General features: G+C 40.1%; 2 protein-coding genes and 2 long non-coding RNA genes across 8 annotated transcripts; 3 read left to right on the top strand and 1 right to left on the bottom strand.

The window, feature by feature from the left end:
• Positions 1–19,799: 19,799 nt before the first annotated feature.
• LOC122664817 (L10-interacting MYB domain-containing protein-like) lies at positions 19,800–113,904 on the top strand. 5 transcript variants are annotated; one of them, XM_043860812.1, is made up of 11 exons: positions 19,800–19,898; positions 33,153–33,380; positions 33,883–34,038; positions 34,499–34,654; positions 94,418–94,576; positions 111,132–111,472; positions 111,550–111,767; positions 111,895–112,249; positions 112,352–112,566; positions 112,723–113,074; positions 113,156–113,904. In XM_043860812.1, exons 2-11 carry the CDS (start codon positions 33,155–33,157, stop codon positions 113,726–113,728), a joined length of 2,751 nt encoding a protein of 916 aa, XP_043716747.1. In that variant the 5' UTR covers positions 19,800–19,898; positions 33,153–33,154; the 3' UTR covers positions 113,729–113,904. The 5 variants fall into 5 exon arrangements, with proteins under 5 accessions (XP_043716747.1, XP_043716748.1, XP_043716749.1 ...); XM_043860813.1 differs by lacking the exon at positions 33,883–34,038; XM_043860814.1 differs by lacking the exon at positions 34,499–34,654.
• An 18,015-nt stretch (positions 113,905–131,919) lies between these two features.
• On the top strand, positions 131,920–136,682 carry LOC122665094. The gene is made up of 3 exons (XR_006333429.1): positions 131,920–131,931; positions 132,125–132,131; positions 136,572–136,682. It is a non-coding gene; the product is annotated as an uncharacterized LOC122665094 (long non-coding RNA).
• Positions 136,683–136,947: 265 nt separating this feature from the next.
• On the bottom strand, positions 136,948–185,931 carry LOC122665093 (uncharacterized protein At1g51745). Its single transcript, XM_043861157.1, has 3 exons — positions 185,373–185,931; positions 139,565–140,550; positions 136,948–138,377 (listed from the first exon to the last, which is right to left on the bottom strand). Exons 1-3 carry the CDS (start codon positions 185,564–185,566, stop codon positions 137,020–137,022), a joined length of 2,538 nt encoding a protein of 845 aa, XP_043717092.1. The 5' UTR covers positions 185,567–185,931; the 3' UTR covers positions 136,948–137,019.
• LOC122665095 lies at positions 144,891–156,577 on the top strand. The gene is made up of 3 exons (XR_006333430.1): positions 144,891–145,034; positions 145,348–145,352; positions 156,566–156,577. It is a non-coding gene; the product is annotated as an uncharacterized LOC122665095 (long non-coding RNA).
• Positions 185,932–207,331: the final 21,400 nt, after the last annotated feature.

The raw sequence follows: 207,331 nt of genomic DNA, 5'->3' as shown, positions 1-207,331 counted from the left end.
CCACAAAAGAAACTAAAATTAAGGAAAGTTAACAGAAACTCCATCAGACTCGGGGTTTAAGCCCCCATTCCACCATCATTGTCCTCCTCTCCCTCATCATTGCCCTCATAGTATAGATATGCATTTATGTCTTGGATGTCCTTCTCCATTCTTTTGAAGCGATGGTTGTGAGAAGCAAACTGTCCATGATACCTGCAAAGCCATCCAACATCTCTAAATTTAGCCTAGCCAGGTTGAGGTTCATCTGATCTAGGACACTTAGAACTGCACCCATCTCTGAAGTTCTGGAACTGGAGGCACCAGTAGCATATTGCACTAGAACCTCTCCCTCATCCTCATCACTGGCCTCTCCTCCTGCATCTCCACCACCTGCTGGGACCACTGGCTCTCCATTGCTATATGTATTGACTATGATCTTCATGCGGGCCAGGGAATTCTTTCCAAATGGTTCCTTAAAGCTTTCACATGGTGGCTCATCATTTAGGGTAACCTGAAAATACTGGAAGATGCGGGTTAGAAGCCTTCCATAGGGAAGGGTTTTCTCAATTCTGGACTTGAACTGGACTTGCTCCATGTGCTTGAAGATGACATAAGATAGACTTATTTGGTTTCCCTGATGCTGGCAGTACCCTAAGGTGGCAGACATAAGAGAAGGCTCGGTGTTGTGCCCTTTGACAGGCACTAAGTTTGACTTGACTATCATGGTCAAAATTCTCTGAGAATAGCCAAAATCAAGTAGGTTTACCTGGCTGTCGCACTTGTCATTGGTTAGGGTCTTGTATAGATGATGGTACTCTGCCAAAGACATGCAAGACAAAGGATCTCTTGCAGGAGAGTGATATACTTGAGGCCCAAGAGAACTGATTCCTAGGATTACCCCCAACGCTATCTCATTGAATGAGATGTTGACTCCCTTCACAAAAGAGTTGATTCGAAGCATCTCCACATTTTCGTGAACTATTGTCATGTTGGCATTGAAGTGCCCAATCAGTTTGATATAGTAGTGCTTGGGCAAGACTAGCATATTTGACCATCCCAAATGCTCGAATCTTGGCCCCACTTTGAAGGCCACGAGCTCCTCAGCAATGACATCCCTCCCTGTCTCAATCTTCCGTGCTTGCAATGTCTGGGTGTATAAGTTCTCTGCCTCTGCAGACACAAAAAAGTTGGCATCAAATGGGACTGGGACCGGGGCCGGTGCTGCTGCTACCACAGAAGCCATGTTTCCTCTTGTTTTGGGAGCCATTTTCCCTTGACTTAACCTACACACATTCAAATAAGTTAAAAGAGACAATGTGAGTGATTAATCACTCCAATTTTAATAAGAACATGAAGATTTGATACAAGAAATTTTGAAGAACAATGGTATTCTCGAACTCAAAATTTAAAAGAAAAATATAATGAACTCTTATGGGGGTTGTCATGGTACTAAGAATTGAATAATAAACCATGCAAGCATTATGCTTGTAAAAGAAATGGAAGGACAAGTAATGTATATATATTCAAGATCAAGGATAATTCCTTCTCAAATGACAAATTGGGAATTTCTTCAAATTTCCATGGAGACATTAATAATAGTCCTAAACAAGAATTTGTACACAAAAAAAAACTTACAATAAACCATGTAAGGTGGGGAGAATAAGTGATATACTTCATGTTCTAGAATAAAACCACTAAAACAAGTGGGAGATTTCAATTTTGGCAAAGGTTTGACTAACCCTAGCCCCAATCAATGGGTATTATATGTGTAACCATGATTTCAACTAGGTTTGAACTTAAAGGAACAAGAGAAAATAATATCTCTACATATTTCCAAGCAATCAATAAAATGCTATGAAATGGGAATGAAAATCTAACTAGAAACCCTAGAAGAAGAACTAAGACAACCCAAGGAATCCAAAATGGTTTGAGAATCTCATACCTTGAAGTAGGGAGTTTGAGATTGAGAGTAAAGAAGCCAAAATACACGATTCTTGGGCAAGGAAATTGGAGCGGACGAAGCTTGGGCACCTCTGCTCTGTTCCTCCGCTTCTAACCAACACACCCAAAATATGAAAAGGAACTGCGCAGTTACTGTCCTTGTCAAAATTTGTCGAGCGGACGCACGACCGGACTCACTATCGTGAATCCGCCCATGAATCCGCTAAGCCTAGAAACTCTGACCTTTGGTCTTCTGTACTGAGCGAACGAACGAACGGAACCACAATACAGGGATCCATCTATTAATCCGTTTGACTCAGATCCTCTCAGCCAATGGGCACCCTGAAAACGGACGAACGAGCGGACTCACATTCCGCATCCACCAGTAAGTCCGCCCAAGCCAACTTTGTAATAGAGTCGCGACCGGACTAGTGGTGTAGATCCGTCCATGGATCCGCCCGTGTTCTAAAGGGCTATTGGCCTATATTTTTTGCTCACCCTCTTGCTGAGGACTCTAGTTGCTTCTATGTGTTGGAACACACACCTTGTATACATTTTTATGCTCTTCCTCTATATTATAGTTATTGTTCCTCTCTTCCTTGTGCTAACCTGTGAGGCATCTAATTTTATCAGGTGCTAAAACATGGTCAATACTTGCAACTGGAATTGTTCCCCTCCTAGCGATGAAGCCGATGATGTTTCCGAGGAAGGTTTGCCTGCACCGCCTCCGGTGAGCACTAATGCAGATGTTGCCGCGCTCTTTGGGAATATTCTGCGTGACATGCAAAGAGAACACCGGGAATCCCAAAATGAGCAGCGCGCATTTATGCAAAATGTGACTGCCCAGCGTCAAAATGTTGGTCGAGAAGGACCAAGAGTACCACCTCCAGTACATGAAGTCTCAAATACCACGGCTAATCCTACTCCCATCATTCCTCCTTTTGGGCCTGCTGCAAATGAAGTCCCTGTAGCACAAGTGAACCAAGATCCACCTCCCCCTCCTCCAGCGGCCCTACCGGTAAAAAATGTGGTGCCGGATTGGGTTGATGCCTCCAAACTTTCTGAGAGGTTTCAAAAGCATCAACCTCTTATTTTTTACAAGTTGATCCATGACTCTATGTTCCCGGCTACTTGGATACAGGATCTTGAGAGAATCTTTGAGGTGCTACCATGCAGTGATCTCGAGAAGATTCGATGTGCTACTTTTCAACTCCGAGGTGACGCTGATGTATGGTGGCGTTCCTCGAAGTATCATTTATGGGTCAAGTATCCTAATGGAACTTAGGCTCATTTTAAGGAAGCTTTTCTTGAGAACTACTTTCCAAGGAATTTTCGACAAAAGAAGGAAATTGAATTCATGAGTCTCAATCAGGGAACCAAGTCGGTTCTTGATTATCAAAACTCTTTGAGGAATATTTCTATTTTGCTCCGACTCACTTGAAGACTAAGGATGTGAAGGCAAGAAGGTTTGAAAGAGGGCTTAGAGCCAGCTTGAGTACTTCATTGGTGTTACACAAGTACCCCACCTATGCAAAAGTGGTTGAAGCAGCCAAGCTGATAGAAGACCAACAAAGGGAAAATTATCAGGCTATACTGGCAGGCAAGAAGCCAATGCCATCTCATGACTCTAGGGGACCCAATAAGTTCCAGAGGAGAGGGGCTTATACCAATGCAGCCCCAATACAGTCCCGTAGACCTGATGCGGCTCAAATGCCTAAAGCTATACCTACTTCTCATTACAGGGCTCAGACTCTTATTTGTAACAACTGTAAGGAGTCTGGCCATATGGCCAAGGATTATCCACAACCACGACAATTGGGTTCATGGTCAGTTGTGACTTCCAAAGCACCCCTGGCAAAGACTGTTGTTCGCCCCCTCGTTCCATCTCCAGTGAACAAGACTCAGGGGCGAGTTTATTCTGTTACTCATGAGGAAGCCCAATCTGACCCCGGTGTTATCACAAGTATGATACTCAACCACCTTAATCAAATCATTTATGTTGAGATTATCATGTTTGGCTATTCGGTGTTTGTCAGGCATAATTTTTGGGTGCTCCGTACCTGTTTATGTGTTATTTGATTCGGGGCGTCACACTCCTTTGTCGAGAAATTACCTATTGAACCAGCCAGAATGGAGCAAAAGTTGACAGTTAGTACGCTGACTGGAAGCAAAGTTGAGCTTGACCGATCCTTCCACTCTTGCCCTATTCGAGTAAGCGACCACGGGCTTGAGGCCAGTTTGATCATTCTAGATATGAAAGACTTCGATGTGATTCTGGGAATGGATTGGTTATCCACACACGGAGCTAGCCTGATTTGTGCAGAGAGAAAGATACTCTTCCGGACAGGAGAGGATAATGAGTTCGTATTCAAGGGTAGTAAGAGTAAGAAGCCCAAGAATCCAATCATATTGGCTCTCCAAGTTCAAAAGCTCTTAGCACAAGGTTGCCAATGTTATTTAGCCTTTGTAATGGATACTGAAGCCAAGGTTACACCTATGGAAGAGATAAGTGCGGTAAGAGATTTTCCTGATGTCTTTCCGAAAGACCTCACACGGTTACCACCGGATCGGGAGACGAAATTTATAATTGATCTGGTACCCGGTGCCGCTTCAGTGTCGAAGGCACCGTATAGTATGGCCCCATCAGAACTGAAAGAAATTTGGGAACAACTTAATGACCTACTGAAGAATGGTTTTATCAGGCCAAGTGTTTCCATGTGGGGCGCACCTATTTTGTTTGTGAAGAAGGACGGTAGTATACGTCTGTGCATTGACTACAGTGAACTCAACAAGCTTACAATCAAGAATCGGTACCTACTGCCTAGGATCGATGATTTGTTTGACCAGTTGCAAGGCGCAAGGGTATTCTCCAAGGTTGAACTTCGCTCTGGGTACCATCAGCTAAAGATTAGAGGTAGTGACATTAGCAAGACCGCGTTCAGATCGCGATATGGACACTATGAGTTTCTGGTCATGTCTTTTGGGTTGACTAACGCCCCGGCAGCTTTTATGGAGTTGATGAACAGGGTGTTTCACGATGTGTTGGATAAATACGTTATTGTGTTTATTGATGACATCCCAGTTTACTCTAAGAGTGAAGAAGAACATGTTGACCACCTTCGCTTCGTGCTATAGCACTTGAGGGAAAAGCAATTATATGCTAAGTTCAGCAAGTGTGAATTCTGGTTACACAAGTGGCTTTTCTAGGCCATTTGGTATCTGCGAAAGGTATTGAAGTTGACCCCGGCAAGGTACAGTCGGTAGTTGACTGGGAGACACCTAAGAATGTAGTAGATATTCACGGTTTCCTCGGTCTAGCCTGCTATTCTAGGAGATTTATCGAGAACTTTTCAAAAATCTCTGCTCCTATGACTCGACTGACCCGAAAGGTAGTGAAGTTCGAGTGGTCAGACGAATGCGAAAAGAATTTCCAAGATCTGAAGCAACGACTAATCTCGGCTCTGGTACTTACCATTCCAAATGGTACCGTAGGGATGGTAGTCTATTGTGATGCATCGAAAATGGGCCTCGGTTTTGTTCGGATGCAAGGTGATAAAGTGGTAGCCTATGCTTCTCATCAGTTGAAGGAATATGAGAGAAATTACCCAACTCATGATTTGGAGTTGGCGGCTGTGGTCTTTGCTTTGAAGATCAGGAGACACTATCTATCTAGAGAGAAGAGTGAGATCTACAGTGACCATAAAAGCCTCAAATATTTCTTTACCTAAAAGGAACTCAATATGAGACAGAGGCGTTGGTTGGAACTCATGAAGGACTATGATTGCACCATTCATTACCACCCGAGAAAGGCAGATGTTGTAGCAGACGCTCTCAGTCGGAAATCCCAGACCTTATCCATCGCATCCTTAGCTGTCAGTAAGAGGCTTATAGAAGAAGCTAGAAGGATGGATTTGGAGTTATTGGTACAGGGTGTTACACTATCCCTAGCAGCTTTATCAGTGCAATCAACCTTGGTTGAAAAGATTCAAGCAGCTCAAGCTTCAAAGGAACGCTTCCAAGAGATTATTGAAGCTATCCAGGGTGACGCGCAATGAGATCTGGATTTTACATTGATTGATAGTGGCGTTCTCATATTTAGAGATTGCCTATGTGTCCCTAAGGACGATCAGCTAAGAAATGAAGTGCTGTCAGAAGCACATGAATCTCCCTATTCAATTCACCCAGGTAGTACTAAAATGTATAAGGACCTAAAAGGACATTACTGGTGGAGTGGAATGAAAAGGGATGTAGCTGAATTTGTCGCCTGGTGACTCACTTGTCAGCAAGTGAAAGTAGATAGACAACGGCCCCATGGCCTGTTATAGTCATTGTCCATGCCAGAATGGAAGTGGGAACATGTCACCATGGACTTCATCACAGGATTACCCCGTACACCTAGAGGTGTTGATGCTATATGGGTTATCGTAGACAGACTGACGAAGATGGCCCATTTCATCCCAATCAAGGTCACCTATTCTATGGATAAATTGGCCCGCTTGTACATTGACAAAACGTGGTTCGCCTACACGGAGTTCCAGTTAGCATTATCTTGGACTGGGACCCCAGGTTTACGTTCAAGTTTTGGGGCGGATTCTAGAGAGCTATGGGTACCCTATTGAGCTTTAGCACTGTCTTCCATCCACAGACCGACGGGCAGTCGAAAAGGACAATACAGACATTGGAAGACATGCTTCAAGCTTGTGCCATTGATATGCAGGGCAACTGGGATGAGCATATCTCGCTTATCGAGTTCACCTACAACAACTGTTACCAAGCTACTATTGGAATGGCACCCTTTGAAGCTCAGTATGAGAAAAAGTGTCGTACTCTATTGTATTGGGACAAAGTAGGTGAGCGACGTATCCTTGGGCTGAAATTGATCCAAGCAACCTGTGAGAAGGTGGACTTGATCCGCGAGCGAATCAAAGCTGTCCAGTCTAGGCAGAAAGGCTATGCAGATCAAAGGCGAAAGGATCTGGAGTTCCTCATCGGTGACAAAGTATTTCTCAAGGTGTCGCCTACTAAGGGCGTAATGCAGTTTAGTAAGAAGGGCAAGCTAAGCCCGAGATATATTGGACCTTATGAGATTCTTGCGAAGATTGGACCGGTGGCTTATCGATTGGCACTTCCACCATCCTTGGACGGCGTGCATGGTGTCTTCCACGTGTCTATGTTGCGGAAGTATGTGCATGACCTCAGTCATATTCTATCTCAGGAACCACCAGATCTGGTTGCAGATATGTCTTATAAAGAACAGCCCGAGAAGATTTTGGACAGTAAAGTGGTGAATCTCTGAAATAGACCTATTCATTATGTAAAGGTGAAGTGGTGCAACCACACAGAAGAAGAAGTCTCCTGGGAAGCCGAGGTGGAAATGCGAGCAAAGTACCCTTCCCATGGATTCCTACAAGGTATGACAATTTCGTGGATGAAAATTTGTAAGGTGGGGAGGATGTTACATCCGCACTCGAAATTACTATTAATTATTATTTCTCCCTCGTGTGAGGTGTAGATTCTGCTATCGTGTATGCTGGCAAGTTATTTTCACTTGTGGTCAAACCTAGCCATAAGACCATTGACTAGTTCACGGGACTGCCTGTAGAGGAGAGGTTCCTCAACTGGCAGTGGGGAAGATTTATCGATGATGACTTCGTCGATCATTCTCCTAACACGAGTCCACAAAGCGAGGAGTACTGGAAGGCATTCCCTATGTCCCCACAACTAGATACCTCCTTTGGCGATGAGCTTAGCATCGCGATTTGGAAACTATTCGGGATCACAAAGGACACATCGTGATGATCGAGGGGTAAGATACTGACCTTGTGAATATTATTGTACCCTCCTCTAGTTGACCTTGAAGTGTGAGCCAAAGCCTGATCAATTTCCTTAAGTTTCTGCCTTTACAGCATCAATGGACGCACGAGCTGACTCATCAAGACTGAATGCACCCATTAGTCCGCCCATGATGTTTTTGAACTCCGTGTGTTTTCTTTGCGTGGGACCCATACCCTGTGCCTTGGACACCCTATTTTAGTCATTTGGACGAGGTTGGTCTCATCCTTGATCCCCTTGACTTGTGGGTTTACCATTTGGTGGACCCAATGGTTTGGTAGACCTCTTAAATGAGTTCTGGCTCTTAAAGCCCAATCCAAACAAACCCTAAATGGGAGATTAGTCTTAAAACCAAGACTTAGTCCTCAAGTCTTATTACTTCATTCACCTACCCAAAACGTTGGAGCTGTGGAAGCATTGAAGGCTTGGAGAAGGAGGGTTTGGAGAGGCTGTGGAGGTGGAAAGCATTGAATAATCCATCTTTGAGGTAGGCATCTTCACCTTCCTCCCTCTCTTTTCCATTTTAAACTTAGGGAAATCCCCTTGGGATCAAATCCAAGCTTAGGGATTCTCTTGGAAACCCTTTGACCCCATTGAATGCTCCTTGGAGACCTATAATCCCTCCCCATTGTGCCCTTATGGCTTGGATGACCCTAATGTTGTTCAAGCATTTGAAACCTAGCTTTGGTTTTGGGAAGAACCTTGGGGATGGACCCAAATCCCTTAAATCCCCTTACCTCCTTGAAGGACCATGTGCATTGGACCTCCAAAGAAGGTTTGAGCTCACCTCCCTAACCCTAGGACCTCTATGGATCCATGAATGAAGGGCTGGAGGTGATAATCTTCGCAGCTTCCAAAGGAATGGCAGCGGGCAAACGACCGGACCCATTGTCGTGTATCCGCCCGTTAGTCCGTTCAGCCTAACTTGGCTGTTTAATCTGGGCGGAGCCACGAGCGGACCCACCTAGGTGAATCCGCCCGTAGCTCAGGTTGCTCTCGGGTATGTCTCAGGTTTTGGACGGATGCACGAGCGAATCTATGTTTCGTGTCCGTTCATGAGTTCGTTCCATACATTTTCTGGGTATGGCCTGAACGGATCCACGATCAGAATCACCTGGCTGACTCCGTTCCTTTATCGGCTCTTGCTGTCTTGGCCTAAACTTCATTTAAACTATTGGGACCCTTTATGGGACCCACCTATATACTTCTAACACTACTTTCACGTATCCTCAGACTTCAAAATCTGTATGGGAGTGCATGCACTAGAGCAAACCTCATCGAACGACAAGCAAATAAACTGTGAGTGGGTTTTTTATGATGTTTGGGCTTGACAAATACATATATATAGATACAATCATATGGAATACATAATGGTTTATGTGCTTGCATTCATTCTTTCTATGTTGCATTTCATATAAAACCCTGCTAGTTATGATTTGGTGGGATGTTGATATGATGCTTTACATTATTATATCGGGTCACGGTGCCGGGATCCCTGAAGTTTTTTTTACTATATTCATTGTTTGCCATACTGGTCTGTATGCGCCGTGCCGTGCTGGTACCCGGGTGCTAAATGGAATGGGACGTTGATGCACCCGGAATACCTCTCGGGATGATAGAACTGCATATAGTATATCTGCGGTTAGGATTTATACTCCCTTGTGCTACGACCCTTACCAACAGGGGTTTACGTGTTGGATAGTCGGAGCACCTGATGGCTATGTTGGTGGGAGAGGCCAGGTCAAGGGTAGTAACGGCTATATGGGGTCAGCCAATAGGTAGCCTATAGCTTCTACCGGTGTAGGTCCCTTGTGATAATTAAGGTTTCACTGGGGCGATAGGATAAGTGACCCTCAGTGTCTTATGAGTTATCACAGTAGCATATACCATGACTTAGACTGTTTGTTAGGTGGAAAATACGTATTTAACATTTCATGCATCATGGACTATGTGTGATTGTGTGTATGTGTACTCCCCTTTTCCCCTCACTGGCTCAGTGGAGCTAACCCCCTGTGTACACAACTTTTAGATTTTTATGCAAGTGATGGATACTTGGTTGGCTTAGATGTACAGTTGGCGGAGTATGATTTTATTGGTACGAAAGAGCTTGGGTACGTGTCAGAGGAACACGGCGATGGTTGCCCCTGTGATGATTGTGCTTATGGGCACTGATGTTACTTGGGGACTTTCCCCACCTTTTAATTCTTTTGGGGCGTTGTGCCCGTTATAAACATTTTCTGCAATAACTTATTATACTTTTGAGTAGTTATGTCATGGTCAGCTGATGTCAGTACTAACTATTATATTATCACTCAGACAGCTGAACATACTGTAACTGCTTATGTAAACATTGCTTCCGCTTTTTGTAACTCTGACCATGATTGGAATATTTATTCCTTTTGCTCAAATGTATTTATTTGGGTGAGCCCTTGGGTGGTGACTATGCGCTGGGACACTGTGTCGTTGATCCTGGTAGGTATTGGGGTGATGTGTGTCATCCTAATCACCCTCTTAATCGTGCTTATGGCATAGGCTTAGGATAAGGGCATGACAATAGATGTGAAGAACTACCTTCCACCTTTGATGCTTGTAGCTAATTGAGGTAGAGTAGCTTGAGTGTGTGAGCTTGTGATGATTTGATGCTTATGATCAATGAATGGCTTACTTTGATGATCTTGTAATGTGTTTTGTATTGAAGGCTCTTGTGATTAGTAGTAGTGATTAGAGCCTTAAAGAAGTGGGTATTTATAGGCTAAGTAGCTCTAATTAATATGGAAACTGTCTTAAGATCGGATTGATTTAGATAGCCATAATCCAGTTGCCGATTCCCAATCCGATATGCTGGTTCACTAAATTTCCTTATATGAACTAAGGATTAACGATCAAATAACAACAATCATATAGTAATTCGGTATGCTGGATAACAATTCGGTATATCGTTTCAGGGTAAAATACAGTCAGAAGTGATCCGGTATGCTGGATCACCATCCAGCGTGGGCTGGAAGGCTTTTAGGGTCTGTTTCCTGAGACAAATACTAATCTGGTATGCCGTTTTGAGGATCCGGTATTCCGGATTAGCCAATTTCTGCTTAAATGAGCTAGTTCCTTAAGGGGGCTACCTTGGGGGGTCTCAAACTTAAATGGTCACATGTTTAGGGGTTCATTTAACCTCCTAAGGTCATTCTATATGAATGTATGCGTGTGTGTGTGCATTACATTGATTGTGACTTTAATTTACAAATATCAAACATTTACAAAGTCTTCAATCTTCACACTTGATAGTCTTCAATATAGACTCTTTTGTTTGACTTGGTCTTTGTCTTCAAGATTTGATTCTTTGACTTTCATGTCTTTGAAATCAACTTGAGCAATAGTCCAATTGATTTGAGTGTGTACTCTTGTATGCTCTTGTATGCTCTTGTATACATTTTTGTATAAGCTCTTGTATATGCTCTTACAGACGTTCTTATATACGCTCCCCCTCACTTGGTGCTACGCTCTCATCTAAACAACTAAAACAAGTGGTAATCCAAGAGTGGTCTTATTTGTCATCATCAAAACCTTTAAGTCATCATGATGGATGACTTGGAGTGTATGAGGTCTTTTCCTCAGCAATCTCCCCCTTTTTTATGATGACAAATAATCCAAGTGAATAAAATAATAAAGCAATTTTAAATTGAAGCAATGTATAGAAAATTCAAAGAAATTGCACATATCATTACATTACATTCAAAAAGTTTCACATTGAAATCCATTACATCTTATTCCATGCCCATATATTTCTCCCCCTTTGTCATTGTCAAAAAGAGGGTAGAGACAATTCAAAGATTTGGGTCAAACGGTGGAATAGGAGGAATTGAGCTTGATTCACCAGGGATGGGTGCTCTAAAAGGTGGTCTAAATCCTTGAGGAGTGATTCTTTGAGGTGTAGCTCCCGGTGTGTCAAAGGTTAGATGACCAAGATTGAAAGAAAGATTATGGATAGCATTTAGGATTCCATCTTGGAGAGAGTTGATGGAGTCAAAATCGGTCTTCACTTCTGCGCGAAGAGAGGTCACATCTTCTTGAATTCTTTGTTGGCCGAATTCAAGTTTCATGATCCGATTGTTGGCTTCGTCCATATACTCATCAATGCTAGAAACCTATTCTTGTAGAGATGTCGGTATCCCTTCTAGTGCTTGACGAGGAGGGGGCGCATCGTCATTCAAGTTCTCTTTGGCCTCCATAAAGACATCAAATGGAGGAGGAATAGCAATGGTGTGAAAACTATTGTGGGTGATGTGTTGGAAAGACATAGTAGATGCCTCCTCACGATCAAGGTCGATATCAAAGGCCCGAAATAGGCGAGTGAGAAGCCGACCATAGGGTAGATTAGTGTGCTTGCAGGGGTGAGCACATGATTCCATGTACCTCATAATGAAGTATGGAAGACAAGTAGGGTTATTTGTATAGACACAATAGGTGAGATAGGCTTGTGGTGTGAGACACTTACTTCTATCTCCTCCTCTGGGGATGAAGTTATGTTGAATGATGTAAGAAATGACATGGGGAATGAGCCAAAGTCTTCTGGTGACAATGGTTACCGCACTAGCATTAAATTACTTAATGATGGAGGAATAGACTTCTTCATGGTTGATGAAATCTCCAAAGTTGGGGTTCCTCGAAGTCCAAAATATGCACGGTCCATCACTTGAAATTTGAAGGAGTCGGGCAAAGTCATCAATAGAGAGCTCTATGTGAACACTTTTCACATAAGAGTGGAGTTTCAAGCTTTGTTCCGTCCCGCTAAAATAGAGATTAACATAGAAATATTTGACTAGGTTGGGGTAGCAAGGCTCCGACATGTTGAGAAGGGGTTTCCACCCGATGTCCTTGAACTTTTCTTTAAGTCGAATGCTATTGAAGGAGAACACATCAACCTCACGTCCTTCTTCGATCTTTCGGGCAAGGTAGAGAGGCCAATTCTCACGGCATTCCGGAGATCGAAAGAGTCGATCTTCTCCTTTTGCATATGGTTGTCTTGAGGAGCCTCCTCTTCCTTCTGTTCTTCCTCTTGTTGGTTGCCTTTCAGTCATAGCCTCCTTGCCTCTTCTACTCATGGTGAAGGAGAGAGTTGAAAGAGAGAAATAAAAAAAAAAAAAAAAAGAAGAGAGAAATTACTTAACAATATGTAATTAGAGTTTAGATCAAGAGTGGAGTGAATAGTGATTAGGAAAATGACAAAGAGAGGGGTTTATATAGGCTTAATTATGTGTTTAACAGCTATGAAACAGTCAAAAAGACTAATCCAGTATACCGTTTGGTGATCCGGTATACCGTTTCAAGTCCAACGGTTAAAAATAATAGCTATATTTGCTGAACCGATATACCGTTTCAGTAGAAACAGTGAGAAAAACCAATTTTAACAGCATATACAATCACTCAAAAGGGTCACATAAGCCTAAGTCTCTTCTAAGAAAGTAGAACCTTTCTTCACTTAAGGGTTTTGTGAAGATGTCTGCGAGTTGCTTCTCGGTCTCAATAAAGTCAAGTCGAATTTCACCTCTTTGAGCTGTATCACGTAGGAAGTGATGACGGATATCGATATGTTTCGCTCTTGAGTGTAAAATCGGATTCTTGCTTAAGTTTATTGCACTTATGTTATCACACTGGATAGAAGAAGTGTCAACTTAACTTCATAGTCTTGGAGAGTTTGCCTCATCTATAGCATTTGTGCACAACACCGTCTAGCTGCAATATATTCGGCCTTGGTGGTAGATAAAGCAATAGAATTTTGCTTCTTACTAAACCACGAAACCAAACTTGGTCCTAGGAAGTGATAAGTTCCACTTGTACTCTTCCGATCAACATGACACCCGACAAAGTCGGCGTTGGAGAAGCTAACAAGGTCAAAGTCATTATCTATAGGGTACCAGAGGCCAATGCTTGGAGTTCCTTTCAAGTACTTAAAGATTCTCTTCATAATGTTCAAATGGGATTGCATAGGTTTGGCTTGAAACCTACCACAAGCACATACAGTAAACATTATGTTAAGTCTACTAGCCGTTAGATAAAGTAAACTATCTATCATGCTTCTATATTTGGTAGGGTCGACAGGGGTTCCATCTTCATCAAATTTATTTCTAAATACCCATCTAGTTCCAATTATCTTGGTGTTCGAGGGTCTTGGCACTAAGTCCCAAACTTGATTTCTTTCAAACTGATTAAGCTCTTCTTGCATAGCAATTATCCAATTACTATCCAAAAAGGCTTCCTTTATGTTCTTGGGTTCAATAGTAGAGATGAAGGCTACATTAGAACAAACGTTTTGAGCTTTACTTCTAGTTTGTATGCCTTTCTCTAGGTTCCCAATGACAAGGTCAAGAGGGTGATCTTTAACAGTCTTTATCTCTTTTGGAAGTTAATGTGCTTGATCATTAGGTTCTTCTAAAGAGACATTTTCAACTATTTTCCTAATTTCAAGTACTTCATCTTCATCTTCTTCTTCTAAGTCTTTGTACTTATCCTTGACCATAGATTCATCAAATTTTACATTCATAGACTCTTCCACAATTAGAGTTCTTTTATTGAATACTCTATAAGCTCTACTATTTGTGGAGTAGCCTATAAATATACCATGAGCAGCCTTTTCTTCAAACTTTCCTAGGTTGTCCTTAGTATTAAGAATAAAACATGCATAATCAAAAACTTTTAAGTAATAAACTTTAGGAAACTTATCATGAAAGAGTTCATAAGGAGTCTTCAAAAGTATAGGTCTTATCAAAACTCGGTTTAACATATAACATGTCGTATGAACAGCTTCGGCCTAAAAGTACTTTGGCAAAGAATACTCATTGAGTATTGTCCTTGCAGTTTGTTGGATAGTTCTATTTTTCCTTTCAACCACACCAATTGATTATGGTGTTCTAGGAGCCGAAAAGTTATGGGTTATACTTTGTTTTCGATAAAACTCTCCAAATTCATCTATGTTATCAAATTCACCACCATGGTCACTTTTTATAAAAATGATCAAGTAACCCTTCTGATTTTGTATTCTCTTGCAAAGAGATATAAATTTCTCAAATGCATCATTTTTATGCTTGAGAAATAGGGTCCAAGTGAATCAGGAGTAGTCATCTAGAATAACAAAAGTATACTTCTTACCTCCTAAGCTTGTGGTTTGTATGGGTCCAAACAAATCAAGGTAAAGTAATTGCAAAGGTTTTGAAGTAGCAACAGAATTATTGGTCTTGTGAGAAGCTTTAATAAGTTTATTTCTTTGACATGTTCCACAAGTGTATTGCTTCTCAAAGTTCAACTTAAGTAGATTTCTCACCAAATTCTTAGAGAAAAGGAATTTAATTATTTTAGGATTAATATATCCCAATTTTCTATGCTATAAAGTAGCATCATCGGATTTTGAGATAAGGCATGCATCATGAGAGTTTACACTAAATATGTTAGTATAAACATTATTTCTTCTACATCTTTTAAGAATCATATTATCATTAGAATCCTTAATTACACACTTAGAGGCATTGAAGTTAACAAAGTATCCATTATTGTATAATTGACTTACGCTAAGTAGATTATACTTAAGGTTATCAACTAGGCTAACATTGAAAATTACTGTACCTCAAAATTTTATAAATCCGTTTCCAATGATTCTTTCTTTGTTGTTGTCTCTAAAGGATACTCATCCTCCTTTTTGCTTATTGAGCTTCAAAAATAGCTTTGGATTGGATGTTATGTGCTTTGAGTTGCCACTATCGATGTACCATTCCATGTTGCTCATGTGCACCTACAAAACAAAGATACTTAATAAAATTTTGGTCCCCATTGTATGTTGGGTCCGTCATTGTTAATATCATACCTTTCACTTGGTCTCCAAACCATTCGGTTATCATTTGCCTTTTGGTTACCATACCAATTTGGGTATGATTGGGGGTTCCAAGGTCTTTGGTTTTGGGATACTGTATATGATCCTTGGTTTTTTGGTGGTCTTTACACCTTAGGTGGAGTTCTAGTTGGTCTTTGCATCTTTGGATGACTCTTCCTGTTTTGACCATAAGTCTTCATAAGGATGATGAAAATATTGGTTCATGTGATAACATTCCCAAATTGTATGTCCCTTTTTGTTGCAATTATTGTATACAACAATTTGAGGGATATATGGAGTCTTCCCTTTGGGATTGAGTTTGTTAACTTGGGAGCTTTTCTTCTTGGAGTAACATTCCTCAATGGAGTGTCCTTTCTTCCTATAGTAATTACAATATTTCTTCTTTACTTTCTTACTTGCCATTTTACTTGTACTTGGCTCTTTGGTTTGATTTGAATGTTTGTTCACATCATAGCCTACCCCTTCCTTGTTGAGAGGTGCTTTGGATGCAATTCCAAGTAAAATGTCAAGGGTCTTTTTACCATTAGTGAAAGATTTTAAAGCTCTACATAACTTTTCTTTTTCTTCTTTGAAGTCGTTAACTTGAAAAGTTAAAATCATGTTTTGGTCTTTAAGGGTGTTTATCTCTTTTAATGGATTCTTTTTGGTAGTAGCTAATTCCATACTACTTTGATAAAGGTCTTCAAAGGCGTCTTCCAATTCTAGAAAGTCTTTATCCTTATGAGATGGAGAAGTGGGGGTTACCTCATTTTGATTCTCTTATTCTTCTGTAGCCATAAGAGCAAGATTGATTTGCTCTTCTTCTTCCTCTTCGTCATTACTTGAATCAAAAGAGTGTTTAGCTTTGTAGGCCTTTTTGTACTTCTTTATTTTAGGACACTCTCCCTTATAATGTCTTGGTTTTCTACATTCAAAATAAATAACATCTTTTGAAAAGGAGTTAGTAGTATCTTTAGAAATACTCTTACCTTTCTGATCCTTAGAAAATCTTCTTTTACTGAATGATGTTTTGCCTTTGTTCTTCAAGAATCTTGAGAACTTCTTTGAGAGATTGGCGATCTCGTCATCCGAAAGTTCTTCTTCATCATCACTGATTTTGTAGCATGACTTGAAAGCTATGACCTTCTTCTTTGGTTCTTTTGTTTCATCCTCCTTGGTGTCCTATTTGAGTTCCATTTCATGGGTTTGGAGTGATCCCAACAGTTCATCTAGACTCAACTTGTCGATGACCTTAGATTCTTTGATTGTTGTAGTTTTGGGTTTCCATTCTTTTTAAAGAGATCTTAATATCTTTCGAACATTTTTTCCATTTGAATAGATATTCCCTAAACCTTTCAGCTTGTTTACAATGTTAGTAAAACAGGTAAACATAGCATATGTATCCTCATTATTTTTTATCTTAAACAATTCATACTCATTAACAAGCATGTCAATCTTAGATTGTTTGACCTCCGAAGTACCTTTATAGGTTACAACGAGCTTGTCAAACATCTCCTTAGCAGAGTCACACATACAAGTTCTATTATATTCCTTTTCTCCCAAAGTACATTGGATGTAACTTATTGCTACATAGTTGAGTTGGACTTTTGCTTTTTTAGCTGCAGTCCACTCTTCTTTTGATTTGTCTATTGTGTTTAGTCCATTCTCAATAACTTCTCATGCATCAATGTTATTGGCACAAACAAAGTTCTTGAAGCGATTTTTTCAATAGAAAAATCCTTCAGCTTTAAAGTAGAGGGGCCGGGTAATGTTATATCCTTCAATCTTACGATTAACAGAGGATCCCATGGTCTTTAACTCTTAATTAGATTAAAAACAATCAAGGTCTTGAGCTCCCGCTCTGATACCAAATGTGAATTCACGTAGAGGGGGGATAAATAGGTGAAGGTAGTGGAACATAAAAAATATTGCGGAAATAAAAAGTTATCAATGAAATATAAACAAATAACAAAGACAACACAAGATACTTATAGTGGTTCGACCAATACTTGCCTACGTCCACTCCTCTCACCTCAGAGAGAATTCCACTAAATAGAATCTTGAAAATGAGCAAGAGAACTCAACTAATCTTGATTGGGAGCAATATGACTCAATCAATCTTAATTCCGATCAACATGACTCAACTTAACATATAAAATGAAAAATATACTAAGATTATGATTACCTCAACCTTAGATGTGAAGAACTGCCTTCCACCTTTGAAACTTGTAGCTAATTTTGGTAGAGTAGCTTGAGTGTGTGAGCTTGTGGTGATTTGATGCTTATGATCAATGAATGGCTTACTTTGGTGATCTTGCAATGTGTTTTGTATTGAAGGTTCTTAATTGTGATTAGTAGTAGTGATTAGAGCCTTAAACAAATGGGTATTTATAGGCTAAGTAGCTCTAATTAATATGGAAACTGTCTTAAGATCAGAGTGATTTAGACAGCCATAATTCGGTATACCGATTTCCAATCCGGTATGCCGGTTTACCAAATTTTCTTATATGAACTAAGGAGTAACGGTCAAAATTACAACAGTCATATAGTAATCCGGGTATGCTGGATAACAATCCGGTATACCGTTTCAGGGTAAAATACAATCAGAAGTGATTCGGTATGCTGGATCACCATCCAGCGTGGGCTGAAAGGCTACTGTGGCCTATTTCCTGAGACCAATACTGATCCGGTATGCCAGATTAGTCAGTTTCTACTGAAATGAGCTAGTTCCTTAAGGGGGTTACCTTGGGGGTCTCAAACTTAAATGGTCACATGTTTAGGGGTTCATTTAGCCTCCTAAGGTCAATCTACATAAATGTATGCATGTGTGTGTGTGCATTACATTGATTGTGACTTTAATTTACAAATATCAAACATTTACAAAGTCTTCAATCTTCACACTTGATAGTCTTCAATGTAGACTCTTTTATTTGACTTGGTATTTGTATTAAAGACTTGATTCTTTGACTTTCATGTCTTTGAAATCAACTTGAGCAATAGTCCAATTGATTTGAGTGTGTACTCTTGTATGCTCTTGTATGTTATTGTATATACTCTTGTATACGCTTTTATATACGCTCCTATATACGCTCTCCTTCACTTGGTTCTACGCTCTTATTTAAACAACTTAAACAGGTGTTAGTCCAAAGTGGTGTTATTTGTTATCATCAAAACCTTTGTGTCATTATGATGGATGACTTGGAGTGTATAAGGTATTTTCCTCAACATCTATTAACCTTACAGTCAGCACCCACAAGGGCTGCACTTTCCCTTATCCTGGGATTGGGCAGTCACACAAAGTATGGGGCAAAGAAGTGATAGTTTTGTTTACTTTATTAATACAAACTAAAATGAAACATTTAATCAAAGAGTTGATATCAATGCTAATTCCAAAAATCTCCCAAGGCCAAGCATGTGGATGTTGTATTTAGTTAAGGTTTTGTGAGTCTGTAAATTTCCACCTCTACTCCTTGTCTTCTAAAGACATTGCACTAGTGAGGCCTTGCAGGATGCTATTGGCTTCTGTTTCTTTTGCTGATCCTGTTTTACCAAAATCCATATATGCAGGAATGTTATGATTGTTAATAAGAATGATGGATGCTCATGCTCCTTGTTTGGATATGGGTTCAAAGTTGTCATTACGATTAGAATATTACACATGTCATCTTTCAATGCCTCATTGGGCAATGACCTTCAAGGAGAGGAGCCGAATCCGTGGAAATAACCCTAATGTTTGGATTGGTCTCCTCTCCTGTGATCCCAATGCCTAGGGAGTGCCCTAGGAGGCATCTAACCGCACTGGACTGTTAGGCGAGCGAGGATGTGTGCCTGCGTGTCGCCCAATGTGTATCCCGGCATGTCCAACAGTCCCCGCCGTTGGATGCCTCCAAGGGCGTTGGGTTGGCAGGACAGGAGCTGAATCCTTCATGTTCTCGGCATGCCCGAACCTCTCCCGAAAAACTATTAAAAAGCTCGTAACCTTTTGGACGAATAAAACGGACAGTTTCCGTTTTGTTCCGATAAATACGAGAAAGGGCTCATTTTACGCAAGATTTTAAAATGCGTTTTATTCGTTTTAAAATTAACAGCGCCTGTTAAAAACGTGTTTTAAATAAAAAACGCTCGTTATAAAAGACCCCAAACTCTTCGCCAACCGGCCCCCCAAACCCTCGTCCTCTCGTTCCTCCCTCCTTCGTTTCTAACTCTGCAACTGAGGCACCGGCAGCGCAGTGGAGTGCGAGCGAGAGTGTGACGTGCGACGGTTGGCTTCTTGTAGCAAGGAAAAAAGGTTAGAATCTCTCTCTTTGTCTTTGCGTAAGTCGGTATAGACGTACCAAATCTCCTGTACCCCGCAATCCATCAGCGTTGAAAAAATTTTGTTCTTATCGATCCCACAACGATATTTACATTGGGACACATTGGGGCTGTTGGAATTGCGGGTGCAGTCTTGGGCCATTCGATACCCGAAGGTATATGTATTTATGGGGCAGAATCTTCTTCGACATTAGCGCTTAAGCTCATTTTCGTCAATTTTGAAGATTAGATTAGATAGAGAAGAACTTTAGAACGAGAAAAATGGGATCCGTTCTCTCATCCTCCTTTCAGTTCGAATATAAGTATGCAAAGCTAAACTGTACAAAGCAGCGAAGAGATCTCCCGAGAGAAGTAATAAAAAAAAGAAGTAAAAAAGCTGAAAACCTAATCCTAAACCTTAATTTTCTGTTGTACTAAGGAAAATAAGGGGATCATATGACAGATTACCGATTTATCAATATTAACAAATTTCTGATATTAAAAATTGTTAAAAGAATTTGGCTGTCTTAAATTTGTGAGAAATGTATTTGACCATATATTTAGATTTTTATCTTCTGGATGGTCAGGAGGATCATCATGATGTAGAAGTTCTCTTTCAAGGGAAGGAGATTTTTCATGGTTGAAAGGCTGTAAGATCTAATCAGTAACTGCTGACTACTCGAACAAAAAAGACTCCAGGTGGCTCCTACTGATTGGATATATCAAAACTTCATATGGTCAAAGTTTGTGAGAAGTGTATTTGACCATATATTTAGATTCTTATCTTCTGGATGGTCAGGAGGATCATCCTGGTGTAGAGGTTGTCTTTCAAAGGAAGGAGACTTTTAATGGTTGAAAGGCTGTAAGAACTAATCAGTAACTGCTGACTACTCGAACAAAAAAGACACTCCTGGTGCTGGTGGTTCCTATTGATTGGATATTTCGGAACTTCATATTGATAAACAGATCTGTACCTTCATTTGGGGACCCATTTGTTCTAAGCCTATGTTGAAGACGGCCTTACAGTAACATTTGATGGTCAGTAAATCTCGGTGTGATTGGGAAGATAGAGAAAAATCTTTGAAGTTGAAATCTTGGGGTCATTGGGAAGACGAAGCAAATCTTAAATTTTTCTTTTTTAATTTGAAATGTGTCTTTGAAGTTGAAATATATGTTTATGCTTGGATTTTGGAGTTTAGAATGGGTTGTGGATGTTATATTTGTATTTGTGAATGTTATAGTTGGTTTGAACTTTGGATGCAAACATTTAGGTAAATATTCCTCAATTTGTATGAATATATTGCCATATTTGTGGTCTGATATTTTTCCAAATCTAAATGTTTAAAACCTGTATTTTCCGTTCTTATAATGTTTGTCCGAAATTTTCACCGTCCCGTTTAAATCTTAAGTGTCCACATATCAAACACTCTTTTTTTGCCCTTCCCATTGTCACTTTGTTCTGGACTTGAAGAGCTAGGTTTCATCTTTCCTTGCAGGTCTCAACAACCGAAGTTTGTTCTTGGCTTTCGTATTTCTTTTCTGAATTTTTTAAAAAAAATGATTCAATCTGCTCTTCTTGTTTCTTAAGCCCTTTGTCAAACGAAAGATCAACTTATTCATGCGAAAACTGGGAATTTAGTTTTGATATTTTATGTTTTTAGTGGGGACTGAATGTGGGATCTGCTTGTGGTGTGTTGGCTTGCATTTGTTAAAATTTATTGCTCTGGACTTGTACATGATCTTCTTTTTCTTCACTGTTTCTGTTGAAATTTGATGTTTTGTTTTGCATCTGCTGAATGCCAAAGCTGTTGGAAAATCAGTAGATGTGGGGGGTGGACAGTTTTTTTTTTTTTCCCCTGAAAAAAAAAAAATTCGATTAATAAGTTATGATGGAAGTATAAGTAGGGTGAGAGTGGGTTTAGAGAAAGTGAAAAAGGAGAACTCTTGATGGGACACATCAAAGAGGGCATGCAAAGGCATCACCCTTTCATATCAAAATTTAGGTTGACTGATTTAAAGAATTTGATTCTTTATGCTGTTGACAATAGGGAAGAGAACATAACGCATTCTTCACACTTTTGTGCACATAGATATATATATATATATATATATATATATATATATATATATATATATATATATAGAGAGAGAGAGAGAGAGAGAGAGAGAGAGAGAGAGAGAGAGAGAGAGAGAGAGAGAGAGAGAGTGTGGAACATGTTCTCTGCACTGGGGCGCAGGATGCACCCAGACACATGGGGATGGGCGAAATGACTGGCTTGCCCCCCTGAATGATTGAAACATAGTTGAGAGAGAGAGAGGAACATGTTCTCTACACTGAGGCGCAAGATGCACCCAGACACTTGGGGATGGGCGAAATGACCGGCCTGCCCCCCTCAATGACCGAAACATAGTTGTCAAGGCGGCAAGGTGACCCAAAGCGGTGGAGGGGTGTCTAAGCGCTTAGGTGACAAGGCGCCCACCTAGGCGTTGCTTAGGCGACCAAGGCGCCGAAGTGTTATTTTTTAGGGTAAATATCGTCCCCCTCCCCTCTAAGTATCCATAATATCAAATCCCTACCCCAAGTTTTGAATAGTGATAATGCCTTCCCCAAATTTTGAAAGATTCTATCAACTGTACCCTAATCGTTAAAAAATGGCATCAAGTGTTGACGTGGGCATTTACAAATTTTCTAAAACCCCATATTACCCTTAATATAATATTATTCCAATGTTTCCCTCTTTAACCGCAAATAAGTAAACCTTGGATAGGCAACTCGTAGCACACACAACACCGGCAACTCTTATTTTTTTGTAACTTTTCAATCAAAGGAGTGGGACCCACCCTTTCTTTAATCTTCTTCTTCTTCTTCTCCCTCTCAACCGGCCGGGACTCCCATGACCCATTCGTCATGACCATCACCTCCTCTGTGAACCCCTCCCTCCATAGTTGCCGCCCAGCCCTGCATCCCCGCAGCCATTTAACACCATTTGATGCAGAACTCTGGCTCGAGTAGTCCTAGTTCAACCATGTAGGAAATGGGGTTGAAGGTCATAATGGTCAGAAGTGGAATAATATATGGACTTTGAAGAATTTGATGTTTAAGTAAGGAATCAGATATGAGAGGTGAAGACTGTTTAATCTCAATTAGTTTCGAGTTCGACGGAGCTGTAACCGTTAAACAAGTTACTAAAAATGATAACTTTCCTCTCTCTCTCTGCTTCGCAAAAAGATAAAACCGTTAAAACAAAGAAAGATAAGAAAATCGGCAAAGGATCGTAACCGACTGAAAGCATTTCGTTTAAATCGGACATGCAGAGTGTAGACAAGAAGACGAGTATTCTCTCCTCTCTATTGACATGCACTCTGCGGGAAAACAACGGTTGTTGCCGGAAAATGACGGAACATAGGGAGAAACTGTAACCTTTGGACTGGAAACTGAAGGACTCTGTACAAAAAACGAGAGAGAAACAGTGATTCAAAGAAAAGATAATATATCCTATAAGAAACAAAGAAGCTTGAAGAGAAGCACTCATAGGAACCTCAAATTCGTAGAAGAAAAAGAAAATGAAAGAAACCTAAAACTGAAAAGACAAGAATTCAAGCGAATAAGCAAGTAACGATACAGAAAAGACCTTCGCAGTTGTACAGAAAAAAAATAGAGAAATTGAAGAGGAAAACCGTACTTGGGAATCTAGTGGTCGTAGAGGTGGTCATGACGTATGGGAGTCCAGGCCGGTTGCGGTGGCTGTGGAGTGAGGGGTTCGCAGAGGGGGGTGGTGGTCGTGACGGATGGGTCATTGGAGTCTCGGTCGGTTGAGAGCAAGAAGAAGAAGAAGCCTTTTTTAATTCCAATTAAGGGGTAATAGCGTCTTTTGAATTGCTATTTTAACTCTGTTAGCCACTTAGGGCACGGTTGATAGAATCTTTCAAAGGTAGGGGAGGACATTATCATTATTCAAAACTTGGGGGAGGGGTTTGATATTATGGATACTTAAAGGGGAGGGGGATGATATTTACCCTATTTTTTGTTTCCCCTCTTTTCTAACATTATTTAGTATGCTACAATATGTACCGTATATCATAAAAAATCAACATTAACCCACATCAAGTCATAAAAAATCAACATTAAGTTGCATCAAGTCATAAAAAATAATGTTAAGCTACATCAAGTCATCAAAAATCAACATAGAAATAGAATACAACAGAACTGAAGAAGCAAGCTATTAGAAGTTTGAAACAATCAAAACATACATTTGGTTTATATGTTCTTGGAATTGGTCATTTTCAGGTATACATAGTCTCACATTTGGTTCATACTGTTATTAGAAAATATGTTCTTATGAATAAGTAATTAACCTGCTCTCGATTTAGAGGAAATGTTCTTATTCTCTAAGAAATTTGATTGATCAAATGATTTTATTTTTACATGAGACTTTTTGTATTAGGTAGAGCACAAAACTAGCTTTCCAACAAATCCAAGATTGCGTAATCTGATTAATATTGAAGGAGTTATGTTCCGGTCAAACCTTATTTGATGTGCGTGAATGCTGTCAAAATCGCTCTGAATGAAAATATTGTGTAGCTATCAAAACAAATGTATATTTTACCGCACTTTTAGTTTTTAGCAATGTTTTACCATATTAAGATTTATAGAATTTTTAGATTTGAAAAAACTCCCAGCATTAGAAAGTTGAAAACCGCCAAAAATTCAATTTTTGTTCTTGAACTGGGGGGTTGACATTTTATCCTTTTGAAATTTGTTGAAGATTATTGTATTCCTTGATTAACTGATCTCCACAAGTGGAGTTATATATATAGTACAAGTGTGTGATCTTAGAGAATCACATCAAATAGGAAAGTTGTGATTGGATGGCTGAACCAATATTGCATGTGATAAAATCTAATATTACATGTGATATGGTTGCCTTACAAGAGAAGAGAGTGAGATCTTTCCTATTCTGGGTTTGCTTGGGCGGCACTATTGCATGTGCATTGACATACCCCCTCAAGGTGGAGAGTCGTAGCTACGAATCTTCAGCTTGTCTCTCAAAAATTGGAAACGTGACGTCCTAAGCGGTTTGGTGAGGATGTCTGCTATCTGATCTTTGGGGGAGATAAACTGAACAGACAACTGCCATTGGGCAACCCGTTCACGGACAAAGTGAAAATCGATTTCCACATGCTTTGTTCTAGCGTGGAAAACTGGATTGGCCGAAAGGTATGTGGTCCTAATGTTGTCACACTACAGAACAGGGGGACTCAAAAGAGGGTGACCAAGTTCGCAAAATTGAGATTCCAGCCAAATTGGTTCCGCAGACGCGTCAGCAAGCTCCTTAAATTCAGATTCGGTCGACGAGCGTGCAACAGTCTTTTGTTTGCGAGACGACCAAGAGATAAGGTTGGGCCCCAAGAAAATTGCATAACCGCTAGTGGAGCGTTGGTCTGAGCCACTGCCAGCCCAGTCCGCGTTAGAGAATGCTTGAAGCGTGTGAGATGTAGACCAAGTGATGAATAAGCCATGATCAATAGTGGCCTGTAGGTACCTGAGTATGTGCTTGACCATGGTCCAATGAAACTCAGTTGGGGATTGCATAAACTGGCACACACGGTTGACCGAAAAAGAAAGATCAGGTCTGGTCAGTGTAACATACTGTAGAGCACCAATAATCGACCGATACTGGGTGGGATCTAGATGAGATGCACCCCCTGGATCAGCGCCCAAGGCAATGGTAGCCATTGGCGTTTGCACTGGCTTGTAGTCAATCATGCCGGCCTTGTGTAGAAGGTCACGAATGTATCTTGTTTGAAACGGTAGGAGACCATTTCTGTGACGAGTGGCTTCAATGCCTAAGAAAAAGTGAAGATCACTCAGATCCTTAATGGAGAATTCAGCCGCAAGGCAATCAAGTAGAATGGAAACCCGTTTGGGGTCACTGCTAGTGACAAGGATATCATAAACATATACCAGGATGTAAACAATATGAAAACCAGCCTTCAAAATAAATGAAGAACTATCCGTCTTTCTAGCAAGGAACCCCAACTGTATGAGAAACTGTGACAATCGATGAAACCAGGCACGTGTTGCCTGTTTAACATATAGAGTGATTTATGGAGACGACATACATGATCCGGATAAACACATGTTAACCTTCATATTGCAAAAAAGTGAACTCAAAGTGGTGTTTTGGGTTTGCACCCTTGATTGACAGTATACGGTCGGACCTTGATGTATAAATAGTTAAATAAATATTGTATAAGTACTCAAAGACATAATAACAAATTGAAACAAAGTAATGAATAAAAAATAAATTCAAATGTGGCCTTTAGGTTAAACTTTAAACTAAAAAATTCATAAGTGCATAAAGTCATTAGTTCAATACTCAATAGTCAATACATAAAGTCACTAGTTCACAACTCACAGGTCACAACTCACAACTCACAACTCACAACTCACAACTCACAACTCACAACTCACAACTCACAACTCACAAGACTGACAACTATCATGAAACAAATCCTAATAATAATTGCTATGCCTTCCTGGATCGACCCCACTCATGCTCTGCTGGAGTCGACGTCCATTGCTCTTTGTCTAAAGGACATATGTGGACGACGGTATAGTTTCGGAGAAGAAACGAGTGTAGTCATCCACATTTGCCATGTAAATGGAGTCATCAACTTACTGAAGGTAGCCTATTTTAGGATATTGGTGACCAATCTATGATTGTGAAGTCGGCGCTGGCAGCATGTATAGCTGGTGAGTTGTGTAGCTAGGGTATAAAAAGATGTCGTCTACAAAAGATGATCCAGTACGTCCCTGGGGCTGGTACTAGGACTAGGAGTCATAGTCCCCGATGAGTTGTCCTTATCCATATCCATATCCACCTTGAGGTTGTGATGCACTATAATCCGATGATGATGGAGTGGTGTGTGCGTCGAAAGATGGGGCATGCCAATGCTCACTCGATCATCCTGCTCTATCACCCATATTTAATTCGCCAACAGAGTTAGATAACTCATCAGTATCCATATAATCAACAGCTTTTGTCTGCTGACCCCTACGCTTCTTGGTGTATGATAAGGGGGTGCGTGAGGGTGCGGGTACGGCCTCACGTGCACCGTGGTCCGTATCTTGTGTGGCATGATCAAATTGTGTTTCTCCAGTGAATCAAATTGGCTTTTCAGGCGCTGTCTGCTGGTCTACCACATAATGCTCTCGCGTTTCATCAAATGCTTCACTACCACCATCACCATCACCATCATCATCACTGCCATCATCATTACCATCACCATCACTTCCATCAGTTCTAGTCTGAGTCTGAGTTTGAGTCTGATTCCTACCAGTACCACCTGAGGACTTGGACCAATCATCATCTTCATCAGCATTGCTACCTGTGGGCTGGAATGGTATGAGTGATGCTTCCCGTGCGTGTATCTGACCCTCATCAGCCATATAGTCATCCACATTAGCACCCATCTCAGAACCTATCACGGGGTCTGGCCTACCTCCCTCCTGATCCAACACCGGCTCGCCTCTTTCCCTCACCCAATCCACAATAGGGTCCTCATCATCTGAGTTAACCTGAAAGATGTCGGCGAGGTCAATAGTGCCCCTTTGTCCCTCATGTCCCATGCGTATGTGTTGTAGTTTCAGTCTCAAGTTGTAGTGAACATACACCATGTCAGTTAGACGTTTGGAACCCAATCTGGTGCGCCTTTTGGAGTGGATGAGCGAAAACGTACTCCTGTTCCTCTCACAGCCAGATGCGGAACATGTTTGGGCATGGACCTTGATTGCTATTCTCCTTAAATTCTCAGTCGATTCCCCATACAACACACACCATTTAGCTGCATTACAAGTTTACAACAAAAAAAGACGTCAAAATTTTCACAACTTTCAACTTTCAATACATATGTAATTTAAAAGAATAAGATATTGAATTGAGTACTAGCATCACCACGTGTTCTGCCTTGTACTGCAACATCGGTTCCAAAACACCCCAATGCATCCCTAAAAATCTTTATCTATACCTATGTGGAAAATTAGTAATGACTTATTAACTAATTACTACTTACTAATAATATTCCAAATGAATTATAAGACTCACTTCATTGTTGCATATAGATTGTAGTCTACCATCTGGCTGTAACTTTTTTACTATTTGTTTCACAGCATCAATAAGTTGAGTATCCAACCTAAGCCTATTATTATATTGATAGTTTGATACTTGGGGTTCAAATAGTATGCTGAAAATTGATATATAGAAATGAGATATTGTAATTAGTAATATTACTAAGAAACTAAGATTTGAATTAGTTACAAAAACAAAATTACTCACCAGCCTTATGCAGTGGATGCATAAGTTGATTCTCCCAGCGAGCATTGATAATATCTAAGAAGTGCTTGCTACTACGAGGAGCTACATTGTAGACACTATCTTTCATCAAATCAATGACAGCATATAGGACTGGCATGGTGGGGCCCTTGAGAGCGGAGTCCGCTATATGTAGAACTTTACTACTGGTTCCAAAACTTTCACCCCTTTGCCTAGCTTTGTCCAGAATTCCTCAGAGGACATGGTTGCCTATGCTTCCCTCCCACCTGGGGTATTGGAACCTTTCCATCCAAACCACTCTTGAGAAGCAAACATAGATCTCAGCCCGACCTTCTTTGTCTCAAAGCTTTTTAGGACAATGTAGTTTGTGGTGAATCTAGTGATGCCCGGCCTCACCAAGTCACCCCCACATTTTTCCCTTAATAGATTTATTGCGAAGAAGTGGTTGTATACAAAGTTGGTGACTTGTCTTGCATTTTCCACCACAGTCTGCACCAACTTTAACTTTCCCATATCCTTCAGCATTAGATCAATGCAATGGGCCGCACAAAGAGTCCAGAAGAGCCAGTACTTATTGTTATTCATCATCTTCTCACTGGCCTTCTTGAAGTTGCTCCTGTTATCTGTTACAATCTTGACAACGTTCTCTATTCCTACATCTTATTTAACCATTTCCTTCAACAATCTATAAATATATTTTGCATTCTTTATCTCTTTGGATACATCCACAGATTTGCGAAAAACTTTCCTCTCATCACAATATACCATAAAATTGATGATGGACTTTCTTGTAGGCCCAGTCCAACCATCTGCCATTATAGTCAGCCCGTATGTCTCCCACATACTCCTCATCTCCCCAATGTACTCATCGATCTCAGACTTCTGTTGAGTTAAATAAGCATTCATTACCTTATATGGGGTGGGCCCCTTGAACCCTGGGCCAGCCTTTGCAATTGTATCAATCATGGTATCATAATGGGGCCTTGTGCAGTGTTTGCTGGGATGGTATGGTATAACATCCACTTAGCTATTGACTCTTTCACTAATCCCTTCATATTCTTCCATGCTCCTTTGATTTTTGGTTGATTGCTTCGTTTCTTCCTATGTAGTTTAGGATCTGATGCTGATGGTGGTACTGGTACCGATAGAGGTGTTGGAGCTGCCTACATATTTTGTGATCTTTTAAAAGGATTCAACAACCCACCAACTCTAGAACATCCAGGTGTGCCTGCTCCTCCACTACTCCCTACTCTCTGTCTCTGTTAATCTTCTTGAAAACTAACTTTACTCCTCGAAACAGACCGTCGAAAGTCCCTAGCCTCGTGTGGTGTTTGTATATCATCAGGCACATAGATGGGATCATCACTGTCATCATCATCAGAGTCATCACCATCATCATCATGGTATTCTCCTTCTCCTCCTCCCATTGAACTCCTCACTGCCTCCTCAAGTTGTTCCTTTACCCTCTGCTTTTCAGCCTTCCTCTTTATCTTTCCCCTCAAATTGTCACCAACTTCCCTAGCTACTTGAGTAGGGATCATATGACAACCTACAACATCTTTAGAACCTCCAGTCAGAAGTTGTTTAAGTCTACTGGACCCACCTCCCAAAAACTGCTTGTGACAATAGTTACATTGAGATTTTCTCTTATCTCCATCAATTGGAGTGCCATGTAACCATGCAATGTCACCCCTAGGCTGCATGGCTGGCCTTCGCTCTCTCTGCTCCCTCTATTGACTACTTTCCCTTACTTTCTGCTTTCCTTTCGCTCGTTGTCTTTCACGATCTGCCATAATAATATTTGTTTACTGCAATGTAAGTAAAATAATGATTAAAAACTTAACGTAGAAGTACTTCAATTGAGACTTTGAGAGTACTAAAACAATTGTATAGCTATTTAATATTTTACCCCTAACCCTTATATTTTTCTCATAATTAAAAACAATTTTTTTTTGTAAATAATTTTCATATAAATGTTGACCTAACACAAGAAAACCGAAATGATTAAACATAATATATATTTAACGCACTTCAAAAACATGTAGAAATTATTTTTATATTTTTTCTTGATTTTTCAAACCAAAACTTAATATTTTTCCTTATTTATTTATTTATTTTTTGAATTTTTAAATATTTTTCTTAATTTCCAAAAAAAAAAAAATTGTTTATGGGCAGAAAAATATTTTCGACACTGTGAAGCCGTAGATCTGCCATTGGTGTCTAACATATATTTAATTGATCCTCATCCAATTTATATTACCCCTAATTTATAACTATTTTTGTTGTCGGAAAATCAAATTTTAAATCAGAAAATAAAAAAAGTAAAATGCATATGGAAAAAAAATTTCGGCACCGTGAGGTTGTAGATAGGCCTCCGGTGTCTAATATATATATTAATATCATCACCATCCAACATGTATTCATCGTACTATTTTAAAAAAAATTAGTTTTAGAGAAAAAAGAATTACCTTAAATAGTGAAAAATCCTTGGAGGATGTGCTTGGATGAGTCTCCGATGTGTTTTCGGCGACAATCCGTCAAGAATGATGCCACACAATGCTTGAATGAGGCTTGGAAGAGTGGAAGAAACCCAAAAACCGAAGCAAGGAGAGCTCTTTGCAGGTCTCAGTCGAAATTTCGAGCGAGACTTGCGAGATTCTGTATTTAAAAGCTAAGTCACGTGAGGCTTTAAGCGATTGTAGTAGATTTCGGCGATATTTCGGTACATAACCGAAATATCCCGAAATATCTCGAAATCTTGCCGAAATATGTACTTTTTCCATTTCGCCTGGGCATTTCATCTCGGATGGCTCGAGATTTCCGAAATATGCCGATATATCGGCGCTATTTTGCAAAATCTTGTACCATGGCTATGAGTACTGTGAGTCAGTTCATGCATGACCCCTATTCTTCTCATATGACGGCTGTTCTTCGGATTTTTCACTACTTGAAGTCAGCTCCTGGAAAAGGCATTCTTCTGTTTCCTAATGGTCACGTACGGATAGAGGCGTATACCAATGCTGACTGGGCTGATTCTGCTGATCGGAAATTTATCTCTGGGTATTGTTCTTTTGTAGGAGGCAATCTTGTCACTTGGCGTAACAAGAAGAAAAATGTGTTGGCTCGTTCTAGTGCTGAAACAGAGTTTTATGCTATGGCACAGGACATTTGTGAGTTACTTTGGCTGAAAGGCTTGCTACAAGACCTTGGTGTCCCTGTTCATCTTCCTATGATGTTATACCGTGACAACAAAGTTGCAATCAGCATTGCACACAACCCGGTACAGCATGATCACACCAAACATGTTGAAGTGGACAGGCATTTCATCAAGGAGAAATTGGAAGAAGGGTTGATTTGTGTTCCCTTTGTGGAGTCTATTGATTAGTTTGCTGATATTTTCACCAAGGGATTGTCTGGGAAGTTGCTCTATCCTTTTCTAGTCAAGTTGGGCATGATTGACATATTTACTCCAACTTGCGGGGGAGTGTTGAATTATGTACACCAGAATACCGCTGTGGGGGTATTCTGGTCTTTTTACCTCTTAATTGCTCTTCATTTTTCATTCTAGTATGTAAGGGCAATTCTTTCTATGTAATGTTTTGGATTATTATAAATATAGAGCTTGGGGTCAGTCTTAGACATCCAAGCATTAACTTTTCCTAATTCTAAAATCTCAACAGAAACCATATTGAGGAACATCCCCCATTCACGCATATATACCATATAACGAGTGTTCGGTGTGTAGTCAGTCCTGTTGGAAAAATGAATGGATTAAAAATAGGTTATCTTTAAACCCATTGAAATAATGTTTCCGAGATGGTAGGCATGTTCTTGTTTTAGATGGAGTTTTCTTGTTCGAATGTTTTCGGAGGCAGCATCACGTTCGATTGTAAGGGAATCGCCAAACTCGGCACCCGGTTTTCTGAAAGTGGACATCTGAAACAGGATGTTTATCTGAAAGCTGGCTGGTTTGATTCCTGTTTCAGGTCTGGGCAGATTTAATGGCCAAACTGAAGCAGGAAAGCAGATGATTCCAGTTCAATCCAGTTCAACTGCTGGATTGGTCCAGTTCGAAAAATTATGATTGCATCACCCTTTTTTTTCTTGTGGGAGTGATTAATAAAAATATAATTAAAAAGGAGAAAACTATACAGTTACAGTCTAGGACAACAAGAGAAATTTGTAAACCATGCAAAAGAAACCACCAAAACAACTAGCTACATAGGGAAAGGCGGCCCCAAGTAAGAGAACTCTGCCCACCCAAGCCTTTGCTAGAGGAAATATTCCTACTCATTGAGAAGGATCTGGCTCTTCTTGTAAGATGAATATGTAAGCCAAGTCAACTCCCCCGGATGGTGCTGGAGCTCAACCCCTTGATGATTGATACTGTATCTCCCTCGACTATCAAATCCGACCACTCCTTCACTCATTCATAGTTATCAAGGCGGCAAGACAACCAAGGCGTTTGGAAAGAGTCCAATAGCAAGGTAACACCAACAAGGCGACCAAGGTGTCCAAGGCACCCAAGGACCCTGGATGCCTAGGCGACGCCTTGATAACTATGCACTCATTAGAGGTTGATATCTTTAATCCCTTGATAACTGACTCCAATTTGGCTTTAATTGAGTCATACCTATCAATGGGATCAGAAAATGCCAAGAAAAATTTATTATGATTCAAACCACCTCTTAATTGTGGAAGTGCTAGAGTGAACTCTCTAAGAAGATTCTATTCCTATTTTAGTTATTAAAAAAAAAAAAGATTCTGTTCCTATAATTGTTTCAGATGTGTGATTCCTCTACTCTCTGTGAATCTTCAGTATGGAAAAAACAAGTGCAATTGACTTAATATTTTCATTCTCATTTCTTACTCAACTAACCAGAGTAATATATGGACATGTTTGATGTGGACAGGAATGGAAAAACAGATGGAACCCTCTACAGTGCATCTAGAGGTGTCATTAGCCTCTAATGACCAGAATGATGATGTTGAGAAAAAGGAAGCCTTTACTGTTCCGACAGAAGTGTTGCTAGCCTCTAATGAGAAGAATGATAGACTTGAACAGGTCAAGAGTGAGGACAACAGTGTGCTGCCAGATGAAGGGGGATTGCAGAGTGGCTGTAGTTTGGAAACCTCAATAGGTATAAGCCAGGGTTATTTTTCAACTTAAGAAATAATTAATCTAATTCTGAGTTCTGAAACAGGACATGCTAATATTAATTTGAGGTCCCTAATATGAACAAAATAAATGTTGAATGTTTCCCTGTGGTGTTCATCTGACTAAAAGTGATTCTAGTCGAGGAGGTAGTCAATTTAGATTAGGTTTTAATGAAATTCCTTTAAGTTCTCCATTCCAAAAAAATTGCTTCAAAATGCATTTCTATTTCATTATCTCAAAACAGATAGGTGGACCGAATGCATGGGTTTGGAGTGCTTTAATAGTTTGTGTTTATGAAATGAGTGAATTTTTCCTCATAACTGCATGATTCTCCAATTATGGTTACTGACAAAGCCTCCCCACCCTTTTCTTTGTTGTGTGAACCATCATCATTTTGTGCTGACACATTAATACAACTGGCTTGTCATATCTGTGATGTTGATGCATTTTTAATCATAGGTTGTGGCGCATGTTGATGTGTGCAGGAATGGAACAAGAGGTGGGGCCCTTTACAATGCAGCAGGAAACATTGTTAACTTCTGATGAAAAGAATGATAATGAGCAGGCCAGAATTGAGGCTAATGCGTTGATGCCGAACGAAGGAAGCCTGCAGAATGATTGTATTCCAGAAAGCGAGATAGGTAGCATAAGATATAAGATTTCATCTTAATGTTAACAGATGCTGAAGATCTTTCTGGTATCAGCCTCGATGAATATCTTAGTGTACACATCAACATGCGCCACAACCTATGATTAAAAAAAAAAATGCTGAACCTGCCCGTCTCTAATCAAAGTGATGCCTGTAAAATACTTCTGCTCTGGAAGATATGCAATTTAGACCAGGTTTTGATTACATTTCAGTGAGGCTCCAGATTTAGCTACCCCAAAATACTGCCTTCTGAATTATCTCAAAAGTGCTAGGTGCAGAATTTGTAGGTCTTAAAAGAGCCTCTTTTTGAGTTGGTGTTTGCTAGAATTGCTTTCAATGATTTCTTGTGGTCTTTTTATTTATGTTCAAAGAACTAGATGACTTTGTGGGTATGTCTTTTGTTCTTACTAAACATTGTTTACTTATATTATGAATATTTTGATGTTTCACAGTAATAAAACCAGAAATTGAATGCTCTACAGTGCAGCATGAAGTGTTCTTATTCTCTGATAACAAGAATGACAAGGTTAAGCAGTTTGGGGATGGGGTTGACACATTAGTGCCTTATGGAGGCCTCCAGGATGATTTCACTCAGGAAGGCAAGACAGGTAGAGGCACCGCTGATTATAGATGTCCTGAAATTTCTGAAGCTACTTCTGAAAACAGACCCAGTGACTATTATTGTGAGAATCTCATCAATCATGGATGCTGAATTTCTTTCAAAGTGCTTTTATTCAATTAAATTTAGCAAGTTTTTATAACATTCTGGACCATGTGGCTCTAGTTTTAGGTTTAATAATGTGCTCTGATTTGATTTATCTCTGATGCAATTGCATTAGACCATAATCCTGTATGGATGTCTGTGTAAGTTTAAAAGGTTCCCAAGGAGCAGTTGGCAGTCCAATGGACTGAAAATTGACCTTTGGGTTGTTATATTTTGTTAGTAAACCAGAGACTAATAACCAGATCAGAGCATGGAGACAGGAAGAAGAAGAAGATGAGAAGAAAGAAAGGTTTCCGCAAGTCCAAAAAGAGGAGAGAACCTGCGGACAGAACTAGAAAATCTGTCGCAGGTCTGCTCCCTTATATAAACATAATAGAATGTAAAAAAAAACAAATGGACAAGTATGCCCTTACATAATCGACCCTACTAAGGACAGAAATAAACATAATACCAAAGACTGTTTTGCCCCTATAATAACAAATCTCAACACTCCTCCTTAAGCTGGAGCATATATATCACCCATGCTCAGCTTGTTACAACACGACTGAAACCCAGGAGCAAATAAGGGCTTGGTGAACACATCAGCAACCTGATCAAATGAGGAGACAAAAGGAGTCTCAACAAGTTTCTTCAAGACGGCGCTCTGAACAAAGTGACAATCCACCTCTATAATAGTTGTCAAGGCGACGCCTCGGTCGACTTGGGCGCCTTGGACGCCTTGTTCGCCTAGTTGGTGTCGCCTTAAACTTTGGCCCTCTCCACCGCCTTGGGTCGCCTAACCGCCGTGACAACTATGCTCTATATGCTAGGTCCTCTCATGAAAGACTGGATTACTAGCAATATAGATGGCTGCCTGGTTGTTGCAAAACATCTTCATAGGGGTTGGAACTGGAAACCCCATCTCAAGAAGGAGAGACCTAATCCACATCAACTCTGCAGTAGTATGAGCCATGGCCCTATACTCCGCTTCAGTACTAGACCTAGCAATAGTGGTCTGTTTCTTGCTTTGCCGCATAACCAGGTTTCCTCCAACAAAGGTAGAATACCCAGTAGTAGACCGACAGTCACTAGCCGAACCTGCCCAATCTGCATCAGAATAGGTAACAAACTCCATATGTCTATTTGGACGATAAATCAGCCCCTTCCCAAGGGCTCCCTTCAAGTACTGAAGGACCCGAACTGCTGCATCCCAATGAGACTTACATGGGGATTGCATAAACTGGCTGAGAACCCCAACAACATAGGGTATATCTAGCCTAGTAACTGTCAAATATAGCAACTTTCCAATCAGACTTCGGAAGGCATGTACATCCTTAAGACCCTCACCATCATCAGAGCCAAACTTGTGATTAGGATCCATAAGAATGTCCACTGGCTTTGCAGCAAGCATACCAGTTTCAGTCAGGAGATCTAAAACATATTTCCTTTGAGACAGGCTGATTCCCTTTTTTACTTCGGATAACCTCAATCCCAAGGAAGTAGTGAAGCTGACCCAAATCTTTAGTTTGAAAGTGCTGCTGTAAGTAACTTTTCACCTCCTTGATCCAACTCTCATCATTTCCCGACACAATGATATCATCAACATAAACCACCAGAACCACCAACTTCTCTCTTTGGCGGCGAACAAACATAGAATGGTCTGAGAAGCACTGAGTAAAACCACAATCAGTCACAATAGAACTAAACTTTTTGAACCATGCTCGGGGGGACTGTTTCAGCTCATAAATAGCCTTGTGTAACCTGCACACACGTCTGCTATTCTCCCCCTGAGCAACATACCTCGGAGGTTGCTCCATATAGACCTCTTCAAGCAGGTCACCATAATGGAAAGCATTTTTGATGTCCAACTGGCATAAAGGCCAATCAAAATTCACAACAAGTGATATAATAAGACGAACAGAGTTCAGTCTCGCCACAGGAGAGAAGGTCTCAAAGTAGTCAACACCTTAGGTCTGGGTGTACTTCTTAGCAACCAGACGGGCTTTAAGCCGCTCAACAGACCCATCAGAGTGATACTTAATAGTGTACACCCACCGACACTTAACCAAATCTTTACCAAGAGGTAAATCCACCAACTCCCATGTATGTTGAGTCATCAAGGCATCCATTTCCACATGCATGGCATTCTTCCAAGCAGGGATAGTAAGAGCCTCAGTGTGAGTGCGAGGCACAATATAAGAAGATAAGGCAGTAGCAAGGCTATGAGAACAAGATGGAAGATGGGACAATGAGACAAATTTCTCAATTGGATAGGCAACTAAAGACTTTTGAGTACATGAACGTTTACCTTTCCGAGTGGCAATTGGTAAGTCATCAGGATCCGGATTAGCTGGAAGGGCAGGAGAAGTAGGTAAGGTTAGATCTCCACCAGAGGTTGAGGAAGGTACAGGAAGCGATGCAGACGGCTCAGTCTGATTTGAATGGAGTTGCCTGAAGTGCCTCTTACGCCGGTACACCTGTAGTGGAGAAGACAAAGGAACAATGGCGGGAATAGGAAGAGGGTCAGACATAGGTAATGGGTCACTAGACATGGTAGGCTGATCCGAAAAATAAGATTTACCTTCAAAGAAGGTGACATCAGCACTGACAAATTGTTTCCTAGTAAGAGGGTCATAACACCTATATCCCTTCTAGGTCCTAGAGTAACCCAAGAAGACACACTTGGTGGACCGAGGGTCCAATTTATCATCATGGAGATGGTGATTATGAACAAAACAAACACACCCTAAAACACGAGGTGGCAAAGTAAAACTCAAAACATCTGGAAACAAAACAGAGAAAGAAGACTTGTCACCAAGAACAGATAAGGGCATTCGGTCAATCAAAAAACAAGCAGTAAGAACTGCATCACACAGAAAATGTTTGGGCACTTGCATATACAACATGAGGGCCCGGGCAACTTCAAGTAATTGCCTATTTTTTCTCTTCGCTACTCCATTTTGTTGAGGAGTATAGGAGCAACTAGTTTGATGAATTATTCCATTAGTAACACAAAAGGAGGATATCTCAGACTGAACAAATTCCAAAGCATTGTTAGACCGAAAGACCTTGATAGAAGCATTAAATTGATTTTTATTTCATTGCAAAAATTCGGAAACACAGTTAAAAATTTTGATCTATCCTTTAAAAGGTACAACCAAGTAGTTCTGGAATAATCATCCACAAAAGTCACAAAATCACGAAAACCATGTCTATTACTTACCCGACAAGAACCACATACATCTGAATGCACTAAAGAAAATAAAGAAGTATTATGGGGCAAACGACGAGAGGGATAAGTAGCACGATGATGCTTACCCAACTCGCAACTCTCAAACTTTAATTTATTCAAGTCTTAAACTGAGGAAAAACTATAATTTATTCAAGTCTTAAACTGAGGAAAAACTATCTTTAACCTAGATAAAGATAAATGGCCTAGCCTACAATGCCATCTAAAAGGTTACTCTCCACCAACAGTAGTAGCCGCAGCCGAAGCAGAAGGGGCAACACCACTCAGATAATATAGCCCATCTTGTTCACACCCTCCACCAATCTTCTTCCTCGTATGGAAATCCTAAAAATGCAGTAAGAAGGGAAGAATGTTACAGAACAATTCAGATTCTTGGTAAGTTGACTACAGAAAGAAGGCTTAATGGAAACTGGGGAACATGTAAAATGGAGGAAAGGGAAATATTAGAATTAAGACAAATAGTACCATGACCGGTAACGGGTATGGAAGAACTGTTGGCCATAATAACAGGAGTGGTATGGGAGTCAGATGAAATAGAACTAAAAATTGATGACTTACCAGTCATATGAGCGGAAGCCCTTGAATCAATGATCCAGGGTGTGGAAGTGGAAAAGAAAGCAGCAGGTGTACCTGCATGAGCCAGTGTGGCAGCGGTAGTGGATGCCCCAGTAGTGGAAGTGGATGACTCTAGAGTCTAGACTCTTGATACGACGCATGAGGTGTTGCATCTCATCACGGATGAAGAATCTCCCACGGTCGAACCAGCCTTAACATCATTAGGAGTAACAAAATCAGGACCATCTTCTGGATCTGCATGATTGGCCAAGTTTTGAGCCCATTCAGGTTTCCCATGCTTGGACCAGCAAGTATCAACAGTGTGATTTGTCTTCCCACAATAAGAACATAACCGGGCTGCTTTATCACTTTGCTGCCCACCAGAATTTCGACAACCAAAACCACATCCTCTCCTTGAACCATGGCCTCTAGTAGTAGTAGTAGTAATAGTGAATTCTCCTAAGGGTTGGTTTCAGGCCTGGAACTAGGAGATACGATGCATTGGAGTCGAGAGAAGGTGTCATTCAATGTGGGGACAGATTCACCAGCAAGAAGATGTCCCTTTACAGCTTTGAGTCTAGGATTCAACCCAGCCAGAAATTTAGAGACAAAAAATTCATTCCTTTGGGCCTTCAACTTCTCAATATCAGTGGTAAGTGGCTGGAAAACATTGAGTTCTTCAACCATGCCATTAAAGTCACTGTAATAATCCTGGAGGGATTTGTCTGACTGCTGAAACTGATTTAACTTTTCATAGAGCTCGAAAATCCGGGTCATACTCTTCTCTTGAGAGTATGTTTCCTTGAGGTCATCCCACACCCCCTTAGCCGTGGTGTGGAACATTAAATTGGCAGCAATATCTGGCTCCATGCTGTTCCATAACCAAATAAGTATGATAGCATTCTCCTTATTCCAGGTGCTGTAGACCTTAGAATTAGGTTTTTGGATGAGGAGAAGTAATGTAGCTAAGCTTGTCCTTAGCTATAATGGAAACCCGGACAGCTTGTGCCCATAATAAGTAATTAGAATTCCCCTTCAACTTGATGGAGGTAATCTGAACATTGACATTGTCATGAGGTGTCTGCGAATCAGCCATAGTTGATACACTTGAACAATTGAGAGGAACAAGCAACCAGAGCAGCAGCCAAGTTGAAGGAAGAAATAAGACAGCAGTAATTACTGCAGCAGTAAAACCAACAGCAACTGATCACATAAAACTCTCGGCAGCGAGGAGAGTAGCACAAAACAGCAGCAATATCAAGACTGGAGAAGCCAGCCAAAAAAAAAAAATCGATCTCAGGATTTTTTGAGAAGTCAATGTTGGGTATTGGTAGAATAATAGAAGGCCCTTGATGAAGCATCAAACTCAGTCACTCCAGGTTGTAATTGCCACCAGAAGAAGCAAACATAATAGGGAAGAAGAGCTGAATCGAAGAACTCCAAAAACCAAGCCTAAAAAAAAAATCAATTTGTTAGGGTTTTTATCCCGGCATCGATTTAATAATCTTCAAGAACCAGAGATGTAGAACTACTATAAGCCATGAAAAGTAGAAGTAGAGTGGCAGAAATCACTCCATTAATATTCAGAAAGGGGTGGTTTTAAGTCATAAGAAGTACAGCTATAGGTGGCTGCACACCACAAGAGAGAATCGCAAGAAAGAGGTCAGCAGAGGATCGTCCGGGGGGGGGGGGGGCTCTGATCTGACTAAAAGATGTCTGATACGATGTTAGTAAACCAGAGACTAATAACCAGATCAGAGCATGGAGACAAGAAGAAAAAGAAGAAGAGAAGAAAGAAAGGTTTCCGCAAGTCCCAAAAGAGGAGAGAACGTGCGGACAGAATTAGAGAATCTGCCGTAGGTTTGTTCCCTTATATAAAAATAATAGAATGTAAAAAAAAAAAACAAATGGACAAGTATGCCCTTAAATAATCGACCCTACTAAGGACAGAAAATAAACATAATACCAAAGACTGTTTTGCCCCTATAATAACAAATCTCAACACTCCCCCTCTAGCTGGAGCATATATATCACCCATATTCAACTTGTTACAACATGAGCAAACAAGGCCTTGGTGAACACATCAGCAACCTGATCAGATGAGGAGACAAAAGGAGTCTCAACAAGTTTGTTCAAGATGGCGCTCCGAACAAAGTGACAATCCATCTCTGTATGAAAAACTTGATTACTTGCAATATAGATAGCAGCTTGATTATCACAACCAACTTCTTCATTACAACATCTCGAACTAAGTGACAATCAACCTCAATGTGCTTTGTCCTCTCATGAAAAACATGATTACTTGCAATATAGATAGCAGCTTGATTATCACAAAACATTTGCATAGGCTGGTTGATGGGAAACCCTAATTCCTGGAGTAAGGATTTGACCCACATCAACTCAGCTGTAGTATTTGCCATCACTCGATATTTTGCTTCAGCACTAGATCGAGCAATGGTAGTTTGTTTCTTGCTTTTTCAGGTGACCAAGTTTCCACCCACAAAGGTACAATAACCAGAAGTAGAACGTCTATCCCATCAGCACCAACCCAATCAACATCAGAGAACCCAACCAGATTAGCATTTTGATTAGGTTGATAAATAAGACCTTTACTAGGAGCACTCTTCAGATAGCTCAACACAAAACATGCAGCATCCCAATATATTTTCTTTGGATACTGCATATATTGACTAATAACCCCAATAACAAAGGATATATTCGGGCGAGTGACTGTAAGGTAAATAAATTTGCCAACTAATCTTCTATATCGATAAACATCTAAAAAATCTTCACCCTCAATGGACCCAAGTTTCTAATGGGGATCCATGGGAGTATCTGCTGGTTTGGAAGCAAGCATTAAAAAGTCAGTCAGAAGATCAAGAACATATTTCCTTTGAGACAAGCTAATACTTTGTTTCGCAAAACCTTAATACCAACAAAGTATTTGAGAATACCCAAGTTCTTCATCTGAAAATGCTGATGAAGATATGCTTTAACTTGGGCAATACCAGAAGCATCATTACCAGATATAATAATGTCATCCACATAGACTACCATCACCACCACTTTAGAATTCTGACAGTGAATAAAAATAGAATGCTCAGAGTAACATTGTGAGAGTCCTACCTTAGTGGAGCTAAAGATATCAAACCATGCTCTTGGAGATTGTTTCAACCTATAAATTGCCTTGCGAAGCTTGCAAACTTTGGTAGAAGACTCCCCCTGAGCAAGATACCCTGGAGGTTGCTCCATATAAACCTCCTCTTGAAGATCACCATAGAGAAAAGCATTTTTGATATCCATTTGATATAAGGGCCAATCAAAATTAACAGCCAGAGAAATAAGGATCTGAACTGAGTTCAGACGAGCAATTGGAAAAAAAGTCTCAAGGTAATCCCCACCATATGTTTGCGTATAGCCTTTAGCAACCAAGCGGGCCTTCAGCTGCTCAACAAAACCATCTGGATTGTATTTGATAGTATAAACCCACCGACACTTAACAAGATCTTTCCCAGTAGGTAACGAAACCAGAGTCCAGGTATTGCGAGATAACAATGCATCCATCTCGGTGTCCAAGGCAGACTTCCAACCAGGATGAGAGAATGACTCATGGTGGGTGTGAGGGATAAAGTTAGTAGGTAATGTTCAAGCAAGTGGGTGATAGTGAGAAGGAAGATGAGAGATGGATACATAGTGCTCAATAGGATAAACAGTTAAGGATTTGTGAGTACAAGAGCGAGTACCTTTATGAACAACAATGGGTAAGTCAATGGAACCTTCAACATCAGAATCAGATTGAGTATTGGGCTGATTAGTTAAGACCAGATCAGTAGGAACTATGGGTAATTTAACAGGTGCTGTGGGTAATGTATCAGGAGCGGGTACCGGTGGCGGAACCATGGTAGCTGGTATAGGAATAGTGGTGGAAGGTAAGTCCAGTGGTTGATGTCGACGACGGTGATAAACTTGAATTGGTGAAGGAATAGGAATAGGGACGGATATGGGTGGACCAAGAAGATCTTCATTGTTCACTATAGATGGTACAGTAGAAGAAAAATAAGGAGTATTTAAAAAAAATGTGACTTTTGCACTAATAAATTGTTTGTTAGAATTGGGATCAAAACATTTATACCCTTTATGAGTACGAGAATAACCAAGAAAAAGACATTTAATAGACCGTAGAGATAGTTTATCAATGGTGGGATGAAGAATAGATAAAAGAATTTTATTTTGTTAAACAGAAGAAGGCATCTGATTAATAAAATAACATGCTGTAAGAACGGCATCACACTAAACACGTTTGGGGACATTCATGTGGATCATAATAGATCGGGCAACTTTGAGTAAGTGCCGATTTTTGCGTTCGGCCATGCCATTTTGTTGTGGAGTATACGAGCAGCTAGTTTGGTGAATAATACCTTGGGTGAGGCAAAAATTAGGAATCACAGATTGAGTGTACTCCAAAGCATTATCTGAACGAAAAATTTGAATGGATATGGCAAATTAAGTCTTTATTTCTTGGTAAAATTTTTTAATACTGTAAGAAATTGAGTCTAGTCCTTTAATAAATGAACCTAAGTGGAGCGAGAATAATCGTCCACAAAACTAACAAAATAAGAAAATCCTAACCTATTACGAACTCAACACGAACCCCAAATGTTAGAATGAACTAAAGAAAATAATGAAGAAATTCTAGGTAAAGTGTGGGCAGGAAAAGATGAACGATGATGTTTGCCTGGTTCACAAGCCTCACATTCTAGGTGAGATGTGGAGTTGCAACTAGGGACCATTAATTGAAGTTTAGATAAGGATGGGTGACCAAGACATAAATGCCATTGCATGGGAGATGGTATGGTAGTAGATGTAGCAGCAGTGGAAGGTCCGGTGCCATCCAGATAATATAGTCCATCATGCTCAAGCCCTCCACCTATCTTCTTCCTTGTCTGAAGGAACTGAAAAACACAATAAGAAGGATAAAAAGTTACAAAACAGTTAAGAGACTTAGTAAGTTGACTAACAGAAATAAGGTTTAAAGTAATTTAGGAACATGAAGAACAGGAGAGAAAGTCATGGACGATGTTGGAGAAATAGTTCCATGACCAAGTTATCTTAGTAGAGGATTCATCAAGAAGAATAACATTGGAAGCGGTTTGACCGGAATTTATGAAAGAAAATAAACTTGACTTACCAGTCATGTGACATGAAGCACCTGAATCGATAAGCCATGAAGTAGAAAAAGGAAAAAATGCAGCATTACCCTTATAGGCTAGAGTAGCCGTAGAGGAAGAGGCAGATGTAGCTTCAAGTTGTTGGAGCCGTTTGACTATCTGGTTATAAACTTGTAATCATCACGAGACACAAAAGATGAAGTAGTTGAACTCTGATTCATGTCACTGGTAGGTTTCTCAGTAGCAGTGTCAGTTGTGGCAGCATTGGCAAGTTCATTCGCCTAGTCAGGTTTTCCATGCTTGGCCCAACAAGTGTCAACTATATAATTAGGTTTGCCAGAATAAGTGCAATGACGGGCAGATTTGTGAACATATTGATGACATGTACCTCGTCCACCAGATCCATGTCCACAACCTCTAAATTGGCCACGTCCATATCCCCGTCTCACGATTGGCAACAAAGGCTGATTTGTCTTTGGGAGCATTGTCAGGTTTGGACGGATTAGCCAAATGGTTAATATGAGAAAACACTTCATTAAGAGAAGGAACCTACTCTCCTGTGAGTAGCTGACTCTTCACAGACTGGTAGTCAAGTTGTAGTCTAGCAAGAAATTTCGCAACATGGAACTCTGCTCTTTGTTGCGTTAATCGATCAAGATTAGTAGTAAGAGGCTGATGTATTCGTAGGTCTTCAACCATGCCCTTATAACTGGCAAAATACTCATTAAAGGTTTTATCTCCTTGTTGAAAGTTAAATGGTTTCTCATAGAGATCATACATATGGGGGATGTTCCTTTCTTGAGAGAAGCTTTCACGTAAGTCATTCCAGACATCCTTGCAAGGGAGTAAAACGTAACATTGGAAGCAATAGCAGGCTCAACACTATTCCATAGCCATATCTTTACAATAGAATTTTCACGCATCCACTCCTAATGAATTGTGAATGTGGTAGGATCTTTAAGATCACGGTCAAGAGGATCATCTGTAATGTATTTCAGTTTGCCCTTGGCGTGTATGTAAGCTTGAACTGCCTGGGTCCATAATAAATAGTGTGAAACTCCAGAGAGTTTACTAGTGGTAATCTGAACTTGAACATTATCCGTTGGTGGTTTTGGATCAGCCATACGAGTAATTTATCAAGTCCAAGTAGTAATAGCAGCAGCAAATCAGGCGGTTCTTTGTATAGAACCTGGTTCGGGTAACTGAGAAACCCAAACAGTAGTAACAGTAATAATCTAATCGGCAGTAGCAGTAGCCGTAACAATCGGCTCTCACTTAGAACCTGATTAGGGTTTGAAAACCCAAGAAGAGTAGCAGGAACCAATTGGCAGATATAGGGTTTGTAGACCCAAGGTGGCAACAGTGAATTGCAGCAGGAACAAGAACCAGCAGAATAAGGGTTGAAGGAAACCCAAAAATAGCAGCAATAACCAATCGGCAACAGTAGGGTTTGAAAACCTAAGAGTTGCAGAAAAATCCTATCGGCAGGGATAGGGTTTAAAACATAAGTGTAGAATTCTGTACCTAAAGGAGAAAAAGAAATGTGCTGGATCGATTGGAGCAAATAATAGTCTTCACTGTTGAATCGCAGGAAGAAATGATACCAGTGGTGAATCGCAAGCAGCAGAAGAACTCCAGAAGAAAATCTTAAGCAGCAGAAGTTATCTTTGAACTGGTAATATAAACTGAAACTTTGCTTGATCCTTTGCTTTTGCCTTTAGGTATGTAGTAGGAATAGAACCCTAGTTTTCTCTTGAAAACTTCATCTAGGGTGTGTTTCTCAATTTGTCAGAATATGCAGCATAGGGTGCTGCATCCTTTGAAGAAAAACTATTTTTAGTAGACTCTCAAACCAGTGTCACAGATCACAAACAACCTAATGGTTGTGCTCTGATACCATGTAGCAGAATATACTTGAAGAAGACCAGAACCGAGAAGATGAGAAGAAGAGATGAAGGGAAGAAGATGAGGAACAGAAGAGAACTGTCGGATCTGACAGTCTCCCTCACAGTTCCTGTATTTATAATCTGAAATTGCAATAGAAAGGGAACTCCTAATCAGATTAGGAATTCCTAATCATGATAGGATTCCAAGTTACAATAGGAAAATAACAATGAAATAATTCAAGAACTAGGACTAACAACTCAAACTGAAACTAAGACTAACAACTCAAAGTAAAAATAGGACTGACACTCAAAGCAGAAATAGGACTGACTCGTACTCAAAATATGAGTCACAGGAGGAGGGGAGGAATCTCGAGAATCGAGATATCGTCCTCTCCCCCTCGACCTGATATACTTCAACAATTAGGATAATAGTTAGATAGAAGTTATTTTATTTTATTCACTTTATTGAGTGTGTGAGTGTAAATAAGATTCCTTTATGAGTCAATTTAGGAATTTTAGGTGGTCTTTTATTTATGTAATGCACCCCCATCAATTGGAAAGGATTTGAGTAAAAAATGTGAGTTTTCTTTTTAAAAGTTTTGGTGGTGTTGAGCAGTGCCTACGGGATAGTATCCCAAACCTGATTTTTTCTCCTCTCTTCTTCCTCCTAATTAGATCGATCTCCTCTCTTTTCCATTCCATTCCATTGATCTGATTTCTCCCCTAAGAATGCAGTTGCTTACTTGCTGCCTTTATCTCAGATCTGATCACAGATTGATCATTGGGTTTGCTTGCATTTGAGATCCATAATGTGGATTTCAGATTGCATTAGTTGGTATCAAAGCAAAACCTGGTTGTTACAGACCAGGAATCACCTAACCAGTAGAAGAGTAGAGAAAATAGAGGAGAGAAGAAAGGAGAAGAGAACCAAACTGTCGAGAGGTTGGGAAGAGCAGCCTGCAATAGAATTGTTATGTTCTATCGTGGCTCCCTTAGCCCAATATATAATAATATTATAGCTCTCAAATTAGGTAAGATAGTTAGGGATTTTACTATTTACCCCCAACTCCTTACAAATTATAATCTAACACCAAGAGGAAAATAAAATAACATAAAAACCCAAACCCCACAATTTATGACCAGAATACCCCTAATTCTCAACACTCCCCCTTGAAGCTGGAGCATATAGGTCACCCATGCTCAGTTTGTTACAAAAGGTGCATAAACTAGGAGCAAACAATGATTTAGTATTTTGCTAGCTGATCCGAAGATGACACAAAAGGGGTCTCAACAAGCTCCCTAATGACAGCATCACGAACAAAGTGATAGTCAACCTCAATGTGCTTCGTCCGCTCATGATAGACAGGATTGCTAGCAATATATATAGCAGCCTGATTATCACATCATCGGAGTGGAGACAGGAATTCTCATCTGAATAAGGAGAGACCGGAGCCACATCAACTCTGCAGTAGTGTGTGCCATAGCTCTGTACTTTGCTTTAGCACTCGACCTTGCAATAGTAGTCTGCTTCTTACTATGCCACGAAACAAGATTACCTCCAACAAATGTACAATAAGCTGTGGTGGAATGTTGATCACCTTTCGAGCCGGCCCAGTCAGCATCAGAATACGCAACCAGATCCATATGCCGATTAGGACAATAAAGCAACACTTTACTAGGGGTACCCTTTAAGTAATGAAGAATGTGGACAGCAGCATCCCAATGGGCCTTCTATGGGGCCTGCATGAATTGACTAAGGACCTCAACAGCAAAAGAAATGTCTGGTCTGGTGACAATACGGTAAATAAGCTTCCCAATCTAACTCCGGTATTGATGCACATCCTTGAGAGGACCACCATCATCTACCCCAAACTTCTGATGGGGATCCATGGGGACATCCATTGGTTTTGATGCAAGCATACCGGTGTCAGGCAAAAGGTCTAAAAATACGTTCTTTGGGACAGGCTGATCTCTTTCTTGCTTCTCACAACCCTAATGCCAAGGAAATAGTGGAGGTCACCTAGATCCTTGGTTTGAAAGTGCTACTGTAAATAAGCTTTTATTTCTATAATACCTGTCACATCATCACCTGATACAATAATATCATCAACATAAACAACCAAGACAACCAGCTTGCCATCACAATGACGGATAAACGCAGAGTGATCAGAGTAATTCTATGGGAATCCACATGAAACCACCATAGTACTAAACTTCTCAAACCATGCTTTGGGAGACTATTTGAGACCATATTGCCTTGCGTAATTTGCACACCCGAGAACTGTTCTCTCCTTGAGCAACATACCCAGGAGGTTGGTCCATATAAACCTCCTCATGAAGATCACCATATAAAAAAACTTTTTTAATATCCAATTGAAACAACTACCAATGAAAGTTAACAACCAGACAGATAATTAAACGAACAGAGTTCAGGCGAGCAACAGGGGAGAAGGTCTCGAAATAATCAACACCATAAGTCTGTGTATACCCCTTGGCAACCAGACGGGCTTTGAGCCTCTCAACAGATCCATCGGGAAGGTATTTGATAGTATATACCCTCCTTACTAGAGGCAGATCTACTAAACTCCAAGTATTACGAGACAAAAGAGCATCCATTTCCACATCCATAGCTTTTTTCCAATCAGGAATGCGAAGAGCCACAATATTATGGTTGGGTATAGTGTTAGCAGATAAGGATAGGGCAAAAGTGTGGATGGGTGATGGTAAATGGGGAAGGGATACATATTTATCAATATAGTTCACAATATTGGACTTTTGGGTGCAAGAACGTGTACCTTTGTGCAATGCGACTGGCAAGTCATCAAAGGAAGGAGAAGGCGGAGTTTCACCGGAGGAAGAAGCGGGTAGAGATGAAAAACCAAGCGGAGTAGGTGGAACCGCATCCTGTGGAACCTCATTCTCGGGAACGGGGTGGTCCCGTGGCTAATATACCTATAGGGGTGGACTCGGAAAAGGGACTAAGGCAGAGACATGAGGTGTAACAGTAGGCCACTCCTCACTAGAGGCCGAGGGAGTAGGCGAAAAATTAGAACTGCTGTCAAAGAAGGTCACATCCATACTAACAAAATACCGATGGGACACAGGGTCATAACACTTATTCCACTTCAGGGTACCAGAATAATCAAGAAAAACGCACCGTGTGGCCCTAGGAGAAACCTTGTCAGATGTGACATGTAAGTTTTGAACCAAACAGATACACCAAAAAACATGAGGTGGTAAACGAAAAGCTGGTTGATCGGGAAAAACAATAGAAAATGGGTACTTGTCGGCAAGGACAGAAGAAGACATGCGATTAATCAAATAACAAGTAGTTAGAACCCCTTCACACCAAAATTGCTATGCAATTATAGTATGTGCAACATCAAGTAAATGCCTCGTTTTGCCACCCCATTTTGTTGTGGGTTGTAAAAATAGCTAGTTTGATGAATCATACCATGAGCTACACAAAATTCAGAAATCTCAGTTTGGACATGTTCCAAAGCATTATCGGATCGAAAATCTTCAATAGACATGCCAAATTGAGTTTTCATTTTATTATAAAAATTTTAGAATACAGAAAAGCTCGGAACGATCCTTCAAGAGGTACAACCATGTAAGACGGGAGTGATCGTCCAAAAAAGTAGCAAAATACATAAATCCACTCTTATTCCTTTTGACCCCAAATGTCGGAATGAACCAAAGAAAACAAAGATGAACTACAAGCCACAGAGCGAGAAGGGAAGGATGCATGGTGATGCTTCCCCAACTCATAGGCTTCACAATCTAACCTAGACAGACTTAGAAGAAGGAAATAATAACTTTAACCTAGCTAAAGATAAATGAACTACCCGAAATTGTCATTGAAAAGGAATGATACCACCAACAAATGCAGCAGCGATAGAAGACCTAGCAACACCACAGTCAAGATAATACAGCCTGTCTTTTTCACACCCTCCACCAATTGTCTTTCTCGTGTGAAGATCCTGAAAAACACAATGGGTAGGAAAGAATGTCACAGAGCAATCAATGTAAAGCTTTAGTTAGTTGACTCACAGAAAGAAGATTCAATGGTAGTTGAGGAACATGCAACATAGAGGGAGATAATGCAGATTCATCATCGAAATGGGCTTATTTCTTTTGAAATAAGTCTAGGGTTGGGTTATATACATGTTGGGCCTTTGATCCCATGGGTTTTCTATGTAATAGGCCACTTTTTATGGGCCTAAAATATGGGTAGTGTTGGATTGTATGGGCTAGAATACCGTGGGGGTATTCTTGACTTTTTCCCTTTTTATTATTCTCTTTACTATGTACAGTCGACTCATTATTAGAGTCGGCTATGGTGGGCAATTTTGTCCATGTAATGTTTTATTCTCTAGCTTGGGATCGGTCTTCGATCATCCAAGCATTCAGCTCTAGTTTTATTCCTGTTAACATGGTATCAAAGCAGGTTTTGAACTAGGGTTCTCCACAGCCCCATTCTCGATCTCTTCTCCTCTTCTCCACTTCTCCACTTCTCTTCCTTCTCTCTTCTCCTTCCCTTCTCTTTTGTTCTCTATTCTCACAGAGGGCAGCACTGATTAGGTGATCCATAGATCCAGTTGCTACCCTCCTTCACCTCATTCCATACTATTAAAAATCTGATCGATAGGGGCTTGCTTCTTGCTTGTGAAATTTGAAGACTTCTTATTTTTTGGACTGATTCAATCACAACTACAAGGAATCACTCCACCTTACTAAAGATCAAGATCTACAGCAGTTTCTAATCCAAGCCTCCATCTCCAGCCAGCAATTTTGAAGCCTTCCTCCTTGATCGATTTTTTTTTCAGGTTTTCCCAAAACCCTGCAAATATCGATCTTTGGGGTACTGATCTCTGTTGGTGCTGATTTTGGGGAGGTGATTCAGCAATCCTCCAAGGCCACTCGATCCAAGCCTCATCCAGCGTTTTTTGGTGCTTTTTTTCTCTCTCTCAATCAATCTCAACATAATCATGGTTTTTCTCAAAACCCTGAAAAAGTCGATCGCAGGGATTTACCTATCTATTGCTGCTGATCCTTGGAGACACATCTGAGTATCTTTCACAAAGTCTCTCCTCTTATTTCTGGACATTATACTGGAGTTTTTTGTGGATTTCTCATCACCACAACCACTCTCTGCGATTTGGGTTTCTCTGTTGTCCTTATGGGTGATTCAGTTACTTCGACTGCTACTTCTGTTGGTGATGGCCAAGCAAATTAGATTATCATACTTTTCCTCCTAATCCAATCAAATTGGATGGCACTAATTACTTGCTTTGGTCTTGGTTTGCTTCTTTTGCCATTGCTGGCCGTGGCCTTACTGGCCATATTAATGGCACCAGTATTATGCCCACTAAGACTGGTGTTGCTCAAGACAGATGGCTTGCACACAATGGGGTGCTCATGTCCTACCTCATTGGCTCCAGGACTTCAGACCTTGCGAATGGGTTTCTTCTCCTTGATATAACCTCTCAGATTTGGGCTGCTTGCAAGGAAACGTACGGGCAACTTAGCAATGATGCCCAGGTGTATGAACTCCGGAAGAAGGCTCTGTATAGGGAGAATTATCTGTCTCCAAATATTGTGCTACTTTGCGTAGTCTTTGGCAGCAATTGGGCTACTTCTTTGATTATCACCCTGCTACAGCTGTTGAAATCACTTCATACAAGAAACATGTGGGCAAGATTCAGATTTTTGATTTTCTGGCTGGTCTGCATGTGGAGTATGATCAGATTCGTGTTCAGGTGTTGGGCCATAAGCATTTTCCCACACTTGAAGAGTCATATGCTTTGGTCTCCTCTGAGGAAAACCGTAGGGCTGCTATGTTGCACCCTCCTATTACTGACAGATCAGCCCTCCAGACTGCTGCCCCGGCTACTCTTGCACCTGTTGGCACCTTTTCTGGTGATTCTACTCTTGGCACGTTGTTTGTGAGCACTGTCACAAACCTTACCACACCAAAGAAAAGTGTTGAAAACTTAATGGGAAACTGGCTGACTTTGAGACTAAACGGGCTGCCAAGAAAAAGCCAAAGAACAAGGCCAATCATACCGAGTCTGTTACCACAGACCCTGCTATTGACACTGGTCTATCCCAGGACGATCTATAGGCATTCCTTCGTGTGCTAATGACTTCTGCTGCTGTCCGCTGCTACTGCCAACTTTTCTGCTACTCCAGGTTCACACTTTGCTCGGCCAGGTATTCCATTTGGTGGTCATTGTGCTTCAGTAGCTTCCCATCCTTGGATCATAAATTATGGAGCTACAGATCACATGATCGGTTCCTCTAGCCTGTTGCATCGTTATTCTCCCACTTCTGGGAAAGAGAAGGTCAAAGTAGCTGATGGTTCCCTTTCTTCCATATCTGGAAAAGGAATCATCAACTGCACTTCCTTTCTTCCTTTGTCCTGTGTTTTACACATTCCTAATTTTACTACTAACCTTCTTTCCATTAGTAGTATTACTTGTGATCTTAATTGCAAAGTAACTTTTTTTTCCTTCCCATTATTTTTTTCAGGATCTAGGCTCTGGGAAGACGATTGGATTGGGTAAAGTACATGGTGGATTGTACATGCTTGAAGATGGTCGTCACTGTCCACCACCAATACCTTCTCCACTACACCAGAACTCCTTGGTTTCTTCTAAACTTTACCAATGACACTCTAGATTAGGTCACCCTCAATTAGAAATTTTAGCACATTTATTTCCTAGTTTGGTCACCCAATGTAATAAGGATGACTTTTTTTGTGAGGCTTGTGTTTTGGCCAAACAGGCACGTTCAACTTATTCTTTATCAAATAAAAGGAGTTGTTCTTGTTTTCAATTGATGCATTTTGGTGTTTGGGGTCCTAGTTGTAAAACATCTCTTTCTGGTCATTGATGGTTTGTTTCTTTATTGACTGTCATTCTAGGAATACATGGGTGTATCTTTTACACACAAAAAATCAGGTTTTTGAATGTTTTCAACATTTTCATAAAATGGTCCTAACCCAATTCTAGGCTACTCTCAAAATATTGAGAAGTGATAATGAAACTGAGTATAAAGAATCCCACTTTCAAAAATATCTAGCTGACTATGGTATATTCACCAAACTAGTAATGTTGATACCCCTTCTAAGAATGGTGTGGCAGAAGGAAAAACCGCCACTTCTTAGAGGTGGCCAGGGCTGTGATGTTTGCTAGGCATGTCCCATCTCAATATTGGGGAGATGCTGTTCTCACTGCAGCCTATCTCATCAATAGATTACCTTCTCAAGTTCTTGACTATCGTAGCCCAACTGATGTTTTAATAGGGAATTCCTCCTTTATTGTGGCTCCCAAAGTGTTTGGTTGTGTGTGTTATGCTAGAGATACAAAATCTCCAGGCAAACTTGAACCTTGGGGGTTACGTTGCATTTTCTTGGGTTATTCTCTAACCCAGAAGGGTTATAAGTGTTACCATCCCCCTTCCCGCAGTACTTTGGTCAGTATGGATGTTGTCATGCATGAGACCCTTTCCTATTATTCTTCACCACCTCTTCAGGGGGAGAGTTCTAGTGAAGATGTGCTGTCTTTTGAGGTTCCTCCTTTTCTAACCTCTACGGTTGCTGTCCAGCCACCTACGACCGCTGCCCAGCCCCCTACGGCTGCTGTCCAGCCCCCCATGGTTGCTGCCCAGCCTCCTTTGAATGCTGCCCAACCTTCTTTGATTGTTGCCCAACCTTCTTTGATTGTTGCCCAACCTCCTCTGGTTGTTTCCCCCTCATCCGAAGGGAATCCTTTACAGAGGGAGACCATGGAAAAGGGTGTTGTTAATGTTCCTATTCAGGGGGAGTGGACTCCAGTCTATAGAACTATTGGTGAGTTTCAGAAGAGGATTGACAATTCCAATATGATCACCTATAAAAAGGGTAGCACCAAAAGGGGGTAGCTTCAATCCACTGTAGCACCAATACCCATCCAGTTGCCGGCTCAAGATCTAGATCTTTCCTCTTCTTTTTAAGCCCTCTTCTTCCAACCTACCTATTGCTCATCGTAAAGGTACTAAGACTTGCACTCTGCATCCCATATCTCGTTTTGTTTCTTATAGTTCTCTTTCTCCTTTTCGTGCATTTGTATTTTATCCTTCTTCTGGTTAGATTCCTTAAAATTGGCAGGAAGCATCTACAGATGGAAAGTGGAAGGCAGCAATGTTGGAAGAAATGAGAGCACTACACAAAAATAATACATGGGATCTTGTGGCTCTTCCTCCAGGGAAAAAACCGGTTGGATGTAAATGGTTCTTTGTGGTCAAACATAATACGTGGGATCTTGTGGTTCTTCCTCCTGGGAAAAAACCAGTTGGATGTAAATGGTTCTTTGTGGTCAAACAGAAGGCTGATGGTACAGTGGATCGATATAAGGCACGTTTGGTTGCAAAGGGGTTCACTCAAACTTATGGAGTTGACTATCAGGAGACCTTTGCACCAGTGGCGAAACTCAACATTGTAAGGGTGTTATCTTGTGCTACAAATCTTGGGTGGGATCTTCAGCAGTTGGATGTAAAGAATGCCTTCTTCCATGGGGAGCTTGAGGAAGAGGTATATGTGGATATTCCACCAGGCTTCTCTGACGACAGGACTAGGGTCAAGGTCTGTAAATTGAAGCGTGTACTTTATGGGTCTAAGCAGTCACCTAGAACCTGGTTTGCCAGATTTCACAAGGCTATGATTTCAGCAGGCTATAAGCAAAGCAATGCTGATCACACTTTGTTCATCCGACGAGTTGGTGACAAGGTAACTATTCTCTTAGTTTATGTGGATGATATTGTGGTCACTGGTAATGATGGTGATGGTATCAAGAATTTGAAGCTCTTCCTTTGTCGTGAGTTTGAAGTAAAGAATATGGGGACCCTAAAATATTTTCTAGGGATAGAAGTTGCTCGATCTTCGAAGGGTATCTTTCTTTCTCAAAGAAAATATATCCTAGATCTGTTGTCTGAGACTGGGTTGCTAGGTTGTTATCCTTCAGATACTCTTATGGAAGCTACTACAAGACTTAAGAAGAAAGAGGGTGAATCTGTTGACAATGATCGTTATCAACGACTAGTGGGCAAACTAATCTATCTTTCTCACACACGACGTAGCATAGCCATTGCTGTAACTTTGGTGAGCTAGTTTATGCATGATCCCGATTCCTCTCACATGGAGGCAGTCCTTCATATTTTGCGGTATTTGAAGTTTGCTCTGGGAAAAGGAATCCTTCTCTCTCCCAATGGTCATCAGAAGGTTGAAGCTTATACTGATGCCGATTGGGCTGGCTCCACTAACAGAAAATCAATTTCTGGCTATTGTTCCTTTGTGGGTGGGAACCTTGTCACATGGCGTAGCAAGAAGTAGAATGTTGTGGCAAGGTCCAGTACTGAAGCAGAGTTCCGTGCGATGGCACAAGGAATTTGTGAGCTTCTATGTCTTAGAGGATTGTTGCAGGATATTGGTGTTGCTGTCCATCTTCCCGTGATGCTTTATTGTGATAATAAAGCAGCCATTAGCATTGCTCATAACCCGATCCAGCATGATAGTACTAAGCATGTGGAGGTTGATTGACATTTCATCAAGGAGAAGCTCGAAGCTGGACTCATCTGTGTTCCCTTTGTGAAGTTTGCTGATCAGTTAGCCGATGTGTTCTAAGGGACTAAGTGGCAAAGTGTTTCTTCCTATTTTAGTCAAGTTGGGCATGCATGACATATATGCTCAAACTTGAGGGGGAATGCTGGATTGTATGGGCCAGAATACCGTGGGGGTATTCTGGACTTTTTCCCTTTTTATTATTCTCTTTACTATGTACTGCCGACTCATTATTAAAGCAGGCTATGTTGGTGCAATTTTGTCCATGTAATGTTTTATTCTCTATTGTAAATATACAGCTTGGGATCAGTCTTTGATCATCCAAACATTCAGCTCTAGTTTTATTCCTGTTAACAGGTAGTAAGGTTACATATGGGATTAGTAAGTAGATTTCCTTGGTTAGTAGTCATGTGATTACTTAAGTGATTATGTGACTTGGTTAAGTGGTTATGTGACTATTTAATTGTGTTAAATTATGTACACCAGAATACCCCCAGGTCTTTTGGTTATTTTATTTATTCTTTATTTATGTATTTATGAGCAAGGGTAGAAATGTAATTAGGGCTATGACACTGTTCATGTGAATAGTATCATGAATAGCATTTTCCCTTGTAATCTCTTTTATAATTATAAATAGAGAGCTTGACTGATCTCATTGATCATTCAAGCATTATTCCACAAACTTGTTTTGTTAACATGGCATCAGAGCCAAAATTTCTCTGATCTAAGTTTTCAAAACCCACCCCCTTCCTATTGTTTTTTCTTTCTTCCCCTTCTCTTGATTTCTTTTCTCTTCTTTTTTTTTTCCTTTGCTTCTCCTCCCTTCCTAAGGGCAGCACTAAAGAGGTGATCATATGATCTAGTTGCTGCCCTATTCCCACCTCTGTTTTTCCCCTTTATGAGATAATTTATTTGGTTCGATTGCTGCTGGTTCTTGTCTGCGAGTTTTGGAGTTTCCAGAATTTTGAAGCCCTAGCCACTACCATTGATCAAGGCTGGTTTTCTACATATTGGACACTCATCTGCGATCTGGACCAGCTGCCCTCATGCCTCTTTTGGTTGTTGAAGACCCCTCCCCCCAATCGATTCCTCTTTTTCAGGGTTTTCTAAAACCTTGATCATTATCGATTTTTGGGAATTGGGCTGTTTGCTGCTGTTTTTTATTGGAGTTTCTTCTCTTCATCAAGGACATCCTCTACAGGTTCCTGGACAGATTCGATCAAGCTTCTTCATCAACTCTTTTTGGATTCCCATCACCACATCGATCGCCAATTTCGGGTTTTCTTCCAAAACCCTGACATTGTCGATCTCTGTGGAAGGGATCTCTGCTGCTGCTGATTTTTTGGGAGCTGTTTTGCCCTTCATATTGGCCCACTCGACCTTGATTTCAGCTCTTGGTTTGGTGTAATTGCTGGTTTTTCATTCTCCATATCCTTGTTGCAACTATGGGTGACTCTGCTGATTCCACTGCAACTTCTAATCAACCTGGACATGAAAAGTCAGATTATCGTACTTTTCTTCCCAATCCCATCAAACTTGATGGCAGCAACTACCTATTGTGGTCTCGGTCAGCCTCTCTTGCTATTGCTGGCCATGGTCTCAGTGGCCACATTGATGGCACTGTTCCCATGCCTGCTGCCCCAGGTACTGCCTTGATTCGCTGGCTTGCCAACAATGGTGTTCTCATGTCTTATTTGATTGGTTCTATGATTTCGGACATTGTACATGGGTTCCTCCTTTTTGATACAGCTTCTCAGGTTTGGTCAGCCTATAAGGAAACGTACGGACAACTTGGTAATGTTGCACAGGTCTATGAACTCAGGAAGAAGGTACTTCATACTACTCTGGGGGACTTAATAGTCTCTAAATATTATGCTACTCTGTGCAACCTTTCGCAATAGTCGCACCACTTCTCTAATTACCAACCTGATAATGCTACTAATCTGGCTGCCTATAAGAAACATGTGGATAAAATCAGGGTCTATGACTTCTTGGCTGGGTTGGATGTTGAGTATGACCCAATTCGTGTTCAAGTGTTGGGCCATTCCCCTTTTCCCACACTTGAGCAGTCTTATGCCTTGGTCTCCTCTGAAGAAAATCGCCGAGCTGCTATGTTGCACCCTGCTGTCTCTGACAGATCAGCCCTCCAGACTACTGCACCGGCTCCTTTTACACCAGTTGGCACTCTCTTTGTGGGTGGTAATACTATCGGCACCATTACTTATGAACATTGTCATAAACCTTATCACATTATGGACAAATGTTGGAAGCTTCATGGGAAGCCCGCTGACTTTGAGGCTAAACTGCCAAGGGAAAACCAAAAACCAAGGCCAATCACTCTGAGTCAGTCACTGCAGCCCCTACTACTGACATTGGCCTATCTCAGGAGGATTTACAGGCATTCCTACGTGTGCTAAAGTCTTCCACTGCTGCTGCCTCTACTACACCAGCTACTGCCACTTTGTCTACTCCCTTAGGTTCACACTTTGCTCGGTCAGGTAATTCGTTTGGTGGTCATTGTGCCTCTGTAGCTTCCCATCCTTGGATCATTGATTCTGGAGCTACAGATCACATGACCGGGTTCTCTAGCCTCTTCCATCGTTATTCTCGTACCTCTGGGAAAGACAAAGTCAAGGTGGCTGATGGTTCCCTTTCCTCCTTTTCTGGAAAAGGAATCATTAACTGCACTCCTTCCCTTCCTTTGTCCAATGTTTTATATATTCCAAATTTTACTATTAACCTTCTTTCTATTAGTAGTATAACTCGTGATCTCAACTGCAAAGTAACATTTTTTCCTTCCCATTGTGTTTTTCAGGATCTGTACTCTGGGAAGACGATTGGATTGGGTAAAATGCATGGTGGCCTGTACTTGCTTGACGATGGACGTCTCACTCCACCTCCATTACTACTACTACATCAGAATTCCTTAGTATCTTCTGAAATTTATTAGTGGCACTCTAGATTAGGTCACCCCCCTTTAGGCATCTTAGCATCTTTATTTCCTACTTTGGTCAAACATTGTGACAAGGCCGATTTCTTTTGTGAGGCTTGTGTTCTGGCCAAACAGACACGTTCAACTTATTCTATTTCTAATAAAAGGAGTTCTTCACTTTTTCAATTAGTACATTCTGATGTTTGGGGCCCCAATCGTAAGACTTCGGTTTCTGGTCATCGTTGGTTTGTCTCTTTTATTGATTGTCATTTTAGACACACATGGGTTTATCTTTTACACACCAAAAGTCCAAGTTTTTTCTTGTTTTCAGTATTTCCATAACATGGTCAAAATCAGTTCAATGCTACTCTCAAATTCTTGAGAAGTGATAATGGGACCGAGTATATAGAGACTCAATTTCAGAAATACCTTGCTGCTAATGGGATTGTTCATCAGACAAGTTGTGTTGATACCCAAGCCCAAAATGGTATGGCTGAAAGGAAGAACAGACACTTGTTGGAAGTGGTCAGGGCGTTGATGTTTTCGTGCCATGTTCCCTGCCAATGTTGGGGGGATGCTATTCTTACTGCAACCTATCTTATTAATCGGTTGCCTTCTCGTGTTCTTGACTCCCGCAGTCCGGCCGTTCTTTTACATGGGAATTCCACCTTTGTGGTTCCTCCCAAAGTTTTCGGTTGTGTGTGTTATGTCAGAGAGACTAAACCTCTTGGTAAATTTGATCCTCGTGGGTTAAGGTGTATTTTTTTGGGTTACTCTCCAACCCATAAAGGTTATAAGTGTTACCACCCTTCTTCTCGTCTCGCTTTGGTCAGTATGGATGTGGTCTTGCGTAAAAGTCTTGCCTATTATCAGTCTATACATCTTCATGGAGAGAATTCTGGTTCCAGTGAAGATGTGCTTGTGTTTCCTCCCTTTGAAATTCCTTCTTTGGCTACTCCCGAGCCTCCGCTGCTGCCCAGCCTCCTACCGCTGCTGTCCAGCCTCCTACCGCTGCTGTCCAGCCTCCTTTGGCTACTGTCTAACCTCCTTTGGCTGCTGTCCCTTCATCTGTAGGGACTCCTTTACAGGAAGAGTGTGTAGGAGTTAATGGTGGTAATGATCATTGTCAGGCGGAGTTGACTCCAGTCTAGAGAACCATCAATGAATTTCAGAAGAGAATTGACAACTCTAATATCATCACCTACAAGAGATACTCCAACAGAGGGCAGCATCAATCCATTGTGGCACCAATACCTATCCAATTGCTGACCCAGGAGTCAGATCCTCCTCCTCCTTGTGGTGAGACATCTCCTTCCGATCTACCTATTGCTCATGGAAAGGGTACAAGGATTTGCACCCTGCATCCCATTTCTCGCTTTGTTTCTTATAGTTCTCTTCTCCATCTTTTCGTGCATTTGTGTCCTCTCTTTCTTCTATTTCTATTCCTAAAAACTGGCAGGAAGCATATACAGATGGAAAGTGTGAGGCAACTATGTTGGAAGAAATGAGAGCTTTAGAAAGAAACAACCCTTAGTATCTTGTAACCCTCCCTTCAGGAAAAAAACTAGTGGGATGTAAGTGGGTGTTTGTGGTCAAACAAAAGATTGATGGGTCTGTGGATCGGTATAAGGCATGTTTGGTTGCGAAGGGCTTCACCCAAATATATGGGATTGACTATCAGGAGACTTTTACCCCTGTTGCAAAATTGTATACAGTTTGGGTTTTACCATCGTGTGCAGTTAATCTTGGATGGGATCTCCAACAGTTGGATGTGAAGAATGCCTTCCTAAATGGGGAACTTTGTGAGGAGGTATACATGGATATTCCACCAGGTTTTTCTTCTGACAATAATAAAGGAAAGTGTGCAAATTGAAGCGAGCACTGTATAGGCTGAAGCAGTCAGCTTGAGCATGGTTTGGTCGGTTCCACAAGGCAATGCCATCTGTTGGCTACAAGCAAAGTAATGCTGGTTATACTCTCTTTATAAAGAGGGCTGGTGAGAAGCTCACTGTTCTTATGGTATATGTGAATGACATTGTGGTTACAGGCAATGATGGGGATGAGATCAGTCGGTTGAAGAGGTTTCTTGGGCAGAAATTCGAGATTAAAGATCTAAGGCCATTGCGGTACTTTTTTGGGATTGAGGTTGCCAGATCTTCTATAGGCATCTTTCTCTCCCAAAGGAAATATGTCCTAGACTTGTTGGCTGAAACTGGTGTGTTAGGATGTCACCCTTCAGATATTCCTATGGAGGCTACTGTTCGTCGCAAAGAAAAGGAGGGCGAACCTGTTGATAAACGGCGGTACCAATGCCTAGTGGGAAAGCTGATTTATCTCTCACACACTCGTCCAGATATTGTTGTTGCTGTGAGTACTGTGAGTCAGTTCATGCATGATCCCTATTCTTCTCACATGGAGGCTGTTCTTTGGATTCTCCACTACTTGAAGTTAGCTCCTGGGAAAAGCATTCTTTTGTCTCCTAATGGTAACCTACGGGTAGAGGCATATGCCGATGCTGACTGGGCTGGTTCTGCAGAACGGAAGTCTATCTTTGGGTACTGTTCTTTTGTAGGAGGCAATTTGGTCACTTGGCGTAGCAAGAAGCAGAATGTGGTGGCTCGTTCTAGTGCTGAAATCGAGTTTCGGGCTATGGCACAGGGTATTTGTGAGTTACTTTGGTTGAAAGGTTTGCTACAAGATCTTGGTGTTCCTGTTCATCTTCCCATGATGTTGTACTGTGATAACAAAGCTGCAATCAGCATTGCACAGAACCCGGTACAGCATGATCGCACTAAACATGTTGAAGTGGACAGACATTTCATCAAGGAAAAGCTGGAAGAAGGGTTGATTTGTGTTCCCTTTGTGAGGTCTGCTGATTAGGTTGCTGATATCTTCATTAAGGGGATTATCTGGGAAATTGTTCCATCCCATTCTAGTCAAGTTGGGTATGATTGATATATTTGCACCAACTTGAGGGGGAGTGTTAAATTATGTACACCAGAATGCCATGGGGGTATTCTGGTCTTTTGGGTGTTTTATTTATTCTTTATTTATGTATTTATGAGCAAGGGTAGAAATATAATTAGGGCTAGGACACTATTCACGTGAACAGTGTCGTGAATAGTGTTTTCCCTTGTAATCTCTTTTATTATTATAAATAGAGAGCTTGACTGATCTCATTGATCATTCAAGCATTATTCCACAAACTTGTTTTGTTAACAAATTGTTATTTAAGTTGGGCTGGATTGGGACTCTATAAGTCCAGCCATGTTTTGAGTCTATTTCCTTTAGTATTTCTGTTTTCTAGTTAGTTTAAGTTACCTAATAGGTTAAGGATTGGGTTAGGCCTTTCCTTTTTAGAGTAGAAGTATATTTTGAGTCTTTTATATAAGGTTGTAAGGCAGCAAAACCTTGAATACGAATTTGATTAATAAAAATTAGCTTTATGCTTGCTGCCATTGCTGCTACTGTTTTACTCTTCTGAGAGTGTTTGCCTTGTGGTTCCATCAAGGAAGAAAGGGCAAGTGGATCTCTTCCGACTCCTTGCGCTGCAACTGCCCTTCACTCTTGTCCAAGCTGTTGCAACTTGTTCATTGATTTCTTCTTCTAATCCTCTACTCCCTCCCCTAATTGATCCCCTTTATTTTTGTGTTTGAATTCCATTAAACCCTAGATCTTGCTGCCGAGCCATATTTTACCATCAAAATTGTTTCAAATTCAAACCACCAGCCTTCGTACTACATCCCCTCTACTCGATCCAACTTGCAGCCTTATTCTCCCACTCCAACCGTAATTTACCTTGTCTCTGTAAAACCCAAAAAAACCCAGAATTCTGTATAGCCCAATTCAGCCGTCAGAATTACACAATATTACAACCGAGCACCCTTCCCATTGTCCCTAGCACTCGGCCAGAAGCCCTGCCCTAAAATCCCATTAAAAACCCTAGTTTCAGCCTAGATTCTAAAACCTAAAACCCGAAACCCTAACCCTAATTTTCTAACATTCAAATTTTTTTGTTAAACATCATCCAAACCTTCACTGTTAGCTTCCTCTAGATCTGCCTAGCATTACCATATAAAAATTACCCCCATTCCCCCATTCCTAATCCTAGAAATTGACCTAAACTCCTATCCTGCTCTATTGGAACTGTAGAACCAAGCAGCCCCTTTGGTCCTTTGTCATTGGATCCTGGATAATTGGCCTCTAGTAGGACCTTTACCTATCTAGAGCTACATTAAGAGATTAATAGAGGAAGTAGGACATAAGTTACCATGCCTAGAAACAGAGGTAGAGAAACCATTAGCAAGTATAACAGATGATGATGGACAAGAGTGTGAGAAGGATGTAAACATTGACGACTCACCAGTCATATGAGCAGAAGCTCTAGAATCAATGATCCAAGGTAGAGTAGTAGTAGAAAAGAAGGTAGGTGTACCTGTGTGTGCGAGAGTAGCAGAGTAATATGAGGGCTCGGTGGGTGTATGACTGGAAGCCTTCAAGTTTTGTAAGCACCGTAATATCTGGGAGAGATCATCACAGTGCAGAGTTGTAGTAGAATTGCCACCCGTTATCAGAAACTGTGGAGAGTCACTAGAGGAACCATTATCATGACAACCATTGCCACTGTATGATTGGCCGACTGAGTTACTCAATCTGGTTTGCCATGCTTCTTCCAACAGTAGTCAACCGTGTGGCCCAATTTGCCACAATGAGAACAATTCCGAGCAGGTCTGTCACCAGGTGGGCTACTAGTACTTCGGTGGTTGTCAAGGCGTCGCCTAGGTGTCCAGGCGGTTTTTAGGGGGCTTAGGCGACTGCTGCCTTAGTGGTAATGAATGCCTTAAGCCCGTAGACCCTTATTTATGCCAAATATCATTTTAGTAAATGTTAAAAAACATTTACTTAAGCTATTATTCATAAATAAGCAAACACCCCCCATTTGAATCCAATAAAAATAGATAAAAATTCCAATTCCAAAATGATAAAAGCCAACCCTTCAGTTCAAGAAACTGGATTTTTGGTGGTAGGTGAAATTTTCAACTTTCTAATTCTGTAGTTTTTCTCAAATATAAAAATTTCATAAATCTTAATATGGTAAAACATTGCTTACACCCAAAAGTGCAGTAAAATATTCATTTGTTTTGATATATAAAAAAATATTTTCATTCAGAGGGATTTTGACATCATTCACGCACACCAAATAAAGTTTGACCGGAACATAACTTCTTCAATATAAATCACATTTAAGAAAACTTGGATTTATTGTAAAGCTGGTTTTGTGTTATATCTTATACAAAAAGTCTCATGTAAAAATAAAATCATTTGACCAGTCAAACTTCTCAGAGAACAAAAACATTTCTCTAAACGAGAGTAGTTTAATTATGTATAGAATAAGATAATATTTTCTAAGACAAGTATAAACCAAATGTTAGACTAGGTATATCAATTCCAAGAACAGTATAAACCAAATGTTAGACTAGGTATACCAATTCCAAGAACAGTATAAACCAATTGTATGTTTTGATTGCTTTAAAACTTCCAATAGCTAGCTTCTTCAGTTCTGCTGTCTTCTAGTTCTATGTTGATTTTTTATGACTTGATGTGGCTCAATATTGATTTTTGATGACTGATGTGACTTAATATTGATTTTTGATGACTTGATGTTTCTTAATGTTGAAATTTTGATGACTTGATGTGGCTTAATGTTGAAATTTTGATGACTTGATGTGGCTTAATGTTGAAATTTTGATGACTTGATGTGGCTTAATGTTGATTTTTGATGATATAAGGTATATATTGTAGCATACTAAATAATGTTAGAAAAAAGGGGAAATAAAAAATAACACTTGGGGGCCTATTGCCTAGGCGGGCGCTTTGTCACCTAAGCGCTTAGGCATCCTTCCACCGCCTTGGGTCGCCTTGCTACCGCCAACTATGGAATCATTGTCACACTCCGGCCCAGTTTATAAGGGCCAAGCGTGACTGGATGTGTTTCTCATCCAAATAACCCACCATGATCGCAAGTGCAGTACTTTATTCGCAATCATATCCACAAATACAGAATTAAAAGCAGCGGAAGCAATTAAATACATAAATAAGGCAGCAATAAAGGGAGACTAAACTGAACAGTGATATATATACATGTTCAAAAGACCAGTGTTATAGTGATTCTTCCATAAACAAAAGAGTTAAAACAAAAGACTTATTAACATAAACTATACAAAAGTGTATAACAAAGAGAAGGGGAGAAGCCTGAATCTAATATGTCTCAGGAGAACGCACAGTCATCGCACGAGCACGAAGCATCGTGCACCACCGGTAGAGGAACATCAACTCCAGGAGCCAAAGGAGAATCCTGCGTAGAGGAGACTCCCACAGGAGCAGCAACAAGATCATCTGAAAAATATAAGGATCCACGGGGGTGAGCTCTCCACTGAGCCCAGTAAGGGAATGCATGCATACAAACACAATAAATTCATGATGCATGTCCTAATCTAGCTTGCTCCTAACACAGATGCCAAGTCTCATGAGGTTTAAGTACTATTGTGGCAGATGCTAACCTCAGTCTCAGAACTAACACATCGATCACCCGAGTGAAACCATTCTACCACGGTGAGGACCCGCCAGTTCTGGAACTAACACATCAGACCCCAATAGACCCCCAAAGACCAACCCTGACTGTTTATTCCCACAGCGGAGTACACACGCTAACATTGGAGAGAAGATGGCACCCCGGCATTTTCCCTTCGGCTGTACCACGGGTTGTCCAACACCTCTTCCCTTGTTGGTATGGGACGTAGTACTGGGTAACGATCAATAACCTAGCCCAGTGCAATCTATTCATGATGCTACAAGTATGAATAGCTAGATTATAGAGTACAGTATTCCACATCAACAATTTAACAATAACAATAACATCAATGTAATGCAGTGCAAGATGGCAATGCTGCCTAAATCATATGCATTCTAGTGCATTAAAACACAAGCTAAGAAACTATATGCATCAGGGTATTTTCAATGATGCATGATATGGCATCCAACACAATAGTAAATTAAAATGACAAACATACTCAAATTATGTTCAAGGTTCCCTTACCTGTAATGTAGCTTAGCCTAAACCAATTAACCTTCCAAGAACCCAGCGAAACAGACAAGAAACAGCAGAGACTGACCTAATACAACATGCAAAACATCATCATTAGGTCCTGAGACGGCCCAAGGTCAAGTCCCATAAGGGCACGGTCATAAGGGTACCAAAAGGGGGAACCGGATGCAGACTTCCAGGGAGCCGGTCGGCTGCCCCTGGGCCTGCAATAGCATCCGGCCCTAAGGCCGAAATTGGGGGTTTTGCTTATTAGGGTCAGATCTCAACATGCATGGCCCTAATTGCAGGTTTTGAAGTATATTTTAAGTGGGTCAACCTGATTTCATAATTTTTTTTGTAAAAACCTAAATTAAATTGGGGATTTTGGTCATTTAACTTAAATTAGCATTCTAAGGTCCATTAGGGTTCAAGGTTTCGCTGTATTTTGGAGGACAGCATGAAGTTCATAGCTGAAACCCAAGTCTGAACCATAGATAGGTTCAAATTAGTAGGTCAGAGATGGGTTTTGTCTTATAAAACTTATAATTGCTAAGGTTTACTGGCAGAATTTGCCATAGAGGTCATGTAGGGACAGAGATTAGAGAAGATGAGGAAGAGGACAGCATGGGTTGATGGCTTACTTGAGCTTAGAAGTGAAAACAAGATGGTGGCAGCCTTCAACTGTGCAGCTCACCCTCAAATGGAGGTTCCGAAGCTTAATTCTAGGTATGGGATCCAAAGCCCTCAAGAACTGCCCTCTCTTTTCCCTTCTTCTTCTTCTCTTTTCTCTATTCTTTCTTTCTTCTCCAAGGCTGGATCGAAAGTCTGGTTCCTCTTCTCTTTGTTTGTGAATTATGAATAGTAAAGATAGAAAACATATATATAGTGCTCATTGCTTAAGTCATAAGGGCTGTTTGGTCATTTTAATGTAAAATCAGTTTTAGAACTAGTTTCTAAAATTGCTTTTAATCTGATTTTCGTATTTATTATTTTATTTTTAACCATGGAGTGACGTCATACGACATCAGGGATAATCCGGACACGGGTAATTGTTAGGGACAGGATTCCCCACTGGGGAAGTGGGTCCCACATAGGTAAATTGACCAAAATACCCCTATAATTCTATTTGGTCGTACAAAACATCATATAAATACTTTTAAATTATATTTACAATAATTCTAATCAAGGGAGAGGTTCTGCATAGCCTCCAAGCAGCAAATCCGACATAGGTAACTTCGGTGCGGGATTCCACAGGGGTCCTCTGACTCCAGAAGAACAAGATGGGAAGATTCTCTGGAATCCTCCATAACTAAGGGCGAGAACTAGAACCTGAAATTACACAGGTTCCAAAAGTTTTTTTTTTTGCGGGTTTCACATTCCCCCAACCTTATAAGAATTTTGTCCTCCAAATTGATGTACCTCGTAATCCGAACAGTTGAGGTTACTTCAATTGCATCATGACTTACACTCGTATGTTGTTTCCTGTTTTATGTACCGTACAATCTATTGGTTGATGGCTTTAATTGACCGGTTTCGGGTCAGACAGTATTCTAAACTGACCAAAGACACTACTCTCATATCTAAACTCGCTTATCCTTTCTCTAAGCACATAAGAATAAACAATAGGGGGGGTCCTAGAGTATCTAAGGTAACTTGGGAACAGTCCATTACAAGGTTCACTCTGCATGTCGACAAAGTAAATATCTACACTTAAAAATAATACAAAGAAAACATTTTCATTATTATTACCATTATTTTTGTTCCTCTTATTCCTTAGTGTTCGTTTTTGTTCTTCTTTTATTTAAATTCTACTCTGTTCAAGATATTTTCATATAATTCGATCATTAGATTTTTATCAATATTTTCCGAGGTTTGGGTTGTAGTGTGTAAGTCTGTACAATTCTTGCTTATAGGGTTTTTCTTATGAAGACTTTCACTTCTGGTTTTGCAATACTTAACTCAACTGTAGGATGAATTGGATTATTGATGGAATCCCTAGTGTTCACTCCCAACGGAGGGGACATTCGGTGACCTAATACTCCACTCATACCTATTATTGAGCAAAGTTTTGACACATCCTTCAGTTCCAGCTTCCTTCTGTTCTTAGTTATTTTTTTTTTTGGCTTTTATTGCATTATGTTTTAAGTGAAGGAATTCAAAAATTTTAAGAAGGGCTTATTATTCTAATGCCTATATGGTGTTTGACTGGATGCCTAAACTAGCATTCCTAGGTCTTTCGTTACGAAATTCCTAATTTTTCTTATACCTTCAATTCTTAAATTGTTCATAAGTTTTCTTATGTAAAATTTCTTCTTATCTAGAAAGTTCTCTTTCTAAAACTTTAGGTTACTTTAAATTTGATTGGGGTTTTTAATGGATTCTAAGCCTTAGGTATTCCTAGCCTAATGATATCAATTGTTATTTATTCGCTTCCACACATCTCCTTTGGTTTCTTGGGTTACTATCATAAGTGATTCAGTCACCTATTGTGCTGTACTTTCTTTGGTCTAATTCCAATGTACTTTCCATCAGATTAGGTTAGTTTCGTACGGTTTCTATTACAGATTTACTGTGCTTTATTTGGCAGTCCCATTTGATCTTTGTTAAAGTCTATGTATGTTTTTATCTTTGCTAAGCCGCCTTGTATTAGTTGTGAGATGAGTTCTCATTTGCCTAGTTTTTTTTTACTTTTTGTTTACTTAGTCTAAGCAATGTAGCATTATTCTTTCTTTCTTTTACTCTCTAATTTTGTCACGAATTCTCCTAGAAGACTTCTAACACATTTTGGGGCATTCAATCCTAAGATCTACCTTCTTAATCTACAAGTAAGTTATCCAATCTCAATTTTTCTCCTCAAAATTTTCAACCTTTCCACTTTTCTTGATCCTAGGTTGGGTTTCTTTTTCTTTTACCTAAACCCTGGGGTAATAATGTAGACATTTTCTCTTTCCTTCTACATTTCTTTTAAATCTTTTTCTTCTTCTTTTGCTTACTTACCCTAGACACTCAATGTATAACTCATCATTGTGATGTAAGGAAACATCATTACATATAATACCTTCTTTATACTATTATTAGATAAACAATCAAATCATACACTATATTCGTTATTAATAATTATAATAATATAAGAATACACATTTTAATGTCATAATGTATTTAGTTTCTTCCTCTATTCACACTTATTACATTAATATATACTTTTAAGATATATATACACATTTATATACAATATGCATATTTAATCTTAATTTATATTCTAGTTATTTTATTATTTGGATGCAACATAGGTTCTATTTAATTATTGTATGATATACCTATTATTACTATTTTAAATAATAATATACACGTAGTATATAATATGTATGTAATTTACTATGTTCTATTTTAATTTTAAATTTTTTATTTTATTTTATTAAGTATATATACTTGTATAAGTATTATAGTATTATATAAGTATTATAGTATTATTATTGTCATTTATTCATGTATTTATTATATTTTTATATATTCATAGGTACTATTTTATTCGATATAACATATTGTATATAAGTTATATTTACTTATACATTTGTTAGATAATTTCTAAAATTATTTTTTTAAGACTTTAAAAACAACCAGATTCACTGGTGGGATCCGATCGGATTCACTGCCGAGTCGAACCGGTTGACCGATTCGCGCGGCAGTGACCAAATTTAATAAAAACGAAATTTTCCGGCAACTTTTACCTCTACTTCCTATTCTGTCTTCTACTTTCCTATTCTGTCTTCTACTTTCCTATTCTTTTCTCTAAGTTCTAAGACTCTAAAGGGAAGCTACAAAGGGGCATTTCTAAGGCTTGGGAAGACTTCCAAATACAAGATCTTGCACTCCTAACATAATGTAAGTATCCTAACTTCATTTCTTCTCTTTGTTTTACTTCATCTTAGATCTAGGTTAGGTTTTTCCTTGCCATTTCTTAAGTCCTTCAACAAAACAGCAAGTTTTGTTTCTTTTCTTGTATCCTTCTTTTTCTTTGTTCATCGTATCACAACGTACTTGTCTATTACATGACTTTGCCTTTTTCTTTCTTTTTCATTGTTCCAAATCTGCCTATGTTGGCATTTTTTATGCCAATTTACCAATGTACTGTTAAATCCCTATCTTATTTGCTCTAAAACTAACCTTAGGTTTCTTTTTAGTCTAATGCTACCATCTAATATCATGGTATAACCATGGTATAAAATCTCGCGAAATATCGGCGATATATCGCGATATTTCGTGAATCTCGACATGACCGAGATACGAAACAAGGTCGAAATAAAAAAGTACAATAACTCGTCGATATATCGAGATATTTCGACGATATATCGTGGAACTCACGATATATCGCGAGATATCACGATATATCGCGAGATATTGTAAAGTGACAATAGTGTCACATTCAAAATCCTTATAAATTGCATATTTCGCAGCTCTTGGTCGATATTTCGACCGAGAGCTGCTGAAAATGAAATTTTCTCTCTTCTTCCTCCCTTCCAAGCCTCATTGAAGCTCCTTGTCGCCGGGAAGACGTCGGAGGGTCATCTAAGCTCATCATCCAAGCCTAATTTCATTATTTAAGGTAAATTATATTTCTCTAAAACAATTTTTTTAAAAAACTTTGTACAAATGTTGTTGGATGTTGATGATATTAATATATGTTAGACACGGAGGCCGATCTACATTTCCTCACGGTGTCGAAATTTTTTCCCATATGTATTTTTTTATTTTTTTCTGGTTTTAAAAATTCATTTTCCTACAACTAAAATAGGAAATAATTAGGGGTAATATGACTTAGATGGTAATGAATTAAATATATGTTAGACACCAATGGCCGATCTACGGCTTCACATTAGGTCGGATTTATTTTTCTGCTCTTAAATAATTCTTTTAATTTTCGAAAATTAAGAAAAATATATAAAAATTAAAAAACAGAAATAAATAAGGAAAAATATGAGTTTTAAGTTTAAAAAATAATGAAAAAATATGAAAGTTATTTCTATATGTTTTGAGATGCATTACATGTATATTATGTTTACTAATTCATAGTTTTGTTGTGTTAGGTCAATACTTATATTAACATTATATATAAAAAATTGGTTTTAATTTTGTGAAAAATATAAGGGGTTAGGGGAAAAATATTAAATAACTATACAAGTGTATTAGTAATCTAAAAATGTCAATTGAAGTGCATCTACATTAAGTTTTTTAATTATTTGTGTTACTTACATTCATGCAAGAAACAAGTATCATTATGGCGGATCGTGATAGACAACGTGCGAGGGGCAAGCAAAAGGTGGGGAAAGTAGTCAACAAAGGGGGCGGACGGAACAAAGAGAACAGAGGGAACAAGAGAGACCAACCAGCCAGCATAGGGGTGACATTGCATGGTTACATGGTACTCCCATTGATGGGGATAAGAGAAAATCTATATGTAATTATTGTCACATGCAATTTATGGGAGGTGGGTCCAGTAGACTTAAACAACATCTGACTGGAGGATCTAAAGATGTTGTAGGTTGTCATATGGTCCCTCTGAAGTAGCCAGGGAGATTGGTGATAGTTTGAGGGGAAGAAAGAAGAGGAAGGCCGAAGCAAAGGATAAGAGAACAACTTGAGGATACAGCAGGAGTTCGATGGGAGGAGGAAGACGATACAATGATGATGATGACTCCTCCTCCTCCTCCGATGATGACATTGCGTAGCACTGATGACATACAAACAAAGAGAGGAGGCTAGGGATTTTAGGCGGACTGTTTCAAGGAGTAGAGGAAGTTTTCAAGATGATCAGCAGAGACAAAGAGTAGGGGGTAGTGGAGGAGCTGCAGCTTCGGAGGTCCTAAAACTTTGAATCCTTTTAAAAGATCACAAAGTGTGAGGGCAACCCCAACACCTCTACCAAGATCACGTACCACCATCAACATCCGATCCTAAATTGCATAAGAAGAAAGGAAGCGATCAACCCGAATCAAAGGAGCGTGGAAGGGGATGAAGGGATTGGTTAAAGAATCAATAGCTAAGTGGATGCTATACCATACCATCCCAAGAAACACTGCACAAGGCCCCCATTATGATACCATGATAGATACCATTGCAGAGGCTGGCCCAGGATTCAAGGGCCCCACCCCATATGAGGTAATGAATGTTTATCTACCTCAACAAAAGAGTGAGATTGATGAGTACATTAGTGAGATGAAGAATATGTGGGAGACATATGGGGTGACTATAATGGCAGATGGATGGACTGGGCCTACAAGAAAGTCCATCATCAATTTCATGATTTATTGTGATGGGAGGACAGTGTTCCTCAAATCTGTGGATGCATCCAAAGAGATAAAGGATGCAAAATATATTTACAGATTGTTAAAGGAAGTAGTGGAAAAAGATGTGGGTATTGAGAATGTTGTCCGAGTTATGACAATGGAAGTAACTTCAGTGGCGGTGAGAAGATGATGAACAATAATAAGTACCGGCTCTTCTGGACTCCTTGTGCAGCCCATTGCATTGACTTAATGCTAAAAGATATGGGAAAGTTAAAGTTGGTAAGGACTGTGGTTGAAAGTGCAAGACAAGTCACCAACTTTGTATACAACCACTCCTATGCACTCAATCTATTGAGGGAAAAATGTGGGGGTGACTTGGTTAGGCCTGGCATCACAAGATTTGCCACCAACTACATTGCCCTCAAAAGCATTGAGACAAAGAAGGCCGGGCTGAGAAGCATGTTTGCTTCTGAGGAGTGGTTTCAATGGAAGGGTTCCAAGACTGCAAATGGGAGGGAAGCACAAACAACGATGTCATCTGAGGACTTCTGGACCAAACTAAGCAAAGTGGTGAAAGTTTTAGAGCCAGTAATTCAAGTTCTACATGTTGCTGACTCCGCTCGAAGGGCCCAACCATGCCAGTCCTATATCTTGCAATAGACTTGATGAAAGATAGTGTCTATAGTGTGGGTCCTCGGATGAGCAAACACTTCTTAGATATCATAAATGCTCATTGGGAGAATCAACTTATGCATCCACGCATAAGGTCGTGAGTAAATTTGTTTTATGTTTACTAATTCATAGTATTATTATTTACTAATTACCTATGCATTTGACAATACCTCTATTCTATATGTCATATTTCAAGATACTACTTCAACCCTAAGTATCAATATAACAATAGGCTTGGGTTGGAAACTCAACTTATTGATCTTTGTGAAAGTAGTGAAGAAGTTGGAGCCGGATGGCGCACTACAAGCAATTTGCAACAATGATAGTGAGTTCATTTGGAAACTCAACTTATTGATGCTTTCAAATAAGTAGTGAAGAAGTACTTACTAATTTTCCACGTGGGTATAGATCAAGGTATTTAGGGATGCATTGGGAAGTTTTGGAACCGAGGTCACGATACTGAGGCAGAGCACGTGGTGATGCTTGGTAATTCTTTTAAGTTTTAAATTACATATGTATTGAAATTTGAAAGTTGAAAGTTGAAACAACATTTGACACATGTCTTTTTGTTGTAAACTTGTAATGCATTGAATGGTGGGTGTTGTATGGGGAATCGGCTGAAAACTTAAGAAGAATAGCAATTAAAGTCCTTGCCCAAACATGTTCCGCATCCGGTTGTGAGAGGAACTGGAGTACCTTTGCACTCATCCACTCCAAGAGGCGCAACAGTTGGGGTCTCAACGTTTATCCGACATGGTGTATGTGCACTACAACTTGAGGCTGAAACTGCAACACATACGCATGGGACATGAGGGACGAGGGGCACCATTGATCTAGCGACATCTTTCAAGTTGACTCAGGCGATGAGGACCCTATTGTGGATTGGGTGAGGGATAGAGGTGAGCCAGGTGTTGGATGAGGAGGGAGGTAGGCCCGACCCCATGATAGCCCCGAGATTGGTGCCGATGTGGACGAGTATATGGTGACGAGGGTCGATACATGCGAGGAAGCCTCACCCATACCATTCCAGCCACTGTGGCAATGTTGCGATGAAGACTGTCTAAGTCCTCAAATGATGATGATGGTGATGATGGTGATCTTGGTGGTGGTGATGGTGATCTTGGTGGTGGTGATGTTGGTGGTGGTGATGCGAAGAATATGACGGCATGCGAGAGCGTTATGTGGTAGGCCAGGAGGCCCGGATTCGGCACTGTGGACCCACTCCGATTCACTGGAGAGACACATTTGATCATGCCACACAAGATACGGACCACGGAGCACGTGCCCCCGCACCCCACCTCGAGAGGCCCCCTACATACATACAACAGAAGCGTAGGGGTCGACAAACACAGACTGCAACTGATCTGATCAAATGGACATTGATAACCTATCTAGCTCTGTTGGTGGTTTGAGTATGGGTGATAGGGAGGGAGGACCGACTGGACATTGGCGTGCCCCATCTTTTGACGCACATGCCACTCCATTGGCATCGGATTATGGTGCATCACAACCTTACGGTGGATATGGAGATGGATCATCATCATATGGGCAGTTTAGTGGGGTAGGGGACTATGACTACCAGTCCCAGTCCCAGGGACATACTGGATCATCTTTTGTAGATAACATCTTTGCATACCCTAGCGGACCTAGATACCAACCTCACCACCATACATGCGCCAATGCCATCGCCTCTTGCGCGGCGCCAACATCATATCACAAGTGGATCATCTTCTTCACGGATCGGATCGATTGGTAACCCTAGTTTATATCCTAGGATAGGTTACCTACGGATCGTTGATGATTCCATTTACGTGACACTTGTGGATGACTACACTCGTTTCTTCTCCGATTCTATACCGTGGTCCACATATGTCATTCAAACAGAGAGCAATGGACGTCGACTCCAGCGAGGCATGAGTGGGATTGATCCAGGGAGGCACAGCAACTACTATTAGCAGTTTAGCACTTGTAATTTGTAACTTAAGTTGTGATTTCATTAATCTATGTGTATTTAACTATTTATACATTAAGGTCGGCGACCGTATGTCAATCAAGGGTGCAAGCCCAAAACACCAATTTGAATTCACATTTTTACAATTTTATGGTTTAAATGTGTTTATTAAGCTTAAATAAGGCTGTCCATGAAGTTTCAGGCCTAAATATGGCCAAATACCCCCCGAGATGGACCCCCGAAATATTGCAGAAAAAATGCAATATTTCGGGAATATTTCGCGATATCTCGGATATTTCGGATATCTCGGTAGGCCCGAGATACCGATATATCGCGAGATATAGTACTATGGGTATAACTACTAAGATTTTGCCTAAAAGCTTGCATTATTATTGGCCTAAATGTCATATCACATATTGAATTTATTGTTTACATTTCAAATAGGCTTGCTGTCCCTACTCTTTCCTAATAGGCTTTTGTTGCCAAAATTTTGCAGCATTTAGGAAAAATGGTTGCAGCTCAAGGCCGTGGAGGAAGGGAAAGAGGAAGAGAGAGATGTTGTCTTGGCAGACCTTGGTGCATTCCAGGTCTAGGAGAGGTTTAAAAGGTTAGGGTGGCTGCCTATGCTACAGCCTGAGAGGCATTGCTACCCTTGGCTGGTCCGGCTATTCCTAAGCAATCTCTCCTATAGTTATGAAGGAGAAGAGTTCTATATCAGTTCCTATGTGAAGGGCATGCCTATCTCCTTCAACACAGCCCAGTTAGCTAACATTCTGGAGATATCAAATGAAGGGGAGTGGAGGTACTGCACTCCAAGTGCTGATGCTTCTGAGTTCTTAGCTGATGAAGAACAGGAATGGTTGTATTCAGTCCTGACATATGGGAGGTTTTATGACAGGATGAAATCTGAGTTGGATCTGCTTCCTTCAGCAAGGGTGTTATCTAGGATCTATGGACATAATGTGGTCCAGAAGAGTGGCCACCGGACTGAGTTGTCCACCATGTAGATTCTAGCCACCTACTGTCTCTACACCGGTTACCAGATCTGCCTACCCTACGCGATTATGTGCACTATGGCACATTTGCATGACAATCCTGGGCGGGGTAACCTGTTGTTCGGAAGGCTTCTGACCAAAATCTTTCCTAGTTTTGGGGTAAACCTAAGGAATGAGGAGATCTATACAGAGAAGAGGATGAGCATCAACCGTGTCTCTTTGGTGAAGCTAAGCATAGAACTCCCTCCATTTTCTCCAGAGCTTGGGCATCCTGATTGCACCGACCTGGGACAGACTACTGATGCTGAGGATGCTACAGAGAGAGGACATGCAGAGGCACGCAGAGATCCACCTCCTCCTCCTCGACACCCTTCACATGGTCAAGCGGATGCTTCTTCCTCGTCTGTTGCAGCTGTTCCTGCAGATGGTACTCCCTGGGGACAGCTCTTTAGCCGGTATGAGGGCTTAGGGAGATCCATGAGACAGGGGTTTGATGGCATGAGGAGGGACTTCACTCAGGTTAGCAGCCGTGTCCAGGCAGTGGAGACAGAGTTTGGTCAGTGGAGATCCTTCTTCTTTGGTCAGGGACCACCACCACCACCACAGCAGTGATGACTAATATTCCTAGATCAAGCTTTTACTTTACCTTGCTTTTAGTTGTGCTTGTAGTAGCTTGTACTTTCCTTTTCTTTCTTTTTCTTGTAAGGACTAGGTCCTCCCGCCAAAAGTAAAGTTGTAACTAATTCAGCCTTAAATGCTGAAATTTTGTAACTAACTATTCGGATATGTATATATAAATATATCTTTTTATCTTACACAGGTTTCACAGTCAAGTTCTTTTTATTTAATGTCTTTTAATTAAGGTGTTTATTTAACCCTAGACTGGACTCACTTTCAGATCAATGAGTCCAAGAGCTGCCGTATCATAAACTTGACTGCGAATAGAAATAGAGCATGATCGCTCTGATACCACTTAAATGTCACACACCGACCCGGTTTATAAGGGCCAAGCATGACTAGATGTGTCTCACATCCAAATAACCCACTAGGATCGCAAGTGCAGTACTCTATTCGCAATCATATCCACAAATACAGAATTAAAAGCATCGGAAGCAATTAAATACATAAATAAGGCAGCAATAAAGGGAGACTAAACTGAATAGTGATATATATACATATTCAAAAGACCAGTGTTATAGTGATTCTTCCATAAACAAAAGAGTTAAAACAAAAGACTTATTAACATAAACTATACAAAAGTGTATAACAAAAAGAAGGGGAGAAGCCTGAATCTAATAGTGTCTCAGGAGAACGCGTAGTCGTCGCACGAGCACGAAGCATCGTGCACCACCGGTAGAGGAACATCAACTCCAGGAGCCAAAGGAGAATCCTACGTAGAGGAGACTCCCACAGGAGCAGCAACAAGATCATCTGAAAAATATAAGGATCTACGTGGGTGAGCTCTCCACTAAGCCCAGTAAGGGAATGCATGCATACAAACACAATAAATTTATGATGCATGTCCTAATCTAGCATGCTCCTAGCACAGATGCTAAGTCTCATGTGGTTTAAGTACTACTGTGGCAGATGCTAACCTCGGTCCCGAAACTAACACATCGGTCACCCGAGTAAAACCATTCTACCACGGTGAGGACTCGCCAGTTCCGGAACTAACACATCGGACCCTAACAGACCCCCAAAGACCAACCCTGACTGTTTATTCGCATAGCGGAGTACATACGCTAACATGGGAGAGAAGATGGCACCCCGGCATTTTCCCTTCGGCTGTACTACGGGTTGTCCAACACCTCTTCCCCTGTTTATAAGGGACGTAGTACTGGGTAATGATCAATAACCTAGCCCAGTGCAATCTATTCATGATGCTACAAGTATGAATAGCTGGATTATAGAGTACAGTATTCCACATCAACAATTTAACAATAGCAAAAACATCAATGCAATGCAGTGCAAGATGGCAATGCTGCCTAAATCATATGCATTCTAGTGCATTAAAACACAAGCTAAGAAACTATATGCATCAGGGTATTTTCAATGATGCATGATATGGCATCTAGCACAATAGTAAATTAAAATGACAAATATACTCAAATTAAGTTCAAGGTTCCCTTACCTGTAATGTAGCTTAGCCTAAACCAATTAACCCTCCAAGAACCCAACGAAATAGACAAGAAACAGCAGAGACCGACCTAATACAACATGCAAAACATCATCCATTAGGTCCTGAGACGGCCCAAGGTCAAGTCCTATAAGGGTAGGGTCATAAGGGCACCAAAAGGGGGAGCCGGATGCAGACTTCCAGGGAGCCGGTCGACCGCCCTTGGGCCTGCAACAGCATCCGGCCCTGGGGCCAAAATTGGTGGTTTTGCTTCTTATGGTCAGATCTCAACATGCATGGCCCTAATTGCAGGTTTTGAAGTATATTTTAAGTGGGTCAACCTGATTTCATAATTTATTTTGTAAAAACCTAAATTAAATTGGGGATTTTGGTCATTTAACCTAAATTAGCATTCTAAGATCCATTAGGGTTCAAGGTTTAGCTGTAATTTGGAGGACAACATGAAGTTCATAGCTGAAACCCAAGTCTGAACCATAGATAGGTTCAAATTAGTAGGTCAGAGATGGGTTTTGTCTTGGAAAACTTATAATTGCTAAGGTTTAATGGCAGAATTTGCCATAGAGGTCATGTAGGGACAGAGATTAGAGAAGATGAGGAAGAGGATAGCATGGGTTCATGGCTTGCCTGAGCTCAGAAGTGAAAACAAGATGGCGGCAGCCTTCAACTGTGCAGCTCAGCCTCAAATGGAGGTTCCAAAGCTTAATTCCAGGTATGGGATCCAAGCCCTCAAGAACAACCCTCTCTTTTCCCTTCTTCTTCTTCTCTTTTCTCTATTCTTTCTTTCTTCTCCAAGGCTGGAACGAAATTCTGGTTCCTCTTCTCTTTGTTTGTGAATTATGATTAATAAAGATAGAAAACATATATATAGTGCTTAAGTCATAAGGGCTGTTTGGTCATTTCAATGTAAAATCAGTTTTAGAACTAGTTTCTAAAATTGCTTTTAATCTGATTTTCGTATTTATTATTCTATTTTTAACCATGGAGTGACGTCATATGACATCAGGGATAATCCGGACACGGGTAATTGTTAGGGACAAGATTCCCCACTGGGGAAGTGGGTCCCACAGAGGTAAATTGACCAAAATACCTCTATAATTCTATTTGGTCGTACAAAACATCATATAAATTCTTTTAAATTATACTTACAGTAGTTCTAATCAAGGGAGAGCTTCTGCATAGCCTCCATGCAGCAAATCGGACACAGGTAACTCCGGTGCGGGATTTCACAGGGGTCCTCTGACTCCAGAAGAACAAGATGGGAAGATTCTCTGGAATCCTTCATAACCAAGGGCGAGAATGAAAACCTGAAATTACACAGGTTCCAAATGTTTTTTTTTATTTTTTTGCGGGTTTCACAAACATGACCTCCCCTTGATCCACGGCCACATTCTCGGCCACTACCAGCAGTAAAAGCAGAGTGATCTTTGGGAGAGGGGTCAGTCTTCACAGGAGAATCAATATCAAGGATTTAAGTCTCGGTATCGGGTATCGTATCGGACAGGCGATTTTAAGAGACGTATCGTATCGTATCGGAGATACGTATCGATCGGTGCAGAAACGCATGAAAATGATCAAAATACACATGAAAATACACTTTTGGACACAAAAAACAGTATAAACAAGCAATTTGTGTCATATATGATGCATATATACTAAGAATTGTGAATAATCAATAACCAGACAAGTGCAGCACTTTGAAATTGTTATAAAAGATTAAAAGATGAAATTCTTTACATATAGAGTCACTCTATTGCCATGAAGAATGTCGGGGTGGATCAAAGTCATGTCTGTAAGGGTCTTTAACAATAGGAGCAACTAGGATGATGTTGTGTACTGTCCGAACATAAGCACAATACTGAGCCCAGTCAAAATACTGATGGTAGTGACTCTCCCACTCATAGTAGAATCGTGTGTACTACTCTGGAGTGGCTAATGTCACGACAGCACTAGGTTGTGCTTGTGCTTGATTCTCTCCGTATCCATAACTTCCATACCCTACAGAAGCCCCATGTCCATAGCCTGAAGAAGAACCTGATGCATAATGCCCATGGCCTGATGAAGCACCAGCATAATCAGAAATAATGCTAAGTGACTCCATGCCACTCATAAGCACATCACTATCATATGGATTGTGGGAGCGCTTGGCAGACTTGCCCTTATGCGGCTTCCACGAGTAAGTCTTATGGCCAGCAGGCTCAGCACCATGATCCATATCTTGGGTAGTATGTGTGTATCCTGCCTCACATGTGAACTGAACCCCAGCACGATGTTGTGAAGCCTCATGGCCACTACCACTACCTCCAGCACCATGGCCACCACCACCACCACCACCACTACCATCATCATCATCATCATCATCATCATCATCATCATCATCATCATCATCGCGAGCGGCAGAATAGAACCACCACCACCATCACCATCACCATCACCATCGTCGTCTTCATCCTCATCATCAACATGTTGTTGAGTTCCTCCGTACGGATGACCTGACCTCGTCCTCCTGACTAAACCTTCTTCAGAGCTACTTTCATTTTCTTCAACATTAGGACAAGGATCTTGTGATGGTGGCTATGTTGCATCCTCATCCATCTGTTGAATGATGCTCTCTATCACTGGATCAGGTTTGGTTGTCTGGCGATCCTCACTTAATTGATCCATCACCAATACCTTATTGGTATCTTCTATCTATGCTCTAACTGGATCTTCATTGTCAAGTAGGTGGTTGATGTCGATTGGGTTGACACCTATATCATCTCCTTCTCTTTCCAGCTCTAAATATTTAAGCTTCAGCTTCATGTTGTAATGGACATACACTAGCTTCTCCAACTTTGAATAACTGAGACGATTCCGGGGTTTGGTGTGTATCAATCCGAATGTACTCCAGTTACGTTCGCAGCCACTAGAGGATGCCGTCAGGGATAATACTCGAATTGCAATTCGGGTTAAGTGTGGAGCACTAGTACCCCCATAATTGAGCCACCAATCAGCTGCATAATAATAAATGAAATATTAAAAGACAAAACCTTAAAACAAATTTTAAATGATATAATAAATTAGGTAAACCTAACTTACCTGGGCGTTGTGTGCTCCTAGCATGGATAGCCATTCTATCAGCAAAATCACGAGTGGCCTGCCGAAAATACTTAGCCTAGAGAGGTATGAAAAAAATATATATATTAGTTCCACTTCCACCAATTACTCTATTCTTGGTTTCAATCATTTATACAACTAATTTAGTTCTAACCTCATCCATGGCAAGTGTGGCCTTCGCTACATCTGGTTCCATTCTGTTCACAACATTCCTTAGGGCACGCAATAGATCCGGTTTACACCCTATATCATTGGAGTATTGGATATCCGTATTCAAATAATATGCTGCACATGGTTTGTAATGGATGGTTAGAAACCTAGAAATTCTAATAATAGATAAATAAATAGTAACTTACTAACTACTAAGTGATTAAAATGAAACCAAAGTCATATACTTATAAGATTACCTGCCCAATGAACATCTTGAACCAACATATTTTCCCATCGATCGGATATAATCTTCAAATACTTCTTGTTTGATGTTGGGTTGTTCTCATGTATTTTTCTCTTCACACATCCCATGGCCTCTACCATCTTACCCATGGTCTGCTCTTTATCCCCATCAACCTCTCGAAGCAGACAAAAGAGTGGCATCATAACATTATAAAGTCGGCCCATTGCAGCCCAAAACTTTGAGGAGGTGATAAGATCTTGAACAAATCTCCCAATTTTAGACCTTGCATAATTGCTAGTCAACCACTCAGTAGAGGTGAACATCTGTAGCAGCCCATGCTTTCGGGAAATGAGGCTATCAATTGCAATGTAAGTTGTTGCAAATCTTGTTGTTGCAGGCCTCACTAAATCCCCTTGTGTATAACTCCTCATCAATGCCAAAACCCAACTATGGTTGTAAATAAAGTTGGTGATTTTCCTTGCATTACCAACCAACTTTTGGACCTTAGGCAATTCTCCTATGTCCTTAAACATCAAATCTATGCAATGAGCTGCACATGGTGTCCAAAATAAATGTTGCCTCTTTAACATAAGCAACTGACCAGCTTTCTTGAAATTTGCTGCATTGTCAGTTACTACTTGGACAACATTTTCTTCTCCTATGTCCTCCACAACTTCATCCATTAACTTGTACAAGTAGTTGGCATCTTTGATTTCACTAGATGCATTGACCGACTTGTGGAGGATCGTCCTTCCATCACAGTAGATAAGAAAATTGATGATGGATAATCTTGTTGGTCCACTCCATCCATCACACATGATGGTCACTCCATATAGTGGCCACTTCTCCTTGAACCTCTGTACATACTAATGCACCTCTTGGACAATATCATCCAAGTAAGGCCCAGCAATCTCATGAGGTGTGGGTGGCTTAACATTTTTCCCACACCGCTGAATCTCCTTTACCATGGCCTTGAAGTGGGGATCTTTGGCCTTATGTGGTGGAATCATAGAACTGTGGAACCATCTGGAGATTGCTCTGCCTATCCTTTTACTAAGTGTTTTGGGTTGAAAGCTTTATTCAATCCTCTGTTGGCTAGCATCCCTTGCTCTATAGACATTAGGATCCATGTCTCTGATACCCTTACCATTCTTTGTAAACCGGTCAAACATCCCCTTCACACTGGTTGCTCTACTAAGGCCAACAGGCTGCTTACCCTTACTTAGAGATGGACGACAAGAGGAGCCAACACCAATATCTACAGGGCCCTGGCTGGGTCGAGCTGATTGACTTCTAATCAATTGCTCAGCTCTCCATTGTTGCTCTTTTGCTTCATGTCTTGATTGTTTCATCGCCAATGCCAACTCTGGGTTCTCCTCTGCTTCCATATCCGATCTTTCATAATCTTCAAAAAAATTTTTAACCAATGCATCAACATCATCATGTGCTTGCTTGGATTTTTTTTTGGAATCTCTAAGGTGTTTTTGCATTGCCCTGCTTAACTCTACAGGGCACTGTGTACACTTGGAAACATTTCCATATCCTCCTGTCATGTGCTCTTTTTGCCGAGTTACCCCACCTCCAAGATGTTGGGTGTCACAGAAGTTGCACTGTGTATGCAATCTATTATTGTTTATTTTGGTACAATAAGACCACCCAATGTCTTGTTGTCGCGGCATCATCCTAAATACCAAACAAAAATAGATAACTATATAAGATATATATTAAACAATATTCAAATCCATACATCAATAATTTATTATTTATACAAGTACAGACACACATTATGATGCATGTCATGCATTGCATCATCTTCTTTTATTTACTACCTATCAAAGTTGCCCTAAACAATATTTAAACATTTTTATATTTTCTACAACTAGTTACACATTATTTAATTTTTTAAATAATTAAAAAAAAATGACATAATGTACTACATATATGAATCTAAGTCTTTGATTCTATTTCAGCCAATTATACATTTTATCAAACTATAATGAAAGAGTATAGATGGAAAAATCAGATTTTTTACATTTTTTTAAGTATTTTATAAATTCAGAAAATACCCAAAAAAAAAAAATAAATACAAATTTTAGGGTAAATGTATAATCTTCTTGGGATGTCATACATCTATACATAATGTACTCCATATCTTATAAACATTACCATTTGTTTTAAAGTTAAGAAGAAAAAAAAAAAAAATTTCATTTTAAAGAAGGAATTTTTGGTTTTGGGTAAAAATGGTCAAAGAAACATGGATTTGAAACCAAATCTTTGTAAATGCATACAAAGAATGCAATTTCTATGTTTGTTTAACATATTCTCTTTGATTCATACCAAAAAACATACCAATAATCAAAGATTAAAGCAAAAGATTCAAGTTTTTTTCAAAAAACTTACCTAACCCTTCAAGAACAGCTTTTGAATTCGAATGTAGGCTGTTAGATCCACCAAATGATGTGATTTCAACTCTTCTAAGTTCATTTTTGGCAAAGAATTGAAAGCCCTCAAGAAATCTTACCCAAAAAGCAAGTTTAAATGTGTTTTTGGAAGGGTTTCTCAAAGCTGGGAAGACCTTTTTTCCGCCAAGACTGCTAGAAATCGAGTTTTAGGTGAAAACAATGAAATGGCCATGTGTTTTTTACGTTAACGATACGTATCGAGACGTATCGAGTCGTCTCTATATGTATCGGTATGTATCGGTCGATACATATCGAGACGACTCGATACATATCGTTTTTTAAATATAATAAAATAATCTTTTTTAAAAACTCTCGACTGTATCGATACGTATTGTATCATATCGGTACGTCTCGGTCGATACGTCTCGATACAGTCAAGACATTTACATTTAAAAAAAAAAAGATACGTCTCGGCCTGTATCGTATCGACCACGACCGATACCGAGACGTATCGGCCGAGACGATACGATACGGCCCGAGACTTAAATCCTTGATCAGTATGCTGTAGACGAGAGAATGTGTCTGCAAGTGTGGGAACTATCTCACCAGCAAGAATATGGCCCTTGACCTTTTGTAAAAATCTGAATCTAGGCCGGTTAAGAATTTGGAAACATAGAATTCATTCCGCCAAGCCTTCAGTTTGTCTATGTCAGTAGTAAGAGGCTGGAACATATTTCATTTCTCAACAAGACCTTTAAAAGTGTTGTAGCAGTCCTGAAGTGACTTGCCAGACTGACGTAGCTGAAATAACTTCTCATAAAGATCATAAACTCGATTCATATTTTTCTCCTTGGAATAAGTGTCCTTCAAATCATCCCAGACACCCTTGGCAGTAGTGTGAAACATCACATTAGCAGCTATATCAGGCTCATGCTGTTCCATAACCATTTCAGAATGACGGCATTCTCTTCTATCCAATCCTCATAATCACTAGAATCAGAAGCAGGAGGGTCTGTGGTAATAAACTTTAACTTCTTTCTCGCCATTCTATAGACTTTCACAGCTTGAGCCCACAGTAAATAGTTGGAACTTCCTTTAAGCTTGATGGAAGTTATAGTTACATTCACTGAATCAGTGCAAGGAGCAGCAGTGGGAGCAGGAGTAGAGGACTTGTCACCCATCTCAACAAATAACAACTAAGGCCAGCAAGCACAGTCAACAATCAGCAACAAATAAAATTGAGTAATCGATAGGGTGCAGAGTTTTGCAACCAGCTCAAATCGACGAGCATTAAGAACAAACCCAAATCACCCCAAGCAGAAAACTTCATTCAATCAGCAATATAAAACCCCAATAAGCACCAGCAATAAACACCACCAGCAAGAAGCAATAAACCAACTTCCAGGAGAATCAATATGATCACAGGGTTCAAACCCAAATCGATAAAAAAAAAATTGAGGTGGAAGAAAGAACCAAATTAGTCTTCAAATTGAGAAGAAAACCATACCAGAAAATCGTTGGAATGACGAACCAGCCACAAAAAAAAACATCATCCAATCAATAATTCACAGAGTCGATCTTAAGATCCCCAAAAACCTGACAGATCGATGTCATCAAACCAGAGGGAAGATGATCTGATCTTCCACCAAACACCACAACACCATTATAAAAAAAGGCTAATAATATCCACAATACTCGATCAATTACTGGGGAATCAGCAGCATCCACAAGAAGGGGTGAACACCACCATCGATCTCACCAGAATTCTTCAGTCAAAACTTACAAGTAACTTCTTCAAATCAGCAAGCCAAAAACCACCACCAACTTAGCATTCCATTCATGTTAAAGGAGGCTTTAATCCATCACAACCAGTGGCAGCAAAAGGTGGCTGTACACCACAAGTAATCCAGAAACTGAGAAGGGAATTCAGCCGAAGTCGATGGGGGAAGAAAACCCTTATATTGATTAGGAGAGCTCTGATGCCATGTTACAGACCAAGAATCACCTAACCAGTGGAACAGTAGAGAGAAGAGAGAAGGAGAGAGAAAGAAGAAGGGAACCAAACTGCCAAGAGGTTGGAAGAGCAGTCTGCGATAGAATTGTTATGTTCTATCGTGGCTCCCTTACTCCAATCTATAATAAGAATATAAATCTCAAAATAGGTAAGATAGTTAGGGATTTTACTATTTACCCCTAACTCCTTACAAATTACAAACTAACACCAAGAGGAAAAGAAAATAACATAAAAATCCAAACCCCATAATTTATGACCAGAATACCCCTAATTCTCAACACTGGTCATTAATACCATGGACCTTACCATGGATTAAAGTATTAGTCCGTATTGTATCGTATCGGTCGGTATCGATACGATATTGACAGATACGTCTTTTTTTTTATAAAAAAAATGTATTGTATTGAGTGCATCGATTGTATCGACCGATACGTGCCGATACGGTATGGTTGATATGTATCGATGCACTCGATACATACTAATATTAGCGTTTGTTTGGGTTTTTAAATTTATTGAACGTATCGATACACATGCCTTTTTTCATATTCTGCACCAAACACGAGCCAGAACCCCTAAAATTTTCTGGGTCACAAATTATATCTCAACCTTTTCTCCCTTCGGGTTGCGCCACAAAATAAGTCGGGTCGTTTCGGATCCACATTGCACTCAAATTCTTGGAATAAAAGACATACTTAACACTTAAAGGGAAAGGTAGGTTTTTTTCAAAACCTTGCATTCTAGTTCTTTTTTTTGTTTTTGCTATGATTCGAGGAGAATAGGTTCAACTAACTATTAGATGCATGCTTTGTATACATTTGCAAAGATTTGAACTCAAATCCACCATTTTTCACCCAAAACCGAAAATGGCTTCCTTAAGGGTCAGTATTGTGCTTATGTTCGATCAGTACACAATATCATCCTAGTTGATCTTATTCTTGAAGGCCCTTACAGACATGAGTTTGATCCACCCCGACATTCTTCACGGCAATAGAGTGACTCTGCATGTAAGAAATCTCATCTTTTATAACAATTTGAAAGTGCCGCACTTGTTTGGTTATACATTATTCATAATTCTTAGTGTATATGCATGATAGATGACATATATAGCTTGTTTATATTTTTTTGTGTGTCCAAAAGTGTATTTCCATGTGTATTTTGATCATTTTATTGCGTTTTTGCACTGATCAATTCGTATCCCCAATACGATATGATTCGATACGATACGATACGATATGATACGTCTCTTAAAGTCGCCCGACCGATACGATACGTCTCTTAATGTCGCCCGACCGATATGATACCCGATACTGATAGTTTAAACCTTGGATCCTACCCTCTTGTTTGCTTTCCGCCATCAACTATAACTCGTATAAGAGAAGTTATGAAATATTGAAGTGAATATTAAAGAAACTCAACGACAATGTAAATTATTTAAGAACCAATTGCTGATCACATCCTATCATATAGGATGTTTGTTAAATAAATTGATCTCAATCGTTAAACGATGGGTGGAAGAAGAAGACGGGGATCCACCGACAATGGAAGATGAAATGGCTATAGTTATCATTAAAGAATCACCCATGTGGGAGTGTGAGATAATCTAGAAATAAAATAACAAAAAGAAGAGAAATAATAGGGAGAGAATGATATGAGAGAGACATAATAAGGGAAGATAAAGAGAGAGAAGGATAGGGGTTTTGGGGCTTTATGGATAAAGCCACAGGACATCCTGGCACAATTAGGAGGTGGCCAATCCTCTTCTCAAGATAACTCTTAAGAGATAATTTAGGATTTTAAAAGTCCGTTCTTTACTCGTTACTCCGCTATTTATAAAAATCAAATGACAATAGTAGTTATCCATAACTACTTACTCTTTCCCTAATTTAACTCTACCACACTTCTCTCCACTAATAACTATTTAGCCACGTACTACAATTACTACAACATTTTAACAATCCATCCCCTTAAAATTTGGTCTTGTCTTAAGACCACTAAATTACAAATAAAAATTTAACATAATTCCACTAAGATCCCAAATCTTGTTGGGGTAATTCCCAAGTTGCTTGTGCCGATTGCCAATGTTACGCCCACAAACTCATCGGTCCAACAATATTTGAAGAACCTGATGAAAATCCCGTACAGACCCGAGACGGTCAATCTCTGATGAACAAATCGCTTCCATCTAACCATTAAACAGAGAAGGATATTCCCGTATAGACCTGGGACGGTCGATTCCTCTGCCGTGCCTAGCTCTGATGCCATTTGTTACGTGTGTATGGGGGTAGATGAGAGAAAATAGGAAAATGGAATAAGATAATAATAAAAATGGGAAAAAGATAAAAGCTTTACGGACCAAGCTTGGGGTCTTGGTTTAAGAAGGAAGCCTGCCTTAACTCAAAGAGTTTAATTTGATTCCAAAGTCCCGTCTATATTCGTTAGTTCAACAATATATAAGATTTACTGTGAAACCCGCCAAAAAAAAAAAAAAAAAAATTGAACTCTTGGAACTTGTGTGATTTCAGGTTCTGGTTTTGTGCCCATGCTAGCCTCAATGCTATGGGCTGCAACTCGTCAACTTCCTGTGTCGGGCATGCTTTACTGATAGCCTGCGAAACCTTATTCTATCCTAGACCGGCTTGTAGGTGAGAAACCCTTCTTGAATATTTATATATAGTAATTTTTATTTGAATAGTATATGGGGGCAGAATAGTAATACATCTCTGTGGGACCTACGTCCCCAGTGGGGAATCGTGTTTCCAGTAGTTACCCGTACCCGGATTGCCCCTGATGTCATATGACATCATTATACAATTAGAATTAAGCTAATAGGTATGAAATTCCATTAAAAATCAGAATTTAGAACTAATTCTACTTAAAAACAGATTTTAGAATTAAGTGTTAAAAACAGATTTTGCTTTTAGCAAACCAAACAGCCCCTTGTTATTCCACTAACTATAAATACAAAGCTAATGTACACTATTCACTATTCACTAAGCAAAGAGACTAAAAGAGAGAATCGTTCCAGCCTTGGAGAACAAGAAAGAAACAAGAAAAGAGAAGAGAAAGAAGGGAGAAGAGGGAGCTGTTCTTGAAGACTTGGATTCCATACCTGAAATTGAGCTTTGGAACCTCCAATTGAAACTGAGCTGCATAATTAGAGGCTGCCTGCATCTTGCTTTTACTTCTGATCTCAGGTAAGCAATGAACCTATGCTGTCCTCTTCCTCATCTTCTCTAATCTCTGTCCCTACATGACCTCTATGGCAAAATCTGCCATTAAACCTTCGTAATTATAGGTTTTATTGGTCAAAAGCCATCTTGTGACCATTAATTTGCACCCATTGATGTTCAGACCTGGGTTTCAGTTGTGAATTTCATGCTGCTCTTCATTTACAGCTGGGCCATGAGTTCTGATGGACCCTAAAACACTAAATCAGGTTAATTATCCAAAAATCCCTAATTTAATTTAGGTTTTTACAAATAAATTATGAAATCAGGTTGACCCACTTAAAATATACTTCAAAACCTGCAGTTAGGGCCATGCATGTTAAGATCTGACCCTAGGAAGCAAAACCCCCAATTTCGGCCTCAGGGCCGGATACTGTTGCAGGCCCAGGGGCGGTCGACCGGCTCCCTAGAAGTCTGCATTCGGCTCCCCCTTTTGGTGCCCCTATGACCCTGCCCTTATAGGACTTGACCTTGGGCCGTCTCTGGACCTAATGGATGATGTTTTGCATGTTGTATTAGGTCTGTCTCTGCTGTCTCTTGTTTGTTTTGCTGGGTTCTTGGAGGGTTAATTGGTTTAGGCTAAGCTACATTACAGGTAAGGGAACCTTGAACTTAATTTGAGCATGTTTGCCATTTTAATTTACTATTGTGCTGGATGCCATATCATGCATCATTGAAAATACTCTGTTGCATATAGTTTCTTCGCTTGTGTTTTAATGCACTAGAATGCATATGATTTAGGCTGCATTTGCCATCTTGCACTGCATTGCATTGATGTTATTGCTATTGTTAAATTGTTGATGTGGAATATTGTACTCTATAATTCAGCTATTCATACTTGTAGCATCATGAATAGATTGCACTGGGCTAGGTTATTGATCATTACCCAGTACTACGTCCCTTATCAACAGGGGAAGAGGTGTTGGACAACCCGTAGTACAGCCGAAGGGAAAATGCCGGGGTGCCATCTTCTCTCCTATGTTAGCGTATGTACTCCGCTATGGGAATAAACAGTCAGGGTTGGTCTACGCAGGACTCTCCTTCAGCCCTTGGAGTTGATGCTCCTCTGCCGGTGCTGCACGATGCTTCGTGCTCGTGCTATGACTTCGCGTTCTTCTGAGACACTGCTAGATTCAGGCTTCTCCCCTTCTCTTTATTATACACTTTTGTATAGTTTATGTTAATAAGTCTTTTGTTTAACTCTTTTGCTTATGGAAGAATCATTGTAACACTGGTTTCTCGTTTATATATATACATATCACTGTTCAGTTTAGTCTTCCTTTATTGCTGCCTTACTTATGTATTTAATTGCTTCCGTTGTTTTTAATTCTGTATTTGTGGGTATGATTGTGAATAGAGTACAACACTTGCGATCATGGTGGGTTATTTGGATGTGAGACACATTCAGTCACCCTTGGCCCTTATAAACCGGGCGGGGGTGTGACATTTACAATAATAGTAGTTATCCATAACTACTCAACTCTCCCCTAACTTCACTCTAACTACCCTTACTTCTCTCTACTATGGTTAATCTATTTGAACTTAGATAACTACTCCCACTCTTGCACGTAACAGAGCATAAACTGGTTGATCTTTTAACCAAACCTGTAGAATTTGTGCTTCCACATTGCAACTTCAACAACGGATTCCTCATCGCTGATTTCGTAACTTTCGATTGTGATCTGATCATTGGTTTCGTTGGATCAACGAGAGTGGTTGCTTAAAGTGCGTGGATTCCGTGGAAAATCCTCCTAGGCTCTCATTCTACAAAAATTGAGGACGAGTTTTTTTTTAACCGAGGGGGGATTGATGCAGTTGTATTAGATTTTAATCCTGTATGGATGCCTATGTGTAAGTTTAGAAGGCCTCCAAGAAGCAGTTGGCAGTCCAATGGGCTGAAAGTGACCTTTGGGTAGTTATATTATATGTGGAGTTTTTTTATTTTTTATTTTTTTGGTTTCACTGTAATGGGCCTAATTTAAAGTCAATAAAGTGGGGATAATGTTAGTAAATGTGATTAGTAGTTAAGTATTTAATTTAGATTATTAGGATACTGAATAGTTAGAGTTCTGTTTTCAGTTCATGTACTTTATAGAGTGTGTAAATATGATTAAGAGTCCTTTTATGAGTCGATTTAGGAATTTTGGACTGTATATATGTAATACACCAATCAATTGGAGATGATTTGAGTAAAGAATATGTTTTTTTAAGAGTTTTCGTACTGTTGAGCAATGCATACGGGATTGGTATCCCAAACATGATTTCTTCTCCTCTCTTCTTCCCCCCATGTAGATCAGTCTCATCTCTTTTCCCTCCCATTCTATTGATCTGATTTCTTCCCTAACAACGCAATTGCTTCTTTATCTCAGATTTGATCACAGATTTTGGTTTTGCTTGTATCTGAGATCCATAATCTCAATTTTCAGATTGCATTAATTGGTATCAGAGCCAAATATGGCTGTTAATACTGTGGATCCTACTCTCTTGTTTGCTATCTGCCATCAACTTCAACTCTTGTAAGAGTCTTCACGAATGGTTGAAGCAAATATCAAAGAAACTTGACGACAATGTAAAGAATTTAAAAACGAATTGCTGATCACATCCGATCGTATGAGATCTTTGTTTATAAATTGATCTCAGTCGTTGAACAATGGGTGGAAGAACAAGACAATGAACCGCTGACGATTGAAAATGTTGTGGCTCTATTTATCATTGAAGAATCAATCATGGAGTAGCATAAACTAGCTGATCTTTTGGTCGAACTAGTCGAATTTGTGCTTCCACATTGCGACTTTACCAACGGACTCCCCATCGCCGATTTCGTACTATTGGATTGTGGTTTGATAATTGATTTTGTTGGGTCAAGGAGAGTGATCTCTGATAGTACCTCAAAGATCCCCATTCTACAAAAATTGGAGGAGGATTTTTTTTTAACCGAGGGGAATTGATGCAGTTGCATTAGACATCAATCTCGTATGTCTGCCTATATGTACGTCAGTTTGCAGTCTAATGGGTTGAAATTAATCTTCGGGTAGTTATGTTATGTTGGGTTTTTTATTATTTTTATTTTTTTGGGTTTCATTTTAAATAGCCTAATTTGTTAGCGCATAAAGTGGGGATAATGTTAGTACATGGGATTAGTAAAGTATTTGGGTTAGATGATACATAATAGTTAGAGTTCTGTTTTGAGTTCATTTACTTTATATAGTGTGTGAGTGTGATTGGGAGCTTTTTTAGAAGTCAATTTAAGAATTTTACAAGGTTTTTGTACATGTAATGCACCCCCCATCAATTGGAGATGATTTGACTAAAGAAAATGAGTGTTTTTTTTTTTTAAAGAGTTTGGGTGCTGATGAGCAGTGCATACAGGATTGGTATCTCAAACCTAATTTCTTTTCCTCTTTTCTTCCTCCCAAACAGATTGATCTCAATATTTTTTCCCCCCTCATTCCATTGATTTGTTTTCTTCCCCTAACAACACAGTTGCTTCACTTACCTTAGATCCGATCACAGATTTGATTATTAGGCCTGCTTGCATCTGAGATCCATAATCTGGATTTTTAGATTGCATTATTTCAAAAGGATAAGTTGAGAGAGAATTGCTGGCTCTCGATGTAAAATCCGCAATAAATTTAAATTTTTTTTGGAACTTGTGTGATTTCAGGTTCCAGTTCTGTGTTGATGCTTGCTTCGATGTTATGGGCTGCATCGATCGAGGTATTAGACCAATCATTTGGCACACCTATGGAGGATTCCGGGGAGTCTTCTTCTCAACCTGCCCTTCTAGAGTCAGAGAACCCTAGTGGAGTCCCGCATCTAAGCTACCTGTGTTAGATCAACTACCTGGAGGGGATGCGGAACCTTTCCCTTAGCTAACTCATTGTAAGTATGAACTTATATGTGTATTTATATGCCGATTGTATGACCAATTAGTTTTATAGGGGTATTTTTGTCATTTTATCCCTATGGGACCCACATCCCTAGAGGAGAATCCAATTCCCAGCAATTACCCGTACCCAGTTTGCCCATGATGTCATATGACAGCATCCTATAATTAGATTAAGGTAATAAGTACAAAATTCTGGTTAAAAAAAATTTTAGAAATTAGTTTTAAAACTGATTTTACATTAAAAGACCAAACAGCCCTTAAGTAACTTAACCACTATAAATAAAAACCAACTTCACTATTCATTAATCTAAGAAGTTAAAAATCAGAATCGATCCAGCCTTGAGAGCCTTAGGGAAGCTTAGAGAAAGAAGAGAAAAAAAGAGAGGAAGAAGAAGGGAGAAGTACACCATACCTTGGGGCTTTGGTTCTACACTTGGAATTGAAGCTTGGAAGTGCAATTGGAGACCTTCCTGCACAATCTGAGACTGCTGTCACACTGATATCACCATCGATTTCAGGTAGGCCTTTAAATTTCTACTGCTCCCTTCTCTTTCTTCTCTAATCCTAAGCCTTAATCCAGTCCTAACCCATGACAGCCATTAAAACATGTAAGCCAAGCTTTAAAAATAGGAATTTTACTAACATAAACCTATTTTAGGACGAACCAGGTCCAGTTATACCTGAAACCTCAAGGTTGCTTCTCTGCTGAACCCAATTTCAGGTTCCATGAACCAAATTTATAAGCCCTAAACCATTAATTTGAGAGTAAACAACCTCGATCCCCAATTTAGTAATTAATCTTGAAATTCAACAAATTGGAGAGGTGACCCACCTTAGAAATTAGTCAATTTCAGAAATTGACAGCTTGCATGTCAAGATTTACCAACTATAGACCAAACCCCCAATTCTGCCCCTTGAACGGGATGCATAACCAGGGTTGAACCGGTCAACCGGTTTAGGTGCCCTATGAATCCGGTTAAGCCTAATATGACCAAAATGCCCCTAATCCCTTGGACTGACCTCTGGCTATTTTTCTGATCCCCAAACCTTGGTGATTTTCTGCTGTTTAGGGACTTAAACCTGTGGGAACAAACAGTAGGGTTGGTCATTTACTGTCCCATGATAGCGTGTGTATTCCGCTGTGGGAACAAACAGTAGGGTTGGTCATTGGGGGTCTGTTGGGTTAGCTGCCTGGTGATATGCTTTCCTGGCGGGTCCTCACCGTGGTAGAATGGTTTCGCTCGGGTGACCGCCGTCTGGTTATGTGTTTCCAGGACCGAGGTTAGCATCTACCACAGTAGTACTTAAACCTCATGTGACTTAGTATCCATGATAGGTGTATGTTAGACTAGAACATGCATCATGTTTAATGTGTTTGTTTTGCATGCATTCCCTTATTGGGCTAAGTTGAGAGCTCACCCCTCGTGATCACTCTATTTTTACAGATGAGACTACTGTCGCTGTTGCTTGTGTTTCTTTGGGGACTCCTTCTGTTCAGGGTTCTCCTGTTGACTGTGGAGTTGACACTACTGTTCTGGTGGAGCATGATGCTTCGTGCTCCTGTAATGATTGCTCATTCTCCTGATCTCCCAGACTGATCAGGCTTCTTCTCCCCTTTTTGTTATATCACTTTTGTAGTACCTATTGTATATAATTTTTTTGAGTTAGTGTTACATCTTTTGTGAACCAGCATTGTAACCCTGCTGTACATGAATGTTCATATATGAATTTATAAACTGTTATCACTAGTTTTCCCTTAAATATTATCTTATGTCTTATTATATTGCTTCCGCTGCATTTAATTCTGATTATTGTGAATGAGATTGCGAATAGACTACAGCACTTGCGATCCTGGTGGGTTGGTTGGATGTGAGACACATCCAGTCATACTTGGCCCTTATCAACCGGGCCGGGGTGTGACATTCGATAGCATCTCAGTCATGTTTTTTAGCGTCTTGTTGACATTTTCTGTGTGATTACATTGTATTTCGCTTTCATGATCTGTGAAGCTTTTCTCATCTTGGTTAGTCATGGATCTTAAATATTTAGAGGCAGAGGATTAAAAGTGCTCATGTGAATTTCCATTCTCCCTAATGATTTTTACTTATCATGACTGAATCTTCCCCACTGATAGGAATGGAGCACCAAGTAGAGTCCTCTGGAGTGCAACAGGAAGTATTATTGCAGACTTATGACCACAATGTTAAAGATGAACTGGTTGGAAATGCCGACCATACTGTGATACCAGATGAAGGAAGCTGGCCAAATGATTACACGCTGGAAAGTTGGACAGGTATAAATAAGGATACTTCATCTCTAATAATTACTGAAGGTAGAAGCAGATCTGACAATAATATGGGTCATCTCTAATTAGAAAATTCTGCAAATTCCTCCGTTGGTTCTGTTTCCTCTAACAATTTTTCTAGCTAACCTGATGATAATATTTATTTGGCAACTTCTTTTGGATGCTGTATTCTTCTCCAATAGTATTGATGCTTTTAACAGTTGTCCTAGTTAAGAAGATTGGAGTTTGGACCATGTCTGATGACATTTGAGTACCTGACAACTTTAATCCATGCTAACTGGGTCAATCGAACAAATAGGAAAACAATGATTTGGGCTTGCCCCATGAACTCTCTGCTTGTACACTGGGTAACCATTTCTTGGTGCAAATGTCTTTAAGGGGGGCTAGAGCTGCTTCTTGCCTTTTGGACCCTGTGTTGGGATCCCAAAGCCTGGCCAACATTTCAAAGTAGTACTTTTGTTTTTGGATTTTCTCACATGGCCGGAGTTTTGTGCTTCAAACCCTGTTGCGTCATCTAATTTCAATCAAGAACCTTATTCGTCATTATTCTTTCGCATTCATAGATTCCATAAATCTATTATCCTAGGTATATTAGCAGGTAAACTCTTTCTGTTGAAATCCTTTCAAAGAACAATGTCTTAGAATGCTCCTCCTAGTTGCCTATCACAGTGATATCTATGGAGTCAAAGCAAGTACCTCCACAAGCTAGTCAGGATGTATGTTAATCATCACTGTTGAATTCTAGAACGGTGGCTTGCTGCCAAAAATATCTTTTTTGGTAGAGTCGTCTTGAGTACTGAATTCTTCTGCAAGAAGGCTACTTTTGCTTGTTCTGGACCATATTTTGTTTAAAATCCGACTGAACTGGATGTTTGAACTGGTAAAACCTGAACCACCTTTTTTTCGGTTCAATCTGGATATAGAACTGCCTGCGACTGAAACCAAAATCACATCGCCAGTTCAGAAAACTGGGCAGTGTTGTTCAACAATTTTGAGCCTTTAACCTACTGTTTGACATGTAAAGCAGTAGACATTGCATTTTTGTCTTTTATTTCCTGTTTTATTGATTTCCATTATTTTTAATCGTTCTTTCAAACTGTGGTTTTGCTCAAAACTCAATAAAACTGAATTACGCCCCTTTTTGGTTCGATGTCTGTTCTAATTAAAATCTGTGGTCTGGGCCATATTTCCTACTTCCTATTATTGGCTAAGATTTCTTGATGAAGAGAGTGTTTCTGTCATACCCCACTCCCAAAAGACCGAGGAATGTGACGGATGTACACCTACACCCCTACACCACCTAGGATCACAGATGCAGTGTCTAACTCTCACAGTCCATCAATCACAATAATATCAAAATCAGAGGCAGCGGAAGACAAATCAATATACATAAGATTAATAAAAGGGGATCTAATGTGATAAATTATAAATAACTGTTTGTTATCATCAACAGGTATCTCAAGACATAAATACAGTAATCCTTCAAAAGAATAAGTATAGTTATACATCAATGAACAAAAGAGAGCAAAACATCGATGTATCAAAATAACAGGGCCCAACCCTCAATCATCATGCCCTGTATGCACAATCCTCGCACATACATCCCAGACCATGCTCCTCCATTGGAACACTCCAGTCATCAATATCAATCTCATAGGGGTAGGGGAAATTTGAGCTCGTCGGCGGCTCGATACTTGTATCACCATCTAAAAAAAAGGTACCACGAGAGGTGAGCTTCCACCAAGCCCAATGAGCAGTTAGAGCACACAAGCATACAGATAACAATTCATGAATGCAATCACAAGGGCGCAAATCAAACATGATACACAAATCCCATAGCATCCCATACCACTAGGATAAGTCATACATCATGTCCGATTTACAGTCATACCACATGAATATATGAATTGGTTCAATTTATTATTTATCCACCTAACAAAAAAATGAATGCCTAAATTTGGGTAAAGTGCTACTGGAACATCCCATAGGTAGCATCCATGGTCCTGGATACGGTGGAACCCAACGATGGCAATCCGAATTGCGGTTGGGAGCCTGCCACACACAGATCGTCCTACATGACAAACCCTCGATATAACCCTAGCTCTTACTCAGTTCTGGTGCCTACCCTGAACTCCTCGGATTCAGTTCCGGTGCCATGTAGATCTCTCCAGACATCGCTCTATTGAGAATGGTACTCCCAGCACGTCGGCTATGACCATCAGTTATCCAACACCTTACCCCCTGTTGACAAGGGGTGTAGCACTGGGAATATCAACCTAATCAATGCATCTACATGTATGAAAGTGTATGTGTATGCATATACCAGAGGCCGGGGCCATAGACCGGCATCCCCTTCGGCACACTATTCACCCCTCTCCTCTAGCATATATACCCACATACCAGTGGTACAGCAATACGACAATGGTACCTCGGCTACTCGTACCCCGTTTCCCGTCCTAGTGTAGCGATCATACTAATGCAACAGTAATAATCCAAATAAAATACAGCAACTCGCACGGCGATACGGCAATGGTACCTCGGCCACTCCGTACCCTATTCCCATCATCTACTCTATATGCATGAGTACAGTAAATAAACGGATGACGATCTCGAGTCTGGCATCCCCTTCGACACTCGGATCCCATACCCACTGTCTCATCTCATCTCATCACATAAGAATCACAAGAACCTAATTCCTCTAGTAGTCATTTAATATAATTCATTCAAACCTAAATATTATTTCTAACCTAAACTATCAATCATAGTGAGGGTTAGAGAAATTTAAATATAGTTCACACACAGTCATCCACACATGTTCCAATGATTATGCAATGCATGTGCATATGCATCTCAAGACCAAATACTCCCAAATTAAATCAAAGATCTAACCCACTCACCTTAAGCACCTATGTGCTTCATCGTACTCGAAATTAAATCAGCAATGTAGTTTAACCAGGATATGAATAAATTAGGGTTTGATAATATGGTCGAAGAAACCCAACTTCCTTCTTCTCGATCCAATGTGAATCGAAACTTTCGATGGGATCCAGCCCCTCTTCTAAGGTTGCCCGTTGCTCGTCTAAAAAATCTTTTATCGCTTCAATGGGGTTTATGTAAATTTCCTCTTTTTTGAACAGGTTAGAGTTTTGAATTTCTCCCTTCCGCTACCTTACTTTAGTTTGATAAAGTGGAATGAAAGTCGTTATTGTACTTGACTTGAAAGAGATCCTACATTGAGACTTATTCCTTCCTATAGAAAGAAGAGAGCTTGGAATGCTTTCTGCTTAAAAGAGACCGAAGTCCTTCACCCTAGAACTAATAATGGAATAGTAATCCAACACCAACAAACCATAGCTAGTTGAATAAAACTACTATTATTTAGTGGAATATGGGATAACATGTGGCTGCCTCCTAACACAAATGAAAGAGCTGTTATGCATGCGGAAAAATGATATTTGGGTAAACGCATTATAGCTATTTGAAAATAGATCAGCAGATGTATGAAGGTTTACCTTTTCGTCCGTTGGTTTACCAGAGCCAGGAAGTAAATGGGCTGGTTAAATGTTGCCAATCAAAGTTGGGGGGAAAATCAAGGTTTTCAATGCACAGGTCGACCCTGAGGTCAATATAGGGTTGGTCGTCCTCATGATCGTCCTGTGGCTCTTTACAGAACCAAAAATGGCCAGGAGGTCGATGCAGGTAGGATCATCCGCACGATCGACCTCCATAGGTATACGGGCTGAGCTTACCTTGCCTTTGGTCAATCTTGGTCAATATGGGATGGGGGCTTAATGGGGCTTAGGTACAGCCTTAATACATGCATTTGGTCATATAAGTACCGATGGATCACCCCAATTCGTGGGAGATGATCACAACTTAAATTCCATCCCAAGAAACCCTAATTTTAGGTTTTGAATCTAATGGATTTGATTGGAGGAAGATGGATAGCATGTCTATGGTCATGGGAGGTCCTAAGTACAATAAATTCAACCCACAATGCATGGGAGCATGAGGGAGATTCGAATAGAGCATGCATTCCCTAGGTTTGGGGTCAAAAGCATCAATGGTTAGGTCTATACCTAGGGTTTGGGCATGAGAAGGTACCTAATGCCTTGCACATCAAGGAGAATGCATGAGGGAGGTATTAGCATGCTCCCTAGGCCCCCAAGGTTCATGAATAAAACACAAAACCCTAGTTTATAATTGTTAGAAGAATCTTGGGTTAGAAAGAGAGAATGAGAGAATGGAATAATGTTATATTTCATTGATAGGTAAGCCCCTCTATTTATAATAGAGGGGAAAGTTACAAAGGACTGAACTAGGCGACGTGGGACTAAACCCACATAGCCAACTGTAGACATAATTACCCCTAACTAGCTGACTCTATAAGAGCAGCCACTTAAACCTAATAACATAGGAATAAAACTACCCCAAAAGGACCAGAATAACCCCTATTCTGGATTATATATTCCAACACTCCCTCACAAGCTGGATTATGCAAATAAGAGAAGAAGGAAAATCTAGCTTGAACCAAATAAAAAAAGAACTCCATAATAATGCTAATACTCCCCCTCAAGTTGGCGCATACAAGGTACTAATGCCCAACTTGAACAAAAGGGGAAGAAACTAAGTTGCAGTAGAATCCAGCTTGACATATGAATGCAGTTCCCAAATAAACCTTTAAGAATTTGAAATAATTGATCTACAAAACCTAGGCAGCCTTGATCAGCAAACTTTCACCAATCTTCAACAGCTGTCCAATGATGAATCTCTGACTGATAATCTTGAAGATAAGCAACTAGGGCAGCAAGCAGCGGAAGCAAATAAATAAGGCAGCAGAAAGGATCAACCCAATTGTAGAACCTCATATAGGTAGGCAATAACCAAACATCTTTAATACTTCAATCTCTCCCTTACAGCAAATTCAACCCAATAACAAAGGAGATACCCAATGGGAATGGTGGAAACCCTGATCTTCTATGTTTTGCACCAAGTGTTCCTGCAAGTTCTGCTTCTACAATGTCTGCAGGTGTACTGTACATAATTTTCCCCGTTACGTGTAGTAGTACACGTGGACATAACACAGATGATGAATGAGATAGTGCAAAAGGATAATATTCCAAGAGGTGCTAAGGGTAATGGAAAAGGAAGAAATGGCAAATTAGAGAATACCATTATCGTCCAAAGTGGTTATGGGTATATGCTAAAGGTATGTTTTGGGAGGTGATGAAGTGAAAAGAGCAGTGGGATAATGAATTACGGAGTAAAACAATTGAACATATAAATTATCAACCATCTTCAAACGATTAAACAAACACTTTTGATGGAAACTCCTGCAGGGGAGAAACTCCTAATTCCAATATTCAAATCTGATAAGTATACAGATCTGATTTGAAGTAAGGAAAAACTCTAATCTTTAAGGCTTGATCAATCTTCAAACAAGGAAGAACAAGTGTGCAAAACCCCAATTTATAAACTCCCACATGTGAAATAGGAATGACGAAGATATCTGGACAGCAATTGATGTAAGAAGCTTCAACAAAAAAACTTGGATCAGATCTGAATTAGTGAACAATGCTAGGATCAAGCTCCAAAGTAAGCCGGATATGAACTAGAAAGGCTTCACATAACTGAATAGGTTCGTAGTTGCAACCAATAACCATGGAACACATTATTGTAATCCCAAATAAGCTGATCTCCAAGGTAGTAGATTCGAGTCTTCAATAATGAAAGAATTTTGATCTGCAATAGTAGGATACTCAGTCTCAATAATAGGGCAGCAGTAGTCCTCATAAAGGTAGCAGTAACATATCAACCAATCATGCTTACAAAAGGCAATCAATAGAACCAGCAAGGTATGTAGTAAAGCTCAATAGAACCAGCAAATATAAGATAAATAACCCGACAGATTCATAGATATTTGAAGCAGCCAGCCACATAGGAACTAGAAAAAAAATAGGTTGATAGTTGATGAAATCGAGCCATTAGAGTGAACTTGATTTTTTTCAAAATAAATCCATGAATGATGCTGAAACTTGGGTTGAGAATTCCTTTGGTATGTATAAGACTCCCCTACAAAAATTAGCTTGATAGGACAACCCTAACCCTAAAATCGATTTTTGTTAGGGTTTTGAAAAACCCTTAAATTGTGATCGATTAAGGGAAGGGGACTTAAAAAATCTGTTGATGCTTGTCAAAGTGTGATGATTTCTTGGCATAGATGTTGTCCACAACTGCTGGAATGGATCTCCAATACGAACACCCAATCTCTTGTAGGATTTGAGACTTGATCTTCAAGTGGGAGAAACAACAAAAAGTGCAGAAAAAATAGGGCAGCAGCTAGCTTAGATTGCCTCTCTTGATGGTAGAAACACCTCCAAAAACTCCAGAAGCAGCAGGTAACCCTAACCCAAAAAATCGACTAATGTCAGGGTTTTGTAAAACCCTAAAAAATAGAGATTGATTGGGGAGGGGTCTTCTAGAAAACTTGGATAGGTGCAAGATTGAGGTCAGGTGGTCCTAGTAATGGAAGTAGTCAACCCTCAAAAAATCAGCAAAAGCTGAAACCTGTAACCCTAATTTCGATTGGAGTCGGGGTATTGTTAGGGTTTTTAGCAGGTAACCAAATTAGCAGGTTAAGAAAGTTTTTGCTGTAGAAACAAATCCAGCCATCAGAAAGGGTCCAAACTTGGGTCGAGTTGAGTTTATAGTAGTAGGGAATCACCCCCAAAAAATCAGTTGCATCTGAAAAGGGAAACCCTAAAATTGATTGGAATCAGGATTTTGAAAAACACTTACAAGTTGAGATCAATTAGGGTAGGGGCTGGAAAGGTTAATGAATGATGGAGAAATAGAAAAAAAGGGAAGGAGGTCATTTAAATAGGGTAGAAAGGTGCTTGAAAAGAGTGCAAAGGGAGCTCCAATGGTGGACGGTCAGCCTTCAATAGTGATAGGAAGTTGATCTCCAAAAAATTCTGGAAAGCTCCAATTCGCAAAGATGATTCCAGGAGAATTTTAATTGAAAAAAGAGATTGAATGGAGGAGGGCAGCAACTAAATCCTTGGTTAAGGTTTTTACCTCATTAGTTCTGCCCCCTTACAAGGATGAGAAGAAGAAAACCAGAACAAGGAGAAGCCGAGAAAGAGAGAAGAAGGGAGAAGTTGATCGAAGAGAAGGTGGGTTTTTCCTTTCTTTCTAACCTAGATCAGACCTGCTTTGATACCACGTTAGAAGAATCGTGGGTTAAAAAGAGAGAATGAGAGAATGGAATAATAATGTTATATTTCATTGATAGGTAAGCCCATAAATAGAGGGGAAAGTTACAAAGGACTGAATTAGGCGATGTGGGACTAAACCCACATAGCCAACTATAGACATAATTACCCCTAACTAGCTGACTCTATAAGAGCAGCCACTTAAACCTAATAACATAGGAATAAAACTACCCCAAAAGGACCAGAATACCCCCACGGTATTTTGGATTACATATTCCAACAATTATTGCATAAAAAGAAGGGGAAATCACATAAGGTAAGGGGGACCTACCTTGATTGAAGCTTGGGAACCAAGGGGGGTGATGCCTTAGCTTGTTCCCTTCTTCCTTCTCTTCTTCTTTTCCTTCTTTTCTCCTTCTCCTCTCCACTCCCACGTTTTGGTTGATGGAGAAATGAATGGGGTGAAGGGAATCATGTATTTTAATAACTTAAGTGATCCCTTAGGGGCCTGTTTGGCTGGCAGCCCAAAGGTCTCATCTATAAATCACTTTAACTTCTATGTTTGGACAATGGGGCTCACCTCTAGGCACATGGAGGGCATGTATGGAATATGGATGAGCCCTACAACATCATGTCCTAAGGTGTTGGGATCCACCCTAAGGCCAAGTGGGACCCACTACATGAAAAAATGCAGTTTTTCACCTCACAGGTTGATGGGATCGATTCGAAGGGGTCTACTTCCACAGGCATATGGGCTACAATTATAAGGTTTAAAGGCTAGTGTCCTAAGACAATCATGAGGGGACTTGCATGGGGTCTATTAGGGTATTAGTATGATATCTTCATGCCATGAAGTATTGGGACCCGCCCCAAAGTCTAGTGGGGCCCACAACAGTAAAAATGAGTTTTTAACCCCCGCAGGCTGATGGTGAGGTTGATGCAGGTACGATCAGCCTCATGATCAACCTGTCGGTGGAAACATCAGTTTTAAAGGTTTTAATTGTTCCTGTCCTAGGTCATATGTAAGGGGATTTGCATGGGGTGCTACATAGGGTCATGGCATCATATATATAATCCATAAATGGTGGTTGCATGGTGTATTGGAACACGTACCTTCAATCATCCAAAGGAGGTGGTTTCGGGTATTTTCTACGATGTCCTTCACTTGCATTCAGAGGGAGGTCACGTATCCTCCAACAATGGACAAATCTTACCCGATCCCTTTCAAGGAACCTTTCTTCCATAGGGTTACCCATCGATCGGTCTATGATCTTGTATGTTGGTTTGATTATTACAACCCAAAGGTCACCGATGTAACATCACTTATGAAAAGTTCAAATTAGACTGGGATTTTGGACACGGGTGTAACAGTATCATTTAAGGATACACGAGAAATCCTAGTCAAATTATAGGTAAGATACAGGGACAGATTATTGTGATTTTAGTTTGGGCTAACCATTGAATGTAGCAAACCACCTATATTTGAATTTGATGCCACAGTGATTGTCATTGATTTAGGTCATTTAGGGGAGCTTAGAGAATGTGATTTAGAAGAGATTATTTCACTGCTTTGTTCAGATAGTATCCCGGGTTTCTTTTCTAGGAATTGACCAATTCAAATTTTCTTGATTAAAGTGTTGGGGCTGGAACATTGGCATAGTGCAAATATGCGAACAGCTGACCATTAGTGATGTGGAAAGCGATAGTGATTAGGTCTTTGCACAATGTCATAATCAGATGTCCTGTTTTACTCATCAAAAGAAAGTCAAAGGTCCAAGTTTATGAAGTGACTATCCACTGATGGACCCCTAGACTTGTAGTGATGATCTCATCCAAGGTTTGAGATTTCAGTTTCGAGGATGATTTTTTTATCAGTCACAACTGAAATGTGTCGGTCGAAATCGAAACTTGGGCTGAAACTTTTTTTTTTTTTTTTTGGGGGGGGGGGGGGGAATTTCGATGTTTGGTTCTGCTGGCCAAATGGTCAAATTAGGTCATGAAACTTGTAGTACACCCTATTTTAGGCCCTTTAAACATTGTGGAACCCTTATAGATTGTAAAAAACACACCCAAAATGGTAGTTTGGCTTTGGACCCTAGTAAACCCTACGTTGTACGATGCTGTATACACCAAATTTAATACTTGAATACACATAATTCTATTACAACAATTAAAATATACTTTAGGAATGAATAAACATAAAATTAGGAACCATTTCATAGTTATTAAATGTTATACATGGTTCATTATAAAGATATGGGAGTGATTTGGCCATAATTCACAAAAATTGTGGTTTTCTAGGAAATTTCCCTCTTTGGAATTGAAATTAACGTAACGATACCGACACTTGAAACATGGTTGAAATTTCATTGCGAAATTTCGATCGAAATCTTGCATTTATACAAAAGTTTGACCGAAACGATACCAAAACCTGAAACTTGGTTGAAATTTCTCCGAAACTGCAAAATTTTGGTCGAAAGTCGAAACTTTGACAAAAATGCATATCGCAATAGGTTTCATTTCGAGACCTTGCGAAACCGAAACGAAACCCGAGATTTTGCTGAAATCTCGCGAAACCTTGTACCATGTGTTAAATATGTTAAATGTGTATGGGGTTCCATGACTGAATGTACCCCCATGGTACATTAAGTCATGGATACAGCTAGCCAGTTCATAGGCCAGCTGTAGTCTTATTTTGTCCTTATTTCAGTTATTAGATGTAATTCTGTTTCCTTAATTTAGGAAACATATTTAGAAAGATTATTTAATATATTCCCTGCATGAAAGGAGCAGCTCTCACAACCGATACTGCTCCATCTCTAGCAGGCTCTTCTTCATCTTCTTATTCTGATCAGTTTTTTTTCTTTTTATTTAATTTCATGGTATTAGAGCCTTGATTAAATCCTGGTTGTTCTTTCTCCGATTCTGGTTCGATCAAGTTCGTAGTCCTCCTTCTTCTTCTTGGCTGCAGCAGCCTATGCTGCCTATCTACATGATGTCCTAGTTGATGATTACGCAAGCCAACTAGGACTGTACTGCTATCATATACTATGTCTGAAGATCATGTACCGTGTAAGGATTGATTCTACATACATTCCCTAGAAGGGCTAACTGATGTTTTAAGGATTGAGTGAAGGATATCTTCTTGCGCAAGTTTTTTTTTGTGAAATTTTCAATTCTAGTTCTCTTCATTCCACCAGATGTACTGCTCCAACCTGGAGGGTTCTATTCTGCTGCATATATGTGTTACTCGATCAGAGTTTTGAGACCTTTTTGGTTCTCCTATTGCTGCTCCTGAAGGACAACAGGTTTTTGACCTGCGATACTCTGTTTTTCCCAGATTTTCTGGGATTGCTATATTCTCTATAATTGCTGAAGTTGTTGGCTTCTTGGTCTGGGCTTCTGGGCTTTTATTTATCTTCCCAAAAGCATTCTTCGATATCTATATCAGGTGATGTTATTCTGATTTTTATCAAAACTTGTTTTCATCCCTGTTTTGTGCTTCTCGATATCTATTTTACTGGCTGCCAGTTCTGCTATGTGTATTCTGCATATATACAACTTCTTGTGGATTCCATATTCCTATTGAGCCTTGATATTTGGTCCTTCCCTTGCTGCTACTTTTTCACTGCCTGTTATTCCTTTTCTGGTTTAATATTATGGAAGAGACCAAAGCTACTGTGGACCATATTCATCTACCTGTTACTGGTGTTAGGCTGGCTGGGATTTCTAATTACACTCTATAGGTACAAGCTGTACAAACCTATCTATTTGCCAAGGATAAGGTCCAGCATCTCACTGAAGATCCTCCTTCTTATGACTCTAAAGATAAGGCTTCCACTGCTGCCTACACTACTTGGATGCGTGATAACTCCACTATGAAAATCTGGTTATGGAATAGTATGGAACCAGCCATTGCTTCTAATGTTATGTATCACTCCACAGCCAAAGGAGTATGGTCTGATCTTCGTGAGACATATTCCCAGGCCAAGATTGTGTCTCATATTTATGAAATATATGAGAAACTGTTTACACATAAGCAAGGGGATAGGTCTCTTAGTGAATTCTTTGATAGTTTTAAGGGACTTATTGAGGAACTTCAAGTGTACTAGCCCTTTACTACTAATGCCGAGGTATTAAAACAACGAAAATCTGACTTTCATGTGGCATTGTTTATGGCTAACCTTCATCCTCAGTATCAGTCCGTAAGAAGCCAGTTACTTACTGGAAAACAGGTGCCTTCCTTGAATGAGACATTTGGTCGTCTTCAGCGCCTTTCTTCTGCACCTAAGAATAATTCATCCTTTGAAAAGGATTCTTCTGCATTTGTTGCTGGCTGTGGCCGAGGGTCCTTTTCTTCTGGTAAGGGTCGTGGCCAGGGCCGTGGTCGTGGCCGAGGGAATGGTGGTCGTGGATCTGTTGGTCAGTTTGTTGATAAAGCTGCCCGTCATTGTACCTTTTGCAATAAGCCCAACCACACTATTGATACTTGTTGGGTAAAGCACGGTTGTCCGGATTGGGCAAATGAGGTTGCCAATGCTGCTATTGATCAAGCTTCCACTTCTATGGTACCTAGTGAGGCATCTTCCTCGTCTTTACCTGGGGCTCCTCCCACCTTCTCTGTGTATCGGGACGATTATCATCAACTTCTCAAGCGTGTGCAATTGCTTAAGACATCCTGTTCTCCATCCAAAGCTACCGTAGCCATCACAGGTACATCTGCTCTTTTTTCTTCCACATCAGTTTCTACCCCTTGGATTATTGATTCGGGGGCTTCCTCCCATATGACTGGTAAGTCTGTTATGTTTTCTTCTTTGTCCATACTTAATAATTCCAACCCTGTTCTTCTTGCTAATGGCTCTTCTACTGCTGTTAGTAGTCATGGTACAGTTTCTCCTACTCCTAACATCACTTTATCATCTGTCTTACATGTTCCTCAATTACCATTAAGTTTATTATCTGTGAGTCAACTTACCAAGCACCTTAACTGTTCTGTAACCTTCTATCCATCTTATTGTGTGTTTTAGGATCTTCAGACCAGGTCGATGATTGGTGGCGGGCTTGAGCAGGCCGGCCTCTACTATTTGGATGGAACTGGACCTTCCACAGCTGCTACTACATCTACTCATCCCACATCTCATCAGTGGCATGTTTGGCTAGCCATCTGTCCTTACCTAAGCAGAAAATTATGGTCCTAAGTTGTTCCTCTTTGACTCATCTTTCCTGGGAAGCATGTGAATTGGGGTAGCATCATCGCACTTCTTTTCCGCCTCGTACTGAGCCTAGGAGTAGTTCTTTGTTTTCTTTAGTTCATTCTGATATTTGGGGTCCCTGTTATGTCAAAAATAGGTTAGGTGTTTTATATGTTGCTACTTTTGTTGATGACCACTCTCGTTTAACTTGAGTTTATTTATTAAAAGATCGGTCTGAATTTTTATCTGTCTTTCGCAATTATGTTAATGAAATTCAAAATCAGTTTGATGTTCGTATTAAGGTATTTCAGTCTGATAATGCTTTAGAATATATGTAAAATGAGATTCTACCTTGTGTTTTGAACGTGTGATTATTCATCAAACCAGCTGTTCCTACAACCCCCAGCAAAACTGGGTGGCTGCACGGAAAAATATGCATTTGTTGGAAGTCGCATGTTCTCTTATGATTCACTTGCATGTGCCTAAGTATTTTTGGTGTGATGCAATTCTTACTGCCTGTTTTCTTATTAATCGAATGCCTTCTTTTGTTCTGTCCAATAAAACCCCCTTTTTCTATTTTATTTCCTACTAAATCCTTGTTTCCTCTTTTACCGTGTGTCTTTGGGAGTTTTTGTTTTGTCCATATTTTGCACCAAAATATTGACAAATTATCTCCTCATGCTATCAAGTGTTTTTTTCTTGGATATTCCAGGACTTAGAAAGGTTACCGGTGTTATGACCCTATTTTTCATAGGCACTTTGTTAGCGCTGATGTTACTTTCTTTGAGAGTACTCCTTATTACTCTCCTCCTCCCACACCTAGTGAGGCTATGTTTCCTAACCCCACTCCACCTATTCCATCTGTGGTTCCTCTTCCTGTTTGGATCCTGCAGCCACACCTCCTTTACAGGTTTACAAACGGCGCAAGGCTACAGTTCCATCTGCTACAGTACAGGCTCCTGCTCTACCTTCCACCGATGTTGCACCGGCTAAAGTTCCTTCACTAGATTTACCCATTGCTAAAAGGAAAGGTACTCGTTATTGTACTACTCGTTCTGTCTATCCTATTGAGGACTATGTTGGAATTTCTCACCTTCCCTTGCCTTTTCGTAATGTTGCTTTCTCTTTGTCCTCATCTTTTGTGCCCAAAACTCACAAGGAGGCACTTTGTCACCCTGGTTGGATGGATGCTATGGATGTGGAAATGGATGCTCTATTGTCTCGTCAGACATGGACATTGGTGGATTTGCCTCTCGGTAAGGATTTGGTTCGTTGTCGCTGGGTATACACTATCAAATATAACCCAGATGGATCCGTTGAACGTCTCAAGGCTCGTCTTGTTGCTAAAGGCTATACCCAGACCTATGGGGTTGACTACTTTGAGACCTTCTCTCCCGTGGCTTGTTTCAATTCTGTTCGAGTTCTTATATCTATTGCTGTTAATCTGAATTGGCCTCTTTATCAGATGGATATCAAGAATGCTTTCCTCTATGGTGATCTCCAAGAGGAAGTTTATATGGAGCAACCTTCGGGGTATGTTGCTCAGGGGGAGAATGTTGCATGTGTATGCAAGTTGGCAAAGACTATCTATGGGTTGAAGCAGTCCCCAAGGGCATGGTTCGACAAATTTAGCAGTGTTATGACACAATGTGTTTTTTCCCAATGTTATTCGGATCATTCAGTTTTTATCTATCGCCAAGGTTCCAAGCTGGTGGTACTTGTTGTGTATGTTGATGACATCATATCTGGTAATGATGAGTCTGGCATTGCAGATGTCAAATCCTATCTGCACAAGCAGTTTCAGATGAAGGATCTGGGTTACCTTAGTTATTTTTCTGGCATTGAAGTCCTCCGGAGTAAAAAAGGTATCAGTCTATCACAGCGAAAGTATGTGTTAGACCTACTAGCTAACACTGGCATGTTAGCTTCTAAACCAGCCGATACTCCCATGGATCCTCATCAGAAGTTTGGCAAAGATGATGGGGATAACTTTGATGACGTACACCAATATAGAAGACTTGTTGGAAAGCTTATTTATTTGACAGTTACTCGCCCTGACATTTCCTTTGCTGTTGGAGTAGTTAGCCAGTTTATGCATTCTCCAAAGCAAATACATTGGGAGGCAGCCTGTCGCATCTTGAGGCATTTAAAGGGTGCTCCAGGGAAAGGTCTTATCTATCGGCCACGTAACAGTGTTGATCTTGTTGGATTTTCCGATGCTGATTGGGCTGGTTCTGACAGTGATTGGCGTTCTACTACTGGATATTGTACTTTTGTTGGAGGAAATCTAGTAACTTGGCGGAGTAAGAAGCAGGCTACTGTATCTAAGTCTAGTGCAGAAGCTGAATATAGAGCAATGGCTCATACAACTGCCGAGTTAATGTGGCTTCGTAATCTCCTTCAGGAGATGGGTTTTTCAGTTCCTCCTATGAAGATGTTTTGAGACAATCAAGCTGCTATCTATATAGCCAAGAATCCAGTGTTTCATGAGAGTACAAAGCACATTGAAGTGGATTGCCATTTTGTTAGAGATGCGGTTATGAAGAAGCTGATTACTACTCCATTTACTTCTTCTGCAAATCAGTTGGGTGATATGTTTACAAAGCCATTGTTTGGGCCTACCTTTCGGAACAATCTCAGCAACCTGGGCTTGGGTGATTTGTATGCTCCAGCTTGAGGGGGAGTGTTAAATATGTTAAATGTGTATGGGGGTCCATGACTTAATGTACTGTGTGGGTACATAAGTCATGGATACAGCTACCCAGTCCATAGGCCAGCTGTAGTCTTATTTTGTCCTTATTTACTTTCCTTATTTCAGTTATTAGATGTAATTCTGTTTCCTTAATTTAGGAAACATATTTAGAAAGATTATTTAAAATATTCCCTGCATGAGAGGAGCAGCTCTCACAACCGAGATTGCTCCATCTCTAGCAGGCTCTTCTCTCATCTTCCCTCTTCTTCATCTTCTTCTTCTGATCAGTTTTTTTCTTTTAATTTAATTTCACCATGATTTCATCCCAGGTTCCAAATTATCCCATTGTGTGTCTTTTAGTCTGTAGGATGCTGGCTCACTTCCACATCTTTCACATTGACTTTAAACTGCAAGATTTGGTTTGAGATATCGAATGTTTTAATGCTTCAGGCTCAGCTGGATTCAATCATTATCTAAATTCTCTGGTTGAAAATCAAGAAAAAGGCACAACTTGACAAAGGAAAAACAAACGAATCTGACAGATCTGTTTTTTCAGTAGTATCATTAGAGAAGATAGCCCAACAGTAGCTGTTTACATGTACTTTATAGGGTAAAAAATCTTAACTTAAATGACATAATTACCATAACTTAAACACCTAACACAGGAACTTTTGATGTTCAAATTAAACAAAACATAAAAGAAAGACTAAAATAACCTGGCTAAGACTAGCCCTGCAGAGGGTTAATGTGAATCACTGCTAATTAACTTAGAGGGCAAAAACGATAGTCCTAGATGACTTAAACAAGTAAAATGATGGCTGCTTAAGCTGCTGGTCAGAATTACTTGCTTCCCTGTTGTAATGTAACCGTGGTTGATGGAATTCAACCTGATGTTCTCTCTCCTTGTGATTAAACGACTCTAGACAAAACCAATTCCTGGTCTTGAGAAAGGAAGAAAGGAACTATTTGAATCACAAGCTATACTGACTTTTGGATCCTGTACAACCTCAGACTTGCTGTTCATGTTCTCAATCTGACCTTACTGCTGAAACCTGAACTGTAAAACCTCTTACATCATTCTCTCTCTCTCTCTCTCTCTCTCTCTCTTGTGGGGCTTATTGCTTTCGTTTGTGGATTTGTGTAGTGTGCGGAGACCTTTTTTTTTGGGGGGGGGTTTCTCTGATCTCCATATTATAATACTTTAGTTTATATTTTTATGTAAGGGGGGGGAGGAACTGATTTAGTTCTACATGGATCTGATCCAGTTCAACCTGTTTCTTATCCAAGTCGTTTCTCCTATTTAGAAGCTTGTTCGTTCTGTGAAATTTTGAATATGTATGTCATCTCTACTGGCTACTGTTACTAATGTCTTCGATGTCCGGAAGCATTCTTCTTCTTTTTTCTGATTATAATTTTTTGTTCTTCCTTCCCTTCTCTGTTCGTAGAAGGAAAGGATAACCAAGCCCCACCCAGTACTGATCGCCTTAGAACTATATGGACACCGGCAATGAACCGCTATTTTATTGACATTATGATAGAACAAGTGCGCAAGGGTTATAAGATTCGCAATACATTTCAAAAAAATTCATGGGAGGATATGGTTGCTTCTTTCAACAGAAAATTTGTTGGGTTACAAGTGGATAAGGAGATTCTACGAAATCGATCGAAAAAGTTGAGGCTACAACATAATGCTCTGAAAACTCTTCTTGACCATAATGGGTTTCACTGGGATGAGACACGAAAAATGGTCAATGCAGATGATCGTGTCTGGAATGAGTATCTCAAGGTGCCCTTTTTTCTCATTATGTTCTGATAATTTTAATGCTCTTGTTAGATCCTGTGGCTAAAATATGATACCTATAGGCACACCCTGAAGCACAATCATACAGAAGAAAATCATTCCCAAATTATAGTGATTTGTGTGTAATCTTTGGGAGTGAAACCGCTGATGGAAGATTTGAGGGTTCAGGGCAGGATGTAAATATCGCTTGCAACACCCCAGTTATGAACACAGGTGTAGCAACCAAAAGTCTGCATTCACCGGCTATCTCATTTGGCCACAAGGATCAATCCCTGGTGAGGTATAGGAAAAATTGAAGCTACAATGTCTTATTTCTCTCTCGTAAACATGTAATTAAAGTGAATTAGGCTAGAGTGGCTACTGTATTTATGTATCCATTACATAGTAATAATTGCAATTGTTGCTAGGTTGTCTCAATTTGTTGAAGGAATGGATACTCAATTCCCCAGTAGTAGTGAACGTTCGAGGACCAATTGGACTCCAACAATGGATCGTTATTTCATTGACATAATGATAGAGCAAGTGCATAGAGGCTACAAGAATGGTAATATATTTCGTAAAAAAGCATGGGAAGATATGGTTGCAATGTTCAATACAAAATTTGGATTCCAGTTGGACAAGGAGGTATTGAGGAATCGCCACAAAAAGCTGAGGTTGCAATACAATGCTATCAAAACCCTGCTTGACCATGGTGGGTTTTGCTGGGATGAGACTAGACAAATGGTGACAGCTGAAGATAAGGTTTGGGATGATTATCTGAAGGTGTGTTTCTTTCTTATGCATTTTCTGTGACTTCGTATGATATGTATACTTACCTGCTGTGTATTTTTCAATTTTCTTTGGCTTAATTTATGATTCATGTAGGTTCATTCTGAAGCACGATCATACAGAACCAAGACTCTCCTAAACTATAGAGACTTGTGCATCATCTATGGAAATGAAACTCCTAATGGAACAGTCAACTGCTTGGTGCATGATGTGAACCTTGACAGGAGTCCGGCAATGAGGATTGCTGGGGCACCAGGGGATTTACAATCTCCAGCTGTGTCTGCTGCCCATGGAGATCCAGGTGTGGTAAGGTGATGCCAAATTGAAAAGATACCAGGCTGTCTTGGTCTCCTCTTTCTTTTACTGTGGTAAATTTATTCAATATATATCTGCTAGTGTGGCATTTGCATGGTGTAGATTTGGGAACGTGTGTTCCAATTATGTCGTGTTTCCTTGTATTGATATAGGTCTTCTCAGTTTGAAGGAATGGATGACCAAGATCCTCCTACTAATGATCGTTTGAAGACTAAATGGACACCACCAATGGACCGATATTTCATTGAGTTGATGATGGATCAAGTTAATAGAGGGTGTAAGGTTGGTAATGCATTTAAGAAAGAAGCATGGGCACAAATACTTTCATTGTTCAATGCAAGATTTAGGTTGGAGTTGGATAAGGAGGCTCTTAGGAACCGGTACCGGAAATTGAGAATGCAATATAATGCTTTGAAAACTCTTCTAGACCATGGTGGCTTTCTCTGGGATGAAACACGACAAATGGTGACAGCTGATGATAATGTTTGGGATGATTATCTAAAGGTGCATTTTATATTCTTACAGCTGTTATGATGTGACATTTTCAATTTCTAGTATGCAGTACGTGATAATTTTTGCTTGCAGGGACACCCTGAAGCACGTTCATATAGAACTAAAACAGTACCAAACTATAATGATTTGTGCGTGATATATGGACATCCAACTACTGATGGAAGGCAGAGCTGCTCTGAACATGACGTAGATCATAATGGCATGCCCGGAATGGAGATTGAAGTATGGGAAGAGCCAATATCTCCACTATCTGCTGCCCATGGAGATCCACTTGTTGACACACAGGAGTCATCGTCACATTCTGATGAGGCTATGGAGATCTCTAATCAACGGAACAAGCGCCCATTGGCTCTCCCGTCCACCCTAGAACATTCTAGAAAAATGCAGAGGCTCAGTGACCAGAGTATGGTAGATGCTCTTCGTGAAATGGCAATTGCTGTTACTTCACTGGCAAATAAGAGAGAGAATGGTTCGTCCAACACTTTAGAAAATGTGGTTAATGCTCTTAAGGCTACACCAGATGTAGATGAAGATCTTTTTCTTGATGCTTGCGATCTTCTGGAAGATGAACAAAAAGCAAAGATGTTTCTTGCTTTGGATGCAACAATTAGGAAGAAGTGGTTGATGAGGAAGCTTCGTCCATAGTTGCCTTGGGGTTGCTCTAGTTTTTTGGATTTTTTTGTTTATTTGTGTTTTTGGACCATGGGCATCTAACATTTTTCATAGTGTAATCCACTGTTGAATCATTTGGCCGGAAGATATTTTATGATCCATTTAGTTATTGACGATTTATTATGATCCACTCAAGCTTGTTATTGATGGCTGGGACAACCCGTCTTTGCAGCTAGTTTATTCATTTGTTCGTTGTTTACTACCGGGTTCGTTAGAAGTTAGAATCTGCATTATCCAAGCAGATATAGAACTAACTGACTGGGGGATACCTACACCTTTCATGCGTCTTACCCTAAATCTTTGTATTATCCAATGTTCATAATTGAGTTAGATCTGTCAAAATTGATCAAATTTTAACTTTCCCCAGGGATCAAGATGGCAAAATTAGCGAAATCTTGAGTGAAAATGGCCAAAATTGGGATAGTATTTGTTTCCCCAGGTGTTTTAATCATCTTCAAGGTGAAATCTCAGATGTATTTTAACCGAAGGAGTCCATTTCACTTCGGATTTTTTTTAATGGAAATACAAATGATCAAGAGAAGATAAAATCTGCAAGATTGTTCAAACTTCAAACACAGTTTAATAAAAAATACATTAGTGACGAGTTGAAGTGAAGCATCAATATAATACAGATAGGTAGATAACCTCCACGGTCGGATCCATGGATCCCATACCCTCCTCTCTTTTCTGTCCTGTGGCTACAAAAAACTGCTTTCCCGCTGGCACGAGCTATGCTAGGCACTGGACTCGTGGAAGGCAAGGAACAGAACACCATGAGAGGGCTAGAGTGGGCTCCGGCAAGGACTCTCCGATGCCTAAGCCAGCTTTCTGGCAACTATCAAGAGTAGGAGAGCAATTTCGTAAGAGTCTAAAGTAGTTGAGATAATTTATCATACCTGCCCTCGGGAGGAGGCTCTTATTTATAGTGAAGTATTTTAGTAGTTCATGGCAGTGGTGAGAGTATCTCTTTGACAAAACTTCCCAAGATAGTAGCTTCCTTGTGGGAGACGGGATGAGCATGGAGAGTCTGGTTATAGAAGGCTTCTATTTCTATGTTTGTGTGATGATTCATTCCCTTACCAAGGAGCTGAGTTCTTGATATGCTAGATCTTCTTGGTAGTAACGGTGTGGCGAGTTCCTTCTCCTATTCTGAATATGATTCCCTTATTAGGTACTTGGTTTGTAGACTGTTTCTATTTGGGGAGAGACGAACTGGCAATGTGCACGAATCTTCCTCTGATTCGTTTGTCCACGTGTTGCCGTATGAGTGACAGTTACATTTTACCTGTATCAGAGGCCCCCCACTGCCTCAACTTGTATTTGTTATGAGCTGCCAGAGTCAAGGTTCGAGAACTCGCAAGATCGCGCCGAGTTTCTCAGATTTTCGAAATCTCGAGATGAGATTGCCTGCGAGTCTCAAAAGTGCAATATCTCGGCGAGATCTCGGTTGGATCTCGGTTTCAACCCATTATTTTAACCCACCTACCACTTAAATACCTTACCTAATTGGACAAAACTCGACATATCTCGGCGAGATCTCAGATCTTGGGTTGACCCAAAGTTGAGGCTTCGAGTTGAAAAAAAAAAAATGCACCAACTCGGCGAGATCTCGACTCGTCTTGGTTTTTCCAAGAGTCGAGTTGGCACCGAGACCCGAGTTTTAGTACCTTGGCCAGAGTAGATATTCCATACGGTAGGAGCTATGGATTTCATGAACTATTCTGAGGTTCTCCTAGTAAGAAAGAGTAATGCAGTAGTTGTACCTTGGAGGATTTGTAAAGCTTGCTTCTCATGTTGTTGTGACACTTCAAGTATTGTGGGTTCTTGATTTTTGTGCTTGTCATTTCCGCGAGCTTCCATTTTGCCTCGAGCAATTGAAGGGTCAGTGACACGTTGGACTGTGTCCCATAAAACCCGGAATAACTACATCCACATCGTCTATGTGGGTTCATCAAAGCAATTTAGTGGGGCCTAGAACTTCGTTTACAGATTTATTTTTTGTCACATTCCACTCCCTATACCTGGAGTAGTGTGACTAGGATGTAAGCATACACCCTACCGAAACACCAGGATCACAGCAGTAGAAGCATAGCCTCACAGTCCATAATCAAATAATCATAATCAGAGTAGCTGAAGACAGAATATAACAGTAAAAATCTTGGGTTGGAATCTACGTTGAGATATCATATAAGTAACTGTGTGTTGTTTATCCTTCATGTACAACCCAACGATTCAGCAAGACATAGTACTATATATCAACAACATATACATCAAAAAAATGTTGGGGCCACGCCCTCCAAATACATCAAAATAAAATATATCAAAAAGAATAGTATGGACCATGCTCTTCATCAAAGTGCCCCGTAAGCATATTCATCACAATTACAGTCGGCTCCATGTCCCTCAGGCTCTGGAGTCTACCAATCATCACCATAATCAACAACAATGGAAGTAGCATCTGTGCTCACCGGCACAGAAAGACCTGCATTAAAATCTAAAAGGGGGACATCATGTGGTGTGAGCTTTACTAAACTCAATGGGAGGATTAGAAAATGCAAGCATACACACATAATCCATGAATGCGCATAAACATGAATGCATTGAGTTCATTTTAATTTCCACCTAAGAAAAAATTTTAAGTTTGGGGGTAAGTACTACTTCAACATATTAGGTAGTATCCTTGGTCCTGGAATCATCATTAGTCACCCAACGATATCAAACCCTAGTTGCAAACAGGAGCCTGCCAGTCCCTGAATGGTCCATGAGTCACCCAGTAAGCCCCAACAACCCTGTCTTGACGTCCGGTCCCAGAACATTATTGGTCACCCGAAATCATTCCGCCTCCGGTAACCTTCACATCGTATAATAGAAATGGTATCTCGAAAAATCTCGTCAAACCTACCATTATGGGTTGTCCAATACCTATCCCCCTATTGGCAAGGGGTCATAGTACTGGGTTGTTCCATCCTAGCCAACATACATCTACATGATAAGTGTCGCATGTTGTTTACACCCTAATTTCGCTTGACCTTAGTTGTGGGTTGAAAAGAGCGTGGCCTGAATGAAAGAGTATGGAATTGGCCATTCATGATAGGCAAGGCTAACTTGTAATCGATCACGACAGATAATCGGTCATAACGAATGTGGTTTGTCACAGCAAAATATGGTTGGTTAAAAGATTTACATATTAGGACACTTATGATTGTTCAAGGCGTTACACCTAGCCCCAAAATTTTGGGAAGGTGGCCACGACCGATTAAGGAGTAATAACAGACCGATGTCACACCCCTAAACTAATTAGAGGAATACTGTCACACCCCAACCCCCACCCTAGGGTTTTGGTATGACTAAGATGTTTACCAACATCCCAAACCACTACCAGGATCTCGATGCTGTGGCTTGAATCACAATCACCTCAATATAATTCTCACAAAATATCAGAGTAAGGAAGCAAAAGGAATAATACATTTCAAATTTAAAATCAAGAGTGCGAAAGCGTTGGATCAACGAATAAAAGGGTCTAAAAGTTTAAGTGGTAACTACTAGTGTATATTACATTTTATCCCAAAATGTTTACCACAACTAAAATTATCAGTTATATTACAAGATTACATGATGCAAATGATAAACTAAAAGGAACAAAAGATGAAATTGTGCCTCAACGACATAGTCCTTGAGTGTACACCAACAAATCAAGTCCCAGGTCACTGGCTTCAATCGGTTCACATCTAAAGGAGGAGCACCATCAAAACACCACCTGCATACAACTAAAAAGGGTTGTACAACGAGGGTAAGCTCCACTGAGCCTAGAGAGGGGATGGGAGTGAACATACATACAATTCACATATAGTCCATGATGCATGTAATTATTAATCAGTTTTCTACCTAACACACAAATGTAAGTCACTTGGCATATGCTACTATGATAACTCGGGAGACACCATGGGTCACTTGGATTATCATCACAGTAAAACCTCAATTGTTATCATGGGGCCCGCACTGGCCGTAGTCCTAGACCACCTAGAGTCAGACCACGATGACCAGTGGTCATCCTTGACCTGGCCTCTGTCCTCCATAGCCAGCATGGAGCCCTAATCACCCAACACCTAAATCCCTGTTGGTAAGAGTCATAGCATAGGAAACGAAAACCTACCCGCAGTAATACTATATGAATCCTATCGTGTCGAGAGGTATTCTAGATACATCAATGTCCCATTCCATCTAGCTCCCGGGTACCAACACAATACAGTGCATACAGATCAAGATGGCATGCAATAGTAATCCATACATTCTAGGGGTTCCAATGTCTGCATACCCCAGCAACGTAACCCGATACAAGCAATGAAACATAATCTACAATAATACTCATAACAACATAAAATCAAATTATAGACTACAAGTATGCAACATGCTTAAATAATGATGCAATTCAATATAGTAAGGTATAATCATAGATATATCTTTAAACCCAAGAAGTCACCCAAACCCTCTCACCGATTGCTTGTTTATAGAATTTGTATCCGTGAATTGATTCCCATTTAAGTTACCCTCTCGTACGTTTGAGGATGCCTAGGGAAGTGGGTAAGAGTGTTAAAAAAGGTAGGGAAGGTTCCCATAGAGAAGCCCCATAGGTTACATAAGCTATAGGCCTTTAGGGCAGCATCAAATGCAAGTATGGATACAGATAAGGTCTTGCATCCGACCTTGCTTTCGACCCTATTATTCCAGCAGGAAACATCGGACGCAAGCACGGATTCAAGGAAAATCTTGGATCCGACCGTGTCTTCGATCCTTTATGCCAGTGTAGGATAAATCGGATCCAAGTGCGATTTCAAGCCCAGCCTTGGATCCGATCTAGGCCAAACAAGAATTTTGAAAGTTTTCTTCTACCCAATAGAATTTCTAAGCTCCAAGGGTTAAGGAGGGGGGGGTGCCCTAGGGTCTATTAATTTCTTAGGAACACCCAGCATTCAATGGTTAACGGGTTTAAATAAATCAACCATCAAGAATCCAGATCTAGGGTTTTCCTGGTGTTTGAAACCCTAATATTAATGGGGTCCAATGGGGTTTTAATGGGTGCATTTAAAGGTCATGGCATTACTAATGAGGCCCACTACATAGTTAAGGTCATACCTTGGGTTCCAAGTGGAACCCCAGGTCAAACTTCCAGTTTTAAAGATTCCCCAACTCAAAACCAAAGAGGGGGAAGAGGGGTTTAAGGGCATCAAGGGTAGACCTTGGCACCACAATAGGTCATATAATTAGTATATTTAGAGGTAATTTAGATCCTAGATAACCCCCATTAAACCTTAAAAGTTCAACTCAAACAAGTACGAAGTATGCGAGGTCACCGGATTAAAATTCTGTTCTAACGTTGCTGTCATAACACATCACATAGGTTTTACCTACTTTATAGGAACGTACTCACCGATTGGGTCAAATGTTTTTTCATATGAATTTTAGAACTTTGAATCTAGTTTACAACGCAACTTGAATCACGTTGATACGATATGTGTAGACAAAGTTTTAGTATATGTGTAGACAAAGTTTTAATTAAAATACTGAGCAAAGGTCTAGAGCTTGGAAATTTCAGGTAGGACCAGATGCAAGTGCGGTTTTCATGCAGGATGTTGCATCTGGCCTTGCATCCGACCTCACCCAGAATACGATTTTCTTTCCCAAAACTCAACCAAATCGATCCCCAAGGCCATTAATGGCTCCAAGGCCTTGGGGAAAGTGTTCTAGGGTCTCCTAGGGCCAAGGTAAACTATCTAAACCAAGGTACTGAGGGGATTAAAGGTTACTTTAATAGTGAATCAAAACTAGGGTTCTAGAAGCAATTGAACCCAAAGTTCCCGAATAGAATTTGGGGAAGGTCAAGGGGTTTCAGAGATGAGGAATGATTCCACAAGGGTTTTACACAAAAGAACCAATACAATCCTTGGGTTCCAAGTGGAACGCTAGGTTAATCCCAACTCAATAGGAATGCAACTCAGACTCAAGAGGGAAGAGAGTGTATAGATGTTCAAGGAATCTTACCTAAGACCGAATGTGAGATCCCAAAAGTGATGAGCTCCAAGGCTGCCCTTCTAAGAACTCCAACCGATTCCTCCTTCCTTCTTCTTCCATTGGCTTTCCTTCTTCCCACAACTCAATCTCCAGCCCTTCCACGATCTCTAAGCTTCTTCCCTTCTTCTTTACTCAATCTCTCACTCTTTCCCTTCTCAATCTCTCGGTTTCCCTAACTCTCTCTCCCTCTTTCTTTCTCATTTTCGTTTTCAGCAAATGGAGAATGGGAATGAACTAAAGAGCTCCACCCCCCTTATATAAGTAAAAAGGGCCTTAAGGCCTGTTTAGCTAAGGTTCCCAAATGTCTATAATGCTTTAAACTTCATTTTAAACATGGCTTGGGCCTTGCGGGCCCACCAACTTAACCCTACATGAAATGGAAGAATGGGGATGGGGTCTACCATGCCCGGGAACAGCAAGGCAATATCTGAGACACGGGGAAAGTGGGTCCCAAACAAAAATTTACCCATTAGAGTCTCAAAAATACCATCGGATGCAAGGCCAGATGCAACAATAGTCTTGCATTTGCCCTTTCATCCGACCCTACAGTAATGGCTTTTCACTCCATGTTTGGCTCAGGGCTTTGGCCCGCACTTCAAGGGTTTTAAGGTGGGTATGTATGCCTATCATTTAGGGTTAAATGCTCACCCATTGTGTGGTCTCATTGCTCACCAAAACAGGGTTCCCATCGTTTAGTTCAAGTTTTCCCCTTGACTGCCACGGCTAAACGTCACAGGTGTCGACCTTTGGTAGCGTTACAACACCCATAAACAAAACTTCAAATTAGCCCAAAGATTAGGGTGTATTTTTGTGCGCGGGTATAACATTGCTCCAACCATATAAGAAATTTCATCTTTAAAATTTGACGTGCCTAGGGATTCGAATAGGTGAGGATACGTCGACCGCCTATCATCTCTTCGTCACCCCGACGCTCCTTGATCGGAGTACTTACACCACGTTACGTTCACAATGAGATAGTATGGTTGTGGAGATTGTGCTCATTGCACCCCAGGCTCTCTTCAAGTTCTCTCCATAGGTGAAGGCGGCAACAAGTTCAGGTGATTCCCAAATCGAAACATGAGCTGAGTTTGGGATATACTTCCTCAGCATCAATAGATGGAATCCATCATGGACTCCTGCCAATGAGGGGCAGTGCCAATCTGTGCGCCTTCGGGTAATGATTCTCGGACTCGACCTTCTAATCTTACTGAATTGCATCACCTTTGGGTTTGTAATTGCCAGAGAAATTCCTTACCGCCTTCAACGAACTCCAGGTCCTTCCATCCCGTAGTGGCATAGTTCTTCATTGTCAAGTCCACAACAAGCTAAAGTGGCTCATGAGTCAAGATAAGTGTTGGGCTGGGAGTGTACTCTCTTGACACCGATATACTGAATACATCATAATTACCTGCCAATGATGGTGATGGTACCAACCCATACACTATGGCTCCAATCCTGCTATTTCTCCTCCCAAATACCATCTATCGACTTTAGTGTTGCATCGGCAGGTTGGGCTTCTTTGACCTTCTTCATCAGTGATGATTGTACCACTAAAGTTTTAGGTGACCTAGTGGTACCTTCCATCGGTAGTTCAAAGTTCACTCTTTAATAATATCTATCTTTACACAGGTGGCCTAAAATAATTCTGAGTTTGATTGACCTAAAAATCTAGCACATCCAAGGTCTTTGGGAGAATTGAACTTCGAACATATACCTCAAGAAATCAAAAGATTCAACTAATCGTCTTTATCTCTTCTAGCAGTTATAGTCCTATGGCTAGGTTACAAGGTATAGATCCGTACTATTTTTGTTTACAAAGCTTTTGCTCTGAAGTCTTTCATTTCTGATTCTCCAATACATAACTCAACTTTAGAATGAATTTGAATATTGATGGAATCCCTGATGTTCGCTCTCAATAAGAGAGGGAACATTCGGTGACCCATTACTCCACTCATAACTATTATTGAGTAAAGTTTGTCAAATCCTTCAGTTTAAGTCTCACATTCTATTGGCTACACCGGTTACACTAACACTCGATACAACGCTGCTCAACCACTAGACCTCCTAAAAACAACACTCACTCCCCAAAGATGCATGGGTCCATAGGTCCACCCAAGAGTACTTGGGACCAAAAACGCAAAAACCCTAGGTGGTTCCCAAAGAAACCAGGGATCACACACACAGAGACCAAAAGAAGAGGAAAATAAGATTCCCCCCCCCTAAAGTGTTAGACTACGAGAAAGTCCTTTGGTGAGTCTCTCACTGATAGTTAGACTAAGTACAATGAGATAAGTACTAATGACGGTGAACATAAATTGAGTGTTAAACCCCAAGATCGACAATACAAGTATAGGTCAAAGGTTGGTACTTATGATACCTAATATAGTAAGATTTGCACTAATGCCATGCTAGTAACGTAAGGGGAAACGATACATGCCATGCATTAATGAATTATGAAAGGTACCTGTCGTTGCTCTCGATGGTGTCTCTGTCCACTCTAGAATCATGGGGAGAAGTTACCTTGGGATCTACTGTCTTGCTGTGGCTTCTCGGGATATAAGACATTCAGGTACGACATGTACTTGGCTTTAAGATAGGGGCAAGTCATAATCTTATGTCCCCGCTTGCTGCAATCGTAGCAAATAATATTCGGATCACAAGCCTGAGGGGTACTTGTGGATCGTGACGGCCGGTTATGTGGAGTTGTATTTTGTCTCCCCGATTGCATTGGAGTCGAATCAGGATAGGCCCCTTTAAAATTCTTGTTGGGTCCCACAGGTTCTTGTGAACTCATAAGTCTTTTCCCAAACCCTTGTGCTTGAGGTGGTAGTACTGGTTGATTTTGATGTACCTCGCTTGCAGATGAGATAACAAGTATGGAGAAATTCTCTGGCTCGGCTCACGCCTATTGTGCTAATTAGATCCTTGCATTTACGCTTGCCATGAATTCTTGTTGTTGCTCTCTCATGGTCGCTCGCATATCATCCGTGTACTTGTTTTGCTGCTGTTGAAAGCTTCTCATCATATCACTCACCATGGTGGTGACATTACAAGCGGTAAGGGGAGGTTGAGCAACAGGTATGGTAGGGTTAGGGGTCCGGATTGCCTCCCTTGGTGGGGATGGAGGGTCTCTACCGGTTTGGTTCTTAGTGTGAACCATTCTTGTTTTCTGGGATGGAATCATTTGAATATAAGTACATGTACTTGGATCCTGCATGACAGAGGTATAGGTATGCACCATTATCCATACAATAACAAATATCACAAGGAAAAATAGTCCCAATAATTAAAATCAGCAACTTCAATTCAAAGGAGAAAAGATATAAAGTTAGGAAGGAAGATAATTTTAGAAGGTCAGAATCCAGCCAATATCAAATATCCATGGGTATAGCAATGCTGAGGAGACTGACAAGGAAGAGGGTGAAGTGATTCGTAGTAGCTACGGTTTGAATACTAACTTGGTTGTAAACCAAGAGTAGGTAGGGAAAAAGGATAAATCAAGGTGTCCGATCTGGGGACAAGAAGAAGAATATGATACAGGCACATAGGATATCCCTACTCTAATTACTAATGATGTTGGAACTTATCCCAAAGCACCACTACCACCAATTACCCATGCTTGGCACCTTGAGAACATTGCACAAGTCATAGGATTGAGGTCCAACAAGGTGAATTGGAAACTTGCCAGAATGAAAGGGGAGATCGATGCAATAGATAGACGGATCACTAGCATCAAAGATGTTATAAAGACTTTGGCAACACCACCATCTCCAGTTGGGCAGTGGTGATTGGCAAATGCCAAGGTTTTAGTTTAGGTTTCTTAGTAGTTTGATTTCTTTTGTTCATGTACTTGGTTTGTTTCCTCTGTAGTTGGAATGTATTGGTTTTATGAAAAGAGTATTGTTTTTCTCCTCTACTATGTTATCTTATTTTGTTTATTATGATTGTTTTCGGCTTCCACGCCTCATCTAGTCTTCTACCTAAGTGTTTGTGAGAAAATTAGTTGTCTTATAAGCTTTTAATTTAGATCTAGTTTTGTAGAGTAAATCGGATGTTCTGCTAGACTGTGATTCAAAGTGTAGAGCATCACGCTCTGATACCATATTGTCACACCCCAACCCCCACCCTAAGGTTTTTGGTATGACTAGGATGCTTACCAACATCCCAAACCACTACCAGGATCTCGATACAGTGGTTTGAATCACAATCACCTTAATATAATTCTCACAATACTATCATAGTGCGAAAGCAAAAGGAATAATACATTTCAAATTTAAAATCAAGAGTGCAGAAGCGTTGTATCAACGAATAAAAGGGTCTAAAAGTCTAAGTGGTAGATATTAGTGTATATTACATTTTATCCCAAAAGGTTTAGCACAACTAGAATTATCAGTTATATTACATGATTACACGATGCAAATGACAAACTAAAAGGAACAAAAGATGAAATTGTGCCCCAACAACATAGTCCTTAAATGTACACCAACAAATCAAGTCCTAGGTCACCGGCTCCGATCGGTTCACATCAAAAGGAAGAGCACCATCAAACAACACCTGCATATAACTAAAAAGGGTTGCACAATGAGGGTAAGCTCCACTGAGCCCAGCAAGGGGATGGGGATGCACATACACACAATTCACATATAGTCCATGACGCATACCTTGGCACCGTTACCTGATACAAGCAATGGAACACAATCCACAATTGTACTCATAACACAAAATCAAATTATAGAATGCAAGTATGTAACATGCTTAAATAATGATGCAATTCAATATAGAAAGGTATAATCATAGATATATCTTCAAACCAAAGAAGTCACTTAAACCCACTCACCGATTGCTTGTTTATAGAATTTGTATCCGCGAATCGATTCCCGTTTAAGTCACCCTCCCATACGTGTAAGGATGCCTGGGGAAGTGTGTAAGAGCATTATAAAAGGTAGGGAAGGTTCCCATACAGAAGTCCCATAGGTTATATAAGCTACAAGTTTTTAGGGCAGCATCAGATGCAAGTACAGATGCAGATAGGGTCTTGCATCCGACCCTATTATTCTAGCAGGAAACATCAGACGTAAACAAGGATTCAAGGAAAATCTTGAATCCGAACATGCCACCGATCCTTCATGTCAGTGCAGGACACATCGGATCCAAGTGCGGTTTCAAGCCCAGCCTTGGATCCGACCGTGCATCCGATCTAGGCCAAACAAGAATTTTGAAGGGTATCTTCTACCCAACAGAATTTCTAAGCTCCAAGGGTTAGGGAGGGGGTGTCACGCCCCATCCCAAGCTTAGGAATAAGCACAGTCAAGAGAGTGATTAGGATGACACACGTCACCCGAATTTCTACTAGGATCAATGACAAGTGTCCCAAGCCATAGTCAACAACCAAAGACCCACACAAATAATTACATTTGCATAAGAGGAAGGAAAATTCCATTCAATTTCAGAGTTAATATGAGTAGAAGCAATATATATATATATATATAGAAGTTACAATATGTTCAGCTGGCTAGGTGATACAGTAATAGTTTAACATTGACTTCCAACTGACCATGACATAACTACTCAAAAGAATAGTAAGTTATTGCAGAAAATGTTTAAAATGGGCACAAAGCCCCAAAGAATCAAAAGTGGGGACAATCCCCAACAACATCAGTGCCCGTAGGTACAATCATCACAGGGGTAACCGTCGCCGTGTTCATCTGATACAAACTCAGGTTCCTCTGCACCAATACTGTCATAATCTACCAGCTGAGCTTCTAGACCAGCCAAATAGCCACCATCTGCATCAAAATCTAAATAAATGTGTACAAAGGGGGTTAGCTCCACTAAGCCAGTGAGGGGAAAGGGGAATGCACAAACACACAATCACACATAGTCCATGATGCATGTAATATTAAATAGATTTTCCACCTAACAAGCAATCGAAGACATGGTATATGCTACTATGATAACTCGAGAGACACTGAGGGTCACTTAACTTATCGCCCCAGTGAAACTTCAATTATCACGAGGGAGCCTACGCCGGTAGAAGTCATCAGACCACCCAGTAGCAAACCCCGATAGTCATCACTATCCCTGACCTGGCCTCTCCCACCTCCACAGGCAACAGGTGCTCAAACTATCCAACACATAAACCCCTATTGGCAAGGGTCATAGCATAAGGGAATAAGAGTCCTAACCACAGATATACTACATGCAAGTCCTATCGTCTCGAGAGGTATTCCGGGTGCATCAACGACCCATTCCATCTAGTACCTGGGTACCAGCATGGCATGGCGCATACAGACCAGGATGGTAAGTAATGAATATCATTCCTTGTCCTTTATATGGATACAGCCACCATAGCCAAGCTTCCCCTATCATTTTAGGGCGCCCCTTCTTAGCTACTGCAAATGCTTGCATAAATTATAAATCGGGTGCCATGGACATCTATTTTGGGAATAAGAAGCTTAGGCTTAACATCTTCAATGCATCCTTAGGTTCCATTCGAGAGGAAGAGTGTTTTGCATTGGATTTATTAGATGAAGTTGTGGTTGATCACATTTATCACATGCTTATTGATGACCCTTTGCAGCACTATGTAATGTTTGGAGATGAGTCTGAGGCATATACTGAAGAGGTGAACACCTTGCTAGATGCCCCACCTTCTTTAGGACGGCCACCTTGGACAGTTAGGATTGAGCCTCTCCCCCCTTTGGCTGCATCTCTCCAACCTTCTTCTCTAATATCCTCTCCAAAGTTGGAGCTTAAACCTCTCCCTTCCACCCTTAAGTATACATTTTTAGGGAAAGGAAAGACCCTGTCTGTTATTATCTCATCCGATCTTTCGTCCAGGCAAAAGGCTCAACTGTTGGAAGTTCTTTCAGAGTACAAGGCTGCCATTGGTTGGTCCTTAGCTTATCTTAAGGGTATTGACCCTTCAGTTTGTATGCACAGGATCTATTGTGAGGAGGGAGCAAAACCCTTTAGGGACCCATAGCGTCATCTAAACCCTAATATGAGGGAAGTAGTGAAGAACAAAGTAGTAAAGTGGCTTGATGCGGCATCATATACCCTATCTCGGATAGTCAATGGGTCAATCCCACTCAGGTTATCCCTAAGAAGTCCAGCATCACAGTTGTTCCCAACGACCAAGGTAATCTTGTCCTCAGTCGTACCACTATGGGTTGGCGTGTTTGTATTGATTATCGAAAGCTGAACAAGGTCACCCGTAAAGACCACTTTCCTCTGTCCTTCATTGATCAGATTTTAGAGAAATTGGCTGGGCAGAGCTACTTTTGTTTTCTCGATGGTTATTCAGGATACAATCAAGTCCCTATCTATCCCAGTGACCAAGAGAAAACAACCTTCACTTGCCCCTTTGGTACATTTGCATTCAGACGCATGCCCTTCGGGTTGTGCAATGCTTCGACCACCTTTCAAAGGTGCATGATGGCCATCTTTTCTGACATGGTTGGCCAATCTTTAGAGGTTTTCATGGATGACTTCTCTATCTTTGGGTCATCTTTCAATGAGTGTCTCCACCGGTTATCCAGGTTCTTAAACGGTGTGTGGAGACCAACCTCTCTTAGTTGGGAGAAGAGCCATTTCATGGTTCAAAAGGGTATTGTCTTTGGCCACATTGTTTCTGCACGAGGCATTGAGGTCGATCCGGATAAGGTTGATTTGATTGCTAAGTTACCCCCTCCCACTTCCATTCGGTAGGTCCGTTCTTTTTTGGACCATGCCGGCTTCTATAGGCGTTTCATCAAAAACTTAGCTTAATTTCTAGGCCCTTGTGTAGTTTGCTTGCAAAGGATGCCCCTTTTATCTTTGATGATAAACGCCTTCTTGCTTTCCACACCCTTTGTGATTTATTGGCTAAAGCACCCATTATGAGGTCACCTGATTGGTCTCTCCCCTCTGAGATCATGTGTGATGCGTTCAACTATGCTGTTGGTGTTGTTTTAGGCCAAAGGGTTGATGGGAAGCCTGTTGTGATTTACTATGCTAGTAGGACCCTCTCTGATGCTCATATGAATTACACCACTACTGAGAAGGAGTTACTAGCAGTAGTTTTTGCCCTTGATAAATTTAGATCATATCTTTTGGGCTCGAAGGTGATTGCCTATTCGGATCACGTAGCTCTTCACCATCTCTTATCCAAGCGTGATGTTAAGCCGAGGCTCATCCGATGGATTCTCCTTCTTTAAGAGTTTGACCTGGAAATTCGAGATAAGAAAGGGTCAGAAAATGTTGTAATAGACCATTTATCTCGTATTCCCCTTGATCTTTCCACTTAATAGTTGGTTCGGGAAACCTTTCCCGATGAGCAATTATTTGTTGTATCTTCTAAACCGGCTCCTTGGTATGCTCACATTGTGAACTACTTTGCTAGTGGGAAGATTCCTTCTGATTGGGATAAATCAGTTAAGGATCGCTTCTTCTCATCGCTAAAGTACTACTATTGGGAGGATCCTGAGTTGTTTCAATACTGTTCGGATCAGGTCATTAGACGTTGTGTCCCTGAGAGTGAGTTCCATAGGGTATATTGTATTTTTGTCATACTCTCGCTTGTGGGGGACACTTTAGTGGTAACAAGACTGCAGCCAAGGTGCTGTAGAGTGGCTTCTATTGGCCTACTTTATTTCGGGATGCGCATGTTTTCTATAAAACGTGTGTTAGATGCCAATAGGTTGGTAATCTTTCCTGATGAGACATGATGCCCCTCAATCCTATTATAGTCATTGAGATTTTTTATGTTTGGGGGATTGATTTCATGGGCCCATTTCCTGCTTCTTTTGGTCATGAGTACATCCTAGTGGCAATTGACTATGTTTCTAAATGAGTCGAGGCTAAAGCAACCAAGACCAATGACCATAAGGTTGTTATGTCTTTTGTTCTGAGTCACATTATTAGCCGCTTTGGTTTCCCTAGAGCTATCATCAGTGACGGTGGCTATCATTTCAAACACTGGAGAGTTGGAGCCTTATTGAAAAAGTACTCCATCACTCATAAGGTCGCTACCCCCTATCTTCCACAGACATCTGGTCAAGTGGAGGTTTCTAACCGTGAGATCTAGCAAATCTTGGAGAAGACAGTTAGACCTGACCGTAAGGATTGGTCCACTCGTCTAGATAACGCTTTATGGGCTTACTGGATAGCTTATAAGACTCCTATTGGTATGTCTCCATATCGATTAGTTTTCGGTAAAGCCTGTCATCTCCCAGTTGAGTTGGAGCATCGGGCATTTTGGGCTATCAAAACATTTAATTTTGACATGTCTGAAGCTGGCTCCACTCGTCATCTCCAGTTATCTGAATTGGATGAATTGCGCAATGATGCTTATGACAACTCGTGCCTCTATAAGGACCAGACTAAAGCTTTTCATGATAAACTTATAATCCGAAAGTCCTTTGAGCCCAACCAGCGAGTGTGGTTGTTCAATTCCAAGTTGCACTTATTCCCTGGAAAGCTTAGATCTCGGTGGGATGGCCCGTTTGTGGTAGTTGATGTTTCCCCTCATGCTGTTGTGGAGGTTCGTAACCCTCAGACTGGGCATACCTTTAAGGTCAATGGCCAACGACTGAAGCCGTATGTGGATGGCCTTGCTGATGGCCAACTTATTGAGTCGTTGGAGTTGTATGATGTGATCCTTGACTCTCCATGAGTCATTCTGAGTCTGGCTGAAGACTCTAAACTTAGCGCTTTGTGGGAGGCAACCTACCATTTTTCTTTAGACCTTTGTTTTCTTATGGTCGTTTGTGTTTTTTTTAGGTAGCTGTTACAGTTTGTTGGATGCACTGCTCTGTCGTATCTTAATGATTTCTGCTATCTGGTATATTCCCTCCCTATCCTTGTTCTTTATTTTCTGCATGCATTGAGGCCACTGTATAATTGAAGTGTTGGGGGAGGGGGTGAGCTCGATTGGCAGATTTTGATTTTGGTTCTTGGTAATATTTACATGTCTTTCTGTTACTTTGATGCGAAGCATGGGAGAGAGAGACTTAGGAACCCTAATCTGAAGTAATGAAAACCCTATTGAGAGGACGGTAGCTAATGTTTATCTTTAGGTGGGATTTGACTCAAACAATAAAAGCCCCATCTTATCTGAATGGACGGACCGCCTGTCTATCTTGTTATTCCTTGAGCTTTTGGTTAGGAGCTGAGACCAAGTTTTGGCATGACATTAAAAAAAAAAAAAATTAAAGAAAGAAAGGAAGAAGATAATAAAAGTAAAGATTGAATTCCTTGGAGCTAGACAGGGCACTCCGCCTCAGGAAGCGAGGTGACTTGATCGACATTCCTTGGGATAAAACTTCTGAAAAAGAACTCTAGCATCACTATCCTTGTGGATATATGTAAGAAGCAAAGCTACCAAGTAACTCGGGTGTCTTGTGTAGTGACCCTGCATGGCATTTGAAGAACAGTAGTGGAGTAACAAATGGAGTTCAGTGTGATTAAAGGAAAAAAAGAGAGAGAGAAGAGAAAGAAAGAAATGTCATTGCCTTGGTACAATTGTATGGTAAAAAATGCTCCGAAACCTAAGTCCTTGGCTCCCTTGACATCATGAGTGGTCTTACCTTAAGTGAGGTGGTGTTTGGAAGATATGAGGAGATTCCCTAATTAAGATGTGTACCTTTTGCTAGAATCAATATTGGGTAATAAGAGCTCAAGTGTCGGGGTACCTTTGTCTTCTTGATCTTGAGTAGAGTATCTTGGTTTCGGATTTGGTGTGTGCTTCTTACCCTTTGTCAAAGTTTAAACTTGTGATATTTTTTTTTGGAATCATGAATTTTGTGTGTATATTACCCGCAAACACTCACGAGACAAAACTCGTCCACCAGGGGTAACCTGGGGTTTAAAGGCTTGTTGCACATGCTAAGTGCAATCGTGATTCCTACGAAAGTGAGTTAGGGTTTTTGTTTTCTTTATTCTCTTTATGCTCGAGGACTAGCAAAATCTAAGTGTGGGGGTATTTGATGAGCACATTTATGTGTGAAATTATCCCATTTAATTCTGTATTTTTATCTTCTTAGAATGGAGCTATTTGGGTATTTTTCCGTATTTTCAGGGTACAAGGTATTTTTGACATATTGGAAGAATTGGAGAAAAAAATGCATTTTCAGAGCCTAAATTGAGAAAACCAATTTGAAGGAGTTCAATGCTACACAATGAAGACCTCTTGTATTTTCGAGTTCAGGGGGTGGCCCCACCTATCTCCACCGAATTTGGTCTTAGGGGGTCATGCGCATAAAAGATGCTGAATGGAAGGATTTGGTGCAATCTAGGCACCAGTTTACCCATGGATCGACTCACATGTGATCAAGGGTGAGATGGGAAGAAGTTTCACTGAAGAACCAAGGGCATAATCATAATTTTAAAAAATTGGAAAAATTTCAGAAGATATCCGATATTGGGCGCATATCGTCCGAAACATTAATTGTAGCAACTTTAATTCTTGAATTAGGTTCATTCGAGGCTAGGATGGAGAGTTATTTTCACAAAGAGGATTTTGATTAAATTTAGAATTTAGGTTAAATTCTCTCTCATCGCACTATAGTTCCTAACTTTCCTATTTCTCTCAATTCTCTTTTCTTTCTCCTATTTCTTCTCTTCCCTAAAATCTCTCTTCTCTCACTTGCTGCCCACATCTCTCCTAAATCTCTCGCATCTCCCCACAGCTCTATCTCCTAATCTCTCCTAAAATCCTCCACGATCTCATCTCCCTCACGATTCCCAATCCCTCTCTCCCATCTCTTGTTATATCTCTTCACTTCCTCACGGTTCCCAATCTTTGTTTTTCCACTTTCATCTCTTCCATCTCGAACTAGCTCTCCAACATTCACAATCGAGCACATTATCACTCACCATCATTCCATCTTTCGTCTCATCGTCTCCTCTTCTCTTTTCTTCTTCTTCTTCTTCTTCTAAGGATTTTCCTGGACAGCATTCTGCAAGAAGACCAGCCTCACCATTGAAGCCGCTCCAGCTCTCTACCTGCGTATCACGTTCATGGAAAATCACCATTGCTGCCCCTTGTCTCTTAATGCCATGAGCGGCTAAGTATTCTCTATCTTTAGGTGTAGATGAACCAATGGTAGTTGTTATTTAAAATTCTAGTTTGCATTCTTAATTGCTTGATATTGAGACCCCATCCCTATTTAGATGATTTTAATTGATGTATTTATTTGAGGAATTTTTTTCTGCGATTCAATATTTTTTCATTCAAGCAATAGTATTTTGTTCTTATGTGATTGTACCAATAATGGATCATAGCTGAACAAACTAAACGTACCAAACCCTGTAGCAAAGGACGATAGTATTCGTCAAGATCGTCCATACTTAGGAAGAATCCTACATTCTGTGGTGTTATTAGGCCTGTGGTTATAATAAACTGAAGCATGCAACCGAATTGAATAACAATCCATTGGGGATTCGAACCCTAAAGATAGTCTTCTCCCATATTTGCATATCATTGTTAGCTTAGATTCGTTTCTTTCGTTCGTAGTTTAAAATCAGATTTATTGTACTTTAATTTTCATCATTTTCATCTAATCATCTTAGTAATTTAGCCTTCCAGTTCCCCGTAGATCGACCCCTTGCTACTTGCTAGATTAATTTAGGGTTTATTTTTTATCACTTAACGACACGATCATCCATTCTCAGGTATTAAGAGGCAGTGGCGAACGGATTCTCGTACATACTCCACTTTTACGGGTCCGTGCATAAATCCGTTCAGGCCAGTTTCCCAAAAGTCAAGTATTTATACTGAACGGATTCTCGAATGGAGGCCTGATACTGGGGTTTGTTTGAAAATCTGTTCGAACCAGAACATAGATTCCTTAAGTTCATCCGATTCCAACCTAAGCCTCTATGTGTAACATGATTTAAAGGCTTGGAGAGGATCATCACCAGGCTTATTAAGGTCTTAATGGCCAACCTAAGATTTCCATTTCTAGGTTAATTGTTATAAATCTACTTAGGGAGTCTAAATAGGGTAAGTAGTTATCCATGGATGAGTATTAACTCACATTTGAGTAAAGGTAGGAGTCCATTAACAAACCTTGGGTTCCAAATGGAACCCAAGGCTATAACCGGCCCATGGAGGGGTCTTTAGTTGTTAATAGGAGGAGACTTGAAGCCAATTAATGGTTCTCCAAGTGGCAATCCCTCTCCCCCACCTTCTTTCTCTCCTTCTCTTTCTTTTCTTCTTTCTTTCCCAAGCTCCCACGATTTTGGTTGGTAGGGTAGTAAATGAGCCAATGAATGGCTAAGTAATGTTATTTATAGTAAGTTGTCCCTAAAGTCCTGTTTGGTTTGGGTCTTAAGTCCATAAACCCATTTTAAATTATAAGTTAAGCCTTGTGGGCTCACTTATATAGCCCAACAAGGCAAGGGAAGGATAGGGGTGGGGTTCACCATGTCCAGAGACATAGCCTCGATGTCCAAGACACGGGTACGTGGGGCCCACATAGAAAAACATACAATAAAACATCAAACAGTACGAACGGATTCTCGAACAGACTCATCAAGAGTGGATCCGTTCGTGGTTCCATTCCTACTAAGAAGCTTAAATAGAAACAATAAAGTCGTCGGGCCTTGGCCTGCATCTCAAGGTCATAAAGGGGAAGATACACTAGTATAAATGAAGGTTCGTAACTTACCCCTCGGCCGTCATGGTATGTCCTCTGTGATCCCGAAGAGCTTCCTCACTTCAATACTAACCTCAACGAGAGACAAGGAGTCGATGTGGCACGACACGGGGTGTGCCTTCCGGTATGCCTCGCTCTTAGGACTTGTACTAGGAGGATAGTCGGTGAAGTTATCATCAACGAATTTCCCTCACTCTCGGTTGAGGAACCTCTCCTCAACGGGCAAACCCATGTCAAAGTCAATAATCTTGTAACTGGGCTTGACAACCATCACGAACAGCTCACCGGCATATATGGCAGCACCATCTACACGTCACGAGGATAATGATAAATAATTAGGATCTCGGGTGCGGGTATAAAACCATCACTCGTTCTTAACATACATTTATATTCCATTTCATTCATAGCAATCATTCATATAAATTCCAAAATAGAATTTCAGCCTAGAATCATCTAGCATAATTATATCTCATCATCTTCGCATTACTCCACAAAACATAACATGCATAGTAATCACATCACATCATTATACATAGCCTAAGCACATGCCTAATGAGAAACATTCCATAAAATAATTCAAATGTTCAATCTACTCACAATCATCGAAGTGTATGCAATCATGGGTTTCGTATAGTATACGCCCTCCGTCGTAGATGTACATTACCTTAACATATCAATACACAAGCATACAATAGGAGAGAGAGGGTCTGGGTACCAAATCCGGAGTCAAAACTCCAAGTCAGCATCAAAATAGCCTGAGTGGATGATGCCTAGTGTGGATCATTTTGCATCGTTCGCAGGCTAACGGACTATGCAGGCAATGAGTTTCAATCTTTAGAGCGGACGATGCATCGTCTGCTTGCTGTATCGTCCGCTCAGGCCAAACTTGCTAAGTTTTGGCTTGAGCTCGATCCATTCCTTGGCCAATGGCCATGGGGCCTGCAGGGGTCTTTGGGGGAGTGTCCTTAGCCTCCACGGAAGCTACTAATCATGGGGATTCAATCCAATTAGTCTTCCCAATGAGGGATTTGATTCCTAACACCAAGAATCACACAAATGGGGTTCAAAATGGGGTTTCATGTCATCTAAACCATAAGGCTGGGGAATAGGTCTTCCTAAGGTACCAATTGATGCCTCTAGCATCCAATTAGAAGGTTAGACCATTAAGAATGAAAAGCCCTTTAGTTTGAATATGAATTGGACAACTATTACATGAAGTCTATATGGATTTGCATAGAAATCAAGTAGAAATGATGGCTTACAATGGGATTCAGCCTAGAGCAGCAAGAGAGTGAGTTCCTAAGTTGGGTTTGAGCTCTAATAACCTCTTCCACGAGCTCCAAGTCCAATGGTGAGTGTATGGCTGGCTGGGGGAATGATGTGAGCTCAAAGGTAGCTCAAATGGAGGATGGAATCCTCCCTTTCTTCTCCTTCTTCTTTCCCTCTCTTTCTTAGCTCTCCATGTTTTCTCTCTTCTCTAGGGTTGGAAAATGAGAGAAAATGAGGAAGAGGTTGGGTTTGGCTTAGCTTAGCTAAGAGGACTAAGGTGTGTTTGTTTGGGGAGTGGTTTGAGGTCAAAATAGGACTTTAGATACTTGGGATCCCAAATGGGGTGTAGGATACTTATCTTAGGGTTTAGATAGCTCCATTAGGTCATAAGTTGGTTGGGTTAACCCAGGGTGGAGCCCTAGGCTCGAGCCATGATGATCCAAGGTAAAACCATACAGTTCTGGGAATTTTTACATTGAGCGGACGATGTGTTTTGTCTGCTGGCTTCTCTTGCATGATCCGCAGAAAGTAATTTTGGGCATGTTTAACTCCAATTTGAGTGGGGACCTTCTCGAGGGGTATCACATGTATAATCCATCAAGGTGTTGTTAGATTAGTATTGGTTGGGGTATGGGTGTAACACTAGACGCATTCCCGGGCATGGTGAACCCCACCTCAATCTTTCCCTTGCATTGATGGGCCATGTAAGTGGGTCCACAAGGCTTCACTTAAACAAAAAAAAAGAAAAAAGAGGAATTTTATGAACTGTGGACCTAGCCAAACAGGCACTAAGTGGGTCACTTGCTATAACAACGATTATAGGGAAAGGGCGATACACCTCAAAGAAGTTTTATTTATAATATGATAGAGAACATTCTAGAATAGGTACAAGGACACAATTACCCCTAGGACAAATTTACCCTTGAACCCATATTACAACAATTATCTTTTCAAACGTCACAAAAACAATTATCCTGTCATGTAGACCGATGATATTTCCATTCGGACTGTTGAATAGAGTATGTAATCAAGATTAGCCACTTGTCAAATTCTGTCTAATTCAACTAAATACCTCATTTTATTGTCACACATGCCATGCATATCCATGCATGTGTACCCATGCTCTAGACATTACTTTGCACTCTTTGAACTACATGGATGATTACCTTTCAATCAGCTCTATTCAAGGTCATACTTGATAAAAGGCTAAGCTATGCAATCAATTTAGATTAAAAATTTGACAAAATGTATGGCTTAGAACATCACTTTCCATTATTACATGCATAACTACCCATAAAATAGTTTTGTGTACCCTAGGATGGTGGCAGTGATGGAAAACTGTCCTAAAAGTGATAAAACAGAACGAAACAAAAGAAAACCAACTCACGTTAAGACAAGCAATATTCAAAACATACTGTGACTAATGACATACCCTCAATCAACGATCCAAATAAGAGCTTCAACATATCAGGTCCGGTTTAAATTATGCTGTAGCCACACACATTTCATGGGCATCTTACTGTGAATAATTTGTGACTTCGGCTTAATTGGTATTCCCATGTCGTGTGTCAAAGGTTTAAATTTTTCTCTAAACATTTGACCTGTATAATTTGAATGAGGATACATAGTGATATGAAAGAGACCACCCACTAAATTTGACATGTGACAATCATCATCACAGGAAATCACAACTTAGTTTTCCACAATTACTACACGATTATTCTGAGCCAACCAGGTACTCCAATAATCCAATGGTATACTACAACATAAGAGAACAAGATAGATTTGAAATTTTGCGCAAGTTCCAGGCTATGCTTGAAGGAGGTTATATACTATAGTAACTACTTTACAATTCTAAACTAGCCCACGATCTTGAAGAAAAGCTTGATCTCTGTCTTGAGGTAGCCCCAAGGCCCTGCTTCAAGAAGACTGCACATCCCAAAGGTAGCTTTTTCCAGAGGGGGGAGGGGGGGAGGGGGGGGGGGGGGGGGAGGAGAAACCAACCAACCCAGGTTCCCCAACATGTGGGGAAGTTAGATCATCACAGCTTATGCTGTAGTAACTTCCATGTTGCCTGATGGGGTAATCAGAGCATGAAAAGGCATGGCATCCGTCAGGTAGATACTCCCAAGTTTTTGGCATTATCAAAAATTGCCAATTGGGGTCCTTCAGGATCTCAATAGCAAATAAGAACTGGAATTATACTTTGGTGAACAGGCAGGTGATGATCTTTGGTGATTTGGTGGTACAAGATTATTGATCCCATGTAACAATTTACATTGCCTTTTACGATGGTTTTCTTTCTATATCTCCCTTCAAAACCCCATGATTAGCAGGTCTTGATGGAGGCCTTCCAACTGATTCTAGTAACCTACTGAACACTAGTTTCACAGGGATGCAGGTAACTGTAGTAAGTCCAGTTTCTACTGGTTTGATCAGCCCCTCCATGTCCCTCTTATTTGAAAGCTTTGAATTGCCAGCCTTGCCAGTCAATTCCTGGTCAATAGAAATTGAAGATAGTGTCCTTGTTTTCTGGCTAGAAACACTAACTTTCTTCAAGAGCTTCTTTGGGAACTTCTTTTCAGTTATAGGAGGCCGACGAATTAGAGACAAGCTCTTTTTCATCAGCCTTGCCTTATGACTAAAATTTGCTGGATATGGCTTCTTGTACAGAGGCTTACTTTCAAGATCTGCATAAGGGTGAAGTTCAGCACTTTCATCATCCTCCGGTGCAGACAAAAGTTGCGGACGAGGGACACGGTGCATGGCCGTCCTTCTGGCAGTTCTCCAGACAGGTGGAAGTCCTGTACTTCCATCATTGTAACTGGGTTCCACATCAAACCCCCCATATGTAACAAGAAGTTTATCGGTGGCACCATCTTCTAATACTTCGATTTGGATCGGATGTCCAATTATTGCTTTCCCATTCAATCGACTCATTAGAGAAACCAAAGGGACATGCTCTCCTTGATAGCTTGCTTGGACCTTCAAGTCCACATCTACCAATGTCGATTCCATCCTATTGCCAAGACGATGAGTACCATATACTGGATCAAAGTACTCACCTTGGTTTTCCCAGTATTCTCTTAGTGTTGATTGAGATAATCCATCTGCTCCCCAGACTGGGTCTTCCTCAGAATCGGCAACGTCAGTGATGATTCTGTTGTGGTCTTTGGAAGCAGATTTTAGTATAGGGTATCTTCCATTGCCAAGTCCAGATACTTGGGTATGCATTGAATCCTTCTCAGTCAAATCACCCTCATCATAGACATACTTCAGATCCTCACATGCGGGGTAAGAACCTAGTCCAGATGCCTTTTGGTTTAAGTTGTTTCCCTCTCCTTCAAGATATGTTTCATGAATGGATCCATTGGAGAATTTTCCTTCTCTTGCCTCCATGGGTCTCTTGGTTAAATTCCGGATGTTCCTTTTCCCTTTCTGTTTCCATTTTGATACCCCTACATCAGCAGCAACAGCTGCAGTCTGGTCATGAGGGTGAGGGTGAGACACATATCTAGTAAGGGGTGACTCTTCAAGCTCCTCACTACTCATGCTTTCTGATTGACCTTGAACTTGATAACCATTGCCACTCATGTATTTGCCAGAACTTGGTTCTGCTACTGGCTGCATTTCAGTAGTAGCACCTGAACAACAGAAGTAACATAAATTGACAAATCGAAAAAAAAAAAAAAATATATATATATATATATATATATTGCTAAGGCTTACTCATAAAAATGACCGAGGAATGACTTTAATGGCCCTATAAATTATAAAACAACCCCAACACTAAGGGAAGGTACAACTGTACAAGAAATGGCAGGAATACCAAACCATTAACAGTCAACTTAGAAGTTCTTTTCTTTTTCCCTTTGACCATTTTAGGGACTGTCCATGCATTTGATCATTTATTTTTCATTCTTTTTTTCTTGTTCTATCTTATTGCCATCCAAGTTAACAACTCATCTTTCAAAGCTTTTTAAGCAACCAAGTTAAGGGCTGTAAGTGAATTTTAATCATTCCCTCCCTACACCCTCCCCACTTTACAGTTTGGTTTTTGCTTTCTGTCTATAAAGGTTGAGCTAAATTCAACTAAATTTATGCCAAACCCAGCTTAATTAGGAAAAAAAAAGGTGGGGAAAAAAGAGAGAAAAACAAGGGATTCAAAAAGGAGGTATTACAAGGACACATTAGGGACTCCAGTAGACAATGCTTGGACATACGTGTCAAAGCAGGAAACCTGTGGATAGCTTCCATACCAGTAAAACAGCATTGAATGTATGTATGTACTTCTAAAATGACAAGGACTCCACATTGGACACCACTATACAATATAAATGCACAACAAACCAAACTACAGCCATGAAAACCAACCAGTTGTCTTTCCGATTTATTTTTTCCGGGGAAAGATTCAAAGCATAAATGAATCCCATTTCACATGAAAAAAGAAATAATCTTGCTTATTTTGAGCAAATTTTAACAAGGCCAATGGAAATGTATAATCACTAACTAGACAAAAGCAACCCCACGCCTCCCCTCCCCCCGTCCCCCCCAAAAAAAAATATTAAATGTATGGTCAAACATATAGTCAAGCATTGTAAATATCAATACAAACGTCTAGTAGAAATATATTGCATAAATGTTATGTAAATAAAAACAATAATGTAATATATTCTGAGTAAAGATAGAAAATTTGTTAAAAAAAAAATCCAATTATCAGCAGAGAAAGAAAACCAACATTCAGAATCAGGGCAACTAGTAAAAGAGAGAGTGTGCATACTATTAATATGAAAAGGAAATTTAGTAAATAAATATATCAAGAGTGAATAACCTGATAATAGAGTTGTCTCTTCATCCATGTCAGGGTCTAGGGAATCCCTCTCAGAAGAGTCAGATTCTGCATCTTCCATCATTTCCTCAAAAGTGACTCCTTCCGTCAAAGAACCAGGGAAGAGTTGACAGTTATCCATTCCTAACTGTGTCCGTGATATCTTCATCTGGTCTGGAGGACATTCTGTGTGATCTAAACAATCATTCAAGTCCGCAGGCAAATATACACATTTGCTCCTCTTGGCACGACAAATAACCCCCATCTGTTCTTTTTCACCACGCACAAGGGTAGAAACAGCATTGCCATCAGTCTGGAAAGAGTGTGATAATGGCAATTTTGCACTACTCTGTAATACTTGAACAAGAGGACGGCGTCTATCACGTCTCTTGACAATGGATCCCTCAAGCAGCCCACCCTGTGACCTTTTTCTTTTGATTGCCAAAGAATTCTTACTGCTGTTGACATGATTTTCATTCCCCACACTCCGACCATTTGCATGAAAATCCATATGATCAACTACAGAAAGTCTATGAGAACCCTCTAGAGCAGTGGAGGCAGAAAACTTTGTCTTTGAAGAGGCAATCCTCAGCCCAAAATCCTGCAAGCCTCTCATCCGAGGTTTGGCTTCCGAATTATCATCTTCCCAGCTCATCTGCTTCCCCTGTTTGACTTTTTGCACATGCAAAGGATCTCCCATCTTCTCATCCTGTGATTTTATATTTCCAAATTTGCAATGATCATTCCCCATTTGAGATGTAATCATCTTCCCAGCCATTTTATTGCTCGTAGAATTAAAACCAACATCTAGTTTTTTATGCTGCTTCTCAAGCTCAAGAGCATGAAGAATAGCATCTTCTCGACGTGCATATTTCTCTCTTTTCTTTATTGGAATGCCCTGGGATGATTCAGCCCTTTCAATACAATCATCAAATTCCCCACATCTAAATGCCTTGACACGCTTGGATTTCTCTAAATTGTACCAGTCCCTGACAAGCATATATCAAAGAACGAGTTTGTCAATGAAGAAGTGAAGGGAACCAAAACCCCTCAAACGATCCAAAAAGGGGGTGGGAATAAAAACTTATGTTGCTGGGTAACTTCGTCAATAAAAATATCAAAATGTGATCAATTAAACACGTGATACTTGGTTCCTACAAGTTGAGAATAGGAACCAAGAAAACATAAAGAACTAGAATTTCACTGAACGCTTCTTAGAAAGCATGAATGCAAAAGGAATTAGCAAGGCATCTTCATCAAGGGGATAAGAACTACGTGACATTTTAATAAAATATGGCCTGGTTGATGAAATCCAGAAATAAACACCATTGGGATCTTGCATTTTATCAGTTGTCAGTTGTTTTATTAGTTGAACGAAACTTTAAACTAGTTTGATGATATGCAAGTTAATTCAACTATGTAATACAAATCCAATTTGTCCAACAACTTGACAAAAAATCTCTCTTATATTTAGAATGATTTACCATCAAACGCAAGCACGTGTTGTACCTCTGTGGAAGGAGCAAATAATGCTTGCATTTGAGAGCTATACAGATCCTTGTTCGGGTGGAGGGCTTACATGCAAGCATTAAACTAGAAGCAAATCAGCACAAGTCACATTCATAATTTCAAGCATGGTCTGGTCAAATATCCAAATAATAAAAACATGAAATGAACCTAAAAGTTGGAATCATACATGTTTAATTGGGGATTTAGTTGTCTGAACCAAGGAGTTCAACAGGACATTCATATGAAAACTCAAAAACATGTGAGAGAGGCAAACCTGCATCCTTGCTGCACTGTCAAATAGATAGTTAACATTGTTTAATAGAAAGGAACCATCCCAACTGAGAACAACTATATAACTTCTTAAAATACTAGTTCTCAAGATCCCTAAGTACGACCTAATTGGCAGCTTGTAAGAAAAATCAGAACTCTCCAACAGTAATGTTTGCTTGAATGAGGTTACAGTGGGAAAAAAATTTGGACACCACAATTGTGAACTAAAGATATTTAATAAAAAAAGAAAAAGAAGAGTCCCAATGCACGAGGTACTGGGAAGGGCAAATATACACAGCCTTACCCCTGCTTTGCAGAAGAGGCTGTTTCCAAGATTTGAACCAAAAACCAATAGGTTGCAATAGAGCAACTTACCTGTTGCGCCAAAGCTCACCCATTAAACTAAAAATATTCAAAGTGCATCAAAAACTACTAGATTCACTCCTGGATGAAGCAAGGAGTTTTCGTAAATATATGGGATTCAGGCTTTACTATAGTTGAATTAAGCAGATTTTGCAGGTACAAGTAAACGATCCCTTTCCTTGCAATTCAACTGGAACTCCATGAATATATGGTAAGAGAATTGAGATTCAGTAGGAAAACCTGGAACTTGTACAAAGTCCAAATTATATGTCAATAGGACAGATAACGAGGTGGTGAAATTGATGAGAGAGAGATTCCACAAAGCGATTATTTAGGTATATGGGCTCAATCATAAATAAAGTAGGAGAAATAGAGGATGATGTTACATAGAGAAGCAAAATAGGATGGATAAAGTTGAGAGGTGTGTTTGGAGTGTTGTGTGATAGACGTATCCCTTTAAAACTTAAAAGAAAATTTTATAAAACAGTTATACAACTGGCTATGATGTATTGTGCGGAATATTGGACAGTTAAGAAACATCATATAGATAAACTCAGTGTAGCTGAGATGAGGATGTTGAGATGGATATGGGGCTGAACTAGGAATGATAAACTAAGGAATGAACAAAGGTAGATGTCCCAAATTCCAATATCAGGTAGTGGCTCAAGTAGGTCTTCACATTAATACAAGGGAGCAACTTAAACAATATCAGTTGATGTAATGGTTATATTTCACACATTAAAAATAATTAAATCATGGATTCCACACTCCAAGTGAATGCAAGATTCACCCCCCCCCAACAAAAAAAAAAAAAACCCACCAAGACACATCACAACTATGCCTTGAGGCTCGCTCTGAGATATAGGGTTAAGAACATAGTTGTCATGGCGCTGGAGAAGTGTATATATCGACCAACGATATGAGGAATGTAAGCATATCGGCCGATATGGCCTCCATGGCGTCAACAAGGCGCCGACATGGACGCCATACTACGAAATATGGCCATATCGTCCAATATGCTTGTTCAAGTACTTATTATTTTTTTTAAATTTTTTTTTAATCTTTAAAAAAAATATGCTTTTCCTCATGTGTATTGGAGGTGTAACTTGAACAATACACATTACCAAAAAAAAAAAAAAAAACAAAATTTGACTCAAATCTCTAATACGGTAATATCCTAAATCCCAAATCGAAGTTCTCAACACTCAACAGACTGAACAGAGCATGACGGAAGTCACGGAACGACTTCAACTTCGACTCCAGTGACTCCGTGACTCCAGCCCTACTTCATCTGCTCGAGGCTTCGACTCCAGCAGGCGGCAAGTTCTCCACTTCTCCTAGCTCCAGCGAGTTCTCCTGCAGGTAAGTAAATGTTTTTTTTTTTAATTCGATTGTTCTTTTTCTTCTTATTCTTCTCCTCCCATGCCTCCAGTGAGAGACAAAGAGAGAGAGAGAGAGAGAGAGAGTCGTCTTCTTCACCTCCAACAACTCCTCTTCTCTTTTTTTTTTTTTTTTTTTTAAATATGTAACATAGGCACCACTCTCAGTCTCTCACAGACGACACTCGACACATGCAAAGAGAGACTGAGAGGGGTTTTTTTTTTCTTTTTTTTCTTCTTGCCTTGCAGAGTTGCAGGCTTGCCTATGTTACGTGGGTAGCTGCTCTTTGCTTATCTTTTTTGTATAAAATTAATGGGGTTTCACGGTTTCACCCATCTCTCTCCTAAATTTTTCCTCCTATTTTCTCTCTACTTCCATTGCAGGTCCTTCTTCTTGCAGATTCAGCGAACTCGATCTTCAAGGTGCAGGCCTGTTTCTTCTCCTTCTTCTTGCAGATTCAGCGAACCTGATCTTCAAGGTGCAGGCCTGTTTCTTCTCTCTCTACTCTTATTTTTTCTTTAATATATTATTCTGTTTTCTGTTCTGCTCTACTCTAATTTCGCCCTTACCTTATAACTAATATTTTCTGTTACTCCTCTTTTTTTGACCACTATAATCTGCCCAGAAATCCATCATATTGCTTCTCCCTAATTTCAAATATCGAAACCTTTTGTTTTCGGCTGAATGTCTCCCTAAATCAACTCCATAATTTCAGTTTTTTTTTCCTTCAGCTTAATGTTAATCTGCTAAAAATCAGTCCTTTAATTTTGTGTTTTCCATCCTAGCTTGGGACTTATCTCAACAGCTGCATTGATCAGTTCACGCGGGGTTAAAATAATTTGTGGCTCATCCAATCATCTAATATGATCTATCCTCTCTAGGAAATACTAGATGACAATGACATGTTCCCTATAATTGCTCTTGTTACAATTAGTGTCCTTTTCCAATGACTTAAATTATGTTCTTTTAATTGTTTTTTTGTTTTATTACTTTTGTAGTCTCTTTCACTCAACTAATGGATGGTTCTACAACAATTAGTAGTAGGGGTGAAAATATTGCAAGCATTGGAGCTACTCCAGGATATGATCCAAGCAAAGACCCAGCAAGGAAGGCCTAATCAAATGACCCTGGGTGGAAGTATGGGTATTGGGCAGATCTAATAAACAAGAATGTTGTTAAATGCACCGTTTGTGGCAAAGAAATGAGCTGTGGAATTAAAAGATTGAAGCAACATTTGGTGGATGGATATGGAGACGTTACTAAGTGCACCAAGACGAATGATGCTATTTCTCAAGTGATGAATGCAGCTCTAAATAAAAAGAAGAAACAGATTACAGAAGTATTGGATGATGATGATGGTGATGATGCTATAGAAGTTGGAGGGCAAATACAATCAAAAGATACACTAGAAGGACAATCCCAGACTCCTACAGCTGCTAGGGTGGCTCCTAGCTTTGGGACAATTGCTAAGAAAAGAAAGGTTACTCAGCCTCAAGTAAGGGGTCCCATGGATGACGGACTTCTGAGCAAGTAGTCAATGAGAGGCATAATAGTAGTTCTACTCAGACTACTATAGAGATCCGTTTTAGGACACCAGAACAAAAAGCCAGAGCTGATTATCACATTGCTAAGTGGATGTATCAGCAAGGTATCCCATTCAACGCTATAAATGCAAGGACCTTTGAGGTGATGTGTGAGTCTATTGCACAATATGGTCCTGGATATATTTCACCTTTATATCATCAAGTGAGAGTGCCATTGTTAAGAAATGTTGTGAATGAAACTGCAGAGATGAAGAAACAATATGAAGAGTATTGGAAGCAGTATGGGTGCACTCTTATGTCTGATGGATGGACGGATAAACGGGGAAGGCACTTAATTAATTTTCTCGTTAACTGTCCAGATGGGACTTATTTCATGGGATCTGTTGATGTATCTAGTATGGTTCAAAGTACACAAATATTATTTGAATTGCTTGAGAGAAAAATTGATACGATTGGTGAGGATTATGTCATTCAAGTTGTGACTGACAATGCTTCAAATTATAAGTTGGCCGGTAAAAAACTTATGGAAAAGAGAAGAAAGCTATACTGGACTCCTTGTGCAGCCTATTGCCTAGACTTGATGTTGGAGGATATAAGTAGTCTGAAAGACTTTAAGAATGTGATAGGTAAGGCAAAAAAACATAATCACCTTCATTTACAGGCACACACGTCTTCTTAATGCAATGAGGAAAAGTATTGGACAAAAGGATCTTGTGAGAGCCGCAGTTACTAGATTTGCAACTGCTTGTTTGACATGTTCGAGCTTAGTTAAGCATAAGGATGCATTGAAGCATTTGTTTGTTTTTTATGAGTGGAAGGGTTCTAGTTTGTCAAAGACAGAGGCTGGAAAGAAAGTGGAAGAAACGGTGTTTGTTGTACCATTTTGGAACACTTTGGAAGATTTTATAGAGCATCGAAGCCACTTATATTGTTTTGAGGATTGTTGATGGTGATGAGAGGCCTGCCATGGCTGAGGTTTATGTTGCTATGGAAGAGGCAAAAATGAAAATACATGAACATTTAGCACATAAAGAACGACTGTGGAAGAAAATTATAAATATTATTGTCAAGCGTTGGGAGTGTCAGATGAAGCGTCCATTGTATGGAGCCGTACTATTTCTTAATTCCGGAAAATTTTTCATGTTCAAGGAAAGTGAAGATGGCCAACTGATTGCCAATCTACACATCTCATTGATTGATGTCATGACCAGACTAGTGGTTGACCCTGCTATACAAGATAAGATAACTTTGCAAATTGATGATTATAGCTATTCAAAGGGTTCTTTCAGGAGGGATATGGCAATTAGACAACGGACAACCATAAATCCAGTAACTTAGTATTTTAAGTTTGTACCTACTTTGTATGCTACTATATTTGTGATGTATTACTATTAATTCAGTTTTTTTATAGTTACTTGGTGGAGTACAAATGGAGGTCGTGCTTGTGAGCTTTCAATGCTTGCACGAAGCATACTAGGCCTTTGTTGCTCTTCTTCGAGTTGCGAGCGCAACTGGAGCACATTTGAGTTTGTAAGTATTAACTTACATGATTACATTTACATTTAATTTATTTTTTAGACTTCTTTTTCACTTTTGTTATGTCTTTTATTGAAAAATGACTTTTTTGCTCTCTCTTGTTTATGAATTCAGATTCATACCAAAAAGAGGAATAGACTAGAACATTCTCGTTTGAATGATCTAGTCTATGTTCAATACAACAGCTGCCTCCAAGAAAGGTTTCAACAAAGACGTGAGCTGGAAGGCAAAGAAAAAAAATATGATCCACTAATTCTTGATGAGCTGGATTGGTCTAGTGAGTAGTTGGTTACCCAGCCAGTGGAAGATCTAGTCCATCCCAATGATGATCTCACGTGGGACGATGTTGGTAGAGCAATGGGGGCATCGATTGAAGCCCCCATCCGACCAAGGAGAACTCAAGCATCAACTTCTAGAATCGATTTGACATATTCACACCGTGGACGTGGTAGAGGGAGAGGTAGCTCAAGGAGGACTGAAGTTGAGGATGACTCTGAACCAGATGAAGACGAGGAAGAAGAGGAAGATGATGTGAATGACGACGAGAATGTCGTAGATGGCTATGATGGTGCCGAAGAGCCACGACAAGAAAATCTGCCAAATATAGATCTTTTAGACGAATATGATAATGAATTAGTTTTGGATATTATGGATTGTTTAAACTTTGAACTTTAAACTTTGATCATTGAAGATTAGTTAAGGTTATCTATATTTGGTTGATTACTTGGCTTTAAACTTTATAACTTTAAACTTTGATCTTTGATTACTATATTCGGTTATCTATCATTTAAATTATTTTTTTACTTTTGAATACATAATTTCCTCTCCTCGTTCATCAAATTCATATATATTAATATATTACTATTACTTTGTTCAGGTTGCTTTGCTCCAAATCATACACGCTGAAGAAAGACTATTGCTATCAAGCTTCAGTAAACAGGTTAGCCTATCATTTGATTTTTCAACTTTATTATCAGAAGACTATTGCTTTCAATTATTTGATAGGCTAATCCATGTTTTCATATTATCATATACACTAATGGATATTACACTTTCATGAATTAAACCATAGTAGATTAGTAGTACACTTTCATGTTGATTTTTTATGAAATAGGGTATATAGTATAGCATACTAAATGGCATTAAAAATAGAGAAAATAAAAAATAAAACATGGACGACATGATCGCCATGGCATTGCCCTGGCGGGCGACATGTCGATATATCGTCGTGACACCCCTCCACTGACTTAGATCGCCGTGACGACGCGACAACTATGGTTAAGAAAACAATACAAGGCTGCTTTTCACCTTAAAAATGTGATGCATACTGCTACAGGCATATCACATAAATAGATTTATTTTAGTAGAAATAAGCCTTGAGTTGGGTTACATATGTGTTGGGCCTTTGGTCCAAAGGGTTTTCATTACAATAAGCCACTTTAACAAGCCTATAATGTGGATAAGAGTTCAAAACACGAGATTAGTCAAGTAGGATGTGTTTAGTCCAAATTCGTGATCAATCTTTCTTGTCCTTTTTATGTCTGAAGTTAGTTGAGTCAAATCCTGGAGTTATTAGGTAATCTAGTTGGATAGTTTCTGTTACGGTTTTAGAGTCTTAGGTTGAGTAGAATATCAAATACATGTAGGCTTTTGATATTCCAAATAATAGTTTGAGTTCCAAATCAGTTCACGAGTATTAGAGGGTCAAAGTTTATCAATTCTGTATATAGACGTAATGGCTTATGGCCTAACCCACGAATTTTCGACTAATATTATTGTTTTCTTCTAGATTTGGTTGTGTGGACTCACAGTGCTTTTAGGTGGATTCTTGAGATACTTGGTAGATTCCAACGGTGCTCACAGGTGGATTCCTACCTCCATCTTTTCAATGTCTTTCCTTACCTCTCCCATTCTCAGGTATGTTCCATCACTTTCTCCAAAGTTTGTAGCTGATGCAGTTAGGACATTAATCCCATATGGAGGCCAATGGGCAAGCTTAGAGGCCCATAGGGTGCTGGTGGCATTCCAATATGATGAAATTGACCTGTGGGCATGGTTCGAGAACTAGGTGTCGAACCTAGTTTCGATCAAGCTAAAAACCGAGTTGGACCGAGATCTCAGCGAGTTGGTGCACCTTTTTATTTTTTGAACTCATTTGATGGTTTTGGTGGGTTTTTGACCAAATTTGGGGTCATGAAACTTGGCATATAGCCTACTTTGGGTTATTTAAACACAATGACTATCAGATTTTCCAAAATCAGTCAAAATAGGAGTTTGACTTAATAGGAAACCAGGACAGACAGTTCTTTATGCTAGAAACCAGGATAAGCACTTAGTTGTGTTCAATTACTTAGGATATTATTCATAAATAAGCAAATACCCCCTACTTGAATCCAATAAAAATAGTTACAAAATCAAATTCCAAAAGGATAAAAAATCAACCCCCTATTCAAGAACAAAACTAGATTTTCGACGGCAGGTGCAATTTTCAACTTTTAAATCTGATTTATATTGAAGGAATTATGTTTTGGTCAACCCTTATTTGGTGTGCGCGAATGTTGTCAAAATCGCTCTGAATGAAAATATTTATTTAGACATTAAAACAAATTAATATTTTACCGCACTTTTGGTTTTTAGCAATGTTTTATCAGATTAAGATTTATGGAATTTTTAGATTTGAAAAAACCCCCAGCATTTAAAGTTGAAAAATGCACCTACCTTCGAAAATCCAGTTTTGTTCTTGAACTGGGGGGGTTGACTTTTTATCCGTATTAAATATATTATTAACTATTTTTATTGGATTCAAATATAGGTGGTATGTATGTATACTAAGGTTGGCATAAATAAGTGTCTGTATAACTGAGATCTCAACGAAACAATGCATTCCTCTTATTTCGCCTCTACTCTCGTCTCACATTTCCAAAAAAGCGAGATCTCGGCGAGTTTTTGTTCCATGCATTTGGGTAGTCATATATTATAGATTGGTCCTTTTATTTTTTGGGGTTTCATTGTAATAAGCTAATTATAAGCTCATAGAGTGGGGATAAAGTTAGTAAACGGGATTAGTAGTTAAGTAGTTGGGTTAGATTAGGATTCTTATGATGTAGTTCAAAGAAAGAAGAGAAGAGGGGCCAGCAAGCCTAGTCATCAAGCAGCCCAGTTGGGCCTTCCCTTGTGGTTAAGCTGATTCACTAAAGGGGCCAGACTGAAGCTCATCAGTATGAAGTCCATGTGTGGGACCTATTTACTGGCTTCTAGGTCAATTTATATTTCTATTGTTTAATGTAAACAGGATCCACTACATATGTGTACCTTTTACTTAGAAGTTTCTATTTTCTTATGTTCCTTATAGAAGTAGGATATTACTCTTTATAATGTAAGAGGCCTTAGGGCTAAGCCATGATTTTATTGTTGAATGAGAGCTTGGTTGTTTAGCCATGAATGCTATGAGATGTAGTAAGAGGTGAGAGAATCCTATTAGGTTAGTGAGAGACTTACCAATGCCATAGGTAGGCGATCTCAGGGTTCGGAAACCTTGTTTGGTTCAATTATGGGCGCATCCAATTAACAAATAGCTCAGATTTAAGAACCAATGGCAATCTTGTAATTAGTTTCAAGTTTAGGACCACAAGTGAATAGACATAAGGGTTGGGGTTCAACTGAAAACAATTGATTGAAGATGGGGGGTATTTCTGGTAATAACAATGAGAGAATAAACTTTGAAAATTAATTTAAAAGAAGAGGGCATGTTTACAAATTTAGAAGAAGTCTCATCTTCTTCAACCCACAATACATAACAGGCCACCGGTAAGAAGGAACCATTTTTAAAAAGGGATCTCTTCCTTAAGAAGTCTAATGGAGTTAATACTTTGGATACTAAGTCGCACTACCTACGCCATATTAAATCCAACAAGATTTAATTCCAGAAAGCTAGCAACCAAAAGGTTAACTCTAAAATACTTTTGTAAAGCAGAAGTCCAGATCTAGGTTAGGATTAAAATCCACTACAGAAGATGATAAAGGAAGAAACGTTCTTATGGTTTAGGTCGCATATGGGAGGCGATCCTTCGTTGCAAATCTCAGGCTCCATGAACAACTTGAGAGAGTTCAATCAAATCTCCTGCGGTTTAATAAGTTCGACAATAACAGGGTAAGGTAAGAACAGTGTACAAAAAGAAGAGAGGATGGAGAAATCAAACCAGTTGTGAAGGTTCGATGACCTTGCTGGAACTGGCCCCCTTGAGTGGTGGAGAACTACTAAGAAGAATCTTCAGTATGAAGGCAAAGCTCCTATTAATTGGGCAGAGATGAAGGAAGACCTGAGTAGAAAATATTTACCACGAGCATTCAGAGCTCAACGACAAGGTCAAATAAATTCTCTTTGACAACACCACCACCAAAAGGCCTTCAAATCTGAAGACAACTTGAAGCTTCTGTCAATGAGATTCAGTCTGCAAGTTGATGAGTGTTGGAAATCTGACATCACCAGTGTTAAATCATCGGCTGAATACAAATTTACATTGCCAAAGGAAATTGACAGAGCACAAGTTGAAGATAAAGCTGAAGGGCTCACAATGAGTTGTGATTGATAAGGAAGAGATAGTGCTACAAGCTTCAAAGATGGAAGGTCAACATGTGGAAGATCCCACTGAAGAGGTCTATGTTGAAGAAGTCAAAGTAGACAAAGCCGAAACAACAGAAGACGACGAGGTGGTTGAGAACACTCCACAGGAAATCATTTGTATTCAAGATGTTGTTTTTGAAGAGGTACAACTTGTGCCTCAAGTCCTAGGTGAGAAGGTTACCAATGTTGAAGACCCTATGAATACAACATTCACGGTTAATATTGATTCAAAGGTCCAGCACATAGAGTTTGTTATGCCACCATGGTTTTTTGAAGAGGAAGCTCCAACGCCTTGAAGACTACATCCCTAAAGTCTACAAGCATACAAGCATCCAAAATTCTGCTTGGGAATAGTCAAAGGTGCTACTCACAAGTTGTTTCCCCCTCATCATTGCAAAATTCGAGGACAAATTTTTTCAAGCAGGGGAGAGTTGATGCAGATTCATCACAAAAATGGGCTTATTTTAATAGGAATAAGTCTAGGGTTGGAATATATACATGTTGGGCCTTTGATCCCATGGGTTTTCTATGTAATAGAACAATTTTATAGGCCTAAAATATGGGTAATTAGGTTGCATACGGGATTAGATGTTTTAGTATATTTAGTTTTATTGTCATGTTTTTAATGTTTTAAATTGAACCGGTTAGTTTTATTTTCATTTTTTAATGTTTTAAATTGAACCAGTTCAAAGCTGGTTTGAACCAGTGGTTCAATTTAAGTGATTTTAGTAGTTTGTCTTTTAATTGTTTAGTTGGGTTGGATTAGGACTCTATTTTGAGTCTATTTCAGTTTCCTAGGCAGTTTAAGTTACCTAATAGGTTAAGGATTGGGTTAGGCCTTTCCTTTTTAGTGTAGGAATCTAATTTTGAGTCTTTTATATAAGGTTGTAAGGGGGCAAAGTATTGAATACGAATTTGATTAATAAAAAATAATCTCTACTTGCTGCCTTTGCTGCTGTTGCCTTGCTCTATTGAGTGCTGCCTTGTGAATAATATCAAGGTGAAGGGACTGGTGGATCTCCAGTTGACTCCTTGCATCTTGTAGATCGGGAGGACCTGTTTATTGTCTTCAAGTTGCTGCCATTGAAGACCTGTAACTCCAAGTAAGTAGTTACTGTTATTAGCCATTCCTCTTCTTCTTCTAATCCTCTAAACCTAGCCCCATCGATCCTCACTGCCAACACTCAAACCCTAGATCCATTAGAACTCTAAAACCTGCAATTATTCTTCTTCCCTTCTAGGTCACATGGAAGGTGATTTTTGCAAGAATTCTGTGCAGCCAAATCTAACCGTTAGAACTTGCTAAAATTTTGATTGAATCTTCCTCAAACCCTAAGAGAGACTTGATCCAAATTTCAGTATCATCCACCCAGCTGATTGTCTGAAATTACACTTTTACCCCTCTCTCCTATCTCTACTAGGAAACCTCCATAACTCCAGATTTAACCATCTGATTTAGTTGTAACTTTCAGCATTTATTCCCCTCCACCCTACCCATACTCGACCTAACTATTAATCCCATTCAACTGCCTGATTTTTTGCTATTATAAACCCTATATTCCGTCATCTTCCACCTTTTAAAACCCTAACCCTAGTTGCTGCCCAAATCCATCTAACCAATTTCTACCCATCCAATACCTAGTTCATTAGACTCCCTTACACCTGCCTAGAGTTACCATATAAGATACCTATCTATTACCCTAACCCTAACCCTAAAATTGACCTAACACTTTAAATCTGCCTCCATCGAATCATCAGCTCAACAGGTCCTGGTTGTCTGGCTCCTAGTAGGTCTCCTACCTATCTAGGACTACATTACCAAGCCCAATGCTTCCCTTTCACTTTTCCTAACCCACCCAAAACAGTCAGTAAAATAATCTTTCTGAATCATGCGCATGTCTATTTCTCTCTTTGCTTTTAATTCTTTTTGCTATAATTTCTAAACTGCAAACCTGTACTTTATTGCATGATAGAACAGACACTTCATTAATTCTGGTTAGTCAGTGACAGCATTGAGTCATCATTAACTCCTGTTATTACTGCCATCAATCTTCCTGTTATTACTGCCATCAATCTACTGTTTTAGCTCTTAAGATTCAAATCAGTTTTGACTTCAAAATCCAGATCTAATTTCAAGAATCCTAGTGCTATTCAAACTCTTTTTTTTTTGGGCGAATAATGATTCATTACCAAAACCTCAGAGGGGATAGGCAGGACAAAAAAGGGGGGAATACTCAGGGAAAAGGAGGTAGAACTATACAAGCCTCGGCCCTAGGAAATCGGGTCAAGAGGCCAGAGAAGAGATACATCCAAACCCAAGATACAACAATATGCCTGTTCCTTGGGGACTCTAAAAGCAGACTATGGGGAAGCACGTGAAGCCTAGAGCTGACATCAAAGAAGATGGCTTTCCAAATCAAGTCAATGAAACAGGAGCTGAAAGTACATCTTCAAAGATTCTGCTCCATCCAAATGTGCGAGATAGCGACCCCAAACACGAGCTTGCCGGTGGTGTCACAGATAGAACTACCTGAAAAGGTCACATCAAGCCAAAGCCACTCCCGAGCAAAGGGTAGGGGTCTTCTACTACGGGGCCAAATGGAGTCAAGGGCTTTCTTCAAAATAGTGGAGGCTAAGGGGCAAGAAAAGAAAAGGTCTTTGCTGTCCTCAATAACATTCCAGCAAAGTATACAGGAGGGGTTGACGGTGATATGGCAGTGAAGGAGAAATGATTGGGTGGGGAGGCATAGTTTAAAGGTTCTCCAAACGTTGAAGCTATTGTGGGGGATGTGACCTTTAAACCAAACTAGTTTGTGCCAAGGAACTGAGGGGGCATGGAGCCTAACAAAATCCAAAGCAGAGCTGGTACTAGAAAACCCATTCTTGGAGGGGAGCCAAATGACCTTGTCCGAATGAGAGCGGTGGGGAGTGGGGAGTGGGGAGGGGGGAGGGGGAAGGCAGAAGGGGGACTGGGGGAGACCAGGCGCCAAGGGAGATGATTGAGGAGAGTGGAGCAGATTTAGGAATCCCAGAAGAGTAAACCGGGTGGGGGAACCTACAAGATTGTATAGGACTCCTAGGGGATGCCAGGAATCAAGCCAGAGGGAAGTGGCGGTCCAAGCTCCCATCGGCGATTACAGTAGAGGTGGCACTAAGGGCTAGGGGGCAGAGAAGAAGGATTTTATGCCAGACCCAAAAAAGGGTCTGCAGGTTGGGGAACAGTCCAAACGGAGTCATTTTTTAGGAGGTAGGAGTAGACCTAGTTGACCCAAATTAAGTCATGCTTAATGGAGAGTTTCAAAATTAACTTGAGAATTCCCGCAATATTGAAGTCACGAATTTTGCGGAGGCCAAGACCTCCTTTCAATTTGGGGAGGCAGGTGTCTGCCCAGCTAATCGGGTGGAGGAATTTGGAGGCTCCTTTTCCTTTCCAAAGGAAAGCGCAGAATAGGGATTCCATGGCTTTGATAGTGGATTTTGGTAACCCATTGATGCCACACCAGTAGATGTAGGAGGATAGGAGCTTACCCTTCTAGAGTTGAAGTCTTTTATGAATAAGGTCAAGCATAGGGGTACAGTAATGACCAGTCAATATGGCAGGGATCAAGGTTCGAGAACTCGCAAGATCTCGCCGAGATCTCACTGAGTTTCTCGGATTTTCGAAATCTCGAGACGAGATTGCCTGCGAGTCTCAAAAGTGCAATATCTTGGCGAGATCTCGGCGAGATCTCGGTTGGATCTTGGATCTCGGTTTCGACCCATTATTTTAACCCACCTACCACTTAAATACCTTACCTAATTGGACAAAACTCGACATATCTCGACGAGATCTCGGATCTTGGGTCCAGATCTCGGGTTGACCCAAAGTTGAGGCTTCGAGTTGAAAAAAAAAAAATGCACCAACTCGGCGAGATCTCAACTCGTCTCGGTTTTTCCAAGAGTCGAGTTGGCACCGAGACCCGAGTTTTAGTACCTTGGCAGGGATAAGCGGGCGAGCAAGTTACATAACTGGAAGGGACCCAAGGGAGAACCCCGTCAAGCGGAGTAAAGTGTCCCTATCAGTATCTGAGACTCCACATAGGAAGAGTTGGGATTTGAGGAGATTAATACGAAGACCCGAGAGCCCTTCGAAGAGCTGCAAGGAGGACATAATGGAGGAGATGGAAGAGGGGGGAGCCTTCCAGAAAATCATGAGATCATCAGCGAAGGCAAGATGAGTCAAGTTAAGATTCTTGCACTTGGGGATAGGGGAGATGAGGTGTTGGTTAATTTTTGATTGGATACTCCTAGAGAAGAGAGACTCATATCTCAATTAACCAATTTGGATTTATGCTAGGTAGATCCACGACAGAAGCTATCTACTTATTGAGAAGGCTCATGGAAAGATATAGAGATAGCAAGAAGGATCTCCATATGATCTTTATTGATCTGAAAAAGAAAAGTTTGCCATGGTCTGGGGAATCGGTTGCTACTAGTAGGAGCCTTTCATGGGCTTCCCTACTATTAGGAATTGGGCCTACTATCATTACTCGAAGCCAGCTAAAGGTTCATACCGAAGTTTGGCAACCCAAAGGCGTAGTAGCGGGTGGAAAGATCTGTAGCCACCTAGAAGCGATTCTTGTTCTCAGTGGGAATCAGACACGTACGTGAACTGGTTGTTCAGGAATTAAAGACGTTAGACGCAACACTCCGTACTCACACAAGTAAGCAAGTAAGCCTATGACCAAGTCCATAGAGATCTAATCCAACATGTTTTAGTGAGAAGAGGGGTATCCAGTAAATATGTGGATGTCATTAAAGATATTTATGAGGGCATGGTAACTAGTGTGAGATCTATGGGAGGAAAGGGCAAGTTATTCCCAATTACGATTGGGTTACATCAGGGTTCAGCCTTAAGTCCTTACCTTTTTGCGCTTATCATGGACAATATAACCAAGGGCATTCAAGATGAAGTCCCATGGTGTACGCTCTTCGTCGATAATATCGTTTTGGGGGATGAGACAAAAGAACGGATTAACTCTAAGTTAGAGCTTTGGAGGTCAAATGAAAGATGAATGAAGGCACAGTCCAACACGTCGGGAGAGTCTCAACTAACTGGGGTCTACGACATGAATCCTTGCCCTCTAATAGGCTTTGTTCGAGGTCATACTTGGTACAAGACCTAGACTATGCATGTCCTTCATCACCACTTCTCCTATGGTCATTTTAAGAGACAAGAGGCTTTAAGATTAGTGGAACGAAAACGGAGTATATGATGTGTAATTTTAGTAACACTATGATGGATATTGATACGGTGCGAATTGAGGAAAAAGAGATATCGCAAAGTGACTATTTTAGATATATGGGGTCAAACTTTAATAAAGAAGGTGATATAGAAGATGTTTCACAAAATTGGAATGGATGAAGTGGAGGAGTACGTCTAGAGTGTTGTGTGACCAACAAATTCCTTCAAAGCTTGAGGAAAAGTTCTATAGGATTGTTGTTCGACCGACCATGATGTATGGGGCAGAATGTTGGGCAGTTAAGAAGTGACATTGATAAGCTTTGTGTAGCAGAGATGAAGATGTTAAGATAGATGTGTAGAAAAACAAGGATAAAGTATAGAATGAACGTATAAGAGCGGCTTGAGAGTTGCCCCGATCAATGACAAGCTCTGAGAGAGGTGTTTAAGGTGGTATGGTTATATCCAACGGAGGCCTAGAGATGCCCCAGTAAGGAGTGATGTGATCTCGATTGAAGGAGCTAAAGGAGCTAGAGGCAGACCTAAAATGACCATAGGAGAAGTGGTAAGGAAGGACATGCATAGTATAGGTCTTGTACCAAGTATGACCTCGGACGAAGCCTATTGGAGGGAAAGGATCCATTTCGCAGACCCCAATTAGCTGAGACGCTCCCAACTTGTTGGGTTATGCCCCTTGCCTTTTATTATCTTCCATCATTCACCTTTCAATTTTCTATTTATTTCCCCTCTTTCATTTGTCTTTTTTCCTTTTTCATTTCTCATCTCTTTCCCCATCCCTCTTGTCCCATCTTTTCTTTCCCTTTTTGGTTAGAACTTTGTTTTCTCTACTTTGTTTTGTTTCGATCCATGTAGCTGATCCCATTAAGTTGAGATAAGGCTGAGTTTGTTGTTGTTGTACTCCTAGAGGTTCTGGGCAAGGGAGAAGAGAAAAGGAGAAGGGGGGCATCCTTGCCGGATTCCAACTTTGGAAGGAAAAAATCCAGCAGGGGAGCCATTAACAATAACCGAGAAGAAAGGGGAGGATATGTAGTAGTGGATCCAATGGACGAAAACAAGGGAAAGGACATTTGAGTCGAGACATCACAGATGAAATCCCACCACAGAGAGTCAAATGCTTTGTGGATGTCGATTTTCATGAGGGCAGCAGGGGAATGAGATTTACAATTGAAGCCCTGGACAATTTCCAAACAGAGAAGAATGTTGTCAGCAATGCTTCTGCCGGAAATGAAGGCTGATTGATTGGGGCCAACTAAGGAAGGCACCACAAGCTGAAGCCTGTTTGCCAAGATTTTGGCAATGAATTTGTAGAGGAGATTGCATAGGGAGATAGGCCTGAAGTCAGATAAGGAAGAAGCCCCTTCCTTTTTGGGGATTAGACTCAAAAAGGTCTGATTGATTGGGGCTAACTAAGGAAGGGACCATAAGCTAAAGCCTGTTTTCCAGGATTTTGGCAATGAATTTGTAGAGGAGATTGCATAGGGAGATAGGCCTGAAGTCAGATAAGAGGCCCCTTCCTTTGTGGGGATTATACTCAGAAAGGTCCGATTGATTCTCAGGAGCTGGCTGGGATTACAGAAGAAGCTACGAATAGCTTTGTGAGGTCTTCTTTGGTGATGTCCCAGCTACCGGAGAAGAATCCCATACTAAACCCGTCAGGGCCAAGGGCCTGATTGGATGTGAGAAAGAACCGCTTTGAGGATTTCGTCCTCCAAGGAAATGAATTAAAGGGATTCGAAGAGGGAAGAGGAGACAAACTTATTAACAAGGTCAGGGGGAGGGGGGACAAAAGAGGGAGGAGAAGGAGATGGCTTCCTTCTTAATGTCCTGGACTCTAGTAAGTGTAACGCCATCCCGAGCGAGAAGCATAGGAATGGAATTAGAATTGGTACGGACTTTCATGGATCAATGGAAGTAAGCCGAATTAGAGTCTCCTGCTTGAGCCATTTAATACGGCTTTTTTGGCGGAGAAAACTCTCTTCTTGGGAGGAGAGGGCTAAGAGCTCAATAGAGAGCCTTTTATCTTCCTCCGCTAGAAGTGGGTTGAGCATATCGGCTTGAAGCTGGGATTGAAATAGGGAAAGACTAGCCCGACAAGAGGACACCCGGGAATTAATGTTGCCAAAAATGGTCAAATTCCAAGCTTTGAGAGCTTCTTTGGTGTTGCGAAGCTTTTTTGCAAAAGCGAGGAGAGGAAGGGAGAAACAATGAACCAGTTTGTCACAAGCCCCTCGGACAGTGGGAAGGAAAAGGGGATGGGGAGCCCACATATTGAAAAATTTGAAGGGTTTAGGGCCAAAAGAGTAGGGTTAGATTAGGAGATGGCAGGGGGTTGTGGTCAGACATGCCAGGAAGGAGAAATTTGGCATGGGAGTTGGGGAAGAGAGAGAGCCATGCCTCACTGATGAGATGATCAATTTTGCAAGCAATCCAATCGGTACCAACTCTCCTATTATGCCAGGTAAGGGGGTAATGTAGTCCTAGATTGGTAGGAGACCAACTAGGAGCCGGTCAACCAAGATCTGTTATGAACATGTGAATCGGCTAAGTCAAAAATAGATATGGTGAAATTTGGGTTAGGGTTTGGTGTTATGGTTATGTCAAGGTAGGGGAGTCTAACAGTGAAGGTCCTGAGATATTTTGATGGAGAGAAGTATGCTGATTTGAATTAACAGCAATTTAGGGTTAGGGTTTCGGGTTTTTGAAAAGTGTAAAATAGGGGAATCTAGGGTTTAGAGTGGGAGGATGGGGCTAGGGTTTGGATCGAGTACTATAGGGGCAGGGGTGGAGAGTTTGATCTAAAAAAGGAGGGATTTTGCTGGCTAGTTTGGTCTGGGCAGAGTTTAGGTTATGGGAATATTGTTCAGTGATGGAGGGGATGTTAGGGTCTGGTGGTTTATTAGAGGAGTAGGAGGAGGATGGGGATGGGGATGCTTCCAACTTACTTGTAATAGCAGAAAATTATTGGCAGCAGCTTGTTGATGGAGGAACTTGAGTAAAAATTGAATCTTGACTGAAAAGTAGAACTTGAATAAAAATCAGATCTTGAACTTCAACTTGAAGGAGAGCTTCAAAAGAAGTACCCGGGCTTCATGCAGTAAGGTGTCGATTGGATCAAACACCAACCCCACCAACAAACCACCCGGGCTTCCCACTGCAAGATGTTAATCAGATCAAACACCGATCCCACCAGCCTTGATCAAACACAAGACAAAAATCTTCAATGGAGAAGAAAAGCAGCAAAAACTTTTCATTAATATCAAAATTCGTGTTCCATACTTGCCCCCCCTCCCTTACAATCTTATATAAAAGACTCAAAAATAGACTACTACCCTAAAAAGGAAAGACCTAACCTAATCCTTAACCTATTAGGTTACCTAAACTGAGTAGGAAAGTGAAATACTAAAGGAAATAGACTCAAAACAAAGCTGGACTTATAGAGTCCTAATCCGGGCCAACTTAAATGATAATTAAATAGTCACATGACCACTTAACCAAGTCACATGATCACTTAAGTGATCACATGACCACTAACCAAATAAAAAGAAATCTACTAACTAATCCCGTCTGTAACCATATTACCCAAAGTTTAGACCCATAAAAGTGGCCTATTACATTGAAAATCCATGGGATCAAAAGCCTAACATGTATATAACCCAACCCTAGACTTATTCCTAAGCAAACAAGCCCTATTTGGTGATGAATCTGCATCAGGGGGAACCCAACCATCTCAGGTCATTTATACCAAGATCATCAATGCAATCATTGAAAGCATTGACTAAGGAGAGGTCAAGGGAGTGGCCTCCACGTTTTTCATGGCCAAATCTAAACGACGTTAAAATCTCCTCCCACACCCCCAAGGAAGAGGGCGAATCCTGAATTTGAGAAGGATGAGATCAGCCCATAAAGGGAGGCGGTCGACTGGTCAATTAAGAGCATATACAACCGAGAAAGAGAAAGAGGCCGACTTGGGGAGAGATAGATGAAGGTGGAGGAGTTGGGCAGAGGTGAAAGAGGTAGAGATATGGATTTTAGAGGGGTCCCAAAGGATCCAAATACAGCCATTAGGTGAATGGTCATAATTGGAGAGGAAGGACCAAGAGAGGGCAATTGAAGAGGCAATGCGGGAAGCATTCTTTTGGAGGACGCGGGTTTCAAGAAGAACACAAAAAGAAGAATGGGAGAACTTGATAAGAGCCCTAATGTTTACTTGTTTAGCCAAAACATTAAGACCCCTAACATTCCAGATAAGGCCAGAAGTCATGATGAAGTAAAAGGAGTGCTTCAATCCCCGAGTGGGGAGACTTTTGTACCGCCTACAGAAGTAGGCGATCAACAGGCGATGGGCTCAGAGGGGAGCCGCAGTAAGGGGCAATAGTGTAATGTAGTTCTAGATTGGACGGGATCCAACTAGAAGCCAATAACCAGGATCTGCTATGAACTAGCAAATCAGCTTGGTCAAAATAGGGTTTTTAGGTCAAATTAGGGTTAGGGTTTGGTAGGACCTAGGGTTTGATGGTAGGGTTAGGTTATGTTGATGTAGGCGAGTCTATCAGTTAAGGTTACGTTAAGTTTTAATGGTGGAAAGTGTGCTGGAATTGAATTGGCAGCAAGCTGGGTTAGGTTTCTGGGTTTTTGAAAAGAAGAAGATGAAGGAACCTAGGGTTCAAAAAGGGTTGCTACTACGTTGTTAAGGGAAGAAATCAGATTGATGGAAGGGGACGGAAGAAAGATGAGATCAATCTTCTTGGGAGGACGAAGAGAGAAGAAGAGAAGAAATCAGGTTTGGGATGTCAATCCCGTATGCAGTGCTCAACAGCAACAAAACTCCTAGAAAAAACTTATATTCTTTACTCAAATCATCTCTAATTGAGGGGGGATGTATCACATATATATAGACCTTCTAAAATTCCTAATTCGACTCATAAAAGGGCCCCTAATCACTCTAATACACTCAATAAAGTAAATAAACTCAAACAGAATTCTAACTAGCTATTAAGTATCCTAATCTAACTCAAACACTCAATTTAACTACTAATCATGTGTACTAACATTAACCCCCCCCCATACTTTATGGGCTTATATATTAGGTCCATTACATTAATAAACCCAAAAATAAGAAGCATAAGGCCTATAGAACCCAACCATGGGCCAAAATAAAGTCTTCTGAGGCACAATTGACCTAGTTGGACAATCTTAACTACATCATAATGGCTTAGGAGCCAGGTCATTGGGGGCTCGGGAGAGGCTCCAGGTGGAGGGGGAACCAAAGGAGGGGGGAGGAGAGGTGGGTCTCACTAGTCAAGGGGAAAGGGAGGGGGAAATTCCATCGGACAAGGGGACATTGGACCATAGTTGTCAAGGCGTCACCAAGGCGCCGCTTAGGCGTTCAGGCTAATTTGTAGGTGCCTAGACAGCTGCCGCCTTATTGTAGGGTGCCTTGCATTGGTTTAATTGGTATCGAACCAGGTTCTGGCACTTTTTTATGCCAAATTTCATTTACTTAAGATATTATTCATAAATAAGAAAATATTCCCTATTTAAATCCAATAAAAATAGTTAATAAATCAAATTCCAAAATGATAAAAAGTCAACCCCCCAACTCAAGAACAAAAACTAGATTTTTTGCGGTAGGTGAAATTTTCAACTTTCTAATGCTAGGGTTTTTCTCAAATCTAAAAATTCCACAAATCTTAATATGGTAAAACATTGTTAAAAACCAAAAGTGCGGTAAAATATTCATTTGTTTTAATATCTAAAAAGTATTTTCATTTAGAGGGATTTTGACAGCATTCGTGCACACCAAATAAAGTTTGACCAGAACATAACTCCTTCAATACAAATCAGATTTAAGCAACCTTGGATTTGTTGGAAATCTGGTTTTGTGCTCTACCTAATACAAAAAGTCTCGTGTAAAAATAAAATCATTTGATCAATAAAATTTCTTAGAGAACAAGAACATTTCTCTAAATCGAGAGCAAGTTAATTACATATTGATAACATCATATTTCTAAGAATAATATAAACCAAATGTGAGACTAGGTATACTTGAAAATGACCAATTTCAAGAACATATAAACCAAATGTGAGACTAGGTATACATGAAAATGACCAATTTCAAGAACATATAAACCAAATGTGTGTTTTGATTTTTTCACACATAAAACTGATATATTAAAAAAATAATATTTGAATGCGATTTAGGCCGCCTAGGCACCACTGCACCTAAGCGCCAAAGCGCTTAGGGAGGACTTCAAACGCCTTAGATCGCCTAGCGCCTTGACAACTATGCATTGGACCATGGGAAGGGAGGGCTGGGTTAGAGAAGAAGAGTTGGAGGGTAACCGGTTCAAGGGAGGGTTAAAGGGTGGTTGGTTCAAGAGGGGTTAAGGGAAAACCGGAAAGAGGAATGGGTCAGACTTGGGCTTGGATAAGGGTGGGCCAGGGTTGGGTTAAAGTTAGGGTGGGTTAGGTTTGGGTTGGGGGAGGGATGGGCCAAGGTTGGGGAAGGGATGGGATGTTCAAGAGAAAAGAGGAAAAGAGAGTTAAGGGATGTCGCGAATGAGGTGGGGTATCAAGACCCAAACCCAGATACAGGTAAAGGTACATCCCTCATGGGTGTTGATCAAACGATCGCTAAAATCAAGCGGAAACATTCAAAACAAATCATAATATTAAAGTCTCAAACATAAAATAATAAAATCATAAATCTTAAATCCCATAAAAGCTCCTACTAGTGGCAGTCTGATGTTTGTCCAAACTAAAATCTCAAATTACAATCTATCAGAGTTTACCTCTCAAACTGCTCATATTACATCCATCTAATGAAACAAAATAGTGAATAATGACAATAAATCTTCGGATCACCCTCGAACTCTCCACCAAAAGCATACTTTTATCTCAATTCTCTGTAATGTAAAAATAGGGTGAGCTAAACAGCCCAGTAAGATAGAAAATAGCAAGAGTACAACACATTAATAACAACCAAACAATTACAACAATTAAATTAAACACCTTTTTTAAAATTTTCTCAAAACAACACTACTTGATAGACACTTACTTGATAACCCAACACATTTAATAGAACACTAACATTTGAAACCACCTTTTACCAAAAATAAAAAACCATTTGAAACCACCCTTTTTATCACTTTAGCCGGAACTAAGGGAAACAGACTTTCACCGCCCATAACGCAGGTGGAACACGGCCCCCTTACAATCACTTACAATCACTTACGATCACTTATTGTTGTCATCCACTCTGTGACTAATTATACACCACTAACAACCCATCTGTGCACAATAGATATGATTTTCACGGCTCCACGGAATACCTCTCTGGTGGCTATGACTATCCACCGACACGGGGCAGTCTATTTAACCTCAAACACTTACATCACTTACCACTCTTTAACAACCACCTTTTTAAAATACACCAAATGATATCACTTACCACTCTTTAACACTTACACTTCTAAAATACACCAAATGACATCACTTACCACTCTTTAATACTCACTTTTAAAATACACCACACCAAGTGAAAACACAGGTAGAATCCACACGTAAGATCCAAAACCACTATTTCAATCACCACACAGATTTCATCATTACTTACTTACACAATCACATTGCACACTTTACCACTATTAAATCATCATACATCAATAAATACAATGCAAATCACTATAAGCATATGACATCCAATGACAAACACTCCATAAACGCAAGTCAAACATACCACACACCTGTGGTGTACACTCACTAATCCACCTACCTCAATTTGTGAACGTGTTAATTCGACCCTCCAACTCCAAGTACTCGAATTAGTCACAATGCCAAATTTGGATATTAGGCACCACAATCTGCACAAATACAATTATTACTTTTACACAAAAGTTCTTTTAGCGATCTGATATTACTAGTGGAAACCCTAATTTGGATGGGAAAACAACTCAATTTTAGGGTTAAACGAGGAGAAGCAATGGGCAAAAAATCATAGAATTTGTCTCGGTAATCCAATGGAAATGATAGGCAATGAATCATATGGGTAAACCAAGAGAACAATGGGAATCACATAAAATTTGTGGCCTGCTTAAGATTAATCATACCATCTTTTCTCATGGTCACAGGGAATTGGTTTACATGTGGATATGCTTGAGTGTAATAAAATATGGATAACCAATCTCTTTTTACCATCCCATAGAAAAAGAGAAACATCTCTTTCTCATGGGAGAATCAAGGGAACAATGGACAATAAATCTTATAGGAGAATCAAGAGAACAATGGACAATAAATAATATGAGAGAATCAAGAGAAAAATGGGTAGAAAATCAAGGGAACAATGGGTAATAGGTTGGATGCTTGCTTATATAAAACACTAGTGATTAATCAAATCAAGGTTGAAGAAAATTACCAGGATACGCCCAGAATAGTTGGCTGGAATTACAGCAGAGAAAAGAACAAAAATACTAAGCAGCACTGAGTTTAAACTTCAGCGGTTGCAGCAACTCGCAAGGACCCCTTCTCTTGCTTCATCACCTTCTTCTTCTCGGTTTGCTGCCCCCCCCCCTTTCTTTCTTTTATTTTTTTTCTGTTTACTATTCTCCTCTCCTACAATCTCTCTCTCTCTCTCTCTCTTTCTCTCGCTTTTGCGATATCTTTCACTTCCAATCTCTCTCAGTTTCACTTTCTCTCATGTTTCTGTTTTCTTTTCTTTTCTCTTTTGTTTTCTCTCTCTCTCTCTCTCTCTCTTGGTGACTCCTCCCTCTCTCTCACTATATCTGTCTCTCCCTATCTCTCTCGGTCTCTCTTTTCTTTTCTTTTTTTTTTATTGTAGATCCCTTTTTATTATTTTTTTATTTTTCTCTACCTTCTAACTTTCCACGATTCTGACTTCTCCCCTTTATCCACTATTATTTGATAGGGTAGTGCCCACCATTGAGTTAGGCTGAAATAAATAAAAAGAAATTTAACTAAAATGTCCACCCCCCCCCTCTTAAGACTTGATCCCAAGACCTCTTAATTAATTAAAGTTTCAACCACTAAGCTAGACACTCACTTGTTTATTAAATCCCCAAACAAATTTAAATAAAGAAATAAGGCACTCTTTAACTCTTAAATATCACTATGCCATTCAGCACTAGGTTATAATTATAATTGTAATAAAATAAGGAGAAAGAAGAAGAGAGGAAGGAGAAGAGGGGAGGAAGAGAAGAGAATTGCTGCAACAGGTTGGGAGTCACAGCCGTAAGAGTGACTGCCCCCAAAAATTCACTATTAATAATTAAAACAATAGGGTAAAGACCAAAAGACCAAAACACCCCCAAGAGGGAAATCGTGAATTAGTAATAGCGCTAATTCACGATTTCCCTCCCCCTTACAACAATAACATCTAACACTCCCCCTCAAGCTGAAGCATATATGTTAATCATGCCCAGCTTGTTACAAATATAATCTACTCTCGTACTTCCCAAAGACTTTGTAAACAAATCAGCAAGTTGCTCTCCTGTTCGAACATGATGAGGAGAAATAGTTCCTTGTTGCAGCTTCTCACGAACAAAATGATAGTCAATTTCAATGTGTTTCGTTATCTCATGAAACACAGGATTAGTAGAAATATGAATGGCAGCCTGACTATCACACCATAATAACATAGGAGAATCATCACCAAACCCAAGCTCTATCATCAATTGTTTAACCCACATCAGCTCACAAGTACCATGCGCCATAGCACAATACTCCGACTCAGCACTGGAACGACCTACCACAATCTGTTTCTTGCTCTTCCATAAAACAAGATTCCCTCCAACAAACACACAATAACCTGAAGTAGATCTTCGATCAACTGCAGATCCTGCTCAGTCAACATTAGTGAAACCATCAATCCTCCCATGACCGTGATCAGAATATAGAAGACCACGTCCTGGAGCTTTCTTGATATAGCGTAAAACCCTTATAACTGCATCCCAATGAGACGTCCTAAGAACAGACATAAACTGACTCAGTACACTAACTGGAAAGGAGACGTCAAGTCTTCTCACTGTCAAATAGTTGAGTTTCCCCACAAGTCTCCGATACTTCTCTGGATCATCAAGGACATCACCATCATCTGCCATAAGTTTCAAATTAGGATCCATAGGAGTATCCAAAGGTTTAGATCCCAGTAACCCTGTCTCTGAAGGCAAGTCAAGAACATACTTTCGCTGTGATAGCGAAATCCCTTTCCGTGATTGAGCTACCTCTCCCAGGTCCTTAGTCTAAAACTGCTGTCCCAAATGTGTCTTCAAGCTCTCAATACCTGAAGAATCATCTCCTGTGATTACTATGTCATCAACATAAACTACCAAAAACATCCTCCCTACATCAGAGTGCTGGAAAAACACCAAATGATCACTCTCAGACCGAGTCAGCCCAAAATCCAACACAGCATCTGTAAACCGGCCAAACTATGCCTATGGCGACTGTTTCAACCCATACAACGATTTCTTCAGCCTACACACCTTACCAGACTCCCCCTGAGCAACAAACCCAAGAGGTTGCTCCATATACTATAAATCTTAATATAGTAAAACATTGCTAAAAACCAAAACTGCGGTAAAATATTCATTTGTTTTTTATATCTACAAAAATATTCTCATTCAGAGCGATTTTGACAGCATTCGCGCATACCAAATAAGGTTTGACCGAAACACAACTTTTTCCATATAAATCAGATTTAAGCAATTTTGGATTTGTTGAAAAGCTGGTTTTGTGCTCTAACTAATACAAAAAGTCTCATGTAATAATAAAATCATTTGACTAGTCTAACTTTTTAGAGAACAAGAACATCTCTCTAAATCAAGAGCAATTTAATTACTTATAGATAAGATTATATTTTCTAAGAATAGTATAAACCAATGTGAGACTAGTATAAACCAAATGTATGTTTTGATTGTTTCAAACTTCCCATAGCTCGCTTCTTCAGCTCTGCTGTCTTCTAGTTCTATGCTGATTTTTGATGACTTGATGTAGCTTAATATTGATTTTTGATGACTTGATGTGGCATAAAGTTTATTTTTAATGACTTGATGAGATTTAATGTTGATTTTTGATGACTTGAGGAGGCTTAATGTTGATTTTTGATGATATAAGGTATATATTGTAGCATACTAAAATATTGTAGCACACTAAATAATGTTAGAAAAGGGGAAATAAAAATAGCACTTGAGGGCGCCTTGGTCGCCAAGTCGCCGCCTAGGTGGGCGCCTTGTCGCCTAAGCGCTTAGACACCCCTCCACCGCCTTGGATCGCCTTGCCGCCTTGATAACTATTCAAGTTACTTCCTACATCAAATGAATTATCATAGTTCATTTACCAATGATATTATCCTTTTCCACAACACTTGTTCCTTGTGTCAGAATTTTTTTTAATTAATTTACTTTACTTCGGGATCTGTTGATGAGAGAAGGCCAAGATACTTGGATTTCTTACCTTTAACAAACCTTTTATTCATTTTAGCCAACTTAGTCATACGTGTTTGTCGTAGATTCTAATTCGAGTTGGTTATTTATATAGATGATTTCTACTATTCAAACCGGTGCCTCCTCATAGGTCAAATCCTTCTTCAACCGAAGTGATTCGTAATTCAAAACATGCAAAAGATCCGGCATATAACTCTTCAACATTGGTACATGAAATACGTCCATGCATACCAGATAAGGCAGGTGGTGGGGCAAGCTGGTATGCCACCGGTCCAATCCCTTGAGGATTTCAAATGGTCCAATCACCAATGTATCTAGGGCTCACTTTGCCCTTCTTCTTGTTTTGAGGTCTTTTGGGATTTTCTTATTGTGGTGTATAGAAGTCAATGTTGTACTTTCTTATGATGGAACATCATGTCGAAAACGAAATATGAAAGACAAGGGTTTTCTCATGCTTCTGAAGATATGGTAATGATCTACTGGAATCGTGGAGATTTATTGACGTGTTGATAATCTATGGCCTTGCCTACGTGAAGAGTTGTGGCTGATACATGACCTGTGGTTGTTTTGAACCCTGCTTATGCTCTATTTTATCATTCTTATTCTTGATGAGGTTTATCTGATTAGCAACATCTAACCAGCAGATTTAGATCATACTTTGGGAGATTGATACTTGCCTGGAAGGATACCCTACTGGGGTTTTATCCTGATCTGCCTTATAGATCAAGGGATCTGTTGATTCCTTTTTTTTTTTTAGGGCTTTAGGTTCCCAAATCTAGACTGTGCCAACAGATCCAGGACCCATGGATTTCACCGACATTTTTGGCACATATTCAGCTGATTAAAAGGATTTGATTCTCTCTCTCTCTTCTTTTTTTTTTACTCAGATTAGACATGTTAATCATGAGTTATGCAGTGTCTCATTCTGCCCTGTTTCAATTCCTTTCTTGCCTATTCTGATTATGGTTTCCTACCTTTGTGACATCAAAGGATTAGTTGTATGTGCATAAACTTGTTGCTTGTGGTACTACAATGGAGTTTATGAGATCTAACTCCTATGTGATTGTAGGTTGAATATTAATCCTTCCTGGGATCATCAAATCTCGTTTCATGCAAGTGTCCTTAAAATGCTATTTCTGTGACTTGCATAGTTATCAAGGCATCGGCGTGCAGGCGGTTTTTCAAGCCCATGGCGATAGGACGCCATTTCGTATGTCGCAAAATGGAGTGCCATGGTCTCCAAGGCGTCACCTTGGTTGCTTTAGGACGCCTATGCTTCTGGGCGGTCGCCATATGTATTTTTTTTTAAAAAGATTTTTGTTTTTTAAATTTTTAATGTAATTTAAGATATTCTAATTGATATAATCTGATTGGTGTGATGCTTTTGGTTCCTTGCTCTGAGAAGCATGGAATCATATGTTACAAAAAGAAAGAAAAAAAACAAAAACACCTAAATCGATTCAACATTTCAACTAATCAACTTAACCCCAAACCCATTTGACCAATTGACCCCAAAATTTGAAAAACACGAAAAAGAAGAAGAGTCGAGGACTGCGAAAGAAAAATAGAGAAGCAGCGGCGACTTCGAGTCTTTGTCTCATTGACTTCGACTCCGTCGAACACTCAAACCTCACTCCTCAGTGCCCAACTGCCCATCGTCCACCAGCGACTCGGCGAGGATCTCCAGTGGTAAGTATTGTTCTTTTTTTCTTTTTTCTTTTTTCCTTCTAAAACCTAAACCCTTTCTAAGTTCTAACCCCGGCGGCCCTACTGTTCTTCTTCTTCTTCTCTTCTCCAGCCTCAACCTCCACCGGTGACATATCCATCTTCCACCAGCGTCCGGCAACAACTCCATTAAAGGTAAGTCCGTGAGTCATTCAGCTTTTCTTCTTCTTCTCTTCTATTTTTTGTTCTTTTTTTTTTCTTATGCTGCATTGCTGCTGCTGTTCCATCACTTGATTCACTTCCATGTCCCTCTTCTCCAGCTTCCATCCCCAGTCCGGCAGTCCCCAACGGCGACATCTTCAATCTCCAACCCCACCGGCGAGTCGACATCTCCAATTCCACGATAAGAGGTGCCATTTTTTTTTTTCTTTTCTTCTAAAATCTAAAGTCTAAAGACTCTAAACCCTGTTCTTCTAAGTTCTAACCTTCTCTGTGACTGTGTTTCTTCCTTTTGGCAGCAGCAGCCTCGTACATCATCCGGCACTATTGTCTTCCATTCCAGCAGCATTTTCCAGCCAGTAAATGTCTTTTTTTTTTTTTTTTTCCCAGTCTCAGTGCACTTATTCTCTTCCTCATTAGTCTAATTATAAATCTGTAATCAGTATTTTTCCTTCCAAGTTCCAAATTTCATTTTTTCCTGATTTTCTTTTCATTTTTTATGCTTCACTGCTTAGAGTTTCAAATTTCAGCAATGTATTACTGTGTTACTAATTTTCTGCTTCTTATATGCCTTCGGTTGGACTAGCAAACACTTCAATATTTTATTCTATTGTGAGTCTGTGATGGTTTGATTAGTGATTACACTTTCTATAACATAGTTGTTTTTTTCTTTACTTTTTAAGTTTGTATACACTTCAATTCTCTATATTTTTTATTTTTTTCTATTTTTTGTCATTGTAGACAACTAGACATCAGACAAAGGGAGTACAATGGCCAATGTTGATGGTAGTAGTGGGGCTGAAAATATAAGTACAGCGGGGTCAGGGATTGATCCAAGAAAGGATCTGAAAAGAAAGGCCAAGTCTAATGATCCGGGGTGGAAGTATGGATACTGGTCTACTTTAGAAGACAAAAATTGTGTGAAGTGTATCCTCTGTGGGGTGGATACCAAGGGAGGAATAAAAAGATTGAAGCAACACTTGATTGGTGGCTATGGAGATGTAGCCAAGTGCTCAAAGACAACTGCCGAAATTGCTAAAGAGATGAGAGAAGCGATCTTGAAAAACAAGAAGAGGAGGATGTAAAATTTGGATGATTTGGATGTTGGCGGTGGAGATTTTCATGTTGAAGGATCCAAAGAAAGGCATATAGAGTCCGATTTGGGGGGTGGGGACTCGAGCCTTATTCCAAGCTCTGGAACAGCTTCAAAAAAAAAAAAAAAGTTGTCATTCAAACGATAGTCAAACAACAAGTAAGGGGTCCCATGGATGCTCATTTAAAGAGGCGGACTCCTGAAGAGGTTGTTGCAGAGAGGCACGGTAAAGGTCCCCAACAGACTACAATGGAGAACCGTATGAGATCAAAGGAGGAAAGAGATAAACTCTGTTCTTACTTTGCAAGGTGGGCTTTTGAAAGTGGCATTCCATTCAATGCATTGAAGCTAAGGAGCTTCGAGGAGTTGGTTGAGGCAATTGGACAATATGGGTCAGGTTTCAAGCCCCTTCATTTCATGATTATAGGGTTCCTCTATTGAAGTCTGAGAAGTAGAAAGTTGGTGAAAAAAAAAGAAACATAAAATCTCTTGGAGGAAAGGGTGTACTCTCATGTCTGATGGGTCGACCGACAGGAAAGGAAGGCACTTAATTAATTTTCTTGTCAATTGTACGGAAGGGACTTTTTTTTTTTGGGTCTGTGGATGCATCAAGTCAAATACAAGATGCAAAAATATTATTTGAGCTCCTTGATAGTAGGATTGAGGAGATTGGAGAGGAGAATGTGGTTCAAGTGGTCACTGATAATGCTTCAAATTATGTTGCTGCTGAAAGATTATTAATGGAGAAAAGAAAGCAGTTGTATTGGACTCCATGTGCAGCTCATTGCCTAGATCTTATGATGGAGGAGATAGGCAATATAAAAATATACAAGTCTGTGATACTGAAGGAAAGAAAAATTACTACCTTCATCTATAGGCATGCTCGCCTTCTTGAAGCTATGAAAGTACAAACAAAAGGAGCAGACTTGGTAAGGGCTGGAGTAACCAGATTTGCATCTTCATTTTTAACACTTCAGAGCTTATTGAAGCATAAGGATGCTTTGAGGAGATTATTTCTTTCTGACCATTGGGAGCAATCTAAGTTGTCACATACAGAGGTAGGAAAACAAATTGTTGAAATAGTTATTTCCACACCTTTCTGGAATGGTGTGCAAGATTGCTTAAGAGCATCATTGCCTCTTCTTCAAGTATTGAGGATAGTAGATGGAGATGAGAGGTCTGCATTGCCTGAAGTATATGTTGCAATGGAAGAGGCAAAGAAGCACATAATATCAAATTTTAAGGGCATAGAAAGGAAATGGAAGAAAATTGTAAAGATTATTGATAGGCGTTGGAAAAGTCAGATGGAGCGACCAATATATTTGGCTGCATTTCTCCTTAATCCAAGCAAGTACTTTAAAGCAATTGAGATGGAATCAGATGAATCTTTAGCCAACTCCTTGATGCATAAAGCAAATGATGCCTTTAATGATGTTCTTGTAAGGATGGTGCTTGATACAACCTTGCAAGACAAGATCAGTGAACAATCTACTGCTTGTACTGGAACTATAGGATCTTTTGCAAAGGATATGGCGATTAGACAAAGGGACAAGTTGAGTCCTCGTAAGTATTTTTTCTTTTAATTTATATTGTTTAGTTGTTTTACTTGTTTGTATTTTGTATTGTATGCTGATTTTAATTTAAGCTATATTTTTTCTTATATATATTTATAGTCGTTTGGTGGGAAAAACATGGAAGCTCTACACCTGAGCTTACAAAGCTTGCAAGGCGCTTAATTGGTCTTTGTTGTTCATCTTCTGGTTGTGAGCGCAATTGGAGCATATTTGAGTTTGTAAGTACTTGAGTATTTCAGTACTAAGTTAATATTATTTTTATTTTTTGTTTTTTGTGTGGTTTTAATGTTTTATGAAAGAAAACTTTTTTTTTATAGACATTGCGCTTTGGCCAGCCTTTTGCTTTTAGGTAAGCATGCGAATAATCGTGGACAAACAAATTCCTTATAGCAAAGAACGGGGCAAGGAGGGTGGAGCAAGGCGCTGTTAAGCGATAGATGGAGCTAAACCTTAGAAAAAGCATATAAAGGTAGCGCGTCTATACGCTTTCAGCATATAGAGGCTTAGCTTTTCAAAGTAACCACGAAGGCGCTGTAAGCGTGTGTCCATCCCCGACTATATACAACGGCTAGCGCGCCAGAACAAGGCGAGCCAAAGGCTCGCTTTCGCCCCGCAGAGAGTCAGGCGCGCGCCAGAACCAAGCTGAAAAACTACAGCGCGCGTGTTAGCGCAACGGTGCTCGTAGATCTGCTTTACTCCGCCCTAGCTGATCTACGACCAAAGAAGCAACGGCTAGCTGATCTACGACCCTTAAAGAATAAAAAGTAATATTTTCATATTGTTTATTTGTTCTTCAGATTCACACCAAGAAGAGGAATAGGTTAGAGCATCAACGTTTAAATGATCTTGTCTACATCCAGTATAATCGTCGTCTTCAAGTAAGGTTCCAAGAAAGAAAGGAACAAAGCAGAAATTATGATCCACTGGAGCTTGATGAGCTAGATTGGAGTAGTGAGTAGATGACTGGGGCATCAGATGATGAATTAGTTCATCCTGGGGATGATCTCACTTGGAGAACTGTATCAGCAGTAACTGGGCATCTTCATCGTTTTATGGCGCCAATAGAGCGAATAGGTCTGGACCATCAACCGCTCCAATTCCACCCCTTCCCTCTTCTTATTCACGGCGTGCTAGGGGGAGGGTTGAGGAGTCTTCAGATGAAGAACTGGAGCTCGGGTTGGAGTTGGATGAACAAAATATGCGTGATGATGAAGATGTTGAGGATGATTTTGGTATAGAAAGTAATGATGCGGGCAAACAACAGGAGCAAGAAGATTTAAATATGCTTAATTGGGATTGAAATTTGAAGTTGTGAAGTACTTACTAAACAATTTGTTTTAGATTTTGGATGGTTTTGTTTTTTAGACTTTTCTTCACTCTAAGTATTTGAATGTTTAAGCTTTAATGATTACTTAATTTTGGCATTTTACTATTTTAGGTTATGTTATGTTTTCTTTTATTGAGTATTGATTGACAGGGTCACATAAGTAGAAATATAGTGGATGACCTTAGGGCCTGCTGCCTAGGCACTCAATTTGGCATCACAGAGGTAAGTGTACTAATTTATCAACCCTTTATACTTTACATTTAATAATTTATAATGTCGTTTGATTCTTTGATATTTATATTTCATTATATTCATATGCTATATTGCATTATTGCTATGATAATATGATGAACTTAGTTTGTTAATTTATTTTTTGATGAATATCTTGCATTGGTTTGACTCTTTAGTATTTATTTGGCAAAGAAGTAGAATTATATAATTTTTAATATGCTATTTGTGCCAAATAAAATGGTTATATAATAAAACAGAACACTAGAACGCTTTGTTCGCCAAGGCGCCCTCTTGTGGTCGCCCTATCGCCAAGGTGCTTAGGAAGGCCCTCAAACGCCGTGGTCGCCTTGCCGCCTTGATAACTATGGTGGCGTGCCCATATCTGAAGATTTATACATTAGATCCATAATACAAAAACTCGTCAAGATCTCGGTAAAAACTCGCTATTTTGATTTGGTGAGAGACGAAATGAAGGTCGAAACCCACAATTACCCCAACTCAATCAAAATCTCGATCGAGTCAAGATCTCGGGTCAAGATTTCGGTTCGACCGAGATTTCGAACCAAACCACTTTATAAAACGGTCATATCTCGACCGAGAGGCAAGATCTCACCTCTAACTCGACCGAGAGCTGCGGAACCTTACTTGTGAGTTGCTGCTTCTTCATTTTTCACCTGGATTTTAACGTAGAACCTGCCGAAGACACATTCAGCTACAAAAGTGCAAGATTTGTGATTCTTCATCATAATTTTTGAAGAACTTTTAAAAGATAAACCATTTTTTTTCAAAAAAAATTGCTCAAATCTTGGTGAAATGCTTTCAATTCAACATATGTTACATAACTTTGGCCGATCTATGAATTGATGGAGTCCAAATTTTTTTTCTATTATTATTATTTTTTTTTTAAATCAGAAAAAAAAGAAGTAACTTTTGAAAAAAAAAATTGAGAAAAATAGGATCAATAGTGATTGTTTGGAAGTGATTATGTATGTTGGACACCGAGAGATGCTCAACGGCCTCACGGAGTTACTTTTTTTTTCACCCATAAAAAAATTAATAAAAATACTAGTAAAATACTTCACACCTGATGATATTTCAACAGCCTGGTGACAATAGTAGTGGATCTCACGCCTCATCGCAACCGCCTCTTCTATACCCTAGGATAGGGAACTTGGAATATGTTGATGACAATACTTATATGAGTTGTGTGGCTACCTATATGCAACACTACAACAGCACTATGACATGGGAAGACTTTGTGGATACGATATGGAGTTGAATACTTGATTCGGCAATATGGCATCGAATGATAGATGTAATATGTTAAGATTTATGTATTGTACACTTTTACATTTATAACGTTTATTTAAGTTGTTTTATAATAATCGTATGATTTGATTGCATTCAATTACTAAATTATGTGTAGAATAGGGCCTATTAGTACATCATTGCCTACCAACCTAGGGTCCAAAATGAAACTCCTATTTGGACTTTGTTTTTGCAAAATCTGAAAGTGTCAATGTGTTTAAATGGCCTAAAATAGGCTGAGTACCAAATTTCAGCCCAAAATAGGTCTAAAACCCACCAAAACTAGCCACTGAGTTCAAAGAAGAAAAATAATTTACCCCAACTCGATTTTTGGCCAAGGCAAAACTTGTACCGAAACCAAGATCTTGAACAATGTCCATAGCAATCTGACCTTTGGATTTCATTCCAATTTAGTTAAATTGTTCCTGACAAATAGACCACTAGACCTAAAGTGTAGCAAGATCAGACCTGCCTTTAGTCTGCTAATTGATTTCTCAAGAATCTGGTTAATTCCTTAACTGCGATTCTGGTTTTACAGGGAATTCTGATCCTCAATCCTTCGGTGACCCAACGTTCAAGAACTCGGTTTTGGTACTGGTTTTGCCCAGCCAAAAAACCGAGTTGGGCCGAGATTTCGGTGAGTTGGTGTAAATTTTTTTTTTTTAACTTGAAGGCTGGTTTCGGTGGGTTTTAAACTTAGTTTGGGCCTAAAACTTGGTATATAGCCTATTTTAAGCCATTTAAACACAATGGCACTATCAGATTTTACAAAAACAAAGTCCAATAGGAGTTTCACATCGGACCCTATGTTGGTAGGCAACGACGCACAAATAGGCCCTATTCTACACAATTTATTTATGTAAAATATATTAAATTGACATGATTTCACCAAGATTTGAACAATTTTTTTTTGAAAAAAAATAGATTTGGGGAAAAAATGGTTTACCTTCAAAATTTCTTCAAACTTGAGATGATTTCTCACAAATCTTGCAATTTTGTAACTAATTGCTGACTCCGGCGAGTTCTCTGTTGAAAATCCTTAAAAATCAGGTCAAATGTACACTTCCCTCACTTCTCTGTCTAGTTCACCGAGATAGTCAAGTTCTGGAGAGATCCCGACTGTCTCGGTCAAGATATGTACATTATAAAGGTGAGTTTAGTCCAAATCTCGATCTAACCGAAATCTCGTACCGAGATCTCAACAAAGTTGGGGTAATATTTCATTTCGCCTGTAGTCTCATCTCGCTTTTTTCAAATAGCGAGATATTACCGAGATCTCGGCGAGTTCTTGAACTATGTGGTGACCTAGAAACCCTATTCAAAGTTCTATATCAAGCATAGATTATTCATTAGCAACAACAGCATACCACCAACAGAAAATATCAATAGCAATAAATTTTTTAATAAATAACAATGTATTAATAAGAAAAATAAGAAGCAGTCAACGATCAGTGCACAAAAATAATAATGCAAGAAACTGAGATTGAGGCTTATGCAGGATCTTTGACAACAGATTGAACTACATGGAAAATAGGTTTAGGATGGTTATGGGAATAATAATGAGCAATTGACATATGGTCTGGGAAGGATGGTCAGTGGGTTGAATAGGCATAGGGAAATAGATTGAAATACGGTTAAGTGTTGAGAGTATGGAATTGCAGATTGTGAGAAGAACAGTGGCTTCAGGATAGATATACTAAGACAGAGAAGGGTAAAGTCTGTAGAAGTAGTTCAAAGAATAAAAACAATAAAATATAAGAAAGAATCATAAAAGAGAAAATAAGAAGAGACGTATTGAATGGAATCAGCACCCAAAGCCAATAATAGCACCAGACCTTCATGAAGAAATGAGATTAGGATTCTGCACCAAAATTTCAGTCTTCCAGAGAAAAAGTTTCATTCTTCAATGATGAAAATTGATGGAATTGGGAATAGGCTTCATGTAAAGGTTAATGCAGCCAGACCCAAGGTTTAAAATCTCATTTCATTTCGGTGTTTCGGTTTGACCGAAATATCTGAAATTTCGGATATTTCAACCAAAATATTGTATTTTTCCTGCAAGATTTTGGCTGTCATTTTTGGTGGGTTTTAGGCCAAATTAAGACTTGAAACTTCATGAAAACCCTATTTTAGGCTATATAAACACATGTAAATGTTCAAATTACAAAAATAATCACCCAAAATGGTGTTTTGGATTTGCATCCTTGATTGGCATAAATAATCCCAATGTATAACTTAGTTAATTACACATACAAATTGTTTAAGACTTTAAGTACTAGAGGACATAATAATTAATAAGCAATTTAAACAAATAAATACTCTGGGAAACATAAAGTCAATGACTCATACGTCATAATATTAAGAACAATAACAGGATGACATCAATTTCCTAATACAAATCAACTAGTCATCAAGTGACTCAAATGTCTACTAATAATAATTAATTAATTACTTTGCCGTCTAAGTTCGGCCCCACTCATAGTCTGGTGGTGCCGATGTGTATTGTTCTCTGACTGTAGGGCATATGAATGTCACATCATAGTCTGGGAGAAGAAATGAGTATAGTCCTCCACAATTACCATGTAAATTCCATCATCGACATGTTGAAGGTAACCTATCCTAGGATATGACCAAAGTGTGAATAACTACCCACTGATCCACTATGATATGACGGCTCTAGGAGCATGTACAGGTACAGCTAGTGGGTTGGGTAGGAGAAGATGTCATCCACAAAAGACGATCCACTAAGTCCCTGTGAGTGGGAGTTGTACTCAAAATTGGGAATGGATGGAGAAGATATATGCTCCCCCAAGTCAATTGCCCATATGGATGTAAATGAGATGACCTGTACTCTGATGGTACTGGAGATGGACTGCTTTCTCCGCAAAAAGATAGGGGGGGGGGGCACGAAAATGCCCACTCGATCTACTGTCCCTATCACCCATACTCAATCCACCAACAGAGCTAGATAAAGTATCAATGTCCATAAGATCAGCCTACCTACTAATACCAGGAGGACATAACTGGCCACAATTCCCTCTCGAGTAAGACTTACGTGAGGCTAGTGTGGGGGCATGTGCACCGTGGTTTGTATCCTGTGTGGTATGATCAAACTGTGTTTCTTTGGTGAATCAGATCGGCTCCTATTGCTCTTCTACCACATACTGCTCTCGCATTCCATCATATGCTTCACCACTACCACCATCATCACCTCCATCATCATCATCATCATCATCATCTCTACGACTACTAGTATGAGTAACTAGCAGTAAAGATCTGCAAGTCTGAGTCTGAGTCCCACCACCTGAGGACATGGACCAGTCATCTCCCTCCTCATCAGCATTGCCACCTGTAGGCTCGAACGGTATGGGTGACGCTTCCTGTGCGTGTACCTAACCCTCTTCAGCCATGAATCATCCACATCAGCACCTATCTGTTAGGTTATTATGGGGTCAGACCTACCTCTAGCCTGATCCAACACTGGTTCACCTCTATCCTGTACCCAATCCACAATAGGATCTTCATCATCTGAATCCACCTAGAAATAATGACGAGATCAATATTTTCCCTGATACCCTCATGTCCCATACGTATGTGTTGCATTTTCAGCCTCAAATTATAATGCACATCACCAAGTCAGATAGACGTTTGGAACCCAATCTGTTTCTCCTCTTGGAGTGGATGAGAAAAAATATACTCCAATTTTATTCACAGCAGGATGCAGAGCATGCCTAGGAGAGGACCTTGATTGCTATTTTCCTTAAATTCTCTGTCATACCCCCATAAAACATCGACTATTCAACTGCATTACAACAAAAAAGGTATGTTAAATTCATTTCACAAGTTCAATACATACGTAATTTAAAGAATAAGATATTGAATTGAGTAACAAGTATCAGCATCACCATGTGTCCGGCCATGATCTACAGCATTGGTTCCAAAACTCCCCAATGCATCCCTGAAACTCTTCATCTATACTCATTTGGAAAATATTTAAAATTAGTAATGACTCGTTACTATTTACTGAGGTAATTCCAAATGAATTATAAACCTCACCTCAGTGTTGCAGATAGCTTGTAATTTACTGTCTAGCTCCAACTTGGCAACTAACTTTCTTCACTACTTCAATAAGACTAGTATTAAACCCAAGCCTATGACTATATCGGTACTTGGGGTTCAAATAGTATGCTGAAAATTCACATTACATATTGGCAATGCCTTACTAGTTACTAATATATCTTTCAAATTAACTTTAAAAGATATAATTGCATTAAAAAAATTACTCACCAGCCTTATGCAGTAGATGCATAAGTTGATTCTCCCAGCGATCATTGATAATTTTGAGGAAGTGTTTGCTACCTCATGGATTTGCATTGTACACACTTTCTCATTCATCAAGTCTATGGCAACATACAAATGTGGCATGGTTGGCCCCTTAAGAGCAAAGTAAACTATATGCAAAACCTTAATCACTGGGTCCAAAATTTATACCACTTTATGCAGCTTTGTCCAAAAGTCATCTGATGAAATGGTAGCATGTGCTTCCCTACCACTTTAGGTATTGGACCCATTCCAGTCAAACCACTCTTCATAAACAAATATAGCTCTAAGTTCGGACTTATTGGTTTCAATACTCCTGAGTGCAATGTAGTTGTTGGTGAATCTAGTTATGCCCGGCCTCACCAAGTCACCCCCACACTTCTCCTCCAAGAGGTTTAATGCAAACCCGTGGTTGTATATAAAATTGGTCATTTGTCTTGCCTTTTCCACAACACTCTGTACCAATTTGATCTTCCCCATATCCTTCATCATGAGGTCTATACAATGGGTAGCACAAGGTGTCCAAAACAGCTGATACTTATTATTACTCATCAACCTCTCACCGGCCTTTTTGTAGTTGCTTCTATTGTCTGTGACAACCTAGACAACGTTCTCCACTCCTATCTCTACTACCACCTCCTTCAACAACTTGTAGATATATTTTGCATCCTTTTTGTCCTTGGATGCATCCACAGACTTGAGAAATATTACTCTCCCATCACAATACACCATAAAATTGATGATGGACTTTCTTGTAAGACCAGTCCAACCATCACACATGATATTCACCTCATAGCTCTCCCACATCCCCCTCATTTCAGCAATACAGTCTTCAAGCTCACTCTTCTGTTAGGGCAAATAAACATTCATGATCTCATATAGGGCGGGCCCCTTATACCCTGAGCCAACCTCAGTAATGGAAACTATCATAGTCTGATAAAAGGGGCCTTATACAGTATTTGTTGGGACGGTATTGTATAACATCCACTTAGCTATAGATTCCTTCGCTATCCCTTTCTTCTGAGCTCCCTTTATCGTAGGTTGCATGTTGCCTTTCTTCCTGTAAACGCTAGGATCCTGGTGTAGTGGGGTGTCAAATTGTGGTGATACTATTGGAGGTGGTGGAGGCACAGCTGCCCTCGTACTATGTGATCTCCTAAAGGGATTAGGCAACGCAGGCTGCCTACTACCTACTCTAGAGGTACCAGCTCCTCCACTACCACCTACTCTATGTCTCTCCTAATCCTCGTGATAAGTGGATATGCTCTTCAACTCTGCCCGTCTCCAATCCCTAGCCTCTTGCTTAGTCTGTATATCATCAGGAACATAGGTAGGATCATCACTATCATCATCATCATCATATTCAACATCATCGTAATCTCCCAATGTACTCCTCATTGCATCCTCAAGTTCTACCCTTGCCTTCACTCTCTAAGCCTTCTTCTTACTCCCTCCCTTCATGTACTCAATGACGGCCCTAGATACCTCAACAAGGACCATATGACATGAGACCACTTTAGGAGAATTCCCAACCAGATGTTGTTTGAGTCTAGTGACCCCACCTCCCAAAAACTTCTGGTGACAGTAATTGCACTGCGTTTTTCTTTTATCCCCATCAATTGGCACTCCGTGCAACCATGCAATGTCACCCCTAGTGCGCTTGGATGATCTCTGCTCCCCCTGCGCTTGGGTCTGCTCCCCTGCCTTTGCCCTCTGCTTCTGTCATCTATCACAGTCCGCCATAATTTGACTTGTTTATTGTTGCATGAATAAAACAATTCATTAATCACTGTAGCACATCAACTCTTTTAGTTTGAGAGCACTAAAACAAGTATATAGCTATTTAGTATTTTTTTTTCCCCTAACCCATGTATTTCTCATATTTAAAAACAATTTTTTAAATATTTTTCAAATAAATATTGGCCTAGCATAACAAAACCGAAAATGATATGCAATGCGCAGCACTTCAAAAACAAGTAGAATTTACTTTCATATTTTTCATTAATTTTCAAACCAACACCGCATATTTTTCCCTATTTCCTTTTTTTAAATATTAAATAATATTCATAATTTCCGAAAATTAAAATAATTAATTTTTGGCAGAAAATATTTTCGACACCGTGAGGCCGTAAATCAGCCAATGGTGTCTAACATAAATTTAATTGATCCCCATACAGTTTACATAACCTCTATTTTTTTTTAGATTTTTGTTGTAGGAAAATCAAATTTTTGAAGCAAAAAATAAAAAAAAAAATAATATATACAGAAAAATATTTGACACCGTGAGGTTGTAGATCTGCCTCCGGTGTCTGACATATAACAATTTCATCACAAACAAACATGTATTGATCATGTTTTTTTCAAAAAAACCATTTTTGCCAAAAATGGTTTTACCTAAAATAGTGGAAAGGCTTCACTGATGTGCTAAGAAGGTTCAATACTGTGTTTTCCAAGTGATTCCAGCGTAGATGTGGTGAAGATTCGAAGATGAAATCAAAAATCACCAAAAATAAGTGAGAGAGGAAGAAATGGGAGGAAAAAAAGTGAAAAAACCAAGACTTGTGAGATCTTGTCTTTTTATAAAGTAAGTTTGTAACATCTTGCCGAAATTTCGGCGAGATGTTACAAACAGTCGAAATATTGGTATATGTCCGAAATTTCTATCGAGTTTTTGCATTTTTTCAATTCAAAGTTACGTTTCACTTCAGCTCGACCAAAATACTCGAAAATTCCGAGATTTCGACCGAGACGAAACGAGTTTTTGTTATATGGTCAGACCTCTCTCAACTCCTACTCAGACACAAGACTACTCTCCTAACTTAGTCTAAAGTATTATAACCCATAACACAACAACTTATTTTCTTAGATTTCTTGGAAAGCCTGAATAGAATGTAAAGTAGAGAAGAACAACATCCAGATAAAGAGAGATGTAAAAATAATAACTATTACAAAGAAGCATACAGAAACTCTTAAAGTGGGGTTGTTAATCACTATCAGAATATAAGAGATATAGGGGGCATTAGCACAGGCATTGGGCCCCAAAGAGGGTGGCAAGTCCAGTGAACACACTGGGCCCCCTATGGATAAAGATTTAAGAACAGTGGCTTCAGGATAGATATACTGAGACAGCAAAGGGTAAAATCTGTAGAAGTAGTTCAAAGAACAAAAACAACAAAATATAACAAAGAATAATAAAAGGGAAAATAAGAAGAGATATATTGAATGGAATCAGCACCCAAAGGCAATGATAGCATCAGACATTCATGAAGAAATGAGATTAGGATTCTGCACCAAAATTTCAGTCTTCCAGAGAAAAAGTTTCATTCTTCAATGATGAGAATTAATGGAATTGGGAATAGGCCTCATGTAAAGGTTAATGCAGCCAGACCTATCTCAACTCCTAGACACAAGACTACTAAAATCTCCTAACTTAATCTAAAGTATTATAACCCATAACACAACTACTTATTTTCTTAGATTTCATGGAAAGCCTGAATAGAATGTAAAGTAGAGAAAAACAACATCCAGACAAAGAGAGATGTAAAAGTAATAACTATTACAAAGAAGAATACAGAAACTCTTAAAGTGAGGTTGTTAATCACTATCAGAATATAAAAGATATAGGGGTATTAGCACAGGCATTGGGTCCCTAAGAGGGGGGCAAGTCCAGTGAACACACTGGGCCCCCTATGGATGCCAAGTGGAACATGGTCTCTTCTTTCTCTGATTATTTCCTATATCTCTTGTGTACTTTTGTTTAAGATAAAAACAAGGTGTGAAATTTGCCAAGGTCGAACGCCCCAAGAGAACAAAGGAAAAACAAAAGCAAAAAAATGAAACAGCTAAGGAAACCCCCTCCATTCTCAACACAACCACCAGATTCAGTAACATTAGACAAAATCAAGATGACTGGCAAAAATTATGAATCAGTTGCCTTCTAACATATGAATGCTCCCTTCCCAGCATTAGCTTGCTTTCCGGAAAGCCCGTAGAGAAAACATTGATTGGGTGCTGCTAGGACTCTTTTGGGCAGATGAATTGTCAATATGAGAAACGATTCGCAACACTGAATGCATTTCCTTTTCTTTTTCACCGTCTTCTTAGTCCCTGTGGGTTTTTTCTTTTTTTAATATGAATGAAATCCTAATATACGTACAGAATTCCATTTTTTTTCCCAGAAAAGAAAAGATTACATTACATTTATGTTTTGTGTAGGCATGTGAATTGGTTATATTAACAAAATAAATCCATTGATTAACAATATATATTTCACTGCAAAATCCAGACTTTTTTTGGCTCATAAGTCAAACTTGGTTCCTATCAATGCATTACCCCATGGAAAGTTCCGTTCTTTTAGATCTACAAATACAAATAGGTGGATAGATGCATAGATTAGTCCCAAGCAATTTCTATAATCAAAATGTCACACTATGTTCTTGTTTAGCCTGTATACAGCCTGTATACAGCACATGATACTGCAAACCATTTATTTAAACCATTTATTTAAAGCATTTATTTATCTCATACTTGTCTAGGTTTTCTATGCCCTTAAACAGAACAAAAACATTACTACTACTTGTATTTGTTCTTCTTTTTTCATTTTTTATCAGGCTTTCATTTACAAATGTGAAAATCCACACAAATCAGAATTCAATGACATCAAAGTATTTTTGGCATATGATTCTCCAACATGTATAGGATTTTGACTACCTCTTAGCTTCCTGGCCCTAATAATTCTCATACCCTCATTCAAGTTTGGAGTAAACTTCCTAACATCAGGTTGCGACCTAGAGGTAGTGGACTTAGACCATTGGCTTGCTCACTCTTCCAACAAATTCTCCTCTTCATCTGCTTGGAACTTGGTGATATCTAAAACCCCTAAATTTCCTAGTGTAAGTTGGTTTGGTTTAACTCCTTTATCCCTAGACATGGTTTTACCATTTGGTGAGTTATGACCAATTCACTTCCTACTCAAGAGTTTCTTCTGCAGAGAAATTTTTCTATCCATAACTGTTGCCAGTATTGTAACTATTTCAAAAGTGTTTTCATCTTTTCTTCTCCTGTCCTTTCTTCAATTCTGTCTGGAAAAGGAATTATTAGAAAGTGATGGCCCCATCCTAGAGCTATCCTTTCTTTTGACAGAGAATGGATGTGGATCCTGAAAATTTTCAATGGTAAAACACCTTACGACAACATTGGTAAGTTGGCTTTTAGTGTTGTGATTCATCATGTTTGGTGGGAAAGAAACAAAAAAAGATTCCTTCGCATTAGTTCAGTGAGCTCAAACACTATAAAAAAAAGAGACATTTTGTTTCTTCTTGTGATCTCCCTACCATTTCTCCCCCTGGCTTTAGATGTATCATCTTTTGATCATTGTTTCTTCCCCCTCCCCCTTGTTTTTGTGTATCCCCCTTTTTTCGTAAATTGTTTCTCCCCCTCTTTTTTATGTATCATCTTTTTTATAGTTGTTTTATTCATTTGGGGCTACTACTTGGCCAGCCAATTTGGTTGTGTTGTATTTTGCTTCTTTCTTTAATATATTTTTCATTAGGGAAAGCTTAGCCTATTGAAAATACAAGCCCATCTGAGTGGGGGAGGGCCAGAGGTGGTAAGTACTATTTTCTTAATTATCAATGATTCGGGTCAAAACTTACTTTCCCTGTTTAATCTTTCTAGTTTGGCCTAATTGTGTTCAAATGTTGTAGTCCCTTGGTTCAAATTCAGCCACTAACGCAGGAATTAAAAAAGGATGAAAAAGAAGATATCTTTAATCCAAAAAATTAAGTCATGGTACTCCGACATTAACAACATAACAGGATGGGGAGAAATAGCAACCATAAACCAACAAAATTGAACTAAAGCACCTTAATTCTGCCAGAGAAAAAAAAATCCAATAAATAAAGAGAATAATATATCATTAAAATAAGACTTAGGCAGGAAAAAGAACTAAAAACAAAGGTCAAATAATCAAAGCAAAGCAATATAATGGAAGAACCCAAATTCAGTTCGCAAGGTACACAAAATCAGAACACAACAATGCAGCAATTCAGCAAAGTTGGGCATCAACATGCACAAAATTAGCATGCAACTAAAGAATTACAAGGAAGAAAACATAACAAAAGGACAAAACAAGCCAAACGAACTTACACACTAGCATCTTCTCTTCCAAGAAGCTTGACCGGGGTTCCCGATCTGGGTGACATGAGGTGAGAAGCAGAGAGCTCATTTGGGCCGAGGATCCTCCCTGGCCACCAAGAGCCATTCCTCCGCCGAACCCAAACAATACTTCCTACGCTGCAATCAACCCCAACCGTTCCTTGCAAACCGTCTGAAATCCTCATCTCTCTCTCTCTCTCCTCTGTCTTCCCCAACCCAACCCCCCCCCCCAAAAAAATGGGGGAAAATGTAAAAAAATAAAAAGAAGAAACCCTTTAATGAAATCGAAGGAGACGATGATTTTGGTGACTCAGAGGCTCAAATCACCGACCTGCTCAATCCCCGCCAAATGAGAGAGAGAAATCGCAATGACGGCAGGGGATCGGTGAATCGCCATTTCTGGTAAATCCAATTGTGTGGGTTGATGTTAGGGTTTATATTAACATTAAAACCCGCGAGAATCACATTCCTAGGGTTTTGAAGGTGTCCCATTGACATACCCTCTCTGCTCCACTTCGATTTGCAGACATATGGATCATAAAAGCCTTTTTCCGCTGTCTCCCTCTCTCTCTCTCTCTCTCCACTTTTTTTTTATTTTTTAAAACGCGGGTTTTAAGCAGAGAACACCTCTCGCTCGCTTTGGCTTTTGACACACAGAGAGTGTGAAAGGAGGATGGGTTCGACCCGGGTTGGATTTAAACCGGGATATCTGAAGTACGGATTGAAATACGCTAAATGGTATTGTCCAATTAAAATTCAAAAAAAATTATGGAATCATCTAAAAATAGGTTTCAATTTACCAAATTATCCACTCAATTCATCTTTATTTCAATGAATTTAATTAAGACAAGTATAAGTAGGGAGAGGATTCCCAATGATGCCAATGTGGAGGGAATTTGCATGCCTCATTTTAACGACCTGGATCCGATCAAGGTGATAAGTCCCATCATCACGAACGCCGACCACATACGGTCACAAAGTTCCATATAAATTAAAACCGAACGATGTCCCAGATCATTCACTTTAAACACATGTGGAAGCAACTTCATTATGTAAAACATTCTCATAAGTTAGTGGCAGAAAACATAGTAGATATCTGCAGTCTATTACTTGTCCAAACAAGTGGTACATTATATATTACATAACCCTTTTAAAACATTAGCTTTAAAACATCAAATTATTTCCACTATCTAGACAACTTCATTAGACAAACGGTTCCTAAAATATAAACTATATACTTTCAAAAGATAACAAAAGATCTATAATATCATCAGAATTCTCCACCTCCAACATCATCCACGAAGTACACCTCGTCAACTATAAAAAGGTTAACTTGATTGGGGTGAGCTTGCACCCAGTGGGGTACAATATACATTACACATAGGCACAAGTATCATATAGATAAGTTACAAGCATTAAATACTAAGCAACTGCCATGAATACTTATACCGGCAAAACAATCCGATGAACAAACAACTAGTTTAAATCAAGGCAAACCAAACATGATAAACGAATCCCACAATGTCCCATTCCACCAGGATGATTCGTGCATCAAATCCAGTTTACAATCATACAACATGGAAAATTCATTAATTAACTATGTTCAGACATGGTCATTTGTGAACTACCGTGTGCATATATTTACATTGTCTTGCTGGATTACTTGACAGAACAAGCAGTAGAATAACTCTCGCTCGATTACTTGTGAAAAGGCTCCAGAATAAATCTCACTAGATCACCTTTTTATAGGCTCTAGAATAAATCTCACTGGTTTACTTGTTGGAGAGAGCTCTAGAATATATCTCGCTAGATCACCTTTGAACAGGATCTAGGTTAAATCTTGCTAGATTACTTGTCAAAACAATTTCTGGAATATCTCTCACTAGATTACTCGTCCGAACAAGCTCCAGATTAAATCTTGTCCAGGGTGTTACTGTTACACTTGTACCCAAACCAATATAATTTGAACTATTTTATAATAGGTGCTGCCCCAACGAATGTCAACACCAATACGTGTGGGCTGTAGCAGTCAAGGAGTCAAGTATGATTGCTGACTACCCTCCGTGCACATGCTCTTGGTGTGAAGAGAGCAGAAGAAGATATCCACATAAACTTCCAGATGATTGGTGGTAAGTAACCTAATCATGTGGTGTTAACCTACAAATGCATGGTATAGTGACATCATTTTACTGTGCACAATCCCTACTAAAATACTCTTGAGAGTAGGCTAGAACACTAGAGAAAATTCATTTTATACAGTAGATATGATCGATTGATTGATCATTAATCATCTGGACAACGTCATCCGGAGGGTTCTGAAACCCCTAGTAATGAATTTCTCTCTATGGGACCCAATGCTTCGAGTTAAGCTCTCAATCATGTGTTCCAGCGTATTGGGAGATCCATTTACAACTTCATACCCCATATGAAGCCAAGGTGGTGAGCCCACATGGTTCAAGTAGAGAAATAATGAGTTTTGGGAAATAAGTGGCACAAGCCAAATAGACCTTAGTCGCCTTTGTCATAAATTTAAATAAACTCTAAAAAACTCATTTCTCACAATCTCATAAAGTAAAGAAGCAGAAAGAAGAAGAAGGGAAAGGAGGGGAAAGATAGGAAGAGCTTGCAAAGACTACATTTGGCAGCTAGCCTACCTTAATCTAAGGTAAACCACCTGATCCCTACTCTATTTCCTTTCCATTTCTAATGAAATATGACCTAGGGCGTGGTTCCTAGAAATCCAGTGTTTTTCTAATATTAGTCCAAATAGTTGTGTTATTGGTGAGTAATGTACTCACTAGAACCCTTTTAACCTAGGAATTTATAGTTTCTAAGCTGTTATGCTTAAATTTCCTTAAAAACCTAAATACTTTATCTTGGATCAATGAATTGACCATGCACCCTTGATATATGATAGCCATTATGGTTGGTTAGGGTAGATGGGAGGTGGAATGATTTCCTACTCTCCTGTGGAGCTAAATTGACCCTAGATAAGTGGTGGAATAAACCAGAACTAAAAAACAGTCCTTAGATCACCAGCGGTCATTCAGTTCGACCAGAATTGATCATTCGATGGTCAGTCCATCACAGAATTTGAACATTTTGATTTGATCGACCGGTACCTGGTTGATTCATCTGATGGATCATCCAGTACCATCGATCGGTAGACCCAAAATGAGTTATTCCTAAAGCTTTGTGGGGAATCTCTTGGATATCCTTTACCATTTGAATTAACACACTATTACGCGTGAATTAGGTCAGAGACAAACTTCTCGGTGAGGCCTATCAGGGTGTATTTGGGTGTTAGCTCCAAGATATAATTACCAAGTCTTCTGATAAGGTGTGTGGGTTGGTCTGATTTCTTTTATGGAGTGTTTCAATTATAACAACTGTTGTATGAACCATGCATCCATATGATTTAATTGTATGATTGTTGTATCTTGTACTGTATGCTTTAAATTTGTTATGCCTTGACATGTATGTTTTGTATGTGAAATGGGACACGGTGTAGCCGAGGGTGGATTCCGATACCATGGTCACCATACTGTTGTTTGACGATCATTATGCTGCATTCAACTTAGGCTTGGAAATGGATTGCGGTGTGGCTAATGGATGATTCCAATACCGTATTTGCCATACTAACTGTATTTAAATTACATAATTTTGTAATAGAAATATATGTTGCATTAGGCTTGGAAATGGGTTGCGGTGTGTCGGTGGTGCCAGTGGTGCCTTTCAAGACCTCACGATGTCTAAACGCTCCTCCATGGCCTCCATTCGCTCCTCGAACTGTGACTTGAGGTACCTATGCAGGATAGCAAAGTTCTTGTCCATCCTCTTCTCCAGAGCACCAAAACACATTATCATATAACCCCAACTCGGCGGACCAGCTAGCGGATCACTCACAGGTGTTGGTGAAGGAGGCATGCTGGTCTGTGAAGTGGAAGCCCTAGCTGCATGTGAAGTCGAAGGGGCAAAAGTCTCCTAAGTGGGTGTATATGCAGGTGGATCCTATGCAATAGTTGTTGGGATACCTCCACCATGTCCATCATGTCTTCCTCCATCTTCATCATCCTCATCATCATCATGGTGATCATCACCATCACCGTCTCCCTCCTATTCCCTCGCTTCCTCCTCCGCTGGCTTCATGCCTCTTGCACCCTATCTGCTGGGGGTGGTACTGTTACACCCGCACCCGAAATATATCCTAATACTCCGGGTCAAATTAGACTTTTACCAATGGATAATGCCACTATGGCAATGGTCAACGCATGTGACCTTGAATTTAAAATTTTATTATAAGTGTCCCCTCGAAGTCCTGGAAGTACGGGTCAAAGCCCCGCAACTTTCCTTAAGATTTGGGCCCTGACAGCAACAACGGAGTCACGAACGGACTCACTCAACTAGTTCCGTTCGTGGATTCGTCCATATTGTTTCTTTCCCTTTTGAAGTGTTTTTGTGTGGGACCCACGTCCCCGTGTCCCGGACACCATAGCTAGACCTTCGGACAATATGGACTCCCACCCTTACCGTCAATTGATTAGTTGGGTCATGAAAGTGGGCCCACAAGACTTAACTTAAGTAAATAATGAATTCTTCTACTTAGCTTGGACCAAACAAGCCCTAGAATTAATGTGTCCTTATGAGACTTAGGGCAGACCCAAACATGTCCTAACTATATAGACTAATTAGGTGGTAACCTGGGCCAAACAGGCCCTAAGGCCCATTTAAACCTAGAAGACTATCTTATATCCTAGAGACACTTAGGCAAACAGCCCCTAAGGCCTCTTTTTGTCTTTAAAAGATAAGGCATAAGCCTCATATTCTCCTATCTCTTCCCCTCTAAGCCAAACCGTGGAGGAGAAGAGACAAGGAAGAAGAAGAAGAAGAAGTAGGAAGAGGAATGAGAGGGGAAGGGAAGAAGATGGAAGGGGTGCCAAAGGGGATTGGCTGCCCTACCTCTCCTCCTCCTGTTGTTCGATCAAGGCTTGAAGAAAAGAATAAAAAGGGGAGGAGGAGAAAGGAGAAGATGGATCTTCAAGGCTGGCTAGGGCTGGGATTGGAGCTCCACTCACCAAGGTAAGCTCTAACTCTTGATACCCCCCTCTTCTCCTTGTACATTCTTAATTTGAAGTAGATCCCTTGAGCTTGAGCTAACCTAGGGTTCCATTCGGGACTCAAGGTGAGGCTTAACCCTTAAATGGAGCTCTAATGGTGATGACCAAACCCTAATAGAGGCTTCCATTAGTTGCCTTAAAGCCATTGTTGCTGATCCCTTGATGTTAAACCACCAAACCCTACCCTTGGACCCGATGGAGCTAAACCCTTATGTGATCTTGGATCCATGAGGTAAGCCCAGGTTCTAGTGACCCTAGGGAGACCTAGGACACCCCCTCCAAACCCTTATGTGATCTTGGATACATCTTGGATCCATGATATTGTTCTCACTATTGTATCGGGTTACGGTGTCGGATGTACCGGTACTGGAACCCCAGAATTTGCTTATGAAATTTATTATCTGTCATCCTGATCTGTATGCGTTGTGCCGTGCTGATACCCGGGTACAAGATGCAATGGGACGTTGATGCACCAGAATACCTCTCGGGACGATAGGACTTACATGTACTATATCTGTGGCTAGGATTTTTGCTCCCTTATGCTACGACCCTTACCAACAGGGGTTTATATGTTGGATAGTCTGAGCACCTGTTACCTGTGGGGGAGAGAGGCTAGGTCAGGGGTAGTGATGGCTATCGGGGTCTGCCACTAGGTGGTCTGATGGCTTCTACCGGTGTAGGCTCCCTCATGATAACTGAGGTTTCATTGGGGCGATAAGTTAAGTGACCCTCAGTGTCTCCTGAGTTATCACAATAGCATACGCTTGACTTAGAATTTGTGTGCTAGGTGGAAAATGAATCTAATATTTACATGCATCATGAATTGTTTGAAATTGCGTGTTTGTGTGTATGTGCATTCCCCTTTGCTCTCTCACTAGCTTGTGGAGCTAACCCCATTGCGCAACCCCTTTTTAGTTGATATGAAGATAACCACTTGATGAGCACCTATGGAGGCAAATCAAGCGAAGCCGGTGGATGGGACTTGGATATCGATGTACACCTATCATACTCCAAACCACCCCTAGGAGGATTGGGTAGGTGACCCAAATTGCATAACGGCAATCCGCCAAATCCCACGGATCTAGAAGCAGTGCTTACATTCACAGAACCACATTCATCTCATTACCATAGTAAGATCAGAGTGTTGCAGTAAAACTACAATTTCAATAAATAAAAGAAGCATAGTGATATGGGGAAATGATGATAATATATACATAAAAGGTTTGCACATTTCCCACCAACCCACAAACATAAAGACAAAGCTGACAAGAACAAAACCACATACATAAATATATACAGGGTGAGCATACTCAACCCCAAAAAGAAAAGAAAGTAAAAACTACAACAGGGCCACAGTCAGAACGGGGATGAACTCCTAGCAAGAACAAAAAGGAGTTCCCAAAACAAAAAGCATTAGAAGCACTCCTCAACGGTCTTCATCAATGACCACCGAGAAAGTATGCAGGATCAGTATGACCTCCGTCGGGGTCCACACCAACATCATCGTAACAACCAGGATTCTCCTCCTCGAGATAAGTCTCCATGCCACAGTGGCATCGATCTGCAAAATCATCTAAGAAAAACATTGTATAACAGAGTGTGAGCCCCACTGAGCTCGTGAGCAAATAACATCAATCATGCATGCACATGCAATCACAATTCACAGTTCATATGATCCTACATGATATGCAAGTCCAGATTATTTATTAGCCACCTAACAATACAACTAAGTCAGGTTAGTGCTACTATAATCCCCAATACATGTATCCCTAGTGCGGGCTTCTAACCCCTTCCAGTGATACACCCATTGAGTTGTCAGAGAGGACCAGTCAGCTCCTGCATCAGTCACCAAGGTCAGCCCGACCAACCCTTTGTGATTAGCCCATGGGACAATCCATTTCTTTTCTCTTTTCCTTTCTTTTCTGGCTCGTAGCCCATATTCACCATTCCGGTGTTCTTTCATTTCTTTTCAATCACCATTCCGATGTTCTTTTCAGTTCTTTTCTCTTTTTCTCATATACATATGGTCGCCCCTACAGGTATCCAACACCTTAACCCCTGTTGGCAAGGGTGCATAGCACGGGTGATGAAACTCTAACCCCATGTCTATATGGCATCGTATGAGTCGAGTGGTGTCAACTGCATCCCATTCTACGGGCTACCACAGGCCTCATTTCCAAGCCAACTACAACATCTAGTCTAACATTCACAATCATCATATAAAATTCACAGTGTTGATCAACAAACAGTCATTATGCGGTGATTTGAGTAATTTGAACAGAAGTAAATAACACAGCATATATAATTCAATTCTTATTAGCTGGCATAGCATCATAATTACACATGCACATATGATAGTATTATTCACTCACCTGAGTTTGGTTCTAAATACTCGGTTGCAAACTCAGTTCTAATAGCAGTCTGGTTGTTGACCTCGAGTGCGGGATCAATTCCTAGATAAAAATCAAAAGTTGTCATATTAAGTTTTCAGCCTATCATTGGTACTCCTAGGGTTAACCTAAGCTTACTGGGTTGACCCGGTGTTCAGTTGGTTCACACTTGGAATCACTGGGCCTTGCACTGGGCCTTAGGTCATGTCCCGGTGCATCACCCAGTGTCAGTGGCACAAGGGTAAAATAGTCATTTTCATTAGTTGTACCTGACCCTAGGTCATATCAAGTCCACAGTGCTGTCCACAACTTGCCTGTGCTGCAGGACCAAGCACAGCAGGGTTTCTTTCACTTGCGGGACCCACTAGGGTTCCAAAGTATTCCTTGATCATAAATAGATGTGGGGAAGGGCTTTTTGGTCATTTCCCAACCCCCCACAGTGTCATAGGGCCAATGGGTGAAGTTCCCAAAGCCAAATCACCATTTTAGTAATTTTCCATTCACTGGGTGATAGCTCTGAGCGATGTCTGCATCGCCCAAAGGCTGCAATCGACATTTGGGCTGAGTTCCCAAGGTTGGGCCCACAGGGCTGAGGTCAAATTGATCCTCTGCATGTCAGGGGGGTTAGGTAGCCCCTGGGATGACCTTCAATTTGATCCTAATGGATCCCCCACTAGGCCCACCATCAGGCTGCCAATGGCTGCCCAAACAACCCAGTGAATAGTATCATAGGGTTTTTCTCAATCTTGGAATTCAATTCCAGCCACATGCAAGGCTGGAAACGGATGCAAAACAGGGTTTCATGGCTGTGATTACCTAGGGTTAAGTCTGTGCAGCCTTAGCTTGCACCCGGGGTTCCAAATCATGGGGCAACAGGGCAATCTAGCAGTGCAGCTGTGCACAGTCAGTTTCGGTTCCCACAAACAGCATATCAGCCCACTGAAATTACACCTAGATCACAGATCTTCCATGCACAAAGCTTGCATGGCAGATCTAGAGCTGTTCTGGGCAAACCCTAGCTGTTCAGGGCTGCCCAGGGAGCAAAAACACAGTAAACACAGAGAAGAGATGGGGACAACAGATATAGGCATACATGTTTATACCTGAGATGGCTGAGAGAGGGCTCGGTTCCAGCTGTGATGGGTGGCAGCACCTCCCCCCTTCCTTCTTCTTCCTTCTTCCTTCTCCTTCTTCTTTTTCTCCTTTCTTCCCTCTCTTCTCTCCCACAGTTTTTAGATATGTCATGGGCTCTAAAATGAGCCCAAGGCCACCTATTTATAGGCTCAACCCTCACTGAGGCCTATTTGCCTGAGAAAGCCTCTTTTAAAAATCAATTTTTAAACTGATTCTGGGCACACTGGTGGGGTCCACAGTGAACCAAGGGTATGAGGTGGTCCCTCAGACTTCCCTCTATCCATGGAGGGTGCCCATGTTCATATTGGGTGGTCCCCATAATTAAATATTATTAAAAATGTACTGTTTCACTCACTGGGTGATGTCACTGGGCCTTGCTGCATCGCCCAGTGCCATCGTCCAGAGAATTCCAGCAAGCAGAAATTTAATGGGCTCGCATAGGGGTTTGACCCTTGGTTGGGGTATTGTCCCCACATGCCATCTAGGGGTTTTTGCACATTTTTATAGAGGTGGGTCCCACCATTATAAGGAGGAGAGAGATTACCTGGGATCCAAACCATATATCAGGCAATGAGTTGTACATTTGCAGGGGTCTGTTGTCCACCTACTGACAGGCATGTAAGATGATCCACACAAGGTTTCTTCATCAATCCAAGTCACTGGGGTGATGCTCCACAATGATCCTGGTTGGCTGATCAGGGGTTCCTGTCCTTCATTCAAAATTTACAGTCAGCCAGGGGCAGGGTTTGACAACACCCAAGAATGGTGCCCTAGTGGCGTGATTTAATTATTTATTCCTGTATTCATCTTCATTCATGTATAAACTTGATGTGTATTTAAACGGAGGTAAATGGATGGTTACGGGATATTGCAATTATATTATGAGTTATCATTAGAGAACCGATGCTCTATCTTTACATGATTTAAATGAATTTTGCTTCTGCTAACTCTATAATTGGAACGATTTATTCCATTGGATATGCTCCCTAATGTTATCATGGCTTGATAACAGGATGGACTGTGACTTGGGACATTGTATCTATGATCCTGTTAGTATTGGGATGACACTTGTTGTCCCAGTCACCTCCTTATTATTGTAAAAGATCTTCATTAGGATGGGGGGCATGATAGAGTGGTATCAGAGCAATGATGCTTTGCACCGACCACAGTCAGGCGTAACCTCTTGATTTACTCTCCATAATTAGGTTCCAAATTAAAAATCTCAAGAGCATAAATAAGTGTATGCAGTCATAGGAGAAGACTGATTATGGCGAAATTGAGAACCTAGATGATAATAGGCAAACATGGAATTTAGGACTTAAAACTTAGGTTGTTATGTGATAACTGTGACACTGATTTGTTAGGTCCTAAGTGAGTGTTAAATAGTCAATCAATTATGACAACCCACAGTTATCAAAAATGATCCAGATGAGGGAAATAAGTAAATATATAAACATATATATATATATAAAACTAAATTCAACTACCAGATTGTTCCAAATTCTCCCTTGGGAGTGATTGTGACCCTCCCAAATCAAAATACATAATTCCATCCTTCCCAACTCAAAGTACTTACCTTCATAATTACCAAACTTCTAGACCAGTTGATCAAAAAAAAAAAAGAAGAGAAAAGCAAGAAAGTAAAGAAAAGCTAAAAGAAAAGAGTTCCAACATCCACTCAAAGACAAGCAAACAAAAGGTCTAAATAAACAACTCCAAATTTTGTGGGAGACAAGTGGGCTAATCCTCCATGCCATCGCGATCATCAGTCCTCTCGCCACCACCATGGCCGAGAAAGGTGCTGATGTCATTCAATTCCTTCTCCATTCTCTTGAGATGTTGAACCTGAGAGGAGAACTATTTCTTGACATCTTCAAAACCTTCCATCATCCTAAGGTTCATCCACCTGATCGCCAATAGAACATCACTCCCACCTCCCTCTCGAGCACCAGAAGTCCCAGCAGCGTATGGTCCGGATCCCATGAATTCAATGTCATCATCCTCCTCATCGATCTCTTGGGGCCCTCCACCCTCCCCATATCTGACTTGCTCCACGGAACTGTCGTAGTTACAGTACAACCCCATCCTCTGTATGGCATTAAACCCAAAAGGCTCCTCGGAGCTTGTTTCTTTGGGTTCATGATTGAGGTCTATCCCAAAGTACAAGAAAATCCGAGTGGGTAGTCTACCATATGGCAAAGTGTTCTTGCGGCGGGGATTTGCCACCGCATGGGCCATGTGCTGAATAATCACATATGGGAGACATATATGCTGGCCAATATAAAAGGAGCATGCTAGTGCTGTTGCCATCAAAGGAGGTTAAGTATTGTGTCCTTTGGAGGGAGCCAAGTTGGTCTTGGCTATGAAGGTGAGAACCCGCTGAGAAGGGGGAAACCTTGAAAGGTCATCATTTTCATCAGACTTGTTGTTGGTGAGTGCTATGAACAATTTCTAACTGTCTACTGGGGATAAACATCTGTTAGGATCACTGCCTGGTGCATAAAAGACCCTGTCTCCTTCTGCAGAAATATCCAAGAGAATCCCTAGCTCCACCTCATTGAAAGCGATGGTTACCCCCTTCACGAAAGAGGTTAACCTAACGCCCTCCTCATCCTCCTTGGCCAACACCAAATTTGAATAAAACTCCCTAACTAATGTGGGGTAATAAAAGTCGGGATGAGTCAACATGCTATTCCATTTCAGCCTGCCGAACCTGGTGCCCACCTTGAAGGCAAGCAATTCCTCCACCACCATGTCCCTCTCCACCAAGATCTTTCTATCATGAAGATGCTCTTGGAAGATTCCCTCAGTCTCCGCCGATATGAACCTCCCCACATCGTAGGCAATAGGGGGAGCTGGCACTACGACTAACTCCTTTCACCTTTTAGGAGCCATGGATATTTTCCTGCACACAAGACATCACCCAAAAGACAACAATAGTGAGGCAAATTGAAATAAATAAAATATAATTGGTGAGTATAATTATAAATGTAAATGCCTATGTGGTATGGAAATTTTTGGATGAGAAGGTTACATAATAAGAAACTAAGACATGATTACCATTGGAAATATGATTAACTTGGGGAAAAGAGACAAGATTTATATGTATATAAAATCCATATAAAATCCCTAGGGCATAAGCATGAAGGGATGAGATTAATATGAACAACCTATGCTCTTGGCTACCTTATACCCCCAATCGAATATCAAACAAGTAATTTGATTAAATGAAAAACCCAACAAGAGACAAGGAATTGATTATCATAAAGGGAAAGGGAAGGGGATGGATTTCAAAGATTGTACTAACAACCACATGAACAAGGAAATATGCTTGAGGATGTGTCTATGGAAATATTTTCTATGAAAATATAGTGCATATAATGGATTAGTCATGCCTTTGAGAGTTTTCCCAAAGTATTGAGGATTTTGAGAATTTTATCCCAACCAATACCTAGAGACAATAGAGGTAATTCAACAAATATGGCAAACTTGACAAATAACCTCTAAAATCCTTGAAAAGACTTCTAAATTCAATAAAAGACACAATATGCATACAAAAATTCACTAGCATAGTGTCATCGATTAGGGTTTGATTCTACCAAAAAACCCTAGTCTCAATCGATTTTGGCATGGTTTTAATGTTCACATAGTTAAGAGGATGCAATCTAAGGCATCATATACACCATGATTTGAAATGTTTATCCCTAATCGATGGGAAGGGGAAGAAAATGAAAAGACACAACCAAAAACACTAGAAATGTAAAGGAAGAGAGAAAAGAAGGGAGAAATAGGGAGAGAACCTTACCTTGAGAGGGGAGGAGATCGATTCTAGGGCCTTGGCTTGCCAAAACCACCAAGGAGGAGTAAGGAGTGCTTGAACGGAAGTCCCTTGGAGAGCCTTTATCCTACAGTTATGTTCTTCTCTTTTAGAGCCAAAATGAGTTTGAAAAACTCGTGGTTCTGTTTTTATAAAATTTTGCGAACGGACACACGAATGGATCCACCTATCGTGATTCTGTCTGTGAATCCGTGCAACACAAAATTATAAATCTTCATTTCTCGAACTACATGGAACATCGAACGGATTCATCATCATGAGCCCATCCGTAGTTCCGTTCGTCTCCATATTTTTGTCAAACCAAGCTTCTGAGAACGGACGAACAAACAGATTCATGTTACATAATCCGTCCATTAATCCGTACTGCCTATTTTGCGATGGAGCCACGAACGGACTCACAACATTGATTCCGTCTGTGAGTCCATCTGTTTTCTTTTAGGATTTTGAGCCCAAATTTTTGAGACCTTTTGGCCACACCTATATGTAATGATTATGTGCCTATACCCTAGTTTTACGCCCATGTTGATTGGCCCATTCGTGGTTACTGTTCAACCTAATTATGTGTTATGAGGTCTAAATATTAGAGCCTATGTCGGCCGGGCTGGCTAGCGGACAATGGTGACAAACATTAATAGAGCTATGGCTTTCGCCCTACTTAAAAAGGAGAATGAATGTCTTAAGGGCGAGAATCCTTAAGCTTCATAATCAAACAAACCAAAATCTTGTTAAGAAGCCTAAACTGATGTGGTATAGAAACCCTTAATGGGGTGTATAGAATCCAAACTCGTAGTCAGACAAGAGGACAAGAATTAATAGGTTGGTTTTGAATAGCTTAGTTTGAATGATCAATAGAGACCTTGTATGAATGAAGGCCATTCATGATACTTCACAGATTAGTGACAACTCTAATTAGAATTTTGCTTGGTTCATCCAAACTTTTGTTTATACCCATACATGGAGTCTCAAGTCGTGTTTAGACCTTCCAAGTGACTTAGTAACAGTATCTAAGCCTTGCTTACCCTTGAAAATTAACCTAGGTGACAGATACATCCTTAGGGATATGAATGTAAATATTGAACCCATGCTTATGTATATGTATGAATTTAAAATAAAATGAATGTATCCCTTAAATCTTAATTGTGTGGCTAGAATAATTCTCTAGCACTACAATGTGACCTTGCCTCGACCTTACTATGTTAGCTGGTTTGAGCCCCGACCCCGGTCTAGTTGATTTGGGGGTTAGTGAGCAATGAATTTGAGAATGACAGGGTAGGTTAATAATTAAGACCTGCCTAAAAGAGGTGACTTGGACTAAATTAGTAAAAGATTGTTTGGTTCTCGAAAGAGGACAATGGTAGACTTTCTCCGATGGATTGACCGAGTTGTAAATTAGGAGATGGTGAAGGCTGAAACTAAAAGATGTAACAAGAACTTCTCCAACAATAGATATGAATGGGGTAATGGGTCACCAAATGCGTTCCCTCCGTACTGAGAGTGAACAATAGGAGATTCCATCAATATTCCAAATCATTCTAAAGTTGGGTTAGGTAATGAAATAACCCAAAGTGAAAGCATTCAAATATGAATCCTATGTTAGGGACTAGATAAGTTAGATCCTGTAACTCAAGGATGACCAGAGTGTAACGCCAACCTGATCTGGAAGATCTGAGGTATCTTCTGTTCCTTGCAGCTTAACTTAGTATTCAAGGCCCTGTTTTCTTTAATATATTGTAATCATCGGCTCTTAACCCAATAGAGCCCAGGGTTATTGTGAACCACACCCCCTGTGGTAATGCGACCCTATAAGGAAGAGAAATTGTAAGTCCAGACTTGTCGTGCCATGTAGGCACTGCCTCACCTTAACCGGACCCCTGACTTAGTCCGTGTACTGGGTGAATAAAGGTGTTGTTATTTAACAGTCCTCACCCATTGAGACCTTTAGACGCGTCAAATTTTGGGGACAAAATTTTTATAAGGTTGGGGGAATGTTACACCCGCACCCAAAATATATCCTAATACCCCGGGTCAAATTAGACTTTTACCAATGGATAACGCCACCATGGCAATGGTCAATGCATGTGACCTTGAACTTAAAATTTTGTTCCCTCGAAGTTCTGGAAGTACGGGTCAAAGCCCCGTAACTTTCCTTGAGATTTGGGCCTTGACAGTAGCAACGGAGTCACGAACGGACTCATTCGACTAGTTCCGTTTGTGGATCCGTCTGTACTATTTCTTTATCTTTTGAATTGTTTTCGTGTGGGACCCACATCCCCATGTCTTGGACACCATAACTAGACCTTCAGACAATATGGACTCCCACCCTTACCATTAATTGATTAGTTGGGTCATGAAAGTGGGCCCACAAGACTTAAGTAAATAATGAATTCTTTTACTTAGCTTGGACCAAACAAGACCTAGAATTAATGTGTCCTTATGAGACTTCGGGCAGACCCAAACATGTCCTAACCAATTAGACTAATTAGGTGGTGACCTAGGCCAAACATGCCCTAAGGCCCATTTAAACCTAGAAGACTATCTTATGTCCTAGAGACGCTTAGGCAAATAGGCCCTAAGGCCTCTTTTTGTCCTTAAAAGATAAGCCATAAGCCTCATATTCTCCTATCTCTTCCCCTACAAGCCAAACCGTGGAGGAGAAGAGACAAGGAAGAAGAAAAAGAAGAAGTAGGAAGAGGAATGAGAGGGGAAGGGAAGAAGATGGAAGGCATGCCAAAGGGGATTGGCTGCCCTACCTCTCCTCCCCCTGTTGTTCGATCAAGGCTTGAAGAAAAGAAGAAGAAGGGGAGAAGGAGAAAGGAGGAGATGGATCTTTAAGGCTGGCTAGGGCTGGGATTGGAGCTCCACTCACCAAGGTAAACTCTAACTCTTGGTACCTCCCTCTTCTCCTTGTACATTCTTGATTTGAAGTAGATCCCTTGAGCTTGAGCTAACCTAGGGTTCCATTCGGGACTCAAGGAGAGGCTTAACCCTTAAATGGAGCTCTAATGATGATGACCAAACCCTAATAGAGGCTTCTATTAGCTGCCTTGCAACCATTGTTGCTTATCCCTTGATGTTAAACCACCAAACCCTACCCTTGGACCTAATGGAGCTAAATGCTTATGTGATCTTGGATCCATGAGGTAAGCCTAGGTTCTAGTGACCCTAGGGGGACCTAGGACACCCCTCTATGACCCTAAGTGCCATGTGAACTCCAGGTTCCAAGTTGTAGGGGAAAACCCTAAGAAATCTCAGAAAGAATTCTGACGAATGCATGAACGGAGTCACCATCGTGGTTCTGTCCTTAAGTCCGTCCAGTGTATCCTAGTAAAAATGGTTCGAACGGATGTAGGGACAGATTCAGAAGGTGCTTTCGTTCGTGGTTCCATTCGCTCTCGGGTGTGTCTCAGGGTTCGAATGGATGCAAGAACAGATCTAAGTAGAAGTTCCGTCCGTGGATCCGTCCCTCATGTTTTGACCTTTTGGCCTGAACGGAGTCAGGGACAGACTCACCCTGTTGCTTCTGTCCGTGAGTCCATCCGTGCTGTCTTGGTTGAAACTTAATTTTAACTTTGGGGGTATAGCATTGGACCCCTCTATATATCTTTTGATGTTTGCTCTTGCATTCTTAGGCTACCCAACTCGATGGATAGAAGGTGCACCGGTGAGATTCATGTCAACCACGCCGGGTGACACCTGAGTTCGGTGAGTGGGTTTTGGGTGATTTGTTTGGTTTTGAATATACATATTAAACAATCATTATCATGCTATTATATGAAATATAAGCATTTTGCGCATTGCATTATTTATCTTAAATGTGAACTGCTATGAATGTGATGTGATATTGTTCTCACTATTGTATCGGGTTATTGTGTCGGATGTACCGGTACCGGAACCCCAGAATTTACTTATAAAATTTATTATTTGCCGTCCTGATCTGTATGCGCCGTGCCGTGCTGGTACCTGGGTACTAGATGGAATGGGACGTTGATACACCTGGAATACCTCTCGAGATGATAGGACTTGCATGTAGTATATTTGTGGCTAGGATTCTTACTCCCTTATGCTACGACCCTTACCAATAGGGGTTTATGTGTTGGATAGTCTAAGCACTTGTAGCCTGTGGGGGAGAGAGGCTAGGTCAAGGGTAGTGATGGCTATCGAGGTCTGCCACTGGGTGGTCTGATGGCTTCTACCAGAGTAGGCTCCCTCGTGATAATTGAGGTTTCATTGGGGTAATAAGTTAAGTGACCCTCAGTGTCTCCCGAGTTATCACAGTAGCATACACTTGACTTAGAATTTGTGTGCTAGGTGAAAAATGAATCTAACATTTACATGCATCATGAATTGTTTAAAATTGCGTGTTTGTGTGTGTGCATTCCCCTTTGCTCTCTCACTAGTTTGTGGAGCTAACCCCGTTGCGCAACCTCTTTTTAGTTGATATGCAGGTAACCTCTTGATGAGCACCTATGGAGGCGAATCAAGCGGAGCTAGTGGATGGGACTTGGATGTCGATGTACACCCAAGAATGGAGCCCTAGTGGCATGATTTAATTATTTATTTCTGTATTCATATTCATTCATGTATAAGCTTCATGAGTATTTAAATGGAGGTAAATGGATGGTTACAGGATATTGCAATTATATTATGAGTTATCATTAGAGAACTGATGCTCTATATTTACATAATTTAAATGAATTTTGCTTCCGCTAACTCTATAATTGAAACGATTTATTCCATTGGATACGTTCCCTGATGTTATCATGATTTGATAACAAGATGGACTATGGCTCGGGACACTGTATCTGTGATCCTGGTAGTATTGGGATGACACTTGTCAACCCAGTCACCCCCTTATTATTGTAAAATATCTTCATCGGGTTGGGGGGCGTGACAGGTACATTGCCCTCTCGTCCCATCATCTTCATCTTCTTTAATGTAGTCCGATCAAAGAACGTGTCGTTTGGCCCCCTCCAGTTTTCATCTAATGGCACTTCAAATTGGGTGAGAATCTTTGTGATCAGCTTACAGTAGGGCAGATTTCTTGTCTCTGGGTGCTCTACCCGATAAGCCATAGTTCGAATGATGATGTTGGGTAGGCACAAAGGACGTCCTGTGTATAGACAGTAAGTGCAGTAACTCTGCATAATGGACACCTGAAAAGGAAATAATCAGAATTTTAGAAGCTATTATGTATCACTAAGTATGAAAGAGTACTAATGCAAAAACATACATATATATATTTAAAAGCCAAGGACTTACCTGATCCTTATGCCCACTAATGGGCAACACATTCAGCTAAACGATGCGAGAGAGTATACAAAGGGAAGGGAAGTAGTCCTTGATGAGTAGCTGGTTTTGAATGTGAAGAGGCCTCAAAGTAGCCATCATGGTCACGTTCACCTCGTGGGTCATGATGCACGTGTACTCAGATTTGGGAGGAGCATACCGTGTAGAGCTCTCCGAAGAAACATCTAAGATCACTCCCAACTCAGCGGTGGTGAAGGAGATGTTCCTCCCATTGACTTGAGTGGTGACGCAGAGCCCCTCATCTCCAAAATCGTCCACATGGAAGTTGGCGTAGAAGTGCCTCACCAACAGTGGATAGTAGGTATGCATCAGCTTGAGGATGTTGGTCCATCCTAACCTTGCAAAGTGCTCCTCTACTCAAAATGAAGCGAACCCACTCTTGGTGACCCGCCTCTCCGTTGAGACCCCTGCATTTTCGTAGATGGGCCACTTGTCCTCGTGCTCAGCTGAGAGGAACCAATGAGCATCGTAGACCTGCTCTAGGGGTTGATTCCTAGCACGTCTTTGCCTTCTTGGAGGCATGATTCAAGACCTACACACATGTAAAAGAAATCCAAAACAATGCAAAGGCATGATAATTTAGTGCAATTCGAACGGAAGTGCGCTGTGTGAGAAAATTCAGCAAGAAGGAAGAATTGAAAATTTCAAGCTTTGGGCTGATTGGAAATTGCCAAAAAAAATTGGGCAAAAGTGTGAGCACATGGTGGAATTAACATAAAGCCCAAGTAATCGATTGAATTTAACCCAATTCCATTCCAAAACCTAATCACATCGCATATTAGGTGAAAATTTCAACAAAAAACCTAGGTTTAGAATTGCAAAAAATGGATTTTGATCAATATGTGAACAAGAGTATTGTAGACACTGAATTTTGTCACTCCCCAGCGATGGTGACGATTGGACACAGATGACTAGCAATGTCCCCGAAAACCAACACCGTATCAAAAAACATCTCCACTCGCCTGTAAAGGGTACATCATGCGCACGACCCCCCACAGAAGGCCCCGAACAGCCCGCACAACCCCACAAGGCAGGGTCATGATTGTGGCCCTGTAAGGCAATGCCCCGCACTGTGCGACCCCGCCGCACGGGACCATGGCCTGCACGGCCCTGTCATGCCATGCGCAAGCATTGTGGCCTTACCGTACGGCCCCACGGGCACCCAGATCTGGATTTTTCCTATTTTTTGCTCTGCCGCAGCCCCGCCATGTGGCCCCCGCACATTTTTTGCAGTGTCGCCGAACAAAAAATTTGCCTATAAAAAGGGGGTCACCCCCCTCATTTGCATAATCCAAGTTTGTGGGAGAGGAGGTGTGATGAGCACATTTATGTGTGAAATCTTAGGGCATAAAGCATACATTTTACCACATTGGACAGAGTTACTCGGTGTTTTCTTGTGCTTTTCAGGTTTTAGGTGAATTCTTATGAAAATGGAGGAGATGATGCTAAGAAAATGTTTTAAAGCTATTTAGAGGTGTTAATGGCATGGATGCGTAGCCCATCGAGTCAGCTTCTGAACGGTTCAAACGGCACTTGATTCTGAGTTGAAACGAAGAAGTTACGGCCCTTTCCGTAACGAAGCGCGAAAATGGTCTATAGGGGTTTATTTGTAATTATTGACAGTCGGCCGGGGACAAAGTGAAGCAAAAGTTCGGATTCTAGGGGCCTTAATGAAATAACCAAAAGTTATATTTTCTGTACCCGAAAGATTCCATTTGGAGGGCTCTGGACAGTCCAACTTCAACTTGAGATATCTTGGGCTCCCCAACTCCAAATTGGACGAAATTTGGGTCTATTTTGGGTGATTTTTTGCAAGAAACACAATGGTGAGGCCTATATAAGCACCCCATGCTCCACGTTTTCTGAAGTACAGAATGGGTATTTTATTTATTCTTGAAGGAATCCTAGTCATCACCCTTACTCTCTATCTCCACCAACTTCTCAAGGGCACTTCTGAAATTCTACTTGGGGTAGATTTATTTTGAAAGATATTCTCTCACCTATGAAAAGTTGAAAAGTCAAAGATGCTTTGATTTTATTGCTTGGAGAAGATATCTACAAAGAAAAGGAAGCACTTGTTAGAATTGGAAGTTTACTTTTCTAGAAATAGAAGGTCTATGTAAACAATCTTCTCTTCTTCTTCTTTCTATTTTTTTTCTTTTTTCTTAGGATTCAAGGCATTGTAAAAGAAGAAGGAGAAGAGAATATTCTCTTTTCTTAGGGAATATTTCTCCTACACTTCCCTCTTCTCTCTTCTCCTCTCTTCCCCCTATAAATACCCCTTGCCCTTTGGGTTGTAACAAGTTAGTTTTTTTAGTTCAGTTTTTAGTTAGTTTCTAGTTCAATTTTAATTCAGTTTTTTAGTGTAATTTTTATTTCATTCACTTAGTGAAATTTTCTCTTCTTTTCCTATTTTTGGCTTAAGTTCTTAGTTTTGATTTCATAAGTCTAGTTTAATGATTGTAATAGTTTTAGTTTAAAGCTTCCTAGTCTAAGTTCCTATGTTGATGACAAGACATGGAGATTTAGAAGAGGAAGCCATGGTGAGTTTATTCAAGTATTCAAGCACATCAAGGTATCTCATTCTCTAAACCCTTAATCTCATTCTCCCTTTCCTCTATCTCTCTCTATCTTCTTCTTCTCCCTCTATTTCTTTTATTTTTTTTATATGGTTGTGGTATATGGATGCACTTTTATTTCCTTATTTCTTTTTATGTGATTATGAAGTGTGGTTGCGTTTTTGTTATTCCTTCCAATTTACGTTAGTTTGATAGGTTAGATGTTCATGTGTTAGGACGCCAATTTAATCCCTTAATTTTTTTAGATGCTTATGAGTTAGGATGCATTAATTTTCATTAGTTTAATTAGTTTAATTTAACCCTTTAATTTAGTTCACTTTGCATGGGAGATTATTGACCACTTTATTTTTTTGATTTTTAAGTAATTCGAAGTGCTTTAGTTTATTCCCTTTCTCCTCTTTCTTTTAAAAAAAAAAAAAAAAAAAAATTTGAAAACCTCCTCTTGTTTTTCTTCTGTTTCAAATAGTGTGTACCCAATCTAAAGTCCTTCATATGCCCAAACCCAGCCAATCTTGGTGCCCCTTGATTCGTTGGGTGGTTTGGATTGGCATGTGACTTATCTTTGGAGGTGACCACTCTTGATAACAGGAAAGCGACATAGTGAGAGCGTTGGAAACATAAACGTATAGTAGTCCTCCACCCTACATCCGAATCCATTTGGAGTCGCCCGTAGGTGGCTCGTGAAGACTATACGGGGTCCCTTGCTGTCAACCTATATGGCAACCTTATAGCTTTGGAACCATTGTTTCGATTTCTGAGGGATAGATGCACTATCTACCTTGGGCTCCCTCTTGTTTTTAGTATTTTTTTTTCTAGTCTTTTATTTTTCTTTAAACTTTTTTTTATGGGAGACCTCAATTTGGAATAGGTGGTTAATTTAGAATAATGGGAGATACACTTCCTTATAAGACTTTGGGGGAAAGATGGACCTATGCTAAGGCAACCATGATTTTGGAAGAAATGTTTAAACAAGTTAGGGAAGCCAAAAATAGTGAGATAGAGAATAATTTTGCACCACCCCAGTACAATTTTGCTTCCCAACCCAACTATGGGCTTTCAGGAAATTTTGATTGGTCACATCCCCAGACTATTCATGTTATGGAAGGATGCCCTAATCTTTATGGGGGTAGCAATGGTGATGAGAATGTGAGTCATCAATTTCAATATAATTCTTTTGGCACTTACAATCAGGGGTGGAGTGATCATCCCTATTTCTCGTGGGATCAATGGAATAACCAAGCTGGACCACCTAATTTCCAATATCATGGTCAATATGGTCCTCCAATGCCCAACCCTCCATTGAATCTCAATGGGCCACCTCTCCTTGAACCATACCACCAACCCCCTGAATTTCAGAACATGGGTGAGGAGGCCAGACTGAGTGAGCTTGAAAAATACATAGACCTTCTCACAACAAGCCAAAATACCATGGAGAAGCAACCCTCTCAACTGATAACCATGGTGCAACAGGAGGAAATGGGTACATTACCTAGTCAACCTGAACTGCCCCATCCCCAGTTTAATGATATTAAAAGTCCACCATCCCAATTTGAGGTTACTGAGAGTCATTCCCAACAAGCTGCTT

The sequence above is a fragment of the Telopea speciosissima genome, chromosome 6, assembly GCF_018873765.1.
Source record: "Telopea speciosissima isolate NSW1024214 ecotype Mountain lineage chromosome 6, Tspe_v1, whole genome shotgun sequence".
Lineage (NCBI taxonomy): Eukaryota > Viridiplantae > Streptophyta > Magnoliopsida > Proteales > Proteaceae > Telopea > Telopea speciosissima.
This window is presented reverse-complemented; position numbering and strand designations above follow the sequence as displayed.

Coding starts and splice junctions, on each gene's coding strand:
- LOC122664817 (XM_043860812.1), top strand. CDS start 33,155: ATGGAAAAACAGATGGAACCCTCTACAGTGCATCTAGAGGTGTCATTA. Junction 111,768..111,894: donor AAGGATCAATCCCTGGTGAG/GTATAGGAAAAA, acceptor AATTGTTGCTAG/GTTGTCTCAATTTGTTGAAG. Junction 112,567..112,722: donor GGAGATCCAGGTGTGGTAAG/GTGATGCCAAAT, acceptor GTATTGATATAG/GTCTTCTCAGTTTGAAGGAA.
- LOC122665093 (XM_043861157.1), bottom strand. CDS start 185,566: ATGAGGATTTCAGACGGTTTGCAAGGAACGGTTGGGGTTGATTGCAGC. Junction 140,551..185,372: donor GGAAGAGAAGATGCTAGTGT/GTAAGTTCGTTT, acceptor TATGCTTGTCAG/GGACTGGTACAATTTAGAGA. Junction 138,378..139,564: donor AGAGACAACTCTATTATCAG/GTTATTCACTCT, acceptor TCTGTTGTTCAG/GTGCTACTACTGAAATGCAG.